Genomic DNA, 259,505 nt, shown 5'->3' on the forward strand with positions numbered 1-259,505 from the left:
CTAAACTGTCTAGTCGGAGAGACCGCAGAGAGGACGTTGTTCTCTCTCGGCTCCGAACTGGACACACATATTTTAAACATTATTATCTATTGAGAGGGGAGGATCCTCCTACATGCCATGCATGTGATTCTCCTCTCACAGTGGAGCATATTTTAGCGCACTGTTTTGATTCTACACACTTACGACATAAGTATTACGATATCTCCGACATGTACACTTTGTATTTCCTATATGAAATTAAATAATAATTGCGCATGCACCCAAAGCAAACTGTATTTCTATATATGCGTTTTCGCGCTATTTAAACATACAAATACACGATTAAACACCAATTATTGTTAAAAGATGGGTATCGTTTATGCTCTATCGGCGATGGAGCATCTTTGAACGGTATCGGCTGTATCACTCGACATGTATAAATAAAACCACGTCAATTCTTACAAGGACAACACTTCTAAATCGTGGTATCGCACGTCAGCTAGCTCTTATAAATAAATTAAAATAATCAAATATTTGATATTTCACCCGTATTTATTGATGACAAATGTCTGATGGAAACATCTCTGTATCACGTTAGCGTAAACATAATCAACAACTGATCAAGGTAGGTATGGGGCTGAGATAGGATTACCGCTAATACGGATATTGTTGATTCATTGAAATGGTTTCCACATATAGTCATGTAATGCATGGCTTGTAGTTTGGCCCTAAATGACCTTAGACGTCGATTGACCGTAAAACTCAAACATTAGAGACCAGTATACGCGTAATCAAGTAACGTGAACAGAGGGGACATGTTATGACTCTCCAAACACTGGTGGAGAGACCTATATGCACGGATCATAGGGATACAAAATCAATTAATTGTCTCATCAGAAATAAAATAGAAAAATTTAAAATCAATGTAACAAGTAGTTATATATAGCTGGACCAGGATTTAAATCGGTCGACGTATGGTAGTATGCCCCTCCAGATAGAAATATCTGTCATTCAAACAGTTGACTTGATGTTCAGAATGTCTGTTAAATACATAACAGGTCGAAAATGGAACAGTCAGCGGACTCAAGGCTACATCAGCTTCGGGGAAGCACAAGGACATTTCTTATCAGGGTTTCTAGTAATAATCATCTAGAAAAACTGCGTAATTAAATGTCAAGTGTGTTTTTTAGCGTCCACATGGTCATATTTATATAAAACTGCTTTCCGTTTTATTCTCAGTTGCTATACTAGGAACAAATCAGAAACGACTTTAAACCAATTTTCCCCGTGTGTGATCAAACGCTCGCTATAGACACCAAACCCTTCCTTTCAACAGCTAACTTGAGAGTGAAGAAAGGATTAACATTTGGAAAATTAAGTGTTGATGTATTTATTAACACTCATTGCTCTCCTAGATCAGAAATATAATCTAGTTGAAACGTGTGTTAGTGATGAACAAAGAAGCACTTCTAGTAGATATGGAAAAATATTTACACAAAGAAAAAGTACTACTAGAAGATATGGAGTAATATTTACCTGAAGAAGAAGCACTACCAGTAGATATGAAGAAATATTTACACAAAGAGGTACTACCAGTAGATATGGAGTAATATTTACACAAAGAGGTATACTAGTGATATGGAGTAATATTTACACAAAGAGGTACTACTAGTAGATATGGAGTAATATTTAGAAGAAGAAGTACTACCAGTAGATATGAAGAAATATTTACACAAAGAAGTACTACTAGTAGATATGAAGTAATATTTACACAAAGAAGTACTACTAGTAGATATGGAGAAATATTTACACAAAGAAGTACTACTAGTAGATATGGAGAAATATTTACACAAAGAAGTACTACTAGTAGATATGGAGAAATATTTACACAAAGAGGTACTACTAGTAGATATGAAGTAATATTTACACAAAGAAGTACTACAGTAGATATGGAGTAATATCTACACAAAGAGGTACTACTAGTAGATATGGAGTAATATCTACACAAAGAGGTACTACTAGTAGATATGGAGTAATATCTACACAAAGAGGTACTACTAGTAGATATGGAGTAAATATTACACAAAGAAGTACTACTAGTAGATATGGAGTAATATCTACACAAAGAAGTACTACTAGTAGATATGGAGTAATATTTACACAAAGAGTACTACTAGTAGATATGGAGTAATATCTACACAAAGAGGTACTACTAGTAGATATGGAGTAATATCTACACAAAGAGGTACTACTAGTAGATATGGAGTAATATCTACACAAAGAGGTACTACTAGTAGATATGGAGTAATATCTACACAAAGAGGTACTACTAGTAGATATGGAGTAATATCTACACATAAGAGGTAAAGTAGATATGGATAATATCTACACAAAGAGGTACTACTAGTAGATATGGAGTAATATCTACACAAAGAGGTACTACTAGTAGATATGGAGTAATATCTACACAAAGAGGTACTACTAGTAGATATGGAGTAATATCTACACAAAGAGGTACTACTAGTAGATATAGTAATATTACACAAAGAAGTACTACAGTAGATATGGAGTAAATATTTACACAAAGAAGTACTACTAGTAGATATGGAAAGATTTAGAGAATATTTACACAAAGAAGTATACAGTATATGGAGAATATTACACAAAGAAGTACTACTAGTAGATATGGAGAAATATTTACACAAAGAAGTACTACTAGTAGATATGGAGAAATATTTACACAAAGAAGTACTACTAGTAGATATGGAGAATATACACAAGAAGTACACAGTAGATATGGAGAAAATTTACACAAAGAAGTACTACTAGTAGATATGGAGAAATATTTACACAAAGAAGTACTACTAGTAGTGGAGAAATATTTACACAAAGAAGTACTACTAGTAGATATGGAGAAATATTTACACAAAGAAGTACTACTAGTAGATATGAAGAAATATTTACACAAAGAAGTACTACTAGTAGATATGAAGAAATATTTACACAAAGAAGTACTACTAGTAGATATGGAGAAATATTTACACAAAGAAGTACTACTAGTAGATATGGAGAAATATTTACACAAAGAAGTACTACTAGTAGATATGGAAAAATATTTACACACAGAAGTACAACTAGTACTACTAATAAGCGTATGAATTTTACGTTTGTGTTGTGTTCACTTTATCAATTAGCTAATCAAAAGTTTCATTCGGAGCTCCTTGTGTATTTGTGTATGAAGTGTGGCCATATCCATCTGTATGGAAGGATATAATAGGATGTACAATGCATACAGCATTGGGAAGTCTCGATGGAACTTAGTTGTTAATTGACACATAGGGATTAACTGATTGGGGGAAAAGAAAGGATTGGGAGGAATAAGAAAGGATTGTGAAAAATGTATAGTAGTTAGTGAGAGACAACCGAGTGATCACAGTACCAACTCTATAGGCTAATTAGTTTACATTAATAAACTATCCACAACAAAATCAAAAACAAACTGTTAGCATTCGATTACAAAGTGAACATTGCTTAAAATCGTGGACGGTATATTTTCAGAAGTAGTAAATTGTTTTCTCTTTTTAAATTGAATATAACATTATGTAATAGAAAATATATCAGTAATATTTAGTGTATCTTCGTTTCAGAAACAAACTTCACCCTTTTTCAGTTTTAGAACTAGGCGTGTAATTATGTTTTCGACGTATAGACATGTTGTCTGTCGCTATTTCTTAGTCCCTGTTGGATCTGCTATTGCGCATACACACACAGACATATTCTGATGTTTTTTGGTCAAGTCGGTTCTGTAATAGTCATTTACTCAACGTAAATGTTGCCAAATTCAATAAAACTATTAAAACATCTCCTTCGGTAGGTTTGATCTTTCGTTCAACAAATTTTCCTGAGAGAACAAAAACTATCAAATCAATCTGTATCCTATACAATTGGTTCATAATTTGATTTAAGATATTTCCAGTTTCCAACATAAAAGACAGTGTTGCTTAATAGTCGTACCTGGCGGCTTGATTCTGTTTTTGTTAATTTGCATTTAATCAAATCAGCATAAATCTGTGCATTGTATTTCCAATTTTAAGCGATGTCGTCACAGCAACAAGGATAAGTCACGAGAGGACGTAGACACGTGAATCCCTCGGGTATGTTACTTTGGTGTTTGTGAATCCCTCGGGTATGTTACTTTGGTGTTTGTGAATCCCTCAGGTATGTTACTTTGGTGTTTGTGAATCCCTCGGGTATGTTACTTTGGTGTTTGTGAATCCCTCGGGTATGTTACTTTGGTGTTTGTGAATCCCTCGGGTATGTTACTTTGTTGTTCGTGAATCCCTCGGGTATGTTACTTTGGTGTTCGTGAATCCCTCGGGTATGTTACTTTGGTGTTTGTGAATCCCTTGGGTATGTAACTTTGGTGTTCGAATCCCTTGGGTATGGTACTTTGGTGTTCGTTAATCCCTTGGGTATGTTACTTTGGTGTTTGTGAATCCCTTGGGTATGTTACTTTCAATTGGTGTTCGTGAATCCCTCGGGTATGTTACTTCAGTGTTTGTGAATCCCTTGGGTATGTTACTTTGGTGTTCGTTAATCCCTCGGGTATGTAACTTTAGTGTTCGTGAATCCCTTGGGGTTACTTTCGTGTTCGTGAATCCCTGTTACTTTGTTGTTCGTGAATCCCTCGGGTATGTTACTTTTGTTGTGAATTCGGTATGTTACTTTGTGTTTGTGAATCCCTTGGGTATGTTACTTTGGTGTTTGTGAATTGATGTTACTTTTGTTCGTGAATCCCTCGGGTATGGTACTTTGGTGTTCGTGAATCTCTTGGGTATGTTACTTTGGTGTTCGTGAATCCCTTGGGTATGTTACTTTGGTGTTCGTGAATCCCTTGGGTATGTTACTTTGGTGTTCGTGAATCCCTCGGGTATGTAACTTTAATGTTCGTGAATCCCTTGGGTATGGTACTTTGGTGTTCGTAATCCCTTGGGATGGTATTGTGTTCGTACTTTGGTGTTCGTGATCCCTTGGGTATGTATCGTGAATCCCTTGGGTATGTTACTTTGGTGTTCGTAATCCTTGGGTATGTAACTTTTGTGTTTCGTGAATCCCTTGGGTATGTTACTTTGGTGTTCGTGAATCCCTTGGGTATGTAACTTTCGTGTTCGTGAATCCCTTGGGTATGTTACTTTGGTGTTCGTGAATCCCTCGGGTATGTTACTTTGGTGTTCGTGAATCCCTTGGGTATGGTACTTTGGTGTTCGTGAATCCCTTGGGTATGTTACTTTGGTGTTCGTGAATCCCTGGGTATGTTACTTTGGTGTTCGTGAATCCCTCGGGTATGTTACTTTGGTGTTCGTGATCCTTGGGTATGGTACTTTGGTGTTCGTGAATCCCTCGGGTATGGTACTTTGGTGTTCGTGAATCCTTGGGTATGTTACTTTGGTGTTCGTGAATCCCTTGGGTATGGTACTTTGGTGTTCGTTAATCCCTTGGGTATGGTACTTTGGTGTTCGTGAATCCCTCGGGTATGTAACTTTAGTGTTCGTGAATCCCTTGGGTATGTAACTTTAATGTTCGTGAATCCCTTGGGTATGTTACTTTGGTGTTTTTGAATCCCTCGGGTATGTTACTTTGGTGTTTGTGAATCCCTCGGGTATGTTACTTTGGTATTTGTGAATCCCTCGGGTATGTTACTTTGGTGTTCGTTAATCCCTTGGGTATGTTACTTTGGTGTTCGTGAATCCCTCGGGTATGGTACTTTGGTGTTCGTGAATCCCTCGGGTATGGTACTTTGGTGTTCGTGAATCCCTCGGGTATGGTACTTTGGTGTTCGTGAATCCCTTGGGTATGTTACTTTGGTGGTTGTGAATCCCTCGGGTATGTTACTTTGGTGTTCGTGGATCCCTTGGGTATGTTACTTTGGTGTTCGTGAATCCCTCGGGTATGGTACTTTGGTGTTCGTGAATCTCTTGGGTATGTTACTTTGGTGTTCGTGAATCCCTTGGGTATGGTACTTTGGTGTTCGTTAATCCCTTGGGTATGGTACTTTGGTGTTCGTGAATCCCTCGGGTATGTAACTTTAGTGTTCGTGAATCCCTTGGGTATGGTACTTTGGTGTTCGTGAATCCCTTGGGTATGTTACTTTGGTGTTCGTGAATCCCTCGGGTATGTAACTTTAGTGTTCGTGAATCCCTTGGGTATGTTACTTTGGTGTTCTTGAATCCCTCGGGTATGGTACTTTGGTGTTCGTGAATCCCTCGGGTATGTTAACTTTGGTTTGTGAATCCCTGGGTATGTTACTTTGTGTTCGTGAATCCCTTGGGTATGTTACTTTGGTGTTCGTGAATCCCTTGGGTATGTTACTTTGGTGTTCGTGAATCCCTCGGGTATGTTACTTTGGTGTTCGTGAATCCCTTGGGTATGTTACTTTGGTGTTCGTTAATCCCTTGGGTATGTTACTTTGGTGTTCGTGAATCCCTCGGGTATGGTACTTTGGTGTTCGTGAATCCCTGGGTATGTAACTTTAGTGTTCGTGAATCCCTTGGGTATGTAACTTTATGTTCGTGAATCCCTTGGGTATGTTACTTTGGTGGTTGTGAATCCCTCGGGTATGTTACTTTGGTGTTTGTGAATCCCTCGGGTATGTTACTTTGGTGTTTGTGAATCCCTTGGGTATGTTACTTTGGTGTTCGAATCCCTTGGTATATTACTTTGGTGTTCGTGAATCCCTTGGGTATGTTACTTTGGTGTTCGTGGATCCCTTGGGTATGTTACTTTGGTGTTCGTGAATCCCTCGGGTATGGTACTTTGGTGTTCGTGAATCTCTTGGGTATGTTACTTTGGTGTTCGTGAATCCCTTGGGTATGTTACTTTCGTGTTCGTGAATCCCTCGGGTATGTTACTTTGGTGTTCGTGAATCCCTCGGGTATGGTACTTTGGTGTTCGTGAATCTCTTGGGTATGTTACTTTGGTGTTCGTGAATCCCTCGGGTATGTTACTTTGGTGTTCGTGAATCCCTTGGGTATGGTACTTTGGTGTTCGTGAATCTCTTGGGTATGTTACTTTGGTGTTCGTGAATCCCTTGGGTATGTTACTTTGGTGTTCGTGAATCCCTTGGGTATGTTACTTTGGTGTTCGTGAATCCCTTGGGTATGTAACTTTGGTGTTCGTGAATCCCTTGGGTATGTTACTTTGGTGTTCGTGAATCCCTCGGGTATGTTACTTTGGTGTTTGTGAATCCCTCGGGTATGTTACTTTGGTGTTCGTGAATCCCTCGGGTATGTTACTTTGGTGTTTGTGAATCCCTTGGGTATGTTACTTTGGTGTTCGTGAATCCCTCGGGTATGTTACTTTGGTGTTCGTGAATCCCTTGGGTATGTTACTTTGGTGTTCGTGAATCCCTTGGGTATGGTACTTTGGTGTTCGTGAATCCCTTGGGTATGTAACTTTGGTGTTCGTGAATCCCTTGGGTATGTTACTTTCGTGTTCGTTAATCCCTCGGGTATGTTAACTTTGGTGTTCGTGAATCCCTCGGGTATGTTACTTTTGGTGTTCGTGAATCCCTTGGGTATGTAACTTTGGTGTTCGTTAATCCCTTGGGTATGTACTTTGGTGTTCGTGAATCCCTTGGGTATGTAACTTTAGTGTTCGTGAATCCCTTGGGTATGTAACTTTAATGTTCGTGAATCCCTTGGGTATGTTACTTTGGTGTTCGTGAATCCCTCGGGTATGTTACTTTGGTGTTTGTGAATCCCTCGGGTATGTTACTTTGGTGTTCGTGAATCCCCTCTTTGGTGGGTTAATATGGGTATGTTACTTTGGTGTTTGTGAATCTCTTGGGTATGTTACTTTGGTGTTTGTGAATCCTGGGTATGTTACTTTGGTGTTCGTGAATCCCTCGGGTACGGTACTTTTTCGTATGTTACTTTGTGTTGTGAATCCCTTGGGTATGTAACTTTAGTGTTCGTGAATCCCTTGGGTATGTAACTTTAGTGTTCGTGAATCCCTTGGGTATGTAACTTTAATGTTCGTGTATCCCTTGGGTATGTAACTTTAATGTTCGTGTATCCCTTGGGTATGTAACTTTAATGTTCGTGAATCCCTTGGGTATGTTACTTTGGTGTTTGTGAATCCCTTGGGTATGTTTCTTTGGTGTTCGTGAATCCCTCGGGTATGTTACTTCAGTGTTTGTGAATCCCTTGGGTATGTTACTTTGGTGTTCGTTAATCCCTCGGGTATGTAACTTTAGTGTTCGTGAATCCCTTGGGTATGTTACTTTGTTGTTCGTGAATCCCTCGGGTATGGTACTTTAGTGTTCGTGAATCGATGGGTTGTGGAATGTTTGAGTTTGTGTTGACTTTGTGCAGCGTCTGATTTCCAGCCATGGTCTTTTATGCATGTACAGGGTTTAAAGGGTAAGGGAAAGCTGAGATACCCCGAGAAAACCTCCTCAGTACCAGATATCTGCCCCACATCGAACTCGCGACTCCGTTGTTGAGATGCTCGGCTCGCTCTGGATTCTACTGCCTTAGTAATGTCCTTATTGTATGACTGTTAGAGGCGACGCCAGGTTTTGACTTAAATCGACAGAGAGTCTCAATTTGCATTTTTTAAGCAGTGCTTGGTCTGGTCACACAGGATCCCTGCTAAGCGGGCAGCATTTTAGCATGGTACATATGACCCGTTTGAGTACAAATACATTGACAATGGGGACAACCTTGGAACACAAAAACAATGAAAAAACGCCCGCTTCAAGATGAAAATCGGGTGAAATTATGACATAAAAGCAATGCATCTTCTAAACCTATCGTGCGTCAAAGACAGTGTATTGTTTGAGACTCTGTGAAACTATAAGATATCGTCAAACTAGCTCAGATTATGCAAACACCTCGACACAATATTTTCAGACAGCAGGGATATCGGTCACATTTTATTCACTAATTATAAAACGTTATAAATTGCAAATAAATTAATTTTGCTGTCACAAAACTGTCCCGTTTACTAATATGTAATATATGACTGTTGAAAGAAAATATTTCATTCATTATATCTGCTTGTGGAGAAACATAGAAGGTTCTTAATTAGAAATTATGAAAGTGATATCGGTCACACTTAGAACTTTATGGGTAACGGTCACATCCAAAGTTACGAAAACTGTGGATAAGACGCCAAAATACTTTTATTGAATTTATCTGATCTTGAAAGACGACTTTTTAACCCCCTATCAGCAATTGGTTCACGAGCTATTGAAATCGCTTTTCGTCTATTGCTCATCATCCGTCCGTCTTTTTTCCCAAAGCGTGGCTATTGGTCACATTTTATTCACCGAAAATATGTCAAGTGTATCTTTTTTAACTTTATTGTTATTTACTGATATAAAATACCTTATATTTCAAGTAGTAGCTATCGTTCATTTTATCCGCTACAAAAGTGACATACCTGTATAACCTAGTTGGTGGTTTGTTGTTTTTAAAAAGGATGTCGTTCACAGGGTAACGGTCACATCCAAAGATTTTGAAATGGTTTGTCGCTTCGTAAAGATTGCTGAAATATTGAAGCGTTGTTTTCCCTAACTAATCATTCAGGTAAAGAGGAAATACTACCGAGATACATGATACATCATTAACTATTATCGTAACTATTTGCTGAATACTTTGGTTATTCGTACACTGTATATTGTTTCGTTTTTGTCTATACATGTATTTGTACACACCCTTTGTTCTTGCATTGTCTTTGCGTGGAATGTTTGCTGAAGCAAAGTAGAACTGAGGCAACCCTTACCAAGCAGACAAATTACATCTCCATGGAGTACCATTGTACTATTTTGAAGTACGTTTCTGTGTTAAAGTAATTATAATTTAAAAACTTCGCAGTGACAATATACAAGAAACTACATAAAACTTAAAGATGTAAACAAAAGGAAAAGCACACTGATCTATAAGCTACAGAAATACGTGAATACATGATACACAGGATCACTGAGGGTTTTTAGCTGATAGCGTTAGTACAGTTCTACATGTCAGTTCACTAATAATTTCTCCACAGACTTAACACACAATAACGATTGAAAAGGTACTTAGAATATAACTTAAGAACAATAGCACAAATGATCATATGCAAACAAATTATAAAAGCAAATCAGTTGATAACATGCAAGAGGGCCAAGAGATATCGTGACGTTTACCATTGGATTTACAAATCGGACAATTTAACATGTTGGTCCAATATCTTTAGCGCTTCATGTTGAATTAACAGATGTCCAGTTGGCATTCATACTCCCCTAATTGTCAACTGAATGCAATTTAATGAATATATTTTCATTTGATAACACTTATATGATAACATCCCAAGAGATTTGTATCTATAAAGAAAAAAAATCAATATCGTCAAGGACGAAACAGCCATTTTCTGTTATCGATGGCACAAAAATTATGACATTACATAAAAATAAGCGGATAGCAGATCATGCACCCCTGAATATCAAATGCGCTTGGTAAGTATACATATTAGGGTTGCAGTAAAAAAGTGAATATATGTATATGAATGCTATAAAGCACCGTGGTAGTCACATAATTTCAAGATAGCCAAATATTCATTATTTTGTAATCTTATCTGTCTCAAAAAATGAGCATTAATAAATACAATCCTATGTTAAAAATGATTATCAAAATGTCTATATCGAACAAAATATTTGATAATTGTATGTCTACATGGTAACGAGCTTCAAGTTGTCGACTACCGCGTTTTCCAATTGGTGCATTATACACAACAAGAGTAAAGAGACAGATACATGTTGTACTTATAAAATTCCAGAAACAGGGGCGTAGGAAGCGGGGAGGGGCAGGGGGGGCCCCCCCCCCCCCCCCCCGTTCCCCAGGACGGGGGGCAAACATGTCTTTTTGCCCCCCCCCCCCATTTTCGCCGACTGAAATGTTCTAAAAATGCATATTTGAAAGAAAAAAGGGTCCTCCTGCACCACTTATGTACTTCATTCTAAAAAAATTTCCGCTGCGCGGCGCATTTCCTAAAACGTTCAAGCACATAATGTTCAAACCTTTAATAGTAATAATTCAATACACATGAACTACACTAAAATGTCCATTAAGGGATTTCTACGTACTGCATTTGTATTTCAAAAAACACAATTATCACAATTATCATTTCTAAATGCAGGTTACTTTAAATCGAAAAAAATACATGGTAAGAACGCTTTAAAATCATTAAAATACATCGTAAAACTCATCTCAGCCATTCTAAAATCGTAATTTTTTTTCCCGGGGGAGACCCCCGGACCCACCAAACTCAAAAATTTTATCACGCCTTCGGGCGCTCGCAAATTCATCAAAATGCATCGTAAAACGCATCTTAGCCATTCTAAATCGTAATATTTTTTCCCCGGGGAAGACCCCCGAACCTCCCAAACACCAAAATCTTGCGCTTTCGGGCGCTCGCAAAATCATCAAAAATACATTGTAAAACTCATCTCAGCCATTCTAAATCGTAATATTTTTCCCGGGGTGGGTGTTACAAAATATTGAGGACCTTTGCCCAATTACGTTTCATCTTCCTACGCCACTGAGAAAGGTTCATTAAGTATGAATCTCACATGTTGAATTTGAACCACAGCAACAAGTCCATCTATTAGAATCAAGAAAGATGACTTTCTAAACATGAAATTTGAAAAAGATCCTTAATACTCTCTGGCAAATACATGTAACGATATCGAAATAAATCGATTTCGGATTGATTCCGAAATATATTATACATAACTGGATCTACATATGAAACCCCTCCAGTACTTTCAGAGAAATAACAGAAATAAAAGACGGACGGATGACGACCAATGGGGGAAGGCTATTTTTATAGCTCGCCAACCATTTGCTGATAGTGGGTTTAAAAGATCAATTCAATAAAAGTATTTTGACGGGGTATCCATTGGAGTTGCATGAATGCGTAAATAACGACTACATGTACAATGCTGTAATATTCAGTTTTCGCAACTTTGGATGTGACCGTTACCCCTAAAGTTCTAAGTGTGACCGATATCACTTTCATAATTTCTAATTAAGAACCTTCTATGTTTCTCCACAAGCAGATATAATGAATGAAATATTTTCTTTCAACAGTCATATATTACATATTAGTAAACGGGACGGTTTTGTGACAGCAAAATTTATTTATTTACAACTTTTAACGTTTTATTGAATAAAATCTGACCGATATCCCTGCTGTCGAAAAATATTGTGTCGAGGTGTTTGCATTATCTGAGCTAGTTTGACCATATTTAATAGCTTCATAGAATCTCTAACAATACACTGTCTTTGACGCACGATAGGTTTAGAAGATGCATTGCTTTTATGTCATAATTTCAGCCGATTTTCATCTTGAAGCGGGCGTTTTTTCATTGTTTTTATGTGCCCGATATCAATTCCGGTGACGTAGGTTGTCCCAATTGATTGAAAACGTTTTCAGATAAAAACATAAAGTGTATCGTTAGTTTTGTGTACTGTTACAAAGACATTATTTAGTGGGTCGACTCGTGTGATATAGAATTAACGTAGAACCTCGTCATCGTAAGATCCTTGAGACACTGCTTTTATCGGAATAATCTGTCTGGCCATAAACGACATATAAAAGTAATTAGAAAACTTGGAAGGCATGTTTCTGCTGGTTCTATGGACTTAAGTGTTGCACGAGCGTGTAGTTATTGACATATAAATCGGTGAGTGTCGGAATGTTTGGTGCACGTTGACGGTGGACTGTATGACACTATTTAGTCCTGAAATACGACGTGATGGCTGACTAATTGGATAATCTAACGATTCCATAGAAACCTAATCACCGTGCTCTGCCTTTTCATTCTTCGTCTTCATTTCCAGCTCTGGCGTAGAATCTCGTTACCCAAGGCTTTCAGTGGCCGATCCCACTACACCCTGTCTGCGGTATTATCAGAGCTCAGTCCTGAGGGATATACCAGTCAGTGATGGTCATTAATGTTTAGAGAGCTCTGTCTGTTTTCTGCTGTTGTGTCAGATTTTGGAATTCGACTTAAAGTTTGACATTATTAAATCTTAGCGGAAATCATATTTCTGATAGATGCTTTGGTAAGGACATAATTATCTTGTAATTAGCGTAATTCAGTGTTTAGCAAATTTTCTGGTGTCAATTGCACTGAAAAAGATTACCTTTAAGATATATTTATACAGTATTATTAATTGACACGTTAAATGGTATTGACTATAATATAACTCGTACAGCTCTTTTAAAGATATCCAATTTCTCTCTGACGATATGACTATGTGCCAGTTGGCAACAATCGGAACTCTTCGGGCATTTTTATTTTTCCGTACTTGCCGGACACTTGATTTAGTCAGTCACAAATGGCGTTATGAAAAGTTATGTCAGATTTGATTGGTCTAAAATTATTTGTCACCTCCTCGATACGTACCTAAATTAATGAGTATCTTTTTATTCTCTGGGTTTTAACGATTTGTATTCAGAGTTATAGTTTGTGTTGCATGTCTCTATGATAACAGCTGTCTATTCATTACCATCATCTTATATAATTAAATACTATCACAAAGGAATTAGTACACCTGTCACGTCAGTGCATTCACACCACCGTTTGGTACATCAACAGGTGTTTTAAAGTGTCCCGTAAGAACAATAGAATTCCATCTGCTGAAATCGAATAATGCTGTTTATTTTGAACTTTTGATTAGGAAACTTAAGCTACTGATACAATGGATATATGATAACGTCGTTTATATATGATATTGTTAATTGTAAACATATTTTATTGTGATAACTAATTGACAACATTGATTGGTTTTTCCAACTTAGTGACGCCCTCTCCGTTGAAATATCGTTAAACGCAATGTAACCCGCACAGCTATGATTCTACCGAATGTAACTTAGATAGATCCGTAACAGGTTGGATTGGTGTAACGTCCTATGAACAGCCATGGGCATTTAGGAACGGCATAGTTTGTTCGTGACCTGATACGACAAATATCAAGACATGTTTCTTGGAGTTTCAATATTTTTCCGTATCAGATCAGTAATAAACTGTGTAAATAGAGGTACATAACGAGTGGGTGTTCCCTACAATAATAATCTTTGACATAAACAAACACCAAGTGTAAACAGACGAGCGGATGGAACTCTTGATAGTGAGGTCTCCGTAACGTAAGTCAAAGTATATCATCCATGTATACCGGAAACAGGAAGTCATAACAATCAAGTGTTGCGCAAGACCTACTCAATGTCGCACTCTCGGAATATTACAAAATGTTCACAGTTTTAAAATTCATTATGAAAACTTTTTAACAAATAAACACGAAAGGGTGCCCGCTGTCACGTCACTCTGGGATTTCCAACGACGTGAGAGTTATCTCCCCTGATCCTTCCTATTGATTGATTTCTGGTGTGATTAGCTGGAATTTGTCGCTTCGACACGATAATGAGCTGGAGATCAATCGTCCAAACTACTCCATGAATTAACAAAACAAAAAAATGTATTTGAGCGGATTATATATTTTAGACTTACGTTGAATTAAACCAGAAACCATGAATCGTCCCCCATCTCACTTTACTTTTTATGTTTAACGGTCGTCCGAACTGCATTCATAGCGATTATGTACAATATTAAGATAACATCTGGTAACAGTTTATTGCTTATAAATAAAATAAGGAACAATATATCAACTTCTGTGTTCTCAAATAGGCTTTGTATTCTACGGCTACTGACGCTGATTAGGAGGACTGAAGTTGGTTGCGAGTTCCTAGTTCCTAGTTCCGTTTAATAAACGGAACTAGGAACCAGACCCGAGTTCCGTTTATTTTAAACGGAACTAGGAACCAGACCCGAGTTCCGTTTAACTTAAACGGAACTAGGAACCAGACCCGAGTTCCGTTTAAGCTTATACGGAACTAGGAACCAGAGCCGAGTTCCGTTTAACAAACATACTGGCCAACGAGCGGAGTTCCGTTTATTAGGATTCCTATCTCTAACTGCATGTTCAATTACCTATTATATACAGGAATCGAACTTAGAGCTTCCATGAATAATACAGCACAGAATTAATATCTATAACACAGATTTCCTTAAACGGATCTGATACCTAGACCTCAGTTCCGTTTAACTTAAACGGAACTAGGAACCAGACCCGAGTTCCGTTTAAGCTTATACGGAACTAGGAACCAGACCCGAGTTCCGTTTAACAATCATACTGGCCAACGAGCGGAGTTCCGTTTATTAGGATTCCTATCTCTAACTGCATGTTCAATTACCTATTATATACAGGAATCGAACTTAGAGCTTCCATGAATAATATAGAATAGAATTAATATCTATAACACAGATTTCCTTAAACGGATCTGATACCTAGACCTCAGTTCCGTTTAACTTAAACGGAACTAGGAACCAGACCCGAGTTCCGTTTAAGCTTATACGGAACTAGGAACCAGACCCGAGTTCCGTTTAACAAACATACTGGCCAACGAGCGGAGTTCCGTTTATTAGGATTCCTATCTCTAACTGCATGTTCAATTACCTATTATATACAGGAATCGAACTTAGAGCTTCCATGAATAATATAGAACAGAATTAATATCTATAACACAGATTTCCTTAAACGGATCTGATACCTAGACCTCAGTTCCGTTTAACTTAAACGGAACTAGGAACCAGACCCGAGTTCCGTTTAAGCTTATACGGAACTAGGAACCGGACCCGAGTTCCGTTTAACAAACATACTGGCCAACGAGCGGAGTTCCGTTTATTAGGATTCCTATCTCTAACTGCATGTTCAATTACCTATTATATACAGGAATCGAACTTAGAGCTTCCATGAATAATATAGAACAGAATTAATATCTATAACACAGATTTCCTTAAACGGATCTGATACCTAGACCTCAGTTCCGTTTAACTTAAACGGAACTAGGAACCAGACCCGAGTTCCGTTTAAGCTTATACGGAACTAGGAACCAGAGCCGAGTTCCGTTTAACAAACATACTGGCCAACGAGCGGAGTTCCGTTTATTAGGATTCCTATCTCTAACTGCATGTTCAATTACCTATTATATACAGGAATCGAACTTAGAGCTTCCATGAATAATATAGAACAGAATTAATATCTATAACACAGATTTCCTTAAACGGATCTGATACCTAGACCTCAGTTCCGTTTAACTTAAACGGAACTAGGAACCAGACCCGAGTTCCGTTTAAGCTTATACGGAACTAGGAACCAGAGCCGAGTTCCGTTTAACAAACATACTGGCCAACGAGCGGAGTTCCGTTTATTAGGATTCCTATCTCTAACTGCATGTTCAATTACCTATTATATACAGGAATCGAACTTAGAGCCTTCCATGAATAATATAGAACAGAATTAATATCTATAACACAAATTTCCTTAAACGGATCTGATACCTAGACCTCAGTTCCGTTTAACTTAAACGGAACTAGGAACCAGACCCGAGTTCCGTTTAAGCTTATACGGAACTAGGAACCAGACCCGAGTTCCGTTTAACAAACATACTGGCCAACGAGCGGAGTTCCGTTTATTAGGATTCCTATCTCTAACTGCATGTTCAATTACCTATTATATACAGGAATCGAACTTAGAGCTTCCATGAATAATACAGAACAGAATTAATATCTATAACACAGATTTCCTTAAACGGATCTGATACCTAGACCCGAGTTCCGTTTAACTTAAACGGAACTAGGAACCAGACCCGAGTTCCGTTTAAGCCTTTACGGAACTAGGAACCAGACCCGAGTTCCGTTTAACAAACATACTGGTCAACGAGCGGAGTTCCGTTTATTAGGATTTCTACCTCTTATAAGATAATAAATTACATATGTTATAAAAGAATCTAGCTCTGAGCTTCAGGAACGATACAACTTATATAATTTATCTCTATAACACAGATTTTCTTAAACGGATCTGATACCTAGACCTCAGTTCCGTTTAACTTAAACGGAACTAGGAACCAGACCCGAGTTCCGTTTAAGCTTATACGGAACTAGGAACCAGACCCGAGTTCCGTATAACCCATCGCTTGCATAGACATTTGTAAAGCTCACCTGACCCGAAGGGCCCGATATCGAATATAATAATATGAGATATCTTATATAATGCGATTAAATTCTGGATGGACCTTGCTCCTTCAATAAATTTTAAATTGGCTTGCCATAGCATTTACTCATTTTAGCTCAACTGGTCCAAAGGACCGAGTTAAGTTATGCAATAGCGCGACGTGCGGCGTTGATGAATGAGACCGGAATTCCGTTGAAATTAAATGGAAATTCTAGGCAACAGACCGTTTAAGCCCAGTACATACGATTTTTACAGATATCTTTATCTAATCCCCATGGTAAAAGGATTTTATTTTAAAATTTAAATCTAACAATGTTTTCTCGAAATATTCAGATTTCCAGATTATGTTTCTTCATTTATTTTTATTTTTATTTTTAAGTGAAAGAGTATTTCAAATTTATATTTTTCTGATATTTTAATATTCTGTTAAATTGATGTGCATTTTATCGAACTTCAAGCATAAACCAAAACTGCCTTTGAAATATACATGTATATTGTACCTATTGATCTTGGTTAAGAATATCCTTCCATGAGTCAACAAAATAGATCACAAGGAAGCACCTGTTTTATGAAGTAATTGTCACAAAAACAATTGGAAATAGTAAAACAGGCTCCACGATTTGCAATAGCGGTAGTACGGCGGCGTATTAGGGCCACTATATAATTTAATTTATCTTGTACGTACAAGTTATTTTCTTGTACGTACAACTTAGTATCTTGTACGTACAACTTAGTATCTTGTACTTACAAGTTAGTATCTTATACGTACAAGATAGTATCTTGTACGTATAACTTAGTACTTGTACATACAAGTTGAGTTGAACTGCTGTTCATCACCGCAGAATTGAGTCCTCTGCCTGATATTTTTCGTAATTAAAGATAGTCTGTCTACTTTTCATTGCTTCAAGCACGATCACAGGTTTATTAACTTATTTGACAATATTCAAAATATAAATATATATTAATGAGGACAATATCTTTTTCACAATCATAATTTGAAATTGCCGGATTATGAGTTGAAACTGTATAGTCACTTGCATTATTTTGAAACTGACACTGTATAGTTCCTTTCGAGGAAACTGTATAGTCGCTTGTTTTATAGATAAGATATTTTAGTGATAAAATGTATATGATACATCTCCGATAAATGATAAGTTTTATCTATTAAAAAGAGGAGAAAACAAATTCGTAATTTTCTTCAGTAATTAAAGTTAAATACTTCATACTGGTGCCATTATTGGAAATGTTGGAGCATTTATTTTACATCAGAATATTAGTATTGAAAATAATTAACTGCCTCCGAAAAAAATCCTAAGCATTATGCCCTAATTCGAACGAGTTACTGATTGCACTGATTGCAAAGACAACAAAGGCAAAACAAATTATTTCATATGTTTTTTTGTGTTTATTAGACATATATACACACATCAATTATTGTCCAAATGATGATCATATTTATTACTCCGTTATAAACATTTACATGTACAGGGTGTCCCAAAAACATATCCCGAGTTTGACGCTTTATAAAAATGGTTTTGGTAGACAGAGGAATTTGATCTATTTACCATTAGAAAGGTAGTAATCTGCTCTGTACAACGATATATAACAATCCGGACAAATATCTTTTTGTGAAGACTTATATTGAAAATCGAGAGAAAGTCATATTTCGCTAATTTTGCGTTTTGTTCAGAAAATCAATAACTTTCAGTTAAAGAATGGGCACGAGGTGTCCGCCCTTCTTTTCGATGACAAGATGACTTCTGACCCAGAAATTCCTCACCACCTCACAATTCTGTAAATCTGCTTCCTGCAGATGGACAGCATACCTGGGTGACATTTTCATAAAATTTCATTAATGTAAGTATGGGATTTTCCGATCGCATTGTAGATTTTAATAACTTCAGCATGAATCTTCATGGTGCTAGAAAGTCATCAAAATATGACATAATCGATGATATCATCATTTCTATTATGACGTCATCACACATAATGGCGATGTAATCTGTAAATTTGTACCCAATTAAGTTAAATTTGGATACTCCTGCTTTCCAAATCATTTTGAATTTTCAAAAAAAAGTTTAGTATTGCAAAATTTATTATCCGTCAAAGTCGGGACATGTTTTTTGGGACACCCTGTATATGTTCGGAAACTTATCAAAGCATCACAACTCCACAAAATGTCGCAAGGTATTCTTTTTTTCCATTTGGCTTAAACAAAGGGTACGTAATATACGTATAGCTTCATGCGATGCGATTGTGACAGTAAACCAGTCACATTCTTTAATACCGAGAGTTTCAACATTGTACTATCTTGTACGTACAAGATACTAAGTTGTACGTACAAGATACTAACGTGAACGTACAAGATATTAACTTGTACGTACAAGATACTAACTTGCAGTATCTTGTACGTACAAGATACTAAGTTGTACGTACAAGATACTAAGTTGTACGTACAAGATACTAAGTTGTACGTACAAGATACTATCTTGCAGTATCTTGTACGTACAAGATACTAACTTGTACGTACAAGATACTAAGTTGTACGTTCAAGATACTAGGTTGTACGTACAAGATAGTAACTTGTACGTACAAGATACTAAGTTGTACGTACAAGATACTAACGTGAACGTACAAGATATTAACTTGTACGTACAAGATACTAACTTGCAGTATCTTGTACGTACAAGATACTAAGTTGTACGTACAAGATACTAAGTTGTACGTACAAGATACTATCTTGCAGTATCTTGTACGTACAAGATACTAACTTGTACGTACAAGATACTAAGTTGTACGTTCAAGATACTAGGTTGTACGTACAAGATAGTAACTTGTACGTACAAGATACTAAGTTGTACGTACAAGATAGTAACTTGTACGTACAAGATATTAACTTGTACGTACAAGATACTAAGTTGTACGTACAAGATAGTAACTTGTACGTACAAGATACTAAGTTGTACGTACAAGATATTAACTTGTACGTACAAGATAAATCAAATTTTGCAGTGGCCCTAATACGCCGCCGTACGGTAGAGAGTCAATCCCAGTATTTTTACAATTTTGAATTCCCACTAAGGATGCTACCATCGCAATATGATCATCTTGTTTCGTTCGAATTAAGGATGTATTCTTCTGAGGTTTCAGTCCCGTTGAAGTCTCGTTTCAACATAAATCAAAGAAGTTATGAGATTTTCAAATATAATTTATCAGTATCTGTAGCAAGTTGCCAGATGCAAATTTTGTCAAAAAATTACATTTCTATTTTTAGTAGATTTTTTTATACAGGGATTTTAAGAAATGGCCCATTTAGCGGCCATTTTGAAATTGTGTCTTTTTTTCGCTTCAAGTAGAGCCACAGTTTTTCCATTTTTTACTGAAATTGTTTTTACTAAAATCATCACTGCGCCAGCATTTTTAGCTGTATTTAGCTAATTTTTGCTGCAAATCGTTACTAGGTTCGTAGTAATTAAGATATTGAGCATTAATATGAGAAACGATACACGTTTTGTGAGTTTATTTTTACATTTAATGGTAATTTGGGCACTTTTATTTTTTACTTTAAAATACTGAAAAATAACAAAAATTAAAATGGGGCAAAAAAGTAAGCACACGGACCCCCAATTTTTCTTCCTGATTTAGAAAGAACTACCGTTTCCCTATTGATATGCAAAATAATAACAAAAGTTTAATACCAGAACTTTTCCTATAATGGGTTAAATTTAGCAAAAATGGCTGAAAATGGTGCATTTTGTAGCTCAAAATTAAGGGGTAGGGGTAGCATATGTTGTTATTCTGAGATAAAATATTAGTCTAATTGGTCAAAACTGGTATATTTTTAAAGAAGACTACTAGAAAATGAATTCTACAAACATTCATTCATATCAAACATCTCATTAGGAAATTATGGCTTTAATCGCTATCTCATATGGTCAAAACGGCAAAATTCCCATAAAATCCAACATTTTGTCAACTAGGTGTCTTCGAGTGACAAAAGCTCAAAAACGAGCACACGGACATATGTTTTTTCTTCCATTTTCTTTTATGGTACGAACTCCTTTTTCCAAAAATCTATATGAGAAAAAAAGTTTAATACAAGAAAATTTTGACTTCTCAGAGGTGTACACCCTTAATTTCAGAGAAAAGTCGTTTATATGGAAATAAACACATTGACCCCTTTTGGCCCCGCCCCTCAGGCCCAAGGGGATAAGCCACACCCTTTGTATAATTTTGTATCCTCATCCCATACAGATACTACCTTTGCAATATTTTTTGTTATATATCGTGCTAAGTTTTAGAGAAGAAGTCTTTTATACGGAAATTAGAGTTTTTCAATGTTAAGCCACTTTTCATGATATAATATTTACCATAACTTTAGAATTCAAATACACTACCCTCACCAATTTTTATAGCCCTGAAAACATTATATTTGAGAATCCCGTCTCCCTACCGTACTTTATTTCGTACTCGACGAGAGTATATAGAATGGTGTCCCTTTCTAAAAACCTCTATGTAGCCACGAGGACAAATGACTGAGGAGGAAAGGGAATGAGGACAGAAGGGTGGAACCCCATAAAGTTATTGTTAGTTTTACATCATGTAAATTGGTTTTACATTGAAAAACCTCAATTTCTTTTCAGTAATACGCTACCATAACTTTAGTACGCAAATTTGTCTTACCGTAATGGAGAGTCCGAAGCCAGGCAGCCCAGTCAAATGGCAAATGTAGGGGACAGGCCCCAGGCAGAGAATATAAAACAGGGTTGAATGAACAAAGGAAAAAACGAAAATACCTGCCCGTGGAAAGAGGTGCACCATTGTGAAACCTGCTTGCATAATGTTAAAAGACCATATATGTATATAATGTCTACTGAGGAAGAACAGTCACAGACTGAATCATCACAACTGGGCCCAAGGAAAACAGTCCATCAGAGTGGAAGGACAGAGACCGGAGGTGAAAGTAGACTGACCACGCCAAACGGCAGAAGACATCATGTCCTGGTACAAGGACCTATTGCGGAGAGCCAAAGAAGTCGCTAGAAAAATACGCGAAGAGCGAAAAGACAATGCATAAATATCACTTCTCCTGTGGCCTGAGGCAACAGCAAGCAGGAAGACAGTCTTTAAAGTTAAAAACTTTATGGAGACCGATCCTAAAGGCACATTAGAAGCCGAAGCCCCCATTTGTGACTTTAACACGAGTTCTAGGTTCCACTGTGGAGCTGACGTTAGGCCTGTCCAGATTGAACCCCCGAATCAAGACAGACAAAGAAATAAAGATCATACCCACTGGCAATAGCTGTGCGATAGCCTGCAATAGTACATTATTGCGCTCCCTAAACAACAAGGAGAATGAAACTCGCAATCAGCTGGGCAGAGGCCATGACCGGATCAATCCTCCTGACGATACACCAATCAAAGAAGATCTTCCAGCGTGACTGGTAGACGGCAGAGGAGAAAGACCTAATTGATCGGGCGATGAGAGCTGACATATCCGAAGAAAAGCCTGTCTGAGCTAGGACTCCTGAAATCATGTCCATGCGTGAAGGTAACGTCTGGGGCCGATTCTAACGAAAGACATTTGCTTTTGGTGGGAGAACCAGAGGACGAGCCACCAGAAACGACAAGAGCTCCGAAAACCAGGGTTGTCGCGGCAACAGTGGCGCTATCGGAAAGAGGGAGCAATAATACCCCGGAAACTTCTGTAGAACCCTGCGTCCACGGCCCAAGCCATTTGGTTTGGCACGGAGACACAAAGGTTGACAACTGACTATTGAGAAAAGAGGCAAAAAGGTCGAGGGATATAGATGCCGTTCTGTCATAACCAGCTGGCGCTGCCTGGAGATTATCCGCCCTTCCTGGAAAATGCTTGACTAAAATTGTTAACTGCATTTCCTTATAGATAGGAATAATACGGAAATACGGACAGCGAGGGCACAAAGGAGGTAAGCTGATGTCCCTGTCTCTCCAGATAAGCGACCACTGTAGAGTTGTCCGTAGCCATTCAAACCGCATTGGAATGCAGAATCCTCTAAAAAGTCTGCAGAGACCCTGTGGATCGGGTGTTCCGATCCACAGATTCCCGAACTAGATGTATCGTTAGCAATTCTTCGACATAGTTGTGAACATATCTTCCCTAGAGTGCAGAAATCACACTACAACCAACAGCAGTTGATGGGACACCAAGCTCCCAACCTCTTGCGGATCAGAAATATTCTGGAATAGAAGCCGAGTGTGTAGTCCATAATAGGCACCCCTCGACCACGCCCTTTAAAAGCATGGTCCTTACTTCCTCCCGGATGGAAACTGCCTTCTCCGGATCCCCCGAAGGTGGGAAAAATACATCCTTTACACAAAGTGTGGATGCCGCAAGTATGGAATGCCAAACCGCTCCTTCACTACAGAAAAGGCTCAAGAGTCCTGTGTGATATTCTTCCATTGACTCTAGAAAGAAGGTGGACTGACGATCTCCTACAGGAAGATGAAAACGAGGAATATCGAGACCTCCACAGATGGAGAATTGTTGCTTAACCCAAACCCTAATTTACGAGAGGAGGAATGGAATCTCAGACTGGCTGAATTCTCAAGAACAGACCTTTCGTATGGAACGATCAAGGACGGAGAAACGAATCAGGAACTTTTCGTCTTGTCCCAATGAGGGTTTGTACTCTTCCTACCCTTCCCAATGTTACTCTTGAAATAAGGCTTTGACTTCGGTCGCATATAACAGTGGGAGCAGAATTTCTAGCCTTCTTCTTTGGTGGTGCTGACCTCTGTGAGGTAATGGCCTCCAATCTCTGAATTTTTTCTATGTTTTCAAAACAGAGAAAAAAACTCCTAGCCAACAAGACATTGACGAGCAATGGCACCTTTAAAGAAGCCAATGATCTCAATGTCCTGTTCAGGGCAGAAGTATTCAAGTTTATATATGACATTCTGGATGGAGAGACGCAACAGCCTCTCCATCTTGTGGTGCTCCTTGGAGCCGAACACTACCTGGTTCCCTGACCAAGTTTCCCGAGTTCAACACTCAAGCTTAGCTGGCAAAGAGGACGACAGTCTATCATGTATTGCATAACCAGGGGCTTGAACCTTTGACCAAAACTGAGGTGCAACAGGGCTAACCTAAGCGTGCGAGATGAGGAAAAATTCTTCTTCATAACTCAAGTTAAAATATGAATGTCATTGACCACACTTTTCCTTGTTAGATAAACACCCGTCAAATTGTCCAATGAAAATATCTAGTAAACATCTTATTACACGTCGGAATCATAATAAACAAACTCAACGCATTGGTCAGTAAAAGCACGTGAACTGAATATGGAATTTGAATGCGTTGGGCTAAAAGGAACTCGGGTCTAATCCCTAGATTCGTATGATCTTAAACGGGACTCTGACATGGTTTGTCGACTCCGTTTCTACGCTATAATGAGTTTTACTGTGATTATATGTTCCTAAAGGTTCCGAAGACGATTACTGTAAAATGCTAGAACACTGACACGTCAAAAAAGGAACCGCTCAAGGTGCTTTGCGATTAGGAAAAGTAATATCTTGACAATGAAATGTACAATTGAAGCTCTGATTTCGAAATGTTTGATGACAGTATAGTACAAGAGATCTTAGAGGATCCTTGGCGCCTACGAAAGAATGATGTATGTCTGACGAAAGAGGAATATTTTTCTCTGCTTTTTAAACTATAAATATTAAAATCCAAGATGGCTGCCTCTTGGCCATCTTGTTGATTTTGTTTCATTGAGTTGTATGGCCCATTTGGGGCTATCTTGTTGATAGATCGGTTCAAAAATGCATTATACGCAACTAGGAACCTAGGGGAAACCAACCTCTGAAATTTCAGACAGATCCCTTTGGTGCTTTCTGAGAAATAGAGATAAACATCTTCAACTTCCAAAATCAAAGTTGTTTCTCTATCAGCCATCATGTCGATTGGCCCTAAAATGTAATATGCAGAACAGGGGCACTAAGGTAACCTACATCTGCAATTTAAGACTTCTTGGTAACAAAAAAAAAACTAAAAAAGGACAGGCGGACGGACGGACGGACGGACGGACGGACAGATAGATCGACAACCTGATTACTATAAGGTACCCGTATTGCGATACGGGGCCCTATTAAGCATCAAGATATTCATTAAAGTCTTTAAAGGCAATGTATAGGCCAACATCGGCTTAAACAGAACTAGGATCTTGTTCCTAGATCCGTATACTATTAAACAGAACAGAACAGGTTTCGAGCGTCAGCTCTAAACTGACCTCGGGTCTGGTTCCTAGATTCGATCAAATAAACGGAAGTCGAATATGGTTCCTAGTTCTGTTTGAGCTTAAAAAGAACCAACGTCTGGTTCCTAGTTCCGTTTAAGTTAAACGGAACTGAGGTCTAGGTATCAGATCCGTTTAAGAAAATCTGTGTTATAGAGATAAATTATATAAGTTGTATCGTTCCTGAAGCTCAGAGCTAGATTCCTTTATAACATATGTAATTTATTATCTTATAAGAGGTAGAAATCCTAATAAACGGAACTCCGCTCGTTGACCAGTATTTTTGTTAAACGGAACTCGGGTCTGGTTCCTAGTTCCGTTTAAGCTTAAACGGAACTCGGGTCTGGTTCCTAGTTCCGTTTAAGTTAAACGGAACTGGAGTCTAGGTATCAGATCCGTTTAAGGAAATCTGTGTTATAGATATGAATTCTGTTCTGTATTATGAATGTAAGCTTTAAGTTCGATTCCCGTATATGATATGTAATTGAACATGCAATTAGGGGTAGAAATCCTAATAAACGGAACTCGGCTCGTTGGCCAGTATGTTTGTTAAACGGAACTCGGGTCTGGTTCCTAGTTCCGTATAAGCTTAAACGGAACTCGGGTCTGGTTCCTAGTTCTGGAGTCTAGGTGTCAGATCCGTTTAAGGGAATTTGTGTTAATGAGATTAATTCTGTGCTGTATTATTCATGGAAGCTCTAAGTTCGATTCCTGTATTTAATATGTAATTGAACATGCAGTTAGAGATAGGAATCCTAATAAACGGAACTCCGCTCGTTGGCCAGTATGTTTGTTAAACAGAACTCGGGTCTGGTTCCTAGTTCCGTTTAAGTTAAACGGAACTGAGGTCTAGGTATCAGATCCGTTTAAGAAAATCTGTGTTATAGAGATAAATTATATAAGTTGTATCGTTCCTGAAGCTCAGAGCTAGATTCCTTTATAACATATGTAATTTATTATCTTATAAGAGGTAGAAATCCTAATAAACGGAACTCCGCTCGTTGACCAGTATGTTTGTTAAACGGAACTCGGGTCTGGTTCCTAGTTCCGTATAAGCTTAAACGGAACTCGGGTCTGGTTCCTAGTTCCGTTTAAGTTAAACGGAACTCGGGTCTAGGTATCAGATCCGTTTAAGGAAATCTGTGTTATAGATATTAATTCTGTTCTATATTATTCATGGAAGCTCTAAGTTCGATTCCTGTATATAATAGGTAATTGAACATGCAGTTAGAGATAGGAATCCTAATAAACGGAACTCCGCTCGTTGGCCAGTATGTTTGTTAAACGGAACTCGGGTCTGGTTCCTAGTTCCGTTTAAGTTAAACGGAACTCGGGTCTGGTTCCTAGTTCCGTTTAAGTTAAACGGAACTCGGGTCTGGTTCCTAGTTCCGTTTATTAAACGGAACTAGGAACTAGGAACTCGCAACCAACTTCAGCCCTCCCGCTGATTAAGTCTTCAGCACAGCCGTAGCAGACGTAAACAGACAACAATATAAAGGGAAAGGGCGATGATATGTAGACATAAGGCTAGTGGCCTGAGGCACGTGATGTGCACTAATCTTAGGTCACTTATCTGTTTTTCGTGACTTGAATTAACAAAACTCTGATAAGGTGGGTCCATGTTCAACCCGAGTTTCATTTGAACCTGACAGCGGATAAGACATTCTGATTGATAAATGCATTGTTAGTTTGAATGCTGCTCTAACCTAGACTGAGGAGACATCCGAATGGATAGATGGCTCCGAATGTATAAGTGTCAATATGTCTCGCCTTTTGACGTAGAATGTCGTGTACATCTAGACCCACGTTGTCTTGGGATTTTGATGGGGATAATATAAGATACTATAAAAGAGAGAATGAGAGTAAAAAGCCAATTAGCTTACGAACAGTTTACTTACTGTCTAGAACGAAAGTAAAGTAAGAGATGTAAGTATCACAAAACCACAAAGGTACACAGTCACCTATCCAAGTAAATAAAACGACAATGCCAGTGTGAACCCCTCGTGCATGTTGGACATGTTGTCAGTTTTTTACCACCAGCTTCAATACACAATCTAAACATGATATGTATGGAATTGACGAGTTTTAGGACGGGAGGTTTATATGCATGTAGCTTGATTAAGGAAAACCTTACCATAGTGTTACCGCAATGCAACGTCTTCTAAACAAGGCCGTTATCATACCATAACCGTATCATAACTGCGTCCGAAATAATGTTGTAACCGTACTGTATCATAACTGCGTCCGAAATAATGTTGTAACCGTACCGTAACATAACTGCGTCCGAAAAAATGTTGTAACCGTACCGTATCATAACCGCGTCCGAAATAATGGCGTAACCTTACTGTAACATAACCGCGTCCGAAATAATGTTGTAACCATACCGTATCATAACCGCGTCCGAAATAATGGCGTAACCGTACCGTAACATAACCGCATCTGAAATAATGTCGTAACCGTACTATAACATAACCGCGTCCGAAATAAAGTTGTAACCGTACTGTAACGTAACCGCGTCCGAAATAATGTCGTAACCGTACCGTAACATTACCGCGTCCGAAATAATGTCGTAACCGTTACGTAATATAGCCGCGTCCGAAATAATGTCGTTACCATAACCGTATCATAACCGCGTCCGAAATTATGTCGTAACCGTACCGTAACATTACCGCGTCCGAACCGTAACATAACCGCGTCTGAAATAATGTCGTAACCGTACGGTAACATAACCGCGTCTGAAATAATGTCGTAACCGCACTGCAACATAAACGCGTCTGAAATATTGTCGTAACAGTACTGTAACATAACCGCGTCCGAAATAATGTCGTAACCGTACTGTAAACATTACCGTGTCCAAAATAATGTCGTAACCGTACCGTAACATTACCGTGTCCAAAATAATGTCGTAACCGTACTGTATCATAACTGCGTCCGAAATAATGTTGTAACCGTACCGTAACATAACTGCGTCCGAAAAAATGTTGTAACCGTACCGTATCATAACCGCGTCCGAAATAATGGCGTAACCTTACTGTAACATAACCGCGTCCGAAATAATGTTGTAACCATACCGTATCATAACCGCGTCCGAAATAATGGCGTAACCGTACCGTAACATAGGCGTAACCGTACCGTAACATAACCGCATCTGAAATAATGTCGTAACCGTACTATAACATAACCGCGTCCGAAATAAAGTTGTAACCGTACTGTAACGTAACCGCGTCCGAAATAATGTCGTAACCGTACCGTAACATTACCGCGTCCGAAATAATGTCGTAACCGTTACGTAATATAGCCGCGTCCGAAATAATGTCGTTACCATAACCGTATCATAACCGCGTCCGAAATTATGTCGTAACCGTACCGTAACATTACCGCGTCCGAACCGTAACATAACCGCGTCTGAAATAATGTCGTAACCGTACGGTAACATAACCGCGTCTGAAATAATGTCGTAACCGCACTGCAACATAAACGCGTCTGAAATATTGTCGTAACAGTACTGTAACATAACCGCGTCCGAAATAATGTCGTAACCGTACTGTAACATTACCGTGTCCAAAATAATGTCGTAACCGTACCGTAACATAACCGCGTCTGAAATATTGTTGTAACCGTACCGTAACATAACCGCGTCCAAAATAATGCTGTTACCGTACCGTAACATAACCGCATCCGAAATAAAGTCGTAACCATACAGTAACATTACCGCGTCCGAAATAATTTTGTAACCGTATTGTAACATGACGGCGTCCAAAATAATGTCGTAACCAAACCGTATCATAACCGCGTCCGAAATAATGTCGTAACCATACCGTAACAGTACTGCGTCTGAAATAATGTTGTAACCATATTGTAACATGAAGGCGTACGAAATAATGTTGTAACCGTATTGTAACATGACGGCGTCCAAAATAATGTCGTAACCATACCGTATCATAACCACGTCCGAAATAATGTCGTAACCATACCGTAACAGTACTGCGTCTGAAATAATGTTGTAACCGTATTGTAACATGAAGGCGTACGAAATAATGTCGTAACCATACCGTATCATAACAGCGTCCGAAATAATGTCGTAACCGTACCGTAACAGTACCGCGTCCGAAATAATGTTGTGACCGTGTCGTAACATAACCGCGTCTGAAATAATGTCGTAACCGTACTGTAACATAACCGCATCTGAAATAATGTCGTAACCGTACCGTAACATAACCGCGCCTGAAATAATGTCGTAACCGTACCGTAACATAACCGCGTCCGAAATAATGTCGTAAACGTACTGTAACATAACGCGTCTTAAATAATGTCGTATTCGTACTGTAACATAACCGTGTCTGAAATAATGTTGTAACCGCACTGTAACATAACCGTGTCTAAAATAATGTCGTAACCGTACTGTAACATAACAGCGTCCGAATTAATGTCCTAGCCATGCAGTTACATAACCGCGTCCGAAAAATAATGTCGTAACCGTACCGTAACATAACCGCGTCCGAAATAATGGCGTAACCTTACTGTAACATAACCGCGTCCGAAATAATGTTGTAACCATACCGTATCATAACCGCGTCCGAAATAATGGCGTAACCGTACCGTAACATAACCGCATCTGAAATAATGTCGTAACCGTACTATAACATAACCGCGTCCGAAATAAAGTTGTAACCGTACTGTAACGTAACCGCGTCCGAAATAATGTCGTAACCGTACCGTAACATTACCGCGTCCGAAATAATGTCGTAACCGTTACGTAATATAGCCGCGTCCGAAATAATGTTGTTACCATAACCGTATCATAACCGCGTCCGAAATTATGTGTCGTCGTAACCGTACCGTAACATTACCGCGTCCGAACCGTAACATAACCGCGTCTGAAATAATGTCGTAACCGTACGGTAACATAACCGCGTCTGAAATAATGTCGTAACCGCACTGCAACATAAACGCGTCTGAAATATTGTCGTAACAGTACTGTAACATAACCGCGTCCGAAATAATGTCGTAACCGTACTGTAACATTACCGTGTCCAAAATAATGTCGTAACCGTACCGTAACATTACCGTGTCCAAAATAATGTCGTAACCGTACCGTAACATAACCGCGTCCGAAATAATGTTGTAACCGTACCGTAACATAACTGCGTCCGAAAAAATGTTGTAACCGTACCGTATCATAACCGCGTCCGAAATAATGGCGTAACCTTACTGTAACATAACCGCGTCCGAAATAATGTTGTAACCATACCGTATCATAACCGCGTCCGAAATAATGGCGTAACCGTACCGTAACATAACCGTCCCGTAACCTACGTATCATAACCGCGTCCGAAATAATACGTAACAACCGCATCTGAAATAATGTCCGTACTATAACATAACCGCGTCCGAAATAAAGTTGTAACCGTACTGTAACGTAACCGCGTCCGAAATAATGTCGTAACCGTACCGTAACATTACCGCGTCCGAAATAATGTCGTAACCGTTACGTAATATAGCCGCGTCCGAAATAATGTCGTTACCATAACCGTATCATAACCGCGTCCGAAATTATGTCGTAACCGTACCGTAACATTACCGCGTCCGAACCGTAACATAACCGCGTCTGAAATAATGTCGTAACCGTACGGTAACATAACCGCGTCTGAAATAATGTCGTAACCGCACTGCAACATAAACGCGTCTGAAATATTGTCGTAACAGTACTGTAACATAACCGCGTCCGAAATAATGTCGTAACCGTACTGTAACATTACCGTGTCCAAAATAATGTCGTAACCGTACCGTAACATAACCGCGTCTGAAATATTGTTGTAACCGTACCGTAACATAACCGCGTCCAAAATAATGCTGTTACCGTACCGTAACATAACCGCATCCGAAATAAAGTCGTAACCATACAGTAACATTACCGCGTCCGAAATAAATTTGTAACCGTATTGTAACATGACGGCGTCCAAAATAATGTCGTAACCAAACCGTATCATAACCGCGTCCGAAATAATGTCGTAACCATACCGTAACAGTACTGCGTCTGAAATAATGTTGTAACCATATTGTAACATGAAGGCGTACGAAATAATTGTTGTAACCGTATTGTAACATGACGGCGTCCAAAATAATGTCGTAACCATACCGTATCATAACCACGTCCGAAATAATGTCGTAACCATACCGTAACAGTACTGCGTCTGAAATAATGTTGTAACCGTATTGTAACATGAAGGCGTACGAAATAATGTCGTAACCATACCGTATCATAACAGCGTCCGAAATAATGTCGTAACCGTACCGTAACCGTACCGTAACAGTACCGCGTCCGAAATAATGTTGTGACCGTGTCGTAACATAACCGCGTCTGAAATAATGTCGTAACCGTACTGTAACATAACCGCATCTGAAATAATGTCGTAACCGTACCGTAACATAACCGCGCCTGAAATAATGTCGTAACCGTACCGTAACATAACCGCGTCCGAAATAATGTCGTAAACGTACTGTAACATAACGCGTCTTAAATAATGTCGTATTCGTACTGTAACATAACCGTGTCTGAAATAATGTTGTAACCGCACTGTAACATAACCGTGTCTAAAATAATGTCGTAACCGTACTGTAACATAACAGCGTCCGAAATAATGTCCTAGCCATGCAGTTACATAACCGCGTCCGAAATAATGTCGTAACCGTACCGTAACATAACCGCGTCTGAGATAATGTTGTAACCGTACCGTAACATAACCGTGTCCAAAAAATGCTGTAACTGTACCGTAACATTACCGCATCGGAAATAATGTCATAACCGTACGGTAACATTACCGCGTCCGAAATAATGTCGTAACCGTACTGTAACATAACGGCGTCCGAAATAATGTCGTAACCATAGAGTTACATAACCGCGTCCGAAATAATGTCGTAACCGTACCGTAACATAACCGCGTCTGAAATAATGTCGTAGCCTTACCGTATCATAACAGCGTCCGAAATAATGTCGTAACCGTACAGTAACAGTACCGCGTCCGAAATAATGTTGTAACCGTGCCGTAACATAACGGCTCTGAATTATGTCGTAACCGTACTGTAACATAACCGCGTCCGAAATAATGTCGTAACCGTACCGTAACATAACGCGTCCGAAATAATGTCGTAACCGTACTGTAACATAAGGCGTCTTAAATAATGTCGTATTCGTACTGTAACATTAACGTGTCTGAAATAATGTCGTAACCGTACTGTAACATAACCGCGTCCGAAATAATATCGTAACCGTACTGTAACATTAACAGCGTCCGAAATTAATATCCTAACCATACAGTTAACATAACAGCGTCCGAAATTATGTCTAACCGTACAGTAACACATAACCGCGTCCGAAATAATGTCGTAACCGTACTGTAACATAACCGCGTCCGAAAAAAAAATGTCATAACCGTACCGTAACATTACCGCGTCCGAAATAATGTTGTAACCTTACTGTAACATAACGGCGTCCGAAATAATGTCGTTACCATACAGTTACATAACCGCGTCCGAAATAATGTCGTATCGGTTATCAGGTGCAGACAAGTTTGTGGTGATTTCATGCATAGAAGTAGTGGATGTTGGAGTGGCTTGACAATTGTGGTGACCAGTGTAGAGAGCAGGTGTTCTTCAGACAAGTTTGCAAACACCGAGATCACAATATCAATGGGCACACAAAATCAGCACAGCGTCGGTGTACGCTGATACGAGCACTAAGGGAATCACACTACCATTCATCCAAGGATAATTGCTGTGGGCCATTACACCGGATGGCTGAATGTTCAAGTGACGGACCGTTAGAGGTTCTCAAACGTCTTTATGTCTGTTCTCTGCTTTGACACATCCAGACACTAGTAAACGATAAACATGACGCTTTAGTGAGTACATTTTACGCCAGCTATAGATGGCAATCTGTATGCATCATTGAACATTGGCTGAAGGCTTCAATACGACATACTTGCCAACAGCAAAGCTGATCCGGATCCTTGGCTCTGTTGGAAAGCTCCGATCCTCATAGGCCTATTATGCCCACGGCTGCCTCAGTCCATCAGCTATAACCTAGGATTTCAGTAATCAGTAATTCAGTAATTACACGCGGAATCGTTAGTACTTAGTACCATAAGTACCTTGTCCGATAATTGGAAATCTTGATGAGTATTTTGTATTTAAATTTCCGAATCGGAGTCGCAGAGATGCTTACATCACTCATACATACAACGAAACAAACAAACATCGACAATGTACATCCATACAATTTGTTTGTTTGTTTGAGTTTTACGACCCATCAACAACTAAGGTCATTTAGGGCCAAACTACAAGTCAGGCATTAATATAGGATAAAAGATCAGGACTAGTAAGGAAAGTAAGGACTAAAACACAGATTGTAAACGTTAATTTGATAAAAAGAGGTTTGCATGGGATAAAATAGTTTTGGCTAACACACATGAGAAACTTATGCATAATGTTGATGAAACGATAAAATGTTGAGTTGATACGATGATATGATAAGAAAACGTTCATATTTTGTTTAAAATACCGAGAGGAGAATCATATGCATGGCATGTAGGAGGACCCTCCCCTCTCAATAGATATGACTGTGTAAAATATGTGTGTCCAGTTCGGAGCCCAGAGAGAGAACAACTTCCTATCTGCGGTCTCTCCGACTGGACAGTTTAGGATTAAGTGTAGGCTGAATTTTAAACAGTTTATTGTTTGTTTTGGTAGACCACCTTTGTTGCCAATGGTGTTTGATGGCTGACTGAATTGAAGGTTTGATGTCGGTGTATGTTAGTTTCAAATCTGTTTGTGATAGGCGAAGAGAAGTCTTAGCTGCTTTATCGGCCTGTTAGAGTATTTCTAGGGTTGAACAGATGATTGCCTTTTCGATGCGGTGTTCTTCGATGTGGTCAAGAGCCAGACCGATAGCACATGCTTCCGCAGGGAAAATGGAGGCAACATCTGGAAGTCGGATAGAGGAACATTGATTAGATGTACAGCATGCTGCTTCAACTTTATCACCATCTTTTGAGCCGTCAGTGTATATCTGAACATGATCAGGGAAAGTCCTAATACACTCCCGAAAAGAGGATTTATGGTCACCGGGTAATGCACTGGACTTTGCCCTCTCATGTAGAGATAACTTGATATCAGGTGTTTGAATGAGTCATGGTGGTACATCGGATACGGTGTACTTGCCAATGGTGTCGAAATTTATATTTAGTTCCTGCAAAACATTTGAAATTCAGATGCCAAATGTTGGTATTAGCTTTTGATTTTGTGTGAATATATCCTGGTGTTGTAGATTAAATACAAGATCGAATGCGGGGTTTTTGGGATTGGATTTCAAATGAGCAGCATACTGTAAGGATGATTTCTTTCGTCGATCGTCTAGAGATGGCTCATTAGCTTCCACATGGATACTCTTCACAGGTGTTGTTCGAAAAGCTCCAAGTGCAAGATGCAGTCCCTGATTCTGGATAGGTTCAAGCATCTGTAGATAGGAGCTGCGAGCCGATCCATAGACAATCGAGCCGTAGTCAAGTTTTGATCTAATAAGTGCCCGGTAGATCCGCAGAAGCATTTCACGGTCTGCACCCCTATCAGAATGGGAAAAAACACGTAGAATGTTCAGCGCCTTCGAGCACTTATCCTTCAGATGTTTGATGTGTGGAACAAAGGACAGTTTCGAATCAAATATTAGTCACAAGAAATTTAGTTTGTTCGACTACTATAATTTTAATTCCATTGAGTGCGAGGTCTGGAACGTTGTGTGGTTTTCGTTTTTGACCGAAATGCATGCAGACAGTTTTTGATTTTGAAAATCTAAAGCCATTTCGTCAGCCCAAATTTATGATTTGCCTAAACATTGTTGAAGTTGTCGTTCTATAGTGTGCATGTTTTTTTTATCTATAACAGATCAAAAGATCATCCACAAATAGAGACCCTTCTGTAGATTGGCCAAGACATTTTGTTATGCTGTTAATTTTTAAGCCAAAAAATGTGACAGACAGGATACCACCCTGAGGGACACCCGCCTCCTGTTTTTCTGTTTCTAAATAATAAGTTGAACCCGTTCGAACTTTGTAATGCCTGTCAGATATAAAATTTGAAATTAACTTTGGCAAATTACCACGTATACCGATATCATGGAGATCGTTCCTGATTCCATATTGCCAGGTTGTGTCGTATGCCTTTTCTAGGCCAAAGAATACGGCCACAAGATTTTCTTTATTGCCAAAGGCTTCTCGTATAAATGTTTCTAGCCTAACTAAGTGGTCTACCGTTCCCCTGCGGTTTCTAAAGCTGCTTTGCAGAGGACTTAAAATATTGTTTGATTCCAGGAACCAAACTAATCTAGTATTTATCATACATTCAAGAGTTTTACTAATGCAGCTCGTCGGTGAAATATGACGATAGTTATTGGCATCAGTAGCATCCTTCCAAAGGCTTTGGAAGGGGTATAATAGTAGATTCCTTCCAGGACTCGGGAATTTTGCCAGAAGAATAAACTTGATTGAATATAGTTAAAAGGCATTTTAGTGAAGAGTCTGGTAATTGTTTTAAAAACATATGTGGTCCAGATGCCGAGTCCTTTGACTCCTCGAGGAACTCGAGAAGTTCTGGTACAAAAAATGTATCTCGAAAGGCCTATTGTAATTTTCAGTATTGGAGGATTTAAATTTTAGACGTCTCTTTTCCTTTTCTTTTTTAAATTTTTGGATTTTTTTGGAATGATTCTTGACGGATGAATTTTCAGCAAAATTTTTGGCAAAGGCGTCAGCTATTTCGGATTTTGAAGAAAATAATTTATTTTTGTTAATGAGGTGGGAGGATGGTGTTGTTTTTCTTTTCCCACTGATTTTACCAATCATTTCCCAAACTTTCTTCGATGATGTATTTGAGTTTATTTTTGAGACGTACTCTTTCCAAATACTTTTCTTGTCGGATTTGATAGGCCTTCGAGCTTTTGCTCTCCAAATTTTAAAATTGTTATAGGTTGAGACGGTTGGCGAAGCCAAGTACCGTCTCAGAGCTGAATTTCTACCAGATCTATTGATAAATGAATCATCCATACAATGATGAAGTGCAATCATATAATGGAAAATTATAACCATATAAAGTATATATACAATAAAATAATAATGTTTGTAAATAGTGTTAAGTAGAATCATACAATGGTAAAAGAGAATAAAATAGAGATGAAATTAGATACCATAACGATAAATGAAAATGATATAACGATGACACCAAATAAAACAATGGTATATGTAAATGAAATATATATTTCACCAAATCAATTAATGATGAAATCGATTGATATAATGATTAAAAACAGTACCATGACAACTGATAATACAATAATGGTAGAAGCAAATGATACATTGGTCAAATGAAATCACGTATTGATAAAATGGTACCATATACTGATAAAACCATATGATATTATGAAAACACAAATTCAAAGTATATTTGAACCATACGACACAGCTATGGCGTTTCATATTTGTGTTTGACAACTTTAGAATCTTAGCATTCAGGTTGAGCTTTTCCTGTCTTACCCCAAATTTCGCTTTTTTACCCAGGGTAACATTTCTCTGTCTTACCCAGGGTAACATTTCTCTGTCTTACCCAGGGTAACATTTCTCTGTCTTACCCAGGGTAACATTTCTCTGTCTTACCCAGGGTAACATTTCTCTGTCTTACCCAGGGTAACATTTCTCTGTCTTACCCAGGGTAACATTTCTCTGTCTTACCCAGGGTAACATTTCTCTGTCTTACCCAGGGTAACATTTCTCTGTCTTACCCAGGGTAACATTTCTCTGTCTTACCCAGGGTAACATTTCTCTGTCTTACCCAGGGTAACATTTCTCTGTCTTACCCAGGGTAACATTTCTCTGTCTTACCCAGGGTAACATTTCTCTGTCTTACCCAGGGTAACATTTCTCTGTCTTACCCAGGGTAGGATTTCTCTGTCTTACCCAGGGTAACATACATTTCTCTGTCTTACCCAGGGTAACATTTCTTGTCTTACCCAGGGTAACATTTCTCTGTCTTACCCAGGGTAACATTTCTCTGTCTTACCCAGGGTAACATTTCTCTGTCTTACCCAGGGTAACATTTCTCTGTCTTACCCAGGGTAACATTTCTCTGTCTTACCCAGGGTAACATTTCTCTGCCTTACCCAGGGTAACATTTCTCTGTCTTACCCAGGGTAGGAGTTCTCTGTCTTAACCCAGGGTAACATTTCTCTGTCTTACCCAGGGTAACATTTCTCTGTCTTACCCAGGGTAACATTTCTCTGTCTTACCCAGGGTAACAGTTCTCTGTCTTACCCAGGGTAAGAGTTCTCTGTCTTACCCAGAGTAACATTTCTCTGTCTTATCCAGGGTAACATTGCTATGTCTTACCATGACACGAGTAAAACATGTTCGCATGATAAACCGGAAGTTGTAAAACGTCATGTGCAAATAAAAGTTAACTTGCGCAGTCCAATTGAACAATTGTTATCAAAATCTAACTCAAGCTCGTGCTTCACGCGGTAGCTGAAATTTGACCTAATGATCATCGGAATCGGAGTCCCACCTACCTTCACATATTTCGTTGATCAGTGCATCGAGTTTAACACATTTTTTTGGCAAAGTGAAAAAGAAATCTTTAAGTTGTTTTTATTGATTATTCTTGTTTTTCAATGGCGTAAAAATTTGTAGTTTTGAACATTTTAGGGGGAAATTACAGGGGCAGAAAAAGGATCGTTCCCTTCCTAGAAAGTAGGACAGGTAAATCTCGGCATGCCTCGGGTTAGGCAGTAGTGAATCTCCTCCTCGGGTACAGATTTCTGTGTCCTACCCTAAAAGTATGGAAAGTTCGTATTAGTCCCAAAACGTTACATGTCTACCTGTGCATGTGGGGCAGTTTCCAGGTACTGACCGCTGGTCGGTGGTTTTTCTCCGGGTACTCCGGCTTTCCTCCACCAACAAACATGACACGTCCTTTAATGACCCTGGATGTTAATAGGATGTTAAACAAATAAAACCTTTACAAAAGGGGGGAAGGGTTGAAACATGTAAATAATGGCTAGCCTCCCTTCTGGACAGCAATGTCAGGAATGTGTTTAAATGTAACCGAGTGTACTGTAAGGATCCTGTGGTGATCAGGTTACACAGAACTATTTGGCTCAGGACAGCTCTTTCGAAATGAGCATTCAAAGTGAAAGTTGACAGATAGCGCACGGTTTTATCAATAACTAATTACGGAATTTTGTTAATGAAAGTAAAAACAGTAAACTGTAAAAAAGAAATACTTAAGTGCCCGGTGTTGTATATAACACGACGGCCGAATCGAATTCCATAAGGGAGGCCAAGCAGCATGGAAGATATGCCAATTAATTGTTTATTGAGCTCAGCAGGATACCAAATCCAGTGTACCAAGTTTCAGCGATAATAACCGGCATCTATAGCCGTAGTTCCAGTATTGTAGCTCAAAAGACCAAGATAATGGTGTCGTTTTTAGCCGGCCAAAAGGGATAAGTAGGCTGGGTACGTCTTTAGCCGGCCAAAGGGATAAGTAGGCTGGGTACGTCTTTAGCTAAGTAGGCTGGGTACGTGAGTTCATTGCACAATAACCTAAGGTAAAGATTTATATGCATGATGGTACAGTTAGCAGTCTCGAAAAACCACACAAGATAAAGAGTATCAACATTTCGTCAGAGCGGCCATCTTTGGATTCGAAATGTCGACCGCGAGGTTAGTCAAATGTTCCAAATGATTTATTGGAGTAAGCCTGTGAAGATACTTTTATTTCCCTTTAGAACTCAAATTATGGGTTTTCGATTATTTTTATGGTGATTGCTTAAATCCCTTGGAATTCAGCAATGTTTGAAACCTGTGATCCAAAATATGCAAAATATCACACTTTCTGTCGGATGTAAGCATTTTTGTTACATATCTGCCCCACAAATTGTTTCAGACGCGGTGCATGTAAGGTTACGGTACGGTTACGACATTATTTCGGATTCGGTAATTTTTCTGTACGGTCACGACATTATTTCGGACGCGCTTATGTTACGGTACGGTTACGACATTAGTTCGGACGCGGTAATGTTAAAGTACGGTTACAACATTATTTCGGACGCAGTTATGTTACGACATTATTTTGGACGCGGTAATTTTTCTGTACGGTCATGACATTATTTCGGGCGCGCTTATGTTACGGTACGGTTACGACATTATTTCAGGCGCGGTAATGTTACAGTACGGTTACGACATTATTTCGGACGCGGTAATAATACAGTACGGTTATGACCTTATTTCAGACGCAGTAATGTTACACTGCGGTTATGACATAATTTCAGACGCGGTAATGTTACAGTGCGGTTATGACCTTATTTCAGACGCAGAAATGTTACAGTGCGGTTATGACATTATTTCGGACGCGGTAATGTTACAGTACGGTTACGACATTATTTCGGATGCGGTATGCTTACGGACGCGAGCATCTTTTTACATATCTACCCATAAGCATGCTTAGACATTACTACATTAGATAATTCTATGTCCGTGGTAATGCCCCCACGATGTCAGATAAGTATTTAAGTATTCAATAGCAATGCTATTGTGATTGTAAGTCATATTGTCTACCTGACCGATAGAAGCCTGGCACTAAAATCTCTAGTAAGATAAATGTGTACTTTTAATTTATAGTTTTGTTTATGTCTTGATATATATTATTTTGTGGCAGGCTGCTATCGACCATACCCACGTGATTTTATAGTTTACCCACGCAGGCCTGACCAGTACGGACCGCCGATATGCTAGTGAGTGAGTGTTAAGCGTCAGTACCCGGTGTCTCGCGCCACAGAGTAGATGTAGCGTGTTATTCTGGTAACGCTCCCTAGTATGTGGATGTAATCGTACTAGTTCGGATCCTCTCATCTGGAATTTTATCCACGGATTTCCAACAGGAACAGTGGTGAGTACAAATATAATTCTGATTTGTTAAAAACCGATAGTCGTTTCTGTTTATCTTTAATTTGTTTGTAATCTTTGACGTTAAACAAATTTTGGTAACCAAAAAGAAAACAGTATTTGACACAAGTAGTAGCAACTGATGAAGCCATCTCCTTACCCAGTAACACAGACAACATATCATTTTGTGTCTCATCTATATTGTATATTTTCTTTTGTTTCTTCTTTCCTTTTTCTTTTCATTTTATTTTCTATTGTTCTATTATTGTCTTCTTTTTCTATATAAATTTTATGCTAATTTATGTAATAGACGAACACGAGCCTTTTTATGTGATACACTGATCATACTTCTGTAATATATGTAATACACACTGATCATACTTCTATATTACGTGTAATACACACTGACCACATTTCTATAATATGTGTAATACACATCGACCATACTTCTGTAATATGTGTAATACGCAACGACCATACTTTTATAGATGTAATAAACACTGACCATACTTCTATAATATGTGTAATACACATCGACCATACTTCTGTAATATGTGTAATACGCAACGACCATACTCTTATAGATGTAATAAACACTGACCATACTTCTATAATATATGTAATACACACTGACCATACTTCTTTATATGTAATACACACTGACCATACTTCTAAAATATATGTAATACACACTGACCATACTTCTATATATGTAATACACACTGACCATACTTCTATAATATATGTAATACACACTGACCATACTTCTATAATATATGTAATACACACTGACCATACTTCTATAATATATGTAATACACACTGACCATACTTCTTTATATGTAATACACACTGACCATACTTCTAAATTATATGTAATACACACTGACCATACTTCTATGATATATGTAATACACACTGACCATACTTCTTTATATGTAATACACACTGACCATACTTCTATGATATATGTAATACACACTGACCATACTTCTATATATATGTAATACACACTGACCATACTCTTATATATTAATGTACACACTGACCATACTTTATATATGTAATACACACTGACCATACTTCTATATATATGTAATACACACTGACCATACTTCTTATATGTATACACATGACCATACTTCTATATATATGTAATACACACTGACCATACTTCTATATATGTAATACACACTGACCATACTTCTATAATATATGTAATACACACTGACCATACTTCTATAATATATGTAATACACACTGACCATACTTCTATAATATATGTAATACACACTGACCATACTTCTATATATGTAATACACACTGACCATACTTCTATATATGTAATACACACTGACCATACTTCTATAATATATGTAATACACACTGACCATACTTCTGTAATATATGTAATACACACTGACCATACTTCTATATATGTAATACACACTGACCATACTTCTATATATGTAATACACACTGACCATACTTCTATAATATATGTAATACACACTGACCATATCTCTATATATGTAATACACACTGACCATACTTCTTATTATACAATTAATGTATACACACTGGACCATACTTCTATAATATATGTAATACACACTGACCATATTCTATAATATATGTTATACACCTGACCATACTTTTATATTATACACTGACCATACTTTATATATGTTACACACTGACCATACTTCTCTAATATATGTAATACACACCTGACCATACTTCTTATATATGTAATACACACTGACCATACTTCTATAATATATGTAATACACACTGACCATACTTCTATATATGTAATACACACTGACCATACTTCTATAATATATGTAATACACACCGAACATACCTCTATATATGTAAAACACACTGACCATACTTCTATAATATATGTAATACACACTGAGCATACCTCTATATATGTAAAAAAACACTGACCATACTTCTATAATATATGTAATACACACTGACCATACTTCTATAATATATGTAATACACACTGACCATACTTCTATAATATATGTAATACACATTGACCATACTTCTATAATATATGTAATACACACTGACCATACTTCTATATATGTAATACACACTGACCATACCCTATATATGTAATACACACTGACCATACTTCTATAATATATGTAATACACACTGACCATACTTCTATATATATGTAATACACACTGACCATACTTCTATAATATATGTAATACACGCTGACCATACTTCTATATATGTAATACACACTGACCATACTTCTATATATGTAATACACACTGACCATACTTCTATATATGTAATCACACTGACCATACTTCTATAATATATGTAATACACACGACATACTTCTATATATTATACACACTGACCATACTTCTATATATATGTAATACACACGACCATACTCTTATATTGTAATACACACTGACCATACTTCTATATATGTAATACACACTGACCATACTTCTAATTATATAATTAATCCACTGACCATATTCTATATGTAATACACACTGACCATACTTCTATAATATATATAATACTCACTGACCATACTTCTGTAATATGTGTAATACGCAACGACCATACTTCTATATATATGTAATACACACTGACCATACTTCTAAAATATATGTAATACACACTGACCATACTTCTATAATATATGTAATACACACCGACCATACTTCTATAATATATGTAATACACATTGATCATACTTCTGTAATATATGTAATACACACTGACCATACTTCTATAATATATGTAATAATACCACACTACTCTTCTATAATATATATTAATACACACTGACCATACTTCTATAATATATGTAATACACACTGACCATACTTCTATACATATATGTAATAATACACACTGACCATATTTCTATAATATATGTAATACACACTGACCATATATACACTGCATACTTCTATAATATATGTAATACCATATCTAATCACACTGACCATACTTCTATATATGTAATACACACTACCATATCTAATATATGTAATACACACTGACCATACTTCTATATATGTAATACACACTGACCATACTTCTATAATATATGTAATACACACTGACCATACTTCTATATATGTAATACACACTGACCATACTTCTATATATATACTTCTATATATGTAATACACACTGACCAAACTTCTATAATATATGTAATACACACTGACCATACTTCTATATATGTAATACACACTGACCATACTTCTATATATGTAATACACACTGACCATACTTCTATAATATATGTAATACACACTGACCATACTTCTATATATGTAATACACACTGACCATACTTCTTAATGTAATAACACACTGACCATATTTCTATATATGTAATACTACATACACATGACTTCTATAATATATGTAATACACATGACCATAGTTCTATAATATATGTTATACACGCTGACCATACTTTTATAATACAAAATATGTAATACACGCAAACCATACTTCTGTAATATATGTAATACACGCTGACCATACTTCTATATATGTAATACACACACTGACCATACTTCTATATATGTAATACACACTGACCATACTTCTATATATGTAACGCACACTGACCATACTTCTATAATATATGTAATACACACTGATCATACTTCTATATATGTAATACACACTGACCATACTTCTATATATGTAACACACACTGGCCATACTTCTATAATATATGTAATACACACTGACCATACTTCTATAATATATGTAATACACGCTGACCATACTTCTATATATGTAATACACACTGACCATACTTCTATATATGTAATACACACTGACCATACAAGAGGCCGAGGGGCCTTAACGGTCATCTGACTATTGGCACAATACAACACCTCAAAGAATAAAGTAGTGGCACAGAGTTAAGGCAATCCAAAAAATCCTCTTTTATTAGAAGAAGTCCAGGTCCTGATATATTTAATGAATTAGACCTTGATCCCCACCATGCTGCAAATCCAATATCCAGTCTCAAGGTAGTCATTCATGTTACAGGCTCAATATCAGGTCTCTATAGGCCTTTAAGTTATTCACACGAAGTCGTTTAAAGATTTTAGCCTATTTGACCTGAATAAAGGTCAAGATAATTTATTTGAACAAACTTGGTAGCCCTTCATCCAAGCATGCCGCAGACCCAATATGAGTACCCTGGGCCTTTTGGTTCTTGAGAAGAAGTCGTTTAAAGGTTTTAACCTTTTTGACCCCTGTGACCTTGAGTGAAGGTCAAGGTCCTTCATTTGCAAACTTGGTAGCCATTCATTCTAGCATGCCACAGACCCAATATCAGATCTCTAGGCCTCTTAGTTATTCACAAGAGGTCGTTTAAAATGTTTACCCTATTTGACCCCTGTGACCTTGAATGAAGGTCATTGACCTTCATTTGAACAAAGTTGGTAGCCAATCATCTCTGCATGTCACAGGTTCAATATCAGGTCTCTAGGCTACTTACTTATTCACATGAAGTCTTTTAAAGTTTTTAGCCTAGTTGACCCCTGTGACCTTGAATGAAAGTCAAGGTCATTTATTTGAACAAATTTGGTAGCCATTCATTCTAGCATGCACAGACCCAATATCAGGTCTCTAGGCCTCTTAGTTATTCACAAGAAGTTGTTTAAAATCTTTTGGCCTATTGGACCCCTGTGACCTTGAATGAAGTTCAAAGTCATTTATTTGAACAAACTTTGCAGTCCTTCATCCCAGCATGCCGCAGACCCAATATGAGTACCCTTGGTCATTTGGTTCTTGATAAGAATTCGTTTAAAGATTTTAGCCTTTTTGACCACTGTGACCTTGAATGAAGTTCAAGGTCATTCATTTGAACAAACTTGGTAACCCTTCATCCCTGCATACTACAGGCCAAATATCAGTACCCTGGGCCTTTTGTTTGAATGAAAAAGTTTCGCACTGCAGACTGCGGACGGAGCACGATGACGGACGATGCATGATGACAATAGATCTTTCTGACCCTTCGGGTCAGATGACCTAAAAATATACCAGAGCTTGAATTCATTTAAGGATTTTAGTCTTGGTAGTTCATTGTATAATATATACTGGCAGTTAACCTGAAAGATACAATATAATTGATTGTCTATAAAACACCAATAAAGGAATGAAAAATGGAAAAAAATTTAAGCTACATCCTCAATACTCCATGGGTTACTATCACTGACGTAATATCCACTCTTGGACTATTTCATAGTAACATTGGAGCCACTTCAGAAGAAACAAACTGACCAACACAGGCTTGCAGAAATCATTTTTGGCTACATCCTCAATACTCCAGGGGTTACTATCACTGACGTAATATCCATCCATGGATTAATATCTCATAGTAAAATTGGATGCAGTTCAGAAGAAAACAAGAGGCCCAAGATGCCTTGATGGTCACCTGAGTGCTGATACAGAAAGAACATTGCAAAATTGGTTCAAATCTTTAAAAAGCATTTATGAATTAAAAGAAACCCCTTTTGGACCCACTCCTCAGGCCCCTGGGGGTTAGTCATGGAAAATTTAATAATATGATTCAATGGCCATATCATACTGATAAATCTGACAACAGTTGACTCATTTTCTATTACAAATGACCAAATAATGTTCAAAAATGTGTTTTCCCTATAAAAACTATAGTAAACTTGACCCCTCCCGAGGGGAAAACATGAGACCCCAGGTTCATATATAATTCATAATTATTGTAAAGGACCTTAAGACCTTTCCATCTATGAAGAGTATTTGATTCTACCATTTCCAGAATTTTAGATGAAGGTTTTTGAAGTTTAAGCCTATCCCATTAAATCATTTTAAATCCTTGATACTGCTGAAGGATATGAAAATCAGTAAAATAAATCATCACATCAAAGGATCTATTTGTAGCTTTTATATATACGCAGATACGAATTACTTGGTACATCTTTCATGCTTCTCTTTTGTTTTATTAATTATATTTAATTTTTATATTGAGGAAGATTACCTATATATACATATATAGGTACTATATAAAATATATAAAATAGTTACCGTTTCCAAGTGTTATTCATCACAGATGAAAAAAATGTCAACAGCAAGCAAATCATAATTTAACAGTCTATACCTTAACCGAAATGGCTTTTCAATTTATCATTTTTTTTTTTTTTTTTTTTTTTTTTGATTCAGAAAATTTTTGAAAACATTTCTCAAGCTGATGAGGCTGTAACAAGTTTGACACTCACTACTGTATAGTGAGTGTTATAATTAGGTCTCCTTTAACCTAGATACTGTATGATATTTAAAAAAAAACCCAGAAAACTTGTTAATTTGGAAATAAATTGTCAAAATATCCTTAAAGGCTCGTGATATTTTGAATTTAAGTTTAATAAATTTCAAATGATGTAGCCATGAGTGTAAGATTCTATTTACCACATAACTAGTATTAATCAAAACATAGTCAAAACTTCAGTGATTCTGACAGGACAGTGGCGTAGGAAGATGAAACGTAATGGGGGGAAGGGGGGGCAAAGGTCCTCAATATTTCATAAAAAGACATGTTTGCCCCCCACCACCCCCCCCCGTCCTGAGGAATCCCCCCACTTCCTATGCCCCTGCAGGAAAAAAGGGCATCCATGGTGCTTAGTTTAAAGCACACCTTGACCTCAATAAATGACCACCAGATGGCACCAAGAAGATATCAACAACTTCCTTTACAAGGAAAAATCTTACAAATTTTCTTGAACATTGTTTATTTAATTCTTTGAATCCTTGAAAGAATAGCTAGGGCTTAAGCTCTGGGTCAAAATTGGGATTACTTTGTTTAGTTTCAACTCTGTTTTATGTAAGAGTAGCGAAATCAGACTTGGATTCGACGTGTCAACCGAGATATTCTTACAACATCACAGACATCATTAATATCTACGACGCCACAATAACGTTCGTCTTACAACATTTATGACATGACCTTATATAACATTGCTAAATGGGTCAGAGTGATAGTATACATGTATGCTAATTTCACAACACGGGTCAATCTGATCATTCCTGTCGGCATCCTAATTATTACGCAGTAGTTGCATGTCTATCACTATACACAACACAGCAAAATTGTGAAATGAATTTTAATTAACATTATTGATCTCGCCCACCCAGTCTGTACAGGAACTTAAGCCTAAGCAATTATTATGTGTCATGTAAAACTGCAGTGCATACAAATGTCCATATCTACATGTAATAATGTTGATCATATACATTGTCAAACTACATTGTTACCATTTTTTCTGGTTTGTTTTCTCTTAGTTGTCTAATTTTCAGATTACTTAAAGTCGTTTCGATACTTTCTGAGAGTCATTTCGCCATGTTTACTTTATGATACCGAAAAGACTTCCGCATGTACCGAAATGACATGAAATGAAGCTGCGTTACATGTGAGCCTACGGACTACCGAAACGACATGTGCATTACTTTATGGTTTAACTACTAGCAATTTAATCATATGATCAAACAATATATTAGGAGATACATATATTCAAACGGCATCTGCCTCAAAGGCAGTACAATTGCCAGTTTACGTGCTGTTAAGCCACGATTTAGAACGCATGCATGGTTCTGTTGTCAGACAGTCACTCGCGATGATGATCATAAACAGACTGTTAACAGTACTTAACGTTATATTTGCAGGCCTACAAAAGCAATCAAATATATCTGATAATACTAATATCCATCGTTAATGATATTGATGTCTATAACAAGTAAAATGAACAATTACTTACCTGATAGTGCCGGATTTAACTTGAACATCAAGGCGGCTTCAACGTTTTTACTCAACCGGATACAAACAATATACACATTCCTCATAGGGGGCGCGATAGTCTGCGCCATGATTTTGTGTATTCGAGACAGTACAAACAGCTCCATTTCACTGTTGCACTCTTTGGGCGCATTTTGTAACATAAATGTGATGACTAGTGCATAACTTATTTACTCATTTTATGATGTTTAGTCACTTCTACAGAAAATTTCAAAAATATCACTCATTTTTAAATGGTACATAATTGCCGGTCCAATCGTTCAGAATAGTTCCGAAGGAAGGCGCCGGGACCCCAGAATATCTCGTCTGTTGTGAAAATTTACCGATAACTTGCGAAATACCACCAATATTCAAGACTGTATTGTGGCCGTTGTATGTAACATTTTCAAAAATTAGAAATACCGTTTTGTTCAGAAATGCAAGGACCTTTTATATGTAAAGTTTTAGCATGTCAGCTTTATTAGTTAATTTACTAGTACGAATTAAACAGAAACCAGTGGTCAAAATGTCGATTTTAGAGGTTTTACACCAAAATATCTCGTCATTTTGAATATTCACAGCTAAGGCGATTACTTCAATCGATAGATCACGCCGAGCTTAGCTTACATTCAAAATTTCAGCAAAAAATATCGTTTGGTTTCCTTATTACTCAAATCGCGAAAATAAGCAGGTTGATAGGTTTATTTAGCCGTGTTATTATTTCGTTCTAGAACGAAAACACTGTTATAACAGAGTTGTCGTTCTTTCTCTTCATTTCATACTAGAAGAAGTCGTCAATAAATCATTGGCGATCTTTAAGAAAGCAAAACCTTGTTCATCTGTTTTTTTCCATTCCCGTCATACCATCTTTTCTTTTTTAGAAAATGGGGTGAAGTGTAATTATAATGGTAAGCTAATAACGTTTGGGACTCGTTTTACATTTACAAATGTTTCAGTTAAGATTGTAACAATATCACGTATAATTATCCGTAATTTCTAGTCAGTCATACGCTCCGGCGTTTATACTCTTGATATATGTAAAACACTCAAGTGATCAAGATCGGGTTGTGTAGTCAAGCGTCTATGCCATGCTCTCTGAATAAAGCACAGTTGAAAGGATGAGCTCTTGTCCGTCTCATTGAACCCATATCATCGATATGTAAGTTACATATAATATCGACATCTTGATACATGGTGTCAGAAGTGACAGAAGATGTGTGAAAATCGTTTACGGACAGGTATTTAAAACGAACTAGTTCTAATAAGATCTGAGTGTTGAGTCACGGATCGCGGAACAGATGAAACTTTAATGTCAGAGGACATTTCGTTCTTTCTAAAAGTGTTGTTTTCGGAAATAGTTAACAGCGATATGGCGCTTTATAGTAATATGCCTATGCCTCCCGCGCTACAGATGGGCTCCGGTTCTGACGCTCCACAAGCATGGAGAAAATGGAGACAGGTCTGGGACAATTACGTCATTGTGTCAGCTTTGGCTGACAAGGACCCCAAAATACAACTAGCTACATTTATTACGTGTATTAGTCTCGACGGCCTTGAAATTTACAACAGACTGCCTTTGGATGAAGAACAAAGGAAAGACTTAGAAACCGTTTTGGATAAAATGGAAGAGTATTTTGTGGGGAAAATAAACACTACTTATGAAAGGTACGTTTTTAACAATCGTATACAAAGTCCAGACGAAAATGTTGAAACATTTGTGTCAGCCCAACGAAGGCTAGCTACAACATGTGGTTATGGTACTCTTAAGGAAGAGCTAATTCGCGATCGTCTGATATGTGGGATACGCGACTCCGGTGTAAGAAAAAAAATTATTACAGGAACGTGATATAATATTACAAAAATGCATTGACACATGCAGAGCTGCTGAGTCTACAAAGGCACAACTTAAAGCGATGGGTACGCAGGCCCAGGAAGATGTACATTCTGTGAGGCATTTCAGACTAAAAGAAGAGAAACCACATAAGCCAATGAAACCGTATAAAGCATCTTGTAAATTTTGTGGAAGGAAACACGAGTTCAAAAAGGAAAAGTGTCCGGCCTACAACAAGAAGTGTGAAAACTGTGGCGGAATGAATCATTTCAAAGTAAAATGTCCACGTGGTAAGCCTACATATACTGATAAACCCAAGAAAAAGGTACATTATGTAGAGCTTGATTCAGATTCTGATGAGGAACTGATGACTGTAACCACTGATACCAATCAGTATAAAAGGAAAATCTATGCGAAACTGGACATTGCAGGAAAACGGATCTCATTTTTGGTCGACAGTGGAGCGACATGTAACATTCTGCCAATAAAGTATGCTAAAAACATGGAACTTGAAAGGGGCAGTACTCTGACAATGTACTACAAGTCTAAGTTGGTTTCCATGGGATCATGTACAACTACGGTAGTGAATCCTAAAAATGGGAAAAAATACAACATAAAATTCTCTGTGGTAGACAATGACTTGCTAGTTCATATACTTGGGTCGGAGACCATACAACGCATGGGCATACTGGAGGTCAAGTATGAGAACATTCTGGTGGTAGACAGCTCCGACTCGATACTAGAGACATACAAGGAAGTATTTATCGGTGAAGGTAGGATGGAAGGTGAACTTCATCTGGATGTTGACAAAACTATCACTCCTGTCAAACTCCCGTTAAGGAGAGTTCCAATAGCTCTCAAACCACAGCTAGAAACGGAATTGAAGAGACTCGAAAATCTACAAGTGATCGAGAGAATCAACGAACCTAGGATTGGGTGTCAAGTCTGGTTGTCGTGAAGAAACCAAGTGGTAAAATACGCATTTGTATAGACCCCAAACCCCTTAATCAAGCCCTTAAGAGGAGTCTCTACCTATTGCCAGTGATTGAAGATGTTCTGCCAAAACTCGGGAACGCAAAAATATTCACTGTGTGTGATATTAAGAACGGATTCTGGCATGTTGTCCTTGATGAGGAGTCTAGCAAACTTACAACCTTTGAAACTCCATTTTTGGTCGTTTCCGTTGGTTACGAATGCCCTTTGGTATTTCCCCTGCACCGGAACTCTTTCAGCAACGTGTAGATACCTTGGTGAGGGATATACATGGTGTAGAACCAGTGTTTGATGACATTCTCGTATACGGAGAAGGTGACACGGATCAACAGGCAGTAGAGGGTCATGACGGTAAACTTGAGAAACTATCCTTTAAGATAGTTCTGTTTTCCAGATATCGCCATGAGGTACACTAATACACTGCTAGTAAAAACGAAATCATTATTGGATCAGCTAAGATAAGAGCCGATTGTACAGAAATATGCGGAAACCTGTAAGTAGAACATTACCAGAGGTTATCAACGTAATCCACTGGATCATTTATTTTTACATCTCGACGTCAGAGGAAGATCGACAACGGCAGATATGCAGTATACACTTTTTATAAAACTCGTCTTGAAGTTGTATCCTTGTGAGTAACTTCTAAGACATTTTTAATAAAATCTCTCCTTAAATGTATTTATAGGTAGTCAGACGACAGACAGACTTCTGTGTATAAAACCACTGGTGAAATGACCATAAAAAGTGGTGTATTAATTCTTAAAGATTCACCATTATACCTTAACCTCGCATGTATTTATAGTCTTAACAAAAGAAAAATGTGTCTTAAATAAGATGAAATAAAAGGCAATCAATTTTTAAAAATCCTTCGCAAATAAACAGTAAGTAAAACCATGATATTGGATGTAACGGCAAAACAATGCTATCCTGCCTATCGTTGCTGTTTATAAACACGTAATACACAAACTTATAATGATGACATCGGACACATACTAATACTTGTCTGATCTTGAGAGTCAACACGACGTGAACACCTCCCCTCCCCCAATAAACCTAGATAAATAAACCAGTTAGTATGTCTCTATCACAGATTGCCCGTCACACACATTAGACACGATCTTATACCCAACACTCGTCCGTCTTGCCATTCCTTTTAACCCCCGAGAAACTCGTAACACAATTTATCAAGTCTCCAGCCTATCAGTTTAGTATTAATTGACTTAAGTCCCCCTAAGTACGACCAGGCTAGGAAATATTGGACGCTTTGAACATATCGGGACGCCACGCCACAAGTCTTGGAATGTTCATTTCGCTTACTTGTCGTTTTTTTTTCTTTTCAAAAGTAAAACAAATCTTTGGGCATTCGCCGGAGCACAGGGACCTGGCACGAAAATTTTTAACCAATAGTATACATATATATTATAGTATCAAGGGTATGAACTCGGCGGTCGAGAAAAACGGACCTATATTTTTAAAACCATGATTATTTTAATAAATGGGTAATATACAACATTGACGGATATCTTACCTTAAAGAGAAATAATTTATCTTTCCATTGAGTGCTTGATGAACAAAATTGGCCAAGTATTGACGAAGTTATGGCTTGATGAATCGGGAAATTTACGAAAAATATGCTAGGTAGACATTTCCCTGTCCGGTCGAAATGTCGTCTCGGCTCTAATGGGTACCTCAAAAACCAAGCCAAAATCACAAAATCTACGCTTGTGGTGGTAAACAGTACCCATAACTGTGTTCATCCACAATCTCCTTTGGAGGTGTCATGACCCGTACTTTGTAGAAACTCCATTTAAACATCGTGTAGCTCACTTACTTTAACCGTCACCGCCATGTTCTTTTTTCTCTCGGGACGCTTCTCGACTTTACATATCGTGACTACATTATGCAAATTATGTAATGTTGTGCTAATGTGTAAACTCGAGAAGCATTCCGAAAAACAAATGAACATGGCGGTGACGGTTAAAGTAAGTGAGCTACATGATGTTTAAATGGAGTTTCTACAAAGTACGGGTCATGACACCTCCAAAGGAGATTGTGGATGAACACAGTTATGGGTACTGTTTACCACCACAAGCGTAGATTTTGTGATTTTGGCTTGGTTTTTGAGGTGCCCATTAGAGCCGAGACGACATTTAGACCGGACAGGGAAATGTCTACCTGGCATATTTTTCATAAATTTCCCGATTCATCAAGCCATACCTTCGTCAGTACTTGGCCAATTTTGTTCATCAAGCACTCAATGGAAAGATAAATTATTTCTCTTTAAGGTAAGATATCAGTCAATGTTGTATATTAACCATTTATTAAAATAATCATGGTTTAAAAAAAATAGGTCCGTTTTTCTCTACTGCCGAGTTCATACCCTTGATACTATAATATATATATGTATACTATTGGTTAAAAATTTTCGTGCCAGGTCCCTGTGCGCCGGAGTGTCATTGTTACTACAAATCTTTGAGTATTTGCTGGTGTGCCAATATCGTTACTCTGTGTTTTTTATTAGGAGCAAGCATTGGCTGATGTGGTGTTATTATAATATTTGCTATATTACTTTATCACTTTTTGGAGAAGTTGCCAATGTTAACCGATGTGTCCAAGTTTTGGATAATAAACCATTGATGCTTCCCTGGTTCTGATGTTTAGAAAGTTGATGTATGATGTGACAGTATCGCTATATTAACTACATGTATTCCTAATTCAACCCTCTTCAGAGGCTTAGTTTCCTTTATACATCATTTTTCAGCATTTATGAGTTAAATGTTGAAAATCAATAAGAACGATATCAAATCTTCCTCCAGCAGATCGAGAAATAACTAAAATAAATCCGAGAAAAAAACCCAGAGCACGCTCGATATATGCCAATGTACTTATATATAAAACAAAATTTAAGGAGCACATATGTAATGTATCATATACATTAGCGTACATCCTAGTAACAATGGTCGTACATAGTGTTCAGTTAAACAGTTTAAGTTGGAAACATCGTGATCTCGAAAACGATTTTTTCGTGACGTAGGGACCAGATGAGGAACAGAAATAGAGCAATGATACATGCGATATCCAGCGCGATTTTAGCCTGGTAGTGTTAAACATTGTAGTTGTAACCCACAGCAGACAATACGTACTCCTTTGCTTTATTATTTTTTAATATTTTTTTAATGGTGTTCGCGGTGTTCGGCTAGTTCATTCACTTGCGATGTGGAGGGCTGACGCCAATAAACAATTCACAGTTCGAATTCGAAGTTGACATGAATATAAAAATTCTTCCAATTATTCTATCATCCGAATTCAGGTTTCCTAGATAGACACATGTAGATTTGTACAACAGTGTATTTAATCATACAAGGCCGAGTTAAAAAGGTTCAACAGCTTAGGAGATTCCTGAGTGTTTAGGTAAGGTGTAGTGATGTGTTATTCCTGAGTGTTTAGGTTAGGTGTAGTGATGTGTTATTCCTGAGTGTTTAGGTTAGGTGTAGTGATGTGTTATTCCTGAGTGTTTAGGTTAGGTGTAGTGATGTGTTATTCCTGAGTGTTTAGGTTAGGTGTAGTGATGTGTTATTCCTGAAGTGTTTAGGTTAGGTGTAGTGATGTGTTATTCCTGAGTGTTTAGGTTAGGTGTAGTGATGTGTTATTCCTGAGTGTTTAGATTAGGTGTAGTGATGTGTTATTCCTGAGTGTTTAGGTTAGGTGTAGTGATGTGTTATTCCTGGGTGTTTAGGTTAGGTGTAGTGATGTGTTATTCCTGAATGTTTAGGTTAGGTGTAGTGATGTGTTATTCCTGAGTGTTTAGGTTAGGTGTAGTGATGTGTTATTCCTGAATGTTTAGGTTAGGTGTAGTGATGTGTTATTCCTGAGTGTTTAGGTTAGGTCAGTGATGTGTTATTCCTGAGTGTTTAGGTTAAGTGTAGTGATGTGTTATTCCTGAGTGTTTAGGTTAGGTGTAGTGATGTGTTATTCCTGGGTGTTTAGGTTAAGTGTAGTGATGTGTTATTCCTGAGTGTTTAGGTTAGGTGTAGTGATGTGTTATTCCTGGGTGTTTAGGTTAGGTGTAGTGATGTGTTATTCCTGATGTTTAGGTTAGGTGTAGTGATGTTTATTCCTGGGTGTTTAGGTTAAGTGTAGTGATGTGTTATTCCTGAGTGTTTAGGTTAGGTGTAGTGATGTGTTATTCCTGGGTGTTTAGGTTAGGTGTAGTGATGTGTTATTCCTGAATGTTTAGGTTAGGTGTAGTGATGTGTTATTCCTGGGTGTTTAGGTTAGTGTAGTGATGTGTTATTCCTGATGTTTAGGTTAGGTGTAGTGATGTGTTATTCCTGAGTTTAGTTGTTTAGGTTACCGAATGTTTAGGTGTGTAGTGATGTGTTATTCCTGAATGTTTAGGTTAGGTGTAGTGATGTGTTATTCCTGAATGTTTAGGTTAGGTGTAGTGATGTGTTATTCCTGAGTGTTTAGGTTAGGTGTAGTGATGTGTTATTCCTGAATGTTTAGGTTAGGTGTAGTGATGTGTTATTCCTGAGTGTTTAGGTTAGGTGTAGTGATGTGTTATTCCTGAATGTTTAGGTTAGGTGTAGTGATGTGTTATTCCTGAATGTTTAGGTTAGGTGTAGTGATGTGTTATTCCTGAGTGTTTAGGTTAGGTGTAGTGATGTGTTATTCCTGAATGTTTAGGTTAGGTGTAGTGATGTGTTATTCCTGAGTGTTTAGGTTAGGTGTAGTGATGTGTTATTCCTGAATGTTTAGGTTAGGTGTAGTGATGTGTTATTCCTGAATGTTTAGGTTAGGTGTAGTGATGTGTTATTCCTGAGTGTTTAGGTTAGGTGTAGTGATGTGTTATTCCTGAATGTTTAGGTTAGGTGTAGTGATGTGTTAGTGTCCTGAATGTTTAGGTTAGGTGTAGTGATGTGTTATTCCTGAGTGTTTAGGTTAGGTGTAGTGATGTGTTATTCCTGAATGTTTAGGTTAGGTGTAGTGATGTGTTATTCCTGAGTGTTTAGGTTAGGTGTAGTGATGTGTTATTCCTGAATGTTTAGGTTAGGTGTAGTGATGTGTTATTCCTGAGTGTTTAGGTTAGGTGTAGTGATGTGTTATTCCTGAGTGTTTAGGTTAGGTGTAGTGATGTGTTATTCCTGAGTGTTTAGGTTAGGTGTAGTGATGTGTTATTCCTGAGTGTTTAGGTTAGGTGTAGTGATGTGTTATTCCTGAGTGTTTAGGTTAGGTGTAGTGATGTGTTATTCCTGAGTGTTTAGGTTAGGTGTAGTGATGTGTTATTCCTGAGTGTTTAGGTTAGGTGTAGTGATGTGTTATTCCTGAGTGTTTAGGTTAGGTGTAGTGATGTGTTATTCCTGGTGTTTAGGTTAGGTGTAGTGATGTGTTATTCCTGGTGTTTAGGTTAGGTGTAGTGATGTGTTTGTTTGTTAGTTAGTGATGTGTTATTCCTGAGTGTTTAGGTTAGGTGTAGTGATGTGTTATTCCTGAGTGTTTAGGTTAGGTGTAGTGATGTGTTATTCCTGAGTGTTTAGGTTAGGTGTAGTGATGTGTTATTCCTGGGTGTTTAGGTTAGGTGTAGTGATGTGTTATTCCTGAGTGTTTAGGTTAGGTTAGTGTGTGAGTGATGTGTTATTCCTGAATGTTTTAGGTTAGGTGTAGTGATGTGTTATTCCTGAATGTTTAGGTTAGGTGTAGTGATGTGTTATTCCTGGGTGTTTAGGTTAAGTGTAGTGATGTGTTATTCCTGAGTGTTTAGGTTAGGTGTAGTGATGTGTTATTCCTGGGTGTTTAGGTTAAGTGTAGTGATGTGTTATTCCTGAGTGTTTAGGTTAGGTGTAGTGATGTGTTTTTCCTGGGTGTTTAGGTTAGGTGTAGTGATGTGTTATTCCTGAATGTTTAGGTTAGGTGTAGTGATGTGTTATTCCTGGGTGTTTAGGTTAAGTGTAGTGATGTGTTATTCCTGAGTGTTTAGGTTAGGTGTAGTGATGTGTTATTCCTGGGTGTTTAGGTTAGGTGTAGTGATGTGTTATTCCTGAATGTTTAGGTTAGGTGTAGTGATGTGTTATTCCTGGGTGTTTAGGTTAAGTGTAGTGATGTGTTATTCCTGAGTGTTTAGGTTAGGTGTAGTGATGTGTTATTCCTGAATGTTTAGGTTAGGTGTAGTGATGTGTTATTCCTGAATGTTTAGGTTAGGTGTAGTGATGTGTTATTCCTGAGTGTTTAGGTTAGGTGTAGTGATGAGTTATCTCTCAGGGCATCAAACAATGCAACTGCTGATTGGTTTAAACCACACGTGGTATCAACTACGTACGCATTCTGATTGGCTGACGGGATGAACATTGTCCGAACTACTTATTTCTCAGTGCTACGTCATCATTTGTCAACGTCATCAACGTCGTGAATACTTGTGATCACCGCTTGACGTCCAGACTGTTGATGGAAAGCGTATGTAAAATGCGACGTTTTTATGTGCGGTGTAAAATCGGCATGGAATACTTATAAGCTGTGTAACCCTTTTTGAAGGATATTTATGAGGAGTTTGGTAGAATTAAGGAGTCTGAAACGGTCTTGAACTTGATTACTATCTTTTCATGATTATTTGGCGTGAAGCAGACGGCACCGTCCGACAATGAGTGTTATATTGTTGAAGCAACTATGAAATATTACACTCAATAGGACGTTAAATAAGTAATATTTCATCCTTAAGAGGTTCCTAATAAATAAATTGATATCAATGGATTCTTTATCAAATTATGATTTTTAAAAATATCAATTAGTGCTTTTTTGCTGATGAAAATAGCCTTACACCGTATTAGCATGTATTTCGGCAAATATTTCTATCTGCAGATAGCGAATATATAATTGTGGTAGAAACAGGTCATATGGTTCGTGGTCGTCGAATATGGAATTAATGCCACTTTCGTAAGTTATATTTTAAAAGCTACAACAGACACTCGCTATTTAAAGCTCGTGTCTTTGTAACTTTTGGAAAAAATTACTCACTCGCGTGGAATAAATTCGATATCCAACATCCACTAGTTGTGTAATCTCCATATCTGCTATGGTTTTTTACTCTAATCGCCTTTTGTGCGTCTTCGTCCGTCGTTTTTCTACAAAAATTGTGAATTATATGACCCTCGTTTCCCCCTGGGGAGGGGGTTAAGTTTATACTATAGTTTATATAAGGAAAACACATTTTTGAACATTATTTGGTCATTTGTAACAGGAAATTAGTCACATGTTGTCAATATGATATGGCCATTGAATCCTATTAACAAATTTTCCATGACTGACCCCAGGGACCTTAGCGGCGGGGCCAAAATGGGTTAAATAAGTTAAAACTTCAAAAATCGGAAATTCTAGATCAAATAGTCTTCATAGATGGAAAGGTCCTAATGTCCTTTACAAAAAATGTGAATTATATGACCCTGAACCCTATGGTTATATTACAATTAAAATATTCTGAAATAAAATTTCCACCAGTCTTCCACATATTGTTCCCGGGTTTGAGACCTAAATCGCACACCAGGCAGTAACCAGGTCCAGCATGTAGATACATATTCTGGTACAGTAACACACCACTAGGTGAATTTGTTCAAAGCATTATGAAACTGATCTAGTATCCAGCTAGTATCCCGTCACTTAAACTTGTGCCCATGCAACCTAAACTTATTCCACTCATTATTGGTTGCCCTGGTCATGTGACAAATTAACTTTAAACTAAATAAGGCGACTGCTAAGTGCTTTAAATTTCAAACATCATTAGTCTCTTTACAAAACACATAGGTAGATAAACTTATTTACAACATTCAACACAAATGCAACATAGAAGGAAGACAAATTATATAAATTTTTTGAACACAAAGTCTCTTCATATTTTTATATTTGTAGAGTTTATAAGCTGTGGAAATTTAGTAATATTTGGTCTCGTGTAGTAGTACTCACTGCAGCAAATGACCGTCAAAACTCTACTGATTATCTGATGCATATATTCCCCAAACTTTTACTATGCTCACAGCCCCACTGTCCTTCTCTTGTCCAGAACCTAATGGTAAATAAACATCCCCCAACTGGTTAATGACCCCTTTGGAGTCCTCTCTCTGCAATGACATCCCAAACCTACAGGCTTAGCCCTATCTTAACCCTCCTCTCCTATATATGTGACTGCCCTGATTACAAAATAAAATCACTGGACAACATACATTGTATCAAATAATCACAAATGCAGAATATAAGTTATAGCAGATACAAGAAAGTAGGATATCGTATTGTGTACAGACAAAAATTAAACAAAATCCTTTACATTTACTTCGTCTTACGCCTGATGCACCTGAAAAAGAAATCAGTTGTTCTTTGTAACTGTCGGCTGCTTTAGCTGCTTTTTTGCTGAAATAGCAAATTTCCCTGCACAATACTATCCTCACAATGGTCGAACGGCTACTGTAATGTGAGGGACAATGGAATTTGATCTGTGTTTGTCAGGTTCATTATTTTTATTTCTTACATATAATTGGATTCCTTTGACTTTTTCGACAGCTTCAATTGCCATTATTCCAACAAAACACAACTCAAACCTATGAGTAGTTAGAGACAAACATCAACTTTAAAGCAATAAATATATGATCCGTCTTATTCAGTATTGGCCTTGGGGTTATCAGCACAGAATCTGGTGTAACAGCTATGAAATGCCACGACTGTGTCATTGAAATACCAAAGTATTGGATACCAACACCTTTATCCTGATTACCAACAGAAATATCACCGAACGCATAACTTAATGATAAAGCCAAACGTGGGCATGGTTATCCGGAATTATACCATACAAACATGATAATATTGACATTATTTTTAGAAACAATTAAAAATACAAGATGTCCACAGAAGCCTCGATATTTACATTGTATACTTACCTACAATAAAGAATGGATACACTGCATACGAACTATTTTCTTGTTACATTGAATTACATTTTTGCAGTTTTTAATAGAATTTCAATATTATCTATTTTATTTTTAATCACTTATACAGTTTTGTTTTTCAACCAATTTCATGTTTTACGCATGAAATATAATACAATGTACAGGGATATCCTGTAACACACGGAATTATACAGCTATTGTGTATCTGTAACAAAGATATAGAATAGCCTTGTTTATAATAACATCATATAAAATAAAACAATATTCAGGAAAATCTACGGACACTTTCACAGATGTTGTTGCTCACCGGGGAATGTTTATGTAAATTGACATGTTTCACATCCAAATTTTAACATTTCTATATCATTGCACAGAAACGCTTTGTGATATTAATTTCAAGAATTCATTTTCAATCAATAAATATTCCGAAATGCATAAAAAATTTGTACGCACTATATGTATAAGATTAACAGTCGATAGGGAAACACCAACAATCATTTGGGAGTCATGAGGTTTGGCATATTTATGACTTTCCAATAAAAAATAAACGACAAGTAAAACACAGCTTTTAAAACAAAGCCAATGTGTTCTCCCCTCTTTGTCTTCAAAGGTTCTCCCCGAGCACTGTAACCCCCGTGGAACAGACAACATGACCGGCGTTGAAAAGCATCGCTGATTCGCATCAATAAATCAAACACAATATTTCTTTATTTCACCGTTAACATTGCTGTGTTCATCTACAAGTATTGATCAGCGTGATGACGAGATGAGGTTAGATACGAAAGGACGCAAATTACACGCTGTACGTGGTCTGAAACCAATAGATAATCCCATAGGGGTCGACAAATTTATTTAGGGGAGTAATAATTCATTGAATGATGAAAACTTCCTCCGTCAAAAATGTATATATTTTCATATAGATGTGCCTGGCGGAATTTTACAGAGCCCTACAGTTGTGTACAAAAGGTCATAAACAGAGTGCTTCGGCTCCGATATTTTCACATAGGTCCATTTAATTTCGGGAAAGACGACTGACATCTCAATCCGAAGCCTTGGTACAGAAGGCCAGACAAACCTAAAACTGTCAAAAGTAAAGCATAGTCGGACAACACGCAGAATAAAATATTTAAAAATTTCCCCAACGTACACCTTGCCATATATCAGGATACAGATCAGTACTTCACGTCATATAGGGCATAGTGCCACGGATTTTTTCCTGACGCAACTATATAATTATTTTAATATTTGTATCTTGAAGTAAAATAAGAACCTCAAACTTTTCAGTGATGGTAAAAGCGTAAAGTGTGAAGAAAAAAATAATTCGTCAACTCCTGTTTTTGATAGCGAAAAAATACTTTTCGTCGGCGGTGAAACATCTTAAAGTTGTTATATACCTGTTTAAGCTTCCTTCTTAATCAAACAATATTAACGGCATCTATCACTGTCGAGCTATTGCATAACCTTCTGACGATATGGGCAGAACGCCTCAATCTCCAAAACGGAAGCTTCTATTAACATACCAAACTGAACAACACACAAATTAATTCTGACCTGTTTTAACCGCTATCTTACTCCGATAACATCATTATTCTGATCGCGAAATGTATATTCCACGGAATAGATAAGCATAATTAGGACAAATGTACACACATGTGGATGGATCTTATTCGTTAAGGTTTGGTTGGTTTCTCACCAGGTAGAGATATCTTATTCGTCAAAGTTTGGTTGGCTTCTCACAAGGTAGAGAAATCTTATTTATTTATTTATTAAAGTTTGGTTGGTTTCTCACAAGGTTGAGAAATATTATTCGTCAAAGTTTGGTTGGCTTCTCACAAGGTAGAGAAATCTTATTCATTAAAGTTTGGTTGGTTTCTCACAAGGTAGAGAAATCTTATTCGTCAAAGTTTGGTTGGCTTCTCACAAGGTAGAGAGATCTTATAAGTTACCGTTTGGTTGGTTTCTCACAAGGTAAAGAGATCTCATTCGTTAAAGTTTGGTTGGTTTCTCACAAGGTAGAGAAATCTTATTCGTCAAAGTTTGGTTGGCTTCTTACAAGGTAGAGAAATCTTATTCGTCAAAGTTTGGTCGTGTTCTCACAAGGATCAGAGATCTTATTCGTTAAAGTTTGGTTGGTTTCTCACAAGGTGAAGAGATCTTATTCGTCAAAGTTTGATCGTCTTCTCACAAGGTGGGGAGATTTTATTCGTTAAAGTTTGGCATGCATCTTAAAAGGTGAAGAGACCTTATTCGCAAAAGTTTGGTTGGCTTTTCACAACGTGTAGATATCTTATTCGTTAAAGTTTGGATGGTTTCTCACAAGGTAGAGAGATCTTATTCGTCAAAGTTTGGTTGGCTTCTCACAAGGTGGAGATATCTTATTCTTTAATGTTTAGTTGGTTTCTCACAAGGTAGAGAGATCTTATTCGTTAAAGTTTGGTTGGCTTCTCACAAGGTGGAAATATCTTATTCATTAAAGTTTGGTTGGTTTCTCATTAGGTGGAGATATCTTATTCGTTAAAGTTTGGTTGGTTTCTCACAAGGTGGAGACATCTTATTCGTTAAAGTTTGGTTGGTTTCTCACAAGGTAGAGATACTTATTTATTGTTAAAGTTTGGTTGGTTTCTCACAAGGTAGAGAGATCTTATTCGTTAAATTTTGTTTGGCTTCTCACAAGGAGAGATCTTTTTCGTTAAGTTGGTTGGTTTTCACAGGTGGAGAAATCGTATTCGCTAAAGTTTAGTTGGTTTCTCACAAGGTAGAGAAATTCATTCAAGTTTGTCGTTCTTACAGAGTCTTAATTGGTGTTTACAAGGTAGGAGAGTTTCTTATTCGTTAAAGTTTGGTTGGTCTTCTCACAGGTAGAGAATTATTATATATTCGTTAAAGTTTGGTTGGTTTTCTCACAAGGTAGAGAGATTTTATTCGTTAAAGTTTGGTTGGCTTCTCACAAGGTAGAGAGATATTTTATTCGTTAAAGTTTGGTTGGCTTCTCACAAGGTAGAGAGATATCTTATTCGTTAAAGTTTGGTTGGTTTCTCACAAGGTAGACTTATATCTTGTTCGTCAAAGTTTGGTTGGCTTCTAACAAGGTAGAGAAATCTTATTAGTTAACGTTTGGTTGGTTTCTCACAAGGTGGAGAGATATCTTATTCGTTAACGTTTGGTTGGTTTCTCACAAGGTGAAGAGATATTCGTCAAAGTTTGGTTGGCTTTTCACAAGGTAGAGAGATTGTATTCATTAAAGTTTGGCATGCATCTTAAAAGGTGAAGAGACCTTATTCGCAAAAGTTTGGTTGGCTTTTCACAACGTGTAGATATCTTATTCGTTAAAGTTTGGATGGTTTCTCACAAGGTAGAGAGATCTTATTCGTTAAAATTTGGTTGGCTTCTCACAAGGTGAAGAGATCTTATTCATTAACGTTTGGTTGGCTTCTCACAAGAGGAGAGATGTTATTAGATAAGTTTGGTTGGCTTCTCACGAGGTGGAGCGATCTTATTCGTCAAAGTTTGGTTGGCTTCTCACAAGGTGGAGATATCTTATTCTTTAATGTTTAGTTGGTTTCTCACAAGGTAGAGAGATCTTATTCGTTAAAGTTTGGTTGGCTTCTCACAAGGTGGAAATATCTTATTCATTAAAGTTTGGTTGGTTTCTCATAAGGTGGAGATATCTTATTCGTTAAAGTTTGGTTGGTTTCTCACAAGGTGGAGACATCTTATTCGTTAAAGTTTGGTTGGCTTCTCACAAGGTAGAGATATCTTATTTATTTGTTAAAGTTTGGTTGGTTTCTCACAAGGTAGAGAGATCTTATTCGTTAAATTTTGTTTGGCTTCCTCACAAGGTAGAGAGATCTTTTTCGTTAAAGTTTGGTTGGTTTCTCACAAGGTGGAGAAATCGTATTCGCTAAAGTTTAGTTGGTTTCTCACAAGGTAGAGAAATCTCATTCGTCAAAGTTTGGTCGGCTTCTTACAAGGTGAAGAAATCTTATTCGTTAAAAATTGGTTGGTTTCTCACAAGGTGGAGAGATCTTATTCGTTAAAGTTTGGTTGTCTTATCACAGGGTAGAGATATCTTATATATTCGTTAAAGTTTGGTTGGTTTCTCACAAGGTAGAGAGATTTTATTCGTTAAAGTTTGGTTGGCTTCTCACAAGGTATAGAGATTTTATTCGTTAAAGTTTGGTTGGCTTCTCACAAGGTAGAGATATCTTATTCGTTAAAGTTTGGTTGGTTTCTCACAAGGTAGAGATATCTTGTTCGTCAAAGTTTGGTTGGCTTCTAACAAGGTAGAGAAATCTTATTAGTTAACGTTTGGTTGGTTTCTCACAAGGTGGAGAGATATCTTATTCGTTAACGTTTTGTTGGTTTCTCGCAAGGTGGAAAGATCTTATTCGTTCAAATTTGGTTGGCTTCTCCTAAGGTAGAGAAATCTTATTTGTTAACGTTTGGTTGGTTTCTCAAAAGTTGGAGAGATCTTATTCGTTAAAGTTTGGTTGGTTTCTCACAAGGTGGAGAGATATCTGATTCGTTAACGTTTGGTTGGTTTCTCACAAGTGGAGAGATATCTTATTCTTTAAAGTTTGTTTGACTTCTCACAAGAAAGAGAGATCTTATTCGTTAACGTTTGGTTGGTTTCTCACAAGGTAGAGAAATCTAATTCGTTAAAGTTTGATTGGCTTCTCACAAGGTAGAGAGATCTTATTCTTTAAAGTTTGGTTGGCTTCTCACGAAGTGGAGAGATCTTATTCGTTAACGTTTGGTTGGTTTCTCACAAGGTGGAGAGACCTTATTCGTTAACGTTTGGTTTGTTTCTCAAAAGATAGAGAGATCTTCTTCGTTAACGTTTGGTTGGTTTCTTACAAGGTAGAGAGATCTAATTAGTTAAAATTTGGTTGGTTTTTCACAAGGTGGAGAGATCTTATTCTTCAAATTTGGTTAGCTTCTTATCAGGTTAAGAGATCTTATTCGTCAAAGTTTGGTTGGCTGCTCACAAGGTAGAGATATCTTATTCGTTAAAGTTTGCTCGGCTTCTCACAAGGTGAAGAGATCTTATTCATTAAAGTTTGGTTGGCTTCTCACAAGGTAGGGCTATCTTATTCGTTAAAGTTTGGTCGGTATCTCATATGACGAAGAGATCTTATTCGACAGAGTTAGTCCTGATTTTCACAACGTGTATTGATCTTATTTGATAAAGTTTGGATGGTTTCTCACAAGGTAGAGAGATCTTATTCCTTAATGTTTGGTTTTCTTCTCACAAAAGGGAGAGATGTTATTCGTTAAAGTTTGGTTGGCTTCTCACAAGGTGGAGAGATCTTATTCGTTAAAGTTTGGTTGGTTTCTCACAAGGTGGAGATATCTTATTCGCTAAAGTTTGGTTGGTTTCTCACCAGATAGAGAAATCTCATTTGTTAAAGTTTGGTCGGCCTCTCACAAGGGGAATATAACTTATTCGTAAATTTTAGTTGGTTTCTCACAAGGTGGAGACATCTTATTCGTTAAAGTTTGGTCGGCTTCTCACAAGGTAGAGATATCTTATTTATTCGTAAAGTTTGGCTGGTTTCTCATAAAGTAAAAATATCTTATTCGTTAATGTTTAGTTGGTTTCTCACAAGGTAGAGAGATCTTATTCGTTAAAGTTTGGTTGGCTTCTCACAAGGTGAAGGGATTTTATTCGTTAAAGTTTGGTCGGTCGGCTTCTCACAAGGTGAAGAGATCTTATTCGTTAAAGTTTGGTTGGTTTCTCACAAGGTGGAGATATCTTATTCGTTAAAGTTTGGTTGGTTTCTCACAAGGTAGAGATATCTTGTTCGTCAAAGTTTGGTTGGCTTCTAACAAGGTAGAGAAATCTTATTAGTTAACGTTTGGTTGGTTTCTCACAAGGTGGAGAGATATCTTATTCGTTAACGTTTGGTTGGTTTCTCACAAGGTGAAGAGATATTCGTCAAAGTTTGGTTGGCTTTTCACAAGGTAGAGAGATTGTATTCATTAAAGTTTGGCATGCATCTCACAAGGTGAAGAGACCTTATTCGCAAAAGTTTGGTTGGCTTTTCACAACGTGTAGATATCCTATTAGTTAAAGTTTGGATGGTTTCTCACAAGGTAGAGAGATCTTATTCGTTAAAATTTGGTTGGCTTCTCACAAGGTGAAGAGATCTTATTCATTAACGTTTGGTTGGCTTCTCACAAGAGGAGAGATGTTATTAGATAAGTTTGGTTGGCTTCTCACGAGGTGGAGCGATCTTATTCTTCAAAGTTTGGTTGGCTTCTCACATGGTGGAGATGTCTTATTCTTTAATGTTTAGTTGGTTTCTCACAAGGTAGAGAGATCTTATTCGTTAAAGTTTGGTTGGCTTCTCACAAGGTGGAAATATCTTATTCATTAAAGTTTGGTTGGTTTCTCATAAGGTGGAGATATCTTATTCGTTAAAGTTTGGTTGGTTTCTCACAAGGTGGAGATATCTTATTCGTTAAAGTTTGGTTGGCTTCTCACAAGGTAGAGATATCTTATTTATTCGTTAAAGTTTGGTTGGTTTCTCACAAGGTGAAGAGATCTTATTCGTTAAATTTTGTTTGGCTTCTCAAAAGGTACATATATCTTATTCGTTAAAGTTTGGTTGGTTTCTCACAAGGTGGAGAAATCGTATTCGCTAAAGTTTAGTTGGTTTCTCACAAGGTAGAGAAATCTCATTCGTTAAAGTTTGGTCGGCTTCTTACAAGGTGAAGATATCTTATTCGTTAAAGTTTGGTTGGTTTCTCACAAGGTGGAGAGATCTTATTCGTTAAAGTTTGGTTGTCTTATCACAGGGTAGAGATATCTTATATATTCGTTAAAGTTTGGTTGGTTTCTCACAAGGTAGAGAGATTTTATTCGTTAAAGTTTGGTTGGCTTCTCACAAGGTATAGAGATTTTATTCGTTAAAGTTTGGTTGGCTTCTCACAAGGTAGAGATATCTTATTCGTTAAAGTTTGGTTGGTTTCTCACAAGGTAGAGATATCTTGTTCGTCAAAGTTTGGTTGGCTTCTAACAAGGTAGAGAAATCTTATTAGTTAACGTTTGGTTGGTTTCTCACAAGGTGGAGAGATATCTTATTCGTTAACGTTTTGTTGGTTTCTCGCAAGGTGGAAAGATCTTATTCGTTCAAATTTGGTTGGCTTCTCCTAAGGTAGAGAAATCTTATTTGTTAACGTTTGGTTGGTTTCTCAAAAGTTGGAGAGATCTTATTCGTTAAAGTTTGGTTGGTTTCTCACAAGGTGGAGAGATATCTGATTCGTTAACGTTTGGTTGGTTTCTCACAAGGTGGAGAGATATCTTATTCTTTAAAGTTTGTTTGACTTCTCACAAGAAAGAGAGATCTTATTCGTTAATGTTTGGTTGGTTTCTCACAAGGTAGAGAAATCTAATTCGTTAAAGTTTGATTGGCTTCTCACAAGGTAGAGAGATCTTATTCTTTAAAGTTTGGTTGGCTTCTCACGAAGTGGAGAGATCTTATTCGTTAACGTTTGGTTGGTTTCTCACAAGGTGGAGAGACCTTATTCGTTAACGTTTGGTTTGTTTCTCAAAAGATAGAGAGATCTTCTTCGTTAACGTTTGGTTGGTTTCTTACAAGGTAGAGAGATCTAATTAGTTAAAATTTGGTTGGTTTTTCACAAGGTGGAGAGATCTTATTCTTCAAATTTGGTTAGCTTCTTATCAGGTTAAGAGATCTTATTCGTCAAAGTTTGGTTGGCTGCTCACAAGGTAGAGATATCTTATTCGTTAAAGTTTGCTCGGCTTCTCACAAGGTGAAGAGATCTTATTCATTAAAGTTTGGTTGGCTTCTCACAAGGTAGGGCTATCTTATTCGTTAAAGTTTGGTCGGTATCTCATATGACGAAGAGATCTTATTCGACAGAGTTAGTCCTGATTTTCACAACGTGTATTGATCTTATTTGATAAAGTTTGGATGGTTTCTCACAAGGTAGAGAGATCTTATTCCTTAATGTTTGGTTTTCTTCTCACAAAAGGGAGAGATGTTATTCGTTAAAGTTTGGTTGGCTTCTCACAAGTTGGAGAGATCTTATTCGTTAAAGTTTGGTTGTTTTCTCACAAGGTGGAGATATCTTATTCGCTAAAGTTTGGTTGGTTTCTCACCAGATAGAGAAATCTCATTTGTTAAAGTTTGGTCGGCCTCTCACAAGGGGAATATAACTTATTCGTAAATTTTAGTTGGTTTCTCACAAGGTGGAGACATCTTATTCGTTAAAGTTTGGTCGGCTTCTCACAAGGTAGAGATATCTTATTTATTCGTTAAAGTTTGGCTGGTTTCTCATAAAGTAAAAATATCTTATTCGTTAATGTTTAGTTGGTTTCTCACAAGGTAGAGAGATCTTATTCGTTAAAGTTTGGTTGGCTTCTCACAAGGTGAAGGGATTTTATTCGTTAAAGTTTGGTCGGTCGGCTTCTCACAAGGTGAAGAGATCTTATTCGTTAAAGTTTGGTTGGTTTCTCACAAGGTGGAGATATCTTATTCGTTAACGTTTGGTTGGTTTCTCAAAACGTAGAGATATATCTTATTCGTTAAAGTTTGGTTGGTTTCTCACAAGGTGGAGATATCTTATTCGTTAAAGTTTGGTCGGCTTCTCACAAGGTAGAGATATCTTATTAGTTAAAGTTTGGTTGGTTTCTCACAAGGTAGATAAATCTTATTCGTCAAAGTTTGGTTTGCTTCTCACAATTATGTGAAAATCCCAGGGAAAACTCAAGATAAAGAAACACTGATAGAGGACTGACGCTTATTGTTTTCTGCAACACGTAGAAAACATTCTACAGACTTCGAATCGTCGTCGCACAGATGTTTGTAAGCCAATCAATTCCGCTACATTTGCATTTTAGGTTAACATTATAATTTGGATCGTGTAGTAAAGCTTTAAAGGCCGTTATCAAACCTAACACGAATTCAATACGATATATCTATATTACCCTAGCAACTAGAAAATCGTTTTACACTTGCGTCAACTCAGTGGTTCCCGTGCACAAATACACACGCCGGAACACTGACATGCTCATCATTAAAACATCTTTACAAAAATGCAATTTAAACACTGATCAACAAAATAAACGTGAAACAAACAAGTAATGATTGTAATGGAGGACAATTACAGATGTCCCCAAAACGAACTGTGCAGTAGGAAATGATCACAAAGATCAGGTTGTGTGATATTTTAACAAATTTTTTATGTTATGGAGATATAACACAAAAATCTGAGTTTACTCTAAATAAACGGCGACGCCATTTTTTCCTTTATGGGTTGATAAAGTAAATGTTTAAGCCAATGAAAATGCTCGTAGCAAGCAAAATTGAATTATATAGATACAACGTCAAATTTGTAATGACATATAAAGTAAGTATTGAGGATCCTTTATTAAATTTATAGCAATGCGTAACTAAATTGATGCAAACTTAGCGGAAATTAATTTGGTAGTCATCATGAAATGTGTTGCATTCTGATGCCTCCATTAGGTAACCATGACAGCACAGCTTTTCAAAACTGATTCCATGTTGATAAGCATACCTTGAAACCCCCATGTACCAATTTTCAGCTTATTCTTACAACATCTAAATTTCGACCAATCAGAGTTTATTTCGTTACCATGGCAACTTAACTTTTCGAAAACGCTGCCAAGTTATTCGGCATACCCTTTAACTCCCATGTACTAATTTTCTGCTGAATCGGACAAAATGTAAATTTCAACCAATCAGAGGTCTTCATTAGGTAACAATGACAACACAGCTTTTCAAACATGTTGCCATGTCGATAAGCACACCTCACAATCCCCGTGTACCAACTTTAAGCTGATTCTGACAATATCTTAATTTCTGACCAATCAGAGCCCTTTATTTCGTTACCATGGCAACTGAGCTTTTCGAAAACGCTGTCATGTTATTCGGTGTCCCAAATAAAAAAACCAAAATCTCAAAACCGGAAATGGGCTCTGGCGGCACTATAACTAAGGGAAATATTAGACTATGTAAACCACTAAGATCCTATACCCTTGAACCGGAATCCTATCCCAGTGGCCCGGACACTATAACTAAGGGAAATATAAGACTTTATTATCTCCCCTTAGATCCTATACCCTTGAGCTGGAATCCTATCCCAGTGGCCCGGACACTATAACTAAGGGAAATATAAGACTTTATTATCTCCCCTTAGATCCTATACCCTTGAGCCGGAATCCTATCCCAGTGGCCCGGACACTATAACTAAGGGAAATATAAGACTTTATTATCTCCCCTTAGATCCTATACCCTTGAACCGGAATCCTATCCCAGTGGCCCGGACACTATAACTAAGGGAAATATAACACTTTATTATCTCCCCTTAGATCCTATACCCTTGAGCTAGAACCCTTTTCCTGTGGCCTGAACACCACATGATTAAGAGGGATATAAGTCTTACATGTAAATATATCTCCACTAAGATCCTATATATATATTGTCAACATTATCAAAGATAATAATATTTTACAACACAGGAAATTACTAAAATTTAGAACAATAACTCAAATATGTCAAATGCATGCATGCATTTTGCATGCAAATAAAAGAAGTAAAGACAGCATTGGCTAAAGTAACATCACATGAGCTTTGACCCGTTTGTCCGAGATGTGTACCGTATTCAATCCAATGGGTCGAATACGGTATGTAATTATATTGTATTTTACAGTTGACGGCTTTATCTCTTATGATACATATATGTCTTATTATATATTGGGTCTTCTTGATGCTATACATGTTTGTCGTATGTGCATCTTCTTATCAATATCTAGGAAACAGGCATTAGACAGAGCTAAAAGTCTTGACAACAGTCTCCAACGGGACCCAGTTAAAAAGGGTCACTTCAATGAATATGTTTGATATCGGTGGCGCTGAATTAAGTTAACAGGCCTCACCTTTACTCAAAACGCAAGTTGTGTTAAATTGTCTTAAAATAAATATTAACAGTTGAGCCATATTTTGCCAATACTTTGTTGTGTCATTTTCTCAAATTAACAGAGAGCTTGATGTCCTTTAAAGAGGTGTTAGGATTGAACGTCATGCAGAAGTGAAAAAAGTGACATTAATTAAAATTATTACCTTGAAATCTGGAAATCTTATTATATGCCTAATCCTGACTTTTGCAGGGCAGTTCTTCTTTTTGGTAGGCTGTATTAAATTTCTCTTCCTATTGAAGTTGTGATCATTCTGTAATAGAATTTATTATGACATATTAGGTTCTCTCTAAAAACTCTAAATATGTAAAAATTCATAAGATAAATTAAATTCTTGAATTTAATCACATTACAGTGAGTATGCTGTAAATTATCATCCATATTTAACAAACTCTTTAGTAAATCTACAAACTTACTTTTCCTTCCTTTTGAATTGCTTTCTTTCTCTTTTCTTTTCTTCCCTTTTCCCTGTCCTTTCCCTGATGACATTCCAGCACTTTCCTCCCAACAATAATGAAGGGAATGCCATTGTTTTCCACATGAGGAACAATATCCTTTTGGGAGTCCTCTAATCTGATTCGTGAACTAGGATCTATGAACAATGGTAAATAATTTAAAGTATATGTATTAGTTTGCATGTTTTACAAGACATTAATGAAAAATAAAGCATGTATTAATTTTGCTTATTTGATTTTGATATCTTGTTTTATGTCCATTATAAAAGCTTGGGTCATTTAAAGTTTAAGAGATATATAGAAAAGCAAGAATACCCAGAAAAAAACCATTATTCTATAGTCACATTTGATAACTGAGCTACAAAGGATTTGAACATGAGGTTGTATCACTCGCTTATTTGGCCACTGCAGTACCATTTCTTCTAAAAACATGAGGCCCATGGGCCTTAGCGTTCACCTGACTTCGGATTCAGAATGAAACAAAGACATATAAACACTATATATATATTGGCCGATCAGACCCTTGGAATCAGTCAGTGATTTTATAAATTTGACTTTTTAATCTATGAAGAGATTATATGAAGAGTAATTTGTTCCATCAAATCTATGAATTCAAAAGAAGATTATTTTGAAATTTTAGTCATTTTGACCCGTTTGCGTTTCTGGAATTTCGGAAAAAGATTTTTTAAGTTTTAGCCTATTTGACCCCTTCTTATGAAATCCTAATATTATATTTGATGAAATAAACAACTTCATTTCTACCTAAGTAATACCACAGAAGGTGATGTGTAAAGTGTGAACAATAAAGTGTAGTACATACATGTACATGTGTGTTATATAATATGATGTCAGAGTCAATGGCACATCTGGTATCAATGTAAAGCATAGATTCAAATTACCTAGATAACATCAGCCAGCCCACATGGATAAATCAATGTATATATGTCAAAAAGACTCATACTGTGCAACCCTATGATGTTCCTGTCTAAGTATTGAAAATGACTTTGGCATTAAATGCCTCCTGTGTAGACCCTAAAATTACTTGGAATTACTTGGAAGTCTGATTAATTACAATAAACAAAGAACAATTACATTTACAATTTTAAGTACGCAACCCTCACATAAATGACATGAAAAGCTACATGATTACATTGAGTTATTACATTGAACATATTGCTTACTGTATTTTTCTATATTTTGAGTAAGTTACAGTGCAACATTCAAAATTTTTGGGCAAGTTTTCATCAATTGATCTTACAAATGTACAGTATACATTTTTTAAATGATATTCATGCATGTTATAGTAAAGATTCAGAATCTAAATCTTTTAATGCTATTATATATACTGTACTGAAATTGAGTATCACAGGAGTTAGACGTTCCGTCAATACATATATAAAAAATACCCCTATATATATATTTCTAAACCAAAAAAAAGTACGTTTCCATGTAACGCAGTATATTATTGACAGAACGTCAAAGTGGTCAAACTCCTGTGATAGTATACATACATGTACAAAAATGGGCGATTTTGACATCAAATTTGCTGTTTTGTTTCTCCGTAATATCAAAAATATTCATACATTTCAGTTAGAAGCCCGAATACTATTTTTAGATGCAATCAGCTCTTTAACTCGTTTTGTATGCTAACGTTAATATGTAGGAAGTCTACACAGTACACAGTACTGTTTTTTTTAGTAACGTAGCCTAACAGAGAATGTGAATACAGAACTGATCATATCATAATTCATAACTGATAAAAAATTAATTAGAATATAAAGTTATGATAGCATTATATATCTTCAGACTGTCTGAAGTTATATAATGCGATCATAGACTTATCACCTGTTACATCTCCTAAAGTACAGTACCCGGCGTTAAGCTAACTGTTAACGCTACCGTACGGTACGTTTATTCAAATGCGGAATTTCTTTTAAACAACTTACCTATTGCTGACTTGTCTTCGTTTCCAAAGCCCTTTTCTCTTTTTAATGTCACAAACCTGCAGTTTTGCTTAGTCTCGATTTCTTTTATTGCATTATTCACCTCAATCAGCGAGTTGAACATGCTGGCGCGTCCGTCTGCTACGGAGCCGTATCGACATTTGACCGACTCGAAATTTAGCGCGGTATACCTTCACACGCAGAAGAGTTCCAGTTTCCCGGCAATCTGGCTCAACGGTATAGGATCTAGCCCCCACCATGTATGTGAGGTTTCGTGATAATCGGCCCAGTAGATTCTGAGAAAAGCTGCGGAAACCTGCGCGGCGGAAGAAAGTGGAAATAATAAGAATAAAAATAATAATTAACTAACTTTAACTTACATAATATATAATAATAATAATAAAAATACTGTTAGAGGTATCTTCATAATTCCAGCTGTTCCGAAATCAGAATGATTTTTTAGTGTTTCAGCAAAATTAATGTATTTTATTTTTTTTACTTTTTGAGAAAATCAACTTTTTATTTCCCTTTTCCCCCGATGCAAATACGGTGTAGATTCCGGTTGAAAATAAGCGTTCTGACGCCCTTCGAATTTGCGAATTCAAACTCAACAAAAGTAGCGGAACAATATCAATAGACAAGATATTTTCAGCACTAATATCGATATTAATCAGACATAGAACCCAATACCAGGTAATAAGAATTTCCTGCAACAGTTGCGATAGGAAAATATTGCGATGCGAGTAACACGAGTGTGTGCTTCGTCTCGGCGAAATCTAACTCATCGTATACCAGGTATATCAAAGAACAACAAAAAACTTTGTGATTTGTGATCAATAAGTTATTATCATTTTTTCACTTTTCTTCATGTTGAAACAACAGCTACATGCACATTGCATTTACAAAAGTTTTTTCCTATAAGGAAATACTAAATCATACATCATCAAATATTTGCTATTAAAGAGAGGTACAGTATAAATAAAATAACAGTGTTATCTGCTTCTTATAAAAAAATCACTGTATATAAAAAAGTAGAAATCTGGCTTAGTGTTAACGTGCAGATCTTCTGATCTTTCGATTCTCACCACCGGCGGCAATTTTTTTTCGTTTTTTTTAATATATCATGCAAACATAAAATGCCTATTCAAACTATTCACAAAATCTGGCGAGGGCTACATGTACATGTAGCTATTACAACAAAATAAATAATTATATATCTGAGGATTTACATCGGACACACGGTCAGTATCTTACAGTAGGCCAAGGACGTATCCTTGAATAGGCCTGTTAGTTTTATTTTGGTGTCGACACGGAAAGACGAGATGACTCCTGTCTCCTGGACATTAAAACAAATCATTTATTTCATCTAGGCAAATAATAATTTGAAAACTCCATATACTGCCTGCAATGAGACGTCCTAGGCCTATCGCTTCCTACAATGCACTCTATCGTGGTCTTATACATATGTATTATGTAACTTTTCATCGATAATTTGATCCGGATATACATGTATCTGCCTTCGATAGTTATATTTAGAATTATGAATATGTGGAAGGAACGTGTGTACAAGATACAAACAACCTATCTCAACTGCTATTCCGGGACCGTGAAATGTAATATTGGTCACCTCAGCCCAAGCACGGGGGCACGCAATTTATCCATCATGTCAAATAAGTGCTATGTATACGTCATGTCCACATGACTAAAATGGCAAAGAAATGAATTATATATTATGTAAATATCGGTTAGCTGGTAATAATAATAAGAAGCAACGGAGCAAAAACAATATGTTCCCCAACTTCGTTCGGGGGACATAACAAGGCATATTTGTTAAAATACTGGTGAGAAATGGAGAATAGAACCTGGCGTTTCAAAAGTTCAAAAGTGAAGGCGTTTTCCTCTTCATCGGCCTCACATAACATACACACCCCGGTACGATCTAAATGAAGGTTATCGTAAAAATATATGCTAAGAGAATAAAGTCAACTCGTTCCGAAGACAAAGAGTTCTCCTCGTATCATTAATAAATCTTTTGGTGTAGTTCAAGTGTTGGCCTCATACACAAGAGCTCCATTTCATCACAAAAGTCCAGTTTTTCAGACAAGTAGAGAAACACGCAGAGTTGGAGAGAAATCCCATCAGATTTAACCATTTTAACAAGTGTTCTGAAGTATCCTTCGTCTGTTATTGAGCGGAACTGACTTGTTTCATCGACAGGTCCAGTACTCATTAAATAAACCTCAGGGTCATTCGATTTCAATTTAATTACGATTTCTCTGTCAACAAACTAAGATCTAGTAATTAATTGAAGGACAACCACAACTCTGACTAGGAAAAAAAAAACAAAAAACATTGAAATGTTGGTTTTAATTTGAAACCTACATTTTTAAGGAAAACCTCTTTTAAATTTGAACTTTCGCCAATGGCTTTGGGTTACGTAACGTTAAAGTTACGTCGCGGATAACTCGGCTAATCTATGCTATCTTACACGGTTAAGATCAATATCTTAAGCTTGCCATGCTTCACAACTTTAGTGGGCATTGATTATTGATGAAGATAGGAAAGTAAACAAACATCCACAGAATCTATTCTGACACAATCAATTATCTCAATTTCGAGAAAAGCATTTTAAAAGCAAACAGTACTGTTTAAGACGAACACAAATGTTATATTAACAATACATGTGATGAAATTAAAACGATATCATATGCAATTTGTTTTCGAAAAAAAAATGCTTTATAGTTGAGTGGCTAGTTTTAGAACACACACAAAATCACATTTCTGATTGGATCATTGGAAGATTTAAACGTCTTTGTGAAATAACATGTCCATTCGGTGTCTTCTACTCTTCACCTGCTGTACAGAATGACAACAATATACTTTTGGTTTCTTTCCCTGATTTATAAAGAGTGCCTCCACTAGGAACATACTACTTTCAGGCTGATACCTCCATTCGGAGCTCATCGGGTTTGACATACATCAACTCGAATGTAATATATGTACGATTATGTAAGAAATTGTTTTCCCTGAAAAGTCTACTTACTACCTAAACACGTATAAAATAACGCTTATTGAATGGGTATCTACAATAGCGCTATTTTGAGCACTATACTTTTTATCCTCCAAGAAACACAGTATCGATGAACAAAAGAGTACAGTGGCGTTAGTCCTTTGTAACGGACGCTTTCTTATCACGCCGGAGGTCGGAGGTCCTGTATTTAGTTACATCCGAGGAGTTCTGAGCAGATATCTATGTAAGCATGCACCTGGACAAGTATAGAGACCAATCGGATCCCCTCGGAGAAATTTCCGGAAATCTTCGGAAATATTACACCTCGGGAGTGTGTGCCGAAGCCGCCATGCCTTGAATCACGACATAGTTCGAAAACCCTCTGACTTTATCTATCTATAGGTTCCGAATAGAGAAATATGGCTGCCAATGTTTACAATGGCGAAAGCACAGCTCAGTAACTTTGATAAGGATACGGAAACTGAAACAAGGGGGGAAATAACTGTCAGTTTCTTTAAAAACCATTTGCCAGCATGCTGAGATATAAAATCTACTAAAACAGGATTGGTGCGATACTCGTTATTCAGTGGCGTAGGAAGATGAAACGTAATTGGGGGGGGGGGGGGGGGGTAAAGGTCCTCAATATTTTGTAAACCCCCCATCCCTCCCGCCGCCGCACCTACAGGAGGAGATTAATTCAACTCCCAACCATATATCCTTTATGTACATTTTTCATGTATTATTAAATTTAATCCTTGTACACATTTATAGACAGTGGGGTCACTAAAAGGAAATTAACCAATACGCAAATTGGCCAAATTAGCGGGTGAGCGTCGATGGCAATGTATTTTGATGATTTTGCAACCGCCCGAAAGCGCCAGATTTTGGTGTTTGGGGGGTCCGGGGCCTTCCCCGGGAAAAATATTATGATTTAGAATAGCTTAAATGAGTTTTGATGAATTTGCGAGCGCCCGAAAGCGCGAGATTTTGGTGTTTGGGGGTGGGGCATGGGGGTTCCGGGGGTCTGCCCCGGAAAAAATTATGATTTAGAATGGCTGAGATGAATTTTACCAGGTATTTTAATGATTATAAAGCGTTCTTAACATGGTAATTTTTCGATTTAAAGCTACATGTATTTAGAAATGATAATTGTGTCGCCATAACATTATGCAACCCTACTCGATCTGAATATACCGGCTTCACACCATCGGCACATTGTTATGTAACATAAAAAATGAATTAATTGTCTCGTTAATCTTTTAGGAGATATTTTTTAAATAGTACATAGAATCCCTTGATGGACATTTTTAGTCTAGTTCGTGTGTATTGAATTTTTACTATTTAAGGTTTGACATTATGTGCTTGAACGTTTTAGGAAATGCGCCGCGCAGCGGAAAATTTTCTAGAATGAAGTACGAAAAATGTGCAGGAGGACCCTTTTTTCTTTCAGATAAGCATTTTTAGAAAATTTCAGTCGGCGAAAATGGGGGGGGGGGGGGGGGCAAAAAGACATGTTTGCCCCCCGTCCTGGGGAACGGGGGGCAGTTGCCCCCCCCCCCCTGCCCCCCGCTTCCTACGCCCCTGTTGTTGTTAGATTTCAAGTTATTTTGAATATATTGTCATTCATTTGTATTTTTCCGAGTTATGCCTACTTAGGCCTAGCCTATTCGTTGTAATTGTTATTCATATCATGGACAGATGTCTGTGAAATTGATATAACACGCTTATGTGATTATTCATAGATTTGAAATTGCAAACATTAAAGTGACCATACAAACGTTTCTTTATGTTTTATAGTTTTGTCATGTCACCTGTTAAATACATTTCTATTTCCTTATCTACAGATAATTGCAGACTAAACTCCAATCAGTCAATATTTCAATGTAGAGACATAGAACACACTGGAAACATAGGGCATATATACATGTAGATGGATACCAAAGTTATTAGGATACTATGGCTATAAGCTTACTAGTCTTATGTAGTAATGATCAACTTCAATAGCTATAACTATGAGATAGTCCAGAGGTGGATATAATATCAGCTATAGTAAACCCTCGTGTAGAGCTATCAGCATGAAAGCATAATATGTAAAAGGATCCACTGCAGACCACCATCAATTCTTTTAATCAAATAACTTTTATTGTCAGGTACTATGGCATATTTATACCTATTTAATATGGATATCTATATTTTAATTACAGACATCTTCAATTTATTGTAAATACATATGTCTTTGAATTTAGAAATGTAACAATTCTCTCTGTATTTTACAGATATCTGTAATTTAATACAGATATTTGTATTCATACCAGTAAATAACATCTGTATATTATATAATTATAGCAATAAATATAGATATTTGTACTTCATATGAATTTATTTAAGAGTATTGTTAATTCAGATATCTGAATTTGTGAACTGAAGAAATAAAGATGAATGGGTTTAAAATAAGAGAATGGATTGAATTCTTCTGCCCATTCATTATGAATATGAATCTATTTGTGGACAAGTACGTATACACTTTCCACACTTGTTTTATTTCCTATAACTGGAAGATGCCACGTACTCATTTACGGATGTATATATATGACCACATGTTGTGGTTGATCATAACTTATAACTATGGCTTTAAGAATGGTATTAAGTCACAGACATCTTAACCACTCGGCCACCGCCATGTGCATATAACAAACTATTGAAAGTATGTTTGTTTAACAAAGTTGTTTTGTTGTTTTCCAGAGGTTAATTATAACCGTGTTTTTTCTGTATTTTCCAATATTAGAAGGTATATATAAATAAGCGAGCACCGACGACTGTTATGTATCAATTAGACTCCCCAAACTTAATATTTCAAAACTTCATAAGATGATAAGATATGATTTTGGACTTAAAGACCCTACCTATAGAAGTTTCCCTCACATCTGGTAGAGGACACCCTTTTCAGACTATCCAAGGATCTCTAGTTTATATTTGATTGGCCTAGGACTTATTATACAGTATTATGTTTCCAACACAACGTTAGTGCTTACTACCAAAGAACCAATATATCACACAAACAATATATAGGTTGAAAATCTAAAATTAAAAGAATGATAAAGCCCCTTTGGGCTAAGACAGGATAATGACAAACCAAGGAGTAAGATTCTTAAGTTGTCAAACAAAAAGTATAATAATCTTATCCCGAGGGTTGAGATCTCCTGTCTCAACCAAAAGAGAGGGAATGATTCTTTTTCTTATCCTATGTGAGCATTTGCAAAGATCTCTACTGCCTATTAAATTGTACCTTGGTGAGATTACCTTGTACCATGTTTAGTTGGAGGAAGCTGAATTATCCAGAGAAAATCAATAAACCGATGATCAGTACATTGGTAGCTTTCCTATTAGGGTTCAAAATTGAAACCCAGGGGTGAAGGAGTAGTGGTAATGTTGGAACACCTTGACCACTCTGCCTCAAAATGTTTAAATGCAAAAGTAATCTATTTACTAGTGAACACATCTAATGTACTGAGTGTGCATTTGATAACTATTGTCAAACTTATTTATAATATAGATCTTTACACTTTATACACAGACCAAATTGTGTTATAAATATCCATTTTAGACACTTAAGGTCTTAAGGTGGTTTATAAATTATAAGCAGCTAGAGATAGTGCTAAGGCAGATACACATGCAAAAACTTAAGTCAAAATCCACCAAAATATCAAGTATAAAAATCTAAATTGTTTAAATGTTTCAAATCATATTGGAATGATTTACATGTACAGAATGTACTCCATTCTTTGGTGATGATTTCATTATACCTGGGTTCCAATACATCTTGGTGCAAGAAGAACCATTTTGATTTTAATACTGAATTCTGACTTCACGTCTTTGGTTAGGGTTTTTTGGTGAGTGTGAAAAAGAAAACAGATACTTTGTTGCTTGGTGTGGTTTGATTAGCATGTTTAATAGCCAGGATCAAAGAAATCTAGAGTACCTAGAGAAAAACAAAAACCCCAGCATTAATACAGGAAAATTGCCACAAATGGGATTCAAACTCTGTGACCTTGAGTGTCTTGTTGTATTTTGTCAGATCTTAACCACGCACCCAGTCACATGCAATGCAACTCCAATAAAATGTCTTGTAGTTTGTTGGTTTTTTTTTCTCTAAAGAATAAACAGGAGTACCGGATTATAGGTAATTAAATCACGTCACACCACAGCTTTTTATTACTTAATACATAATTTTAATGTCTTTTTTTAAATGTATACCAGGACTTGGCTTAAAGGGAAACTATACATACAGTACATATTTATATCAAATAAAAATACTTGGACAAGAAAAGTAAATATTTTTGATTTTCCATTTATTACTATGTAGGTTGTACCCAGTATGAAAAATTACCTTAAAAGAAATAAGAATCTTTGATTTTAATACCTTTTTTTATTTACTTATCAATTTGGTGATTGGTGTTCTATTGAATAGTGAAATCTCTAAGTCAATGAGGTTACTAAAAAGTCTGATGAAGTGGTATATGTTTTAGTGGCAGTTATTTTACAATATCCAAGATTGGTAGGGCCACTTTTTGCGACACACATAGGTGTATTAAAAGGTTGTTACGATGACAAGGGAATCCAACTTGTGTTTTTTTCCATTTATCTTATGCTATGTGCTGTCATATCCAAAACAAACTGCTCTCATGGCATTCAGTGGTATCTTTTGATAACTTTTCCTGGAAAGAGAAAATCAATACTGGTAAACCATTGATCAGTAAAAGCATAAATATTTCAAGATGTATATTTTACTGTTGCATTGCACTTTACACTTCTTCGTCACAAAGAATCTTCATGCATTTTATTCATATTAAGTAGTATGTATTTTGTAATATTAATGGAAGCAAATATCTGCAAAATAGACATACTTGGGGAAAACTGTAGCTGTTCTTGATCAAAGAAATGATCTTATTATAACAATTCAAAATAATTCTGACTTAGTCATTAAAACCTAAACCAGACATTTGAATCACTTAACTCGGCTCAGATCATTTCAAATGCTTGTTAAGAAAATAATACATAATGGAAAAAAATAAGGTTTGCGTACACTTTTTCAAGAAACAATATATATATACATGCACATCTATATAGGCATTCATGTACATCCAGAATTTCCTCCATTATGCAATATTCATGTTTCGCTGGATAAGGTAATGTCTCCTCGTAGTTTTGTATGCATGGCGCATCAATGACATCCCATATTTTGAAGTGATAAGTAATGGCCTTACCATATGTCGATCTTTATAGGCCTGCAAAACACAAATACCATCAACAGTATTTGAAACATAAAGTTACATTTTGTGATGATCCAGATATTAAAACAGTATTAGACTTGAAGATTGAATAAAAGATAATGTAAACTTATAAATGTTCCATACATGAATGCAATAATACATACAATACAGTATATATATACATGTATATATTATTAGCAGAATGTCAAACCCCTGTGCATCTATTTTTTGTTCGGGTATTTGCATGTTGCATGTATCTTACTCTTAGGAATACATTATGCAGCATTATAACCGATGAAATGAAGATATTCACATACAATATTATATAACTATACTGTACAGCATAATTGTATCTCTGTCATGGCTCTACTTCATTCGATTATAATTCATTTACATAATATATTTATCAAAACAAGAAGATTTTTTCTTGTGCATTAATGCAATAGAGATTTACCATGGATTTAAAATTTACATAATCATTTTGAAGTGGTACTGGTACTTTATGTGTGCCATACTGTTAGTCCTCTGTTAAGTGTATATGGATCACCCAAGGAATATACGATCTCAATTCTATACCGTCTTTGTGATTCAGATTGTGAAGTCAATTCTCTCCTTCTGAAAAAGAATTTAACATCAATATGCAATAAATTATCAATTTATGTCTTTTCAATCACTTATTACATTGATAAATAAATAAATTACAAGCACTTTTAACTAATAATAGCATAAACATATCTGTATATAGTGTACACGAACTGCATATTTAGAACACTTAACAAAATAATTATACTTCATTCTTCAGGTTTTAATTCAAACAAGAATCCCATATATTCACCTGTTTCGCGTGGTCTTCGGAACTGCATGTCCCATCTCTAGCTTATCACAAACATCTTCAGATTTGTATTTCTGGTTCAGTACATTATACAGACGCTTTGTTGTGCTAGAACACATCAAACAAAAACGTACTGCTTTCTTTCGTGTTGACTTCATGCCAATTCATGGGCGTAGCCATTTTGGAATATGACGTACACACCACGTGAACATACCACGTGCCCGTCCATGCATGCACTCGAGGTGATATATTTCCGAAGATTCACGGAAATTACTCCGAGATGTCGCGATTGGTATAGAGACGAAAATACCATTTTACGACCTGCATCAAGTTAAATCTATTTTGGCGCTCTGTCAACACCTCGTGTCATAGTACAAACGGTGTACTGGAGAGCATGGCTAATGATACAAATGGCTAATGAGGCACATGGTATGAAATATTAAACCAGAGCCATACAAACCACTAAAATAACTTAATAGCTGTGTAATGTACAAAGGAGATTCAATTTAAAACTGCAATCTGGTGTTTAAGATTTTTTTTGACATCCAGTATATTTAACTACAAGGTAAATTAAAGAAAATGAATGTAAAGTACGACTGGTGATAACAGGATGGTGCTATGTGGTATGGATTCGTTTTGAGAGATAATGTAATTGGCAAAGTCGTTGTAGTTACGGAGTAAGCTGCTCTACCTGCAGGGTGAGTGATGAGGACCATAACACGACTCCCGCCAAATTTACCCCTGTGTAGATTTTAATTTGAGGTCATTTGTACAGAGGGCGTGGTCGTAGTCTACAAATCGACAGCTTGGGAGGAACATTTTGATCTTGTCACTTACTTACTTTTAGAAAGGAAAGCTACTGTGTGGTCGGATATATCCCTAGTAATGATTATGATATTACTCCGGAAGGGTAACGGGTTCTTTTCCCTTAGTTTTCCGCCAGGCTGCGCTTTGCTCACTCAGTGAAGCGCACACAAGGGAGGTAACTGAGGCGAAACCAGTCGAGCAGTGAAAGGACCTTTTAGCATTAGAGTGTTGACTCTGGACTTTTGTGCTTTGACTTTTGATTTATTTTTAACTTCGCTGAATGTGAAGCCATTTTTTCAGTTTCGATTCCATGTTAGGATTGAGTTTAAAACACCTGAGAGGCAAACGCATCTTGATTCGAGCAAACTTGTTTATTTTGATGGTGAGAACCTTAGGAAAATAAGGGTTTTTTTTTAAAGAGAGCACCTTTCACAGAACTATCGTAAATTAGGAAATTTAAAAAATGTGGTGTTTAATATAATATAACAATACATTTGTCAAAGGGAGCTTTAGAGAGAATGGGGCATCTAGTATTTGTGGGTTGTTTGATCCGGCAAAGATAGCTTCTCATCTGCCTGGTATAACTATGGATTGGCCGAAACAAATTGTCGTTAGCATGCTGCTTGCAATATGATAAACAAGTCAATTGACATTAAATTGTGCTTTGGTACTATGTATCTTAGCATTAAACTACATTGATATGATATATATAACAGCTTTACTGACGACCTTTATATTAAGCTAGCGCAAAATGAAATAATTGTCTGCAGATATTTGGCATCTTAACCAAATATGCTATATCAAGATACTCTTATGCTTATATATCTATTACTGACTCATTTTGGGTGTATGTGCTCATAATAGATTTTAGTTTAAAAACAAACAGGGACGACTGTAAACCAAACGTTGTTCCTTTATAGAAGTGGGATATATCGTCATGGCAACGCCAAACACCACTTGGAGGAGATTAGCATTATGTTGTCATTAACAAAGGTATAGAGTTGCTTCTTATTCAACATGTCCCATTCCAAAACTAATTTTGGCACCACTGGTTTTACAAAATACACTATGTCAATGTCGTCGGAAGCTCTGTTATTCTTGTTGCATGTATGTGCCGTATTTTTCAAACTCACGAATCATGAACAGCTTTTTATATGTTATTCACCACGAAAACTTACCAACATTTTGAGAATTTCAATAATTACACTGCATCGGTTATTGCCTGTTGTCCCAGTTAACCAACACACGAGGATCACAATCTATGACGAATCTGGAGCGTTTAAGGAATTCATGGCATATGGCGAAGAAGGAAAGCTGGAGTACTCAGAATAAGACCACCGACCTATTATCAATAAAAATCCAATAAAACGCCAATTCTGTCAATACACATTGACATAATTATTGTTTTAGTCATTGATGATCGACATATTTGGATATACTGAATATGATATATATCAGAAAATAAAATGTGTAAGAAATATTGTATGAATTGAATAAATAATGTTATTGTGGAACTATATTTTGTTTACTTACAGAACATGACAACATTTGTCGCCAAATTGGAGCGAACTGTTGTACGATTCCATCACTTAACCGGCTGTACATGTTACACCAATGGTATAACCTTTTTATCGGAACACCAAATTTGAAAATAGTGATTATTCGAAATATAAATACAAGGAACTATTTTTATTTTTTGTTGCTCACATGTTTGTAATCTGCATTTTTGTACCGATATTTAGACATACCACGCTAAAAGCCACGTGGTTGGTACATATTACGTAAAGGTCACGTAATGAGTACACTTGACATTACGATCAAGTGTAAACTCCCCGTAAATGTCGTTTGTGAGTCGTACTATAGCTTCAGGTATACACTAAAGGCAAACATCAAAGTCATTCAAACGTTTCGTACACCTCGACTGAGATTTAAATCTCTTCGTCACTTTCGCGTTTGATAGTCATCTCAGCTGACATGTCACTCTCTCGAGATCCCTACTGATCCCAATCGCGGAATTTCCAAGGCTGTTGTCATCTCGCCTAGGTATGATGTCATCTATTTTCACCAAACGAGATCTCACTGTCGATTCTGTTAACGTCTTCACGAGCGTGGGTAACTGTCAGGGGTAAAAAGTTTTAACCAGAAAAACGTTGAACATATCCTACCATTAAACAAATCAGCAACAAAAACAAAAATATTAAAACAAAAAACAAAACATTTCAACATTTTTAAAAAGTATCGAACGGCTAGATGTAATATAATGGCTACCAAGCACTAAGCTACAAAAAGAGGAACATTTCCTAAGAATTTAGCGTTCTTACCACAAGATTATTGAATTACTAGTATTTTGGCCTGCTGAAGGAGTAGAGACACCGTGATGTATGTACGCAGGTGCAGACTTGCAACGAACACAGATTACATGTATTTGTGAACTCGACCTGATTAGGTATAGAGAGATAAAACCAAAGGACGAAATCGAATTAAAAATCTCTCACGATACATAATACATCACATGGCTGAATGATAAATAGAACGAAAACAAAAGGAAGGTTATTTTTAATAAGTATCGACCATTGTAATTTTATTAACTTCAAATGCGAATGTTTTAAAATTTGCATGGACAATTGGTAGACAAAACACTGTTTGTTCTCTGAAAACGCTGTATATAGGCAGAAAAAAGGTTGTCTTTCTGTTTTTCTACATACATTTTTATAACATTGTTACCAGAAATGAACAAATAACTGGTCTTTAACTTTTGTTCGTCATTTTAAATTAGCGGCTGAAATTAAGTACTTAATCTATAAATCAGTTGTCTCATTTGTAATCTGATTCTCACAGTTTAAATGCAACTTAATTTCTTTCTCCTCGCATGCGAGTTTTAATCAAAGGCATCCATGGGTTATAAGTACAACGTTATTGAATGCAATTTTCAAGGGAGTTGAATTCCAAAACGAGTTTGTATTACCCTAGTTTGTATTGACCAAGTTGGACTGTATCTATATATATATACTTAAACTTTTAAAAGACGTTGTGCATCAGTAGATATTAAGAAAAAAATAATAGATGTTTTAGTGCAAAAATCGGGAAAATTCATTTTAACGGATGTATACTACAAGCCAACAGATACGCACCAATATTTAGATTTTCGGTCATGTCATCCAACTCACACAAAGCGTAACATACCTTTCTGCCTCGCCAGACCTATATGTGCAATTGTGATCGACTATGACAAACGAGAAAAGAGATTGAATGAACTCCGATATTTCTTGAGAAAACAACATTATCCCATGGAATTAATAAACAACAGTATTGACCGGGCTAAAGTCATACCCATTAATGAATTACGGAAAGTAAAGTCCACCCACGAGAATCAAAATATACCGTTCGTGGTCACACATAACCCCTGTCATCAAAATATCTTAGAAACGGCAAAAGACATAATTCCAATCTTACATCAAAGCCAAAAGATGCAACAACTTGTCAAGAAATCTGAAATCCTTCAAAGTAAGCGACAGCCGCCAAATTTGAAAAGGATACTTACAAGTGCACGATTTAATGATTCAGAGGGATGCACCTACTCGGTGACGAAATGTGGAGACACACGATGTGGGACCTGCAATTACATCCACGAAGGGACCAATCTTCTTTTAAAGACTTAAAGACTTTTAAAGTAACGCCTAATAATTATCTGAGTTGCAAAAGCAAAAACCTTATCTACGTGATTGTATGTCCCACTTGTAAAGAATTCTACATAGGACAAACAGGAAATGCACTGAGTGAGAGAGTCCGAGTTCATAAGCAGCAAATACGCTCACCAGAAACTCGGAAAATCCCACTCAGTGCACACCTCGACACATGTGGTAAAGGCTATTTTACTATATTCCCATTTTACATGATGGGAGACGCTGGGATTACAAACAGACTCTGCAAAGAAAATATGTTTGTAAAATTATTTAAACCATTGTTGAATGGTCATTAATATGTTCATTATTGATTAGTTATAATAATTCAATAATATAGTGATACCTGTACCTATATTTACTGACAATACCGTTACCTCCCCTGCGAGTATTGTCTATTATGACGTCATCATTTACTATGACGTCATCTTGTATCTAAGCTAAAGTAAATAAACAATCGCCTGAAGATGGCCTGAAAGGCCTGAAAACGTTAGCGAAAAGGAATGCCGTGTTGATATATTTTTTTCTTAATATATATATATAAATGATCATGATATACGATAACATACAATATATTTCATCATACCCACAGAATTGCACTGTAATTACCTTCAGATTTTCCCCAACCAAAAATTCTTATACTAGATTATCTCCCCTGGTTTGAAAGTAAGGAATCAGACATGTCGCAGAGACAAAACTTACCCAGCTAAATTTTAGTGATGTTTTGGATATTCTAGACACTGGTGAACAGTCTAACGTAAATGTAGAAAACATTGTAATCATACCATTATTTCAATACCCGTACATGTACATGTATCATGCTTTAACCTTTTGAGTGCCAGGGGGCCGATGGGGGCCGATCACATGTGTCTCAGAGTGCCAGGGGGCCGATGGGGCCGATTTCGTGTGTCTCAGAGTGCCAGGGGGCCGATGGGGCCGATTTCGTGTGTCTCAGAGTGCCAGGGGGCCGATGGGGCCGATTTCACATATAAGGTTATTTACACTTATCTTGTTTATAAAAGGTAGTCTAGCTACATATACATCCGTCTTTATAGTGTACGGAAACATGACGTTGACAATTTTGACGTTCTAACGTCATTGTACCCAAATTGATACCAATACACGTAGATTTCTCTTATATGACATTTGTTGTTTGGTATGCTTCATTTTTTTCTGTTTTGGTTTCAAAAAGAGCATACAAACTTTATTTTGATGCTTTGTTTTTCTTATTACAGTGCTTATTTTTATTGTTAGAACGATTAATATCATGTCTCGAAATTTCTAGCTTTGTCACATGATGTGTACCCAAATTGATACCCAGCAAGAAAAAATATATAAAATTAAGAAAAAACAATTTATATAGATTTTTGTGATTTTACTTTAGAAAAGAAACGCAGTTGCGTTTATTATAACAAGTTATACTGAATACAGTTATACATTTTACTGTAAAAATTGTACAAGTGTTTTCTTAACAGTACCTGTGCTAATTTGGTACCCTGTAACACCACGTAATGACTTGTGTGATATTTCAATGATTTAAAATCAGTTTTCTGTGGCATTCACCTAAGCTTATATAGTTCCAATGTGGTGTATATGTCAAAAGACCACTATCAATTATTTTTAATGATTGTAACAAATTTCAGTGTAAAAAACCTACAAACATAATTATGAATCAATCAAGTTACAAAATACTTGAATCTAGTAACAGTTTTAGTAAAAATTAAGATGGAGAAATAACGCTATACAAAGAGCAATTTGAACATGACTAAATAAAAACATAATGTGTGGCAACTATATTTTATCTATTTCTGTTAAGTGTTTATATCTTAAATTTCATTATTTAAGAAAATTTTCTTTGAGGAGGCCTTACGCTTTGAAAAAAACACTATTATAGTACAAATAGTAATTGTCGCACGGCCACATTTCTAGGGATTAACACGTTTCAGACAGAGTTATCAATATCAAAGTTATCTTTCAGAGAAAATAACAGAAATAGTTTCGTAAAACGAAGCGTAATTAACAATAAATGATGCATCTTTGGTATCACCACTGAGAAATTAGGTAAACTTTAACAACACAAATGTTTTATGTATTTTTTCAATTACGGTATCAATTTGGGTACAGTATCAATTTGGGTACAATGACGTTATATATCTCAAAATTATGACGCAAAAGTATGTATAATTTACGTCATCATTAACAAGCGTGACGTCATAATTGCTCTCAACCACTTGTAATGATGGCTGTTCCATGGGTACGGGCGTTTCCACCAGAACCCGACAGGGGTCTTGTATTCCATGATGTTCCGCGTTTGTTAAACATGCCAATCGGGGATTCACGGCCTTTTACGTATTTCATGCTTCTTTTTCCTGAGACGCTTATGAAAGAAATCATGCGCCATTCAAACAGGTAATATTTGACATTTGTTTCATATGGTATTTTAAAGTTATAGGCCATGGGCTAGGAGGGTCCCACATACACCCCCTCCCCCCCCCCAAACCTCCGAACCAATATTTTTCTGAACCCTTATGACCCACTGATCTCAAATCAAAATGTTAACATTGCATAAGTTGGGATGAACTTCCGGTTATGACGTCATCAAGATGGCCGCCATCTCGAATTTGACTAAAAATTGAAAAATAGTCATAACATTGACATTTTTCAACCGAAGGTTTGGGGGGGGGGGGTTGCATGTGGGACCCTCCTAGCCCATGGCCTATTAGGTCTATTCCATACTAGCCATTGCCATGGTTAGTACCCGCCGAAGCGATACCGGAAACAGATCAAAACATCGTCGCCGTACTAGTTGCACTACAGTGATTACATTGACATGAAAGAGTATTTCTAAACATTTCTCATTTATCATTTGGTGTGATTAAAGCCTTCGGTTCTGCAAGATTCAATCTTTGGTCTTTTTCTCCTTTTGAGTAATATATTATATTGTAAGTTAAGGCCATGTTGTGAACTGCGTTCACTCTCATTTGCAGTGTTATTTCCGTGTTTTTAAAAAGGCGTAAAGGGCCAACAATGATATTTAACAATATCCGGGGTATGTTGCAGGGACCAATTAGATCTATTGTAAAACAGTCAATGAGGCTAGCACTAAAGTGAACGCACAAAGTACATTCAAGGTTTTAAATTATTTAACTAATATGTGAGTTGTATATCTCATTTTAGATAATCAGAAAAGATTTTTTTTTCTTTGTTGAATCTCAAATGTAATCTTTAATATACCGATAATTCACTATAGTTTACCGTAATTGTTGACACGGATTCGGAGGCAAAAACCAGGTCATAACAGCAGACCGCTATAGCTTTGATTTGTTTTATGGTATAAGAAATCCTCACTGTGGGTACCCGTACACCGGATATTGGTATCGACGAGGCGAGGCCTGTCGCAACAAGGATAAGTTTTACAATATTTGCACAATTCTAATGTAATTAATGTATCTGTAACTATTGTCCAGTTCAAGCTTATTATATATCGCGTCCGTATGCGATCTGTCAACCCCCAGCGTCATATATTTATTGAGGAATAGACAGGAATCCAGGGTCACATGTAGGGGGGTACCGCAGTGAAAAAGACGGTTCAAAATAAATCACTGATATAGATATTTAATGCTTTCCTGATAACGGAATTCATTTTCTATGGCTAATTCACGACATATGAAAGCATCTCACGCCCCGATGACAAATTTGAGGTCATGAAGATTACGAAATAAATAAGTGAAAATCACGTTGTGTACGGAGGCTTGCTTGTTGTTAAAAATCAAGTGTACGGGGGCTTGGATGGTGATTGTACGGCAGCTTGGTTGACGATTGTACGGAAAATTGGTTGATGAGTTGAGAAACGCAGCTTTTTAAGTCAAATATTTCTTTCTAAATAGCAATATATAGCGTTCTATATGATTATCAAATTACTGATTGAAACGATACGCAATGCAGAATGATTATTCATTTTGATTTTGATCAATTCAGGCAAAAACTGTTCTTTTCAATTAATTTAAGCCTGGGCAACAAAAAGTATTAAAGTATTTATATGCTCCACCGCCGACAGAGCATAAATGACATTCATCATTTGAACAATAACTGGTATTTAATCGTGTTTATATATGCCTAATTAACACAAAAAATAATATAAAATAATTTATTTCGCCTTTGGTGCATACGCAATCAGTACTTCATTCCATATAGAATATAGTGTCACGGATTTTTTTCGGGAAACAATTAATTATTTTTCATATTTTTAACTTGAAGTAAAATTAAAAGCTCAAACTTTTCAATGGTGGTAATGGTGTAAAGTAAGTAACTTTTATAACTGAAGAAAAATACTAAATCGTTTGCTCCCGATTTTCATAGTGAAAAAAAATACCATTTGTCAGCGGTGACGCATCTTTAAACATTATCTTTAGATATCTTTCTTGAATGGGCTATCTTTCGGTACAACATCTCTCTTAGAAATGTGTATTTTTTTTCGACCTTGTCAATAACAGGTATTGTTTTGCCCTCCTCTCTACAGAGTTCGGGTGTGATGTTAAAGTATGCACGCGCTTCTTATTATTTTCCCGTCTACGTAGCTCTAATGTCAAGTCACTATGACATTCAATCAGGTGGCAGGTAGCCATACGGAACGTATCGAAATTTTCCGGACAGTAAAAACAAATGTTAACGGCCAGCACCTGTAAACGAAAAGAAAAAAATAGATAAATGGAAATACGTATTCTTAGCCATGGTTTATAGTTATTTTTAGAAAAAATGTCTTATAAGCCTGTTGACAAGACGACAGAAAAATGTGGGTTATGAAAAAAAGTCGGACAAACATCAAAATATAAGGACTGTCGTTATATCTAGGTAAGGTATGGAGACTGTGCATCACAACTCTCTGTCAGTATATCTTACACGTGTGTATACACTTAACATGCATTATCTGTCAGTATATCTTACACGTGTGTATATACACTTAACATGCATTATCTGTCAGTATATCTTACACGTGTGTATACACTTAACATGCATTATCTGTCAGTATATCTTACACGTGTGTATTCACTTAACATGCATTATCTGTCAGTATATCTTACACGTGTGTATACACTTAACATGCATTATCTGTCAGTATATCTTACATGTGTGTTACACTTAACATGCATTATCTGTCAGTATATCTTACACGTGTGTATACACTTAACATGCATTATCTGTCAGGGTATCTTACACGTGTGTTACACTTAACATGCATTATCTATCAGTATATCTTACATGTGTATATACACTTAATATGCATTGTGTTTATGCCAAGGCATCTGGCACAAAGACACCATCAACAGCTAATTAAAGGCAAATCTTGGCATTTAATTTAATTTGTCATGGTGGCTCTGATGCTCCACCGCTGACAAATGCTAATTTTTTCTATCAAAAACAGGAGCAGACGATGTAGTATTTTTCTTCAGTTACAAAAGTTACTTACTTTACACTATTACCACCATTGAAAAGTCTGAGCTTCTTATTTTACTTCCAGATAAAAATATCAAAAATAATTAATTGCATCCCGAAAAAAAATCAGTGGCACTATGACATATATGGAATGCAGTACTGATTGCGCATGCACGGAAAGCAAAAATCAATTATTTGATATTATTTTTTGAGTTAATTAGACATATAGACCAATTATTTTTCAAATGAAGGGTACCATTTATGCTCTGTCGGCGGTAGAGCATCTATAACAGACATGCTTTCGAGACTTTATGAATACAATGAAATAGAATGTTTCCAGTAGTTATATCTGAGGCGTGTCCTGATTAGCGGCGTAGTTAAGGAAGTGAGCAGCCATTTTCGTTTGCTCTGCTTGATAATCAGTGCCTTGACCAACCCCTATATAAAGCATTCTGAACACAATAGCTGGCCTTGGATATTGACAAGCCTTTAATATTGTAGACTAAAGTCTCGGTAACATAGTACCATATGTGTTTAGTAAGTCACAGTCTGACTTTACATTCATATATTTAAGCATTGGTGTCACTATTTTTTTTTTCATTTTCATCGGGGTATGAAAGAAACTTTGTTTGCAAACTGTGTGAGTTAAGCGGACCTCCCGTGTATGTGGTGTCTTGTGTGTGTAACGTCCTATTAACAGCCAGGGTCATGTAAGGACTACCTCCCGTGTATGTGGTGTCTTGTGTGTGTAACGTCCTATTAACAGCCAGGGTCATGTAAGGACTACCTCCCGTGTATGTGTTGTCTTGTGTGTGTGAAGTCCTATTGACAGCCAGGGTCAGGTAAGGACTACCTCCCGTGTATGTGGTGTCTGGTGTGTGTAACGTCCTATTAACAGCTAGGGTCATGTAAGGACAACCTTCCTTGTATGTGGTGTCTTGTGTATGAAGTCCTATTAACAGCCAGGTTCATGTAAGGACAACCTCCCGTGTATGTGGTGTCTTGTGTGTGTAACGTCCTATTAACAGCCAGGGTCATGTAAGGACTACCTCCCGTGTATGTGGTGTCTTGTGTGTGTGTGAAGTCCTATTAACAGCCAGGGTCATGTAAGGACTACCTCCCGTGTATGTGGTGTCTTGTGTGTGAAGTCCTATTAACAGCCAGGGTCATGTAAGGACTACCTTCCGTGTATGTGGTGTCTTGTGTCTGAAGTCCTATTAACAGCCAGGGTCATGTAAGGACTACCTCCCGTGTATGTGGTGTCTTGTGTGTGTAACGTCCTATTAACAGACAGGGTCATGTAAGGACAACCTCCCGTGTATGTGGTGTCTTGTGTCTGAAGTCCTATTAACAGCCAGGGTCATATAAGGACTACCTCCCGTGTATGTGGTGTCTTGTGTGTGTGTGAAGTCCTATTAACAGCCAGGGTCATGTAAGGACTATCTCCCGTGTATGTGGTGTCTTGTATGTGTAATGTCCTATTGTTATATATATGATATATATATTTGTAGAACCATCCACGTGTGTAAATGTTATTGTATCGTGATATGTTGTCTCCCTTTGTCTGCTGTTCAGAGTTTTAGTTCATATGTGTTGTCTCCCCTTATGTGGAGCTCTCTAATAAATGAGTGAATAAAGTTATGACATGAAAAGAAGATGGTCTGTGTTCTACCTCGCAGCCAAGCGACGACATACATGTACATTTAGCCAACAATGTAATTAGACCATAACACTATTAACAGCCAGGGTCATTTAAGGACAACCTCCCGTGTATGTGGTGTCTTGTGTGTGAAGTCCTATTAACAGCCAGGGTCATGTAAGGACTACCTCCCGTGTATGTGGTGTCTTGTGTGTGTGAAGTGCGTGGTGCGTGTTTCGGGAGACCATGGTATGTTTGTCCAGATAAATTTTTATATTACCTTGTGGTGTTCTGATTTCCTCGACGTCCAGTGCGATAGATAGAAAAAAAAAAACTTTAGGTATAGGTTTTTCTAATTCAGAATATTTTATTGTTAAATGTTAAAGACAATCGGGATTGGGCAACAGGCAACATGGCTATACACGCCCTCTCCCTAAATTGTAACACTACAGACAAATCATTACACCAATATATATGTATAGGGATTGGATGTATTTTTTCAATTTTCATAGCGGCAATGGATATCAGAAGCAATATATGTAGATAGCTTCAGCTATTCATAGCCGCTATGAATTAGACAAATACATTCAACCCATATATTTACATTAGAATAATTTATGAAAATAAAACTTATTAAGGTTTTTATATTATATTAAAAGAAATATGACATCCATATACGACAAGAAACGAGATTAATAGAACAGCTGAATGACAAAGTCGTTCCACAACGTCGCGTTTTCAAGCTTCCGCCTTCCAGTTGACTTTTTTCAAATTACAAACGATAAACAAGAAATATAGTTAAAATAAGATTTGGCTGGCTTATTACAGTAAACCTTAGTTGATTCTATATAAAAAAACAACACATTAAAGATTATACATTAAAATATTGTGGGGGATTATTTTTTTTATTGATATGAAACTGGAGTGATGCTTGAAATCAGCTGATCGATGCACGAGAATAGTTGTATTCATAGTGTAGTCATAATGTTTTCATATATGAATTAATGTCGATTACTATTTCATGACATAATGATGATATCCTAAAACATCATATCATGCAAACAGTTTCCTAGTTTATATCTTATCATTACATATTATAGAAACAATGATTTTACAAGATATTCTATGAAATTCAACTAAATGTAGTGGTATCCTTGACAAAGCACTAATCGTTATGCAATATAACTTTTTAATATCAGCTTCGTGTCTTGTGTTGTCAGCGGTATATCATTATCAAGTTTCAAAATAGTATTAAAAAAGGAGCCGTCTTAGGTTGACGTATAAAGGACAGTATAGAAAATATTGTTCACAATCTTCGTTTTGAAATCGAATACGATCAACTAACGTTTAAGATGTAGGATTGTCTTCTGATAATGTGCCTATCCCTTGGCACAAAGGATTAAAATCCTAATCGTGAGATATAAAACTGGAAAAAATCTTGATACAAATATATCTCTCTCGTTGAATAATTGGAGAAAATCGATGATGTGTTAAGGATCACAAGGAGTCTTGCTAACTTTTGATGGCACTTGGTGTTTGGGTGAATGTATGCTGGTCAAATGTTGAGATGTCGATGATATTATTGACGACTTAATTAATACAGCATGGTACGCTGTGATCTTAATCTGCGAGACTTTCTATTTACTTTTCATCAATGTCACCATTTAAATACCAGAAAAAATGAAAATGAATTACATTATTTTTTCACATCTTGGCACGTCAAAAATCCGCCTTGTTTTAACTTTTGCGTATATCGGCACGGGTTGTTAAAGGTACTTATCCGAAACGTCATACAATTCTTACAACTACAATGAGATTGATGATTTTGTAGATTCCCAAAAAGACCTTTTGTAAATACTACATTCATGGTGTTTTCGTAACAATTAATAAATAAAACGTGGATTTTCATAGCACGGGTCGTCTTATGTTTCCCGCCGTCGTCCTAATTAGCGAGAATTAGATAGTTGACTATCAGTACGACACACTGCAGTGAAATGAACCTAGGGATGTTGTGAATTCATCCCATGTATGTTCTGTTAGGCCTAAACAAATGTCTGTTTCGTAGAAAAGTGGAAAAAAATAGGGTCGGGAGTAATTCTAAACGATAAACTTAACTTTGTGTTTAGGAAATGTAATGAGCTTTTACCAGACATCGGTGTATTATGATGGTTACGTTACCGAGGGCTTCACACTTGACTGGACGTGTTCTATCTAGACAGTCTGCAGACTACAATCTACCCAGGCTGCACACAATTGTCATAGTTATCAATGTAAACACATGTATAATGACGCTTTCGTACGTCTGGCAGTGGGTATATCCGGTTAATCCGTGGGATCGAAGACACAGGGTAGGTTGAATTTATTTACATCTTCGGTTGATTTATACAATCAACGAACTATTTAAGTCTCTTTAGACTCAATCTACTTGTAGGAATATATTCTGACCGCAGCGCTACACAAACATGTTATGCTTAAAGATGTCCGTGATAAAACATCAGCTTTTTTAGGTTTCCTAGTTAGAAAAAAGAAGTGTCAATTCGGGCCCTCTGCGTGGTGGCCATAACTGATAAGTATTTTGTTTTGTTTTTATTTATTTTTTTTATTTTAGATATCCCGGGGTTAGGACATGATGATATGACATATGATTACGGACAAGTTGGAGTCCCTTGTGACTTATCATTCAAATAATATTTTTGAATGATTTTTCATGAAATATTTTGCATTGATATATTGAAAATAAAATCAATTCGAAAATATAACTTACTGTCAAAACTAGGTCACAATAACTTAAATGTCTTTTATGCAAGAATAAAGTTCATTTGGTGCCATAATATACCAGGGAAAATGTCGCAGCTCATGTAGGATAATGCATTGAGTAATATACTTGCAAGTTATAAACTTATGCAAAAAATATTATGGATGAGATGGGATTGGAGAGGGGGAGCCGGGAGGGGTTGGGGAGGATGGGTGGGTGGGGGTTGAGGTGGATGGGAGGATGGAGTGGAGTTAAACTTTAAAACACCAATAAATGTTTTGTTTGTTTTCACTAAATACCGAAGTGTACTTTTTAATTTTTAATGGCGTATACACAGATCCCGGCATCAAGAATGAAAACTGTCCGTTTTTTATGTGTTTATTTTTACATATAACAGGCCTCGAATCCTCATAATATGATTGTCTTTTTCTTTGATGTAATTACAAAGACTCTACATTATGTTTAGTATGACGTCTACACAAAAACTCTACGTTATGTTTAGTATGACGTCTACACAAAGACTACATTATGTTTAGTATGACGTCTACACAAAGACTCTACGTTATGTTTAGTGTGACGTCTACACAAAGACTACATTATGTTTAGTATGACGTCTACACAAAGACTCTACGTTATGTTTAGTGTGACGTCTACACAAAGACTCTACGTTATGTTTAGTTTCACGTCTACACATAGACTACGTTTTGTTTAGTATGACGTCTACACAAAGACTCTACGTTATGTTTAGTGTGACGTCTACACAAAGACTACATTATATTTAGTATGACGTCTACACAAAGACTCTACGTTATGTTTAGTGTGACGTCTACACAAAGACTCTACGTTATGTTTAGTATGACGTCTACATAAAGACTCTGTTATGTTTAGTATGACGTGTACACAAAGACTCTACGTTATGTTTAGTATGACGTCTACACATAGACTACGTTTTGTTTAGTATGACGTGTACACAAAGACTCTACGTTATGTTTAGTGTGACGTCTACACATAGACTACGTTTTGTTTAGTATGACGTGTACACAAAGACTCTACGTTATGTTTAGTATGACGTCTTCACAAAGTCTCTACGTTATGTTTAGTATGACGTCTACACAAAGACTACGTTATGTTTAGTGTGACGTCTACACAAAGACTCTACGTTATGTTTAGTGTGACGTCTACACAAAGACTCTACGTTATGTTTAGTGTGACGTCTACACAAAGTCTCTACGTTATGTTTAGTATGACGTCTACACAAAGACTACGTTATGTTTAGTATGAGGTCTACACAAAGACTCTACGTTATGTTTAGTGTGACGTCTACACAAAGACTCTACGTTATGTTTAGTATGACGTCTACACAAAGACTCTACGTTATGTTTAGTGTGACGTCTACACAAAGACTCTACGTTATGTTTAGTATCACGTCTACACAAAGACTACATTATGTTTAGTATGACGTCTACACAAAGACTACGTTATGTTTAGTGTGACGTCTACACAAAGACTCTACGTTATGTTTAGTGTGACGTCTACACAAAGACTCTACGTTATGTTTAGTATGACGTCTACACAAAGACTAAGTTATGTTTAGTATGACGTCTACACAATGTCTCTACGTTATGTTTAGTATGACGTCTACACAAAGACTGCGTTATGTTTAGAATGACGTCTACACAAAGACTACGTTATGTTTAGTATGACGTCTACACAAAGACTACGTTATGTTTAGTATGACGTCTACACAAAGACTACGTTATGTTTAGTATGACGTCTACACAAAGACTACGTTATGTTTAGTATGACGTCTACACAAAGACTACGTTATGTTTAGTATGACGTCTACACAAAGTCTCTACGTTATGTTTAGTATGACGTCTACACAAAGACTCTACGTTATGTTTAGTATGACGTCTACACAAAGACTACGTTATGCATAGTATGACGTCTACACAAAGACTACGTTATGTTTAGTATGACGTCTACATAAAGACTCTGTTATGTTTAGTATGACGTCTACACAAAGACTACGTTATGTTTAGTATGACGTCTACACAAAGACTCTACGTTATGTTTAGTATGACGTCTACACAAAGACTCTACGTTATGTTTAGTATGACGTCTACACAAAGACTACGTTATGCATAGTATGACGTCTACACAAAGATTACGTTATGCATAGTATGACGTCTACACAAAGACTCTACGTTATGTTTAGTATGACGTCTACACAAAGACTACGTTATGTTTAGTATGACGTCTACACAAAGACTACGTTATGTTTAATATGACGTCTACACAAAGACTACGTTATGTTTAGTATGACGTCTACACAAAGACTACGTTATGTTTAGTATGACGTCTACACAAAGACTACGTTATGTTTAGTATGACGTCTACACAAAGACTACGTTATGTTTAGTATGACGTCTACACAAAGACTACGTTATGTTTAGTTTGACGTCTACACAAAGACTACGTTATGCATAGTATGACGTCTACACAAAGATTACGTTATGCATAGTATGACGTCTACACAAAGACTCTACGTTATGTTTAGTATGACGTCTACACAAAGACTACGTTATGTTTAATATGACGTCTACACAAAGACTACGTTCTACACAAAGACTACGTTATGTTTAGTATGACGTCTACACAAAGACTCTACGTTATGTTTAGTATGACGTCTACACACAGACTCTACGTTATGTTTAGTATGACGTCTACACAAAGACTACGTTATGTTTAGTGTGACGTCTACACAAAGACTACGTGATGCTTAGTATGACGTCTACACACAGACTCTACGTTATGTTTAGTATGACGTCTACACACAGACTCTACGTTATGTTTAGTATGACGTCTACACAAAGACTACGTTATGTTTAGTGTGACGTCTACACAAAGACTACGTGATGCTTAGTATGACGTCTACACAAAGACTCTACGTTATGTTTAGTATGACGTCTACACAAAGACTCTAAGTTATGTTTAGTATGACGTCTACACAAAGACTCTAAGTTATGTTTAGAATGACGTCTACACAAAGACTACGTTATGTTTAGTATGACGTCTACACAAAGACTACGTTATGTTTAGTATGACGTCTACACAAAGACTACGTTATGTTTAGTATGACGTCTACACAAAGACTACGTTATGTTTAGTATGACGTCTACACAAAGACTACGTTATGTTTAGTATGACGTCTACACAAAGACTACGTTATGTTTAGTATGACGTCTACACAAAGACTACGTTATGTTTAGTATGACGTCTACACAAAGACTACGTTATGTTTAGTATGACGTCTACACAAAGACTCTACGTTATGTTTAGTATGACGTCTACACAAAGACTACGTTATGTTTAGTATGACGTCTACACAAAGACTACGTTATGTTTAGTATGACGTCTACACAAAGACTCTGTTATGTTTAGTATGACGTCTACACAAAGACTCTACGTTATGTTTAGTATGACTTCTACACAAAGACTCTACGTTATGTTTAGTATGACGTCTACACAAAGACTACGTTATGTTTAGTATGACGTCTACACAAAGACTACGTTATGTTAGTATGACGTCTACACAAAGACTACGTTATGCATAGTATGACGTCTACACAAAGATTACGTTATGCATAGTATGACGTCTACACAAAGACTCTACGTTATGTTTAGTATGACGTCTACACAAAGACTACGTTATGTTTAGTATGACGTCTACACAAAGATACTTATGTATGACGTCTACACAAAGACTACGTTATGTTTAGTATGACGTCTACACAAAGACTCTACGTTATGTTTAGTATGACGTCTACACAAAGACTCTACGTTATGTTTAGTATGACGTCTACACAAAGACTACGTTATGTTTAGTATGACGTCTACACAAAGACTACGTTATGTTTAGTATGACGTCTACACAAAGACTCTACGTTATGTTTAGTATGACGTCTACACAAAGACTCTACGTTATGTTTAGTATGACGTCTACACACAGACTCTACGTTATGTTTAGTATGACGTCTACACAAAGACTACGTTATGTTTAGTATGACGTCTACACAAAGACTACGTTATGTTTAGTATGACGTCTACACAAAGACTCTACGTTATGTTTAGTATGACGTCTACACAAAGACTCTACGTTATGTTTAGTATGACGTCTACACAAAGACTACGTTATGTTTAGTATGACGTCTACACAAAGACTACGTTATGTTTAGTATGACGTCTACACAAAGACTCTACGTTATGTTTAGTATGACGTCTACACAAAGACTCTACGTTATGTTTAGTATGACGTCTACACAAAGACTCTACGTTATGTTTAGTATGACGTCTACACAAAGACTCTACGAGCCGGGAGGGGTTTGGGAGGATGGGTGGGTGGGGGTTGAGGTGGATGGGAGGATGGAGTGGAGTTAAACTTTAAAACACCAATAAATGTTTTGTTTGTTTTCACTAAATACCGAAGTGTACTTTTTAATTTTTAATGGCGTATACACAGATCCCGGCATCAAGAATGAAAACTGTCCGTTTTTTATGTGTTTTTTTTTTACATATAACAGGCCTCGAATCCTCATAATATGATTGTCTTTTTCTTTGATGTAATTACAAAGACTCTACGTTATGTTTAGTGTGACGTCTACACAAAGACTCTACGTTATGTTTAGTATGAAGTATACACAAATACTACATTATGTTTAGTATGACGTCTACAAAAAGACTCTACGTTATATTTAGTATGACGTCTACACAAAGACTACGTTATGTTCAGTATGACGTCTACACAAAGTCTCTACGTTATGTTTAGTATGACGTCTACACAAAGACTCAACGTTATATTTAGTATGACGTCTACACAAAGACTACGTTATGTTTAGTATGACGTCTACACAAAGACTCTACGTTATGTTTAGTATGACGTCTACATAAAGACTACGTTATGTTTAGTATGGCGTCTACACAAAGACTACGTTAAGTTTAGTATGACGTCAACACAAAGACTACGTTATGTTTAGTATGACGTCTACACAAAGACTCCACGTTATGTTTAGTATGACGTCTACACAAAGACTACGTTATGTTTAGTTTGACGTCTACACAATGTCTCTACGTTATATTTAGTATGACGTCTACACAAAGACTACGTTATGCTCAGTATGACGTCTGCACAATGTCTCTACGTTATATTTAGTATGACGTCTACACAAAGACTACGTTATGTTTAGTATGACGTCTTTACAAAGACTACGTTATGTTTAGTATGACGTCTACACAAAGACTACGTTATGTTTAGTATGACGTCTACACAAAGACTCTACGTTATGTTTAGTATGACGTCTACACAAAGACTACGTTATGTTTAGTATGACGTCTTTACAAAGACTACGTTATGTTTAGTATGACGTCTACACAAAGACTACGTTATGTTTAGTATGACGTCTACACAAAGACTACGTTATGTTTAGTATGACGTCTACACAAAGACTACGTTATGTTTAGTATGACGTCTACACAAAGACTCTACGTTATGTTTAGTATGACGTCTACACAAAGACTCTACGTTATGTTTAGTATGACGTCTACACAAAGACTACGTTATGTTTAGTATGACGTCTACACAAAGACTACGTTATGTTTAGTATGACGTCTACACAAAGACTCTACGTTATGTTTAGTATGACGTCTACACAAAGACTCTACGTTATGTTTAGTATGACGTCTACACAAAGACTACGTTATGTTTAGTATGACGTCTACACAAGACTCTACGTTATGTTTAGTATGACGTCTACACAAAGACTCTACGTTATGTTTAGTATGACGTCTACACAAAGACTACGTTATGTTTAGTATGACGTCTACACAAAGACTACGTTATGTTTAGTATGACGTCTACACAAAGACTCTACGTTATGTTTAGTATGACGTCTACACACAGACTCTACGTTATGTTTAGTATGACGTCTACACAAAGACTACGTTATGTTTAGTATGACGTCTACACAAAGACTACGTTATGTTTAGTATGACGTCTACACAAAGACTACGTTATGTTTAGTATGACGTCTACACAAAGACTACGTTATGTTTAGTATGACGTCTACACAAAGACTACGTTATGTTTAGTATGACGTCTACACAAAGACTCTACGTTATGTTTAGTATGACGTCTACACAAAGACTACGTTATGTTTAGTATGACGTCTACACAAGACTCTACGTTATTTTAGTATGACGTCTACACAAAGTCTACGTTATGTTTAGTATGACGTCTACACAAAGACTACGTTATGTTTAGTATGACGTCTACACAAAGACTCTACGTTATGTTTAGTATGACGTCTACACAAAGACTACGTTATGTTTAGTATGACGTCTACACAAAGACTACGTTATGTTTAGTATGACGTCTACACAAAGACTTACGTTATGTTTAGTATGACGTCTACACAAAGACTACGTTATGTTTAGTATGACGTCTACACAAAGACTCTACGTTATGTTTAGTATGACGTCTACACAAAGACTACTAGTTATGTTTAGTATGACGTCTACACAGACTACTACGTTATGTTTAGTATGACGTCTACACAAAGACTACTACGTTATGTTTAGTATGACGTCTACACAAAGACTACGTTATGTTTAGTATGACGTCTACACAAAGACTCTACGTTATGTTTAGTATGACGTCTACACAAAGACTACGTTATGTTTAGTATGACGTCTACACAAAGACTACGTTATGTTTAGTATGACGTCTACACAAAGACTCTACGTTATGTTTATAGTATGACGTCTACACACAGACTCTACGTTATGTTTAGTATGACGTCTACATAAAGACTACGTGATGTTTAGTATGACGTCTACACAAAGACTACGTTATGTTTAGTATGACGTCTACACAAAGACTCTACGTTATGTTTAGTATGACGTCTACACAAAGACTCTACGTTATGTTTAGTATGACGTCTACACAAAGACTACGTTATGTTTAGTATGACGTCTACACAAAGACTACGTTATGTTTAGTATGACGTCTACACAAAGACTCTACGTTATGTTTAGTATGACGTCTACACAAAGACTCTACGTTATGTTTAGTATGACGTCTACACAAAGACTCTACGTTATGTTTAGTATGACGTCTACACAAAGACTCTACGTTATGTTTAGTATGACGTCTACACAAAGACTACGTTATGTTTAGTATGACGTCTACACAAAGACTCTACGTTATGTTTAGTATGACGTCTACACAAAGACTACGTTATGTTTAGTATGACGTCTACACAAAGACTCTACGTTATATTTAGTATGACGTCTACACAAAGACTACGTTATGTTTAGTATGACGTCTACACAAAGACTACGTTATGTTTAGTATGACGTCTACACAAAGACTACTACGTTATGTTTAGTATGACGTCTACACAAAGACTACGTTATGTTTAGTATGACGTCTACACAAAGACTACGTTATGTTTAGTATGACGTCTACACAAAGACTCTACGTTATGTTTAGTATGACGTCTACACAAAGACTCTACGTTATGTTTAGTATGACGTCTACACAAAGACTACGTTATGTTTAGTATGACGTCTACACAAAGACTACGTTATGTTTAGTATGACGTCTACACAAAGACTACGTTATGTTTAGTATGACGTCTACACAAAGACTACGTTTATGTTTAGTATGACGTCTACACAAAGACTACGTTATGTTTAGTATGACGTCTACACAAAGACTACGTTATGTTTTAGTATGACGTCTACACAAAGACTACGTTATGTTTAGTATGACGTCTACACAAAGACTACGTTATGTTTAGTATGACGTCTACACAAAGACTCTACGTTATGTTTAGTATGACGTCTACACAAAGACTACGTTATGTTTAGTATGACGTCTACACAAAGACTACGTTATGTTTAGTATGACGTCTACACAAAGACTACGTTATGTTTAGTATGACGTCTACACAAAGACTACGTTATGTTTAGTATGACGTCTACACAAAGACTCTACGTTATGTTTAGTATGACGTCTACACAAAGACTACGTTATGTTTTAGTATGACGTCTACACAAAGACTACGTTATGTTTAGTATGACGTCTACACAAAGATTACGTTATGTTTAGTATGACGTCTACACAAAGACTCTACGTTATGTTTAGTATGACGTCTACACAAAGACTTACGTTATGTTTAGTATGACGTCTACACAAAGACTACGTTATGTTTAGTATGACGTCTACACAAAGACTCTACGTTATGTTTTAGTATGACGTCTACACAAAGACTCTACGTTATGTTTAGTATGACGTCTACACAAAGACTCTACGTTATGTTTAGTATGACGTCTACACAAAGACTACGTTATGTTTAGTATGACGTCTACACAAAGACTACGTTATGTTTAGTATGACGTCTACACAAAGACTACGTTATGTTTAGTATGACGTCTACACAAAGACTACGTTATGTTTAGTATGACGTCTACACAAAGACTACGTTATGTTTAGTATGACGTCTACACAAAGACTACGTTATGTTTAGTATGACGTCTACACAAAGACTCTACGTTATGTTTAGTATGACGTCTACACACAGACTCTACGTTATGTTTAGTATGACGTCTACACAAAGACTACGTGATGTTTAGTATGACGTCTACACAAAGACTACGTTATGTTTAGTATGACGTCTACACAAAGACTCTACGTTATGTTTAGTATGACGTCTACACAAAGACTCTTATGTTTATATGACGTCTACACAAAGATACGTTATGTTTAGTATGACGTCTACACAAAGACTACGTTATGTTTAGTATGACGTCTACACAAAGACTACGTATGTTAATGGTCTCAAAAGACTACGTTATGTTTAGTATGACGTCTACACAAAGACTCTACGTTATGTTTAGTATGACGTCTACACAAAGACTACGTTATGTTTAGTATGACGTCTACACAAAGACTCTACGTTATGTTTAGTATGACGTCTACACAAAGACTACGTTATGTTTAGTATGACGTCTACACAAAGACTACGTTATGTTTAGTATGACGTCTACACAAAGACTACGTTATGTTTAGTATGACGTCTACACAAAGACTCTACGTTATGTTTAGTATGACGTCTACACACAGACTCTACGTTATGTTTAGTATGACGTCTACACAAAGACTACGTTATGTTTAGTATGACGTCTACACAAAGACTCTACGTTATGTTTAGTATGACGTCTACACAAAGACTCTACGTTATGTTTAGTATGACGTCTACACAAAGACTACGTTATGTTTAGTATGACGTCTACACAAAGACTCTACGTTATGTTTAGTATGACGTCTACACAAAGACTACGTTATGTTTAGTATGACGTCTACACAAAGACAAAGACTACGTTATGTTTAGTATGACGTCTACACAAAGACTACGTTATGTTTAGTATGACGTCTACACAAAGACTACGTTATGTTTAGTATGACGTCTACACAAAGACTCTACGTTATGTTTAGTATGACGTCTACACAAAGACTACGTTATGTTTAGTATGACGTCTACACAAAGACTCTACGTTATGTTTAGTATGACGTCTACACAAAGACTTATGTTTAGATGACGTTACACAAGACTCTCGTTAGTTTAGTATGACGTCTACACAAAGACTCTACGTTATGTTTAGTATGACGTCTACACAAAAGAACTACGTTATGTTTAGTATGACGTCTACACAAAAGACTACGTTATGTTTAGTATGACGTCTACACAAAGACTACGTTATGTTTAGTATGACGTCTACACAAAGACTCTACGTTATGTTTAGTATGACGTCTACACAAAGACTCTACGTTATGTTTAGTATGACGTCTACACAAAGACTACGTTATGTTTAGTATGACGTCTACACAAAGACTCTACGTTATGTTTAGTATGACGTCTACACAAAGACTACGTTATGTTTAGTATGACGTCTACACAAAGACTACGTTATGTTTAGTATGACGTCTACACAAAGACTCTACGTTATGTTTAGTATGACGTCTACACACAGACTCTACGTTATGTTTAGTATGACGTCTACACAAAGACTACGTTATGTTTAGTATGACGTCTACACAAAGACTACGTTATGTTTAGTATGACGTCTACACAAAGACTCTACGTTATGTTTAGTATGACGTCTACACAAAGACTACGTTATGTTTAGTATGACGTCTACACAAAGACTCTACGTTATGTTTAGTATGACGTCTACACAAAGACTACGTTATGTTTAGTATGACGTCTACACAAAGACTACGTTATGTTTAGTATGACGTCTACACAAAGACTCTACGTTATGTTTAGTATGACGTCTACACAAAGACTACGTTATGTTTAGTATGACGTCTACACAAAGACTACGTTATGTTTAGTATGACGTCTACACAAAGACTCTACGTTATGTTTAGTATGACGTCTACACAAAGACTACGTTATGTTTAGTATGACGTCTACACAAAGACTCTACGTTATGTTTAGTATGACGTCTACACAAAGACTACGTTATGTTTAGTATGACGTCTACACAAAGACTACGTTATGTTTAGTATGACGTCTACACAAAGACTACGTTATGTTTAGTATGACGTCTACACAAAGACTCTACGTTATGTTTAGTATGACGTCTACACAAAGACTCTACGTTATGTTTAGTATGACGTCTACACAAAGACTCTACGTTATGTTTAGTATGACGTCTACACAAAGACTCTACGTTATGTTTAGTATGACGTCTACACAAAGACTACGTTATGTTTAGTATGACGTCTACACAAAGACTACGTTATGTTTAGTATGACGTCTACACAAAGACTACGTTATGTTTAGTATGACGTCTACACAAAGACTACGTTATGTTTAGTATGACGTCTACACAAAGACTACGTTATGTTTAGTATGACGTCTACACAAAGACTCTACGTTATGTTTAGTATGACGTCTACACAAAGACTCTACGTTATGTTTAGTATGACGTCTACACAAAGACTACGTTATGTTTAGTATGACGTCTACACAAAGACTACGTTATGTTTAGTATGACGTCTACACAAAGACTCTACGTTATGTTTAGTATGACGTCTACACAAAGACTCTACGTTATGTTTAGTATGACGTCTACACAAAGACTACGTTATGTTTAGTATGACGTCTACACAAAGACTCTACGTTATGTTTAGTATGACGTCTACACAAAGACTACGTTATGTTTAGTATGACGTCTACACAAAGACTACGTTATGTTTAGTATGACGTCTACACAAAGACTACGTTATGTTTAGTATGACGTCTACACAAAGACTCTACGTTATGTTTAGTATGACGTCTACACAAAGACTACGTTATGTTTAGTATGACGTCTACACAAAGACTACGTTATGTTTAGTATGACGTCTACACAAAGACTCTACGTTATGTTTAGTATGACGTCTACACACAGACTCTACGTTATGTTTAGTATGACGTCTACACAAAGACTACGTTATGTTTAGTATGACGTCTACACAAAGACTCTACGTTATGTTTAGTATGACGTCTACACAAAGACTACGTTATGTTTAGTATGACGTCTACACAAAGACTACGTTATGTTTAGTATGACGTCTACACAAAGACTACGTTATGTTTAGTATGACGTCTACACAAAGACTACGTTATGTTTAGTATGACGTCTACACAAAGACTACGTTATGTTTAGTATGACGTCTACACAAAGACTCACGTTTATGTTTAGTATGACGTCTACACAAAGACTACGTTATGTTTAGTATGACGTCTACACAAAGACTACGTTATGTTTAGTATGACGTCTACACAAAGACTACGTTATGTTTAGTATGACGTCTACACAAAGACTACGTTATGTTTAGTATGACGTCTACACAAAGCTACGTTATGTTTAGTATGACGTCTACACAAAGACTACGTTATGTTTAGTATGACGTCTACACAAAGACTACGTTATGTTTAGTATGACGTCTACACAAAGACTACGTTATGTTTAGTATGACGTCTACACAAAGACTCTACGTTATGTTTAGTATGACGTCTACACAAAGACTACGTTATGTTTAGTATGACGTCTACACAAAGACTCTACGTTATGTTTAGTATGACGTCTACACAAAGACTCTACGTTATGTTTAGTATGACGTCTACACAAAGACTACGTTATGTTTAGTATGACGTCTACACAAAGACTACGTTATGTTTAGTATGACGTCTACACAAAGACTACGTTATGTTTAGTATGACGTCTACACAAAGACTCTACGTTATGTTTAGTATGACGTCTACACAAAGACTACGTTATGTTTAGTATGACGTCTACACAAAGACTACGTTATGTTTAGTATGACGTCTACACAAAGACTACGTTATGTTTAGTATGACGTCTACACAAAGACTCTACGTTATGTTTAGTATGACGTCTACACAAAGACTACGTTATGTTTAGTATGACGTCTACACAAAGACTACGTTATGTTTAGTATGACGTCTACACAAAGACTCTACGTTATGTTTAGTATGACGTCTACACAAAGACTCTACGTTATGTTTAGTATGACGTCTACACAAAGACTACGTTATGTTTAGTATGACGTCTACACAAAGACTACGTTATGTTTAGTATGACGTCTACACAAAGACTCTACGTTATGTTTAGTATGACGTCTACACACAGACTCTACGTTATGTTTAGTATGACGTCTACATAAAGACTACGTGATGTTTAGTATGACGTCTACACAAAGACTACGTTATGTTTAGTATGACGTCTACACAAAGACTCTACGTTATGTTTAGTATGACGTCTACACAAAGACTCTACGTTATGTTTAGTATGACGTCTACACAAAGACTACTACGTTATGTTTAGTATGACGTCTACACAAAGACTCTACGTTATGTTTAGTATGACGTCTACACAAAGACTACGTTATGTTTAGTATGACGTCTACACAAAGACTACGTTATGTTTAGTATGACGTCTACACAAAGACTCTACGTTATGTTTAGTATGACGTCTACACAAAGACTCTACGTTATGTTTAGTATGACGTCTACACACAAAGACTCTACGTTATGTTTAGTATGACGTCTACACAAAGACTCTACGTTATGTTTAGTATGACGTTCTACACAAAGACTACGTTATGTTTTAGTATGACGTCTACACAAAGACTCTACGTTATGTTTAGTATGACGTCTACACAAAGACTCTACGTTATGTTTAGTATGACGTCTACACAAAGACTCTACGTTATGTTTAGTATGACGTCTACACAAGACTCTACGTTATGTTTAGTATGACGTCTACACAAAGACTACGTTATGTTCAGTATGACGTCTACACAAAGTCTCTACGTTATGTTTAGTATGACGTCTACACAAAGACTCAACGTTATATTTAGTATGACGTCTACACAAAGACTACGTTATGTTTAGTATGACGTCTACACAAAGACTCTACGTTATGTTTAGTATGACGTCTACACAAAGACTACGTTATGTTTAGTATGACGTCTACACAAAGACTACGTTATGTTTAGTATGACGTCTACACAAAGACTACGTTATGTTTAGTATGACGTCTACACAAAGACTCTACGTTATGTTTAGTATGACGTCTACACAAAGACTACGTTATGTTTAGTATGACGTCTACACAAAGACTCTACGTTATATTTAGTATGACGTCTACACAAAGACTACGTTATGTTTAGTATGACGTCTACACAATGTCTCTACGTTATGTTTAGTATGACGTCTACACAAAGACTACGTTATGTTTAGTATGACGTCTACACAAAGATTACGTTATGCATAGTATGACGTCTACACAAAGACTCTACGTTATGTTTAGTATGACGTCTACACACAGACTCTACGTTATGTTTAGTATGACGTCTACACAAAGACTACGTTATGTTTAGTATGACGTCTACACAAAGACTACGTTATGTTTAGTATGACGTCTACACAAAGACTCTACGTTATGTTTAGTATGACGTCTACACAAAGACTACGTTATGTTTAGTATGACGTCTACACAAAGTCTCTACGTTATGTTTAGTATGACGTCTACACAAAGACTCTACGTTATGTTTAGTATGACGTCTACACAATGTCTCTACGTTATGTTTAGTATGACGTCTACACAAAGACTACGTTATGTTTAGTATGACGTCTACACAAAGACTACGTTATGTTTAGTATGACGTCTACACAAAGACTACGTTATGTTTAGTATGACGTCTACACAAAGACTCTACGTTATGTTTAGTATGACGTCTACACAAAGACTCTACTTTATGTTTAGTATGACGTCTTTACACAAAGACTACGTTATGTTTAGTATGACGTCTACACAAAGACTACGTTATGTTTAGTATGACGTCTACACAAAGACTCTACGTTATGTTTAGTATGACGTCTTTACAAAGACTCTACTTTATGTTAAGTATGACGTCTACACAATGTCTCTACGTTATGTTTAGTATGACGTCTACACAAAGACTACATTATGTTTAGTATGACGTCTACACATAGACTACGTTATGTTTAGTATGACGTCTACACAAAGACTACGTTATGTTCAGTATGACGTCTACACAAAGACTACATTATGTTTAGTTTGACGTCTAAACAAAGACTACGTCATGATTAGTATGACGTCTACACATAGACTACGTTATGTTTAGTGTGACGTCTACACAAAGACTCTACGTTATGTTAAGTATGACGTCTACACAAAGATTACGTTATGTTTAGTATGACTTCTACACAATGTCTCTACGTTATGTTTAGTATGACTTCTACACAAAGACTCAACGTTATATTTAGTATGACGTCTACACAAAGACTACGTTATGTTCAGTATGACGTCTGCACAAAGACTCTACGTTATGTTTAGTATGACTTCTACACAAAGACTCAACGTTATATTTAGTATGACGTCTACACAAAGACTACGTTATGTTCAGTATGACGTCTACACAAAGACTCAACGTTATATTTCGTATGACGTCTACACAAAGACTACGTTATGTTCAGTATGACGTCTACACAAAGACTCTATGTTATGTTTAGTATGACGTCCACACAAAGACTCTACGTTATGTTTAGTATGACGTCTACATAAAGACTACGTTATGTTTAGTATGACGTCTACACAAATTCTGTGCGTTATGTTTAGTATGACGTCCACACAAAGACTCTACATTATGTTTAGTATGACGTCTACACAAAGACTCTACATTATGTTTAGTATGATGTCTACACAAAGACTCTACGTTATGTTTAGTATGACGTCTACACAAAGACTCTATGTTATGTTTAGTATGACGTCTACACAAAGACTACGTTATGTTTAGTATGACGTCTACACAAAGACTACGTTATGTTTAGTATGACGTCTACACAAAGACTACGTTATGTTTAGTATGACGTCCACACAAAGACTCTATGTTATGTTTAGTATGACGTCTACACAATGTCTCTACGTTATGTTTAGTATGACGTCTACACAAAGACTACGTTATGTTTAGTATGACGTCTACACAAAGACTCAACGTTATGTTTAGTATGACGTCTACACAATGTCTCTACGTTATGTTTAGTATGACGTCAACACAAAGACTACGTTATGTTTAGTATGACGTCTACACAAAGACTCAACGTTATGTTTAGTATGACGTCTACACAAATACTCTAAGTTATGTTTAGTATGACGTCTACACAAAGACTATGTTATGTTTAGTATGACTTCTACACAAACTTTCGTTTAGTGTTGTTTTTACATCAAACTACATTTAACATGTAATTGTCTAACCACGAACAGATATTTTACAAAATTTACATTATCTAAATGGTCCTTTTACAATTCATCATGGTTACCTTGCATCGGTCGCGTTGACTTTTAAAATCCGGGTTATACTGAAATGCGCATTAGTATACCATTTAAGGGTGTTTATGTCATGGACATGCGGTAATTTAATGCTTCATACAAACTCTGTACAATAGCGTTACGATTAAGGACATCCGTACAACACAGCCTTGTAGTATTTTTCTTTTCTTTCTTTTTAAGAATTTTTTTTTTTCACAATCCTTATTCACCAGGAAGTGATGATGTATGTGTTCTAACATTCCTATATAAAAACAGTTCTATACGAATCAGACTGCGTGCTTTTCCATCGGTATTATCTTTCATATTGATGTTGGACGGTAATCGCTTATTTAGTAGTACATATAAATAGGTGATTTTTCTCTGTGCGCTCCGAGTTCCTGGGTCAACGAAACACAAGACGTACAAACTTTGTTAATTGTTCGTTCAATCTTCAAACTGGCACGGGAAAATCATATCCCATATTTTCAAAAATGTTTGTACAAACAAACACAAAAGGATCTGGCACCAGTTTTTTCAACCAGACCAATATTGTTGTCCATACCATATAGATATAAAACAAACAATTTTGAAGTATCCCACGATAGCATTGTAGCATAAAGTGGAGAGCGAGCTATCTCATAGACGCGTACCCAGAAACGATTACGTTACGGTACGTTTAATTCTTCAATTCATCTCATAGACAGTCCGTACTGGGCTGCGTTCATAACATATTGACCACTTCAACACTTATAAAAATGGCACGAGTAAACTAATTTGTCTCTTTAACTAAATACTGAAAAAACTTCATAAACATTTATTCGCAAAGAAAACTTAAGGGTAATTTAAGACCAGATCGACAAAAAACTTCTGGTTGTGCTAAAACAGTCAATCTGAATATGGAGTTTGTAATTAGGGTAATTAAGACAGCTGGTTAGATTATTTGGTGACTAGTGTTATCACGTTATCGTAGTGTTAAGTCTAACTAGTTGTGTCGCGTGGCCAATAAATACGAACATCTTGTCAGTTGTACAATGGCATACGACAATTCATCTGTTATCCGATATAATTAAGGCCATAAATATGTTTTTTTTTCTGTTTTTCGTCCACATGCCGGTACGTTTTAAGTTCCGTGAGTGAAAACTAGTAATTTAGGAAAGGGGCAATAAAAGACAAAGCAAGAGGGAACAATGCTATTTGTCCTGTAGGTAGGGCTTTAGAATTGTACCTGCTGTGCATGCCTCCATTGCATAATCGTGAAAGGCGACTAAATTTAGGAGATTATTTATTTTTCTTAACTGGTTTTATTCTTCCTAACGTCCCCCTTGACACCGCCCACTTTTGGCCTTTTGTTAGGCGTTCGCCCCTGTGATGAAGGCTCTGGGTTCTGTCCCCTGGCCGAGACACACCAAATTCTATAAAAGTGGTAGTTTCTGCTGCTACTTAGCGCTCAATTTACATGTAGTAGGACAACTGGTTCGCCCGTTGTGAGTATAATGTGACCGGTGGGTGTGTTGCTTGGTGTCTTCGACAGCATGCTTCAGTGATATAGCACTATAAAAAGGGCAACAGTTCCACTATACAAGAGGACACAACACGAATATACCGCAGTCTCCCAAAACACGCACCACGCAGTTCATACACGCGACACACCACATCAATGGGAGGCCGTCCTTACATGACCCTGGCTGTTAATAGGACGTTAATTTAATCAAACAAACAATGCTATATTGATAAAAAGCATATGACATTTTTTTTTAAATTAATTAAACTGCAATAAAATCACATGTTTTAGAGAACAATGTACATCCCCTGTACCTATTTGAACGCCTTACAAGCTGGAGTTCTATACAATTTTTGTGTGTCTTTGTACATGAATATTTGCTTTGCAAGCTGGTAGATTTCAAATATGCAAAACAGAATGAAAGAGATAGCATCAGATCAAATATGTTTATGAGTGTCACATGTAAAAGGTAGAATATTATTATAAAATGTTCTGATTTCCCCCACCCTCACATCCAGACCATAGGACAGTGAACTCCAAACAAACTAGACCAAATAATATCACTGTCATTATACTTACACGATAGCAGTCTTCACATTTAGATGCGGGATACAGTGGTGGGTGTATTTAGCCTACAGGTAATGACGATATAAATTGACCGTGTTGATATATCCATGTGTGCACGGGTATATGGCAAACTACTTGTATCAGTCAGTGTATTGGCCATCACTCTATATTTGACATTAAACAATATTGAAACTGAAGAAAACAATTTGTGTATTATAAAAACCTGCAGTCGATACGTTTTTAAAGTACCTTACTAAAACCGGAGATAGTTTATGAAAAAACGTAATATACCTGATACTAAAATAAATTCTGAAGCACGAAGCTCTTAGGCTAGAAATAATAGATATCAAATGTTGTGAAATGAGTTATACTTTAGTGAGTCTGTGTTTTGCAAAGTGTAGATACCGTGGGAACGCTTACCTCTGTATATACACACCTGTAGGCTACTTAAACCGTGTTGTTTGTTTTTATATATGTAAGGCTGTATCTCCATTTGCCCACTTTTTAAAATCTGATAATTAGCAGAATGTTATGACAAGGATTATAGTCTATTTCAGAATAGCAAACAATGATTTACATGTGTTTTACCCTTGAATTTCACCTGTGCTACTAGTATACTGTACTTATTCCATAAGTGTATCATTTATGCATAACATGTACAATGTACATGCATGAAAATTATATTACATGGAAACATCTATTAATATGTTACTCTTTTTGTAATCTCAGCTATGTTCTTGATATTTTTATGTTAATTGAACACATCAAACATGAAATTAATATTTGATACTAACTTCAAAATCCCTTATCTTTTTGACAAACATATAATATATACATACATATAGCTACATTAAAAACAGTCTGGTTTTATGATGAACCATTCAACGGTTCATCAATTAATAGAAATGTATAATAATATCTGTTGTTCACTTGAACAAAAGAAACATGCCTGTCTTATATTTTGTGATATCTCCAAGGCATTTGATCGAGTATGGCATAAGGGTCTGTTATTTAAATTGAATGCGTATGGAATAAAAGGTAATTTGCTTAATTGGATGAAAAGTTATATATCAGGTAGACAACAGCAGAAAATTGTTACAAACGAATATTCCAGCACAGGTTGCACCAATGCTGGAGTCCCACAAGGAAGTGTGTTAGGGCCTCTTTTGTTTTTAATATATATTAATGATATAGTTGACAATTTAGATAGTGTATCACGTCTATTTGCTGACGACACTTCTTTGATGTATTCTTCATCCTCTGTTCATGATATTGAATTAAATCTTAATAGAGATTTAGATAGATTAAACAGATGGTCTCTAGATTGGCTCACTAAATTTAATCCTCAAAAACGGATGTTTTACTAGTATCCAACTCTGAAAACCTGCATCCCTTGCAACTTTCTTTTGGTAATGAAATTTTAAGATGCGTTGACAGTCATAGGCACTTAGGTGTGACATTTAGTGCAGATGCTAAGTGGTCGTTACACATTTCAGAAATTCAAAAATCGTGTATGAAAAAACTTTCGGCATTACGTAAGTTAAAAGTTTTACTCAATAGGAAAACTTTATTAAGGATATATAAAGCATTTGTGTTGCCTGTGTTGGAATATGCGTGCGAAGTATGGGATGGCTTCTCCCTGGGAGATGTTAACAAACTCGCAACATAACGGGTATGCCATCCTTCTCAAGTAAAGACTCGCTCTATTTCGAAACCAATCTTGTACCTCTAGTAAAAAGAAGGAAAAAAAAAACTTATTCTAATGTATAAACTCCATAATAACCTAACCCCATCTTATCTGACCAATATCCTTCCTCCTAAAGTTGGAGAGCGATCCGCCTACAACATGAGAAATAGAGAAAACTATGTTATTCCGAAAGCTCGTTTGTCATGTTCTCTTGAATCTTTCTTGCCATCTTCTATTAGATTATGGAATGATTTGCCTAGCAATGTCAGGGAGCAGCCATCCGTTCGTACCTTCAAAACTTTGATACAATCTGATGTAAATTCTTTACCCGTTTATTATTTTACTGGGAAAAGGAAGTTTAATATTTTACATACAAGATTGCGACATTCGTGTAGCAGTCTGAACTATGATTTGTACAGAGTAAATATAATTAACGACCCATCATGCGCATGTGGTAATCAATGTGAAAATGCAACTCATTATTTTTTTGAATGTAGTCTTTATACTAGGCAAAGGGATGTTTTGTTCCGTAATGTTTCACAATATGGTAATATTTCAATTAGTATTTTGCTTTATGGTGCTCCACACTTGTCCAACATGGAAAACCAAATGATATTCCAATGAGTACAACCCTTTATTAAAGATAGTGCTAGATTTTAGGTCAAGTCTGTAACAACAAACTCATTTTGATTTTTTTTTCTATTTCTTCTTCAATATTTTCTGTATATATACATAATTATATGATTTTATGCTGTCAAAGTATTGTATATACATGTATTATGGAGAAGGCATTATTAAGTTGTGATAACTTGTGCCTAATCGATTATTGTATTTTTGACAATAAGAAGTATGTTTGAATCGAAAAATATACACATATATTGTTACATGTATCATCCTATAGAATTGAACAGTTTTTTGTGATATATTCTCTATATAGCTATATAAGTACACGTGCCAATAATACAAGCATTATTGTCTTGATTGGGTTCTCCTAATAACGACAGATGTAGACGTTTTTTTATGATTTTGATTAATTCTTGAAAATGAAACAGTTTGTAAATAAAACAATTTGCTCTTCCTGTGACACTTCTCCTAAATCTTGGATGCAATTTTGTTCTTTATTCTTATTTCAATGTTGAAATTTATAAAGATGTAACATATAAAAAATTATGCATAATTGTCTATCAAAATGTATAAAATATATATAGTATTGTATACTGTATATATTGATATCTCTCTATTTCCCCACTTTTGACAAACTATAGGTAGCTCAGGTAAACAAATATAGGTAAGCACAGGTAAAAATTATTATGGAACTGACTATAATTCGTTTTCCATTGTTCTCCTATACCAACACTTTTCTTTGTTCTCTAAAAAGTGGGCAAATGTAGAACACACCATATGTAACAGGGTGCAGAGTTTACAATAAATTTAATACCTACCTCTGCCAAGGATCGAACTTGGGACCTCTGGATTACTAGTCTGACGCTCAACCGATCGAGCTGAAGAGAAGTTCTCTGTAGCCGATCGATATGTTGCGGCTAGTATTGACCAGGGTTACATACTCCCCCTCCAGAAATGAACTCGTCCGCGAGTTTCCAGGGGTCACAACGATTCCTTCGCAGGTATCGTGAAGTATCATTCCCGAGTCCCTACATGGGCGCCAATGTAACAGGGTGCAGGGTTTACAATAAATTTATTACCTGCCTCTGCCAGGGATCGAACTCGGGACCTCTGGATTACTAGTCTGACGCTCAACCGATCGAGCTAAAGATAAGTTCTCTGTAGCCGAGCGATATATTGCGGCTACATATAGATTATACATTTTCTAAAGATTTATGTAATATACATGGTTATCATTTATAAGTCATGGTACATTGTACCTTCATCGTTATGGGTAATGTTCTCCCAAACGTACATATATGTATGTCAGCATTGCTTAACGAGAAGACATAAACGCGCACCTACATACACGTGACACACTGCATACATGGGAGGCCGTCCGTACATCAATAAACCAAACCAAAGCTTATTTATGATTAGTGGGATAAAACAATCTCAACGGTATGTTAGTTAAAATCTAAGAGGCACATCCATTTGCTCAGCCCTGATTGAAAAAGATGACTTGTTTTTTGTGTTTGTTGTTATTTTGGCGTTGATTGGTCATTTATTTTTAAAAGATAATTCTAAATATAGGCATCAATTGTGACGTGATGCCATTTTTTCCAGAGAAAACAACGTGTTTTTCGCTCACAAAATAATGATGTCACAATATAATGACGTTAGGGAGATAACGTTGTACATATGCAAAAGATGGGATGACAGATTTAACTTATTTGTTCCATATCCTTGTTGCATCTATCTCGGGTATATAATTATTATTATACAATGTATTGCTACCCTAGAGATTGGGTATATATACGATGTATTGCTACACACACATGAGATTGGGTATATATACAATGTGTTGCTACAATAGAGATTGCGTATCTATACAATGTATTGTTACAATAGAGTTTGGGTGTATATACAATGTATTTCTACACTAGAGATTGGGTATAAATACAATGTATTGCTACACTAGAGATTGGGTATATATACAATGTATTGCTACACTAGAGATTGGGTATATATACAATGTATTGCTACACTAAATATTGGGTATATATACAATGTATTGCTACACTAGAGATTGGGTATAAATACAATGTATTGCTACACTAGAGATTGGGTATAAATACAATGTATTGCTACACTAGAGATTGGGTATATATACAATGTATTGCTACACTAGAGATTGGGTATATATACAATGTATTGCTACACTAAATATTGGGTATATATACAATGTATTGCTACACTAGAGATTGAGTATAAATACAATGTATTGCTACACACGAGATTGGGTATATATACAATGTATTACTATACTAGAGATTGGGTATATATACAATGCATTGCTACACACGAGATTGGGTGTATATACAATGTATTGGTACACTAGATATTGGATATATATACAATATATTGTTACATACGAAATTGGGTATATATACAATACAATTATAGCATTTTGATGAGGTTGATGCATGTTTTTTATTGACCAAAGAAAAATTATCGACCGAGGACGTAGTCCGAGGTTAATAATTTCCTTTGGTCAATAAAAAACATGCATCGACCGAATTCAAAATGCTACAATTGTTTTATTATTTGAATTGGTGTTTCTTTACAAGCAGTAAATAAGAAGACATACAACAATCCAGTGTATGCATCTGCATTGGTATCTCATAATATATTACCAGAAATTGAACGAGTAAATATTGAAATGATCATTCCAATGATTTGAGGATTAAGATACAGTTTTCCTATTAATCCTGAATTCCAGATAACGTTGCATGTACAAGTACAGTAAAATATGGAGAATGCATCATCATACTGCAGTTTTCATAGTTCTCTATAACTGATAAACGACGTGTATAGCTTATATTACTTTCTAAATAAAAGCACTGTCCTTACGTGTATGATAATTATATCTTTGTATTTGTAGCTCCGACGTTGTTTAAAATGTTTCATTTGTCATCAAGACTACCGGTAGAGAGGCAAACCCGTCTTGTCTATCATTCGATGTGTTAAACGACAATGTGTTACCAACAAAATCGGCATCTTAGAAACGCTTAATTTATCAACGTTATAGTGCATGTCGCATTCAAACGCTTAAATGACTTCGACGCTTTGATGCACTGAATCGGGAAATCGCTATCTATTTATAGACAGATCGGTCAATCAACTTTTTTCAATCAACTTTTATCAGTCGATCATTGTTTTATAGGGGGTCACGTGGGGTACCGACGTCCAATAAGATTGGCGGAAAAACCAAGAAAAATGATAAAATGAATTGCTACACATGAGATTGGGTATATATAGAGTGCATTGCTACACTAGAGATTTGGTATATATACAATGTATTACTATACTAGAGGTTGGGTATATATACAATGTATTACTATACTAGAGGTTGGGTATATATACAATGTATTCCATACTAGAGGTTGGGTATATATACAATGTATTACTATACTAGAGGTTGGGTATATATACAATGTATTACTATACTAGAGATTGGGTATATATACAATGTATTATGTAACCCTACATAGGTAGGCAGGCTGGTAGCCTTGCTTAAGCCCCAATGATATTATTGGTGATATATGATTGTAACCCTATAGAGATAGACAGGCTAGTAGCCCTGCTTAAGTCCCCATGAATATCACTAATAGATATGATATTTGAATATTCCCGCCAGGTAAACAGGAAGTGGGGTACCTGTTGAACCTTGACAGAAGTTGTTATGTTAGCCGTGTATAATTGTGGATCGCGGGGCTGGGTTAAATTATAGGGTATTTTATAAGAGTACAAGTATTAGTTATTTAATAACAACCATGTATATATTTATTAGGCTGTGTTTAATTTCATAGTACATTATTGTGGTATATATATTTAAAGGTCAGTAACGCGGGATTGTTTACTCATGCTTGCTGCCAGAGTTAGGTTGTTGTTTTAGGGCATGGCCAAACTAGGTGACCGAAATATCAGTAAATTGTTACGGCACCTACTTAGTAGCGACTACGTGGGATGTTCTGGAAAGCATGACAGGACATCGCACGGTCTATGCACTTATGCATTTATATTTTGTTAAGCCTGCATCAGGCGCCGGTAAGGCTGTATTCTGAATTAAAATTAGTAAATTTTGACAGTTTATGATGAGCTGGGTAACCTTTGGGGCAAGCATTGTCCCAACGGCACGTTTACCAGTCACATACCCAATCATTATAAATAGAGGGCCGCAATAGGCCCCAGTCAGACTGAAACTAGACTGAAACTAGACTGAAATTAGACGGACATCAGACGGGAATAAGACTGAGACTGGGTACTTCCGCCTCACATACACCTACGTCACCGCTTCCTCTAGGGCCATACACATGAGAGAGAGAAAGTGAGAACTCTTGTCTACACTTTGAATAAAAGCCATCAACAAGCTTCTACCCTACTCCTTGTCGTCATTTTGACCAACACAGCCATCCATAGGGCGACAAGGTGGGGTAAGGGCTATGTTATTTGGTGCTGCATGACCAGGCTCTTCAATATAAAGAAGAAAAGAAAGAACCTGAAGACGAAGAAACAGACGGCTAAAGGTAAGCGAAATTTCTCTTCTTTGATTAGTACCTCTAGTAGCTGACCATTTTCAATATTGTTTAGGTATTTAGTGGTTTAATTTGGTTAGTTAGAAACCAGGTACTGTCAGTATACATATTTTTGTCAATATCTTAAAAAGAAATATGTCTCTCAATTTAGATGTAGACATGGCCCAATTAACTGAGCGTATGGCAGGTCTAACACAGACAGAACAAAATCAAAGTATGCCCACAGATCAGAATATTTCTCAGGACAATAGTGAGGTAGTGTTCAGAAACATGGCACAACATTTTAAGAACTTCTCTGCAGCTATGACAGCGCAGGGAGTTTTCAAGGTCGTTAGATCATTTGAGGGTGACCCCACTAAATTCAAGACCTGGATAAAAGAAATAGAAAAATACGCAAAATTAGTAGGGCTAGATGACAAGGCAATCCCTAATATAGCGTATCAAACAAGTGTAGGTTCAGTAGGGGATTTTATCAAACGATATCTAGACGATTTAGAGGGAGATCTGTCTTGGGAGGACCTTAAGAAACTCCTCAAACAAAGATTCGCTGACATAACAGATTCGCATCAAGCTATGGCCTTATTACGTAAAACAATACAGAAACAGGACGAAAGCGTCCAGATATACGCTGAACGACTCCTGCAAGTAGCAGAAGACGCGTATCCTGATGCCCAGGAATGTGAAAAGGGCATTGTTCAAAGACAATTAGTTAACGCCTTTTGTGATGGGTTGCATTTCGACTATGTTAAGATGAAGGTTATGCGCGAGGACCCAGACACATTAGAGAGGGCGGTACATATAGCTATGCGCGAACAGAACCTTAGGAAAAGGTTCAATCTAAGGCAAGACATGAATAATGATAATGACATGGTCTTAAGGCCAAGACAGGAACATGTATATGACCCTCAGGTAGCCCCTACGCAAGACACACACTTTAACCTTAGACATAACGAAACTAACACGAGACGAGAAGTACCAATGGACATTGACCACACCAGTCAGAGACAGTGTTATAAATGTTAACAAAACAATATCATAAGACATAGACCACGCCCAGTACAAGACAGAAATAGTTTTTGGGAAACACAGAGACAGACAGTCCTTAATAGAGCCCCTAGAAATAGGTATTCAGACAATAGCAGATATCATAACCAAACTCAAATAGGTCGTATAGTACAGGTTACAGAGTGCAAACTCAGAACCCCCAACAAGTGCAGTCATTAGGTCCAAATAAACAAAGATCACAATTCAGATGTTTTCAATGTAATGAAGAAGGTCACATAAGAAAGAACTGCCCCCAATTAAATACAAAAGGTAGGCCGTTAAACTAAAGACCTCGCTTCATAAGGAAACCGATGGGGCGAGGTTGAAAAGAAATAAGAAGCATGTGTCTAAGAAAATAGAAATATCAGGTAACCCAAGTACAACTGTGATAAAAATAGGTTAACAAAAATTAAGAGCTCTCTTAGTACATAAAACAGTTAAGATGCATATAGAAACAGGAGATCACAAACCAATTAAGAACCGACCTTACAGGACACCCCTGAAGAAACGTCAAGTAGTGGACGAAGCTATTGAAGAGATGTTAAAGGCAAAGGTCATAGATAGGTCTAGAAGTCCCTGGAGTTTTGGCTTAGTGGTAGTTGATAAGAAAGATGGAAGTAAGAGAATGTGTGTAGATTTTAGGAGTTTAAATAAGATCGTTACCCCGATGTCAGTACCTCTTCCTTTGATAGATGACATTTTGACCCTCCTAGGACACTCAAGATATTTCACTACATTAGATTTAAAAAGTGGATATTGGCAAGTAGAACTCGACGAGGAAAGTAAACAAAAGACAGCTTTTGCCTGTCACAAAGGACTATTCCAATTCAACAGAATGCCTTTCGGACTAAGTAACGCCCCTGCTGTCTTCCAAGAATTGATGAATATTGTCTTACAAGGATGTGAACAATTCGCCACGGCTTACCTTGATGATGTCATAATTTACAGTAGAACAGCCGAAGAACACCTGAAACACTTACAGATAGTCTTCAACAAGTTAAGACAACATGGTCTCAAACTAAAGCTTTAGAAATGCACTTTCTTCAAGAAAGAGACGGAATATCTTGGCTTTATGATTACGGACAAAGGTGTAAAGCCGGACCAAAAGAAAGTTGAAGCTATTAGGGCCTTACCAACCCCTACTTGCGTTAGAGATGTAAGAGCATTCATTGGAATGTGCGGTTACTACAGGAAGCACATCCCCAACTTCTCAAAAATAGCGGAATGTCTTACAGAACTAACCAAGAAGTATGCTAGGTTCAAATGGACTGAAGAATGTCAGAAGTCATTTGACTATCTTAAAGAAAGTCTTACAGTAGTGCCTCTACTAGCATACCCAGACCCAAGCCAACCATATGTGCTTTATACAGATGCATCAGACACTTGCATTGGAGCTTGTCTTACACAGAAGACAAAGGAAGGTGAAGAAATGCCACTTTATTACTTGTCACATAAGCTTAGCCCAACACAGCGCAGGTGGTCTGTGATAGAGAAGGAAGCATTTGCTGTGGTATATGCTCTTCAGAAGCTTGATAACTACTCACACAACAGTTCCTTTGTAATAAGAACGGACCATCGCCCACTTTCTTACATATTCTCAGACAAGAAGACATTGAATAAGAAACTCTCCTTATGGTCCCTTACTGTAGGTCATATGGCAGTTGACAAAACATATGACGTAATAAGAAAGAAGTATTATTTTCCTTTGTTATACAAGAAGGTTCACCACCACATTGAAAAAGTGTGTGACTTGTCAGACAAGAAGTCACAGTAACCCTCATCCCCTCTTCAAGAGAGCCAGATACCCCCATACACTTTTGCTAAGGTAGCAATGGATTTGTCAGGCCCTTATCCCCAGACATTATCAGGAAACAAATACATCGTGTCGTTCATAGATGTTTACTCTGGCTTTCCGGAAGCATTTCCAGTCCCTGACAAATCAGCAGCAAACATTGTACATCTTATCTTGGAAGAACTATTCCCAAGATATGGTAGCGTATTAGAACTGGTTACAGATAACGGTTCAGAGAATATAGCTAGATCAGTAAAGGAGACACTAGAAGCATTGAATATCCACCATGTTACCACTTCTTATTATTGCCCTCAGTCAAATGGAAAGGTGGAGAGATTTCATAGAACGATGGTAGACATTTTGGCCAAGAAGATCAAAGAAAACGTTAACACGTGGGATCTTTTCTTGAACCAAGTCTTGGCCGCAGTAAGATTTCATACCAGTGAGGTAACAAAGGCTTCGCCTTTCTTTCTGCTTTATAACCGCGATGTAGTACTCCCCTTGGACACAATCTTAAAGCCAAGACGGCGGTATGCATGTGAAGAGTTACACAAGATCGCCTTAGAGCAGCAGCATAAGTCCTTTGTTCTAGTGCATAGACACATGAAGCAAGCGAAGAAGAAACAGAAGAAACTCGCTGATAGGAAATGTAAAGACGAGAATCTTAAGACATGAGATCCGGTTTACATAAGAAACCATAAGCGTACCTCAAAACTGGACAATAAATGGACACCTTACTATAGGATTATAGAGCAAACTGGACCAGTAAGTTTTAAGGTAAGAAACCAGCTTACAGGTGAAGTCACGAAGACACACGCGAGGCATTTACGATTAGCAAATGTTGATGAATGGGAGTTGCCCAAAGATAATATATGTCGACCTTTAAGGAAATCGACATATGTAGTTCCCCCTGAGAGTAGTTCAGAGGAGTTTTATGAGGAAACATCCTTAAAAAGAGTCATAAGATATAGAAGACAAGAAAGGTCAGATTCGGACTCTGAGGATGATATTCCGTTAATGGAGCTAAGACAAAGGCTCCGGACTCGAGAATTGGACAAAGCTAGTCCTATTGATTCAGATGATGAACTTATACCTTTATCACAATTGAAAGGTAAGTTAAAAGAAAACAATAACGCTGACACTCAGACAGATGACGACGATGATGATGATTTTGTAGATGCGTCTGATACTGGTGGTACTGCTGATGACATGGAGATTGATGCGATAAATAAATTAGCAAATGAAGTTACGACCCAAATATCCACCGCAGTAGATAAAACATGTCAAGATGACAGGCTCAACAATAGAAAAGATGTATTTTCTAAGAACCAGACAAAGAAAGTTAAGAGAAATATATCAGAGACTCTGAGGACAATTCAGAGCTATTTAAAAATTGTCTGAAATATTTTCTTCGAGATCAATAACGAGATTCATTAGTGAATCGTTTCTTATCGTTTCAGAAAACGAAATATAAGCTTTTGTTCTTAATCTAAGATATTGATGAATATTTAGGTACATACACTAAGATCGACAGGGCCCTTAGTGAGGCAAAGGAATTAGTTGGATTAGCTAGAGATTATCTTAATCATTTGAAACTTCAGATCAATATGCTATCTCTAGGACATTTAAGCCCTTCAGTCATTTCACCCCCAGACTTGTACGAACTCCTTATAGAAGTAGAAAGCAAACTTGACCCAGGTGTAAGAGTACCTTTTGACCCGGAAACTGACCTTTGGAAATTTTATAAGACAGTGACCTGTACGACACTTATTAGTACTGATAGCCTTATTGTAGTTATTTCCATTCCATTAATAGACATGATTGGCAAGTTTGATGTTTACCGAGCACATAACCTTCCTCTTCCGTACCTTGGATCGAATCAAACAAATATTTTGGCGACTATTATAAGAAGAATTAGAATAATTAGAAGCAGTAGCTCTTGCAATCAATGAAGCGAAAACACAATTGGTTACAATGACAATTGAGGAGATGAATCAATGTGTAAATAGCGTTAAAAACTACTGCAGGTTTCGTAGTCCAATGTATACTATAATGGGAAATAAGAAATGTATTGTTAATCTTTTTATGAATTGGACCAATAATTTAGTTAAATATTGTACTACAGTAGTACAAAATACAAACACTTCCCCTATGGCCCAGTATTTGACCAATGGCCAATGGATAGTTGTCCACGATAGATCTTTGACCTTTACACTGAAATGCCCCTATAGAACCCAATCTGGTACTGTGGTGACCAGATACCCTATTAACACCTTATCCCTTACGGAAGGTTGTTCTGCATCAAATGAATATATGACCTTGCCCTCATATTATCATTCAGAGAGTAAATATCACCTAACAGATCATTTTCAATAGGTGATTTCAAATTATTATGTAGGCTCCATTGAACTCTGGAAACCAATGACCCAAAGACTACCATATGTAAAAAACATTAAGATACCCCATAAACTTAAGCCTATAAAGGAAATCCCCATTGATGAGTTGATAAATGAACTTGACAATTCATTTGATCTTGAACCCATGGAATCTGATTTGCCCCTCTCGACTTACTTGTCGATAGTAGGTGTGGTAGTAGTTGTTGTTATAGTGATATATTTATGTCGTAGGAGAATTAGGGATAAATGTCAGAAATGTAGGTTAGGTAAATGGTCAGTGAAAAGGGGAAAGTCAGAGTCAGGTGTCTCGCAAGCCTCAAGACCAATGCAAAGACACAAAAGTAACCAATCCACAGAAGACATGACAGCCTCAGAAGAATTGATGACAACATACATCATGGAACTCATCAACCAGGAACAAGAAAACAAAGAAAAACCTACACTGATGTCAGGAAATTACCCTGAGGGCGTTGACCTCGCCGAGGCAGATGTAACTGCCCCATCAGGAAGTGGAGGAATTGAATCGGGTAAACAAGACTGCCTTACAACCCGAGTACGAAGTGTAATATACCCAGACTTAAGAAAAGAGCTCAGTCTTCCATAGACAGATATAAAGTAACGTCTTGGTCGTAACAAGACAATGTCTAAATGTGAAGAAGGAAATGATAATGACCCGGTGAAACATTATGTCGTGATATTTAACGTCTTGATGATTAAAGAGACTTACGAGACAAAGATATACATATAATGTCTCGGTTATTAAAAGACAATAAGGAAACGTCTTGGTGTTAACAAGACCATCTCTTGTCTGGATATTAACGTTAATCAATTAAAAAAAATCACAATGTCTTAATGCGGATAAGACAAAATGTGACCTCTTCAAGAACCGTGGTGGATGACGAACCTAAGAACATGAAGAAGATCTGGATATAACTAAATAAGCAGCAACTGTGGAGATAAACTGTGGATTTTTATATAGGAGCAGCCATATTATTACGAATGATTTTTAACGATGAAGTTACCATGGAACTCGGTGACTGTTAAATAGGTTCAAACTAAAATGGACGTGACTGTGAAATAATATTACTGATTTTCAACGACGTAGTTACCATGGAACTGTGTGACTGTTAAATACATTGTATGTTCGAACTACAATGGAAGTGAATGTGAAATATGTTTGAACTACAATGGACGAACTGTGAAATATAATTACTCGCCAACTTTATGATGTTGTGACCATAGAACTGTGACTGTAAATAAGACTTTATATTGCATGAATATATTAAAGAGATGTTTAAAGTATAACGTCCAAGATAATTACAATATGTGTATGTACATATTGTGCATTAAGGTAAAGAGTTGTAACGTTTAATAGGATAACTTCGCGATAATTAAAAATATACTGCATGACGCATGCGAATGAAAGAAGGTTGAAAGGAGAAATGAATGAAATGGCCACTAGTTACTATTTAGGGATTTTTTTAAAGGAGGCGGTGGTAAATTGAAATAGTAATAATACTTGATACTTTGCGTTAAGAAATATGTAAGCCATTCTGGGAAATGCCTTACATATTGTCTTGTTTGAAGAAAGGGGCGATTGTAACCCTACAGAGGTAGGCAGGCTGGTAGCCTTGCTTAAGCCCCAATGATATTATTGGTGATATATGATTGTAACCCTATAGAGATAGACAGGCTAGTAGCCCTGCTTAAGTCCCCATGAATATCACTAATAGATATGATATTTGAATATTCCCGCCAGGTAAACAGGAAGTGGGGTACCTGTTGAACCTTGACAGAAGTTGTTATGTTAGCCGTGTATAATTGTGGATCGCGGGGCTGAGTTAAATTATAGGGTATTTTATAAGAGTACAAGTATTAGTTATTTAATAACAACCATGTATATATTTATTAGGCTGTGTTTAATTTCATAGTACATTATTGTGGTATATATATTTAAAGGTCAGTAACGCGGGATTGTTTACTCATGCTTGCTGCCAGAGTTAGGTTGTTGTTTTAGGGCATGGCCAAACTAGGTGACCGAAATATCAGTAAATTGTTAAGGCACCTACTTAGTAGCGACTACGTGGGATGTTCTGGAAAGCATGACAGGACATCGCACGGTCTATGCACGTGTTAAACTAGGTGACCAACTTATTAGTTAATTGTTACCGAATAGGTATGGATATGGTAGGGACTACGTGGAATGTTCTGGAAGGAATGACAGGACATCACGTAGTCCACACACCTGTTTAACTGCGCAGTATAGTTTGTGCAAAATGTGCATATTACAGGCGGTTCTGTCCAGCCTCAACCAAGTCCAGTCAGAAAATCAAAACATTTATATTTTGTTAAGCCTGCATCAGGCGCCGGTAAGGCTGTATTCTGAATTAAAATTAGTAAATTTTGACAGTTTATGATGAGCTGGGTAACCTTTGGGGCAAGCATTGTCCCAACGGCACGTGTACCAGTCACATACCCAATCATTATAAATAGAGGGCCGCAATAGGCCCCAGTCAGACTGAAACTAGACTGAAATTAGACTGAAATTAGACGGACATCAGACGGGAATAAGACTGAGACTGGGTACTTCCGCCTCACGTACACCTACGTCACCGCTTCCTCTAGGGCCATACACATGAGAGAGAGAAAGTGAGAACTCTTGTCTACACTTTGAATAAAAGCCGTCAACAAGCTTCTACCCTACTCCTTGTCGTCATTTTGACCAACACAACCATCCATAGGGCGACAATTACTATACTAGAGGTTGGGTATATATACAATGTGTTACTATACTAGAGGTTGGGTATATATACAATGTATTACTATACTAGAGGTTGGGTATATATACAATGTTTTGGTACACTAGAGATTGGATATATATACAATATATTGTTACACACGAAACATGATATATATACAATGTATTGCTACACACGAGATGGGGTATATAAACACACAAGCAGTTTCAGTACTTTTAACTGAGGCGCTAAACGATATTACATCTTCACCTAGAGTTAGTGTTATTAGTATCTATAGCTTTCTCGGACACGTGTTGTGGATAGATATAAATTATTAATTACTTAGACATCATCAGGCTTCTCCGGGTAGTCAGAGTCAGTCTACCGTCAAATCGATAGTACTTTACACCAATGCTCAACACATTCAAGTGTTATTCATGATGTAATAAATGCCACTCGGATGCATAGTGTTCATAAAGAGATGGGTTATATTATTAGACGGTGTTTATTGAAGGAGTATGTTTACATGGTGTTCATAAATCAATGACCTGCAGTTTGTCATTGTATTTATTGGCGAATAGACGTACACCGACTACTATCCGTTGAAGTAATGGCCAGGAAGTAGAGAATGCAGCTAGGATGTTATTTTGTACATGAAGTAACGACTTGAAATGTGTAACAATTCGTCGTGTTATGGTGCAATACATTAAAACATTGTGTCCATGATCTGATGACTGTCTCAATAATCATGGAAATATCGAAGAACAATTTTAACATCTCGAAGTGCGTGTGTGTAACTGCGACCATAGCGTGTTCGCTGTCATACATGGTGAAGTAACAACTATCGACGTCTCAGCGCTTTTGAGGTAATTATTTATCGTTGGCCGTTTGTAAATATAAGGTTAAAGAAGTGATGGCAACATACCGCTAAGACAATAAGGCTATAGTTCTTGTTGAGCATTTGATGTTTTAAGTTTCACACATGCGGTGAATCAATGTTTGCATCCAAGAAATGACGAAAACTTTTAGACGTTAAAGTTTCGTTCATCCTTTAAAATGAAAATAGTACAATCGATAATGAAATATTCATTATAGTGAAACACAATATTTATCTAGTGCGTTGTCTTCATAAATCTTTAAATTTAAATTATCTAATTAATGCATTTCAAGACTATCATAATGTTCAAAAATGTTTGGCTAAGGTAAGGTAACAAAGGTAAGATTTATGTAGTGAAATTTCGTCTCCAGGGCATTGAAAAAATATTTGCTGTGTATTTACTTATATTTTAGTAGTCTATAATAATATGATAAATCATCCATTCCCATATCTTTCTTTTTTTTCTATCTTTTTATCTCTCTGTCTATCTTTGTCTCTGTGTCTGTTTCTATGTCTGTCTATGTGTCTGTTTCTATGTCTGTATCTGTGTCTGTTTTTATGTCTGTCTCTGTGTCTGTTTCTATGTCTGTCTCCGTGTCTGTTTCTATGTCTGTCTCTGTGTCTGTTTCTATGTCTGTCTATGTGTCTGTTTCTATGTCTGTCTCTATGTCTGTTTCTATGTCTGTCTCTGTGTCTGTTTCTATGTCTGTCTCTGTGTCTGTTTCTATGTCTGTCTCTGTGTCTGTTTCTATGTCTGTCTCTGTGTCTGTTTCTATGTCTGTCTCTGTGTCTGTTTCTATGTCTGTCTCTGTGTCTGTTTCTATGTCTGTCTCTGTGTCTGTTTCTATGTCTGTCTCTGTGTCTGTTTCTATGTCTGTCTCTGTGTCTGTTTCTATGTCTGTCTCTGTGTCTGTTTCTATGTCTGTCTCTGTGTCTGTTTCTATGTCTGTCTCTGTGTCTGTTTCTATGTCTGTCTCTGTGTCTGTTTCTATGTCTGTCTCTGTGTCTGTTTCTATGTCTGTCTCTTGTCTGTTTCTATCTTGTCTGTCTCTGTGTCTGTTTCTATGTCTGTCTCTGTGTCTGTTTCTATGTCTGTCTCTGTGTCTGTTTCTATGTCTGTCTCTTGTCTGTTTCTATGCTGTTCTGTCTGTTTCTGTCTGTCTGTTTCTATGTCTGTCTCTGTGTCTGTTTCTATGTCTGTCTCTGTGTCTGTTTCTATGTCTGTCTCTGTGTCTGTTTCTATGTCTGTCTCTGTGTCTGTTTCTATGTCTGTCTCTGTGTCTGTTTCTATGTCTGTCTATGTGTCTGTTTCTATGTCTGTCTCTGTGTCTGTTTCTATGTCTGTCTCTGTGTCTGTTTCTATGTCTGTCTCTGTGTCTGTTTCTATGTCTGTCTCTGTGTCTGTTTCTATGTCTGTCTCTGTGTCTGTTTCTATGTCTGTCTCTGTGTCTGTTTCTATGTCTGTCTCTTGTCTGTTTCTATGCTGTCTCTGTCTGTTTCTATGTCTGTCTCTGTGTCTGTTTCTATGTCTGTCTCTGTGTCTGTTTCTATGTCTGTCTCTGTGTCTGTTTCTATGTCTGTCTCTGTGTCTGTTTCTATGTCTGTCTCTGTGTCTGTTTCTATGTCTGTCTCTGTGTCTGTTTCTATGTCTGTCTCTGTGTCTGTTTCTATGTCTGTCTCTGTGTCTGTTTCTATGTCTGTCTCTGTGTCTGTTTCTATGTCTGTCTCTGTGTCTGTTTCTATGTCTGTCTCTGTGTCTGTTTCTATGTCTGTCTCTGTGTCTGTTTCTATGTCTGTCTCTGTGTCTGTTTCTATGTCTGTCTCTGTGTCTGTTTCTATGTCTGTCTCTATGTCTGTTTCTATGTCTGTCTCTGTGTCTGTTTCTATGTCTGTCTCTGTGTCTGTTTCTATGTCTGTCTCTGTGTCTGTTTCTATGTCTGTCTCTGTGTCTGTTTCTATGTCTGTCTCTGTGTCTGTTTCTATGTCTGTCTCTGTGTCTGTTTCTATGTCTGTCTGTCTCTGTGTCTGTTTCTATGTCTGTCTCTGTGTCTGTTTCTATGTCTGTCTCTGTGTCTGTTTCTATGTCTGTCTCTGTGTCTGTTTCTATGTCTGTCTCTGTGTCTGTTTCTATGTCTGTCTCTATGTCTGTTTCTATGTCTGTCTCTGTGTCTGTTTCTATGTCTGTCTCTGTGTCTGTTTCTATGTCTGTCTCTGTGTCTGTTTCTATGTCTGTCTCTGTGTCTGTTTCTATGTCTGTCTCTGTGTCTGTTTCTATGTCTGTCTCTGTGTCTGTTTCTATGTCTGTCTCTGTGTCTGTTTCTATGTCTGTCTCTGTGTCTGTTTCTATGTCTGTCTCTGTGTCTGTTTCTATGTCTGTCTCTGTGTCTGTTTCTATGTCTGTCTCTGTGTCTTTTCTATGTTCTGTGTCTGTTTCTATGTCTGTCTCTGTGTCTGTTTCTATGTCTGTCTCTGTGTCTGTTTCTATGTCTGTCTCGTGTCTTGTGTCTGTTTCTATGTCTGTCTCTGTGTCTGTTTCTATGTCTGTCTCTGTGTCTGTTTCTATGTCTGTCTCTGTGTCTGTTTCTATGTCTGTCTCTGTGTCTGTTTCTATGTCTGTCTCTTGTCTGTTTCTATGTCTGTCTCTGTGTCTGTTTCTATGTCTGTCTCTGTGTCTGTCTGTCTCTATGTCTGTCTCTGTGTCTGTTTCTATGTCTGTCTCTGTGTCTGTTTCTATGTCTGTCTCTGTGTCTGTTTCTATGTCTGTCTCTGTGTCTGTTTCTATGTCTGTCTCTGTTGTTTCTATGTCTGTTCTCTGTGTCTGTCTTCTATGTCTGTCTCTGTGTCTGTTTCTATGTCTGTCTCTGTGTCTGTTTCTATGTCTGTCTCTATGTCTGTCTCTATGTCTGTTTCTATGTCTGTCTCTATGTCTGTTTCTATGTCTGTCTCTGTGTCTGTTTCTATGTCTGTCTCTGTGTCTGTTTCTATGTCTGTCTCTGTGTCTGTTTCTATGTCTGTCTCTTGTCTGTTTCTATGTCTGTGTCTGTTGTTTCTATGTCTGTCTCTGTGTCTGTTTCTATGTCTGTCTCTGTGTCTGTTTCTATGTCTGTCTCTGTGTCTGTTTCTATGTCTGTCTCTGTGTCTGTTTCTATGTCTGTCTCTGTGTCTGTTTCTATGTCTGTCTCTGTGTCTGTTTCTATGTCTGTCTCTGTGTCTGTTTCTATGTCTGTCTCTGTGTCTGTTTCTATGTCTGTCTCTGTGTCTGTTTCTATGTCTGTCTCTGTGTCTGTTTCTATGTCTGTCTCTGTGTCTGTTTCTATGTCTGTCTCTGTGTCTGTTTCTATGTCTGTCTCTGTGTCTGTTTCTATGTCTGTCTCTGTGTCTGTTTCTATGTCTGTCTCTGTTTCTATGTCTGTCTCTGTGTCTGTTTCTATGTCTGTCTCTGTGTCTGTTTCTATGTCTGTCTCTGTGTCTGTTTCTATGTCTGTCTCTGTGTCTGTTTCTATGTCTGTCTCTGTGTCTGTTTCTATGTCTGTCTCTGTGTCTGTTTCTATGTCTGTCTCTTGTCTGTTTCTATGTCTGTCTCTTCTGTTCTGTCTGTCTCTGTGTCTGTTTCTATGTCTGTCTCTGTGTCTGTTTCTATGTCTGTCTCTGTGTCTGTTTCTATGTCTGTCTCTCTGTGTCTGTTTCTATGTCTGTCTCTGTGTCTGTTTCTATGTCTGTCTCTGTGTCTGTTTCTATGTCTGTCTCTGTGTCTGTTTCTATGTCTGTCTCTTGTCTGTTTTATGTCTGTCTCTGTCTGTTTCTATGTCTGTCTCTGTGTCTGTTTCTATGTCTGTCTCTGTGTCTGTTTCTATGTCTGTCTCTGTGTCTGTTTCTATGTCTGTCTCTGTGTCTGTTTCTATGTCTGTCTCTGTGTCTGTTTCTATGTCTGTCTCTGTGTCTGTATGTTGTCTCTGTGTCTGTTTCTATGTCTGTCTCTGTGTCTGTTTCTATGTCTGTCTCTGTGTCTGTTTCTATGTCTGTCTCTGTGTCTGTTTCTATGTCTGTTCTCTCTGTGTCTGTTTCTATGTCTGTCTCTGTGTCTGTTTCTATGTCTGTCTCTGTGTCTGTTTCTATGTCTGTCTCTGTGTCTGTTTCTATGTCTGTCTCTGTGTCTGTTTCTATGTCTGTCTCTGTGTCTGTTTCTATGTCTGTCTCTGTGTCTGTTTCTATGTCTGTCTCTCTGTGTCTGTTTCTATGTCTGTCTCTGTGTCTGTTTCTATGTCTGTCTCTGTGTCTGTTTCTATGTCTGTCTCTGTGTCTGTTTCTATGTCTGTCTCTGTGTCTGTTTCTATGTCTGTCTCTGTGTCTGTTTCTATGTCTGTCTCTGTGTCTGTTTCTATGTCTGTCTCTGTGTCTGTTTCTATGTCTGTCTCTATGTCTGTTTCTATGTCTGTCTCTGTGTCTGTCTCTATGTCTGTTTCTATGTCTGTCTCTGTGTCTGTTTCTATGTCTGTCTCTGTGTCTGTTTCTATGTCTGTCTCTGTGTCTGTTTCTATGTCTGTCTCTGTGTCTGTTTCTATGTCTGTCTCTGTGTCTGTTTCTATGTCTGTCTCTGTGTCTGTTTCTATGTCTGTCTCTGTGTCTGTTTCTATGTCTGTCTCGTGTCTGTTTCTCTATGTCTGTCTCTGTGTCTGTTTCTATGTCTGTCTCTGTGTCTGTTTCTATGTCTGTCTCTGTGTCTGTTTCTATGTCTGTCTCTGTGTCTGTTTCTATGTCTGTCTCTTGGTCTGTTTCTATGTCTGTCTCTGTGTCTGTTTCTATGTCTGTCTCTGTGTCTGTTTCTATGTCTGTCTCTGTGTCTGTTTCTATGTCTGTCTCTGTGTCTGTTTCTATGTCTGTCTCTGTGTCTGTTTCTATGTCTGTCTCTGTGTCTGTTTCTATGTCTGTCTCTGTGTCTGTTTCTATGTCTGTCTCTTGTCTGTTCTAGTCTGTCTCTGTGTCTGTTTCTATGTCTGTCTCTGTGTCTGTTTCTATGTCTGTCTCTGTGTCTGTTTCTATGTCTGTCTCTGTGTCTGTTTCTATGTCTGTCTCTGTGTCTGTTTCTATGTCTGTCTCTTGTGTCTGTTTCTATGTCTGTCTCTGTGTCTGTTTCTATGTCTGTCTCTATGTCTGTTTCTATGTCTGTCTCTGTGTCTGTTTCTATGTCTGTCTCTGTGTCTGTTTCTATGTCTGTCTCTGTGTCTGTTTCTATGTCTGTCTCTGTGTCTGTTTCTATGTCTGTCTCTGTGTCTGTTTCTATGTCTGTCTCTGTGTCTGTTTCTATGTCTTCTATGTCTGTTTCTATGTCTGTCTCTTGTCTGTTTCTATGTCTGTCTCTGTGTCTGTTTCTATGTCTGTCTCTGTGTCTGTTTCTATGTCTGTCTCTGTGTCTGTTTCTATGTCTGTCTCTGTGTCTGTTTCTATGTCTGTCTCTGTGTCTGTTTCTATGTCTGTCTCTGTGTCTGTTTCTATGTCTGTCTCTGTGTCTGTTTCTATGTCTGTCTCTGTGTCTGTTTCTATGTCTGTCTCTGTGTCTGTTTCTATGACTGTCTCTGTGTCTGTCTCTATGTCTGTTTCTATGTCTGTCTCTGTGTCTGTTTCTATGTCTGTCTCTGTGTCTGTTTCTATGTCTGTCTCTGTGTCTGTTTCTATGTCTGTCTCTGTGTCTGTTTCTATGTCTGTCTCTGTGTCTGTTTCTATGTCTGTCTCTGTGTCTGTTTCTATGTCTGTCTCTGTGTCTGTTTCTATGTCTGTCTCTGTGTCTGTGTTTCTGTTGTCTATGTCTGTCTCTGTGTCTGTTTCTATGTCTGTCTCTGTGTCTGTTTCTATGTCTGTCTCTGTGTCTGTTTCTATGTCTGTCTCTGTGTCTGTTTCTATGTCTGTCTCTGTGTCTGTTTCTATGTCTGTCTCTGTGTCTGTTTCTATGTCTGTCTCTGTGTCTGTTTCTATGTCTGTCTCTGTGTCTGTTTCTATGTCTGTCTCTGTCTGTTTCTATGTCTGTTTCTTGTCTGTTTCTATGTCTGTCTCTTTGTCTGTTTCTATGTCTGTCTCTGTGTCTGTTTCTATGTCTGTCTCTGTGTCTGTTTCTATGTCTGTCTCTGTGTCTGTTTCTATGTCTGTCTCTGTGTCTGTTTCTATGTCTGTCTCTGTGTCTGTTTCTATGTCTGTCTCTGTGTCTGTTTTCTATGTCTGTCTCTGTGTCTGTTTCTATGTCTGTCTCTGTGTCTGTTTCTATGTCTGTCTCTGTGTCTGTTTCTATGTCTGTCTCTGTGTCTGTTTCTATGTCTGTCTGTCTGTTTCTATGTCTGTCTCTGTGTCTGTTTCTATGTCTGTCTCTGTGTCTGTTTCTATCTTGTCTGTCTCTGTGTGTCTGTTTCTATGTCTGTCTCTGTGTCTGTTTCTTCTGTCTCTGTGTCTGTCTCTGTCTCTGTCTTCTATGTCTGTCTCTGTGTCTGTTTCTATGTCTGTTTCTATGTCTGTCTCTGTGTCTTGTCTCTGTGTCTGTTTCTATGTCTGTCTCTGTGTCTGTTTCTATGTCTGTCTCTGTGTCTGTTTCTATGTCTGTCTCTGTGTCTGTTTCTATGTCTGTCTCTGTGTCTGTTTCTATGTCTGTCTCTGTGTCTGTTTCTATGTCTGTCTCTGTGTCTGTTTCTATGTCTGTCTCTGTGTCTGTTTCTATGTCTGTCTCTGTGTCTGTTTCTATGTCTGTCTCTGTGTCTGTTTCTATGTCTGTCTCTGTGTCTGTTTCTATGTCTGTCTCTGTGTCTGTTTCTATGTCTGTCTCTGTGTCTGTTTCTATGTCTGTCTCTGTGTCTGTTTCTATGTCTGTCTCTGTGTCTGTTTCTATGTCTGTCTCTGTGTCTGTTTCTATGTCTGTCTCTGTGTCTGTTTCTATGTCTGTCTCTGTGTCTGTTTCTATGTCTGTCTCTTTGTCTGTTTCTATGTCTGTCTCTGTGTCTGTTTCTATGTCTGTCTCTGTGTCTGTTTCTATGTCTGTCTCTGTGTCTGTTTCTATGTCTGTCTCTGTGTCTGTTTCTATGTCTGTCTCTGTGTCTGTTTCTATGTCTGTCTCTGTGTCTGTTTCTATGTCTGTCTCTGTGTCTGTTTCTATGTCTGTCTCTGTGTCTGTTTCTATGTCTGTCTCTGTGTCTGTTTCTATGTCTGTCTCTTGTCTGTTTCTATGTCTGTCGTCTCTGTCTGTCTGTTTCTATGTCTGTCTCTTTGTCTGTTTCTATGTCTGTCTCTGTGTCTGTTTCTATGTCTGTCTCTGTGTCTGTTTCTATGTCTGTCTCTGTGTCTGTTTTTTCTATGTCTCTGTCTGTTCTATGTCTGTTCTATGTCTGTTTCATTGTTCTTGTCTGTTTCTATGTCTGTCTCTGTGTCTGTTTCTATGTCTGTCTCTGTGTCTGTTTCTATGTCTGTCTCTGTGTCTGTTTCTATGTCTGTCTGTATTCTCTGTTTCTATGTCTGTCTCTGTGTCTGTTTCTATGTCTGTCTCTGTGTCTGTTTCTATGTCTGTATCTGTGTCTGTTTCTATGTCACTGTCTCTGTGTCTGTTTAGTTATGTGTCTATCTCTGTGTCTGTTTCTATGTCTGTCTCCGGAGTTTGTCTTTCTGTTCTGTATTTCTATCATATGTCTATATGTACAATGTGGTGCATCAAGTGGTGTGTTGTGAGATGGTGATGGCATGTGTGTGATTGTCTGTGAGAAGATGTATAATGTGTACAGGTATGTATGTTTATTTCAATGTATTCATAACACTTAATTCTGAATATATATATGATATAGTATAATTACAACTTGGACATACAAATGATGTGGATTGACAGTGAGTGAGTTAATCATGTCAAATATATGACCATGTACTAATAAAATTCTGAAAAAAAATATTGTAAAAAGTACGTCATTGTGAAATGTCTCATGTATGTACAATTTTTCTTTCTTGAAAACACTGTAAACGTATCGTAAATTTTAGATTATATTCAATAATTTAATATCTGGCAGTTTATTCAACTGTCTCTGTGTCTGTTTTATGTCTGTCTCATTTGCTGTTTTCTTCCTTTTATTATTTGATATCTAAAACAACCATTTCTTCTTTCTTTTTGGTTATTGGTGCAATTACTTTACCGCGTTCTTTTCGGTATGCATCGCTACATCGATTTATGTTAAAATTCGTCGTTTTCTCCCAAAAGAATATGACGATATGCTCATAAATACATTACTTAATACGCATTACTTACCTATAGGAGAAGATAACTCTGTATAATCAAATTTTATATGTTACACTCATTTCTAATTGTTAGATCTTTGAGGTTTTTTCCATAGACCGAAAGAAGTGTACGTCACGTATTATGACGTCATAAATACAAAACGTTTTCGCCTGGAATCGCGTGAAGTCTGTGACTTCATAACAACAAAAGATATTGAGAATATGATGCTTAAATAGACGGAATACAACAGAAATTAAGGAATCTAAGGAATCTGTAGTGTTCCTATGGAGAATTTTAAATTAAGGGAGTTCTTCAATTTAAGGAATGTTCGTGAAACTGTACCCAGCTGTGTTTGAGTAGCTGTTCCAACACCAAGTAGATTATACAGACATCATTGTAATGCGTTGATCTATAAAGTTATAAGAGGTATACCGCAAGATATGAGTTATTGCTTGGTTATTGCCACTCCTGTGCCAAAGAGCCGATTTTGAGCCGATTGAACATCTACGTTCAGTGCCCAAAAGCCGATTTTGAGCCGATGCAGGTGCTTCAAAAATCGACATCGCATTTTCTAATTTTATTCAAAACTATTCGGTAGCGTGATATCTCCTCTTAAGAATGATACCTTTTTTGACGTCATATCTTGTAAAATGACGTCACTACACTTAAAAATGACGTCATGAACTTTTGGAAGCTGTCATGACTTATGACGTCGAACGCAACGTCATTTTCGCGAGTGGGTATCCTCCTCCGAGGCTACAGTGCAACGATATCGCACTTTCCATTGCCACTCCATCTTACAGCAACACGTAGATATAGGGATTGGATTTCGTTTTCATGTTAACCATGCTTGTATGGAGCAATTCCTCTAAGAATATATTCTATGGGGCGCGTTAAATATTCTTATATTTACACTTGCTAGGCTTGATCACTATGCATAAGTACTAGCCGATTTTGTTTACCATAACTGCATGGTAACATTGAACTTTGAACTTGCGTATGAAAATAATCTATGCAACGTAAAGGGGCTACTTTTTTTTAAAAGAAACACATGGCTTTGTTTACATTTTGACGTAACATTACGTGTATATTGCTGTTTTTCATAGAATTTGGGGAAAATGTAAACAATACATATATGTTTTATATTTATATATGATACAAACATTTTTAAAATTAACAATTGTATAAAGAAACGGGAAAAATATCCCGACCGGGGCGACGTGCAGCGCTTTCATTTTTGTTAAAAATGATGGATGTCAAATGTAAACATTACCTCTGTGTCTATGTCCTACGATCGAGTTTTTGGGGTTGACGGGCATGAGACCCTTTGACAGAGCTAGGTCAGTTATAAACATATTCTCTTGTCTTTGTTCTTTGAGAATTTAATCATGTGTATTATAAAACATGCACCGCTAGTAATCCACGTGTTGACAGTCACACGTCACCACAAATACATTGTATCCATCGAACACAAGTGAAGTTGTTCCATCTATAGATGGCGATGGATCTAAGCGTAGACTATATAATCACATGGCTCCGAAGGATGTAATATCGTCAAGTCAGACGACAATCTCAAACAAATTTAGCTACTTGAACATCGATGTTTTGACAACTTCGGAAAACTCCAGTGTGTAATGTATTATATTACCTTGATAAAGAAGTCGCGAATCGAAATTTTAAAACCGTAAAAATTCAAATACAACTTTTTTAACCCGCGAAAATGAACTGCTATGTCATGGTAGTTAAAAGAGGACCAAATTATTGTTTTTATCTTACCACGAATCGGTTATTATTGGAGAAAATACGGAGTCGCACCTCTAAATAAGTACGGTTTTTGTTCTTTTGTTGCGTTATGGATTTTTTATGGAAAAAAAGACCAATAGAATGGATTAAGACAACAGTTATATTCAGTATTTTTATAAACAATTTATATATGCATATGCTCGTATAGAAAAGAAAATAACTGCATTGTGTTGAATGAAGAACATTAATAAAGTAATTTCTCTACATCACTGTAAAATAAGAAAATGACCAAACTACAGAATGATTACTTCCAATTAGAATTGAATGAAATTTGGTTGTGATACATTGTAACTTGTATAACTACTTGTATGCATCTCGTAGGTCACGCAAGGGATCGAATGTTGCTATAATGATATTGAGTTTCAAATATAAGTGATTAATGCACGATATTATATGTACATTGTTGCTGTTAGTTCATATTAGAACGGAAAATAATAACTTCACGGTCTGTTGTGTCGGTCTGACAATTCATTGCATAACGTGACCATTTAATTACACCATGTACATCTTTCGCGTACTGGTGAATAATTTGGAGATCAAACGCTTGTTTTCCGATTCCCAATGTGTTGAATGTATTGTATTTATATGTTTCAATATATGAATAAAGATACTGGTTAAACTAAACGCTTTAGGCAAATTTAGTCTGAAGCGTAAATCAGTTTGATTTGATTAGTTTACTATTTGATTATTCTTTGACTGCTTACAATTTTGCTTCTTACGTTGTATACTACATGTACATACCTGTACTGTATGAAAATTAGCATGAGGACCAAAACAAGTGACAGGTTCAATATATTTTCTACGTTATCTTTAGAGTCTGCATGCAATACAGAATTGATTGATTTTGTATTCATCTTCAAGCAAATACATACCCCGACGAGAAATGCTTCTAAAATATTTCCGCTGATCGTTTAATACGATATTTAGAAATGCTTAAAATGCTTATCTCTCTAATCTAAACTGCATTGTGATTAATTTGCTTTTGCTTCATATCTAATATCTTATGCACGTATAGATTAGCTATTACTTTTGCCATCTACAAACATGATTACGTACAACATATATGTGTCTAAACACCATAGGACTTATGTAAGAATATCCGACACTGGTCAGCTGTTCACAGTGTTATATGTAATACTGTTTCTGTGTATTTCGGTTACATACACATGTACATTTTTTATTACCAAAAAGTACACCAATACTGTCAGTTAAAATAAAAATGGCAAAAGCATTTCTGTTTACGTATGTATATCGTGTGTCGCTGTAGTTCATTATGTAGCGATTAAGAGGGAATGCGCGGAATAACAACTCTGCTCTCCATAAGTATGTCTTAGAAATAACTTATGTAAAACAATGTGAGATGTCATACTGAAAACAATCGTCAGAAATCACCAAATGAATTCGAAGTCAAATGGTATAATCTATAATGTAATTATCATGCGATACGCATCAGCCCGAATAAGTGGATTTTGACATACATAGTTGACATGCGATACTAGTTCAAGAAAACGGATAATGATTGAATCATTATCACTCTGCATTTAAGTCCCATAATCTAAGTTAATCATATACAGCAAATGGTTTACTACTATATCAATTAAATTCGAAAAAAATTGCAAAACGCAATTGGTGCAAAGATAACAAAAGTCCAATTAAAAGAAGCAAAGTCAGAAAAGGTAGTGAAGGTTCGTGAGGGAGTGTAAGAACACTGGTTCGTCGAAAGTTGTTGTTATGCTGTGTAGTATAAGCATCTAAAATGACATGTAACTAACTTAACTTTATCATACGAATTTTTCTTATCATGTCAGCAAAATGATAATAGAGCATTCCGGCTGTGATCGACCAAGGAACCAACCCAATAATGCATAGAACAGTAACGTCAACACACGCTAAAATACAGTACAGTTTTCACGACGTCAACAGTCACCAGCGCTACGTCAATCTTTCTCTGACGTCAACTTACGACGTCACAATGGCACTCTCGGAATTTGCCGTGGCACGGAAAGGGTTAACCTAAGCACGGTTATAAATGTGATGTTTTCGGCCTTTAGTTTGAGTCTTTGTTTTAATGCCCTGACTGGTTGTAAATGAAAACATCACAATAATTGCTATCAAAGTTAATCTGTTTTTTAATTCATTTCTATTACATAAAATTTGCTTGTAAAATTGATAATAATACCCGTACTCCATTAACAAAATGCCACTTCTTCCTGCGATAGTGTTGATTTGTTTTTATTCTGTGTTTAACTATTCTGTGGAGGCCGTTTAACAGGACATCACAAATCTTTGATCTTGCAGTTGTTTATCTTCACATCAATTAAATGTTATCTATAAATATTCATTTTTTGTTTATTCTGTTGTAGCTTTCTAACGTGAAATATATTGTGACCTCTTAATAATACATTGTTAACCCCATTTCTGTTTGTGAGTTCAGTAATTTATGCAGACATGTTATATGAAATGTTAATCGCCTAATAAACAACCGCGACGTAATTAGGGGGTTATTATCAGGGTTCCTCTGTCAATTCAATGTTTAGTCTATAATTACTTTTTCTGCCATAGCCCTTTATATTTAAATATAAAGTGCAACGTTTGCCTCAAGATTACATTGTGATACTGATTTTAACTTTTTTTCTTCATTTCAGCTTTTAGTTAGCGTTGATGTATTTTTCTCTGTGAAATTCAATTGTTTGTCAAAATGTTTTGTTTTTAAATTCAGTAAATATTCAACCATACTTTGTGCAGCACCATGTAATTCTATGTGTAGAGAAATTAGTCCTGCTACTGGTTTAAAATTATTGAATGGCTGCTTTTACAATAGAGCATTGAAGTTACTGTTTCATTGAAAATTGTTCAATCGGAAAACCCGTCTTTGATAGCTCGGCCTCAGATCGCAGTAGGATCCAAGTCTTAAGCTTTGATGCTGGAGTATAGAGAGTGAAGTGGGCTGTAACAGGTAGCTTATGGATCAATCAGTGGTGATTTCTGATGTTTATCCATTGTTGGTTTTTTTATTGATACGATATTATCAATAACTTGTGAAGCATGTAGGCAGTGTAAAAATGAGTACTACCTAACCTTGTTCTGTCAGCTAGTTACACCTATATGTACCGTCCAAATAGTGATGATAATCACACGACATTTCTCAATCGATCATCGGAAACAACGGTCAGTGAATAATCGGTTAATGATCAATAATCATTAAGTGACACCCCCCCAAAAAAAAAAAAATAAATAAAAAACAAAAATAACTCATACATACAAACATAGTTAAATGGACCAGCGTGTTTTTATCATGTTTATTAATGTTTTAGTGTGTAATAAATAAATGCCCAATGTTTTAGTGTGTAATAAATAAATGCCCAATGTTTTAGTGTGTAATAAATAAATGCCCAATGTTGGTTTACGCAAATCACAAGAACTTCCTCGTCTTGGTATTGATGTGTATCACATATCACGTGTTAACTGATGTGTATCACATATCACGTGTTAACTGATGTGTATCACATATCACGTGTTAACTGATGTGTATCACATATCACGTGTTAACTGATGTGTATCACATATCACGTGTTCGTTGATGTGTATCACATATCACGTGTTAACTGATGTGTATCACATATCACGTGTTAACTGATGTGTATCACATATCACGTGTTCATTGATGTGTATCACATATCACGTGTTAACTGATGTGTATCACATATCACGTGTTCGTTGATGTGTATCACATATCACGTGTTAACTGATGTGTATCACATATCACGTGTTAACTGATGTGTATCACATATCACGTGTTAACTGATGTGTATCACATATCACGTGTTAACTGATGTGTATCACATATCACGTGTTCATTGATGTGTATCACATATCACGTGTTAACTGATGTGTATCACATATCACGTGTTAACTGATGTGTATCACATATCACGTGTTAACTGATGTGTATCACATATCACGTGTTCATTGATGTGTATCACATATCACGTGTTAACTGATGTGTATCATATATCACGTGTTCATTGATTGCTGATATCATCACAATACACGGTCAGAAAAATCTACGGGAACTAGTATGATGACAAAGTAGAAACTATAAACGTCTTAAGTAATCACAAATACACGGAAATGAATTAAGGTCAGATTCACAAATTCATCAAAATATATCGATGTTTAGATTATAGTTTTGTATTTCTCTTCCAGAATGGCGACTGAGAGCTTTCAATTTGAAGTGAATGTGTAAGAGTACACCAACCACCCCCCACTCCTCCCCATCGACGTAATGAACTGTGTCACGTGCATGTGCTGAAGACATTTGACTGAAATGGATTCATTATAAGTTACGCAATCAAAAAATCGAGTGTTCGTCGCACTTCGAACTCTTAGTTAATTTGAACTTTACATTTTAGCTCTTAGTTTTTAATCGGCAGATTCCTGGCTAGACAGCCGTTTGAAAGCAGTATGCTAGACTATCTAAATGATTTTGTTTTCTCTCGTGAGAGAATTACATAGTCGGTGAAATTATATCTTGTGGCTTCAATTTTCTGATTTTTGTGGATTTCTTAGAGGAATACCTGAAATGCAGTCGACAACTACACATGGTGGCACCAGGCAACCAGTTGCAACTTCCGGTCACGTGGACTATAACGTTTCTACAAATAACAGTGATGACGAATATCTAGGAGAGAAGCCCTACTATTTCCAGGTGAGTGAGACAATAGAGTAGACATTTTAATTAGCGACGTTACTTTGGCATCTTTTCTAAACCGTTAGAAACAAAGTCAGACTTTTCTCAACAAATATATGTTAGTCAAACGACGACTTATTAATTCCCACCTAAGACTAAAAGTGTCTTAGTCTCTCCTTGTCAGTAGTTTCCCGCCATTAAAGTCGACTCAGTAGTTCTCCCTATCCTAGTCAGTAGTTTCCCACCATTAAAGTCGACTCAGTAGTTCCCTCTTAGTCTCTCCTAGTCAGTAGTTTCCTGCCATTAAAGTCGACTCAGTAGTTCCTTCTATCCTAGTCAGTAATTTCCCGCCATTAAAGTTGACTGTGTAGTTCCTCTTCGTCTATTCTAGTCAGTAGTTTCCCGCCATTAAAGTCGACTCATTAGTTCCCTCTTAGTCTATCCTAGTCAGTAGTTTCCCGCCATTTAAGTTGGCTCAGTAGTTCCCTCTTAGTCTATCCTAGTCAGTAGTTTCCCGCCATTTAAGTTGGCTCAGTAGTTTCCTCTTAGTCTATCCTAGTCAGTAGTTTCCCGCCATTAAAGTTGACTCATTAGTTCCCTCTTAGTCTATCCTAGTCAGTAGTTTACCGCCATTAAAGTTGACTCATTAGTTCCCTCTTAGTCTATCCTAGTCAGTAGTTTACCGCCATTAAAGTTGACTCAGTAGTTCCCAATTAGTCTATCCTAGCCAGTACACTAAAAATGCAATACAACTTGAAACAAGCATGTTGTTGGCTAACCTACAGGGTGTGCGTGATTTACACTGACTTGTATACTGGATGTGTGAACTTTATATTCTCATATTTATGTTTATTGAAGTAAAATAGAAAGCACTGATAAAATAGAGGAAGAATTACAGATTGTTTTAATAACACACCAGAACGTTACTGAGTGGATCAGGAAACTCGATTATATCTCAAATATTTGGAATATTTTCGATACTAGGTAAATATCGAACCTATTGAAATGACCTTCGGGATACGACAGTAATATGTTAACGTTAACTATCCTCCAATGCCTGTTAGTATAACGGAATTACAGGACATCCAGATCACCAGGATTGACCATCTTTGGCAGTCACAGTCAGACGACTAGATTTATGTTTTTTTACACGATACTTACTCATTGTCAACTACTCAAAGTTGAAAGCACTGATAAAATAAAGGAAGAATTAGCTCAAATGATACCCAATATACGCATAATGTAGATATTTCATGTGTTCTGAAAGTATCATTTAAGATGTCACCCATCACATTTTCACGATAGAAGAGAAGGGACGTTTTCGTGACATCAATAAGGATGTTATATTTGTCGACTGTCTGTAATGTATGACCAAAGTTTCGTGGTGGCAAGCAATTATTCAGCGTTTCTTAGTAATTAAGCGAGTAGACTAGTTAATTCAGGACAATACTCTTTATTTTCTTCTTTCTGTCTTTAACTCGCTATTACAAAACACCATATGTGCGTGTACAGAAGTGATTCTACCCAACCACCTGAATCACTTCAACAAGAACTTAAAGCATGGCTGGCGTTATAGTACTTTACACTCATTAATGATGTTTTTATAGTGCATGTTCAAATATATGACTGATTGTATTTGTAGGATTTATTTATTCAAAATATCCAATCACTTAATTTCATCTTAACTCTTTTGCTTTGAAAACATAAACGTTTTGCCATACGGCTCATTCTTACTGTATACTGTTGATGTGTAGTTATTAACCTTTCAGTAGAGATATTTGATGGTATTGTGGGACGGGATCACAGTCATTAAACTAGGCATTTCAAAACACAACGAACATTTTCCAGATATTTGTTGTATTTATCAAATTTGATGTTATTCCAACAACGACAATGTGTCAACACTTGAAAAAAAGCTTTGTTTATCTCTTAGACATATCTCTGCTAACAATCCTTCTATAGGTAATCATATTACATAGACAGTCATGTACATGCATCTTCTTCATCATTCTTTATTCAGTCTCGTTTTAGTGTATAGAGAAACATTCAAATGTAAAAACAACATTCAACAACTACAATATAGAAGGAGGTTTTCCATAAATCTCACAATTGTTTGACATTTGAAGAGAGTTCACTAATTGTGAAATTTAGTAATATTTGAGAACTTATAATACTACTTATTAATATATAGTGTTTCTTTTTTTTAATCAAAAATAAAATAAGCATTTAAATAAGTAGTGAAATTCATCGCCGATAGCATTGATGCATATATAGCAAAATATGGAAAACTCTCTTTATTAAGATCCTCTGTTTTTAATAGGGTGGCGAATAATTAATGGATGCGTTTTTGCGTGAACTATTAAACAGTTGATAAATGAATGGTAGTTTGTATGGAATTACAGTCGCCTGACACTGTTCAGATCATCAACATGTCACATGCTGGAGGTGACCATGGCCGATGCACGTCGACACCACACAGTAAAAATTATAACAAATTTTGGATGATAACTCTTATTTACGGCTCTATAACGAGAAATGTCACAAGGGGCCAATCGCTGGCGAGTTCCGTACGGATATCTAAAAAGTTGATTAATGGAGACAGTGCCATTAGTGAGTTTTTTTAACAGAAAACAATCTAAGGTATTATTTTGGAAATGCTCAGCATAGATGTCAGGACGCTACATATGGATTAAGTACATGTACGAAACCTTTAAAACATGTATCGACAACTCCAAAACGCGAACTTGCCATTGCAATGATATATTGTTGCCAGCGTCGCGTTTGCTGTCACCATCGTGTTGTTTACCTGTAACCGGTGGTGACAACATGCTGAAACTATTTAAGCGGCCTCCAGATAGATACATTGACGTCGCCATGCTTATAATTGGCCCTGTTGAGTCCATCTTATGACCAATGGCAACGGCCGTCTATCATGCTTGCAGGGTAAAATACGATAGACCAATTATATCTCTTTCGCTGCAAATGATTTGCCGAGGCGATCGCGCAAGTTGAAAATCTTGCATGCTGTGTCTCCGTTGTCTTTAATAACAGTCCGTGATGTTTGTTCTCGGGGTCAGCGACAAGTTAAGACCGCCTTGCTATGGCGCGCAGTGGGAACAGATACAAAGATTAAAGTGTATGAGTGACCGATTAGACTTGGAATGAACCTGCTTTGATTTTTAAATGATCAATATCAGGATTATGTAAAACTCATGCACGTGACTGTTTGAAATGTGTGCCTTGTTTCATGTCAGTCATACTCATCACTACAAATCAAATTTAAGATTGAAGATCAGAGACTTAATAAAGTAACATGTCAACCCTTTTGATAGGCCGTGGAACGAAGATGGCGTAATTTGAACATTTGAGTTGAATTCGTTTTTCAATGTTCGGAATTATTTATAATGTATTGTGTTCTTTTTTCTTTTCAACTCTAAGCTTAAATAAGATATTTTGGTTTTAGATAGCCAGGATTTTTCTATTAAGTTGTTAAATTACTAATTTTTCAATCACTCAAATAAGCGATTTTATTAATAAATCAATCAAAATAAAAAAAATGTGCCTTCATCTGATATTTTTTCATATATATTTTATTATTACGTATCAAATTAAGTTATTCTCCTGTATCTAGCTGCTGAAGGGTAGACATAAAAAAATCCCGGGGCACAAAACAGCAGTCCCTCTGCCGTGTGTGAAAATGGCGGAGTTGCCATTCTCTATTATATATGTGTGTAGAAATAGTTTTATGTTGCATGGGAGACTGAAATAAAAATCCAATCTTCCTTTGCTCATAATAAAAAGCGTAGTATTCCTAAGTGCAGGTTTGATACATAAATCAATCAAATCAATGGATTTCGGTTTTGGTTTTTGGTACATCCTTCAGAAATGATTAAATCGTAAACTGCCACTCAAGCATTCGATAAACCTACGACCGAGTACGACCAGAGTATCAGCTTAGAATAATAAGGCATTTATTCAAATCAAAGTTGGCCAATATCGCAGTATTATTTAATTTATTATTGCGCAAAGGAATCATGTCTAGTTGATCCCTCCATACCCGAAATTGCATTATGGTCTGTTCCATTCTGAGAAATAAAAGAGTCCAAAGGCGTCTTTAGGGGTTCGTGTTTGCCCTGTCAGTCCGTGTTAATTTGATGTTGACAAGCTTAATAAGCCTTCGATTTTAGCGCGATGTTGACGTAAACAAAGTACACAACTCTTCTGTTGATGACGTCCAACTAAAGATTAGTAGTGCAGATAATAGTCAGAGACTGTTACCAAGGACCAGATCATAGTCATAGATTGTTACCCAGGACTAGATCATATTCAAAGCCTGTTACCCAGGACCAGATTTAGTCAGAGACTGTTAGCCAGAACCAGAGCATAGTCAGAGACTGTTACCCTGGACCAAATTATAGTCAGAGACTGTTACCCAGGACCAGATTATAGACAGAGACTGTTACCCAGGAGCTGATCATAGGTAATGACTGTTACCCTAGATCAGATCATAGTCAGAGACTGTTACCCAGGACCAGATCATAGTCAGAGACTGTTACCCAGGACCGGATCATAGTCAGAGACTGTTACCCTGGACCAAATCATAGTCATAGATTGTTACCCAGGACTAGATCATATTCAAAGCCTGTTACCCAGGACCAGATTTAGTCAGAGACTGTTAGCCAGAACCAGAGCATAGTCAGAGACTGTTACCCTGGACCAAATTATAGTCAGAGACTGTTACCCAGGACCAGATTATAGACAGAGACTGTTACCCAGGAGCTGATCATAGGTACATGTAATGACTGTTACCCTGGATCAGATCATAGTCAGAGACTGTTACCCAGGACCAGATCATAGTCAGAGACTGTTACCCAGGACCGGATCATAGTCAGAGACTGTTACCCTGGACCAAATCATAGTCAGAGACTGTTACCAAAGACCAGGGCATAGTCAAAGACTGTTACCCAGGACCGGATCATAGTCAGAGACTGTTACTCAGGACCTGATTATAGTCAGAGACTTTTACCCAGGACCAGATCATAATAAAAGACTGTTACCTAGGACCAGATCATAGTCATAAATTGTTATCCATGACTAGATCATATTCAAAGACTGTTACCCAGGACCAGATTTAGTCAGAGACTTTTATGCAGAACCAGATTATAGTCAGAGACTGTTACCCTGGAACAAATTATAGTCAGAGACTGTTACCCAGGACCAGATTATAGTCAGAGACTGTAACCCAGGAGCTGATCATAGGTAATGACTGTTACCCTGGATCAAATCATAGTCAGAGACTGTTACCTTGGACCAAATCATAGTCAGAGACTGTTACCCTGGATCAAATCATAGTCAGAGACTGTTACCTTGGACCAAATCATAGTCAGAGACTGTTACCAAAGACCAGAGCATAGTCAGAGACTGTTACCCAGGACTGGATCATAGTCAGAGACTGTTACTCAGGACCTGATTATAGTCAGAGACTTTTACCCAGGACCAGATCATAGTCGGAGACTGTTACCCGAGAGCTGATCATAGTTAGAGACTGTTACCCAGTACCTGATCGTAGTCAGATACTGTTAATCAGAACCAGATTATAGTCAGAGACGGTTACTCAGGAGCTGATCATAGGTAATGACTGTTACCCTGGATCAGTTCATAGTCAGAGACTGTTACCCTGGACCAAATCATAGTCAGAGACTGTTACCAAAGACCAGAGCATAGTCAGAGACTGTTACCCAGGACTGGATCATAGTCAGAGACTGTTACTCAGGACCTGATTATAGTCAGAGACTTTTACCCAGGACCAGATCATAGTCGGAGACTGTTACCCGAGAGCTGATCATAGTTAGAGACTGTTACCCAGTACCTGATCGTAGTCAGAGACTGTTAATCAGAACCAGATTATAGTCAGAGACGGTTACTCAGGAGCTGATCATAGGTAATGACTGTTACCCTGGATCAGTTCATAGTCAGAGACTGTTACCAAAGACCAGAGCATAGTCAGAGACTGTTACCCAGGACCAAATCATAGTCAGAGACTGTTACCAAAGACCAGAGCATAGTCAGAGACTGTTACCCAGGACCGGATTATAGTTAGAGACTGTTACTCAGGACCAGATTATAGTCAGAGACTGTTACTCAGAACCAGATCATAGTCAGAGACTGTTACTCAGGACCTGATTATAGTCAGAGACTGTTACCAAAGACCAGAGCATAGTCAGAGACTGTTACCCAGGACCAGAAAATAATAAAAGACTGTTACCTAGGACTAGATCATAGTCATAAAATTGATATCCATGACTAGATCATATTCAAAGACTGTTACCCAGGACCAGATTTAGTCAGAGACTTTTATGCAGAACTAAATTATAGTCAGAGACTGTTACCCAGGACCAAATCATAATCAGAGACTGTTACCAAAGACCAGAGCATAGTCAGAGACTGTTACCCAGGACCGGATCATAGTCAGAGACTATTTCTCAAGACCAGATTATAGTCAGAGACTGTTACTCAGAACCAGATCATAGTCAGAGACTGTTACCCTGGACCAAATTATAGTCAGAGACTTTTACCCAGGACCAGATCATAATAAAAGACTGTTACCTAGGACCAGATCATAGTCATAAATTGTTATCCATGACTAGATCATATTCAAAGACTGTTACCCAGGACCAGATTTAGTCAGAGACTTTTATGCAGAACCAGATTATAGTCAGAGACTGTTACCCTGGAACAAATTATAGTCAGAGACTGTTACCCAGGACCAGATTATAGTCAGAGACTGTTACCCAGGAGCTGATCATAGGTAATGACTGTTACCCTGGATCAGATCATAGTCAGAGACTGTTACCCAGGAACAGATTATAGTCAGAGACTGTTACCCAGGACCGGATCATAGTCAGAGACTGTTACCCTGGACCAAATCATAGTCAGAGACTGTTACAAAAGACCAGAGCATAGTCAGAGACTGTTACTCAGGACCTGATTATAGTCAGAGACTTTTACCCAGGACCAGATCATAATAAAAGACTGTTACCTAGGACCAGATCATAGTCATAAATTGTTATCCATGACTAGATCATATTCAAAGACTGTTACCCAGGACCAGATTTAGTCAGAGACTTTTATGCAGAACCAGATTATAGTCAGAGACTGTTACCCTGGAACAAATTATAGTCAGAGACTGTTACCCAGGACCAGATTATAGTCAGAGACTGTTACCCAGGAGCTGATCATAGGTAATGACTGTTACCCTGGATCAGATCATAGTCAGAGACTGTTACCCAGGAACAGATTATAGTCAGAGACTGTTACCCAGGACCGGATCATAGTCAGAGACTGTTACCCTGGACCAAATCATAGTCAGAGACTGTTACCAAAGACCAGAGCATAGTCAGAGACTGTTACCCAGGACTGGATCATAGTCAGAGACTGTTACTCAGGACCTGATTATAGTCAGAGACTTTTACCCAGGACCAGATCATAGTCGGAGACTGTTACCCGAGAGCTGATCATAGTTAGAGACTGTTACCCAGTACCTGATCGTAGTCAGAGACTGTTAATCAGAACCAGATTATAGTCAGAGACGGTTACTCAGGAGCTGATCATAGGTAATGACTGTTACCCTGGATCAGTTCATAGTCAGAGACTGTTACCAAAGACCAGAGCATAGTCAGAGACTGTTACCCAGGACCAAATCATAGTCAGAGACTGTTACCAAAGACCAGAGCATAGTCAGAGACTGTTACCCAGGACCGGATTATAGTTAGAGACTGTTACTCAGGACCAGATTATAGTCAGAGACTGTTACTCAGAACCAGATCATAGTCAGAGACTGTTACTCAGGACCTGATTATAGTCAGAGACTGTTACCAAAGACCAGAGCATAGTCAGAGACTGTTACCCAGGACCAGAAAATAATAAAAGACTGTTACCTAGGACTAGATCATAGTCATAAATTGTTATCCATGACTAGATCATATTCAAAGACTGTTACCCAGGACCAGATTTAGTCAGAGACTTTTATGCAGAACTAAATTATAGTCAGAGACTGTTACCCAGGACCAAATCATAATCAGAGACTGTTACCAAAGACCAGAGCATAGTCAGAGACTGTTACCCAGGACCGGATCATAGTCAGAGACTATTTCTCAAGACCAGATTATAGTCAGAGACTGTTACTCAGAACCAGATCATAGTCAGAGACTGTTACCCTGGACCAAATTATAGTCAGAGACTGTTACAAAAGACCAGAGCATAGTCAGAGACTGTTACTCAGGACCTGATTATAGTCAGAGACTTTTACCCAGGACCAGATCATAATAAAAGACTGTTACCTAGGACCAGATCATAGTCATAAATTGTTATCCATGACTAGATCATATTCAAAGACTGTTACCCAGGACCAGATTTAGTCAGAGACTTTTATGCAGAACCAGATTATAGTCAGAGACTGTTACCCTGGAACAAATTATAGTCAGAGACTGTTACCCAGGACCAGATTATAGTCAGAGACTGTTACCCAGGAGCTGATCATAGGTAATGACTGTTACCCTGGATCAGATCATAGTCAGAGACTGTTACCCAGGAACAGATTATAGTCAGAGACTGTTACCCAGGACCGGATCATAGTCAGAGACTGTTACCCTGGACCAAATCATAGTCAGAGACTGTTACCAAAGACCAGAGCATAGTCAGAGACTGTTACCCAGGACCGGATCATAGTCAGAGACTGTTACTCAGGACCTGATTATAGCCAGAGACTTTTACCCAGGACCAGATCATAGTCGGAGACTGTTACCCGAGAGACAGAGCTGATCGTAGTCAGAGACTGTTAATCAGAACCAGATTATAGTCAGAGACGGTTACTCAGGAGCTGATCATAGGTAATGACTGTTACCCGGGATCAGTTCATAGTCAGGGACTGTTACCAAAGACCAGAGCATAGTCAGAGACTGTTACCCAGGACCAAATCATAGTCAGAGACTGTTACCAAAGACCAGAGCATAGTCAGAGACTGTTACCCAGGACCGGATTATAGTTAGAGACTGTTACTCAGGACCAGATTATAGTCAGAGACTGTTACCAAAGACCAGAGCATAGTCAGAGACTGTTACCCAGGACCAGAAAATAATAAAAGACTGTTACCTAGGACTAGATCATAGTCATAAATTGTTATCCATGACTAGATCATATTCAAAGACTGTTACCCAGGACCAGATTTAGTCAGAGACTTTTATGCAGAACTAAATTATAGTCAGAGACTGTTACCCAGGACTAAATCATAATCAGAGACTGTTACCAAAGACCAGAGCATAGTCAGAGACTGTTACCCAGGACTGGATCATAGTCAGAGACTATTTCTCAAGACCAGATTATAGTCAGAGACTGTTACTCAGAACCAGATCATAGTCAGAGACTGTTACCCTGGACCAAATTATAGTCAGAGACTGTTACAAAAGACCAGAGCATAGTCAGAGACTGTTACCCAGGACCGGGTCATAGTCAGAGACTGTTACTCAGGACCTGATTATACTCAGAGACTTTTACCCAGGACCAGATCATAGTCAGAGACTGTTACCCTGGACCAAATCATAGTCAGAGACTGTTACCAAAGACCAGAGCATAGTCAGAGACTGTTACCACGGACCGGATCATAGTCAGAGACTGTTACTCAGGACCTGATTATAGTCAGAGACTGTTACTCAGGACCTGATTATAGTCAGAGACTTTTACCCAGGACCAGAACATAGTCAGAGACTGTTATCCAGGACCAGATTATAGTCAGAGACTGTTACCCAGGACCAGATCATAGTCAGAGACTGTTACCCAAGAGCTGATCATAGTTAGAGACTGTTACCCAGTACCTGATCGTAGTCAGAGACTGTTACTCAGAACCAGATTATAGTCAGAGACTGTTACCCAGGACCAGTTCATAGTCAGAGACTGTAACCTATGACCTGATCATAGTCAGAGACTGTTACCCTGGACCAGATCATAATCAGAGACTGTTACCCAGGACCAGGTCATAGTCAGAAATTGTTACAAAGGACCAGATCATAGTTATTCAGGACCTGCATGATTAATGTAAAGATGTCCCTATCAGAAGTGTCCATTCGCGTACTGTGTGTATTAATACCAGGATATAGAAGTTGTCTATAGCTATCACACATGGTTTAATGATACATTGCTAATTGTATACAAGGAATGAATTTTATTTTTTGTTGTTTACTGATGTGTAAACTGCATTTTTGACAGATAATTTCAATGTCGCCTGTCACCGGTTATTTTGAAATGTCTGTACAAAAAATGCACATCGGTACACAAATATTTGATTCATATTATTTAAACTGATTATTACAATACAACAGTATTACTATGATAATCGTGAAAATTCCAAGCGTGAGTGCCGCCGTCGTAAATACAGATATTACCAGAAATCCTGTAAAAATATCTTTCTTTATCAGATACCATATAGCATATAGACGCGCGATTCGGTGATTCTCTGCAGCGTTCCGGAAGCGATATTGGTCGTAAATACTATAAAATATTGTTATATGTTTATATGTACAGTCTTAAGTCAATTAAAGACTGCTGATAAGATACTGATGTTAAACAGTTTAATATCAATATTTCTTTTGCCTGATAGACATCACGTTGCCTTTGCTAGTTATATGATCGCTGACAGATGTTTCTTTGTAATTGTTTCTGTGTGGATGAGAAATACATCCATATATATATCTGATTGTAATCATATGCATTACAATGGATTTGGAGACATTTCTGTCACAGTAAATTGACATTATTGCTATATATAGTAACAGTATAATAGTATATATCGTGCAGAAGATGAAACAGATGTGTGATTTATCTATCTATACCACGCGTTAAAAATAGTAGATGCTTTTACGAGTCTTTCCGTTGCAGATTCTTAGTGTAGAACAGTTCAATACGGGGGTTTCAAGATCACAAAACGATGTGGATAAAGTACGATCTATCGTAGCCGTTGTCCGCGATAAGAGCACATGTGTTTGGCCTTAAAACACTACCCAATTTCAGAAAAAAAAGTATTATTATTAACAAACCTTATAAGATGAGAATGGGAATACTCTCAATCGACGGCCAGGTAATTTATCTTTAATTTGGTATATAATACAATATATAGCATGCCGTATAAATGTCACTAGGTATCCAGAAACATCGTGAAACAGTCAGATTTCAACTGGTCGGACACTGTGGTGTCCACCGATAAACACTCCATGGCTCTAATGGGTAGTAGTGGAGCGGTTAAGCATGAAAATAGTTCAAAGTTTGAAGAAAGCATGAAACTTTGCATATGGCTTCTTCAGGACATAAGGTTTCAGGAAAAAATGTACCCCGAAAAAATCAGACCCCCTAGCGGCCGCCATATTGGTTTTCAAAATGGACGCCAAAAACCAACTTCTGTGACCCATAACTCATGTTCTCTACCGGCTAAACCCAAACTTTAAACGTCTACACCCATAATATTGATACCTAGGAACATTCTGGTAGTGTTAACCCTATGTAGAAGGACTGCCATTTTGTATTTCAAGATGGCCGCCAACTTTGCGAGCTATATCTTCATATATAATGCATTTAAATGGATTAGCTGACTTTAAGCAAAAGTAGTGAGAGTACTTATATTTGTGTAGTGTTTTATACATAAATAATTTGATTCTTATTTTAATTTCAACATGACCGCCATTTTGAAATCCAAGATGGCCGTTTAAATTAAAGTTGTTTCTGAATTTCATTCTGTAAGTGAGCGAGCAAAAAATCTATTTAACAGTCTGAAAATGTTGAAATATATGAAATGCCTTTAATTGTAACTCTACAGGCGTCATGAGAGGATCATCTCTTTCATGGGCTTTATCGAATTCTCAACTGGAATATCTTCAAATCGCAGGTCAACAGCTGATCCAGTTGATTTTTTGTCACTACCCATTACTTTCAATGTTGGCAATAGCTTTTAAGTTGAACGTGCAGGAAACAAGAACACCCATTTATACATTCTAGGGCATTGACATCTTCTACCAAACCTTAATACTTCTTCCTCCTTTCAAATCCTTCCCCATAGCGTAACTCCTATGGAACTGTCAAGTCATCCATGACCACTTGAGAACATCTAGACATAAATTTCACCTGGTGTTGTCTGAGAACACAATCCACTTATTTCTCATGTGCATGTATGAATTCCTTCTTTAGATCATACAGACTGTCATCCCCATCTGCCTTTAGCAAAGTTGATGAAAGTGTTTTCTTTTACTGGCTAGGGCTTCTTTGGTTTTTTTCTCTTTTCATGATGTCTGTCAATTTATTTAGCGCCTTCTCATGGCAACCGCTATACCTTTTTAAGGAGCCGGGGTTGGAGAACGCCAAAGAATTCTTGGTAACACTTTTTTCATATATCGACGTCAACCTGAACTAAATTCGGAGAGGTTTCAGATGACCAATATCTGACTAAGATAGTTAGCTGTCCAGATGACCAATATCTAACTAAGTTAGTTTGCTGTCTGTGTGGTCCTAATATTGTTTATACTCTCTATCGTCTCCTCTATTTGCTCTTAATTCAATTTTCAAATATTTTATTGACAAAAAGATGTCAGTGTCAATTGGATTAGACATCAGGCGTAGCCTATCTTAGTATTCTCCCGATATTGGTGGTACAAATAAATAATTATATAAAACATATATACATGGTGAGGTTTATGAAAATAAGGGGAGGTAACTCCTAGATGAGGAATGACATAATTTTTGATCAAATTTATTGTAACTCTATAAATTAACAGTTAATTTTCATTTTTTTTATATAATAACCAAATATTATCACATAATTCTAACTATACTTGATAGTATGTATATTTTGTGATATTGGTCCTAATCGCCACAACAGATACAGGCTATAAAGTCCACATGTGTTTAACACAATTAGCCATCCACTGATGGGCATCAAAGAACAAATCTCACAAAATACACATATATTTGATTTGTGGAGTTACAACTATATTTGTGATTACTAGTGTTTACCCATAATTAGTTTCTTAGGAGTTATCTTACTTAAATATTTGATGATTTTAAAATAACACAAGAAAAGAAGAAAAATGATAATCATATTAACATATTAACAGAGAGACAATTCAAAAATTGAGTTTGTATAAGTCTCATTTGGCTGCCCATAGTACAAATATTTTGTAAGTTGCTAGCTTTATCAAGGTGAATCTCCAGGGAAGAAGGATTATAGGTACATGTACATAAACAATAATGTATAATATTATAAGACTTACCATTACTATGATCTACATGGCTACATATACCATGATAATAAATATTTTATTTACACAGATAAATCAACTTTAAATCTCGTTGTTTGAGCTATATAATTAGACACGTAAGTTAATATATTTCTATTTTCAGTATCATTACAATCTGTACATCCCTATACAAGGACATTTATACACACATGGTTATGATTATGATGATTCAGATGTTGTTCCAGCGTCAAACGGTGATTTTGATATAGATAACATTCAAGGAAATAGTGATATGCAGTTTCAAAGGATTGATTACATTCACATATTGGGGATACTATAAGGTGATCCATGAATCGGTCACAATTTAAATTACTTGCACTATTTCTTATTTGACATAAGATAATATTTACATTCCGATTACCGCAGAGTTAAACACATCAGTTATGTCAGTTGAAGTTTGGTTATCTTTATTTAGAATTTTCTTTAGGTGTGTGGATGATTCAATATTATGGATTTCATTAGCTATCTTATTCATTTCATTTAACATTGTTGGAAAAAAACTTTCAAAATAACTTACTGTGCGACATAAGGGAGGATCAAATAATTTGTTTGTGCGAATGGAATACCCATCGAGTGTCTCATCATGTATATAAGGTTCAATAATATCTCTTAGATATTTGCTCTTAGTTTGAAGGCTTATTGTTCTTCTGTTCTACATCGCTACAATATATTTTCACCCAGTACGTGTTGCCGTGTTTTCTGACGGTGGCTATGCGTTTTAGGTGGATTTAGTTTGCAATACTACACTGCTAGCATAGCGCTTCATATCTGTTCTTAATTCAACACCATCAGCTGTCTAGCCTTCGCCACCTTCATCTTCAGTAATGAGATTGGGTGTTCTAGCTCGGAGGTTTAGCTAATATTTGTAAAGTTTTGACTTAAAGGTACTATTTTCGCAAGGACTTGTTTGTGGTTATTAATTCTAGTGACACTACTGTCAAACTGACAGACGTACCACAAGGGGTTATGTCAGACGAGGTAGACATCCAAACTTTCGTGGCAAAACCTTGCTATGAACTTACTCGAAGTCCTTCCTTAAGTGGAGTCTCCTGGTATTGGAGTCGTTCGGGATTACATCGAACCAATTTCTCTGACATTTTTTCTGATTATTGACAATAGAGGAAATATCTTCTCCTGAATCCACATCAAAATTTCCTGAGATGCGGGCATAAACGTGGTTATGCGAAATAAGTGCGACCATTTCATCAATGAAGCCTCCTTTTGAAGACGAATCCCAAATGAAATCCTTGCATTTAGTACTTCTGCCTGCAGGGTTGATATTTCTCCATCACAAAAAGTATCTCTCGGATGACTGCCAAAGTGATTTCGGTGAAATATTTTCTGATAATTCCCTTGCTGTGGTCAAGAATAGAGGTGTGATATCATTCATATGCATTAAATAGTTACAGTCATAATAAACCATTTGAAGCCTTGAATGCCTTCTTGCTTTAGCCAAAATATATCCGTTAGCCACCCTGATTAATTTCATTCTTCTTTCAAATAATATCTTATGTTCCACTTTCATAAAGGAAATGATCCTCGACTGATTTTGAGGAAGCACCTGCTCTCTACAGTTTATCAGATGGCATATCGTTCTTCCGAATGACATTAATTAGGCTCCACAGTATCTTCTATAAGGTTTTGGCACATCTTGCATTTATAGACTGTGTTAAGTATACCAATAGTTTATTGTGATGATGTAATGAAGATCTCCTTCAGGAAAAATTATTTCCAATTGCATGATATAGACGATTTCACAGATCAATTTGTGATGTTTTCTCTGACTAAATATGAATTTACATTTGTGTTAAAAAGTCTCTGTCCAAGCCTCTTTTTAGAGTTAAAGCACTGAGTTCTTGTATGAATGTTCTTCCCAGAATGGCAAACATTGCTATCGTGTAAAATTTTATTCAAGAACTATAATTATCTTTCAGGCATGGAAATGGATGTTAAACACGAATGTTTTTCCAGCTGCTGTAAACTGAAAGAGTTAAAGTTCCGATACCTGTCCGAAAGGATAAAATGATAAGGACGACGTCGGGTTCATAAACGACCCGCTTTATGGAATAAATTAACGTTTGTATTCAATTCATCTATTCATATTGGTTGAGAGAATAATGCTAAGTGTAATATTTACAGAAGTTGATAACATTTGGGACTCAAGTTTTAAAGTGATGTTTCATAAATTACCAGCCGTTTCGGTTAACTTTTATACCTTAAATTTAATGCTGCCGGTCATCTTGAATTTCATTTTGGCGGCCATTTTGAAAACTAAATAAGAATCGAATTATTTTGTATCAAAGGCTACAAAATATAAATACTCACTGTATTTGCAGGTGTTTTATTTGCTTAAAGTCAGCTTTGCCAATCATTATAGTATCATTATATAAAGATATAGGCACACGTAGTAAATTTGGCGACAATACAAAATGGTGGTCTTTCTATATGAAGTTCAACACTACCAGAATGATCCTTAATATAAATCATAATAAGTACCATTAATATGGGTGTAGACGCTTAAAAATGTTACTTAGAATTTTTAAAGAGTGATATTCGAAATCGACTTTAATTTAAACGGCCATCTTGGATTTAAAAATGGCGGTCATGTTGAAATTAAAATAAGAATCAAGTTATTTATGTAGCAAACACTACACAAATATAAGTACTCTCACTACTTTTGCTTAAAGTCAGCTTATCCATTTAAATGCATTATATATGAAGATATAGCTCGCAAAGTTGGCGGCCATCTTGAAATACAAAATGGCGGTCCTTCTACATGAAGTTTAAAACTACCAGAATGTTCCTAAGTATCAATAATATGGGTGTAGACGTTTAAAGTTTTGGTTTAGCTGGTATAAAACGTGAGTTATGGGTCACAGAAGGTGGTTTTTGGCGGCCATTTTGAAAACCAATATGGCGGCCGCTAGGGGTTCTGATTTTTTTGGGTCCATTTTTTTCCTGAAACCTTATGTCCAAAAGAAACCATATGCAAATTTACATGCTTTCTTTAAACTTTGAACGATTTTGCCGAAAAATCGACCTTAGCCGCTCCACTATAGCTCAAAAACCACTGCATAAAAGTTAGGTTGAAAAGAAACTTACCGGTATGTTAGTGTATATCTATATACCATCCATTTGCTCTATACAGTCCTTTGAAAATTCCGATTGAAAAATTTGTGTCTGTAGCCGCCATGTTTTCTCGGTGTTGATTGGCTCTCGAAAATTAATTGACCATTGAAATTGGTGTGAAAGTGTTATATGGCCAGCCGAGTTATTGACCTTGACACATTATTACATATATATATATATAGAAAAATGTCTATAGAGCCAAACACCTGTGCTAAGAGTTCCCGGAACGATCGTAAACTGACCGCTTAGGAAAGGTAGCCGTTAAGACAGGTTTGACTGTGAATTAATTGATATATGTTCTTTCAGTTCGGTAATGCTACAATATAGAGAACTTTAAACCCGAAGAAAAGAATTGGAAATATCAGTATATTAGGTCGTGGAAAGGTGAGATACACCAATGTCACTAGGTTTTGATGAGAATTAATTTCCTGGTAATGATGGTGTTATACACGAGAGAGCAATACGTTACTGATGAATGTCACTCCTGTTACACACACAGCTGTGACATTTACAAGACGAGTATTACAGCTGTCCACCAGAATAAGAAACACAATACATGAAATAGGATGCATATCATTTCTATGCATCATAACCATGTCAATACGCAATACATCGTCCAACTTTGTAATTCAAGACTCCAACACAGTGCTGTCGGGAGATCAACCAACTATCGGCTTCAGTAATCTCACCGAACACAATACAGATTTTATCACCTCTGATATCCAGAGATTTCGTCCGTTTTGCTTATACCACTAGTGTAATTTAACGTGGGGCGTATTTCACTGGCTAAAAATGCGACGTCTTCACTTTGAGAACGTCGTTACAAAATGGCGACAATTTTTACGTTGAAAGTTTTCGAAATGTAGGTTGTTGTAGTCATAAAAAATATCATAAAAAATGTTTATTTCATATGAGGTTTTATGAAACTCGTGAAATGCACAATGTAAGTCATATTAAATAATAAGCGATATCATTGATTGTGGTTGACACTATGGCAGCGGCACAGGGACTTGTAACGTAGGTTGTGAGAAAGTCTGCTGTGTATACATGTGTACTATATACTATATAAACGGACAAGGGAACCAACGGCTCGCTTGGAAGAGGTACACCTGCCTCTACAAAAGTCGCCCGTATTCCGTCAAACATTGATAAATATGTACATATTTAATACCAATATATTCTTAAATAAATTTTCGACATGGAAAACACAACTTCAAACACGAAATAATATATAACATACCTTTATTTCACTATGAACGTGGAAAATGCAGTCAGATATCACCGATGTCGTTTTGCCTGACCACTGAAATCTAGGTTAAACACGTGTGTGTGGATATTTGTGTACCCCATACCCGGACCCGGACTGGAAACACCATATACCCGGTGTCTGTACACTAAACGCTACAATATCAATGTGGTAACGGTCAAGTACAACATTAGAGTCTCCATTTAAGTTAGATTCTTCAATTAATGATATGTGCATCTCAAATAAAGATTCTTCTAAGAACCTAAACCGTGAAACTTAATTTATACAGAGTATGAGTACAGAATTTCAGTGTAGTATCGGGTAAGGGCGAGTACACCAAAAAGGTACCCATCATCAATTACAATATGGCGGATTATACGAACAAGAGTTGAGTGCTGGATAAAAAAAGTCTGATTCCTCGCTTAGCTGTTGGATTGGATTAATGAAAGAGTTATCCGAGATAGCCTATTTGTATTTGCAATGGGAAAATATCACCAGAAAGTGAAATGAATGCATACAAAATTTGTTACAAGGGGATATGAGTGCTTTTGACCTAAATTTCAGTGGACAGGCAAAACGACATCGGTGATATCTGACTGCATTTTCCACGTTCATAGTGAAATAAAGGTATGTTAATATATTATTTCGTGTTTGAAGTTGTGTTTTCCATGTCGAAAATTTATTTAAGAATATATTGGCATTAAATATGTACATATTTATCAATGTTTGACGGAATACGGGCGACTTTTGTAGAGGCAGGTGTACCTCTTCCAAGCGAGCCGTTGGTTCCCTTGTCCTTTTATATAGTATATAGTACACATGTATACACAGCAGACTTTCTCACAACCTACGTTACAAGTCCCTGTGGGCAGCGGTAACATAGTTGTTAGTTGGCAGTTGTTAGCGATATGGTAGACAACAACTGGATAAACAGGTTTCCCAGAATCTACTGATGGGTTTACCTCTATACCGCGCGCAGACGGCGAGAACAGGATATCTTCTCATGATAAAACCCGAGCTCGAGGGTGACAAAGTCGATACATTGACACTGTACATCCAACACACGCCGCGCTAGGTACTGGTCGTTAGCTGCCCCTCTAGCCATTGGTCATGATGGTCAAAAAGGGCGACATTCTACACGCACAAGCCATTTTAAATAAGTTGTAGTGTCCAAATGATTAACAAATTTCTGTTACAAAACGTCTCCTCCATCCCGGGGACGTCCTAGGAAAATCTCCCCATAATAAAGCTTGCATTGAGCTTGATTTACTAAACATCTGCTTTGCTATGACGAAAATGTTACATTGTCTGATATTCTATGACTAGTTTCAACGCAGCAGCTGCAGGATACTAAACATACTGATAGGTCGATGGTTTTACTTAGGGTTATCCATTTCCTTGCCCTTTAGAATATGACATATATTTAAGTGATGCATTCAACATATAGAATTAAACTCATTTTAGCAGGATATGTATGTGTAGCTGTAGAAGAGGTGGACGCTCTAGATGTTGTAGAGTTACTCTCGCCCTTCGTAATATGGTCGTTAAACTTGGCTCATCCTATGTTTCGCCTGTAATAGTCTATATATGTAGGGTTTACGAGCGTACAGATGATAACCATACTAGTGAGTTAAATAATAGAACAGTGCTTGTTTACCATACACATCAGGTAGAATTGGTTCATCTCACATTCTCTTTGTTTAACATCAGCCAATGTTAATTACCCCTATAATTATGGGCTATGAATGTCATGCTTACTGCAATGTTTAGTACTTAAATCCCGCGCATTATTCTGTTACAAATCTAAATCTATTTAAAAAAAAAAAAAATCAAAATTCGAAATTTAACAAGTTTACAGTATACACGGTAACGTGGGGTTTTCGCGCCATTCTCGGACGTTTTCTTCATAGATGTAAGAAGAAAAAGAATCTGCCAATCAGAAAGTAGGATTTAGTATGAAAACAAAGACAAATTGATTATTTCAATGTGGAAATAATGAACACCTATATCACTATCACGCTCATATGGTATTTTATGCAGTACGCAGTATTTGTAAGAACTATCAATTACTTTTTTACTTATTACTGTCTAAAGAGATTACTGACAACACACCTCCTTTAAAAATGTCATTCTTTTCAATAGACTTAGGAAAGTAAGACCTGGTTTTAATGCAGATAAAATTTATAAAAATATTTTGTTTATATTTCTAACTCTTATATTATTAAACTGGTTGCTAAACGATATCATTTTCGGCCTGGCAAAGTGTGAAGAACCATTAAACATCAATGTAATTGTACCCATTACGTAATTGATATCCAGGTACCTATCGAGTTATGAGGTCCTAAATGATTATGCCATTCCCCCTTAAAACATCAATAGATTCTCCCAATTCAAAGAATGGAGCGGTTTATTCTCCCAATTCAAAGAATGGAGCGGTTTATTGTGAAAGCTGAGAGATGAATGAGTTTAATGTACATCGTCATGGTATCACATTGCGGTCACCGTTCAGTGCACTATAGGTGCAGCTGCCGCTTAAGCACTCATACTTCATATTATCCTCTATTTAGGATTTCAATGACTTGTTTTCGTAACATATGCACGTCAGGTTCTCAGTAAAATAATGACACAAGCTTTCGTAATCGATGTGAAATAAATAGGTTAGAAAAGAGATTTGGACCGGTTATACCGTCGGAAGTGGCCGCGAAGGCCAATTCTTTTATTAACTTTGGGTCAATAACCCACCAGTACAAAATTATATACATTGTATACATATTGTGTACAACATGCATTATACTTTCATTGTACTTTCATTACAGACATATGATGCACTCATTCACAGAGAGCGCAGCGAACGGGCCGAAGGCCCGTTCGCGAAGCCAACTCTTGTGATAGAGGTGTCTCGGTAACGTTATTCTATGTAAAGCATCCAATATATGAAGAATTGGAAAACTTTCTCAAAAACCAGAAACAGGAAGTCAACACAAGATGCAGCATCGCGCAAGACATTATCAAAAGTCACACTCTCGCGTGATTACAAAATCACACACTCGCGTGATTACAAATAAGTAACGCTTGGAAAGATTCTAAATGAAAACGTTAGTGAAAAAGAAACCTTCCAATTCATTCTTACCTGAATCTAACAATTACATTTAGTCCTGAATCTTAACTTAAAAGCTGTTTTATGTGAGCAGTTGCTTCGGCCTGTCAACGGAGAATGACGTTGAGATATAATCTATAGTCGCAGCCACGTATTTTTGTAGAAAGTAAAAGTAGAAGTACCTGTGTTCAATATTGTTTTTCTTGTTATAAACTCAATACGAGTAATTCAGCAAAGCTGTGATTCTAATAATTAATAATTCTATAAATGATATTAAGCAGTACAGTTATTCAGCGCACCCAATAAGCTATAAAAACAAAACACATGTCAATATCGATAAGACTGATGGGTCAGGGGAGATTACTCTTTCGTCGTTGGATATCCTTTATTTACCTGGCATATTTCTATTTAGTAGCACATTCAAAAAACAACAAACGAAAGAATGAATTAGCTGCTGCGCTCTCAGTTAGGCTTTGCCTAAAATTATATTAAGAATGATACAAATACACAAGTCGACATACCAATATTAGGGGAATCCTGATAATAAGAGCAAAGCTCTGTTCCGGTAACATGTACGTAAGCAAAAATACATATAGTACGGGGTTTCCCTAATTCAAATCACAATCCAATTAACGGATGTCCTAACCTGACTGACAGTAAGACAATACCAAATACCCGATATATTCCACCGAATAGCAAATTGCCCGAGGCCAGGTAATTACAGGTGAGTTCGATGAATGGCGTTGTGTACAGGTAAACAACATCCTGGTCCAGGTATTACATAACCATCAAACCAAAGGCATGGCTAATTATATATCTATATCTGTGTATCTATTCGTATATCGATTAAAAAATTAAAAGCGACCGCACTGTCTAAAAATAATTTGTTTTGCTTAATATTTCAATATTTTGATCTTTTAAAATATCAAAAATAAATTCTTTCTACCACATGTTGAAACGTATTACGGTATTGTAATAAATGTATCTCAATTTATTCGTTTAGCAGCACACAGCAAAATGTTTGTAATGATCAATCATCGGTGTGTACGTACGTCAAACATCATATCCACATTGCTTTAATCAAGGATTTCTTTACTTTTTACGTAAAATTTCATTTTACAGTCACAAACTTTGCAATTCACAATGTAGCAAAGATACAGACTTCAGGAAAATATCAAATTAAAGCTAATTCGTTGCTGAACTCCTCGAAGACAAAAAAAATCCGAAACTTTTATTTCTGTGCGGATTTTCTTTCATAATTACACGAAGATACCTGCTATTATTGAGCATAAATTAGAGTATTTGAAACATCGAATTTCACTCTTTTAATTATTTACATTCGAGCCAAAGTTATTATACGATTAACTTCACTCAAAAAAGTAATCATAACAAATCGTTGATCGGCTTTTCCTGTGACCGTCGGTATAAGTGATAGCACATCAGTTATAGTACAGCTATAAACCACGGACTATTATGACGTCACACGGTTTAGAGCTAGAAAATATGCATAATCGGGTGGTCAGAATAAAGATCAGGTTATTCGGGTCACGCGCGGCACGGAGAGGTTTAATTTCTAAACGTGCTAATAAAGCCATTTCCAGCATAAACTGAAATTTTAATTTTTGACTGCACAAATCCTTTAATTACTTTGAAGACAGACGGTCTATTCCAATAGAAAACCTGGAATCTGGTCATGGAATGGTGGTTGTAAATTTTTAGGTCATCTGACCGAAGGTCAGGATGACCTATTGTCATCGCGTTTCGTCCGTCGTCGTGCGCCGTGCGCCGTCCGCCGTGCGCCGTGCGCCGTGCGTCGTGCGTAAGACTATTTATACAAAAGCCTACTCCTCCTTCATTCTTTGATGGATTTCATCCATATTTGGTTTGAAACATCATTGGGCAAGGACAATCATATTTTATATAAATGAGCCTGGTCCGACCCCTAGGGGATGAGAAGTGGGGCCCCAAAAGGGCAAACTTTCTTATTTTAAGCTTTAAAATCCTACTTCTCCTTCATCCTTGGATGGATTTCATCCATATTTGGTGTGAAACTTCATTAGGGAAGGACAATCATATTTTATATAAATGAGGTTGGTCCGACCCCTAGGGTCAGAGGGGCAGGGCCTCAAAAGGGCAAATTTTCTTAATTTTAGCTTTAAAATCCTACTCCTCCTTCATCCTTGGATGGATTTCATCCATATTTGGTGGAAATTTTTATTAGGGAAGGACAATCATATTTTATATAAATGAGCCTGGTCCGACCCCTAGGGTCAGAGGGGCGGGGCCCCAAAAGGGCAAATTTTCTTAATTTTAAGCTTTAAAATCCTACTCCTCCTTCATCCTTGGATGGATTTCATCATATTTGGTTTGAAACATCATTGGGGAAGGACAATCATATTTTATATAAATGAGCCTGGTCCGACCCCTAGGGGCTGAGTGGTGGGACACCAAAAGGGCAAATTTTCTTATTTTAAGCTTTAAAATCCTACTCCTCCTTCATCCTTGGATGGATTTCATCCATATTTGGTGTGAAACTTCATTAGGGAAGGACAATCATATTTTATATAAATGAGCCTGGTCCGACCCCTAGGGGCTGAGGGGTTGGGCACCAAAAGGGCAAATTTTCTTATTTTAAGCTTAAAATCCTACTCCTCCTTCATCCTTGGATGGATTTCATCCATATTTGGTGTGAAACTTCATTAGGGAAGGACAATCATATTAATATAAATGAGCCTGGTTCGACCCTAGGGTCAGAGGGGCGGGGCCCCAAAAGGGCAAATTTTCTTAATTTTAGCTTTAAAATCCTACTCCTCTTTCATCCTTGGATGGATTTCATCCATATTTGGTTTGAAACATCATTGGGGAAGGAAAATCATATTTTATGTAAATGAGCCTGGTCCGACCCCTAGGGGCTGAGGGGTTGGGCACCAAAAGGGCAAATTTTCTTATTTTAAGCTTAAAATCCTACTCCTCCTTCATCCTTGGATGGATTTCATCCATATTTGGTGTGAAACTTCATTAGGGAAGGACAATCATATTAATATAAATGAGCCTGGTCCGACCCCTAGGGTCAGAGGGGCGGGGCCCCAAAAGGGCAAATTTTCTTAATTTTAGCTTTAAAATCCTACTCCTCCTTCATCCTTGGATGGATTTCATCCATATTTGGTTTGAAACATCAATTTGGAAGGACAATCATATTTTATATAAATGAGCCTGGTCCGACCCCTAGGGGCTGAGGGGTGGAGCACCAAAAGGGCAAATTTTCTTATTTTAGCTTTAAATTCCTACTCCTCCTTCATCCTTGGATGGATTTCATCCATATTTAGTGTGAAACATCATTAGGTTAGGACATTCATATTTTATATATTTGAGATACCGGTAGGTCTGGCCCCTAGGGGCTGAGGGGTGGGGCCCCAAATGGGCAAATTATCTTATTTTAAGCTTTAAAATTCTACTCCTCCTTCATCCTTGGATGGATTTCATTTATATTTAGTGTGAAACATCATTGTGGAAGGACAATCATATTTTATAAAAATGAACCTGGTCCGACCCCTAGGGGCTGAGGGTTGGGGCCTCAAAAGGGCAATTTTTTTTAATTTTAGCTGGCCCACTTCCTGTTTTCAGGTTTCACTCTCTGATCTCAATGAAAATTGGTCTATAGGGGTTTTAATTGATGCCGAACAACGTGCAAACATTTTCGTAAAGATTGTTGTATTCCAAGATGGCCGCTGGCCCACTTCATGTTTTAAGGTTTCAGTCTCTGATCTTAATGAAAATTGGTCAATAGGGGTTTTAATTGATGTCGAACAACATGCAAACATTTTCGTAAAAATTTTGGTATTTCAAGATGGCTGCTAGCCCACTTCCTGTGTTCCGGTTCATTCCAGATCTCAATGAAAATTGGTCTAAAGGGGTTTTAATTGATTCAGAAGGGGGAACTTTAGGTGAGGACAATCATATTTTATAAAGGACCAGGCTAAGACCCATGGGGATAGTACAGCGGAGGTCCAAACTGGGAGCTTTGCTGAAATTTGGCTTTAAAATCTGACTCCTTATATTAATCCTTGAATGGGTTACAACCATATATGGATGAAGGGCAACCAAGTTTGTTCAACAAAAGACATTTACCTATTTCAGAAACTTACATATTCAACTAAGAATTTCCTTGTATTGTTTTATATGAATTGTTTACCAATACTTTATACTGTGACTTTGTTGTTTTGTGCCATGGGTCAGATGACCGTTAAGGCCCATGGGCCTCTTGTATTATATAGGGATTGAATGTATATTTCTAATTTCCGTAGCGGCTATGAATAGCAGAAGCTATCTACATATCCCGTGGAGCGCGTTATCTCTCCTCGAAATATATGTAGATAGCTTCTGCTATTCATAGCCGCTGTGAAAATCAGAAAAATACATTCAATCCATATATTTACAATAGAATAATTTATGAAAATAAAGATTATTGAAAGGTTATTATATTATATTTAAAATTGTGACACTCATATACGACGAATGACAAAGTCGTTCCACAACGTCGCGTTTTCAAGCTTCCGCCTTCCGGTATCGGCCGGGTACGAATTGGTCCCTATGTGTCGTAGTGGAGCACTGCCTCCGAAAATCACTCGAGCATCGTTTTCTTTACTTTTTTGCAGGTTTCCAATTATTTTATGCGTATACATGCATTTACATATGTTTTTTGTCCAAAACAATCATAACTACCATTCTTAATATCTACCGTACCGCTCACGAGACGTCAAAATCACAATTTGTGGACTTGCCGTATAAATTCCCTTCAGAAAGACCTTCTTATGTATTATATAAAAAAATAATGCCTCGATGAAAATTTCATATTTCATGGGGTTCAGTTTTATTGCCTAGAAGGTAAGCGATATCAAACAAGTACAACAAAAATGCAAACAAACGTTTTATAATGGTTTGCATAATCATTACTTTGCTCCATTAGCAGTAATAGGCACCGATTGTAGCTCTAAAGACGACACCGTTTTCTGTCAAAAAGTCTTTTGAGCTACAATATTGCAGCAATCCTTGTACATGCTATAGACACTAGTAAACATAATGGCATAGTTATTTGCATATTTTGCCAAACTTTATACAAACAGCACAACTATCTACGAATCAACAGTAATATCTAAGGTTAGGACGGATGCATAGACACTTTCTATCAACTAAGTTATGTTTAGGTATACCTATGAAGTGAGTTTAACCAGTGTCTTAAACATTAATTACATAGACATTACGTGCAAAAGGACCGGAACGAATACAAAGATTGCCGATTTTTAGGTCACCTGAGACGAAGTCTCAAGTGACCTATTCTAATCGCCTTTTGTCCGTCGTCGTGCGTCGTCCGTCGTGCGTCGTGCGTCGTCCGTCGTGCGTCGTATGTCCGTAAACAATTTACATTTTCGACTTCTTCTCCAAAACCGCTGAAGCAATTTCAATGAAATTTTGCACAAACCTTCTAAGGCATTAGGCCAATCAAAATTGTGAATTATATGGTCCCCATCCCCCTGGGAGCTATGGGAGAGGCCAAAAGGGGTAAAATTGACTAAAATTTCAAAAATCTTCTTCTCCACTCACAGATGTGATGGAATTAAATACTCTTCATAGATAGAAAGGTCCTAAGGTCCTTTACAAAAATTGTGAATTATATGACCCTGGGGTCTCTAGTTTCCCCCTGGGGAGGGGGTTAAGTTTACTATAGTTTATATTGGGAAAACACATTTTTGAGTATTATTTGATCATTTGTAATAGGAAATGAGTCAAATATTGTCAGAATTATCAGTATGAGATGGCCATTGAATCCTATTAACCAATTTTCCATGACTGACCCCCAGGGGCCTTAGGGGCGGGGTCAAAAGGGGTCAAATAGGCTATAACTTCAAAAATCTTCTTCTGAAATTCTGGAAATGATAGAATCACATACGCTTCATAGATGGAAAGGTCTTGAGGTGTTTTATGAAAATTGTGAATTATATGACCCTGGGGTCTCACGTTTCCCCGGTGGAGGGGGTCAAATTTACTATAGTTTATATAGGGAAAACACATTTATGAGCATTTTTTGCTCAATTTTCATAGGAAATGAGTCAAACTTGTTTAGAATTATTAGCCTGAGATAATATTTTAATATTATATCTATATTGGTCCTGGTCAACCCCCTCGGGGCAGAGGGGCAGGGCCAAAAGGGGCAAATACGCTAAAACTTTAAAAATCTTCTTCTTAAGTACTGAAAATGGTAGAATTCAATACTCTTCATAGATGGACAGGTCTTAAGGTGTTTTATGAAAATTGTGAATTATATGACCCTTGGGTCTCAGGTTTCCCCCTGGGGAGGGGGTTAAGTTTACTGTAGTTTATATAGGGAAAACACATTTTTGAGCATTATTTAGTCATTATAATAGGAAATTAGTCAATTATAGTCAGAATTATCCCTATGTGATGGCCATTGAATCTTATTACCAAATTTTCCATGACTGATCCCCAGGGGCCTTAGGGGCGGGGCCAAAACGGGTCAAATAGGTTAAAACTTCAAAAATCTTCTTCTAAAATTCTGGAACTGGTAGAATCAAATACTCTGCATAGATGGAAAGGTCTTAAAGTCCTTTACAAAAATTGTGAATAATATTACCCTGGTGTCTCATGTTTCCCTTCTGGGGAGGGGGTCAAGTTTACTTCATTTATATAGGAAAAACACATTTAGGAACATTATTTGCTTAGTTTTCAAAGGAAATTAGTCAATCTGGGTTAGAATCATTAGCCTGAGATAGCATTTTAACATCATATCCATATTGGTCATGGCCGACCCCCAGGGGCCAGAGGGGCGGAGCCAAAAGGGGTCAAAATGGTAATTTCAAAAATCTTCTTTTTGAATTTACAGATTTGATGGAACCAGATACTCTTGATAGATTGGAAGGTCTTAAGGCCCTTTACAAAATTTTGTGAATTTCATGGCCCTGGGATCTCAGATTTTCCCCTGGGGAGGGGGTCAAATTTACTATAGTTTATATAGGAAAAACACATTTAGGAACATTATTTGCTTAGTTTTCATAGGAAATTAGTCAATCTGGGTTAGATTTATTAGCCTGAGATAGCATTTTAACATCATATCCAAATTGGTCCTGGCCGACCCCAGGGGCTAGAGGGGCGGAGCCAAAAGGGGTCAAAATGGTAATTTCAAAAATGTTCTTTTTGAATTTACAGATTTGATGGAACCAAATAATCTTCATAGATTAAAAAGTCGAATTTATAAAATCACTGACTGACTTCGAGGGCCTGATGGGCAAATCAATAGTGTTTATATGCATGTCTTTGTTTCATTCTGTATCTGATATCAGGTGACCGTTAAGGCCCATGGGCCTCTTGTTATAATATAAAGGATGATATTCTAGTTTACGTAGATATTACCTGGCATGTTTCTCACTGAAGACTTTATCCTTCTATGATAAAAATAAGACATCCTGCTTGTTATACGTAAGAAAATATAACATCTAAGGCTGTAAATGACGTTAATCAACCTGCCTAAATTCCTCATTCAAAGCAAAACTCATTAAAATTCTGTTCATATTTGAAATCATGGATAATCACACCTGCTCTTTCATACATTTGGCATTTCCTGTGATGTATTTCTCTCACCAATAACATTTCAGACACGTAAAGCAATCCTGACGAAGGCTTTGGTCCAATATACCGCAACAGCTGAATGCTGCATTTTATGTCATGGCATGTAAATTTTAACATCATTTTCTGTTGATTCTGTTACAGACTGAGAGGATTATCTTTGACAGCTGTATATTTGCAGCAATCGTCATCGGGAACCTTGTTGTATTGTTAGCTGTATGGATCTCTAGGAAAAAACGGAGGTCCCGGATGACATTCTTCATTCAGCAATTAGCCATTGCAGGTTGGATTTTTATTGCTACTGTTGATCGTCGAAAAAATATCAGTTTACAAAATGTCAGTCGATTTTAGCGGAGAAATTGTCAACAATAGATTAAAATGCATCTCTCTGATTAAAAATCGACGTCTACAGGAAGAATAACATCCCCTACTAACATCCAGGTATGTGTCAAAGCCGGGTTTGATCGGAATAGTTTTGACAAGACCTAATCGATGGTCGGTCGTGCCTGATTTGGTTTCCCACACTTTCATAGAAGTAGCATGCAGTAGCGGAAAAGTCAGTCAAAAGGTGATATCTTTTCCGCTACAACAGTAGATAGATTTTATCTGAATGATGTGACGTCGTTACACTTACAGTATAACGTCACGGCATGTGTACCATGACGTCAAGATATCAAACCATCACCACTTATGATACCTCTGGCTTTTCACATCACAAGTGATGAATTAAACATAATTATTTGCTGTTAATGTTGTTGACTTCAGTCCGTTTTTTAACTTTTGTTTTGTGAAATTTGGGCCTGGTTGAGTATCATGTCTATTTTCATAATATTACGTATTCATGTTAAATGTTGTATATTTACCAGTAGGATTATTTAGTGTCCTGTCTGATGGTGAACGGTACATTATATATAGTATACATGTTAAATGTTGTATATTTACTAGTACGATTATTTAGTGTCCTGTCTGATGGTGGACGGTATATTATATATTTACTACTAGAATTATTTAGTGTCCTGTCTGATGGTTGACGGTACCTTATATATAGTATACATGTTAAATGTTGTATATTTACTACTAGAATTATTTAGTGTCCTGTCTGATGGTGGACGGTACATTATATATAGTATACATGTTAAATGTTGTATATTTACTAGTACGATTATTTAGTGTCCTGTCTGATGGTGGACGGTATATTATATATTTACTACTAGAATTATTTAGTGTCCTGTCTGATGGTTGACGGTATATTATATATTTACTACTAGAATTATTTAGTGTCCTGTCTGATGGTGGACGGTACATTATATATAGTATACATGTTAAATGTTGTATATTTACTACTAGAATTATTTAGTGTCCTGTCTGATGGTGGACGGTACATTATATATAGTATACGTGCTAAATGTTGTATATTTACCAGTAGGATTATTTAGTGTCCTGCCTGATGGTGGACGGTACATTATATATTGTATACATGTTAAATGTTGTATATTTACTAGTAGGATTATTTAGTGTCCTGCCTGATGGTGGACGGTACCTTATATATAGTATACATGTTAAATGTTGTAGATTTACCGGTAGGATTACTTAGTGTCCTGTCTGATGGTGGACGGTACCTTATATATAGTATACATGTTAAATGTTGTAGATTTACTGGTATGATTATTTAGTGTCCTGCCTGATGGTGGACGGTATATTATATATTTACTTACTAGTAGGATTATTTAGTGTCCTGTCTGATGGTGGACGGTACATTATGTATTTACTAGTAGGATTATTTAGTGTCCTGTCTGATGGTGGACGGTACATTATATATAGTATACATGTTAAATGTTGTAGATTTACTAGTAGGATTATTTAGTGTCCTGTCTGATGGTGGACGGTACATTATATATAGTATACATGTTAAATGATGTATATTTACTAGTAGGATTATTTAATGTCCTGTCTGATGGTGGACGGTACATTATGTATTTACTAGTTAGGATTATTTAGTGTCCTGCCTGATGGTGGACGGTACATTATATATAGTATACATGTTAAATGTTGTAGATTTACCGGTAGGATTATTTAGTGTCCTGTCTGATGGTGGACGGTACATTATGTATTTACTAGTAGGATTATTTAGTGTCCTGCCTGATGGTGGACGGTACATTATATATAGTATACATGTTAAATGTTGTAGATTTACCGGTAGGATTATTTAGTGTCCTTGTCTGATGGTGGACGGTACATTATATATAGTATACATGTTAAATGTTGTATATTTACTACTAGAATTATTTAGTGTCCTGTCTAATGGTGGACGATACATTATATATTTACTAGTAGAATTATTTAGTGTCCTGTCTGATGGTTGACGGTACCTTATATATAGTATACATGTTAAATGTTGTAGATTTACTGGTAGGATTATTTAGTGTCCTGCCTGATGGTGGACGGTACCTTATATATAGTATACATGTTAAATGTTGTAGATTTACTGGTAGGATTATTTAGTGTCATGCCTGATGGTGGACGGTACCTTATATATAGTATACATGTTAAATGTTGTAGATTTACCGTTAGGATTATTTAGTGTCCTGTCTGATGGTGGACGGTACCTTATATATAGTATACATGTTAAATGTTGTATATTTACTGGTAGGATTATTTAGTGTCCTGTCTGATGGTGGACGGTACCTTATATATAGTATATATGTTTAATGTTGTAGATTTACTAGTAGGATTATTTAGTGTCCTGTCTGATGGTGGACGGTACATTATATATAGTATATATGTTAAATGTTGTATATTTACTAGTAGGATTATTTAGTGTCCTGTCTGATGGTGGACGGTACATTATTATTAGTTATATAGTCAGTTACTGACCCCCTATAAAGGCATAGAGGGTCAGTAAGATTTATAGGGGGCGAGGGCGTAGCCCGAGCCTCCTATACTTCTTACTGACCCTCTATGCCTTTTTAGGGGGTCAGTAACTGACTATATAACGAATTTATCGCATCAAGGACCATTTGTTTGTTTCATTAGATCTTTGTTTCCTATTTGTTTTTCTCAAGAATCCGATATCAAACCTGAACCATGCTGGCGAAGTATAAAACAATGGCCGCATTTTTAAATTTTTGGCCTACAGTAGGCCTACGTATTTATTTACATGTATGTATTTCTTTCCAGAATCTGCAAATTACTATATAAGTAACCTGAAGAACCATACTGAGTAATTCATAAATCAACAATAATTCGACATTCCTAGTGCACAATAGGCCTAACCTCAATGCGACAACAGAATGGTTGTATATTGAAAGCATCACAAACAAAAGTGACACAAACATCAATCCAACATTTATAGCGCAGACTCATGATCATCTCTGCATTCTCGCTGAGTTAATCACTTAAAGCAATGCCGATAAATTAGCTGTAAAGTGAGGGTTGATAGATCTAAAGATACGAACCCCTCCATTTGTTTATGGTCGCAGTCAAGAAAACGCTTGAATTCTTACGTTTGACTTTCACCGCGTCATCAACTTTCAAACTGGCGTAGGGGAAGCAACTCGTATCTAAAAATGCGTTTCATTTAACTTGAAGTATTAAAACGATTTTAAATGAATTTAACATAAAAAAATAATAAGTAAAATATATTTTTACGATAAAGAAATGGTATATTTAGTTGAAGAGAATGTGTTAAAATTTTGAAGCGAGGGCGACAGCCGCCATATTGCACCATAATAAAATTTACTGACCCCCTATAAAGTATTAGGGGGTCACCACGTGACGGCTCTCCGCCAATCATTTGGGGACATTTCTGTCCGAGGTGCGATGAATATAGTATATATGTTAAATGTTGTATGTTTACTAGTAGGATTATTTAGTGTCCTGTCTGATGGTGGACTGTACCTTATATATAGTATACATGTTAAATGTTGTAGATTTACTGGTAGGATTATTTAGTGTCCTGTCTGATGGTGGGCGATACATTATATATAGTGTACATGTTAAATGTTGTAGATTTACCGGTAGGATTATTTAATGTCCTGTCTGATGGTGGACGATACATTATATATTTACTAGTAGGATTATTTAGTGTCCTGCCTGATGGTGGACGGTACCTTATATATAGTATACATGTTAAATGTTGTAGATTTACTGGTAGGATTATTTAGTGTCCTGCCTGATGGTGGACGGTACCTTATATATAGTATACATGTTAAATGTTGTGGATTTACCGGTAGGATTATTTAGTGTCCTGTCTAATGGTGGACGATACATTATATATTTACTAGTAGAATTATTTAGTGTCCTGTCTGATGGTTGACGGTACCTTATATATAGTATACATGTTAAATGTTGTAGATTTACTGGTAGGATTATTTAGTGTCCTGCCTGATGGTGGACGGTACCTTATATATAGTATACATGTTAAATGTTGTAGATTTACTGGTAGGATTATTTAGTGTCCTGCCTGATGGTGGACGGTACCTTATATATAGTATACATGTTAAATGTTGTAGATTTACTGGTAGGATTACTTAGTGTCCTGTCTGATGGTGGACAGTACCTTATATATAGTCTACATGTTAAATGTTGTAGATTTACTGGTAGGATTATTTAGTGTCCTGCCTGATGGTGGACGGTACCTTATATATAGTATACATGTTAAATGTTGTATATTTACCGGTAGGATTATTTGGTGTCCTGTCTGATGGTGGACGGTACATTATATATAGTATACATGTTAAATGTTGTATATTTACTAGTAGAATCATTTAGTGTCCTGTCTGATGGTGGACGGTACATTATATGTAGTATACATGTTAAATATTGTAGATTTACTAGTAGGATTATTAAGTGTCCTGTCTGATGGTGCATGGACGGTACATTATATATATAGTATACATGTTTAATGTTGTAGAATTTACTAGTAGGATTATTTAGTGTCCTGTCTGATGGTTGACGGTACCTTATATATAGTATACATGTTAAATGTTGTATATTTACCAGTAGGATTATTTAGTGTCCTGTCTGATGGTGGACGGTACATTATATATAGTATACATGTTAAATGTTGTAGATTTACTGGTAGGATTATTTTGTGTCCTGTCTGATGGTGGACGGTACATTATATATAGTATACATGTTAAATGTTGTAGATTTACTAGTAGGATTATTTAGTGTCCTGTCTGATGGTGGACGGTACCTTATATATAGTATACATGTTAAATGTTGTAGATTTACCGGTAGGATTATTTAGTGTCCTGTCTGATGGTGGACGGTACATTATATATAGTATACATGTTAAATGTTGTAGATTTACTGGTAGGATTATTTAGTGGTCCTGTCTGATGGTGGACGGTACTTATATATAGTATACATGTTAAATGTTGTAGATTTACCGGTAGGATTATTTAGTGTCCTGTCTGATGGTGGACGGTACATTATATATAGTATACATGTTAAATGTTGTATATTTACTGGTAGGATTATTTAGTGTCCTGTCTGATGGTGGACGGTACATTATATATAGTATACATGTTAAATGTTGTAGATTTACTGGTAGGATTATTTAGTGTCCTGTCTGATGGTGGACGGTACATTATATATAGTATACATGTTAAATGTTGTATATTTACTGGTAGGATTATTTAGTGTCCTGTCTGATGGTGGACGGTACATTATATATAGTATACATGTTAAATGTTGTAGATTTACTGGTAGGATTATTTAGTGTCCTGTCTGATGGTGGACGGTACCTTATATATAGTATACATGTTAAATGTTGTAGATTTACTAGTAGGATTATTTAGTGTCCTGTCTGATGGTGGACGGTACATTATATATAGTATACATGTTAAATGTTGTAGATTTACTAGTAGGATTATTTAGTGTCCTGTCTGATGGTGGACGGTACATTATATATAGTATACATGTTAAATGTTGTAGATTTACTGGTAGGATTATTTAGTGTCCTGTCTGATGGTGGACGGTACCTTATATATAGTATACATGTTAAATGTTGTAGATTTACTGGTAGGATTATTTAGTGTCCTGTCTGATGGTGGACGGTACATTATATATAGTATACATGTTAAATGTTGTAGATTTACTGGTAGGATTATTTAGTGTCCTGTCTAATGGTGGACGGTACATTATATATAGTATACATGTTAAATGTTGTATATTTACTAGTAGGATTATTTAGTGTCCTGTCTGATGGTGGACGGTACATTATATATAGTATACATGTTAAATGTTGTATATTTACTAGTAGGATTATTTAGTGTCCTGTCTGATGGTGGACGGTACATTATATATAGTATACATGTTAAATGTTGTATATTTACTAGTAGGATTATTTAGTGTCCTGTCTGATGGTGGACGGTACATTATATATAGTATACATGTTAAATGTTGTATATTTACTAGTAGGATTATTTAGTGTCCTGTCTGATGGTGGACGGTACCTTATATATAGTATACATGTTAAATGTTGTATATTTACTAGTAGGATTATTTAGTGTCCTGTCTGATGGTGGACGGTACATTATATATTGTATACATGTTAAATGTTGTAGATTTACTGGTAGGATTATTTAGTGTCCTGTCTGATGGTGGACGGTACCTTATATATAGTATACATGTTAAGTGTTGTATATTTACTAGTAGGATTATTTAGTGTCCTGTCTGATGGTGGACGGTACCTTATATATAGTATACATGTTAAATGTTGTAGATTTACTGGTAGGATTATTTAGTGTCCTGCCTGATGGTTGCCGGTACCTTATATATAGTATACATGTTAAATGTTGTAGATTTACTGGTATGATTACTTAGTGTCCTGTCTGATGGTGGACGGTACCTTATATATAGTCTACATGTTAAATGTTGTATATTTACCGGTAGGATTGTTTAGAGTCCTGTCTGATGGTGGACGGTACATTATATATAGTATATATGTTAAATGTTGTAGATTTACTAGTAGGATTATTTAGTGTCCTGTCTGATGGTGGACGATACATTATATATAGTATACATGTTAAATGATGTATATTTACTAGTAGGATTATTTAGTGTCCTGTCTGATGGTGGACGGTACATTATATATAGTATACATGTTAAATGTTGTAGATTTACTAGTAGGATTATTTAGTGTCCTGTCTGATGGTGGACGGTACATTATATATAGTATACATGTTAAATGATGTATATTTACTAGTAGGATTATTTAGTGTCCTGTCTGATGGTGGACGGTACATTATATATAGTATACATGTTAAATGTTGTAGATTTACCGGTAGGATTATTTAGTGTCCTGTCTGATGGTGGACGGTACATTATGTATTTACTACTAGAATTATTTAGTGTCCTGTCTGTTGGTTGACGGTACCTTATATATAGTATACATGTTAAATGTTGTAGATTTACTGGTAGGATTATTTAGTGTCCTGCCTGATGGTGGACGGTACCTTATATATAGTCTACATGTTAAATGTTGTAGATTTACTGGTAGGATTATTTAGTGTCCTGCCTGATGGTGGACGGTACCTTATATATAGTATACATGTTAAATGTTGTATATTTACTAGTAGGATTATTTAGTGTCCTGTCTGATGGTGCATGGACGGTACCTTATATATAGTATACATGTTAAATGTTGTAGATTTACCGGTAGGATTATTTAGTGTTCTGTGTGATGGTGGACGGTACATTATTATTAGTTATATAGTCAGTTACTGACCCCCTATAAAGGCATAGAGGGTCAGTAAGATTTATAGGGGGCGAGGGCGTAGCCCGAGCCTCCTATACTTCTTACTGACCTTCTATGCCTTTATAGGGGGTCAGTAACTGACTCATAATGAGGAAAAACGGTATAAAGCTAGTATATTAATAATCCGAAATAAAAGGCCAAAATAAATAAATTCAAAGTAAAATCAAAATCATTTCTATGGAATATATATTCAGCCACTATAGGGCCTTCTTCAGTCCGAAATAACACTAACACAACGTGTTCGTCTAAATGTTTGTTTACATCTATTGTGTGCAGTTACGAAATGTCTCTGCCCGTTTGATGTATACGGCGAGTTATTTCGACCCAACATGCTATGTGCACTAAATCAACCCCAGTGTTTAAACAATGGTTATAACCACAAGATACTTTATCAGATAGACTCGTGTAGCCATAAACATAACACTGACGTATCAAAAGGGGATATTATATGCAATCACATGCACGGTCGAAACGTCAGACATACCAGCTTTTCGAGGTGGCAATCGAAAGAAAAGTTTGACAATCGACTAAGGGTATGTTATTGTTTTGAGACAACTCGTACCTCACACTATTCTGTAGACATAGTGCCTATTACATCAAATCTAATAAAATAAAACACAGATTCCTATTATCATTACGTTTGATAAAAAGGATCAGAGAAAATCCCACTAGGGGTCACGTCCACGTGATCCTTGATAAAGACCAGTCAAATTGCTGCCCCCAAAACTTTCAGTAACTGACTATATAACGAATTTATCGCATCAAGGACCATTTATTTGTTTCATTAGATCTTTGTTTCCTATTTGTTTTTCTCAAGAATCCGATATCAAACCTGAACCATGCTGGCGAAGTATAAAATAATGGCCGCATTTTTAAATTTTTGGCCTACAGTAGGCCTACGTATTTATTTACATGTATGTATTTCTTTCCAGAATCTGCAAATTACTATATAAGTAACCTGAAGAACCATACTGAGTAATTCATAAATCAACAATAATTCGACATTCCTAGTGCACAATAGGCCTAACCTCAATGCGACAACAGAATGGTTGTATATTGAAAGCATCACAAACAAAAGTGACACAAACATCAACCCAACATTTATAGCGCAGACTCATGATCATCTCTGCATTCTCGCTGAGTTAATCACTTAAAGTAATGCCGATAAAGGAGTAGGTGCAATAAAGGTCAATTTTGGCCCCAACAGAGATTGCCTTTATTTTGATACTATATATACATCAATATATGGGAATTATAAAATGCACACTTTCAATACATTCTGTTATGTTGTTGCCTAGCAACAGGCCTGGCAACGAGCATACAGTATTTATGCTAAAACAGACACTTGAATTGCTTTTAAAAATTTCTAACGCGTAGATTAAGGTGGAAACTTTAAGAAAGTTAGTACTTTGTGATGTGTATAAGAAATCATCGAAACCATGTCATGTTTCATAACACTTAACCATATTATAGCCCATAGTTACACCATAGCAACCATTTTCTCCCCATAGCAACAACACTCTAGACACTAAAAACACAAAATAATGAGATTTTAAAGATATTTAATCAATCTAATTTTACGTCTGTTCATTCCATTTCTGTATTTCAGCAGGGTAGTCTTCACATTTCTTGAATTTTATATCAAAGTCCCAAAAGGATAGCAACAACGTAATATAATCACAATCTTATGGCACTACTACATGTGTACACTACGGTACTACTTTACGATATGTATTACATGTATACACTCGCTATTTACAAAAGTAAAATCGACAATACTTTAATTCATGTAAATATTTCCAAGTGCAATAATGAAAGATAATAGATTTAGATACATGTACAACAGGTCATGTTTAATTAACAAGCATTTTTCAACCGCGCAAGTGACTTCGGACTTACACCTTTTCAATGTGTTCCAGAGGTTTGTATCCTGTTCTGGGAATTGCGTTACGTCACATCTACCCTTTCTTATCAATTAATAAGCTGTTTTTATGTTATTTACTTTCAAGCATGATCTTTTAATGTAAGAAAATACTTTTGGCAAGCAACGCCAGTGTCCTTGCAGTGGTTTATTCCTAAATATTTAGTATTAATACTGGTAGCATGGCAACCATACAGTCTTTCATTAAGAAGTGTCCCTTTTTCACAATCAAATCAAATTAATCGTCTAGGCATCCTACCATACAGATGTAAATATAATCAACGCTCAGACCACGAACAAGTTGTTGTAATATACATGTATATGTATTTTAATATTTTAACAGTAAAGTCAATGGTTACATGTATAACTACCGGGAAGTATGTACATAGTACATATGTTGACTATGGTAATGGTGTCCTTATTATTATTATTTTTTAATTATGTCAACTTGAATAAAGGAGAAAATAGATTGAACAACATATTCACATACGGTTATATAGGTTAAGAATGTTCCTGGTTCAATATTTCTAAATATAATATTTTAAATTGTAAATGGAACTATAGGCCTACTAAAATAACACATGTAGGTATAGGCCTAACATATTTTTACTAGAAGGCCCGCTACCTTTCCGAAAGGGCTCTTTATTCTTAAAATTGGAAAGTAAAACGAGATTGATAAGTTTGTAGATTTGCAAAAGTTATTAGCGTTCTGTTAATACTTCAATTGGCAACACATTCTGACCAATTGATTCAAAATAACCCTAATGCTATTTTCATAACGCGGGTCGTATTATGTTTTAGCCGTCGTCCTGACTGCACCAGACAACAAAACAGCGAAGTGTACTTCACTGTTAAAATAGATTACGAAGGAAAGCTTGCATTTGTTAAGTGTTGAAGCCTTGTGTTAGGTCATCGATAAATATAATTTTCTTATATAATTAATGTTATTGAAATAATATTAATTCTTTATTTCGGAAAGGTAATTGGTCTTTAATATATAAAAATATATATTTTTTAGGAAAGGATGAATTGATAATTTCATTAAAAGTTGGGGTTCAGAAATTAAAAAAAAAATATATATGGATAAATGTCGATTCGGACTCACTACCTTCGGAACAGGGGACAGAACGTCACGACTGCCACGCATGCTTCGTAATTAGTTGAAAAAAAATGAAGATATGTATCCTTAATAATCTGTAGCACTCTAATGTAAACAATTTTTTGCTAGATTAGATTTTATTATATAAAGGTATATAACGCCTTTATGATATAAATACATCTATATCATATAGAGATAAAATAACTGCAGTAGTTAAAGGTAGGTTTCAAACCATATCCAGTGTCCTACCGTATTGCACTACTCTAGCCTAGCTAGCTAGTAGGCCTAACGTTAACTGTAGAATCGCCAACTTTTCAGATTTTCAAAATTAAAAAAATGAACATTTTTCACATAAAACACACAGGCTTATACATGAAAATGGTGTCAATGAATAGGATTTACTGTATGACGGAATGATCTATGTTGAACTGAACGTTAACGTTACTGTACTTGGCCTACCAACGATACATGGCTTCGAATTTTCAGTGACGTAGGCCTACCGAAATGTCAGGTCATTGACGGGTTCCCATCTATGATCAAAATACCTCTCGTGAGATATATAGTAGTAAATCTATAGACTATATATATCAAGAAGAGTATACTTGATTCTTCAATTGAACATCACGATCCATGTTGAAACGACCGGGAAAGACAATGTATATAGAAAATCAGCGTAAACATCGCCAGTTACGCTGTGTCAAAACACCGAGTACATTATAAAGGCGGGACCGTAATCCGGGCAAAAGAATACGGACACTATTTTTATCGCAACGTTTTCGCTACAGAAAATTGAGAAAGGCGCTTACTGCACGGAGTAATAATTTTATACATCGTCATAAAACTAATCAAAATAATTACTAATATTTTTTTTTATTCCTTAGTTCATATATGCACACTGAATATGTTTCCGATTTATTTTTTCCGGATAAATAATAGCCGTGCCCGATACCGTTTTATGTTATTATTACCGCCGTTGCGATCTCTGGTTCGTTAATTTCATAGAATTTTCTTTTTTTCGGATTGGCCGCATTTGTGTCCAAATTCGACATTTTGCATAAAGATTAAAATTTTTATGTTGGTTCTGTTGACAAAAATTAGTGTTTGGACAAAGCTGCGGCCAATGTGAAAACTACGCTTTTTCAAGCCATTTTTGCAAGAAAAGGTATAAAAATGCATGAAATGGCCTAAATATATCGTCTTTTAACCCATCTACAAATACTGTAAGTGGAAATCATCTTTGATTGCGAAAATATCGATACTCAGCTCTTTTGGAAAGCTGTGTTTGTGAGATTTGACATTGTTTGAATTTCTATACATTCTGGGGCCATAATTGCCCCTTATTGTACCTACTCCTTAGCTGTAGAGTGAGGGTTGATAGATCTAAAGATACGAACCCCTCCATTTGTTTATGGTCGCAGTCAAGAAAACGCTTGAATTCTTACGTTTGACTTTCACCGCGTCATCAACTTTCAAACTGGCGTAGGGGAAGCAACTCGTATCTAAAAATGCGTTTCATTTAACTTGAAGTATTAAAACGATTTTAAATGAATTTAACATAAAAAAAATAATAAGTAAAATATATTTTTGCGATAAAGAAATGGTATATTTAGTTGAAGAGAATGTGTTAAAATTTTGAATCGAGGGCGTCAGCCGCCATATTGCACCATAATAAAATTTACTGACCCCCTATAAAGTATTAGGGGGTCACCACGTGACGGCTCTCCGCCAATCATTTGGGGACATTTCTGTCCGAGGTACGATAAATATAGTATATATGTTAAATGTTGTATGTTTACTAGTAGAATTATTTAGTGTCCTGTCTGATGGTGGACGGTACATTATATATTTACTAGTAGAATTATTTAGTGTCCTGTCTGATGGTAGACGGTACCTTAAATATAGTATACATGTTAAATATTGTAGATTTACTAGTAGGATTATTTAGTGTCCTGTCTGATGGTGCATGGACGGTACATTATATATAGTATACATGTTTAATGTTGTAGATTTACTAGTAGGATTATTTAGTGTCCTGCCTGATGGTGGACGGTACATTATATATAGTATACATGTTAAATGTTGTGGATTTACTGGTAGGATTATTTAGTGTCCTGCCTGATGGTGGACGGTACCTTATATATAGTATACATGTTAAATGTTGTAGATTTACTGGTAGGATTATTTAGTGTCCTGTCTGATGGTGGACGGTACATTATATATAGTATACATGTTAAATGTTGTAGATTTACTGGTAGGATTATTTAGTGTCCTGTCTGATGGTGGACGGTACATTATATATAGTATACATGTTAAATGTTGTAGATTTACTGGTAGGATTATTTAGTGTCCTGTCTGATGGTGGACGGTACCTTATATATAGTATACATGTTAAATGTTGTAGATTTACTGGTAGGATTATTTAGTGTCCTGCCTGATGGTGGACGGTACCTTATATATAGTATACATGTTAAATGTTGTAGATTTACTGGTAGGATTACTTAGTGTCCTGTCTGATGGTGGACGGTACATTATATATAGTCTACATGTTAAATGTTGTAGATTTACTGGTAGGATTATTTAGTGTCCTGCCTGATGGTGGACGGTACCTTACATATAGTCTACATGTTAAATGTTGTAGATTTACTGGTAGGATTATTTAGTGTCCTGTCTGATGGTGGACGGTACATTATATATAGTATACGTATTAAATGTTGTATATTTACCAGTAGGATTGTTTAGTGTCCTGTCTGATGGTGGACGGTACATTATATATAGTATACATGTTAAATGTTGTAGATTTACCGGTAGGATTATTTAGTGTCCTGTCTGATGGTGGACGGTACATTATATATAGTATACATGTTAAATGTTGTATATTTACTAGTAGAATCATTTAGTGTCCTGTCTGATGGTGGACGGTACATTATATATAGTATACATGTTAAATATTGTAGATTTACTAGTAGGATTATTAAGTGTCCTGTCTGATGGTGCATGGACGGTACATTATATATAGTATACATGTAAAATGTTGTAGATTTACTAGTAGGATTATTTAGTGTCCTGTCTGATGGTTGACGGTACCTTATATATAGTATACATGTTAAATGTTGTATATTTACCAGTAGGATTATTTAGTGTCCTGTCTGATGGTGGACGGTACATTATATATAGTATACATGTTAAATGTTGTAGATTTACTGGTAGGATTATTTAGTGTCCTGTCTGATGGTGGACGGTACATTATATATAGTATACATGTTAAATGTTGTATATTTACTAGTAGGATTATTTAGTGTCCTGTCTGATGGTGGACGGTACCTTATATATAGTATACATGTTAAATGTTGTAGATTTACTGGTAGGATTATTTAGTGTCCTGTCTGATGGTGGACGGTACATTATATATAGTATATATATAGTATACATGTTAAATGTTGTAGATTTACTGGTAGGATTATTTAGTGTCCTGCCTGATGGTGGACGGTACCTTATATATAGTATACATGTTAAATGTTGTATATTTACCAGTAGGATTATTTAGTGTCCTGTCTGATGGTGGACGGTACATTATATATAGTATATATGTTAAATGTTGTATATTTACTAGTAGGATTATTTAGTGTCCTGTCTAATGGTGGACGGTACCTTATATATAGTATGCATGTTAAATGTTGTAGATTTACTGGTAGGATTATTTAGTGTCCTGTCTGATTGTGGACGGTACATTATATATAGTATACGTGTTAAATGTTGTAGATTTACTAGTAGGATTATTTAGTGTCCTGCCTGATGGTGGACAGTACATTATATATAGTATACGTGTTAAATGTTGTAGATTTACTAGTAGGATTATTTAGTGTCCTGTCTGATGGTGGACGGTACATTATATATAGTATACATGTTAAATGCTGTATATTTGCTGGTAGGATTATTTAGTGTCCTGTCTGATGGTGGACGGTACATTATATATAGTATACATGTTAAATGTTGTAGATTTACTGGTAGGATTATTTAGTGTCCTGTCTGATGGTGGACGGTACCTTATATATAGTATACATGTTAAATGTTGTAGATTTACCGGTAGGACTATTTAGTGTCCTGTCTGATGGTTGGGCCGCGGTGGCCGAGTGGTTAAGATGTACCGACATATTACCACATGCCCTCCACCTCTGGGTCGCCCGTTCGAATCCCATGTGGGGCAGTTGCCAGGTACTGGCCGGTGGTCGGTGGTTTTTCTCCGGGTACTCCGGCTTTCCTCCACCAACAAACCTGGCTCGTCCTTAAATGACCCTGGCTGTTAATAGGACGTTAAACTAATCAAACCAAGTCTGATGGTTGCCGGTACCTTATATATAGTATACATGTTAAATGTTGTATATTTACTAGTAGGATTATTTAGTGTCCTGTCTGATGGTGGACGGTACATTATATATTGTATACATGTTAAATGTTGTAGATTTACTAGTAGGATTATTTAGTGTCCTGCCTGATGGTGGACGGTACCTTATATATAGTATACATGTTAAATGTTGTAGATTTACCGGTAGGATTACTTAGTGTCCTGTCTGATGGTGGACGGTACCTTATATATAGTATACATGTTAAATGTTGTAGATTTACCGGTAGGATTATTTAGTGTCCTGCCTGATGGTTGCCGGTACCTTATATATAGTATACATGTTAAATGTTGTAGATTTACTGGTATGATTACTTAGTGTCCTGTCTGATGGTGGACGGTTCCTTATATATAGTCTACATGTTAAATTTTGTAGATTTACTGGTAGGATTATTTAGTGTCCTGTCTGATGGTGGACGGTACATTATATATAGTATACATGTTAAATGTTGTATATTTACTAGTAGAATCATTTAGTGTCCTGTCTGATGGTGCAAGGACGGTAGATTATATATAGTATACATGTTTAATGTTGTAGATTTACTAGTAGGATTATTTAGTGTCCTGTCTGATGGTGGACGGTACATTATATATAGTATACATGTAAAATGTTGTTGATTTACTGGTAGGATTATTTAGTGTCCTGCCTGATGGTGGACGATACATTATATATAGTCTACATGTTAAATATTGTAGATTTACTAGTAGGATTATTTAGTGTCCTATCTGATGGTGGACGGTACATTATATATAGTATACATGTTAAATGTTGTTGATTTACTAGTAGGATTATTTAGTGTCCTGTCTGATGGTGGACGATACATTATATATAGTATACATGTTAAATGATGTATATTTACTAGTAGGATTATTTAATGTCCTGTCTGATGGTGGACGGTACCTTATATATAGTTTACATGTTAAATGTTGTAGATTTACTGGTAGGATTATTTAGTGTCCTGTCTAATGGTGGACGGTACATTATATATAGTATACATGTAAAATGTTGTTGATTTACTGGTAGGATTATTTAGTGTCCTGTCTGATGGTGGACGGTACATTATATATAGTATACATGTTAAATGTTGCAGATTTGCTGGTAGGATTATTTAGCGTCCTGCCTGACCTGTTGTTGATGGTGGACGGTAGATGGGGAGGAGGCGACCCCGTTTGTAAAATTGTGAAATATTTACAGGTAAGTACTACTTCAAACACATGTGTTTTTCGCAGTGACTTAATACAAGTCCATGTCCACTATTATATTGGTTATTCATTATTTATTATGTTGTTTGGTATTAACAGGGTGTTGTGACCTATGGCTCCACCTACATGTTAGTGGCTCTGAGTGTAGACAGATGGGACGCAGTGGCCCGGCCCATAGACGGTATCACAAACGCTAGTGAGTATATAACCTCAGTTACGTTAAGTGTAGACAGATGGGACGCAGTGGTCCGCCCATAGACGGTATCACAAACGCTATTGAGTATATAACCTCAGTTACGTTAAGTGTAGACAGATGGGACGCAGTGGTCCGCCCATAGACGGTATCACAAACGCTAGTGAGTATATAACCTCAGTTACGTTAAGTGTAGACAGATGGGACGCAGTGGTCCGCCCATAGACGGTATCACAAACGCTAGTGAGTATATTACCTCAGTTACGTTAAGTGTAGACAGGACAGATGGGACGCAGTGGCCCGCCCATAGACGGTATCACAAACGCTAGTGAGTATATTACCTCAGTTATGTTAAGTGTAGACAGATGGGACGCAGTGGTCCGCCCATAGACGCTATCACAAACGCTAGTGAGTATATAACCTCAGTTAGGTTAATTGTAGACAGATAGGACACAGTGGCCCGCCCATAGACGGTATCACAAACGCTAGTTAGTATATTACCTCAGTTATGTTAAATGTAGACGGATGGGACGCAGTGGCCCGCCAATAGACCTATCACAAACGCTAGTGAGTATATTACCTCAGTTATGTTAAATGTAGACAGACGGGACTCAGTGGCCCGCCCATAGACCGTATCACAAACGCTAGTGAGTATATTACCTCAGTTATGTTAAATATAGACGGATGGGACGCCGTGGCCCGGCCAATAGACGGTATCACAAACGCTAGTGAGTATATAACCTCAGTTAGGTTAATTGTAGACAGATGGGACGCCGTGGCCCGCCCATAGACGGTATCACAAACGCTAATGAGTATATAACCTCAGTTACGTTAAGTGTAGACAGGACAGATGGGACGCAGTGGCCCGCCCATAGACGGTATCACAAACGCTAGTGAGTACATATCCTACGCTACCTAACCAGATACTCGCATGTTAGTTAAAAAAATGAACAACACATGCTGTTATCTTAGATGTTGAACATGTCTTCAAGGAAATACCTCATTTACGCTACTTAAGTTAGACATGTCCGTGTTTGTAAAACAGAATCTTAAATCGTCGTGATTTTACGTTTATCATCGATAATATAGATTCTTCAACTTTACACTAATTCCATACTTTTTGGAAAAAAAATGTCATTTTTTTCTTGCATTTTTCATGCAGCTTTCAAATCTGTAAACTACTTTTTGAGATATTTGAGCTTGAAATATACCGTCTGTGCAGATTAGCTGACCGAAAATGAAAAAAATTCATACAATTCTGTTTTCTGTAATATTAGGGTGAATGTAGTTTCAATCCTGATGATCTTTTGTCTTTGATTTCTGACGATAGAACAATACACAAAACTGTTGTATTGTTATAAATGCTCACTAATTTTTGTTATTTCCGAGGACCGTTTCTATACGTAATTATCATGTTTTGCCATATTTTCTCCCCTAAATAATCAATGAATAGGCCAAAAAGGAAATGAAACCCATGTCAATTTCACTATATTTTCATATGATATGCCTAAGGTGATACATTTTTTTCAAACATCATATATTTTTTGAAAATCATGCTACACAAAACATTCTGCATCATATGTATATGTGATATTATATCTGGTTAATGTATGTTTATTATGTCTCCTAACGAAGTTGTGGGGACATATTATTGTTGCTCCGTTTCTTCTTCTTCTAATTATTATTATTATTAATACAAGCTAACCGATATTTGCATAATATATAATCAATTTTTCGATTATGTGGACATGACGTACATAGCAACTATTCACATAATGAATAACTTGCGTGTCCCTGTGCGTGGGCTGAGGTGACCAATATTACATTTTACGGTCCCGGAGATGGGTTGTTTTTATCTTGTATACACGTTCCTTCAACATATTCATAGTTCTAAATATAACTGTTGAAAACAGATATATCTGGATCAAATATCCGATGAAAAGTTACATAACATATAGACCACGATCGAGTGTATCGTGGGTAGCGATAGGCCTAGGACGTCTCCTTGCAGGCGGTGTATGGGATTTGCAAATCAGTTTTAGTCTAGATGCAATAAATTATTTGTTTTAATTATTGGTTTATGTAAATAATGAATGTACTTGTCATATTTCCAACATTTTTATTTTGCTTTAATTAATATCGATGCTGCTTTCGTTTGTCCGATGAGGTGAGATGATGAGGTTTTGCCGAGTCATCTCGGTTTTCCGTGTCGACACCAAAATAAAACTTGTATTGTAAGATACTGACCTGTATTCTGTTTATCCTGCAACTATTTCATTATACATACAGAAGATGGTATTTAAAACAAAAGCAAATTGCCTATTATTTACACGATTTCGCTCAAAGCAAAACGTTTCTTTGATGATCAAGTAAAGATGCATTCACTAAATCGAATGAGTGTGTAATTCTTTTTTACTACCGTGGGAAATAGCCTATCTAAGCGACGTCATTCCGGCAATTGTGACGTCACTGTTTGGCGGGACTGACTGACGTTTCATTCAATCCCACTAAAAGTGACGTCACTGGAATGTTTGTGATTAAATCATGAAATTTAGAAATTTAATCAAACGAAAGAAATTAAACATTTATTTACTGACATCGTTATATTTTCAAATCACAACTGTTACAGGAAATTCTTATTTATTATCTTGTATTGATTTCTATGCCTGACTAATGTCGATATTAGTGCTGAAAATGCGTTGTTTCTTGCTATTGTTCCGCTTCTTTTGTTGACTTTAAATTCGTAAAATGAACTTAACCCTCGAAGGGCGTCAGAATGTTTGTTTTCAACGGGAATAAACACCGTAGTGATAAAGATCTTCCAAGTGAATATTTGCCTCGAGGAAACAGGGACACAAAAAGTTGATTTTCTCCAAAAGTAAGTAAATCAAAATACAGTAATTTTGCTGGAACACTAAAAAAGTCATTCTGGTTTCAGACAAGTTGGAATTATGAAGATACCTCTAACAGTATTTTATTACTATTATTATATATTATGTAAGTTAATTATTATTATTTTTATTCTTATTTCCTCCACTTTCTTCCGCCGGAATGGTTTCTGACACTTTTCTCAGAAACTACTGGGCCGATGATCATGAAACTTGGTAGACAGACTCTATAGGGTTTGGGGTGGTGCATAAAGGCTTTTTTTACGGGACCGAAACTCCAAGATGGCCGCTAGGGCCCATTTCCTGTTTTCAGGTATCGGTCTTCGATCTCAATAAAATTGGTCTATAAGGGTTTTAAGGGATGGCGAACATCATGAAAACATTTTCGTGAAGATTTTTGGTATTCCAAGATGGCTGCTGGCCCACTTCCTGTTTTTAGGTTTCGGTCTCCAATCTCAAAGAAAATTGGTCTGTAGGGGTTTTCAGGGATGGCGAACAACATGCAAACATTTTCGTGCAAATTTTTGGTATCCCAAGATGGCCGCTGGCCCACTTCCTGTTTTCAGGTTTCGGTCTTCTATCTCAATGAAAATTGGTCTATAGGGGTTTTAAGGGATGGCGAACAACATGCAAACATTTTTGTAAAGATTTTGGTATTCCAAGATGGCTGCTGGCCCTCTTTCTGTTTTCAGGTTTCGGTCCCCGATCTCAATGAAAATTGGTGTATAGGATTATTTAGGGATGGCGAACAACATGCAAACGTTTTTGTAAAGATTTTGCTATTCCAAGATGGCCACTGGCTCATTTCCTGTTCTTCAAATTTCGATCTCCGATCTCAATAAAAATTGGTCTACAGGGGTTTTAAGGGATGGCGAATAACATAAAAATATTTTCGTAAAGATTTTCGGTATTTCAAGATGGCCGCTAGGCTAACTTCCTGTTTTCATATTTTGATCGCTGATTTCAATAAAAATTAGTGTATAGGGGTATTAAAGAATGCTGATTTATATGATTAAAAAATTTAAAAGATTGTCGCTGGGTTGACTTCCTGTTTTCAATTCTTCGTCAGCAATTCATTGAAAATTGGTAAATGGGGGTTTTAACTTGAAATTTTTAGGGATGCCATATTAGTCATGATAACTGCCAAATCAATTCCTCTGAAAATAGCCTTGTATTACCGTATTTTTGCGCGTATAGTGCGCAATTTTTTCAACAATTATCAAGTGCAAAAGTTGGGGTGCGCAATATACGCAGTTACAAGTCCTGACCAGGTTATGATCACCGAGTTATGTAGTTATGTACAATTTAGGAGAACCTGAATTCCAATACATAATTACATCAAAATTCTCCCAAGATGTTAAGGAAATCCGTATGCGATTTTTCTAGAATACCGGGATTTCGGTCCGGACGGGTCCACTACTTTCATTTATTGGGACAAATGTTACTTCCGGTGTTTGAAAATCCATTCCCATTTACGACAGGAACAGTAAAAACCTCAGAGATGTCTAATTTTCTTGTTTTGCTTTTATTTGATTTATTTAATGATTTTATTATATGTAGAAAATTTTCACTTATTGATAAAATATTCAAGTGGAAAGTCGTAGCGTATCGGAAGCCATTCTGGAATTCATTACAACCTCCGTAGTGTCCGGTTTAGTGGTTTTCAAAAGTATAGACCTACTTTAATATAACATATTCATAACCAAATCAAATACACATGCTTTTTATCATAAATGTTAAACATCTTTGCAAGGGGAGCCTGGTACTAAGTTTCGAATCCAACAATAATATCACTAATGAAGTCTATTGGACAGAACGTGAAATCGAACTTACGAACACAAATATTAAAAAACCTTTAATTAAATGTGCCTAAGGTAGCAGTTGATAGTCAGACCGAATGGCCTTGAGTGAAATTTTTATTTAGCAGAAAACCCTTGTTTAATTATATGCATAAAACATAAGAACGTATATGTCCTAAAATTGGCGAATTCAATCTAGAGACTTATATATAGGCTTCACATTTGCTTAAAGAAATTAAACAAAAGTGGGTCGACATTAATGGTGTTGAGGGTATATATCCGAATGTGCGTCTAAGACGGAAATACTCAATACTGTAGAAGCAGAAATCGATAGCCGCGGTACGAGGTAAGATTGCTCAAAAGTCTAATGTTATACCTATGTCGAAATAGGCTCATTTCCGCTATAACGACAGTGATGTTTGGTTTTAAACTGTGTTCAAGAAAAAAATATCCAGAGGGGGTGAAATTTTGGGTTAAAATTCCCATTTTTGCAAATTTTCAATAATAACAAAAAATTTGGTTACTATAGTTTTTATAGGCTCACAAAAACACAAAAATCAGACCTGTCCAAAAATGTTTTGTAGATTAAAAATATATTTACTTCTATATAGGTGTCATTTGAGGTTAAAAAGTTGTGTATACATAATTAAAACCTGCTCTATATTTTGCTGAATTTTTCAAATCTACTGTACTCTGCTACCTGAAGCTATTCTTTCATCTATCCAGACTTTCGGTGTAAAGTGCTCACAGTATCAGCCTGGACAGTAGCTGCCTTGTTCTCACTACCTATGTTCCTGTTTGAGGATAATCAGGGAGAGTGTATCATATCTTACTTCGAGGATTGGCACTGGCAGGTGAGTGAATGTACATTTAGTGTATTATTGTTGTCAAACCATCACATAGTTTAAAAGGTGGGTGACTGGTAGGTGAGTGAAAGTACATTTTGTGCATTGATGTTGTCAAACCATCATATAGTTTAAAAAGTGGGTTACTGGCAGGTGAATGAATGTACATTTAGTGCATTGATGTTGTCCAAACCATCATATAGTTTAAAAGGTGGGTTACTGGCAGGTGAATGAATGTACATTTAGTGCATTGATGTTGTCAAACCATCACATAGTTTAAAAGGTGGGTGACAGGCAGGTGAGTGAATGTACATTTAGTGCATTGATGTTGTCAAACCATCATATAGTTTAAAAGGTGGGTTACTGGCAGGTGAGTGAATTTTCATTTAGTGCATTGATGTTGTCAAACCATCACATAGTTCAACCAGGTGGGTTACTGGCAGGTGAGTGAATTTTGTTACAAGAACGAACAACAGAAATGAGAAACCAACAGCTAAATTCAAAACACAATTTAATTATATATACAATATAATACAGAGATGGTTTACAATATCAAAAGTAATTGGTGGTGGTACAAGAGTAATACGATGATTTAAAGTGTTACTTATCTGTATGCGAATATCCTGGTATTATCCTTGATCCTTCCAGGTTTCAAATTAACGATAACCACAAATTCACGAGGAAAATGAATATCCACAGATGATTTGTAAAGTTCCAGGCAGTATGAATAAATCCACACAAAGTGTTGTAATAATCCACAGCTAAAGTCACAATAGTTCTGATTAGCCTTGGGCAGCTGGAGTATATATAGCTAAACCCTAATTCAAGAATATTGGAGAACCCTCTTCTTCTAGAAATATCTAACTAAAAACAGTAAACAAATAAACACACAGAACTTTCTGGAAATAGATCATTCTAGATCTCTACTTATAATCAACATGTTTACAAACTTATTTGTTTATACATGATAATATTCTAGAAAGTTCAATAACCTAGATTAATGATATGACCTTATAATAATGATGATAATAAAGCTATAGGAGTTATATCCCTTATCTCATAACTACATGCATTTAGTGTCATACATAACACACCCCTCCTTAAAGAAAAGAAAGTTTTCTTGAAAAGGAAACTTACTTGACATATCAAGTAATATTTAAATCCTTGATAAAGCATCAACTAGAATATTGTCTTTCCCTTTGATATGTTTGATGTCAAGGTTGTACTCTTGCAAAGTCAAACTCCACCTGAGAATTCTTTGATTTTTGTTTTTCATTTTTCCACTGAATGTTAAAGGGTTGTGGTCGGTGAAGACCAACACAGGCACAACTGTAGTGCAGAGATTCACATCAAATTGGTTCAAGGCGAAAATCAATGCTTAACATTCTTTCTCAATGGTGGAATAATTTCTCTGGTGTCTGTCAAATTTTTTCGAGAAATAACAAATTGGATGGTCAATTTGTTCAGAACTTTCTTGCATCAAAACAGCACCAACACCTACATCGCTTGCGTCAACAAACAGTTTAAACTGTTTATTAAAATCTGGAGCAGTCAGAACTGGTGAGTTTGATAGTATGGCTTTCAATTTCTCAAAGGCAGACTTACATTCATCTGACCAGACAAATTTGACATTTTTCTTTAACAAATAGTGGAGCTGCTATAACAGAGAAATTTTGACAAAATTTTCTGTAATATCCAGCCATACCAAGAAATCTCATCAGCTCTCTCTTGCTTCCAGGAGTTGGAAAATCTATAATTGATTCTACTTTGGCCTGAACAGGTTTAACCTGCCCCTGTCCTACAACATGGCCTAAAATTTCAACAGTTGCATGACAAAATTCACATTTCAATTAGTTTACAGTCAATTTCATGGTAGTGAGTCTCTCGAAGAATTCACGAATCCCGCGTAGATGGTCTTCCCACGTGTCGTGGTTGTTGATGACGTCATCATTGTATCCATCACAGCCTTCCAGGTCTGATATCACGCTGTTTAGAAGACGTTGAAATGTTGCCGAGGCATTCTTCATACCAAACGGCATAACTTTGTACTGGTACAAACCTTGTGAGGTTACAAATGCCGACACTTCTTTAGCTCTTTCTGTTAATGGCACCTGCCAATATCCTTTCAGCAGGTCAAACTTGCTTACATATTTGGCTTTGCCAACTTTGTCAATACACGAGTCAATCCTTGGAATTGGATAAGAGTCTGTTTTACTGACAGAGTTTACCTTTCTGAAGTCAGTACAGAATCGGTATGTCTTGTCTGGCTTTGGTACCAGAACACATGGAGAGCTCCATTCACTTTTGCTTGGTTCAATAATATCATTGTCCAACATGTATTGAATTTCTTTCTTTAAATGTTCTTCTTTCAAAGGATTAACACGGTAAGGATGTTGCTTGACAGGTGGCGCATTGCCTACATCCACGTCATGATAGATAACATCTGTTTTGCCTGGTGTATCCGGAAACAAATGTTTAAACTCAAGTATCAAATCTTTCAGTTCATTGCGTTCCTTTTCTGATAGATGACACAGTTTCTTGTCCAAGTTCGCGAGCACATCTGAGTTCCGTAACTTAACACCACAGTCTAAACCTCCATCTTGTACACCACTATCTAAGTCTAATTTACAAATATCAGCTGTACTTTCACTTTGTGATGGTACAGAGGCCAAAGTAGCAATATGTTGAGAGGTCTTGCTCTCTTCTCTATCTACATTTTTCTTAAGCATATTAGCATGACATAATTGAGTTTTCTTGCGCCTCCCTGGAGTTTTTACAATGTAGTTAACATCATAGACCTTTTTCTCAACAACATAAGGTCCAAAATATCTAGCTTGCAAAGGCTGACTCGGTATTGGTAATAAAGCCAAAATTTTGTCACCTTGATCAAAACTTCTTGCACGGGCATCTTTATCATACCATGTTTTCATTTTGGTTTGAGTAACGTCCAAATTTTCTTTTGCCAGTTAACATGCCCTTGTCAACCTTTGCTTAAAGTTAGACACATACTCTAAGAGATTCACTTTCCAGAATTTTGTCTTTCAAAATTTTCAAAGGACCACGTACAGTGTGTTCAAACACAAGTTCAAAGGGACTGAAGCCCAGAGATTCTTGTACAGATTCTCTAACGCCAAACAATAACATGTGTATACCTTTGTCCCAATCTCTTTTGTTTTCAAAACAATAAGATCTCATCATATTCTTCAATGTCTGATAAAAACGTTCTAAAGCACCCTGAGACTCAGGATGATAAGCACTAGACTTATATTGCTTGATCTGGAGCTGGTACATGACTTGTTGAAAAATACCAGACATGAAATTCGAAGCTTGGTCCGATTGGACAGCTTTTGGAAGACCAACCAGTGTAAAGAATTTAACCAAAGCCTTGACTATGTTAGGGGCCTTAATATTTCTGAGTGGAATGGCTTCAGGAAAGCGTGTGAAAGCACACATAATAGTTAAAAGATACTCATTTCCAGACTTAGTTTTGGGTAGAGGACCTACACAGTCTATAATGACTCTACTAAATGGTTCCTCAAATGCTGGAATGGGGTGCAGAGGTGCCACAGGGATTTTCTGATTAGGTTTCCCTACCACTTGACAAGTATGACAAGACCTACAAAAATCAGCCACATCCCGTTTCAACTTGGGCCAAAAGAAGTGATCTAAGATCCTGTTATAAGTCTCGGTCACACCTAAATGCCCTGCCATAGGTACATCATGAGACAAACTCAGAATATCTTGCCTATACCTCGGTGGGACAACTATTTGATTGACAACCTTTCAGTCTTCCTCGGGAGACACACCAGGGGGGCGCCACTTGCGCATCAACACACCTGACATACGGAAGTAACAAACCGGGACTTTCTCAGCCTCTTCCTCACTCAAAACCCGATTACACAATAAGGAGATTTCAGGATCTTTCTCCTGTTCTACTATAAGCTCCTCTCTAGACAAAGAGGATTTACTCATCATGTCAGCCAAAGAAGTATCCTTGTTAGGAACAACTCTATCACTATCAAAGTCTACAGGATTGCTCAAAAGATCACACTTGCTCCCGACATTCTCTTTATCATGAGCCAAGAAAGTGTCACCTAACCGTGGACTATAATGATCCTCAACTACTGCAACATCAGAAACCTTCTTACTCATTGAACGAGTTACAGCACAAGAAGGGAAAAGGAATTCCTGTTGAATAGTCTCATCATCACATGTTTTATCTGGAACACTGGACACTAAGGGATCTACCCTAACTTTCTCTCCAGCCAAGTCATTGCCTAAAATGAGCGACACGCCCTCTATGGGAAGTTCCGGTCTAACACCAATGGTGACAGGCCCAGTAACCAAGTCTGACTTTAAATAAACACAATGGAGAGGCACATTAACAAAACCTAACTCTACACCTTGAAGCAAAACACTACTACCAGATGAGGTCTCCTCAGACAAAGGCACTACACCATCTAATATTAAAGAATGAGAAGCCCCAGTATCTCTCAAAATCTTCACAGGTTTCAAGTTGGTGATATCACTAGTAAGTGAAACAAAACCTTCAGAAATGAAGGGAGAGTACTTCTCCAAGACACTATCAGACTCTGAGCTCTTAATCTCAACAGACACTTTAGAATCTTCCACAATATTACTAAGTTTCTGACTAGGCTTTGCCATAGCTAACACAGAAGGAACTGACTGTTTACGCCGTTGCTCCTTACGCTGGAGAGAATAACATTCAGACATAATATGTCCTACTTTCTTGCAGTAATTACAAACAGGACCAGAAGGAGACCCCACACCTGCCCTATGATCTGTTTTAGATTCAGACTTAGTCTTATCACCTAATTTAGGTTTGTCGTTAGAAGGGCCACTAAAGGTTGGGTTCCTAGGCTGACCAAATTTACTAGTACCTGTGTTTTTGTCTTGAGAACTGTATTTAACAAATGAGCCTTTGTGGGTGAGAGCGTAATCATCAGCCATTGTAGCTGCTTCACTGAGTGTTTCAACTTTTCTCTCATCTAAATGAGTTTTTATGTTTGTGTGGACACAACGTTTAAACTCCTCTATCAACAATAATTGCCTTAATTGACCGAAATCCGCATCAATTTCTTTAGAATCACACCACCTATTAAACAATTGTTCTTTTTCTCTGGCAAATTCTACATGAGTTTGTTCATCTCTCTTTCTCGAGTTTCGAAATTTCTGGCGGTAAGCCTCAGGAACTAACTCATAAGCTTTGAAAATAACTTTCTTGACTACTTGGTAATTTGAAATCTCATCTACAGATAAAGAAGAATAAATGTCTCTAGCTTTACCAATCAGGACACTCTGAAGAAGCATTGTAAGCTTATCTTCAGGCTATTTCATACTAACAGCTATTTTCTCAAAATGCAAAAAATACTTGTCAACTTCTTTCTCTTGAAAAGGAGGAACTAACCTTATGTTTCTACTAACATCAAAACCACTGTTTCCTTGTAAACCCCTAAAAGTTGGATAACATGAACTGTCCTGAGAAGCTAGCTCTAATTCTTTAATTCTAAGTTCTGTTTCAGCTTGAATTTTCTGCTTCTCTAGTTCTAACATCTGATCTCTCTCGATCTATTTTTCTTTTAATTTTCTTTCAATATCTTTTTCTCTTAACTCCTTTTCTATTTCTCTTTCTCTCATTTCTTTCTCTTTGTCTATTTCCATTTGTCTTAGTTTCATTTCATGTTCAAATTCCATTTGTCTAATTTGAATTTCTGAACTGACTGTTTCCTCTATACTATCTAATGCACTAGAGTCAAATTTGCTATTGTCAACAAAATATCTTATAATTACATTCTTAATTTCAGCTTTCCTCAAATTAGTTTTGATAGTAAGGCCTAAATGTTTACCCAATAACAGTAAATCCTTCTTACTAACTTGCAAAAGAACATCCAGGGATGGCGCTTTAACAAACTGTTCTACCTGCACAGTAGTCATGTTTATCTAGCTGTTGGTTTCAAATGTAAACTCCAAGTTTTTACACAAATTTTGAAAATTTCTTAATAAATTTTTCAAAGTTAGATTTCACAAATTAAAATATCGATCCCGGACACGAGCCCCCAATTTCTGTTACAAGAACGAACAACAGAAATGAGAAACCAGCAGCTAAATTCAAAACACAATTTAATTATATATACAATATTATACAGAGATGGTTTACAATATCTAAAGTAATTGGTGGTGGTACAAGAGTAATACGATGATATAAAGTGTTACTTATCTGTATGCAAATATCCTGGTATTATCCTTGATCCTTCCAGGTTTCAAATTAACGATAATCACAAATCCACGAGGAAAATTAATGTCCACAGATGATTTGTAAAGTTCCAGGCAATATGAATAAATCCACACAAAGTGTTGTATTAATCCACAGATAAAGTCACAATAGCTCTCCCAATAGAATCTTATATGGTGCTGTACAATTCTTGATATGTCTAATTACAGGTCATTACAGTTCTGATTAGCCTTAAGCAGCTGGAGTATATTTAGCTAAACCCTAATTCAAGAATATTGGAGAACCCTCTTCTTCTAGAAATATCTAACTAAAAACAGTAAACAAATAAACACACAGAACTTTCTGGAAATAGATCATTCTAGATCTCTACTTATAATCAACTTGTTTACAAACATATTTGTTTATACATGATAATATTCTAGAAAGTTCTATAACCTAGATTAATGATATGACCTTATAATAATGATGATAATAAAGCTATAGGAGTTATCTTCCTTATCTCATATATATATATATATATAACTACATGTATTTAGTGTCATACATAACAATGTACATTTAGTGCATTGATGTTGCCAAACCATCACATAGTTTAAAAGGTGGGTTACTGGCAGGTGAGTGAATGTGCATTTAGTGCATTGATGTTGTCAAACCAGCACATAGTTTAAAAGGTGGGTTATCGGCAGGTGAGCGAATTAACATCCGTGCATTGATTTTGTCAAACCATCACATAGTTTAAAAGGTGGGTGACTGGCAGGTGAGTAAATGTACATTTAGTGCATTGATGTTGTCAAACCATCACATAGTTCAACCAGGTGGGTTACTGGCAGGTGAGTAAATGTACATCTAGTGCATTGTGTTGTCAAACTATCACATAGTTTAAAAGGTGGGTTACTGGCAGGTGAACGAATGTACATCTAGTGCATTGATGTTGTCCAAACCATCACATAGTTTAAAAGGTGGGTTACTGGCAGGTGAACGAATGTACATCTAGTGCATTGATGTTGTCAAACCATCACATAGTTTAAAAGGTGGGTTACTGGCAGGTGAGTAAATGTACATCTATAGCTAGTGCATTGTTGTTGTCAAACCATCACATAGTTCAACCAGGTGGGTTACTGGCAGGTGAGCGAATGTACATCTAGTGCATTGATGTTGTCAAACCATCACATAGTTTAAAAGGTGGGTTACTGGCAGGTGAGCGAATGTACACCTAGTGCATTGATGTTGTCAAACCATCACATAGTTTAAAAGGTGGGTTACTGGCAGGTGAACGAATGTACATTTAGTGCATTGATGTTGTCCAAACCATCACATAGTTTAAAAGGTGGGTGACTGGCAGGTGAGTGAATGTACATTTAGTGCATTGATGTTGTCAAACCATCACAAAGTTTAAAAGGTGGGTTACTGGCAGGTGAACGAATGTACATTTAGTGCATTGATGTTGTCCAAACCATCACATAGTTTAAAAGGTGGGTTACTGGCAGGTGAGTGAATGTACATTTAGTGCATTGATGTTGTCAAACCATCACATAGTTAAACCAGGTGGGTTACTGGAAGGTGAGCGAATGTACATTTAGTGCATTGAAGTTGTCAAACCATCACATAGTTTAAAAGGTGGGTTACTGGCAGGTGAACGAATGTACATTTAGTGCATTGATGTTGTCCAAACCATCACATAGTTTAAAAGGTGGGTGACTGGCAGGTGAGTGAATGTACATTTAGTGCATTGATGTTGTCAAACCATCATATAGTGTAAAAGGTGTGTTACGGGAAATGGACCATCGCATAGTTCAACCAGGTGGGTTACGAGGTTCAAAATTTTCGCCCGGTTACGGCACTTATAACTTTAAGTTATCTTTCCTTTTCAGCTGTATCTCGTACTGATAGCATTAGCTGTGTTCATCATACCGACTATCATCATTATATGTTGCTATGGAGCCATCATCCATATTCTTCTTCAAAAGACATTCGAATGTACGGAAGTGAAATCAAAAGGGGAGCGGGGCGATGTATCACCGAAAAATGGTAAATATATATATATATATACATACTGAGTATGTCAGTCTAACTAAACTATACATATACTGATTATGTCAGTCTAATTAAAGTATTTATATACGGAGTATGTCAATCTAATTAAAGTATATATACGGAGTATGTCAATCTAATTAAAGTATATATACCGAGTATGTCAATCTAATTAAAGTATATATACCGAGTATGTCAGTCTAATTAAAGTATATATATACGGAGTATGTCAATCTAATTAAAGTATATATACCGAGTATGTCAGTCTAATTAAAGTATGTATATACTGAGTATGTCAATCTAATTAAAGTATATATATACTGATTATGTCAGTCTAATTAAAGTATATATATACTGATTATGTCAGTCTAATTAAAGTATTTATATACGGAGTATGTCAATCTAATTAAAGTATATATACCGAGTATGTCAGTCTAATTAAAGTATGTATATACTGAGTATGTCAATCTAATTAAAGTATATATATACGGAGTATGTATGTCAATCTAATTAAAGTATATATATACTGAGTATGTCAGTCTAATTAAAGTATATATATATACTGAGTATGCCAGTCTAACTAAACTATACATATACTGATTATGTCAGTCTAATTAAAGTATATATATACTGAGTATGTCAATCTGATTAAAGTATACATACGGAGTATGTCAATCTAATTAAAGTATATATACCGAGTATGTCAGTCTAATTAAAGTATGTATATACTGAGTATGCCAGTCTAACTAAACTATACATATACTGATTATGTCAGTCTAATTAAAGTATATATATACTGATTATGTCAATCTGATTAAAGTATACATACGGAGTATGTCAATCTAATTAAAGTATATATACCGAGTATGTCAGTCTAATTAAAGTATGTATATACTGAGTATGTCAGTCTAATTAAAGTATATATATACTGAGTATGTCAGTCTAATTAAAGTTAGATCTACAAATGTAACGATATGTTTAAATCATGCCATATTGATAGAAATACAAATAAAAATATATTTCCCATGGACGTACATGTAATGAAGTAATTTTCCTTAAACATTACCTAGAAAGAGTATCATATTAGAAGCGCGCGATGTTTTCTGTAATAGTAATTATAACTTTGAAACTAAAATTGTTTTATTGTTAAAATAGAATTTGTCGAATAGAAAATATCGTCAATTTCTTAAAAATGCGAACACGCGAAAATAATTATATTTGCAGTATTTGACAGACCTGTAGTCAGTCTGCTGCCATATGTAACGCCTTGATTTACACGTGACTTGCACGAGATTCTCCGCGCCACAGTTTTATGTTATTATCACTAAGTGCCCGAGGCAGAAATCCTATATTCCCCAGAGACTTTGACTCTTCTATTTTACAGATTAGTTTCCGTAGGAAGTATGTAATAACAACATACTTTATGAATTAATCCCTCAACGTTATCGTTGCCATGACGACTCCATAAACGCATTATACGGCCTGGTCAATGTGTCGTGATTTAGTATGCGTATCTGTTACCTTAGTAATGTTATACTATATAGGAGCGACAGTGTGAAGAGTGCTCCGACATGTACAGGGCACATTTCACACCCTTTTCAGATAATGTGCTGAAATTAACGTTTTAACGCTATAACGATTTATTATCCGGTTTAGTGCACCGTAACCGCAATAACTATCGTTATTTCCGAGGAAGGATTTGAAATTATTTTAAAGTATTGTAGTTTTTGCCTGCCTCGATACTACATATACACTCGTATTACACATCTTTCTAAAAGATATTGATTTAAAAGTCATATAAAACACATTATCATGGATTAACCTAGAGTCTGGTCAAGATAAAACATGTAACTTTAAACCTAGATTAAAGATACTCCACCGCTGACAAAGCATACAATTCTTATCATTTGGACAATAACTGATGTTAAATCGTGTATATATATATGTTTAATTAACACAAAAATGCATATGAAATATTTTGCATTTCATTTGTCGTCTGTGCAATCAGTATCTCAATCCAAATGGTACATAGTGGCATTGATATTTTTGGGGATGCCATTAATTATTTTAAATACTTTTATATTCAAGTCAAATAAGAAGCTCAAACTTTTCAATGATGGTAATAGTGTAACGTAAGTAACTTTTGTAACTGAAGAAAATTACTAATTTATCTGCTCCTGTTTTAAATACATCGTAGATGAAAATTACCATTCGTCAGCTGTGTAACATCTTTAATGAACAATTTAAAATAGATACATTAAATGGAAATTCAATAGCACGGGTGATTTTGTGGTTCCCGATGTCGACTATCACTACACCACAAGGCAAAACAGTTTAATTGACCATCATTGATGATATTTACACAGGGAATTTTAAATTTGTTTGATTTCTAACTTAACCTTCAACCATTAATATTGATATGCCCTTATGATTGCTACTGATCAACTTAAGTTTTCTTTGCACAACGTTTATACTGATAAATGCGTTCCAAATTCGTAGATTGTATACTAGGCACTTAAGATATATTGTAAAAAAGATCACATTGAGCCATCAAATCGAACCTACTCTTCTTATTTGTTCTTGACATATTGTTAAAGAAAGATAACTCGTTAACAGGTGTATTAATGTTTCAGTGGAAAATACCAGTCTTGCTTTAACTAGAATTTTCATTGACTCAAAAATAAATAATATCATATCTAGTACCGTCACCGGTTGTAACGTCACCGCTTATTGGCTGATACAACGGCGCAGTGATTTCAGAAAAAAATAATCCCTATAGAAATTCGGGGTTAGATTGATTGATTATAGGATTATAGATTTTATATAGAATAGAACTATAACAAATGTGACACAAATTCTGAAATTGATTTGAGAAATGTATTTTTATTCAATTCTTTGTTATGTTCTCTATTAATACAATATTCTATACGTCTGAATGTAAGGCTCATTTGAATGGCACATTACTTGCCGTCGGACCTCTGTATAGAGGACACCTCTGTATAGATGACACCTCTGTATAGAGAACACCTCTACATAAAGGACACCTCTGTATAGAGAACACCTCTACATTAAGGACACCTCTGTATAGAGAACACCTCTACAAAAAGAACAACTCTGTATAGAGGACACCTCTGTATAGAAAACACCTCAATATTTAAAATATCTCTGTATAGAGGGAACCTCTGAATAAAAGACATCTCTTATAGAGGACACATCTATATAAAGGACACCTCTGTATAAAGGACATCTATATTAAGGAATCTTCTATGTAAAGGACACCTTTGTATAAAGAACACATCTGTATAAAGGACATATCTATATAGAGAACACCTCTATGTAAAGGACACCTCTGTGTAAATGACACTTCTGTATAAAGGACACCTCTGTATAAAGGACACCTCTGTATAAAAGACACCTCTATGTAAAGGACACCTCTGTATAAATGACACTTCTGTATAAAGGACACCTCTGTATAAAGGACACCTCTGTATAAAAGACACCTCTATGTAAAGGACACCTCTGTATAAAAGACACCTCTATGTAAAGGACACCTCTGTATAAATGACACCTCTGTATAGAGAACACCTCTGTATAGAGAACACCTCTGTATAGAGAACACCTCTATGTAAATGACACTTCTGTATGAATGACACCTCTATGTAAATGACACTTCTGTATGAATGACACCTCTATGTAAATGACACTTCTGTATAAAAGACACCTCTGTATAGAGAGCACCTCTATGTAAATGGCACTTCTGTATAAATGACACCTCTGTATAGAGAGCACCTCTATGTAAATGACACTTCTGTATAAATGACACTTCTGTATAAAGGACACCTCTGTATAGAGAGCACCTCTATGTAAATGACACTTCTGTATAAATGACACTTCTGTATAAAAGACACCTCTGTATAGAGAGCACCTCTGTGTAAATGACACTTCTGTATGAAGGACACCTCTGTATATAAGAAACCTCTGTGTAAAGGAAACCTCTATGTAAATGACATTTCTGTATAAAGGACACCTCTGTATAGAGGAAACATCTGTGTAAAGGAAACCTCTATGTAAATGACATTTCTGTATAAAGGACAGCTCTGTATAAAGGACACCTCTGTGTAAATGACACTTCTGTATGAAGGACACCTCTGTATATAAGAAACCTCCCTGTAAAGGAAACCTCTATGTAAATGACATTTCTGTACAGAGGACACTTCGACCTTAACAATCTTGTGTAGGTACACAACATAAACAATCTGTCCATTGAGATTTCAATCCTAAAGTGAGTTACAGAAAATTCGACTTCGCTGTGACTTTATTTTATGTTTCCGTACCTTAAGATATTTCGCGTCGATGTAAGTTCACCGTCTAGATTTATATGATTCTAATTTACCTATGAAAATCATTTGGTTTACCCTTGGCTTTCTAATTTTAAGTGTATTTGTTTAAACGTATTAATTTGCATCAAATATGTCATGGCCGAATATGACCGGTTTTTCATATTAAGCTGCTTAAATATGATTTTTAAAAACATTAAAATGAACAATTTTTCGAACATACACATTTAAAACCGGAAAACCGGAAGTGCATTTTCTTTTATTGATATGTAAGTTAAGATGTTTTTCTTCTCGAAATATTACCCACGTAATCCAAAAATTACTGACTGCTTTTATCATATCAAAGGTATTCCATGTATTTAACTAACTGTCGGAGTTGCCGATTTCTCTAGTATATTTCTGTTTACAATAATTTTTCACTTAGACAAAGACGATACTTGTGTAACAGCTAGAACAGCCGTACCGTATACAAAGTAGACTAGAACAGCCGTACCGTATACAAAGTAGACTAGAACAACCGTGCCGTATACAAAGTAGACTAGAACAGCCGTACCATACACAAAGTAGACTAGAACAGCCGTACCGTATACAAAGTAGACTAGAACAGCCGTACCGTATACAAAGTAGACTAGAACACCGTGCCGTATACAAAGTAGACTAGAACAGCCGTACCGTATACAAAGTAGACTAGAACAGCGTACCGTATACAAAGTAGACTAGAACAACCGTACCGTATACAAAGTAGACTAAAACAGCCGTACCGTATACAAAGTAGACTAGAACAACCGTACCGTATACAAAGTAGACTAGAACAACCGTACCGTATACAAAGTAGACTAGAACAGCCGTACCGTATACAAAGTAGACTAGAACAACCGTGCCGTATACAAAGTAGACTAGAACAGCCGTACCGTATACAAAGTAGACTAGAACAACCGTACCGTATACAAAGTAGACTAAAACAGCCGTACCGTATACAAAGTAGACTAGAACAACCGTGCCGTATACAAAGTAGACTAGAACAACCGTGCCGTATACAAAGTAGACTAGAACAACCGTCCGTATACAAAGTAGACTAAACACCGTACCGTATACAAAGTAGACTAGAACAGCCGTACCGTATACAAAGTAGACTAGAACAACCGTACCGTATACAAAGTAGACTAAAACAACCGTACCGTATACAAAGTAGACTAAAACAGCCGTACCGTATACAAAGTAGACTAGAACAACCGTACCGTATACAAAGTAGACTAGAAACAACCGTACCGTATACAAAGTAGACTAGAACAACCGTACCGTATACAAAGTAGACTAAAAACACCGTACCGTATACAAAGTAGACTAGAACAACCGTACCGTATACAAAGTAGACTAGAACAACCGTACGTATACAAAGTAGACTAGAACACGTACCGTATACAAAGTAGACTAGAACACCGTACCGTATACAAAGTAGACTAGAACAACCGTACCGTATACAAAGTAGACTAGAACAACCGTACCGTATACAAAGTAGACTAGAACAGCCGTACCGTATACAAAGTAGACTAGAACAACCGTGCCGTATACAAAGTAGACTAGAACAACCGTGCCGTATACAAAGTAGACTAGAACAACCGTACCGTATACAAAGTAGACTAGAACAGCCGTACCGTATACAAAGTAGACTAGAACAACCGTACCGTATACAAAGTAGACTAGAACAACCGTACCGTATACAAAGTAGACTAAAACAGCCGTACCGTATACAAAGTAGACTAGAACAACCGTGCCGTATACAAAGTAGACTAGAACAACCGTGCCGTATACAAAGTAGACTAGAACTGCCGTGCCGTATAAAAAGTAGACTAGAACAGCCGTACCGTATACAATGTAGACTAGAACAGCCGTTCCGTTTACAATGTAGACTAGATCAGCCGTACCGTATACAAAGTAGACTAGAACAACCGTACCGTATACAAAGTAGACTAAAACAGCCGTGCCGTATACAAAGTAGACTAGAACACCGTACCGTATACAAAGTAGACTAGAACGCCGTGCCGTATACAAAGTAGACTAGATGAACCTCCGTATACAAAGTAGACTAGAACAGCCGTACCGTATACAAAGTAGACTAGAACAGCCGTACCGTATACAAAGTAGACTAGAACAGCCGTACGTATACAAAGTAGACTAGAACAGCCGTGCCGTATACAAAGTAGACTAGAAAGCCTACGTATACAAAGTAGACTAGAACAGCCGTACCGTATACAAAGACTAGAACAGCCGTACCGTATACAAAGTAGACTAGAACAGCCGTACCGTATACAAAGTAGACTAGAACAGCCGTACCGTATACAAAGTAGACTAGAACAGCCGTACCGTATACAAAGTAGACTAGAACAGCCGTACCGTATACAAAGTAGACTAGAACAGCCGTACCGTATACAAAGTAGACTAGAACAGCCGTACCGTATACAAAGTAGACTAGAACAGCCGTACCGTATACAAAGTAGACTAGAACAGCCGTACCGTATACAAAGTAGACTAGAACAGCCGTACCGTATACAAAGTAGACTAGAACAGCCGTACCGTATACAAAGTAGACTAGAACAGCCGTACCGTATACAAAGTAGACTAGAACAGCCGTACCGTATACAAAGTAGACTAGAACAGCCGTACCGTATACAAAGTAGACTAGAACAGCCGTGCCGTATACAAAGTAGACTAGAACAGCCGTACCGTATACAATGTAGACTAGAACAGCCGTTCCGTATACAATGTAGACTAGAACAGCCGTACCGTATACAAAGTAGACTAGAACAGCCGTACCGTATACAAAGTAGACTAGAACAGCCGTACCGTATACAAAGTAGACTAGAACAGCCGTACCGTATACAAAGTAGACTAGAACAGCCGTACCGTATACAAAGTAGACTAGAACTGCCGTACCGTATACAAAGTAGACTAGAACAGCCGTACCGTATACAAAGTAGACTAGAACAGCCGTACCGTATACAAAGTAGACTAGAACAGCCGTACCGTATACAAAGTAGACTAGAACAGCCGTACCGTATACAAAGTAGACTAGAACAGCCGTACCGTATACAAAGTAGACTAGAACAGCCGTACCGTATACAAAGTAGACTAGAACAGCCGTACCGTATACAAAGTAGACTAGAAACAGCCGTACCGTATACAAAGTAGACTAGAACAGCCGTACCGTATACAAAGTAGACTAGAACATGCGTACCGTATACAAAGTAGACTAGAACAGCCGTGCCGTATACAAAGTAGACTAGAACAGCCGTGCCGTATACAAAGTAGACTAGAACAGCCGTACCGTATACAAAGTAGACTAGAACAGCCGTACCGTATACAAAGTAGACTAGAACAGCCGTACCGTATACAAAGTAGACTAGACTAGAACAGCCGTACCGTATACAAAGTAGACTAGAACAGCCGTACCGTATACAAAGTAGACTAGAACAGCCGTACCGTATACAAAGTAGACTAGAACAGCCGTACCGTATACAAAGTAGACTAGAACAGCCGTACCGTATACAAAGTAGACTAGAACAGCCGTACCGTATACAAAGTAGACTAGAACAGCCGTGCCGTATACAAAGTAGACTAAAACAGCCATGCCGTATACAAAGTAGACTAGAAAAGCCGTACCGTATACAAAGTAGACTAGAACAGCCGTACCGTATACAAAGTAGACTAGAACAGCCGTGCCGTATACAAAGTAGACTAGAACAGCCGTGCCGTATACAAAGTAGACTAGAACAGCCGTACCGTATACAAAGTAGACTAGAACAGCCGTACCGTATACAAAGTAGACTAGAACAGCCGTGCCGTATACAAAGTAGACTAGAACAGCCGTACCGTATACAAAGTAGACTAGAACAGCCGTACCGTATACAAAGTAGACTAGAACAGCCGTGCCGTATACAAAGTAGACTAGAACAGCCGTACCGTATACAAAGTAGACTAGAACAGCCGTACCGTATACAAAGTAGACTAGAACAGCCGTACCGTATACAAAGTAGACTAGAACAGCCGTACCGTATACAAAGTAGACTAGAACAGCCGTACCGTATACAAAGTAGACTAGAACAGCCGTACCGTATACAAAGTAGACTAGAACAGCCGTACCGTATACAAAGTAGACTAGAACAGCCGTACCGTATACAAAGTAGACTAGAACAGCCGTACCGTATACAAAAGAGACTAGAACAGCCGTACCGTATACAAAGTAGACTAGAACTGCCGTACCGTATACAAAGTAGACTAGAACAGCCGTACCGTATACAAAGTAGACTAGAACAGCCGTGCCGTATACAAAGTAGACTAGAACAGCCGTACCGTATACAAAGTAGACTAGAACAGCCGTACCGTATACAAAGTAGACTAGAACAGCCGTACCGTATACAAAGTAGACTAGAACAGCCGTACCGTATACAAAGTAGACTAGAACAGCCGTACCGTATACAAAGTAGACTAGAACAGCCGTACCGTATACAAAGTAGACTAGAACAACCGTACCGTATACAAAGTAGACTAGAACAGCCGTACCGTATACAAAGTAGACTAGAACAGCCGTACCGTATACAAAGTAGACTAGAACAGCCGTACCGTATACAAAGTAGACTAGAACACGCCGTACCGTATACAAAGTAGACTAGAACAGCCGTACCGTATACAAAGTAGACTAGAACAGCCGTACCGTATACAAAGTAGACTAGAACACCGTCCGTACCGTATACAAAGTAGACTAGAACAGCCGTACCGTATACAAAGTAGACTAGAACAGCCGTACCGTATACAAAGTAGACTAGAACAGCCGTACCGTATACAAAGTAGACTAGAACACAGCCGTACCGTATACAAAGTAGACTAGAACAGCTAGCCGTACCGTATACAAAGTAGACTAGAACAGCCGTGCCGTATACAAAGTAGACTAGAACAGCCGTACCGTATACAAAGTAGACTAGAACAGCCGTACCGTATACAAAGTAGACTAGAACAGCCGTACCGTATACAAAGTAGACTAGAACAGCCGTACCGTATACAAAGTAGACTAGAACAGCCGTACCGTATACAAAGTAGACTAGAACAGCCGTGCCGTATACAAAGTAGACTAGAACAGCCGTACCGTATACAAAGTAGACTAGAACAACCGTACCGTATACAAAGTAGACTAGAACAGCCGTACCGTATACAAAGTAGACTAGAACAGCCGTACCGTATACAAAGTAGACTAGAACAGCCGTACCGTATACAAAGTAGACTAGAACAGCCGTACCGTATACAAAGTAGACTAGAACTGCCGTGCCGTATACAAAGTAGACTAGAACAGCCGTACCGTATACAAAGTAGACTAGAACAGCCGTACCGTATACAAAGTAGACTAGAACAGCCGTACCGTATACAAAGTAGACTAGAACAGCCGTACCGTATACAAAGTAGACTAGAACAGCCGTGCCGTATACAAAGTAGACTAGAACATGCGTACCGTATACAAAGTAGACTAGAACAGCCGTGCCGTATACAAAGTAGACTAGAACAGCCGTACCGTATACAAAGTAGACTAGAACAGCCGTACCGTATACAAAGTAGACTAGAACAGCCGTACCGTATACAAAGTAGACTAGAACAGCCGTACCGTATACAAAGTAGACTAGAACAGCCGTACCGTATACAAAGTAGACTAGAACAGCCGTACCGTATACAAAGTAGACTAGAACAGCCGTACCGTATACAAAGTAGACTAGAACAGCCGTGCCGTATACAAAGTAGACTAGAACAGCCGTACCGTATACAAAGTAGACTAGAACAGCCGTACGTATACAAAGTAGACTAGAACAGCCGTACCGTATACAAAGTAGACTAGAACAGCCGTACGTATACAAAGTAGACTAGAACAGCCGTACCGTATACAAAGTAGACTAGAACAGCCGTACCGTATACAAAGTAGACTAGAACAGCCGTACGTATATACAAAGTAGACTAGAACAGCCGTACCGTATACAAAGTAGACTAGAACAGCCCGTACCGTATACAAAGTAGACTAGAACAGCCGTCCGTATACAAAGTAGACTAGAACAGCCGTACCGTATACAAAGTAGACTAGAACAGCCGTACCGTATACAAAGTAGACTAGAACAGCCGTGCCATATACAAAGTAGACTAGAACTGCCGTGCCGTATACAAAGTAGACTAGAACAGCCGTACCGTATACAAAGTAGACTAGAACAGCCGTACCGTATACAAAGTAGACTAGAACAGCCGTACCGTATACAAAGTAGACTAGAACACCGTACCGTATACAAAGTAGACTAGAACAGCCGTACCGTATACAAAGTAGACTAGAACACCGTACCGTATACAAAGTAGACTAGAACAGCCGTACCGTATACAAAGTAGACTAGAACAGCCGTACCGTATACAAAGTAGACTAGAACAGCCGTACCGTATACAAAGTAGACTAGAACAGCCGTGCCATATACAAAGTAGACTAGAACAGCCGTACCGTATACAAAGTAGACTAGAACAGCCGTACCGTATACAAAGTAGACTAGAACAGCCGTACCGTATACAAAGTAGACTAGAACAGCCGTACCGTATACAAAGTAGACTAGAACAGCCGTACCGTATACAAAGTAGACTAGAACAGCCGTACCGTATACAAAGTAGACTAGAACAGCCGTACCGTATACAAAGTAGACTAGAACTGCCGTGCCGTATACAAAGTAGACTAGAACAGCCGTACCGTATACAAAGTAGACTAGAACAGCCGTACCGTATACAAAGTAGACTAGAACAGCCGTACCGTATACAAAGTAGACTAGAACAGCCGTGCCGTATACAAAGTAGACTAGAACAGCCGTACCGTATATACAAAGTAGACTAGAACAGCCGTACCGTATACAAAGTAGACTAGAACAGCCGTACCGTATACAAAGTAGACTAGAACAGCGCCGTACCGTATACAAAGTAGACTAGAACAGCCGTACCGTATACAAAGTAGACTAGAACAGCCGTACCGTATACAAAGTAGACTAGAACAGCCGTACCGTATACAAAGTAGACTAGAACAGCCGTACCGTATACAAAGTAGACTAGAACAGCCGTACCGTATACAAAGTAGACTAGAACAGCCGTACCGTATACAAAGTAGACTAGAACAGCCGTACCGTATACAAAGTAGACTAGAACAGCCGTACCGTATACAAAGTAGACTAGAACAGCCGTACCGTATACAAAGTAGACTAGAACAGCCGTACCGTATACAAAGTAGACTAGAACAGCCGTACCGTATACAAAGTAGACTAGAACAGCCGTGCCGTATACAAAGTAGACTAGAACAGCCGTACCGTATACAAAGTAGACTAGAACAGCCGTACCGTATACAAAGTAGACTAGAACAGCCGTACCGTATACAAAGTAGACTAGAACACTGCGTACCGTATACAAAGTAGACTAGAACAGCCGTACCGTATACAAAGTAGACTAGAACAGCCGTACCGTATACAAAGTAGACTAGAACAGCCGTGCCGTATACAAAGTAGACTAGAACAGCCGTACCGTATACAAAGTAGACTAGAACAGCCGTACCGTATACAAAGTAGACTAAAACAGCCGTACCGTATACAAAGTAGACTAGAACAGCCGTACCGTATACAAAGTAGACTAGAACATCCGTACCGTATACAAAGTAGACTAGAACAGCCGTGCCGTATACAAAGTAGACTAGAACAGCCGTACCGTATACAAAGTAGACTAGAACAGCCGTACCGTATACAAAGTAGACTAGAACAGCCGTGCCGTATACAAAGTAGACTAGAACAGCCGTACCGTATACAAAGTAGACTAGAACAGCCGTACCGTATACAAAGTAGACTAGAACAGCCGTACCGTATACAAAGTAGACTAGAACAGCCGTACCGTATACAAAGTAGACTAGAACAGCCGTACCGTATACAAAGTAGACTAGAACAGCCGTGCCGTATACAAAGTAGACTAGAACAGCCGTACCGTATACAAAGTAGACTAGAACAGCCGTACCGTATACAAAGTAGACTAGAACAGCCGTACCGTATACAAAGTAGACTAGAACAGCCGTACCGTATACAAAGTAGACTAGAACAGCCGTACCGTATACAAAGTAGACTAGAACAGCCGTACCGTATACAAAGTAGACTAGAACAGCCGTACCGTATACAAAGTAGACTAGAACAGCCGTACCGTATACAAAGTAGACTAGAACAGCCGTACCGTATACAAAGTAGACTAGAACAGCCGTACCGTATACAAAGTAGACTAGAACAGCCGTACCGTATACAAAGTAGACTAGAACAGCCGTACCGTATACAAAGTAGACTAGAAACAGCCGTACCGTATACAAAGTAGACTAGAACAGCCGTGCCGTATACAAAGTAGACTAGAACAGCCGTACCGTATACAAAGTAGACTAGAACAGCCGTGCCGTATACAAAGTAGACTAGAACAGCCGTACCGTATACAAAGTAGACTAGAACAGCCGTACCGTATACAAAGTAGACTAGAACAGCCGTTCCGTATACAAAGTAGACTAGAACAGCCGTACCGTATACAAAGTAGACTAGAAACAGCCGTACCGTATACAAAGTAGACTAGAACAGCCGTACCGTATACAAAGTAGACTAAACAGCCGTACCGTATACAAAGTAGACTAGAACAGCCGTACCGTATACAAAGTAGACTAGAACAGCCGTACCGTATACAAAGTAGACTAGAACAGCCGTTCCGTATACAAAGTAGACTAGAACAGCCGTGCCGTATACAAAGTAGACTAGAACAGCCGTGCCGTATACAAAGTAGACTAGAACAGCCGTGCCGTATACAAAGTAGACTAGAACAGCCGTACCGTATACAAAGTAGACTAGAACAGCCGTACCGTATACAAAGTAGACTAGAACAGCCGTACCGTATACAAAGTAGACTAGAACAGCCGTACCGTATACAAAGTAGACTAGAACAGCCGTACCGTATACAAAGTAGACTAGAACAGCCGTACCGTATACAAAGTAGACTAGAACAGCCGTACCGTATACAAAGTAGACTAGAACAGCCGTACCGTATACAAAGTAGACTAGAACAGCCGTGCCGTATACAAAGTAGACTAGAACAGCCGTACCGTATACAAAGTAGACTAGAACAGCCGTGCCGTATACAAAGTAGACTAGAACTGCCGTGCCGTATACAAAGTAGACTAGAACAGCCGTACCGTATACAAAGTAGACTAGAACAGCCGTACCGTATACAAAGTAGACTAGAACAGCCGTACCGTATACAAAGTAGACTAGAACAGCCGTACCGTATACAAAGTAGACTAGAACTGCCGTACCGTATACAAAGTAGACTAGAACAGCCGTACCGTATACAAAGTAGACTAGAACAGCCGTGCCGTATACAAAGTAGACTAGAACAGCCGTACCGTATACAAAGTAGACTAGAACAGCCGTACCGTATACAAAGTAGACTAGAACAGCCGTACCGTATACAAAGTAGACTAGAACAGCCGTACCGTATACAAAGTAGACTAGAACAGCCGTACCGTATACAAAGTAGACTAGAACAGCCGTACCGTATACAAAGTAGACTAGAAACAGCCGTGCCGTATACAAAGTAGACTAGAACAGCCGTACCGTATACAAAGTAGACTAGAACAGCCGTACCGTATACAAAGTAGACTAGAACAGCCGTACCGTACGTCGTACAAAGTAGACTAGAACAGCCGTACCGTATACAAAGTAGACTAGAACAGCCGTACCGTATACAAAGTAGACTAGAACAGCCGTACCGTATACAAAGTAGACTAGAACAGCCGTACCGTATACAAAGTAGACTAGAACAGCCGTACCGTATACAAAGTAGACTAGAACAGCCGTACCGTATACAAAGTAGACTAGAACAGCCGTACCGTATACAAAGTAGACTAGAACAGCCGTGCCGTATACAAAGTAGACTAGAACAGCCGTACCGTATACAAAGTAGACTAGAACAGCCGTACCGTATACAAAGTAGACTAGAACAGCCGTACCGTATACAAAGTAGACTAGAACAGCCGTACCGTATACAAAGTAGACTAGAACAGCCGTACCGTATACAAAGTAGACTAGAACAGCCGTACCGTATACAAAGTAGACTAGAACAGCCGTACCGTATACAAAGTAGACTAGAACAGCCGTACCGTATACAAAGTAGACTAGAACAGCCGTACCGTATACAAAGTAGACTAGAACAGCCGTGCCGTATACAAAGTAGACTAGAACAGCCGTACCGTATACAAAGTAGACTAGAACAGCCGTACCGTATACAAAGTAGACTAGAACAGCCGTACCGTATACAAAGTAGACTAGAACAGCCGTACCGTATACAAAGTAGACTAGAACAGCCGTACCGTATACAAAGTAGACTAGAACAGCCGTGCCGTATACAAAGTAGACTAGAACAGCCGTACCGTATACAAAGTAGACTAGAACAGCCGTGCCGTATACAAAGTAGACTAGAACAGCCGTGCCGTATACAAAGTAGACTAGAACAGCCGTACCGTATACAAAGTAGACTAGAACAGCCGTACCGTATACAAAGTAGACTAGAACAGCCGTACCGTATACAAAGTAGACTAGAACAGCCGTACCGTATACAAAGTAGACTAGAACAGCCGTACCGTATACAAAGTAGACTAGAACAGCCGTGCCGTATACAAAGTAGACTAGAACAGCCGTACCGTATACAAAGTAGACTAGAACAGCCGTACCGTATACAAAGTAGACTAGAACAGCCGTACCGTATACAAAGTAGACTAGAACAGCCGTACCGTATACAAAGTAGACTAGAACAGCCGTACCGTATACAAAGTAGACTAGAACAGCCGTACCGTATACAAAGTAGACTAGAACAGCCGTACCGTATACAAAGTAGACTAGAACAGCCGTACCGTATACAAAGTAGACTAGAACAGCCGTGCCGTATACAAAGTAGACTAGAACAGCCGTGCCGTATACAAAGTAGACTAGAACAGCCGTACCGTATACAAAGTAGACTAGAACAGCCGTACCGTATACAAAGTAGACTAGAACAGCCGTACCGTATACAAAGTAGACTAGAACAGCCGTGCCGTATACAAAGTAGACTAGAACAGCCGTACCGTATACAAAGTAGACTAGAACAGCCGTGCCGTATACAAAGTAGACTAGAACTGCCGTGCCGTATACAAAGTAGACTAGAACAGCCGTACCGTATACAAAGTAGACTAGAACAGCCGTACCGTATACAAAGTAGACTAGAACAGCCGTACCGTATACAAAGTAGACTAGAACAGCCGTACCGTATACAAAGTAGACTAAAACAGCCGTACCGTATACAAAGTAGACTAGAACAGCCGTGCCGTATACAAAGTAGACTAGAACAGCCGTACCGTATACAAAGTAGACTAGAACAGCCGTACCGTATACAAAGTAGACTAGAAACAGCCGTGCCGTATACAAAGTAGACTAAACAGCCGTACCGTATACAAAGTAGACTAGAACAGCCGTACCGTATACAAAGTAGACTAGAACAGCCGTACCGTATACAAAGTAGACTAGAACAGCCGTACCGTATACAAAGTAGACTAGAACAGCCGTACCGTATACAAAGTAGACTAGAACAGCCGTACCGTATACAAAGTAGACTAGAACAGCCGTACCGTATACAAAGTAGACTAGAACAGCCGTACCGTATACAAAGTAGACTAGAACAGCCGTACCGTATACAAAGTAGACTAGAACAGCCGTACCGTATACAAAGTAGACTAGAACAGCCGTACCGTATACAAAGTAGACTAAACAGCCGTACCGTATACAAAGTAGACTAGAACAGCCGTCCGTATACAAAGTAGACTAGAACAGCCGTACCGTATACAAAGTAGACTAAACAGCCGTGCCGTATACAAAGTAGACTAGAACAGCCGTGCCGTATACAAAGTAGACTAGAACAGCCGTACCGTATACAAAGTAGACTAGAACAGCCGTACCGTATACAAAGTAGACTAGAACAGCCGTGCCGTATACAAAGTAGACTAGAACAGCCGTACCGTATACAAAGTAGACTAGAACAGCCGTGCCGTATACAAAGTAGACTAGAACAGCCGTGCCGTATACAAAGTAGACTAGAACAGCCGTGCCGTATACAAAGTAGACTAGAACAGCCGTACCGTATACAAAGTAGACTAGAACAGCCGTACCGTATACAAAGTAGACTAGAACAGCCGTGCCGTATACAAAGTAGACTAGAACAGCCGTACCGTATACAAAGTAGACTAGAACAGCCGTACCGTATACAAAGTAGACTAGAACAGCCGTACCGTATACAAAGTAGACTAGAACAGCCGTACCGTATACAAAGTAGACTAGAACAGCCGTCCGTATACAAAGTAGACTAGAACAGCCGTACCGTATACAAAGTAGACTAGAACAGCCGTACCGTATACAAAAGTAGACTAGAACAGCCGTGCCGTATACAAAGTAGACTAGAACAGCCGTACCGTATACAAAGTAGACTAGAACAGCCGTACCGTATACAAAGTAGACTAGAACAGCCGTACCGTATACAAAGTAGACTAGAACAGCCGTACCGTATACAAAGTAGACTAGAACAGCCGTACCGTATACAAAGTAGACTAGAACAGCCGTACCGTATACAAAGTAGACTAGAACAGCCGTACCGTATACAAAGTAGACTAGAACAGCCGTACCGTATACAAAGTAGACTAGAACAGCCGTACCGTATACAAAGTAGACTAGAACAGCCGTACCGTATACAAAGTAGACTAGAACAGCCGTACCGTATACAAAGTAGACTAGAACAGCCGTGCCGTATACAAAGTAGACTAGAACAGCCGTACCGTATACAAAGTAGACTAGAACAGCCGTACCGTATACAAAGTAGACTAGAACAGCCGTACCGTATACAAAGTAGACTAGAACAGCCGTAATTTATACGATGTAGACTAGAACAGCCGTGCCGTATACAAAGTAGACTAGAAAAGCCTAACGTATACAAAGTAGACTAGAACTGCCGTACCGTATACAAAGTAGACTAGAACAGCCGTACCGTATACAAAGTAGACTAGAACAGCCGTACCGTATACAAAGTAGACTAGAACAGCCGTGCCGTATACAAAGTAGACTAGAACAGCCGTACCGTATACAAAGTAGACTAGAACAGCCGTACCGTATACAAAGTAGACTAGAACAGCCGTACCGTATACAAAGTAGACTAGAACAGCCGTACCGTATACAAAGTAGACTAGAACAGCCGTACCGTATACAAAGTAGACTAGAACAGCCGTACCGTATACAAAGTAGACTAGAACAGCCGTGCCGTATACAAAGTAGACTAGAACATCTTTACCGTATACAAAGTAGGCAAGAACAGCCGTACCGTATACAAAGTAGACTAGAACAGCCCTGCCGTATACAAAGTAGACTAGAACAGCCGTGCCGTATACAAAGTAGACTAAAACAGCCGTACCGTATACAAAGTAGACTAGAACAGCCGTACCGTATACAAAGTAGACTAGAACAGCCGTACCGTATACAAAGTAGACTAGAACAGCCGTACCGTATACAAAGTAGACTAGAACAGCCGTACCGTATACAAAGTAGACTAGAACAGCCGTACCGTATACAAAGTAGACTAGAACAGCCGTACCGTATACAAAGTAGACTAGAACAGCCGTACCGTATACAAAGTAGACTAGAACAGCCGTACCGTATACAAAGTAGACTAGAACAGCCGTACCGTATACAAAGTAACAGAAACCGTCCGTAACAATAGAACAGCCGTACCGTATACAAAGTAGACTAGAACAGCCGTACCGTATACAAAGTAGACTAGAACAGCCGTGCCGTATACAAAGTAGACTAAAACAGCCGTACCGTATACAAAGTAGACTAGAACAGCCGTGCCGTATACAAAGTAGACTAGAACAGCCGTGCCGTATACAAAGTAGACTAGAACAGCCGTACCGTATACAAAGTAGACTAGAACAACCGTATCGTATACAAAGTAGACTAGAACAGCCGTGCCATATACAATGTAGACTAGAACATGCGTACCGTATACAAAGTAGACTAGAACTGCCGTGCCGTATACAAAGTAGACTAGAACAGCCGTACCGTATACAAAGTAGACTAGAACAGCCGTACCGTATACAAAGTAGACTAGAACAGCCGTACCGTATACAAAGTAGACTAGAACAGCCGTACCGTATACAAAGTAGACTAGAACAGCCGTGCCGTATACAAAGTAGACTAGAACAGCCGTACCGTATACAAAGTAGACTAAAACAGCCGTACCGTATAAAAAGTAGACTAGAACAGCCGTACCGTATACAAAGTAGACTAGAACAGCCGTACCGTATACAAAGTAGACTAGAACAGCCGTACCGTATACAAAGTAGACTAGAACAGCCGTACCGTATACAAAGTAGACTAGAACAGCCGTACCGTATACAAAGTAGACTAGAACAGCCGTACCGTATACAAAGTAGACTAGAACAGCCGTACCGTATACAAAGTAGACTAGAACAGCCGTACCGTATACAAAGTAGACTAGAACAGCCGTACCGTATACAAAGTAGACTAGAACAGCCGTACCGTATACAAAGTAGACTAGAACAGCCGTACCGTATACAAAGTAGACTAGAACAGCCGTACCGTATACAAAGTAGACTAGAACAGCCGTACCGTATACAAAGTAGACTAGAACAGCCGTATACCGTATACAAAGTAGACTAGAACAGCCGTGCCGTATACAAAGTAGACTAGAACACTCCGTATACAAAGTAGACTAGAACAGCCGTGCCGTATACAAAGTAGACTAGAACAGCCGTGCCGTATACAAAGTAGACTAAAACAGCCGTGCCGTATACAAAGTAGACTAGAACATCCGTACCGTATACAAAGTAGACTAGAACAGCCGTGCCGTATACAAAGTAGACTAGAAAAGTCGTGCCGTATACAAAGTAGACTAGAACAGCCGTACCGTATACAAAGTAGACTAGAACAGCCGTACCGTATACAAAGTAGACTAGAACAGCCGTGCCGTATACAAAGTAGACTAGAACAGCCGTACCGTATACAAAGTAGACTAGAACAGCCGTACCGTATACAAAGTAGACTAGAACAGCCGTGCCGTATACAAAGTAGACTAGAACAGCCGTGCCGTATACAAAGTAGACTAGAAAAGCCGTACCGTATACAAAGTAGACTAAAACAGCCGTGCCGTATACAAAGTAGACTAGAACAGCCATTACCGTATACAAAGTAGACTAGAACAGCCGTGCCGTATACAAAGTAGACTAGAACAGCCGTACCGTATACAAAGTAGACTAGAACAGCCGTGCCGTATACAAAGTAGACTAAAACAGCCGTGCCGTATACAAAGTAGACTAGAACAGCCGTGCCGTATACAAAGTAGACTAGAACAGCCGTACCGTATACAAAGTAGACTAGAACAGCCGTGCCGTATACAAAGTAGACTAGAACAGCCGTACCGTATACAAAGTAGACTAAACAGCCGTACCGTATACAAAGTAGACTAAAACAGCCGTGCCGTATACAAAGTAGACTAGAACAGCCGTGCCGTATACAAAGTAGACTAGAACAGCCGTGCCGTATACAAAGTAGACTAGAACAGCCGTGCCGTATACAAAGTAGACTAGAACAGCCGCCGTATACAAAGTAGACTAGAGTACCTAGACTAGAACAGCCGTGCCGTATACAAAGTAGACTTGAACAGCCGTGCCGTATACAAAGTAGACTAAAACAGCCGTGCCGTATACAAAGTAGACTAGAACATCTTTACCGTATACAAAGTAGGCAAGAACAGCCGTGCCGTATACAAAGTAGACTAGAACAGCCCTGCCGTATACAAAGTAGACTAGAACAGCCGTGCCGTATACAAAGTAGACTAAAACAGCCGTACCGTATACAAAGTAGACTAGAACAGCCGTGCCGTATACAAAGTAGACTAGAACAGTGCCGTATACAAAGTAGACTAGAACAGCCGTACCGTATACAAAGTAGACTAGAACAGCCGTACCGTATACAAAGTAGACTAAAACAGCCGTACCGTATACAAAGTAGACTAGAACAGCCGTACCGTATACAAAGTAGACTAGAACAGCCGTGCCGTATACAAAGTAGACTAGAACAGCCGTACCGTATACAAAGTAGACTAGAACAGCCGTACCGTATACAAAGTAGACTAGAACAGCCGTACCGTATACAAAGTAGACTAGAACAGCCGTACCGTATACAAAGTAGACTAGAACAGCCGTACCGTATACAAAGTAGACTAGAACAGCCGTGCCGTATACAAAGTAGACTAGAACAGCCGTACCGTATACAAAGTAGACTAAAACAGCCGTACCGTATACAAAGTAGACTAGAACAGCCGTGCCGTATACAAAGTAGACTAGAACAGCCATGCCGTATACAAAGTAGACTATAACTGCCGTACTGTATACAGAGTAGACTAGAACAGCCGTACCGTATACAAAGTAGACTAGAACAGCCGTACCGTATACAAAGTAGACTAGAACAGCCGTACCGTATACAAAGTAGACTAAAACAGCCGTACCGTATACAAAGTAGACTAGAACAGCCGTACCGTATACAAAGTAGACTAAAACAGCCGTGCCGTATACAAAGTAGACTAGAACAGCCGTACCGTATACAAAGTAGACTAGAACAGCCGTACCGTATACAAAGTAGACTAGAACAGCCGTGCCGTATACAAAGTAGACTAGAACAGCCGTGCCGTATACAAAGTAGACTAGAACAGCCGTACCGTATACAAAGTAGACTAGAACAGCCGTACCGTATACAAAGTAGACTAGAACAGCCGTGCCGTATACAAAGTAGACTAGAACAGCCGTGCCGTATACAAAGTAGACTAGAACAGCCGTACCGTATACAAAGTAGACTAGAACAGCCGTGCCGTATACAAAGTAGACTAAAACAGCCATGCCGTATACAAAGTAGACTAGAAAAGCCGTACCGTATACAAAGTAGACTAAAACAGCCGTGCCGTATACAAAGTAGACTAGAAAAGCCGTACCGTATACAAAGTAGACTAAAACAGCCGTACCGTATACAAAGTAGACTAGAACATCCGTGCCATATACAAAGTGGACTACAAAAGCCGTACCGTATACAAAGTAGACTAGATCAGCCGTGCCGTATACAAAGTAGACTAGAACAGCCGTGCCGTATACAAAGTAGACTAGAACAGCCGTGCCGTATACAAAGTAGACTAGAACAGCCGTGCCGTATACAAAGTAGACTAGAACAGCCGTGCCGTATACAAAGTAGACTAGAACAGCCGTACCGTATACAAAGTAGACTAGAACATCCGTGCCGTATACAAAGTAGACTAGAACAGCCGTACCGTATACAAAGTAGACTAGAACAGCCGTGCCGTATACAAAGTAGACTAAAACAGCCGTACCGTATACAAAGTAGACTAGAACAGCCGTACCGTATACAAAGTAGACTAAAACAGCCGTACCGTATACAAAGTAGACTAGAACAGCCGTACCGTATACAAAGTAGACTAGAACAGCCGTACCGTATACAAAGTAGACTAGAACAGCCGTACCGTATACAAAGTAGACTAGAACAGCCGTACCGTATACAAAGTAGACTAGAACAGCCGTACCGTATACAAAGTAGACTAGAACAGCCGTACCGTATACAAAGTAGACTAGAACAGCCGTACCGTATACAAAGTAGACTAGAACAGCCGTGCCGTATACAAAGTAGACTAGAACAGCCGTGCCGTATACAAAGTAGACTAGAACAGCCGTGCCGTATACAAAGTAGACTAGAACAGCCGTACCGTATACAAAGTAGACTAGAATAGCCGTACCGTATACAAAGTAGACTAGAACAACCGTACCGTATACAAAGTAGACTAGAACAGCCGTGCCGTATACAAAGTAGACTAAAACAGCCGTGCCGTATACAAAGTAGATTTGAACAGCTGTGCCATATACAAAGTAGACTAAAACAGCCGCGCCGTATACAAAGTAGACTAGAACATCCGTACCGTATACAAAGTAGACTAGAACAGCCGTGCCGTATACAAAGTAGACTAGAACAGCCGTGCCGTATATAAAGTAGACTAGAACAGCCGTACCGTATACAAAGTAGACTAGAACAGCTGTACCGTATACAAAGTAGACTAGAACAGCCATGTCGTAGACAAAGTAGACTAGAACAGCCGTACCGTATACAAAGTAAACACAAAAATAATAGATTGTTTATTGTTTCAGGATACAAACCTCACAAGCCTAATAGAATATTCCAGAAGGGGAAACGCCGTAATATGTCCCGTAGTTCTCGAGGTATCATTCCACAAGCGAAAATCCGCACCATAAAGATGACAACGGTTATTGTAATTGGTACGTACATGAAGGGAGGTAATCTGTCTACATGTCTGTGGCAGATAGTTCAGTTAAGATCAATACATGATGTATATAATACGTTACGCTGCATGGCTTGACGTCGGGCGCCGTTCTCTGTAATCGTTAGAGGAATTCTCTGTATCCCCTTGTTTATACAACATATTCCATGGGTGAATATTACGAGAGTGATTGTAACCACTGGGGTATCGATGATGAGGGAAGGGATATTTATGAAGAAATGCCTCTTGTTGGTCAAGTTTATACGAAGGTGATTTGCCGGGGTCATTTTAAAATGTCTTAACATATAACCTAAGGTCTTTCACTTTTGTGTCGCGAGATCGAATACCATGTGGAAATGAAACAAAGTACTGACCTTTGGTCGGTGTTTTTTCTCCTGGTACTCCGACTTTCCTCCACCATCTAGAACTGACTCGCCTGCAATGACCATGGCTGTTACTACGACGTTAAAATTCTCAGACCAAACCTTCATTGTATGTTTGTATGTTTTATCCTCATTTCTACATTTCAGTGTTTATATTATGCTGGAGCCCGTACTTTGTGGTGAACCTTGTCGCTGTGTTTGGACATTTAGACCACAGAAATCACCTAGTGAACGGTTTTTATGCCTTTATCCAGAGTCTGGCTCCACTCAACAGCGCACTAAACCCGGTCATATACGGCATATTCAGCTCCAGAACATGCCACCACCTCATGTAAGAAAACTCGTCAATATTTCTCGTCATTTCAATTATCAAATTACAACCATTTTGAAAAGAAAATGGTTAAGAAAAAAAAAAAATAATCTGCGTCCGGTTCCCGTCCGTCCGCATTCCTTTTTAACTATTCAAACTTCCTTGCGTCGGACCGTGGTCAGACTTCTTTATTCCCATCCGTCCTGTCCGTCCGTCCGATCGTCCGTCCGTCCGTCCGTCCAGGACAGGGGGGGCAAACATGTCTTTTTGCCCCCCCCCCCCCCCCCCCCCCCCCACATTTTCGCCGACTGAAATTTTCTAAAAATGCTTATTTGAAAGAAAAAAGGGTCCTCCTGCATATTTTTCGTACTTCATTCTAGAAAATTTTCCGCTGCGCGGCGCATTTCTTAAAACGTTCAAGCACATAATGTCAAACCTTAAATAGTAAAAATTCAATACACACAAACTAAACTAAAAATGTCCATCAAGGGATTATATGTACTATTTAAAAAAATGTCTCTTAAAAGATCAATTTGTTTATATGTCTTAGCGAGACAATTAATTCATTTTTTATGTTACACAACAATGTGCCGATGGTGTGAAGCCGGTATATTCAGATCGAGTAGGGTTGCATAATGTTATGACGACACAATTATCATTTCTAAATACAGGTAGCTTTAAATCGAAAAATTACCATGTTAAGAACGCTTTATAATCATTAAAATTTATCGTAAAACTCATCTCAGCCATTCTAAATCGTAATTTTTTCCCAGGGGAGACCCCCGGACCCCTAAAACACCAAAATCTCGCGCTTTCGGGCGATCGCAAAATTATCAAAATACATAAAACTCATCCCTGGGGTCACCCTCAGACCTCTAATAAAACACCAAAATCTCGCACCTTCAACGCTCACACGCTAATTTGGCCAATTTGCGTATTCGTTAATTTCCTTTTAGCGACTCCATTGTCTATAAATGTGTACAAGGATTAAATTTAGTGATATATGAAAAATGTATATAAAGCATACATGGTTGGGAGTTGAATTAATCTCCTCCTGTAGGTGCGGCGGGGGGGGGGGGGGGGTGGTTACAAAATATTGAGGATCTTTGCCCCCCCCCCCCCCAATGACGTTTCATCTTCCTACGCCACTGATTGTAGACTGTTGTCCACGTATCTTACAGTTCCAGTCAGACTAATCCATCCGTAAGTGGGCGCACTATAACAAAAGTCATATGCAAATTACACGTCAATCATATTCAACCTATATGCAAATTATATGCAAAGATATGTAAATCACATGCAAATCACATATTAACCAGCTATTGTGAAACGCGGATGTAGCAAAGACGGAACTCATCATAAATAATCACTTTAATTACTCTGGCTTTATTAAAAAAACTAGAATATAAAAGTAGGTTCCATTATTACTTTTGAGTCTCAGAATAGAAAAGTTAACTTTCATATAAACGACTTCTTCTAAATAACCGAAAGACCCAGTATACTCATATTTGTCTGAAGCATACTGGCATGAAGGGTTACCAACTTTATTCAAATAAATGACCTCGAACTTCATCCCAAATCACTGAGGTTAAAGGCTAAAATAATTAATCTACTTCTTGCCAATAACTCTAAAGCCCTTTAGATCTGATATTGGGCCTATAGAATGCTGGGATGAAAGGCTACATAGTTTATCTAAAGAAATGACATCGATGCTCATTCAAGGCCACAGGGGTCAAAAAGGTTAAATCTTTAATCGATTTTTCCGAATAAGTAAGAAATCTACAAAGTTTTTTCAAATAAATGACTCAGAGATCAAAAAGGCTAAAATCTTTAAATGACTTATTATCAATAGCTAAGAGTCCTAGTCTTTGATGAAGTTTGTTCAAATGATATGCCTTAAATATTATTCAAGGGCATAGGGGTAACTATTTTAGAATCTTTAAATGACTTGTCAATAGGTAAGAGACCAGGACCTGGTATTGGGCCTGTGACGGCGCTCAAAGTGATATCTTTTTTTTTCTTTCTAGAACATTCAGTTACCGAGGACAGTTGCGTAAGATGTGTCCATGCTGCCGTCGTTGCCTAAAGGAGCCAAGCATGTTGATTCCTCGATGGAGCCATACAGACGTTTCCTACAGTACATGTCGTCAGACAATCACTCCGGACAAAAGTATCGACATCATTAAACCATCAGACAGCACGGAGCTGTGTGATTTAATAGTGACAAATGATATGTTGGAAGAGCATAGCAGGCGTTAAATTTACCCATAATGCATTGCGCTGTCGTAATCATGGATATATTGAAAGACCACAGTGACGCCTGAACTACTCATAATACATTTTGTCATCATGATCATGGATATGTTGGGGAATACATTCAATAGTTGATCGTAATTAGTGAAAACACGCTGACGTAACAGACGGATATTCAGTGAAGGAGGATATCGTGATAAGTCACGTGTAATCTGAATGTAAAAACGATTCAGTTCCTTGTCGTTACAATAGCAGGTAAAGGACGTATTCTGGAGCAGGTAACTAAGATCGCTAAATCAAGTTTAGGAAACACAATACCAATATGAAGCTAAAATGTGACATTGTTTCATCGATGTCTGCATTATGTCACAGGAGCATTATACATTTATTAACTGAGCTAGAGGTTAACATGTGTTATGTTGAACCAGGAGCCCAGCTGCCGAAGGATCAGCTCGGCCAAGGGTGACAACTATTGATCGAGAACCCATACCTGATATCCCTAGATTCTATGAAAGCAAATCATTCACCAAACTGCTCATTCATTTAACGTATGGTAACAAATGAAATTAATTCAACCATGACAGACAAATACATTCATGAATGCTGAATTATATTCATAAATATTATCTTCGTTTTATGTGATAGAACATTAGTAGTTGAAACTGTTGTTCTGTCTTTCTCCGTCTGTCCTCAGATGGCCAGATTGTTCTGACTTGCTCCGTCTGTCTGTCCTCAGATGGCCAGATTGTTCTGTCTTGCTCCGTCTGTCCTCAGATGGCCAGATTGTTCTGACTTGCTCCGTCTGTCCTCAGATGGCCAGATTGTTCTGTCTTGCTCCGTCTGTCCTCAGATGGCCAGATTGTTCTGACTTGCTCCGTCTGTCCTCAGATGGCCAGATTGTTCTGTCTTGCTCCGTCTGTCCTCAGATGGCCAGATTGTTCTGTCTTGCTCCGTCTGTCCTCAGATGGCCAGATTGTTCTGACTTGCTCCGTCTGTCCTCAGATGGCCAGATTGTTCTGTCTTGCTCCGTCTGTCCTCACATGGCCGGATTGTTCTGACTTGCTCCGTCTGTCCTCAGATGGCCAGATTGTTCTGTCTTGCTCCGTCTGTCCTCAGATGGCCAGAAATGATCCAGAAATGGCATAATCTGCATTCGTCTAACCTCGACTGTTTCCGACATCCTTCTTAGATATGGAATCCGTGTTGAGTGGCTCGATTTGGTAACTTCTGCCGGAAGTTGCTTAGTAGATCGAGCTGAAGAGTCTTAAACTGCATTTCTCAACCAACAACATATGAAAGTTTGACTTATTTACTCAAGAATAGTTTAGAAAATATTGTCCCGGAAAAAGATCAGTAGCAGAAGAACTAACGTGAACACATGAATATTGTTAGTGAGGGAAATAACCATAAGTCATAAACAGATTCCCCCGTGGTCTGTCTTTTAACATTCTGTAACGGGGCATTATATTTGTTTGAAATGTTGGCTGTTTGGGCTTGACATGATATTGCTAGCTAAGATTATTGAAGGACGGCCTCCCGTGTAATGTAATGTGTTGAATGTGTATGTTGTGTAGTTTGTTCGTGTTGTGTCTCCTTGTGATGGAGGAAATCTTGGTATAGTGCTATCTCACTGACGTATATATGCCGCCACAGACACCGAGACCCGCTAACATTACATTTACAGTCGTCCCACTCACTTAATGCTGAGCAATAACAAAGAGCCCCTACGTCTTTATGGTGTAGAAATTATACTAAATGATAATTCCTTAAATAAATACTATTCAAACACACCGAACTTGTTTAGAAAATTGTGATAAATTGCTGATTTGTACATGTAAGTATGAAGCTGCTGTGAAGAGGGATTTTTGTGTATGATATAAGCTGTCTTAAACAAGTTGTTTCACTTTGAAAAATATGTATTTGATTGTTGAATCAGAGATTAATCGAAGATAAAATAATTATCCGTTTTCGAAAGCAAAGATAATTGCATTAAAAACAAAATTATCAAATATACTGTAGATATAAATACGAACCAGAATCATGGTGAATTGATTTATCTGTTGATACATCTGTATGTGGTCATTTTTTTGTAAATATAATTATTTTTCGTTGTCTGGAGCGAAATATAACGTGCAATTTGATAACTGCGCTGAAATTTGTCGAAATATTTCCAAACCAAAATGTTGTTATCGTTTTAGTGTCAGTTTAAATATTTCATGAATGGAAATCTGAATCTGTACGTTTACTTTACATATCAACTGTTCAGGTACTAAGGTACTAAAAAGAATTTAAAACGTTAGAGCGATATCTAAGCGTTTATAAGTTTTATTTAAACCACAGCTAGGTCTCTGTAATCGTTTCCATTTCATTTTAATCGTTTCCATTTCATTTCATCTCAAATGAAGTTTTAAATTTTGACAATTTCATAAGTTTATGAAAAAAGGAAAAAGATTTAATACTTTGAGGGAATTTATTCTGCAATATTTACATTTTGCCACAGATACTCTCATTACTCTAATGATAATCTGTATTTTGATCAATGAATGCAGCCTAGACTTGGTGTAGTAATTCCTATATACATGCATGGGAGTCCTGTTTACTGACACTAAGTTAGTCCGCGCAGGAAAAAGTGATAATGTAGTTAAATGAACCAGTCTAGTTATGGAATTGTAAAAAGGTATTCCAAATGTCTGAATTTTTAATGGGAAACTGAAAAGTGTGTTTTTAAAGTAACAACTTGTAGGTCACCTACTTGTATTTAAAATATGCTGAACAAATATCTTTGAAGGAGTTTAGTCAATAATCATCATTGATGTAAAAATGTTAACAGTGTATCGTGTATTAAAACTATGTTGTTGATGAAGCCCGTAATTCAATCCACCGTAAACACATAAAGTTCTTAATAATCTATACGACAATTAAAAAAGAATACTTGATGTGTGAAAGCAACAGATGTTATTAACAACACTTACAAGCCACAGATTCATATTAAGATTCATCGGAATTCAAAATTATTTTTAATTTCATTTTACAGTATATATATTTTCAACATATACACATGTACATAGGATACCAACAATGTTTACATACAGTCCATATTCGTGGTGTTTGTTGTGTATCAAGCGTCAAAGTGTTTCGGTGGATTTTAATACTTTCTTCAATTTATTCCATAAAAATGCGGGATTCAATATCATATGACTTTTATATCATAATATCAGCCATCTGTGTGTTATATCAACCATCTGTGTGTTATATCAGCCATCTGTGTGTTATATCAACCATCTGTGTGTTATATCAGCCATCTGTGTGTTATATCAACCATCTGTGTGTTATATCAGCCATCTGTGTGTTATATCAACCATCTGTGTGTTATATCAGCCATCTGTGTGTTATATCAACCATCTGTGTGTTATATCAACCATCTGTGTGTTATATCAACCATCTGAGTGTTATATCAGCCATCTGTGTGTTATATCAGCCATCTGTGGGTTATATCAGCCATCTGTGTGTTATATCAACCATCTGTGTGTTATATCAACCATCTGTGTGTTATATCAGCCATCTGTGTGTTATATCAGCCATCTGTGTGTTATATCAGCCATCTGTGTGTTATATCAACCATCTGAGTGTTATATCAGCCATCTGTGTGTTATATCAGCCATCTGTGTGTTATATCAACCATCTGAGTGTTATATTAGCCACCTGTGTGTTATGTCAACCATCTGAGTGGTATATCAATATCAACTATCTGAGTGGTATATCAACCATCTGTGTGTTATATCAACCATCTGTGTGTTATATCAACCATCTGAGTGTTATATCAGCCATCTGTGTGTTATATCAGCCATCTGTGGGTTATATCAGCCATCTGTGTGTTATATCAACCATCTGTGTGTTATATCAACCATCTGTGTGTTATATCAGCCATCTGTGTGTTATATCAGCCATCTGTGTGTTATATCAGCCATCTGTGTGTTATATCAACCATCTGAGTGTTATATCAGCCATCTGTGTGTTATATCAGCCATCTGTGTGTTATATCAACCATCTGAGTGTTATATTAGCCACCTGTGTGTTATGTCAACCATCTGAGTGGTATATCAATATCAACTATCTGAGTGGTATATCAACCATCTGTGTGTTATATCAACCATCTGTGTGTTATATCATTCATCTGTGTGTTATATCAACCATCTGAGTGGTATATCAACCATCTGAGTGTTATATCAACCATCTGTGTGTTATATCAACCATCTGAGTGTTATACAGTACAGCCAGTTATCTATGGGGGTTAACATTTTCACAATGTTTGCCTATACACGAAGAAAACAAATCTAAAGCGTTTAATTTTCTGCAATCTGGCTTATAGGGTATTATGATTTAACCCAGTCTCTTTTGGGACGATAGCCATGTCCTGCGATATTGGAAAAATATTCACACGAACTGGCTGTACTTTTTTACAATTGTTACGCTGAGTTTTATGCAATCATGTGATGTACATTGTCCTTGTAAGACACTCTGATCTCTTTGTGAGTTAGTGAGGTCTGAACCAAAGATATCACTAATGTACAGCGTCTCGTGTATAATTGTTATTTTCAAGTATCGAGTTGTGAATTAAAAAAATGTATGTATTTACATAAGTCTGTTATAATTTATATATTACAAATAAACATCTTATAGACAAATCAAAAAAAGCAGCAAAGTAAAATTGAAAATTTTGACCATAATCATGAACGTTCCTAAACATTAAGCAATTCCTCAAATTAAATTTCTCCGTAGAAAATTGTATTGCTTAAGTTATGGAAAACTCCTTAGCTTAATATTTGTTCGGTATTCTTTTTTCTTTTTTGTTGTTATTATTAAGTTGTTGGTATTGTTGTTTTTTTCTTCTTTTCCTTTTTTCCCCTTCTTTTGAATTTTACTATTACCTTTCCTCGTATAAATTACATTAAGGTGAGAAGGGGAATGTAACTTTCCTTGAAAGGTGCCAAAGGCCCAATTGGTATTCATTATTTTGTTTTTGTTTTTTTATTGATAGATCCTGAATCGTCAACGAGAAGTTACTAGACACATGTATTTTTTTTTAGATTTATCAATCCTGATTCGTCACAGAGAAGTAACTAGACGCATGGCTTTTTTATTGATAGATCCTGATTCGTCACAGAGAAGTTACTAGAAACTTGTTTTTTTAGATTTTTAAATCCTGATTCGTCACAGAGAAGTAACTAGACACATGGTTTTTTTTTTTATTTTTAAATATGGATTCACAAGATAAGTAACTAGACACATATGTTGGGTTTGTTTTTAGATTTACAAATCCTGATTCGTCACAGAGAAGTTAATAGACACATGTTTTTTTTTAGATTTATAAATCCTGGTTCGTCAAAGAGAAATTACTAGACACATATGTTTTTTAAGATTTATAAATCCGGATTCATCGCAGAGAAGTTACTAGACATATATGTTTTTTTTTAGATTTTTAAATCCTGATTCGTCCCGAAGAATTTACTAGACACATGTTTTTTTTAAGATTGATCAATCCTTATTCGTCACAGAGAAGTTACTAGACACATGTTGTTGTTTTAGATTTATAAATCCTGATTTGTCCAAGAGAAATTACTAGACACATATGTTTTTTGAAGATTTATTAATCCGGATTCATCGCAGAGAAGTTACTAGACATATATGGTTTTTTAAGATTTATAAATCCTGATTCGTCACAGAGAAGTTACTAGACACATGTCGTTGTTTTAGATTTATAAATCCTGATAAGTCACCGAGAAGTTACTAGACACTTGTTTTTTTTACATTTATAAATCCTGATTCGTCACAGAGAAGTTACTAGACACATGGCTTTTTTCTTATTGATAGATCCTGATTCGTCACCGAGAAGTTAATAGACACTTTTTTTTTACATTTATAAATCCTGATTCGTCACAGAGAAGTTACTAGACACATGGCTTTTTTCTTATTGATAGATCCTGATCCGTCACAAAGAAGTTACTAGACACTTGTTTTTTTTAGATTTTAAAATTCGGATTCGTCACAGAGAAGTTACTAGACACTTGTTTTTTTAGATTTATAAATCCTGATTCGTCACAGAGAAGTTACTAGACACATGGTTTTTTATTGATAGCTCCTGATTCGTCACCGAGAAGTTAATAGACACATGTTGTTTGTTATTGGTAGATCCTGATCCGTCACAAAGAAGTTACTAGACACTTGTTTTTTAGATTTTAAAATCCTGATTCGTCCCAGAGAAGTCAATACCCATTTGCTTTTTTTAAGATTTACAAATCCTATTTCGTCACAAAGAAGTTACTTGACACATATGTTTTTTTAAGATTTATAAATCCTGATTCGTCACAGAGAAGTTACTAGACACATGATTTTTTTTATTGATAGATCCTGATAAGTCACCGAGAAGTTACTAGACACATGCTATTTTTTTAGATTTATAAATCCTGATTCGTCACAAAGAAGTTACTAGACACATGTTTTTTTAATGATAGATCCTGAATCGTCACCGAGAAGTTACTAGACACATTTTGTTGTTTTAGATTTATAAATTCTGATTCGTCGCAGAGAAGTTACTAGACACATGTTTTTTTTATTGATATATCCTGATTCGTCACAGAGAAGTTACTAGACACATGGCCTTTTTAGATTTATAAATCCGGATTCATCGCAGAGAAGTTTCTAGACATATATGTTTTTTTTAGATTTATAAATCCTGATTCGTCCAGGAGAATTTACTAGACACATATGGTTTTTTTAAGATTTATAAATCCTGAATCGTCACAGAAAAGTTACTAGACACATGTTGTTGTTTTAGATTTATAAATCCTGATTCGTCCCGGAGAATTTACTAGACACATGTGGTTTTTTTAAGATTTACAAATCCTGATTCGTCACCGAGAAGTTACTAGACACTTGTTTTTTTTAGATTTATATATCCTGATTCGTCACAGAGAAGTAACTAGACACATGGCTTTTTCTTATTGATAGATCCTGATTCGTCACAAAGAAGTTACTAGACACTTGTTTTTTTTAGATTTTAAAATCCGGATTCGTCACAGAGAAGATACTAGACATGTGTTTTTTTTTTATTAATAGATCCTGATTCCTCACAGAGAAGTTACTAGACATGTGGTTTTTTCATTGATAGATCCTGATTCGTCACCGAGAAGTTAATAGACACATGTTGTTGTTTTAGATTTATAAATCCTGATTCGTCACAAAGAAGTTGCTAGACACATTTGTTTTTTTTTAGATTTATAAATCCTAATTCGTCACAGAGATGTTACTAGACACATTTTTTTATTGATATATCCTGATTCGTCACCGAGAAGTTACTAAATATATGTTGTTTTTATAGATTTATAAATCCTGATTCGTTCCAGAGAAGTTACTAGACACATGCTTTTTTAAGATTTAAAAATCCTGATTCGTCACAGAAAAGTTACTACAAACTTTTTTTTTTAAGATTTACAAATCCGGATTCGTCACAGAGAAGTTACTAGACACATGTTTTTTTAAGATTTATAAATCCTGATTCGTCCAAGAGAAGTTACTAGACACATCGTTGCTTTTAGATTTACAAATCCTGATTCGTCACAGAAAAGTTACAAGACACATATGGTTTTTTTTAGATTTATAAATCCTGATTCGTCACAGAAAAGTTACTAGACACATATGGGATTTTTTTTAGATTTATAAATCCTGATTCGTCACAGAAAAGTTACTAGACACATCGTTGCTTTTAGATTTACAAATCCTGATTCGTCACAGAAAAGTTACCAGACACATATGGTTTTTTTTAGATTTACAAATCCTGATTCGTCACAGAAAAGTTACTAGACACATATGTTTTTTTTTTACTAGACACATGTTTTTTTAAGATATACACAAATCCTGATTCGTCACAGAGAAGTTACTAATCATATGTTTTTTTTAAGATTTACAAATCCTGATTCGTCACAGAGAAGTTACTAGACACATGGTTGTTTTTAGATACATAAATCCTGATTGGTCACAGAGAAGGTACTAGATTTTAAATCCGGATTCGCCAAAGAGAAGTTACTAGACACATGTTTTTTTTAAGATTTACAAACCCTGATTCGTCATAGAGAAGTTACCAGACACATGGTTGTTTTTTTCAAGGTTTACAAATCCTGATTCGTCACCGAGAAGTTACTAGACACATGTTTTTTTATTGATATATCCTGATTTGTTTGTTATTGGTAGATCCTGATTCGTCACCGAGAATTTACTAGACACATTTTGTTGATTTAGATTTATAAATCCTGATTCGTCACAGAGAAGTTACTAGACACATCGTTGCTTTTAGATTTACAAATCCTGATTCGTCACAGAAAAGTTACCAGACACATATGGGTTTTTTTAGATTTACAAATCCTGATTCGTCACAGAAAAGTTACTAGACACATATGTTTTTTTTTTACTAGACACATGTTTTTTTAAGATATACACAAATCCTGATTCGTCACAGAGAAGTTACTAATCATATGTTTTTTTTAAGATTTATAAATCCTGATTCGTCACAGAGAAGTTACTAGACACATGGTTGTTTTTAGATACATAAATCCTGATTGGTCACAGAGAAGGTACTAGACACATGTTTTTTAGATTTTAAATCCGGATTCGCCAAAGAGAAGTTACTAGACACATGTTTTTTTTAAGATTTACAAACCCTGATTCGTCATAGAGAAGTTACCAGACACATGGTTGTTTTTTTCAAGATTTACAAATCCGGATTCGTCACCGAGAAGTTACTAGACACATGTTTTTTTATTGATAGATCCTGATTCGTCACCGAGAAGTTACTAGACACATGTTGTTTGTTATTGGTAGATCCTGATTCGTCACCGAGAATTTACTAGACACATTTTGTTGATTTAGATTTATAAATCCTGATTCGTCACAGAGAAGTTACTAGACATATGGCTTTTTCTTATTGATAGATCCTGATCCGTCACAAAGAAGTTACTAAACACTTGTTTTTTAGATTCTAAAATCCGGATTCGTCACAGAGAAGTTACTAGACACATATGTTTTTTTTTTTTTAGATTTATAAATCCTGATTCGTCAACGAGAAGTTACTAGACACATGGCTTTTTCTTATTAATAGATCCTGATCCGTCACAAAGAAGTTACTAGACACTTGTTTTTAGATTTTAAAATCCTGATTCGTCCCAGAGAAGTTACTACACACTTGTTTTTTTTAAGATTTACAAATCCTATTTCGTCACAGAGAAGTTACTTGACACATGCTGGTTTTTTTTAGATTGATAAATCCTGATTCTTCACAGAGAAATTACTAGACAAATGGCTTTTTTATTGGTAGATCCTGATTCGTCACAGAGAAGTTACTAAAGAAACATGGTTTTTTAGATTTATAAATCCTGATTCGTCACAGGAAGTTACTAGATTGATAAATCCTGTCACAGAGAAGTCATTAGACACATGTTTTTTTTAATGATAGATCCTAGTCGTTACCGAGAAGTTACTAGACACATTTTTTGAGATTTATAAATCCTGATTCGTCGCAGAGAAGTTACTAGACGCATGTTTTTTTTAGATTGATAAATCCTGATTCGTCCCAGAAAAGTTACTAGACACATGGTTGCTTTTAGATTTACAAATCCTGATTCGTCACAGAAAAGACACACATGGTTGTTTTTAGATTTATAAATCCTGATTCGTCACAGAGAAGTTACTAGACACATGTTTTTTTTTTAAAGATTTACAAATCCTGATTCGTCACAGAGAAGTTACTACACACATGTTTTTTTTTATTTATAAATCCTGATTCGTCACAGAAAAGTTACTAGACACATGGTTTTTTTTTAGATTTATAAATCATGATTCGTCACAGAGAAGTTACTAGACTCTTGGTTTTTTAAGATTTACAAATCCTGATTCGTCACAGAGAAGTTACTAGACACTTTTTTAAGATTTACAAATCCTGATTCGTCACAGAGAAGTTACTAGACATATGGTTGTTTTTAGATTAATAAATCCTGATTCGTCCCAGAGAAGGTACTAGACATGTTTTTTTAGATTTATAAATCCGGATCTGTCACAGAAAAGTTACTAGACACATGATTGTTTTTTAAGATTTACAAATTCCTGAAAATTCCTTGCAAATCTTAAAAAAACAATCATGTGTCTAGTAACTTCTCTGTGACGAATCAGGATTTATGAATCTAAAAAAAACCATATGTTTAGTAACTTCTCGGTGACGAATCAGGATCTACCAATAACGAACAACATGTGTCTAGTAACTTCTCGGTGACTAATCAGGATATATCAATAAAAAAACATGTGTCTAGTAACTTCTCGGTGACGAATCAGGATTTGTAAATTTTAATAAAAGTGTCTAGTAACTTCTCTGTGACGAATCAGAATTTGTAAATTAAAAAAAACCCAACCATGTGTCTAGTAACTTCTCGGTGACGAATCAGGATTTGTAAATCTTAAAAAAAACCATATGTGTCTATTAACTTCTACAATATATCTGTATGGTGAACAATCATGGTGGATGATCAAAGGGAGGTAACTCATTGTAAATTGACATGTCAGAATTGAAAACAAATAATTTGGTGAATTTGTAATTGAAACATCAACTTGAGAAACATGGACACTATTGCTGGTAAAGGTTTTAAAGATATGACTCATTGTGAAACCAACATGTCAAGAAATTCTGGAAAGCCATTTGTCTAGTAACTTCTCTGTGACGATTCAGGATTTATAAATCTAACAAAAAATCAAAGTACTGAAAGTACTGCTCCGGTAAAACTTCTGGATGATAGGAGTTGATTCGAGTGTTAAAGATTGATAAGTCAATGGTTATATTATCAGTATAACTGCAAACTGGAAACGATCCAAAGAAAACAGGGCTTAAACAAAGGCTGAAAAAATAACACAACTATTGGTTTTTTATTTGGTCGTAATAATTTATCACATTGATTTATTTTCTCACATTTTGTACAGGGCCAGTTATTCTATATACACATAATGCATTTCAGTGCAGAACCTTCAATCAAAGAGGAAGTATTCATGTTGTCAAGTTCATATAAAGAAAAGTTTCAGCATTATGGTGACTTGTAATGTCAAATTAAATTGATTTTTTTTGTTAAAAACTAAACAGGCATATATGTTAAGTGTAGGATCAGAGATTCTTCATCTATCAAGAAAAAAACTTACTGGTTATATCATATAAAATCTCACATAATGTTTAAGCAATACCATACACGTATTTGACCTTTAATGACTAATATGAATGACATCAAGGATTTCCTTTTTAACAAAAATGTATCTAGCAAGTTTAAGAACACCATACTATCTATAACTACAAAAATTAATGGTTGTCAGACCGTGTAACACATATAACTAACGTATATTGTCATAAAGGATGACCATCATGCTTCATAACTTCACTAATACTACTTTGGCAACATATCAGGGAGAGAGAGGGGGGAGAGAGGGGAAAGAGAGGGAAAGAGAGAAAAAAATCTCTGTCAGCTATCAGCCGGTTACTGGTATATGCTTTATCAAGTTTCAAGTACATGAATGTATATCTATTAACTATAAAACTAAATAACCTGAGTTAATTAACTAAACGACATGTAAATGGCACGAAGGATGATTTTTGTCAATTTTTTTAAATATTTTTTCTCTATGTCTATTAAGTTTGTAGTACATCACAACATATATCCTAACAAACGGTAACGGCACGAGTTAACTAAATGACAGGTATTGTCATCAGTGTCCTTTCCTAACTACAATTTATAAATATCTTCTTACTAAACATTATGGAAAGTTGTTCAGCAAAATTTGGAGCAAGGATAGGTCCAAAATTCGGATCACAAATTCACTCAGAAATTTTACTTTGACATGATAATTTACTTTGAAATTTGACTATTGGTTCCAAAGCTGTTTTTTTAAGGCTTGGACATGATAATTTACTTTGAAATATGACTATTGGAAGCAATTTGTTCTTATAAGGCTTGGTTCAAGAAAAACATAATTGTAGTATATGATTTAATGAAGGATAGTGACACGCTTACTTTTTACTGTTTTGATGAATTGATACAAATCTATCAGATTAGTACTAATTTTGTGGAATATCACGGTTTTATTATCTGCTATCAGAGAACATCTGAATTAAGCTGACTCTGAAATATGTCAAATTTTATTCCTACTAACATTAAGTATTTCATATTGATCTGTACAATGTAACGTAAAAATAAAATAACTCCTACCGGGAGGAGAAGATGGGAAGACTTAGTTCAGTTGAATCATTTGAAATGGGTTGATATTTCTAAAATGTCCTTTACAGTAACGAAAATTGTAAGCTTCAGTGGTTTCAATATATATTATAGCAGATTCACTCAGCAATTTTACTTTGACATGATAATCTACTTTGAAAAAAACAATGTGTTACAAACTATATAAATACATTTACCTAGTACAGAATATTACGTACATGTATTAAAATTTCAATTATATTTTGAAACACCTCCGAATTTTTTCATTTAATTTGCATAAACAACCAAACGATGAGATTTCGTTATAAAATGACACTTAATCCTCTAAACAATAGAACAGCCAACTCTAGATCACTGCTTATTGTTTTGATGTGGTCATGATCAATGTATCACACCTTCACGCTTGGCTGCACACTGCTACAGATACGAAGAGATGTATATATGGGGGTTCACGTGGTTATCTATCCTATAATGTTTGAAATATTTTTCTCGAAAACTCAGGTCCCTACCGCTCCGAACCGCTGTAAATGAAAATATGTATGAGCAAGGGACGTCAGAAACATAATATAACATGTGTTGAGTAGTCTTAATAACTAGGTGGTCTTAATTTTGAGGTGGACCAGGTTTCATCTATGATCATGACAATCAAGAACAGTAACTCTGTATCCTAGCTGACCGGTACGTAATACATGTACTGTATTTTTGTTTCAAAATTGAAATTTTATGCAAAATGTAATATACATGTATATATAAATGTATATTATATATATATATATATTATTTTTGTTCCATTTTTTGCATATAACAAATTTACATATACATGTGACATCAACATAAACTTGTCATGGCATATACATTACATTTCTATAAAAAAAACATAGGAATCATAACATAGCATGCTGAGTATGTACGTGTGGGAAAAAACCAGTTTGATATATTTTGGTTAAGACAAATTTGCAAATTACTATATTTGATCAATTATTTTGTCGGCCATTAGAATCTTAATCATATCATATTTTAATGCATGCGTATCTAATCAAAACCAATAATTTACAAATATTTTTTGAAGTTTGACATATTAGGGACATATAATGACTATACCATTTATTTCTAGAGCATAAACATATTTTTTTATTAAATAAAGTTAATGGGGTGTGCTTATTTAAATCTTAAACTAAATTTCACTGAAGTAATTGTTGACTATCTAAATGAAAATACTTTTTTCTAGACATTACTTTCTATTATGTTTTAATTATAATTCAAATACATATAGTTAGTTTAATCAGAAATTAAATTATCTATGTCTCTGGTTTAATTATCACATAGTATCACCTGAGGTAAATGAGAAACTATGTGTTTTAAAATTGGTATTGATCTGTGTAAATTATTATTAGATATTTACGTAAATCGATTTAAATTATCCCGCCACGTGCAATGATTGATCATATAATAACTTACGATCACAATCGGTAAAGTGTTTGAAAGACTACTGTGCAATAGTCAAGCGTACTTTTAACTAATGCAAAACACCGATTGTTAGACATATGTTTACCGCAACAAAATAGATGACACATCTATTGAAATGAGATGATTGACGTACGGTACTTCATAAATATCTGAATTAAGATCAATATATCTCATACATTAAATAATTTTAATTCCATTGGCGTTACACGTATGAGCAAGAACTGCTTAAAATCGTTCGATCTCGCCACCAGGGCTATCGAAAGAACGTTGCATCACTTGTGGTTTCGATCACGTCAACTGCCAGTCACAAGTATGCAAATGATGGCTATTAACACTCTCCTAGTACAGGTAGATAATCTGATAATTAGGTCGACGGAAACAAAAGACTGACTGATGTACCTGCGGGCAGTTGCTCACGGGTTGCTGCGTGCGAGAAGGTGAGGAGTGAAGTCACAGGTGCCTGTGGTCATAATCAAAGGGTCAATTAGTGTTAATTTAGTGGTCGTTAGGACTATGAAAACTGGTCGTAAAACGGAATAGCGGTGTGATTGTATTTCTGAAACGACCAATACAAAGAGAAGAAAATCGGGACTGAAAATAAGTGGCCGTAATAGCGGGATGTTCGTAATTTAGTGTATATGCTATACATGTTTATGTTTGGAATAAACTTTTGGAAATAAAAACAAAATTAAAGAATTTTTTCAAGCATGGTGAAATAACAACAAATAAAAATATGAAACAAAAAAAAAAAAAAATTGATGTGCCGACGTTAAGGGTTGAACCAGGGCCGTCAGTTTAAAAAGCTCATAACTTACCAGGACACCACTTGTGTGTATAAATTGATATTGATAAAATGATATTGATGCTGCTGAATAAGTTTATAAAATGATTCTAACCTAGTTTATATTGTATCTGGGTGCAAATTACTACTATATGTACCGCAAATGTGTGGTTATTCAGTTTATTCTTCACAACACCAGCCCACCAGCCGGGGGGGGGGGGGGGGGGGGGGGGGGGGGTAAAAAGCTAGTTCCGGAATTGCGATCACAATACCTGGTAAAACCAGTTTTACCGGTAAAAACCATGTGTCTAGTAAATTCTCTGTGACGAATCCGGATTTATATATCTAAAAAAACAAAAACAAACAAACATGTGTCTAGTAACTTATCTGTGACGAATCAGGGTTTATAAATCTACAAAAAACAAGCGTCTAGTAACTTATCTGTGACGAATCCAGATTTATAAATCTAAAAAAGCCATGTGTCTAGTAACTTCTCTGTGACGATTCAGGATTCAGGATTTATAAATCTAAAAAAAACATGTGTCTAGTAACTTCTCTGTGACGAATCAGGATTTATAAATCTAAAAACAACCACGTGTCTAATAACTTCCCTATGACGAATCAGGGTTTATAAATAAAAAAAAAACATGTATCTAGTAACTTCTCAGTGACGAATCAGGATTTGTAAATCTTCAAAAAAACGTGTGTCAAGTAACTTCTCTGTGACGAATCAGGATTTATATATCTAAAAAAACAAAAACAAACAAACATGTGTCTAGTAACTTATCTGTGACGAATCAGGGTTTATAAATCTACAAAAAACAAGCGTCTAGTAACTTATCTGTGACGAATCCAGATTTATAAATCTAAAAAAGCCATGTGTCTAGTAACTTCTCTGTGACGATTCAGGATTCAGGATTTATAAATCTAAAAAAAACATGTGTCTAGTAACTTCTCTGTGACGAATCAGGATTTATAAATCTTAAAACAACCACGTGTCTAATAACTTCCCTATGACGAATCAGGGTTTATAAATAAAAAAAAAACATGTATCTAGTAACTTCTCAGTGACGAATCAGGATTTGTAAATCTTCAAAAAAACATGTGTCAAGTAACTTCTCTGTGACGAATCAGGATTTATAAATCTAAATACAAAAAAAACATATGTTTAGTAACTTCTCGGGGACGAATCAGGATCTATCAATAAAAAAATCATGTGTCTAGTAACTTATCAGTGATTTACGAATTCTGATTCGTCACAGAGAAGTTACTAGACACATGGCTTTTTTAGATTTATAAACCGGATTCGTCAAAGAGAAGTTACTAGACACATGTTTTTTTTAAGATTTACAAATCCTGATTCGTCACAGAGAAGTTGCTAGACACGTGGTTGTTTTTAGATTTAAAAATCCTGATTCGCCATAGAGAAGTTACTATACACATGTTTTTTGTTTTTTTTTTTTAGATTTATAAATCCTGATTCGTCACAGAGAAGTTACTAGACACATGGCTTTATTAGATTTATAAATCTGGATTCGTCACAGATAAGTTACTAGACACATGTTTTTTTTTAAGATTTATAAATCCTGATTCGCCCCAGAGAAGTTACTAGAAATATGTTGTTTTTTTAGATTTATAAATCCTGATTCGTCCCAGAGAAGTTACTAGACACATCGTTGCTTTTAGATTTACAAATCCTGATTCGTCACAGAAAAGTTACTAGACACATGTTTTTTTTAAGATTTACAAATCCTGATTCGTCACAGAGAAGTTACTAGATACATGGTTGTTTTTTTTAAGATTTACAAATCCTGATTCGTCACAGAGAAGTTACTAGATACATGGTTGTTTTTTTTTAAGATTTACAAATCCTGATTCGTCACAGAGAAGTTACTAGACACATGGTTGTTTTTAGATACATAAATCCGGATTCGTCAAAGAGAAGTTACTAGACACAAGTTTTTTTTAAGATTTACAAACCCTGATTCGTCATAGAGAAGTTACTAGACACATATGGTTTTTTTTAAGATTTACAAATCCTGATTCGTCACCGAGAAGTTACTAGACACATGTTGTTTGTTATGGTAGATCCTGATTCGTCACCGAGAAGTTACTAGGCACATTTTGTTGTTTTAGATTTATAAATCCTGATTCGTCACCGAGATGTTACAAGACACTTGTTTTTTTAGATTTATAAATCCTGATTCGTCACAGAGAAGTTTTTACTAGAAATATGGCTTTTTCTTATTGATAGATCCTGATCCGTCACAAAGAAGTTACTAAACACTTGTTTTTTAGATTCTAAAATCCGGATTCGTCACAGAGAAGTTACTAGACACATATGTTTTTTTTTAGATTTATAAATCCTGATTCGTCAACGAGAAGTTACTAGACACATGGCTTTTTCTTATTGATAGATCCTGATCCGTCACAAAGAAGTTACTAGACACTTGTTTTTTACATTTTAAAATCCTGATTCGTCGCAGAGAAGTCACTACCCACTTATTTTTTTTTTAAGATTTACAAATCATATTTCGTCACAGAGAAGTTACTTGACACATGCTGTTTTTTTTAGATTTATAAATCCTGATTCGTCACAGAGAAGTTACTAAACAAAAATGTTTTTTTAAGATTTATAAATCCTGATTCGTCTCAGAGAAGTTACTAGACACATGTTTTTTTTTAGATTTATAAATCCTGATTCGTCACAGAGAAGTTGCTAGACACATGACTTTTTTATTGATAGATCCTGATAAGTCACCGAGAAGTTACTAGACACATGCTGTTTTTTTCAGATTTATAAATCCTGATTTGTCACAGAGAAGTCATTAGACACATGATTTTTTTTATGATAGATCCTAGTCGTTACCGAGAAGTTACTAGACACATTTTTGTTTAGATTTATTAGTCCTGATTCGTCGCAGAGAAGTTACTAGACACATGTTTTTTTAGATTGATAAATCCTGATTCGTCCCAGAGAAGTTACTAGACACATTTTTTTAAAGATTTACAAATCCTGATTCGTCACAGAGAAAATACTAGACATGTTTGTTTTTTATATTTATAAATCCTGATTCGTCACAGAGAAGTTACTACACACGTTGTTTTTTTATTTATAAATCCCGATGCGTCACAGAAAAGTTACTAGACACATGTTTTTTTTTTAGATTTATAAATCATGATTCGTCACAGAGAAGTTACTAGATACATGGTTGTTTTTTTTTAAGATTTACAAATTCTGATTCGTCACCGAGAAGTTACTAGACACATATGTTGGTGTTTTTTTTTTAGATTTACAAATCCTGATTCGTCACAGAGAAGTTACTACACAATTTTTTTAAGATTTACAAATCCTGATTCGTCACAGAGAAGTTACTAGACACATGTTTTTTTTATTGATATATCCTGATTCGTCACAGAGAAGTTACTAGACACATGTTTTTTAAGATTTACACAAATCCTGATTCGTCACAGAGAAGTTACTAGACATATGGTTGTTTTTAGATTCATAAATCCTGATTCGTCACAGAGAAGTTACTACACACTTTTTTTAAGATTTACAAATCCTGATTCGTCACAGATAAGTTACTAGACACATGCTTTTTTATTGATATCTCCTGATTCGTCACAGAGAAGTTTCAAGTACATGAATGTATATCTATTAACTATAAAACTAAATAACCTGAGTTAATTAACTAAACGACATGTAAATGGCACGAAGGATGATTTTTGTCAATTTTTTTAAATATTTTTTCTCTATGTTTATTAAGTTTGTAGTACATCACAACATATATCCTTACAAACGGTAACGGCACGGTAACGGCACGAGTTAACTAAATGACAGGTATTGTCATCAGTGTCCTTTTCTAACTACAATTTATAAATATCTTCTTACTAACCATTATGTGTCTATTAACTTCTACATTATAATACGTAGAACATATCTGGTAATTTGGGTCTACTTACGACGGAAAGGCAAACACAGAAAGTTAATATATCTGTATGGTGAACAATCATGGTGGATGATCAAAGGGAGGTAACTCATTGTAAATTGACATGTCAGAATTGAAAACAAATAATTTGGTGAATTTGTAATTGAAACATCAACTTGAGAAACATGGACACTATTGCTGGTAAAGGTTTTAAAGATATGACTCATTGTAAAACCAACATGTCAAGAAATTCTGGAAAGCCATTTGTCTAGTAACTTCTCTGTGACGATTCAGGATTTATAAATCTAACAAAAAATCAAAGTACTGGAAGTACTGCTCCGGTAAAACTTCTGGATGATAGGAGTTGATTCGAGTGTTAAAGATTGATAAGTCAATGGTTATATTATCAGTATAACTGCAAACTGGAAAACGATCCAAAGAAAACAGGACTTAAACAAAGGCTGAAAAAATAATACAACTATTGGTTTTTTATTTGGTCGTAATAATTTATCACAGGTCCAGTTATTCTATATACACATAATGCATTTCAGTGCAGAGCTTTCAATCAAAGAGGAAGTATTCATGTTGTCAAGTTCATATAAAGAAAAGTTTCAGCATTATGGTGACTTGTAATGTCAAATTTAATTGATGTTTTTGTTAAAAACTAAACAGGCATATATGTTAAGTGTAGGATCAGAGATTCTTCATCTATCAAGAAAAAACTTACTGGTTATATCATATAAAATCTCACATAATGTTTAAGCAATACCATACACGTATTTGACCTTTAATGACTAATATGAATGACATCAAGGATTTCCTTTTTAACAAAAATATATATAGCAAGTTTAAGAACACCATACTATCTATAACTACAAAAATTAATGGTTGTCAGACCGTGTAACACATATAACTAACGTATATTGTCATAAAGGATGACCATCATGCTTCATAACTTCACTAATACTACTTTGGCAACATATCAGGGAGAGAGAGGGGGGGGAGAGAGGGGAAAGAGAGGGAAAGAGAGAAAAAAAATCTCTGTCAGCTATCAGCCGGTTACTGGTATATGTTTTATCAAGTTTCAAGTACCTGAATGTATATCTATTAACTATAAAACTAAATAACCTGAGTTAATTAACTAAACGACATGTAAATGGCACGAAGGATGATTTTTGTCAAATTTTTTAAATATTTTTTCTCTATGTCTATTAAGTTTGTATTACATCACAACATATATCCTAACAAACGGTAACGGCACGAGTTAACTAAATGACAGGTATTGTCATCAGTGTCCTTTTCTAACTACAATTTATAAATATCTTCTTACTAAACATTATGGAAAGTTATTCAGCAAAATTTGGGGCAAGGATAGGTCCAAAATTCGGATCACAAATTCACTCAGAAACTTTGACATGATAATTTACTTTGAAATTTGACTATTGGTTCCAAAGCTGTTTTTAAGGCTTGGACATGATAATTTACTTTGAAATATGACTATTGGAAGCAAAACTGTTCTTATAAGGCTTAGTTCAAGAAAAACATAATTGTAGTATATGATTTAATGAAGGATAGTGACACGCTTACTTTTTACTGTTTTGATGAATTGATACAAATCTATCAGATTAGTACTAATTTTGTGGAATATCACGGTTTTATTATCTGCTATCAGAGAACATCTGAATTAAGTTGACTCTGAAATATGTCAAATTTTATTCCTACTAACATTAAGTATTTCATATTGATCTGTACAATGTAACGTAAAAATAAAATAACTCCTACCGGGAGGAGAAGATGGGAAGACTTAGTTCAGTTGAATCATTTGAAATGGGTTGATATTTCTAAAATTTCCTTTACAGTAACGAAAATTGTAAGCTTCAGTGGTTTCAATATATATTATAGCAGATTCACTCAGCAATTTTACTTTGACATGATAATCTACTTTGAAAAAAACAATGTGTTACAAACTATATAAATACATTTACCTAGTACAGAATATTACGTACATCTATTAAAATTTCAATTATATTTTGAAACACCTCCGAATTTTTTCATTTAATTTGCATAAACAACCAAACGATGAGATTTCGTTATAAAATGACACTTAATCCTCTTAACAATAGAACAGCCAACTCTAGATCACTGCTTATTGTTTTGATGTGGTCATGATCAATGTATCACACCTTCACGCTTGGCTGCACACTGCTACAGATACGAAGAGTATATATGGGGGTTCACGTGGTTATCTATCCTATAATGTTTGAAATATTTTTCTCGAAAACTCAGGTCCCTACCGCTCCTAACCGCTGTAAATGAAAATGTGTATGAGCAAGGGACGTCAGAAACATTATATAACATGTGTTGAGTAGTCTTAATAGCGAGGTGGTCTTAATTTTGAGGTGGACCAGGTTTCCTCTATGATCATGACAATCAAGAACAGTAACTCTGTATCCTAGCTGACCGGTACGTAATACATGTACTGTATTTTTGTTTCAAAATTGAAATTTTATGAAAAATGTAATATACATGTATATATAAATGTATATTATATATATATATATATATATATGATTTTTGTTCCATTTTTTGCATATAACACATTTACAGATACATGTGACATCAACATAAACTTGACATGGCATATACATTACATTTCTATAAAAAAACATAGGAAACATAACATAGCATGCTGAGTATGTACATGTGGGAAAAAAACAGTTTGATATATTTTGGTTAAGACAAATTTGCAAATTACTATATTTGATCAATTAGTTTTGTCGGCCATTGGAATCTTAATCATATCATATTTTAATGCATGCGTATCTAATCAAAACCAATAATTTACAAATATTTTTTGAAGTTTGACATATTAGGGACATATAATGACTATACCATTTATTTCTAGAGCATAAACATATTTTTTTATTAAATAAAGTTAATGGGGTGTGCTTATTTAAATCTTAAACTAAATTTCACTGAAGTAATTGTTGACTATCTAAATGAAAATACTTTTTTCTAGACATTACTTTCTATTATGTTTTAATTATAATTCAAATACATATAGTTAGTTTAATCAGAAATTAAATTATCTATGTCTCTGGTTTAATTATCACATAGTATCACCTGAGGTAAATGAGAAACTATGTGTTTTAAAATTGGTATTGATCTGTGTAAATTATTATTAGATATTTACGTAAATCGATTTAAATTATCCCGCCACGTGCAATGATTGATCATATAATAACTTACGATCACAATCGGTAAAGTGTTTGAAAGACTACTGTGCAATAGTCAAGCGTACTTTTAACTAATGCAAAACACCGATTGTTAGACATATGTTTACCGCAACAAAATAGATGACACATCTATTGAAATGAGATGATTGACGTACGGTACTTCATAAATATCTGAATTAAGATCAATATATGTCATACATTAAAGAATTTTAATTCCATTGGCGTTACACGTATGAGCAAGAACTGCTTAAAATCGTTCGATCTCGCCACCAGGGCTATCGAAAGAACGTTGCATCACTTGTGGTTTCGGATCACGTCAACTGCCAGTCACAAGTATGCAAATGATGGCTATTAACACTCTCCTAGTACAGGTAGATAATCTGATAATTAGGTCGACGGAAACGACCAATACAAGAGAGAAGAAAATCGGGACTGAAAAATAAGTGGCCGTAATAGCGGGATGTTCGTAATTTAGTGTATATGCTATACATGTTTATGTTTGGAATAAACTTTTGGAAATAAAAACAAAATTAAAGAATTTTTTCAAGCATGGTGAAATAACAACAAATAAAAATATGAAATAAAAAAAAATAAAATTGATGTGCCGAAGTTAAGGGTTGAACCAGGGCCGTCAGTTTAGAAAGCTCGTAACTTACCAGGACACCACTTGTGCGTATAAATTGATATTGATAAAATGATATTGATCCTGCTGAATAAGTTTATAAAATGATTCTAACCTAGTTTATATTGTAGCTGGGTGCAAATTACTACTATATGTACCGCAAATGTGTGGTTATACAGTTTATTCTTCACAACACCAGCCGGCCAGCCGGGGGGGGGGGGGGGGGGGGGGGTAAAAAGCTAGTTCCGGAATTGCGATCACAATACCTGGTAAAACCAGTTTTACCGGTAAAAACCATGTGTGTCTAGTAAATTCTCTGTGACGAATCCGGATTTATATATCTAAAAAAAAAAACAAACAAACATGTGTCTAGTAACTTATCTGTGACGAATTAAGATTTCATAAATCTAAAAAAAACCATATGTCTAGTATCTTCTCTGTGACAAATCAGGGTTTATAAATCTACAAAAAAACAAGCGTCTAGTAACTTATCTGTGACGAATCCAGATTTATAAATCTAAAAAAGCCATGTGTCTAGTAACTTCTCTGTGACGATTCAGGATTTATAAATCTAAAAAAAACATGTGTATATTAACTTCTCTGTGACGAATCAGGATTAATAAATCTAAAAACAACCACGTGTCTAATAACTTCTCTGTGACGAATCCGGATTTATAAATCTAAAAAAGCCATGTGTCTAGTAACTTCTCTGTAACGAATCCGGATTTAAAAATCTAAAGAAACATGTGACTAATAACTTCCCTGTGACGAATCAGGGTTTATAAATCTAAAAACAACCATGTATCTAGTAACTTCTCAGTGACGAATCAGGATTTGTAAATCTTCAAAAAAAAAACATGTGTCTAGTAACTTCTCTGTGACGAATCAGGATTTATAAATCTAAATACAAAAAAACCATATGTTTAGTAACTTCTCGGGGGCGAATCAGGATCTATCAATAAAGAAATCATGTGTCTAGTAACTTCTCAGTGATTTACGAATCCTGATTCGTCACAGAGAAGTTACTAGACACGTGGTTGTTTTTAGATTTATAAATCCTGATTCGTCACAGAGAAGTTACTAGACACATGGCTTTATTAGATTTATAAATCTGGATTCGTCACAGATAAGTTACTAGACACATCCGTATTCGTCACAGAGAATTTACTAGACACATGTTTTTTTTGTTAGATTTATAAATCCTGAATCGTCACAGAGAAGTTACTAGACAAATGGCTTTCCAGAATTTCTTGACATGTTGGTTTCACAATGAGTCATATCTTTAAAACCTTTACCAGCAATAGTGTCCATGTTTCTCAAGTTGATGTTTCAATTACAAATTCACCAAATTATTTGTTTTCAATTCTGACATGTCAATTTACAATGAGTTACCTCCCTTTGATCATCCACCATGATTGTTCGCCATACAGATATATTAACTTTCTGTGTTTGCCTTTCCGTCGTAAGTAGACCCAAATTACCAGATATGTTCTACGTATTGTATTGTACAATGAGAAGGTCGATGATACAGGTACATATCCGTCTTGCAGTAACAAACACGGCGAACGGAGACTTAATTTTGTTCTCGACATATATCTAAAAAAAATAAGTGCATGCTAAATTCACTAGATAAGACAGAATTTCATTTGAATGGTGATAAGTGCCATACAATGTGACATCACGTCATCTTTCGCCCAACAATGATGAATAAGTAAATGGAGTGTTGAAAACAGAAACATTTCCAAACACATCGTCATTTATAAACTAGACAATTATTCTTTTGTAAAACATACTTCCGAAATTGACGTATTTTCAGTAGCTTTGAATAGCTGCTGTGGAGAGTTTCCAAACTCGACGCTCGACGTCATCATGCAGTTTCAAACATTACACGTTAACGGCCTTTAGTCATAACCATCAGAATAGTAAAGATATAAACGATTGGATAACTTCCGAAATAAACACGATTGTGTATTTTAACACTATTTCCCGTCCTAATTATTAGTGATACATGTATAAGAACACAGAGAAACAATATTTGTTCTCCCCGACATTATGTTCTGACGGCCGCTTATTCTAAACGTATTAATTGTATTTTTCGTAAAACGTGCACCTAGGAATGTAAATATAAACAATAAATTAACAAACAGCATTCTATGCATATGTCACCCATGTTCCGTACATTCACATAGGGATTGAATGTATTTTTCTAATTTTCATAGCGGCTACGAATAGCAGGAGCTATCTACATATCTTCCGAGAAGCGCTATATTTACATTAAAATAATTTATGAAAATAAAAATTATTGAAAGGTTTTTATATTACATTTATATTTAAAATCATGACAACCATATACGACGAGAAACGAGATTAATGGAACAGCTGGATTACGACGTCGTTCCACAACGTCGCGTTTTCAAGCTTCCGCCTTCCGGTCGACCATTTTTGCAAATGACAAACGATAAAAAAGAAATACAATTTGTAAAGTTAAAATAAATTTTTATTGACTTATTACAGTAAACCTTAGTTAATTTTATATCATGATATAAAACATTAGACATTATACATTAAAATATTGCGGGGACTATCTTTTATTGATATGAAAATGGCGCATTGTTTGAAATCAGCTGATCGATGCACGAGAATCGTTGTATTCACAGTGTATTCATAGTGTTTTCATAGGCAAATGTTTGTTTTCGTCAGTTGGTTGATCCATATAGTGACGGAACACTCAGAATGCAAATATATCGCCTATATACTACCATTTGGTAACACCTTCATTGCTTATTGGGTTTGTATAGATGACACAATCTAATTAAAATCAGCCTTTTTTAAATTCCGCCCCACTACGATGCTCTACGTTGCGCTCCAATACTAGATGAAACAATTCCCCGTTCGGGGTCACCTTAGCATGACCCATGGCCTAGAATCGGAACATCTCGGGACGTGGGCGAGACGTTGGTTGGCTAACCACAGGGGTCAGGCTAAGGTGACCTCGAACGGGGCATTGCACGTTATATCTTGTATTGGAATGTAACGTAGAACATTGTAGTGGAACGGAATTACATGTCTAATTTTAATTAGATTGATCGATGACACATACAAAAAAATATCCAATCATTAATTATAGAAATGCGCAATTCCAGTAAATTACCCATCAGAATGGCACTTTGTTAGAAGGGCGTCTATGTATTCCAGACACGACATCGCCTCGTTTCGCGTGAACCCTAGACAAACAGGTCTCATGTCAAGAACGTACGAAACGGATGCCCATCTAAGTATGTATGCTTACTTGGCCCTATGTCAATATCTATTATTCTTTGTAACTATGCACACCTATAAGACGTCATTCCTTAAAGTTAATCTTACGAGATGCTGATATTTTCATATAACGTTTCTTCACTATCATTCTTCATCATTTTGCCAGAAATAGATTTCAGGTAAACGGGTGGCCGTTCTGGAGATTCAATTTTTCTCCATCGTGACACCACAATGTATTTGATCAATCACTAATCATCATTACAAGTATTACGCGTTCTGCACGCACCTTATTACATTAAAATGTTTATCGCAGCAAGCTAACTTTGGGAAAACTTTAGGGCAAAAGTTATCTCGTGTATAAAACATGCATTCGTGAGAAGACTTGCATGTCATGACCTATGCTGTGTTCTACAAAAAACTCCTATAAAGTTGTTGAGCAACTTTTTTGTAGTAGTATCAACGTTCCGTTCCTAATTTGGTGTGTTGATTGTTGGCTATATGATACTAATTATGTTAAAAATTTCAACCAGGCAACTCGATAACGCGCGAGTTAGCTACCACATAGAGACATATTAGTGTTTGGTGGTATTCCCTCTTAATTGAGCGCATATATGTTGCACTCCATGTTAATGTCTGTATTTAAAGAATTAGAGGGTTATATTTGCTATACGATAGACTGAACAGTAATTGTAAGCGTTAAAGATAAAGGACGATCATGAAAACGAAGATACGTTTTTTCGCAAGAATGATTTTACATAGCGGCCAATTATTGGTCAATTTTACAACGATCTAACACTTTTGCAATGCGCCACAAATTCGATTATATTTTGTTTTATTTTCAAAATTAAAGTATGGTATACAGTATGATAAAATAATATTGAGTATTCAATATTAGTGGGAAAGCAGTGGCTGAAGAAGCAGCATCAGGCAGTAGAATTAAAGTATGATATTTAAACAATGATCCTAGGACTGACACTGAGGAAGCAAAACCGATCGTCCATTAGAGCTGCTTGAGAATATGGTAATAGTATCCTGAAGATGTCATATCAGGCTGAAAGATGCTAACAATATTGGAAAGTGATATGATTAAATTTAATATGGGAAAAAACGACCAAGATAATTTATCAGGATCGCGCAGGCCCATTCGTGGCCAGGGCATTTCTAATGGTGTAACATGTACATGAAAATACAAAAGAATAAACCCACAATCTTAAAAATCGTACACACTGGACAGCTTCATCAGTTGGTCGGCCGCCATTTTTTCCATACATATCGGCGGAGGTTGTTGCGTTAGCTCCAGGTATCTTAGCTGAGTCGCCCAGTAAATATTATATTTTAACTAATTACAAGAGTGCATAACGCGCCGAGCTAATTAAACTTTTGTTTTTTGAAGAATTAAAAGGGCTATAGAATGGGCAGTCAAAATACCACCAATGGCGAAGATGAGTACCAAGGATTCATGACGTTACATAACGTCAACTAAATTGAGGCCGCGAAAATCATAGGAATTGCATACGCGTGCACTCCCCTCCAGGCCTTGAATGGGACACAAGAGAAATCGACGATTCTTTGAGTTCATTTCTTTGAAGTCTATGCTGAGACAATTATAAACATCATAATCTTCTATAAGTTTCAAAAGTGTGCGCTCTTTTATTTCTGATTATGTCTTACTACAATGAAATCGAAAATAATAAAAGCAAGTAAGGCTCTCGCTTCGTGGAATGATTCTCTCATTAATAAAATAACTGGCTAACTGCCGCTTTTAAAAGGCCTTGATTTCAGTCACATATTAGCAATTATAAGGCAACGACATTAACTGAAACATTAAGTGGTTAGTGTCCATACTCTTTGAAAGAAAACCGTGCGCCAAATCAGTATGACGCTAATAAGGCTCATGGGCAAGTAGGTGTCCGGTCACATTCACCCGCTCCCCTCTAAGACCCATCCGAACCTAGATATTTTTCTAGAACTTCGGTTATAGACCCACTGAAACACAAAATCCAAATGTTTGAACATTGCCTAAGTTGAGGATGAAGCTTCCGGTTAGTGACGTCATCAAGATGGCCGCCATCTCGAATTTGACTAAAAATTGAAAAATAGTCATAACATTGACATTTTTCAAGCCGAAGTAGACAAATAAGGTATCACAATGACCACAATAGAACAACAAATACATATCAGGACCAAAAAATCCAATATATGTAGTGATTTCTACGTAACAGGAAATGAAAAAATCTGATTTTAACCTCAAAAATGGAGATTTTTCAGCAATTTTTTTCATATTTAGCTTGACGCAGCAAAAATGTTTCCCAACAGCAAACTATTATTTCTAATAAGTTTTTTGACCACTTATCAATCAGTTTAAGCAACAAAAACAACAAAAACCAATGTTAACATCGTATAAATTCCGGTTATGACGTCATCAAAATGGCCACCATCTCGAATTTCACTGAAAAATGCAAAATAGTTATAACACTGATATTTTTCAACTGAAGTAGACAAATGAGGTATCAAAATGACCACAATAGAACAACAAATACATATCAGGGCCAAATAATCAATATATGTAGTGATTTGTACGCAAGAAATGAAAAAAATAAGATTTTAAGCTCAAAAATGGTGATTTTTCAGCAAATTTTTCATACTTAGCTTGACGCAGCAAAAACAAATTATTACTCGTAATCAGTTATTTAAACTCCTATCAATCAGTAAAAACAACAACAACAACAAAAATATACAGAATGCAGAAAAGAATTATTGTTATACCCTCAATGGTGTAGATTAGCAGCGCCTCAAAAATAATTATTATAGCACAACGCCTACTGATAGCGTAACAAATGTAACCTAAGCTAAGCTTGTGTTTCCGTTAATATCATTAACAGTTTCCAAAACGTTTGTGTCTTTGAAAATGAGCAGATTCTTTGTTTATTTCTATGCATAGCATAAGCAAAATGTAGGATGGTTACTACAGTGTCACATATGTCTTTCACTGGTTCTCAATGATAACCATTATCATTGCGCATGCTTTCTCGCCTCACTGCACTATCCACTGAAAAGACTCGGCATATCTGGTAGCCGGCACATGCAGTCCGAATCAGAGTAATCGAGATATCGGTATCCAATTCGTTGAAAGTCAGAGCGTCGTCTTCGATGTCGATGAGCTGATGTGACACTACATTGCCAGTGTTGTTCTAGCCTGTCTTCTTTTATGACTCATCCATGGCAATAGTTCATATCAGGAACAACAGGTTCAGAGATGTGGGCTCTCGTTCAGATTCTAACATATCGTACATATATGCTGTTTCAGACTTCTCCGGCATGATGTGAATTACACCAGATACACAGTCAATTAGTTCTCCTTAGCGCATAGCTCCATACATTCGTTAAGTTGAAGTACTATTCATCAATCGTCGTGTGGACCCTCGTGCAACCATAAATGGCACAGGTGATATCATCGAGGTTATAAATGAGGCCATAAATGTTAAATGCTTTTTTCATTGGTCTGACTTTTCCCACTCCCTTGAAGGTGTGCTGGTTGTGTCACATCTGGTGTATGCGTAAAGAGAACATTGAAGACTCTCAAGTAAAAAAGTTCTCTACAGTGCTTTCCAGGACTTAGCAAAGAGTGAAACTTCACTGCAGACCTCATCTATGACCTCAAAGAATCCACCTGTGCCACCTATGGTTACTGAGGTTCATAAGAATGAGGAATTGTGCTTCATACGAATTAAGGAGAACCAACCCAACCCTTCGCGCAGGAATGTGGATCTGGTGTCTTTTCATAATGCCGGGGAGAGTCTGGGCAACATCATCATACTGATATTGTGATTAGGCTAGTTGTGAAGATACTTCAGGTAGGAAAGGAGGAAAGAGCTCCAACACTCCGAAAATCCCGGATGTTTCCTGATGGTTATATTCAAAGGACGGTATTGACAGTTAGTACCTCCTGGAGGAATAAAACCACAGCATCCTTCTGACGATGGTCAACCCCCGGTAGATGTAATGTTCACATCATCAAGGTCAATCGAGTAGGGGCGAGTCGAAGGACGGCCGCCAACTCCTCGGGCGAGAAAAGCACGC

At 36.7% G+C, this 259,505-nt stretch overlaps 1 protein-coding gene and 1 long non-coding RNA gene across 6 annotated transcripts; one reads left to right on the forward strand and one right to left on the reverse strand.

Annotated features, from left to right (window-relative positions):
• The first annotated feature begins 40,265 nt into the window (after nucleotides 1-40,265).
• On the forward strand, nucleotides 40,266-231,627 carry LOC138310644 (cardioacceleratory peptide receptor-like). 5 transcript variants are annotated; one of them, XM_069251927.1, is made up of 10 exons: nucleotides 40,266-40,366; nucleotides 144,744-145,245; nucleotides 173,816-173,954; nucleotides 189,947-190,050; nucleotides 190,158-190,254; nucleotides 195,665-195,792; nucleotides 203,908-204,064; nucleotides 226,760-226,888; nucleotides 227,421-227,604; nucleotides 229,611-231,627. In XM_069251927.1, the coding sequence occupies exons 2-10, from the start codon at nucleotides 145,120-145,122 to the stop codon at nucleotides 229,840-229,842; spliced, it is 1,296 nt and encodes a 431-aa protein (XP_069108028.1). In that variant the 5' UTR covers nucleotides 40,266-40,366; nucleotides 144,744-145,119; the 3' UTR covers nucleotides 229,843-231,627. The 5 variants fall into 5 exon arrangements, with proteins under 5 accessions (XP_069108028.1, XP_069108026.1, XP_069108029.1 ...); XM_069251925.1 differs by lacking the exon at nucleotides 40,266-40,366 and adding an exon at nucleotides 96,163-96,322; XM_069251928.1 differs by lacking the exon at nucleotides 40,266-40,366 and adding an exon at nucleotides 96,166-96,322 and having other exon boundaries at nucleotides 145,107-145,245.
• Nucleotides 70,354-73,556, reverse strand: LOC138311025 (uncharacterized). The gene is made up of 3 exons (XR_011206510.1): nucleotides 73,307-73,556; nucleotides 71,322-71,497; nucleotides 70,354-71,158 (listed from the first exon to the last, which is right to left on the reverse strand). It is a non-coding gene; the product is annotated as an uncharacterized lncRNA (long non-coding RNA).
• Nucleotides 231,628-259,505: the final 27,878 nt, after the last annotated feature.

This window comes from Argopecten irradians, chromosome 16, assembly GCF_041381155.1.
Source record: "Argopecten irradians isolate NY chromosome 16, Ai_NY, whole genome shotgun sequence".
Lineage (NCBI taxonomy): Eukaryota > Metazoa > Mollusca > Bivalvia > Pectinida > Pectinidae > Argopecten > Argopecten irradians.

Bases quoted from the DNA above. Each gene is read 5' to 3' on its own strand.
- LOC138310644 (XM_069251927.1), top strand. From the start codon at position 145,120: ATGCAGTCGACAACTACACATGGTGGCACCAGGCAACCAGTTGCAACT. The intron at 145,246-173,815 runs GTGAGTGAGACA...ATTCTGTTACAG, and splicing joins AGAAGCCCTACTATTTCCAG to ACTGAGAGGATTATCTTTGA. The intron at 173,955-189,946 runs GTTGGATTTTTA...TAAATGTTGCAG, and splicing joins TCAGCAATTAGCCATTGCAG to ATTTGCTGGTAGGATTATTT.